We start from the raw sequence: 288,358 nt of genomic DNA, 5'->3' as shown, positions 1-288,358 counted from the left end.
GCATCTGAGTCTGTGTGAAAAGTGAAGTCAAAGAGGAATGAAATATTTAACAAATCCCTAAAAGTACGTAAAGAAAACGGATTTTGCTAAAAAAAAAAATAGAGGAAGAAATAATCAACCAAAGTCAAGAGGAATAACATGAAAAAATATCGAGGAAAAGAATCCTGCTGGCAATTTATTTGGTCAAAGAAATTAAAGAAAATGCATCAAGAATTTGACTTTCTCACTTTCTTTTACGTCTTCCCTATGCAACCAAGCCACAACAAAAAATAAAAAAATATTGATGAAACTAAAACAAAAATCTTAAGTTGTGGTGCAGAAATTAAGATTCTGTGAATATGGAATTTAGAGTTGATGATTTTTGAAGAAGAGATTCCTGAATTAATAAAAAATAATAATGATTTAGATAAGTATACATACATATTTAAATTTTTAAAAAGAAAAAATGCCTTATCCGAAGCGAAGTTTTGAAAAAGCATTCTTTTAGAGTTTTGATAACCTGGCAAAGATTTAAACCCGGGATATTTTAAATTAAGCTAATTCAAAACCTGCTCCAAATGGAAATTTTTCGCTACTCCAAATGGAAACGCCATTGTTTTCATGATAAATACAGTACTAAATTGCTATATTTATGTATTTTCTATACCTCAATTTCATTATTTAGTTAATTTTGCTCTAAATAAAGCGAAACTCCATTCATATTCACAAATTTTAATTTGTTAATTTCTCAGTAAAATTAAAAGTGTACCTTTTCACTATCGAATTTTTCATCGATCGACCATGTTTTCCAATGAAAAACACAATGAGGTGACTGTTGTTTATTCGTTTTGTTTAACATTTAATGTCACATTTCTGGTTAATTTTAGTTAAATTAAGTGCTGATCTTTATTGTTAACGGTACGTGAAGTTTTCAAATGAAATTATTACCTATTTCATGAACAAAAAGGGTTTTTCTAAAGTTTCTGCAAATGCTTCAATAGGAAACCCCGGAAATATGATTTTTTTGGAGAGACTTTCCTATTGTTTTAGATGGGAAAGGAGGAAAGACCAGGAATAAGAACAAATCCTGCACTCAAGAGCAAATCAACAAGGTTTTGGAAGTCTTTCGTCACGGTTTCACTTACACTGTTTGTCTCCAATTAGAAACTTTAGAAATGAAATATTTTTTTTGTTTATAAAATTTAGGAAAAACGGAATTTTATAAGCAAAAAATATTAGGTGAGATTCTTAATAATCTCACCTACTATAATCCTAACAAAATTTCATGTCGTTCGATCGAGCTCAAACTTGGCCAAAATGTGTTTCAGCACTTCCTGATCACGAATATATATGTGGCTAATTTACGTTCCCGGCCGGCCGGCCGCTCTTTGGAGCTTAATAGCTCCTGAACTAAAAGAGATATCGACTTCCGGTTTTCGGCAAAGGTTATATATCGAGTGAAAATTGCAACTTGGTGCATTGACCCCCCCACCCCCACCCCCCCACCCCTTCCGCCATTTTGAATACCCCCCTTTTTTGTTTTCTCAATAGCTCAGCCCCTATGACAGCTATCGGGCTCAAATTTAATATGTTATAGCTGGGCCTTAGGGCTTTCCATAAATACCAAACTTAAGGTCCCCGACCCCCCTGACTAGCTATAAGGGTCCAAAAAGAATTTCTTAAAATGGCCATAACTCTGGTTCTAATTGTAAGATTATAAAAAGTGAGGGCTTTTTGGAAAGCTCTCATGTAATGCCACTTCCCCTTCTAACATCACAAGTTCATAAAACCACCGCTAGGGGCGCTATTTTTAAAAAGAAGATTTTTCGATTTTCTAAATTAAGTAACTCAAAAATTCCATTGTGCATCGGGCTGAAATACCAACACCAGGGGCGCCACAGTCGAAAAACCAATTTCAATATCACATAACCTCAATTATATCGACTGTCGCTGAACCGATTTTGATGATTACTTCAACATAATTGTAGAGGACATTTGTCTCTATATTTCGTTCATACATCATTTTTCGATCATATAATGCAATCTGTCCGATTTTGCCGTTTAAGTGTGAAAAAATTGATATATAATAACGCTTTGAAACCACTCAGATGTAAATTTGACTGCCTCTACTCGACCAAGACATTTAAAATAGTGTTTTAAATGGAAAGTCTCACAAAATAAAACAATTCTTTGATATAGTTGAAGTTCTTCAAATGAACACTTGGGGCGCTCTGGTCGTAAAAACGAGTTAAGAAACAAACAATCTCGATTATCTCGGCTTCTGATTAATCGATGAGATCAAGTTCTCCGGCAAAATTATAGAGAACATTCTGGTCTACATTTCACCCATATATCACTTTTGTGCCAGTTCATCCAAATCTTTGATATTTTGGTTTAAATACAAAATTTGTATAATTTCACGAATTTGATTCAAGATAACTGAATCGCGTCCCCCAACTTCAGCTCTAAATCGAATTTGCATGCATTCCGAGTTAGCTCACATTAAGAATCTCACCTACATAAGCCGGTTAGGATTATCTGCCCCTTTCATTTTCTGACCAAATGTGCCCCGGTTTTCTCTACAATCGTCTCTCTATTTCAAATAAATCAATAAGTAAGAGGTTAGCGTTACCGATTTAGTGTCTCCGACAAAAAGTACCATTCGTTTTGTTTTACTTGTAATACATTTGCCTTAATCGGGATTATTGATTTTTAGGGCAGAATCACATTGACAGTAATGCCCTAGACACACTTAGGACTTAAGCCGAGAGACGACTTAGTGGAAAATCATGGAAATGATGTCTAACCATTATTTCAAATATTAGTTACGCTAAGCCGTCTCTCGGCTAATCCTCAGGTCTGTCAAGGCCTTATAATGCTCGCCGTATTTCGTTAATTTATGCATTTTTTTTACGATTTACGATTAATTTCTCGTACAGTTTTTTTTGCTTACCGTTTATCGCATTTTCATTTTATTTCTTCAATATTCTTATACTATTTTCACCTAGTGCCACCGAGTATGAGATAAGGTAATACGGTAATCGAGAATTTGCGTAAGAATTGCAATGAAAATGCGTAAATTAACGAAATACGGTGAGCATTTTACTGTCAATGTGATTCTGCCCTTATGCGGAGTGACCTTCATTCGGTCCTTCTTGAGGTTATTGAAGATGAAATTCCTGCATAGAACTTTTTTTTTTATTTGTATTTGTGCCATGAACGAATTGATTTAATTTTTTAATATTAAATATTAATGTTTTCTTTTTAAATTCTAAACTCTGGTTACGTATTTGAAACCTTTGTAATCCAAACTTATAACAAAAAAAAATCAAAATAAGATTTTTTGTAAATCAATTGTTTATAGATTTAAGAAGTTTTTTTTTAAATTTGTTTATTGTTCTAAATATCTTTCTCCTTTTTCTTTGATTTCAGGCATGACAAACGCAGAAGTATTAAGCCAAGTGGAGCATGGCTATAGGATGCCGATGCCGCCTAATTGCATCAAGCCCCTGTATGAGATTATGCTCGAGTGCTGGCACAAGGATCCCATGCGGCGTCCCACCTTTGAGACACTTCAGTGGAAGCTCGAGGACTTTTTCACGATGGACCAAAGCGAATACAAAGAGGCTCAGGCCTATTGAACATGACGTCCTGGGGATCCAGCAACTGCCTTCCTTGTATTCTTCTTCTTCTTCCTCTGTCTCGTTGGTCAAGCGCTTTCCATTCCCGTTGTTGGGTATATACACACAAAACACACACATTTATCCCTCTTATCTATTTTTCCTTTTGCACACAAATGCGACACAATGGTCAAAGATTTTGGAGCTCCTTTCTCGCTGGATTTTTCTGTATTTATTTGCTAATTCAGTAGGTTAATCTCGAGAAAAAGAGGACAGAGTAGTGAGAAGGAGGGGGGTAGTATGAGATGATAAAATTGTGAACAGCAAAAAAAAATGTGACAGGATCATTCTCTGTTTAAGGATCTTTTTTTTTTACTTCGAAGCGCGCTCTCAGACAGGGCTGTAAGCGTATTTTCCAATTTTTTTTAGCATTATTACTTTCACAACAAGATGAAAATATATACAGTAACTATATAGAGAGATTTACAATTTACTATATACATAATTATTATTGAAAAAAAAAGAAATGGATAAAAAAGTGTCAGATACACAAAATGTTCTTCAGCATTATAATTATTGGAAAAGAAAAGTGAAAATTTGAATGAGAAAATACAATGTCATGTCACAGTATGTGTAAAAATTACAATCATGGTTCTTTTATATTTCAATAAATCACACTATAACCAATTAATCTTGCTCTTTTATTTAAAATTAAAGGTCTTCTTTTTTCAAGGCTTTCAAAGGGTTTTATTTCCTTCCGGAGTTTTTTTTTGCAATAATTCTACAATAAAATATTTTAACTGCCACACTGAAGTTTTTTTCCTCATCGTTTTGTCTTCAAAACAATTTTAACTCGGAAGCCTTTTTATACGTAAAAGGAACCTTATTAAAAATCTTTAGTAAATGTTCTAGAAAAAAAAGGTGTAGGAGAGACCGGGGGTAGAATAAGCCACGAAATGAAATTTTTGATTGCGTAGGGTAAGTGTGCCAAATTTCGGCCAGCTTCTAATTTCGGCCAATTTGAGTGTAATTTCGGCCATGGAAATAAATTAATTAAAATTTAAAGTTCCGTATGACGTTTTGAAATTTTCAATCCGTTGCGTCACAAAAGGTGGTCACAAACAAGGTGGCCGGTATTTCACTCAAAGTGGCCGGAATACTACCCAACGCAATGTCCATATTATTATTAATTTTTCAATATTTTACCAAGTGATTTAAAGAAAACAAAGATGATAAACTAATTTTCAAGGTTCCACAAAACCCTCCCGAAAAGGAAGTAACAAAAAATATCAATATGAATTAAGAATATTGCATTTCAAACTTAGGACTTCGGTACTTATATGCAACTATGCCGAAATTTGGCACACTTACCCTATAATTTGGACAAAAAATGTTTGTATGAGGCTGATAAATATTTCAATGAATAGTCAGGGAAGTACCTATATATTTAGAATAGAGTGGTTTCCTCAATATTCCTTCGAAGGCAAACTATAAGATACCACCGATACCACTATCTACACTCTGTCCCGGGATTATGCACCTGACGGAATTATGCACATATAATTGTGCATGTTTGCCTACCATTGGGAGTCAATTTATGAAAACATTTTTGAAATACGCCTGAATATATACTATTTTACGACACGGGAATTTTAACCCATTCAGTCAATGTACTAGAAATACTTGAGATAAAATGTTCATATTTTTCAATTATATTCTTACTGATTAATAGATGAATTTTTTGAAAGGAAAAAAAAAACTTATTATGGGGGCGCGGGGAGCGCCTGTCAAACACACGTCTTAACGGTCACTGAATTTAAATTCTGTGCATTAATTCATTATAAACTCTATTGATTTAGATAGAATAACTATCCATGAAAACAAATTGGCAACTTTCAAATCAAGAAAGAGGAAAGACGTCAATTTTAACAAATTTGTCGGGATGTCGAATTTTCCGTTCACTATTTTGAGCAAAAATTTTGCATGACCTTCCGTGAAGCGAGAAAAGAACAACAAAATGTATTTCCATCTCTGTCGGACGATTTTTTCCAAGAAATTCAGGGACTAAATTAACTAAAAATCCATTCCCGACAGCAATTCGTATAGCAATTGCTCAGAAATAAATCATTTAAAATCACTCAATTTGCGTATGATGTATAATACCATGGTAAGGAATGGGTTAAAGACACTTTAGGGGAAAGTGCCCATGCTTGATACTGTAAAATGATGTCCAATGTTTGTGATTATTTTCTGATTAACACACAAACCGAAGCGATTCTTCCACTATGTCAAAAAAATGTCTCACTTATTAGGTTCATATGCCCACCTCAAATAGTTCCTGGAAATCCGTAGATTTTCCTCAAGAAAATGGAAATTCAGTGGCGATTTTTCTACAAGTTGGGTCCGGGGCCTTCCTGTATATAATTGATTCGACAATTCGGAGGCCCATTTTCACTGCAAAAAATTCACCGGATACAAAAAATTGCACATCAATATTTAGACGGAAATCTGATTTTTCTGCTTAAATCGTTTGTACGACTGGTTAGGGTAAGTGTGCCAAATTCCGGCCAGCTTGCACTTCCGGCCACCTTTTGTGTTCCTCAAATTTCCATGAATTTTTAGTTTTTATATACTCTAGCGATTATACAATGCAAAAAATATAAAAAAAATGTATCTTCGACAAACGAGATGACGTAAAAAACGCTTTGGGAGAATTCCCGAAGGGCAAGGAACTATGAGAATTAAGGTGGCCGAAATAGGCCACCAAAGCTATGTCTACATTTTTATTCATTTTAAAATATATTAAGAATGATTTTAGAGCAAATAAAGACGGTAAACTGTCTACACTACAAGGTTCCAAACAACACTCCTTAAGAAGAAGGAATAAAAAAATCAATTTGTATTAAAAATATTACATTTTAAACTTGATACTTTGGCGCTTGCATACAACTATGCCAAAATTTGGCACACTTGCCCTATTAGTTTTAAAATCACTTTTATGTAATTTTTCTAAGCCGTGTTTTTATGACATTAGGGCACTAGCGAAAACCATTTTTTCACTTTGAGTGGTCATTCTTAATAAAAAGATTTCTTGAGAGAAGAATCTTTGTAAAATTCTAAAAATAGATAGCGGCTTCGTATTCAAAGAATCCAAATCATTTAGGAAATAATCATCAGTGCATAAATTTTGAATAATAAGTAGGTAATAATTATTGATACATCCTTCAAGGAAAATATTTCAAAAATAGGGCTAAAAATTTTGATATTTTTTATTTTCTAAATTCTTGTTCAAATTATAAGAAACATACAATACCGAAGAAGGTCTATGCAAGCTATCCATTGAAAAAATTTTAAGCCGCTATCTTATTTATCTTGGAAGATATTGAATTTTGAAACTTTCGATTTGTGACCTTTGCCTCAGTCTCCCCTACTGTTTGTTAATGCATTTCTATTAAACAGTTGAATCTTCTTGCTTTATTTCTTAAAAAATACTTTTACTTCACGCGAAATTCGTTCTACGGCCGACCTATTCAAAAGAAAGCGTCTGCAGTTATGCAAATTTCCTCGATACATTATGCCATTTAGCGCGTTTTTTTTCGGTCCCGAAAATGTGCATAATCCCGGGACTGAGTGTAATGCTCTACCTAGACACACTTATGACTTAAGCCGAGAGACGGCTTTGTGGAAAATGATAGAAATACGGTTTAATCATTATTTCGAATATAATTACGCTAAGTCGTCTCTCGGCTAATCCTCAAGTCTGTCAAGGCCCTAATACTATACGTGGCTAATCTACCCCGGTCTCCCCTATTAGCTTTTATGGAAATTGTAATTTCTTTCACAAAAATTTCAATGGAATTGTGATAATATTTGAAGAATTTTAAATATATTTCCAGATTCTAATAACAATTTTATTTTTTTAATCATAATCTTATAAGAAACCTATTTCATTTTCCTTAATTTTTCCGTTCGAATTGGATAATGTTTAAAAAATCAAGTGGAGACGCCTGGTTGGCGAATTGTGGCGAAATCATAGTGGCACTTGCTCGTCGTAAACAAAAGTGGGTGGATTTTTGTTCTGAGGATTTTCTCAATTTTCACAAAGAAAATGACCTCGTTGAGCAATACTGTAGAGATTGAATCTAAGCTGGATAAGGTGAGAACAAGAAACATCAATAAATTCTCCCTCTAATGTATTTTATTGAGTAGGAGACAGCAAACTTGGCATTACTCAAGTCGCGTGTGGAAAATTATCAGGACCTCACAAAATCTATGTCAACTATCTTGAATTCGTTCGAACAGCGCCTTGGTAGATTAGAACAGACCATCCTGCCAGTTTACCATGAAACTGAACATTTGCAGAAGCGTCAGCAAAACCTAGACGCCACACTTCAGTGCCTGGAGAGTGTTTTGATGCACTATGATGCCTCACAGGAGGTTTGCAATTTAATCCACTTGGGGCCATCTGAGGGCGATGTAGGTGTTTTCTTGGACGCCCTCGATCGCCTGAAGGCAGCCAAAGATTACTTCCTGAACAACAACTCTCAGAGTGTTGAATTGGACAATGTCACGAGCCTCTTCAACACTGGCTGTGAGTCACTCAATAATCATTTCAAAGCTCTCCTGAGGAAGCACTGCAGCCCAATGCGTCCGGTAGACCTCCTCGATCTCATCTACATTGAAGAAGACTCCTCCAATGAGGATTGTCCGAGTATCAAGCAGCTGCCTCCGAGTGCCAGGGAGGAGCTGAGAATTGTGGCAACTTGGCTAGAGAATCATTTGAGACGAGAGTATGTGGTTATTTATGCAGATGAACGATCTGATGTGGTGTTCAGATCCCTTGCAATGCTTAAAGATCATCAGAAGAGTGGAAGTTGGGGAAGTGAGCCCCTCAAGACTCGTTACCACGGAAAGCCTGAGCCCAGGAAATCTACTTCAGCGCGTCTTCAGCAGATATTCGAGAGGAAGGCCAATAAGATGCTGCTGAAGGTAAGTTTGGCTTTGATAATTTTGTTCTAGGAATGTCATTTAACCAATCTGAGCTATTACACTGGGAAAAAAAGAGGGTGCGATTAACTTTTTTCCTCATAACTTTAACACTTTTTAGGTGTAAAAATATATCAACATTTCGTCAGTTAAATCAGCATTTGTCGTAACTTCCTTTTGACAACTTTTCAGGAGACCAAATTTTCAGTTCAATATTATTTTTCTTAAAAATGAGCCCCGAATGCGATACTTGTGAGTCAAAATAATGACTAATAAACTGTAAGTTGACTCGAGAAAATCTTTATAAAATTATTTAAAAGCTGCAATATTGAGAAATATATTAGAAGAAACACAATAATATTTTATCGTAACTGCCATCGTTTATAAAGCCGTAACTTCCAATGTATGGAGATTTCGGAAGTTACGACAATTTTCTAAAATGCATTATATCAATTTGAATTATTCTAGTGATAATAAGCGCCATTATTTGACTAAATTAGTCAATAATACTGTTATTCATGTCCCTAAAAGCTTTTATTTCATAAGTTTTATTGAATAAATTTTGTGCGCCGCGTCGCTTGTTTTGTTTTGAATTAATCGGCAAGAATTTTTTCTCACTTTTTTCTCGCAAATATTGAATTAAAATAATTTCATGTTACACTATTCGCACTGTCTTTCGATATTTGGAAGAGTTTATAAACGTTTTATTGAGAAATATTGCAATTTTGCTGCAAATTACAAGCCACGCAAGTGAGCAAAAGAAGTTACGGCAAAAGCTGAATTTTGAAAATTTTGTATGGAAATTTGTCGTAACTTCTCCAAAAATGGAAGTTACGACAAATTCTGATAAACTTTTATTAATTAAGGGTACTTACGATAATTTTTGTTTAAAATAATTTTTATTGGGCTTAAAAAAGTTTCTTTTTCACAAGTCCGTTTAATAAACAAAATTACGCTGATTCCAAATATGTATATATCCCAAAATCGCAAAAATGAAGTTACGGTAAATGCTGATTTAACTGACGATTTTTAAATGTTAATTTTACAACTTTTTAAGGGTAAAATTAACATGAAAAACGGTTAATTTAACCCTCAATACACCTAAAAAGGGTAATATTTACACCGATTTTGAATCAATACTGCAGGGTAAAATTAACATTTCCGGAATGTTATTTTAACTTTTTCGGATTTCTCTCAGTGTACGTTTATGGCAAAAACATTTCTGACATCCCAATCCTAAAATGATTAAAATATTCCTATTTGTCATGGGTTTTATTTATATTTTCCAAAAATGTCTTTAAATTTTGTGTAACCGTATGTTGAACATTACTCTATTCGTCTATCAATTATGATAATAGTTTTATCATCGTTAGCACTATAGCATTGTCTTCAGTTCTATAGTCCTGTAAGATTGAGTTTTCTTTAATGTATTCTTGATGGCGCGGCGATCGCTATTTCTTCAGGCAACTTTTAATTTTTTTTTTTTTTTTTTTTTTTTTGAAAAAGAACTTGAATTCTATTCCAGTACCTCTATTACTTCAAAAGAACTTTTGTATTAATAAATTACTCAAAAGATCACTTAAAATAACTTAGAAAAAATACAATTGAAATTCTGATAATAAGAAATAATCGAGTGTGAACGGGTTCATACTTGACAGAAATTCCAAGATCTTTCCAACGAGCCTAAACATGACCCCATTCGGTCGAAATTTAAAGCCTTTTTAATATTTTACTTTTAAAAAATGTTCAATTGAAGAGACGTGCAGTTTTGTCTCCCTGTCCGCTTCCCTCAAGTTGCCATATATTTTCAACAGGATGCTCGCTGATATCTTGGTGGATAAAAGAGATAGAGGCTCAATTTTTTTTCAATAGATAGCTTGCATAGGGCCTTCTTCAAAGTCGTAAGATTCTTAGAATTCGAACGAGGAATTTAGAAAATGAAAAATATCGAAATTTTTAGCCATATTTTTGAAATATTTTCCTTGCAGAAGATAACAATTATTACCTACTTATTTTCCAAAATTGATGCAATGGTCAATATTTTCTAAATAATTTGGATTTTTTGAATACGAATCCGCTATCTATTTTAGAATTTCACAAAAGTTCTTTTCTCCAGAAATCCTTTTATTAAAAATGGCCACTTGGGGTAAAAAGTAACAAAAGGTATAGAGCAAAAAGTAACAAAAAAGCGAAGAAATTTCGGATGTCTCGAGACGAAAAGAAACGTCATTCTCACCGCTTTTTGTTTGCATTGGTCAAACGATTTACAGTCTTTTGTGTTTTTTTCTAAAATAGCTTGAAAACCGCTTTCCTCGTTTTCTCATTTTTCTCGCAGAGAAAATGGTGTTTTACAAAGGTGTAGGTAGATGAATAAATTTTTCTATAAAAATATGTCCTCTAGTTATTTTTTTTAAAAATTTACGGAAGTCCGTAATGAAGCGAATCAAAATATGATAATACCCAATGTCTGGTACTATGCTATACAGCAAAAGTACTTTCGCATCATTTACCTTTTACCGGTTCTTAACCGATTTGAACGGATTCATAAATCTGTGAAAGGATCCCCCAAAATAGTTTTAAACAGGATTGATTTTCAGATAAAAATTTTATATCGGCTATGAACCGGTATATTACCGATTCAAAAACGATTGGAGCCGGTTCAGTTTTATAGAAAATTACAAGATCTTTCCAACAACCTCAAACATGACCCCATTTGGTTGATAAATGCGCTCTCTAGTGTCTTTTTAACCTTTGACCTTGATAAACCGCTATTATGAATGATTCAACGGTATTTTCGTCTAAGGACGAAATGTCCGCCTGGGTAATCTCTAAAACATATCCAAAAATGAACAAATCGCGTTTTCGATTGCGAACAGATTGCGTTTTCGAGCAATCCCAAAAAACATGGTTTTGGACGGGAAGGGGAGGGGTGGGGGAAAATGAGGGGCATGTTAACGATCCTTGGGTCGACTTATGGGGGAGTCACCCGAAGGTCCTAAGTCTCTATCTCTAACCGTTTGGCCTCTAGTGCTGGCGACAGCCGGACGGACAGACGGACAAACAGCGTGACGACATTTCTCAGAAATCGTCTGAAACGTGAAGATTTGTTGAGAAAAGTGGTCTCCGGGGCATCGAAGGTGGAAATTTGGGGGGGGGGGGTGAAAAAATCGAGGCAGTATACATACTGCTCTCTCCGTGGAGTTCGAGCAGCTCGAGCAGTAAAATATAACACAAATCTTTAAGGATGATCATATGGAATTTTTGAATGATACCTCAATTTTGTATTACAACTTTTTCCTTTAGCGGACGTCAGCCCACTAGGGTAAATGTCGTAATTCAAAACCATTTCCAGACGCTTTAACTTTGACAGAGGATTCAACACGTTAAGTTCATATTTTTTCTGAAGAGAATTACATAAATTTGCTCCTTGACTCTTGTAGAATGTTACTATTTAGTGAAAATTCTTTAGATAGGGGAGACTGTGGCAAAAAGTCACAAAAAGGATATTCTATTTTTTTGACAAGTTACTCGTGCGCTTCAAAAATTTCTAATTAGCGCAGTTTTATAGGAAATTTACTGCTCTACAACTTTGTGAAAGCTATTTTCCTCTATTTTGTAAGGAAATACGTTTATCGAGCCAATTTCTAAAAGGTAATTTTGTGACTATTCTCAAAAATTCTGGGGCAAATAGTACCAGACATTGAAAAAAATTTAGAGCCGCTATCTTTTTTACCTTGTAAGATATTGAATTTTTCGATTTGTGACTTTTTGCCCAAGTCTTTGTCCTACAATTTGAAAACTTCTTAAATACAAGAAAAATATGCGAGTGTAAAATGCTTCTATTGGAAACAAATTAATCCAAATGAAGACACGGGAAAATTTCTAATTGGAGACAAACAGTGTATAAGTGAAACCGCGACGAAAGGCTTCCAAAACTTTAGTAAGTTGCTCTTGAGTGTAGGATTTGTTGTTGTTCCTGGTATTTTCTTCTTTCCCATCTAAAACAATAAGAAAGTCTCTCCAAAAAAATCATATTTCCGGGGTTTCCTATTGAAGCATTTGCAGAAACTTTAGAAAAACCCTTTTTGTTCATGAAATAGGTAATAATTTCATTTGAAAACTTCACGTACCGTTAACAATAAAGATCAGCACTTAATTTAACTAAAATTATCCAGAAATATGACATAAATGTTAAACAAGATGAATAGACAACAGTCACCTCATTGTGTTTTTCATTGGAAAACATGATCGATCGATGAAAAATTCGATGGTGAAAAGGTACACTTTTAATTTTTCTGAGAAATTAACAAATTACAATTTGTGAATATGAATGGATTTTCGCTTTAATTGGAGCAAAATTAACTAAATAATGAATCTGTGGTATAGAAAATATATAAATATAATAATTTAGTACTGTATTTATTGTGAAACCAATGACGTTTCCATTTGGAGTAGCGAAAAATTTCCATTTGGAGTAGGTTTGGAATTAGCTTAATTTACCCACTGCTGTGGGCCTAAGCTACAGTTCGTTAGCCGAAACAACGCTTTTTGCATTCGGATTCGGAAACTTGTTTGGAAATGTTTTTAAACGGAAGGGGTTAAAAAATATGCCTGAAAAAAAGCGATCGCAGCGCCATGTAGGATACAACAAAGAAAACTGAGTCTTTACAGGACTATTTAAATCTAAAAACAATGTTTTAAGTTTATTTCAGGAATTTCATGAAATATTTTAATGATTTTAATCACAAAAGTTATTATTGATTTTCAGGCTTCCCAGACCATTGAGCAGAGTCGCTTTGCAATTCGCAAGAATTCGACCTACGGGGATAATCTGTCCACTGATGATCACGTTGGTGATGGAGATCAGGATTTGGAGAAGTATTTGGTGCTCTTGCTGGGGCTGCAGCGTCTTCTGATCTGGGAACGTCAGATTTTGTCTGATGTCATTCCCAGTTCTCGCCTTGGGGAAGTTTTTTCTCGTCTGGCAGCTTCGTCAATTGAGATGGTGGTTAAGGATGCTGAGAGTATTACATCAAAGGTGCTAAGGAGTATCGCTCGAAAGGATTGGACAGCGGCCTTGGGTGTTTTTTCAGCCCTGAAGCATGTAATCCTCATGCAGCCGGACATTGAGAAGCTCTGTGACAATAGTCAACGTCATCAATTGGCCATGGTGCTGCAGAAGCTTCAGAATACGGGTGCTAGGGCTCTTGAGCAGTTCTTGGATCTGGTTCGAGGTGATAGTGGATCAAATCTTGTAGCTATGGGATCCAGTACGATTTCAGGATCGGGAAATGTGCCGAAAGATGCGACTGTTCATGAGTTGACGAGCAATGCTATTTGGTTTGTTGAGCATCTCCTTGAACATGCTGATGTCATTGGAGGGATTCTTCAGATGGATTCTTTCTATGCCAGTCAACTGGATTCTATTGCATTGCACAAGACCCTGTCTCCGGAGGATCGTCGGAAGGCTCTTCTTGGGATCTATATCAAACGCATTTTGTCTGAATTGAACTTGACAATTGTGTCAAAGTGTGAGCAGTACAATGATTTAGCTACTCGACATCTCTTTCGACTCAATAACATCCACTACATCCTCAAATCACTCCAGAGATCTGGTCTTCTTGAGCTACTGTCCGTGACTGAGCCGGAATGCGAGAAGAACTATCAGGATTTGATTCAGGAACTGAAAAATTCCTACCAACGTTCGTGGTTGAGAATTCTGGCACATGTGTCACCCCTGGAGGATTTGCCCAGGCCAGTGGCGGGGAAAGTGCGTGACAAGGAGAGGACAGTAATCAAAGAGCGCTTTGCCAATTTCAATAAGGATTTGGAGGAAGCATGGAAAACACAAAGAGGAATATCTGTACCGGATGTAATACTGAGAGAAGGTCTGAAGAGGGATAATTCCGAGACGCTCATTCCGCAGTACAATGCCTTCTTCGAGATTTATGCTGAGGTATCGTTCAGCAAGAATCCGGAGAAGTACGTAAAGTACAAGCCGCAGGACGTCACGAGGATGCTCAATAGCCTCTTTGACGATACGGTCTAGCTTCAGTAAGTTTATCTAATTTCCCATTATTTGTTTCTTTTAAATTCAATAAAAACAACAAGGAATTTATTTATTTAATAAAATAAAATAAAATTCCCTAGTTGCAAGGGGGAGATATTATGGTTGGAAGTGGTGTACGGTTTTGAAAATGAAGTGCTTGGAAGTCTTTGGAAGTGGAAGTGCCCGAATATAAAGTCTTTTCTGTCTAATTTCATATTTTTCAGACTACGCTACTTTTAGTTAAGATTTTTAATTCAAACGGCAATATAATTTCAAAAGATCTTTTTTGACATTTTACAAGGTCGGTTATGACAATGAAATGGAGCAAATATGCTCAAATTTATTACAGCTTAATTTTTGCAGTAATTTTTCCGAGGAATTATTCAACTGAATAATAATTATCTTTAATTTTTGCAGGAATTTCAAATTCATGTAGTTGCTCGCAAATAATGACATAGATATTGCAATTGACTTTGAATCAATTTGATATATATTTTTTAATTATTTATCGTAATATGTATTGGATGATTGCATAAATTCGTTGGACTTTTTCGCAAATGTAGTTAACCCTTTAAGGACGAAAAGCTTTCCGCTGAGCGAAATTCAATGAAATCAAGTTTCCCTCGATATTTTAGCATAAATAAGAGATTTACGTTTAAAAAGAAATTTTCCCATCCCTAGGAGTCCTGGAAAACTATGGGTCGTATATGACCCAATTGTCCATAAAAGTAAAAAAAAAACACAAAATTTTCCAGACGACTAGTTTACTCGTTTGCTCTGTTATTTTTGAAAGATAAATAACTTGAATATATTTGTAATAATAAAAAAAATATTTAGAGTACGAGTAAAAATTAAAACGATCAAAAATTAATTTTAAAAAATCTCATTCAATTTTTGGTCTCGAAGACTCTTGAAGACTTGTACACAAAAACAATAATTTTTATGAACAAATGTATTACAGTGCCCGCTTTGTAATCCGGATGATTGGGCGACAATATGACAGATGTCCGCTTCGTAATCCGGATGGATTTTTTTGAATTTGTTCAACGTCTCGAAAATATAATAGAAGGTTTTTTTTTGTAGAATTAGAATAAAAGTTTTAAAGAAACTTAAAAAGACATAATTAGAGAATTCTATGCTATTATACTTTATTTATTAAACAAAAACATCCTAGCATAATTCACTTTCATTGCTGAATATACATGCATACATGACCTCAAAATTATTTTAAATGTAACCGTCGATAACTCGTCCGGATTACGCCGATCCGGATTAGAGAGCGGGCACTGTTTTCTTTACTTCATTTTTAATTTTTATGATATTCATCGAAACAAATTTCGCATACTGGTAAGGTAAGACAGAGATATATGCCGCATGCCTCACAAATACAATTGGTCTTATAATCATTTTTTTTCTGATAGCACCATGTGCACCTCAATTTTCTTCGAAACATGTTTGATGGTAATGGGTAGGTGCAATGTTACTTGTCTCTGGGAATTTCAGACGTACAGTTGCACATTGCTGTGGATCCGGGAGTTCTTCCGAAGTTGATGCGTTTTCGATGAAGACTTCAAAGTCCACTTCATCCACGTCTTGTTCCAAATATATTATGTCATTTTTGTTCAGGATAAGATTGTCGGAATCATCGCTATCTTCCGGGCATAATATGAGGATCTACAAGAGTGAAAGGTTATGAATTTACAACATATACGCAGAAGTATCTTATAAATTATCAAAATATTACCTTCTTCAGTCAGTATTGCACTGGGAAATCTCAGCTAATTGATATATCACACAATATTACACGAATAATTAACTATTTTGCGCACACGTAAACAAAAACATGAAACAGTCTAACCTCAAATCTTCGAAAATCCACTAGAGACCGATTCGATGTTTTTTACCTTTAGGGACGATTGGGTCATATATGACCCATGAAAATTATGAAGCTTTCTTGAAAATACCAATAAACTATAAAATTTACTTTGTTGAGAAATATTATGTATAGTTATTATAGTTTCTAGTCCCAAGAGGTTTTTGCTTAAAAAAAAATTAGAAATATTAAAAATATTAGAATTCAAGCACCAACGTGAAAATTTGAAAATTCGGTTTTTTTTAGTTCAATTTTTTTATATAGCAAATAGCTGGAGATTTGCAAAAAATATCCTAGATTCCTACATCTTTCTACTTCGTGATTATGTACAAACATTAGAAAGAAATAACTTCAGGTAGTCAGGAAAAATTATTTTCACTATGGGTCACGGGTGACCCAATAGTTCTTAAAGGGTTAAGGGGTATCCCATAGAATACATCAACGACTCCTTCATATTATCATATACAGGAGTCGTTGAATACATCCACCATTTTTTTGTTTACGTTTCTGCATATGTTGGAAAGGTTATAGTCTTTAGTGTATAACGTCTCTTCAAAAGTATTCTTCAAAAAGATGGATTTGTGCTTTTGAGGACTTTTACAAAATGAGAAACGAAAAGGAACATTTGTAATATGTAATGTTAGCATAATTTTGAATAAATCTAAGTGATGGACTTCCGTAAAAAAAACATTTTGGAACTTTATTTAGATCGTGTCCTTGCTCTAAATAAAGATGATTAAAAGTGACTTTGAAAATTTCGAAATAGGGATTTATTCTTCGAAATATCAATTCCATTTTAAACGGTCTCTAATATTGATGGCTATATTGTGAATGGAAGAAAATTTTTCTATAATAATTGAAGAGATTATTAAAATGTTGGAAAATAATTTTGGAAAAATTTTTTCTAGTACAACAATAACGGAAAAGGTCCTGCAAAAATAGGCAATCTTGTTACAAAAGTTAATTAGCAATCAGTAAAAACCTTTCCCAAGACTACAAAACGTTTCAATTTTAAAGAATTTTGAAACCGGGGAGAGAATCAAGCTCAATAAAATGTGAAGATACGTATGAAGTGCTGAATTCGTTGTTGCACTCGTGCTTTTGAATTCTTACAGACTTTCCAGCACAGCATCAATAATTGCAAATGAGAATACACTTTTTTAGAGACTCTATTTTCCAAAAGTAGCTTCACTGGTATTTTAGGAAAATTCAAAATATGTTGATACCCTTTCGTAAAACAAAGATAATATTAAAGTACTGAAAGTATGTAAGAATATCTGTCGCTAAAAATTCAAAATATAAGCAAAATGTTCGAAATATGCGGAATAATAAATTTCTTGAGATATTTTTTAAATGTTTTCTTAATTAATACATTTCTCATAAGATTAAATAAATTATTACTTTCTAAGTATGAGAAGTGCATGAAGTGCTGAAATTATTGCAGAATTTTCGAGATTGTAGCGAATTTTTGGAAGTGCACAGGGCTATTCCATGCAAATTGTGGAAGTGGCTGGAAGTGGTGTACACATTTTCACCTTAATATCTCCCCCTTGCCTAGTTGCATTCAAAAGTTGCAGCAACTTTTATATGCTGTACTGCATAAGCTTTTTGACTCTGTTCATTTAATAATGCATATGCTTTACACGGCGATAAGCACGAATTTGAACTCAAAATTCTGTGGCAATAAAACAATTTCTCGTATAATATCCTTCATCATTTATTCAATTCACTTCTACTACGAAGATTTTAATTATTATTCCAATTATTTACTGCCATTAATGGCGTGATTTTACTCCATAAAGATGTATCGGGAACCGTATTTAGCTGGGGTTCTTGGGTAATCATCCGGGAGTCCGGGTGTTGCATCCGGGTAGACAACTTTCTCCTTCTTGGGTGGTGCCGGACGTTCACTATCGTGAATCTTTGCTCGGCAATAGTATCCCCAATGAGGCCTTTCGATCTGAAGATTGTCCAGCATACACTTGTCAAAGACACCTTGAGTCTTCCTGCACCTGTGCAGCAAAAATACCAGGTTTATACAGTCTTTTCAGGAGTTGGAACTGTAAGTATCTTACGGTTTAAAGGCGCAATCCGTGCTACTCTTGTCCAGACAATTAGCATATTGGGTAAATTCATCGTGACAGGATTTTTTCACCTTCCGGAAAAATTCCAATGCACAGCTTGTTACTGCCTTTCCCTCCTGGAGACATTTTCGCGGATCCTTAAGCTCCTGACAACATAGCATAAACTCCTATAAAAAAAAATATTAGTATTTTTTAAGACGAATATTTCGTACATTTCATATGAAAACAAAAAGTTGAGGTTATGTGTGACAATCCACAGAAAAGTTACATAATTCATCTAAATATTGCAGAAATTATGTTTTTCTCTCATGAATTTTGATCTTTAGACAATGTGTAAGGACATTTGGTTGGACAAACATAAGAAAATAACTTACATTGTTCTGAAATTCGCAATATTTTCCTAGATGGAAGGCTCCAGCTTTCAGAGCAGGACCCGAAAGATTAACCTCCGGAACGGTTAGTTCCTCTTCCGTTGGTAATTCCACCTTATATGTTAACACCATGATGGTCCAATGTAGTCTTTCTGAGCCTCAAACGTGCCCCAAATTGCACCAAAATTCCAATTTTTCCTTGTTTTTTTCGCACACTCCGATCAGCTGTTACAAGACGGCTCAGATCGCGATGGTAGCGACACCCTTCGCCGGTATTCGCCACCAGAAGTAATACATGTCAATAAACATCATTTTCCGTTCAATTTTCCTACGACGAACATCCTAAAAAAAATTCAGTGATATTTGTTCTGTTTTTCACGCATTTTCTCTTGCTGATTTTCATTAAATTCTGTTAATTATTGTAAATAAGTGTGAGATAGTGTATTATTTTTGGCTGAGTCACATTTTTCATGTGTGAAAAGTGAAGGTGAACTCTGTAAAGAATTGAAGAACAACCTGTTGATTCTTTCGTTGTATTTACAAGGAAAAATTCAGCAAGATTACCTGTAATTGGTTATAAAACCAAAAAAATTGCTCAAAGGACATTTCTAGTTATCAAATTTGGTGAGTTCAATATTTAGAAACCTTAGAAAACTAGTTTTATCAATTGGTAAAGATTCCATCCTGGACGCCATCATTGATCACCAAAAGACTTCAACGTCATTCCTTTTTTTTTCGAATTAATTTTTTAAAGTATAACTCGGCAAAAATTGATTTATTGGTAGGAATTTCTGAGATTTAGTATACAAATCAATCATGACACTCAATCGATCAGAAAAACTGATATTTTTGTTAAGAAAACACAATTGTTTATCGCAAAAACACCAAGTCAATGGACAGCAGACTCGGTTTATTGTCTGGACGCTTTCTCCCAAGAAAGACTCCCTCATATAATCACCACGAAAATGAAATTAATTGCTGATGAAGAGTGAAGGTAATCAATTGATGAAGTAGGTATGAAAAGATTGAGAGAAAACGAGAGGAAAATCTACAGGTTAGTGAGATTCGTGGGAAAATTTTATGGAATCTTCATCATTCGTGATTACTTTTAGTGCCAATAACTTTTGTTATTTTTGTTCAACGTGAAAGAGAAATGTTATTAAAATACTCTAATAAAAGTGGCTAAATGTATACTGGTCAGATTCCCTATTCATATTAATTCCCATAAAATTATGTTCGGCAAATTTTTATTTTCCCTCCAAAAAAAAAAATTATTAACAAATTTAGGATGGATTTCCTGGAGTTTCCATCCACTTTCCTCAGATTTTGTTGCCATTCAAAGAGCAAGCACGAGCTGCATAAATGTTTTTTTTTTAGCATTCGGTCACACCTTGATGCACTCCAATTGGAATGGGATATTGGGGTGGTAGCAGATGAGCGGGAGGGATACTATAAAGTGTAACATGTAACAATTGCAAATTTCAGCCCAATGCACAATTCAAAAGTCAGCGGGAAATGGATATTTCAGCAGACCAAAATTGTCAGGGGCTTACAACTAGGTAATTGAGCGGGAAAGTTTTAGTAGGGGAAGACTTTCAGGATTCGCACACTTATAGTCAAGTGTGCTAATCCGGGCGCTTCGCTATCTGGATCGTTTATGACTAATCCACTTAAAATAATATTTTTATTTTTATTTCCGTAATATAGTCACTACAGTAACATAATATAACTATTCAAGTTTGAGAAAAAGCAAAAATAATATTTTTATCCATTAAATAAGTGATGTAATCGACTCATTTCAATCTTGTGCCAGCTGGGTTCTTCACTAAAAATTTTTTAGTCAGTGATATTTTCGCTTATTAATTGGAAACTTTATTGGTTTTTCCTTGTGGAAAAAGTATTTTAAATCTAAAGGTTTAATTAAAAGTGAATTAGCGAAAAGGCGATCCACTTAGTGCATGCTGACTTATTTCAGTATTATCATTATTTTATAAATTTTCTTTAATATTTTTGATAATTTTTTTTTATATTATGTTTCTGACTGAAACAGTGTATAATTCTATTTATTTAGAAGAAGTAAAAAAGAATTTCATTAGTCCAAAAACAAGTGTTTAAGTGGCACTCTACGGAAAACGATCCAGTTACCCCACCTTACTATATCTATTTTTTCAGGAAATGTCTCACTTAAGACTAGCTAATAAAATATATTGTCTTAGATAGGTTAGATTCATTAAAGAAAAATGGGAAAAAATAGGAAGAGTTCGAAGCCAGAGTGTGTGCGAACCCTGAAAGCTTTCCTCTAGTTTTTTTTTATGTTAGCACATCTTTTAGATCAAGAAACGTTCATGAAATCAAAATTTACATCATTTTTTTCTAAACCTCGAACTTATAAATTCCTATATACAGTGGCGACAAGATAAATAGCACAGTTTCGGATAATGTATGTTTTATTTTTCGAAAAATTATGCTTTTAAATGATGAAAGTAATAATAATAAATGAACTTGTATATAAAATACATTTTGAATATGAAGAAAAACCTGAAAGTTCTATAAAGAAATTTAGTACGATCACAAAATTCTTGAAATGACACATATTAAGAGGACAATATAAATAGCACACCCTATAAGAAGTGATAGTTTTCGGCTTCTACTGCAATTAACAACTGATAAATTCTATTTGAAAATTAAATTTGTATTAATTAGTATTTAGTTAAGTAACTTTTGGAAAAAATAAGCGCTGTATAACGAAGGATTATTAAGGAAATCAAGATTTGGCACTATTCTAATGTGATTGTATTTCATGTAGTATGGATATCTACTTAAAACTATTCCAAATTACTCACATTCGAAATATTTATCTTGTGGTCAATCTTTTCCTTTAAATTCAACAGGATTGAGGTCCTTGGACCGTCCTGGCCATTCCAGAAGGTCAATTTTGTAATGATTAAACTACTTTTAAAAACTCTTGGTAGTGTATTTTTGATCATAACTTGGTTAAAACTTAAAATCCAAATGCAAATTCTTTTCGATGTTGAAGTACAAGTCTTGTCCAAAGATATCCTTTTAAACAAGTTGGCTTACATTGCCTGATATTCCACATACAGACTATACGCCACTTCGGAAAAAGTAACCCCATACTATAAAATCACCACCGTAGACTTTTACGTTCTTAATAATGTATAAAAAACAAAATTCTTAACTTTTTAGACATCTAATATTTTGTTATATCATATCCAATTGTATTAAACAGGAATACATCTATACAAAGAATATTATTCCAGAATTACAGAAATACAGGTCCTTCTGCATATGCTCTTTAACAAAAAACAAACGATAGGTATGGTTTCGTTTGGATACCAACTCGTACGTGTGGCAATACTTCTAAACCGGGTATTTTTACATTATTAACTTTTAATAATGCTCACACGAGTTACTTCTCCAAATTTTGTTCAATTTGTTCCTTTATTTTCGGTATGGCAGTAAAAAACTAAATTTTATTTTACGAACAATCGTAGAATATTCTCTAGAAGTGATTATTATGACACATCACACCGCGCTTTGCTACGCTCCCATTGAACTTTCGAAATTGAAATAAAAAATGTTTCTGTTTTCCTCAAGAAAATTTCATGTTGATCGATTCATTAGCAGAGTCACAAAAAATTGTTAATTTTAGACGTTTTGTCAGATGTTAGCCCTTAAAGACAAGAAATCTATAAGTAATCTGGTTCTAAAACACAAAACACGGGGTGGGGGGCAAAACGTTCCAGGCTTTGCGAAATGCTCTAAATCTTGACTTAGATGCTATACCTAAAAGTACTTTCACATCTTTTACCGTTTCCCGGTTCTGAACCGATTTAAACCGATTCATAAATCAGTCAAAATATTTCACAAAATAGTTTAAACTTAGAGAGTAATAAAAATTATTTTCGAACAAAAATTATTTATCAGTTTATAACCGGTTCATTACCAGTTCACAACCGATTTGAACCGATTAATAAATCACTCAAAATATTTCCCAAAGTACACCTCAGGAGTAATTTAATTGAATTTCATATAAAAATTAGAACCGGTTCAGTTTTGTCGGATTCCAAGACCACATTCGTTTTGATAAATGCGCTTTCTAGGGCCTTTTGAACTTTTGACCATGAAAAACCGTTATTAGGAATGATTCAACGGTATTTTCGCACATGGTCAAATGTCTGACTGTGTAATCTCTAAAACATAACAAAAAATGAAAAAATAATCGCACAACGCGTTTTCGAGCAATCCCAAAAAATACGGTTTTGGACGCGATTCTTTACCCCCAAAATTCAACTCACAATTGAATTTTCACGCATTCCGAGTTGCAAGCTCCCCGAGTTGCACGCATTTCGAGGTCACCTGTAAAGAATCTTAGCTACCATAAGCTTATCTGGGCTTATCACTGGTTTTATAATGTATCAAGAGAAGTTTTTCATAGTAAGACCCTCGTTAGAAACAACTGTATTACTGGGAAATTTTTCCATCATATGGCTATTAGCTAAAACAACTCCTCGCAATGCAAATTTTATCAAATAATTAATAATGCAGAAGATGGAGAGTCGTATTCTTCCCTCATTTTGTTTTCAAATGCGAAACTCACAATTATAAATTCATGTGCTGATTTATTGATTTGCAACTTTACTTGTGCCATCAGATCCATTGAAAATGAAGCTACATTGGTTGTTAGTGGCAAATGCTATGGCACAACAATTGCATCAAATGAAATATTGTTAATTGAGAGAGGAGAAAAAGAGGTGGTGTATGCATTATTGAATGAGATCTCTTGATCACCTTGCAAAGGTAAAAGTATATGTGTTGGACAATCACAGTGTCTCTTACTTCAGTGTTAATTGTATACTTGTGAGAATTGTAAGAAAACAACAGAAAAAACCCGCATTTTGTTCCAAACATTTTGGTGTGAAGTGTTGGGGATAATCTTGGAGTGTCCGTCTCTCTTTTTCTCTTCTCTAAATAAATAAAATCCTTGTTGAAAAAGCATTTCTCATATTACATCTAAATCAACTTAATTGAATAATGTATCCCCTTATCTATTTCCTCGAAAAATTGAGATTGATCATGTAGCTGGGAGTGTATCATTCTCAGCTTCACAAAGTTCTGACCCAATTTCCCAAGCTTACAAACACATCTTATTCATTGATTAACTCCACGAGTTGAGATCTCTCCATTCAGAGTATATCAGTATAGTTCACTGATTAAGATAAATTAGAATGGATTTGAGCGACACAAATGATAATGCCAGTTAAATCGTGTTTGGATGTGCAATATGAGAGGAAATGAAAATCTTACTTAAGAGAAACATACATCAATTCCCGTGATCTCAAACTTTTCTTAAGTCTCTCTATATGCATCTATTCTTAGAACGTAATGGTGATTCTTCAAAACACATCGCGAGTTCCTTATTAAAATCATCGCAATACCCTCAATGTTATTTAAATAGACTCCCATGGAGTTTAATGTTAGCTTCCATACAGACAAAATATTAACCATTTGGAAGTAGGTACATTAAATTGGATAATATTTCCTATACATATAAAAAAAATCTGGTGGGAAAATATTCACCCAAAATATTTATGAACTGTGATCGTCCAAGTTTGTTTGCACAATTAATTACCGTAGAAAAAATTATGTAATTAAATTTAATATTTACTTTTAAATGTGACAGCATTTGATTGCACAAACATTAGATATAATATTTTGATCATTTTCATGGCTCGATTGAACAGTGTATGTTGTTTGATTTGGTTGGTCATCGAAGAAATGGGAAATAATGCAATGGAAAGTCACTGTAAGCACTTTGTTCATATTGCAAGAAACCCGGCTGTAAATTTAATAACTATCGCTTACTATTTGTAACAGGTTGAAGTTATAGTGTATGCTATATTGAGTTTTTAAAACGTAATAGGGGGAGGTGGGGCTACTTTGAGCTGTGGGGCAAAATTGTTATACGACTTTTTCGCCTATTTATAAATGAAGCTAATCCTTACAATTATTTTTTAACTGCTCGAACTCCAAGAGAGAGCAGTTTTCACAATCGACTTTTTTTTTCAACTTTGCAAAATTCTAGCTGCTAAACGGTAAGAGATATTGACTTCCGGTCTTCGGTGACCCCCCACAATGTCAATACATTCTATCGAACTAACTTACCCAAATTACCCCCCACCCCTTCATGCGCTCCCTATCCCCCAAAAATAGGCAAAAAAATTTGTTTTTCTAATTTTAAAAATAATTGGCCCTGACGATTTCCTTCATTTTTGGATATGTTATGGAGGTAGTCCAGCTGAACATTTCGTCCTTAGACACCTATCACCGGAAAAATCGCCATCTTGAATTATTCAAGGTCAAAGGTCAACTACCCTAGAGGGCCTAATTTTCAACGGATTTGGACAAATTTGGACATTTTTGAAAGATCTTTTAATTCTGAACCCGACTGCATCGGTCACAACCGGTGATGGATCGGGAAAGTAACGGTAATAGCCCTATTTTAAAAATACTGTTTTTCGCACTTTTTCAGTCTTCTGACCCATTTAAAAAATCAACGGTAAGAGATATCAACTTCCGGTCTTCGGTGACCCCACCTCAAATGACATTACCTCGAACGTAATTTTTTTGTTTTTACCCCCTCCCCCTTCATGCTCTCTCTATCCCCCAAAAATGGCAAAAAATGAGGTTTTTCTAATTTAAAAAAAAAATTGGCCCTGACGATTTCCTTCATTTTTGGATATGTTATGGAGGTAGTCCATCTGAACATTTCGTCCTTAGACACTTATCACCGGAAAAATCGCCATCTTGAATTATTCAAGGTTGAAGCTTAATTTTCACCCGATTTGTTCAATTAATTAATTAAAAGATTAATGATTTTTTGAGACCCTCTTCTTGAACAATTTTCAACTTCAAGATGGTTTTGTGGCGATTTATAGACAAATTTAATTCGACAATAATTTTCTATACATCAGAAAGCTTGCGAAAAGGTATATAAGGGAGAGCTCTTTCTCGGGAGTTCGAGCAGCTCGCAAAGCCTCGGACGCTTTGCCACCCCTTTTTAGATCCACAATTATTTTGTCTATCCAAACCGCATCATGTTAAATCCCAGTTTCCATTAGAAATATGCGACAAAATCGTATAACAATGTAGCGCCACAGCTCAAAGTAGACCCATCTCCCCCTAATGCCATTATAAATTAAATGAAAATCAAATATTCATCAATAAGTTTTTTTTATCATTTATATTTTGATTTAAAACGGAGATTAGACATACACTGAGAGAAATCTGAAAAAGTTAAAATAACCTTCCGGAAATGTTTACTTTACCCTGCAGTATTGATCCAAAATCGGTGTAAATATTGTGCGTTTTAGGTGTATTAAGGGTTAAATTTACCCTTTTTCATGTTAATTTTACCCCTAAAAAGGTGTAAAATTAACATAAAAAATGTTGATATATTTTTACACCTAAAAATTGTTAAATTTATGAGAAAAAAAGTTAATCGCACCTCCGTTTTTTTCTCAGTGTATATATAAGTTTATCTTTTTTTCTTTTAAATAATGTTTAATACATTTGAAAAGTAATTAAAATATTGAATTTGTTTTATGTCAGATACCTTCTTAAAGAAAGTTCACCGTGTTGTCTATATAAGACACTATGTTTCAAGAGTTTCTTGACCTTCCGGAACTTTTCCAAGAGCCTTTCCCCGCGTATACCTTCGTACAAAGGAAATCTTTCATTTTCTCTAGTAAATGATGAAAATGAAATTAATGAAATTTTGAGAAACATAACAAGTGTCCGACATGTTGTAAGGCACATAACTGAACTGGTGGTGAGCCGACTACAAAATGTTAATTTTTATACACGAAAAACGTAATCCACCCTGAATTTTCACTGTAAATCTAAAAAATCAAATACTGTTCATACAGATTTATAGAACGTCAATAGGAAACTTTTTTGATAGAAAAAAACCAAGAAAATTTATTTCTGCTTTGCCTCAGTCAAACACGACTAAAGTGATCTGTTACATTTTCAATAAAACTATTCTTAATGAAGTTATAATAAAACAATATTTAAACTATATTAACACGATATTCCAAAAATTAAATATATTCAAGAAAAACACTATTCATTAAATATTCGAAGAAAAATTCCTAATTTTAAACAATTTAATTGTAGTGTCCGAAGTTTCACATAAATTACCCGATATTTCCAAGCACGGGATCTTAATAATGGTGCAATACGGAAGACCGTTTGGTCTTGGGCGGGTGAGATCTATGACTTGACTCTCACAGTTGTGAGTTCGAGTCCCACCAGGTGCAAACAACTGAGTGTCTAGAAAAAAAGGTTTTCATATGGAATAAAACGTAATAGGGTAAATGTGCCAAATTTCGGAATAGTTGCATGCAAGCGCCAAGGTCTCAAGTTTTAAATGCAATATTATTAATACAAATTGAATATTTTTATTACTTCTTCTTAAGGAGTGTTGCTTGGAGCTTTGTAGACAATTTATCGTCTTTATTTACTCTAAAATCATTCTTAATACATTTTAAAATAAATAAAAATGTTGACATAGCTTGGTGCCTTATTTCGGCCACCTTCATTCTCATTGTTCTTTGCCCATCGGGAATTCTTCCAATATCTTTTTCACGTCATCTTGTTTGTCGAAGCTACATTTTTTGTTATTCTTTTACATTGTATAATCCCTAGAGTATGTAAAAACCAAAAATTCATGGAAATTCGAGGAACAAAAAATGTGGCCGGAATTGCAAGCTGGCCGGAATTTGGCACACTTACCCTACAATGCACCGCCTTTGCTCAAACAACTCCGGGAACAAGGAAGAAGCATCCACATTACGGGAAGGCGCTCCTGGGCGGTCTACAATTAACTTAGCAGATTCTTGCATTACGGGATATAAAATTATAAAAAAATGGTTACTGGTTACCTTCTAATACTATATCTCCATACGGTTAATAATAACTTCAAAGCTGTACGAAATTTAGTGCAGTCTTCCTAGAATCTTGGGAATGCAGAATTTTAAAATCATATCAGTTGTTTTATTGTCAACGGTTTGCGTCCTGTGATTTCAAATTTCAACTTCAAATGGCTCTATCTTCTAATAAAAATTGACTAAAAGTACTAAAATAAAATTTTAGGAAGAAATGCTTCGTTTGGTCTGCTGGGAACATCAAAACGTCCCATTAATGATAAATGTATAATATTTTTTGTGATTGCAGAAAAATTTGCATTTACAATTTATGGAAAATATTGATTATCACCCGATATGATTGGCAATAGCGGAAAAAAAGGAAGAGACGTAATCATAGACTCAATAAACACGATAGGTTAAACACGATGTGACTTCTATTTCGAATGATGAGGAAAATTGCTGTGTAAATAGATCGTTTTTGCATATCTCCATGGAAAGAGAATGAGACAGTGTGTTGATAGCGTAAAAAATCCGCCTCTTTGACGATTATTCTCCAATATTGAGCAAAAATTCCAAGAGACATAGATAGTTGAAAATTGTAATTGCGAAAATTCATGTGGTGAGATAGAGAGAACGAGTTGGAAGGAAATTGCGACTTGCAAATATATTTCTCCCACCATTCAGATTCATTGTGGACAATTAATAAACATTTTCTTCAGTCGAGTACTGTTCAATTGCGACTTTATATGCATTTTGATGCAGTAAAATACTATCCATCTCAAGATGATCTATCTTTAGATATTTATTGAGCAAAATTCCGAAAAACTTTTCTCAATGTTCCTCCTTGTTCTTTTTTTTTCTAGAAATAAAAACACGTGCGGTGTAGAACACGAAAATTTAGAATATTGAATGTCTAATTAAAATGGTTTCTAACTGAAAAAATAAACGTTCAATAGGGGACTATTAACTTTCTGCCAGTCACTTGTGATTTTGCAGAATTCTCTGTAAAAGCAGACACGGTCTTAGCTGAAAAAAAAACACCATTTCTGTCCAAATAAATATTTGAGACTCTCAGCAGAATTCCCCGGAAAAATATTCTTTTAACCTTGTGAGTGTCAATAAATTTAATATATATACTTATATTTATATATATTTATCATCAATTAAACTCTTTGATAGAATTTTTATTGCGCGAATGAAAAGGGAAGAGCAGTGTATAAAATCAATTTGAAGTTATATGTAGATTTTAACTTACCGCCCATATTCAGTAAAATTCTGAAATCCTAAAATTAAAAAAAAAACGTTTTTAAAATTATTTTTGTTTTTTTTTTCATCTATATCTATCACCCGTTTTATAATCGGTCATCTGTTTTATAACCGATTATTTGTAACCGGTCAAAACTATCACAAAATACCTACATGATGAAGGCATTAACGTTATGAACTCAGTACCCCAAAGCCCAGACCTTTCATCCCATCGATCAAGTCATTCGTCTTTGCTAGAAATTAAAATTGCCGCTCAAAAACCTCATTGTTTGAAAGTTTTGAAGCAGATTATATATCTTGAGTCCTGGCGTCTTATCACAAAAGACGAGTGTAGAAAGCTTGATTTTTCCATTCCTGAATGAATTGCTGAATTATATAGCAAAACCATTGAAAATATTAAATATTAGTGAAGACCGTAACAAACTTTTGATCGATGAAGTGTTGTATTATTTTTTTAAAATAATTTTATTAATAATAAAAAATTCAAATTATTTTTTTCTAACCTAATAGTTAAAAAGTATAATATCCATAGAATGCAATAGAATGAAAAACTGATTTTTTTTACAATATTTGCAGTAGTTTATTTACAATTTATACGCTAGAAACAAGCACCGTAACAAACTTATGATTCCTGTTATATTATGAAAACGATTCTCAAAATTTTTCCCTAAACTTTTGGGTATGATTTTGAAAGTATTTCATAATATCCGCTCCCAGAAAATTTATCATCCTAAATTTTCTAAAAGAGTCAAAGTTAAATCATGCTATACAAAATTTATTACTCAACATCCCGTAATTTTTTATATGATGAAAATCAAGACGATTTCAAAGTGCAAATAGGCAAAAATATTGTTTTCGATATTTTCTCTTCGATAATGAAAAAGAACAATTTATTAGTTATTCGTAATCAATGAAAAATAAATATAAAAAACATATCAAAATTGAAGGAGAATTTACGGAAACAAGGAGGATATTTCCAATGCGGATGAAAGCGCGAGAAAAAAATAATTGCTGGAGAAAATGATGAAAAGTGGACAATTAAAGTTGATTTGAGAGCAAAAGCGCATTAGAAATAAAAGGTGAGATCGAGAGGTACAAAAGATGCAAGAAAACATCATCCTCGTGATTGAGAAATGTGTGCAATTTTCTAAATTTTTCCAACTTGCAAAAGAAAATCATGCACCTGAGTCCCGGCTAAATATGAAGATCTTCGTCATGTAAATTACCATGCAATTCCACTGTTTTTTTTTTAATTTTATTATCTTCATCCGTCAAGACTTCTCCTTTGATATCCACTTCGACGGAGTCAACTAGAGAGACAATTTCCCCTAAGAAAGCATAACAATTTCTCACACACTTAAGACCAACATACATTTATGCTTTGGTATGTTGAACACCTTTTTCGAGAGAAATTGAACTTCACGCACGTTAGAAAGTGAAAATAAGAGTTTCTTAATAATGCCATAACTTTTTTTTCATTTCTTCCATCTACATCTTTCTCTTTGACTTTTCAAATAAAATATCCAGATAAATCAGCAGATCAAGAAGTTCAAGTATATAAAAGATATATATTAGAAAAAAAAACAGCGAGAAAAATCTTTCAAAGAATTTTTTTTCCTTTACTACTCAACAATTAATTTCCTCAAACAGTTAGAAGAGATGGTAATGCTTTAAAGAGAAAAAAATCCATAAAATGTAATTAACCTCTTCTTGCAATAGCGCACAAAAAGTAATTGAAACTTTAATTGAATAATTTAATATAAAAGTGCTGAAAGAATCGTGCCTTGATCCCCTTAAAAGAGCATTCCAATAAATTCATGAGTCTCTTTTAGTAATAGGTATTTTGCAAATGAATGTTGATAGGAGGGATAGAGGATCACTTCTTACTAATTAAATTATGCTTATTAATTAAATCTTAAGCGGTCTTCAGTCTAGTGATTTAACCTATTTCTCAAAGATTTTCAATTTCTACTCTATAGGAAATTATAGAAATTTTTCAAAATTTTGATAAAAGAATTGCATTCAATACACTATCTAAGGTATAAATTTTCTCTGTTAAGAAATTAGATAGAACAGTTAAGCCATAAGGATAAACCTTAGGTTTACCAAGCACTTTATCTTAAGCCTCAAACAGACTAGACTAATGGCCTGTATACACGCTAGAGCAATTTATGTCCATATTGAAGGAAATTCCTTACGCATGTGTAGGAAAAGCAGAAAAACTCTTCAATATGGACTTATATTTCTCTAGTGTATAGGGGCCATAAGGTTGACCATCGAAAATATTTAGCCGGTAAAATTTGGCGATAAAGATCAGTCCAAATGATTTCGCTTTGAAAGTTTAAGATTGGGGATTAGAGGATATTTGCGTAAATATACTTTACATGATCCTTTATCACTAAATTCACTAAATTGTATGAGATAATATTATCGAGGATCAACCTGAATATATGGGGTTTACAGGGTTTACACTCCTCTTGTGGATATTGAACATTGTGTAATTCCTTTTGCCCTTAAAAGCTTTAATAGTATGTGCAATAGGTTAGTTTATTGCCCTAAACAGACTAAGGGTGTCTACACATTGTAAGAAGTTTTCGTCAAAAATTGCTCTTTTGAAGGAAATCGTCCGCACTGTTGTAGGTAGAAACGTCAAAATTCTGTCAAAAATGCGATTCTTGACGGAAATGGCACCCAATGTGTAGAGCCCTTAACAGATTAAAATCAAGAGAGGGTTTAGTGGGAAACTGATGAAAATGTTGTATAATTATCAGTTTGATTATAAGTATGTTAAGTCGTCTTTCAGCTTAAGTATAGGATTGTCTGTAAATTTTTTTAGACGAAGATAGATATTTGTTAGAGACCAAATAGACTGATCATCCAAGATGTTTACATTCACACTTCACCTCCCTATAAGGTGAATCACTAAATGGATTTTTTAGGTTATGGGTCAAATTTCTTCCGAAACACATTCCGAAGAATAAGAAGAAGAATGAAAAAATATCATTTGACAATTCCGAATAACTACTGTGATTCTCTTTTTTTCACAGCTATTGTAATCGACCGATTTGATCAATTGTCAATTTGTTAATAGTACGGAATATTTCTGATTTCATAAAATTACCTTCATAAAACACAATTCTCAACAAAAACAACATTTTTTAAGCAACTTATACTACGGTGCGACTCTGATACCTTTCTGTGTTGTAAAAATGCTGGATTATTTTTGCTGTGGGTGTGTCGTTTGGTCACAAAATGATTACACCCAGGATTGTTTTGAGACCCTTAGGAAGAAATTTACAGGTAATTAGAGGATTTGCTTCGAATGCTGCAACAGAAAAGACTTCCGTGTATGACGGATCAGCGTAAAATGATGAATTTTAGGGGATTCCTGCTGCCTGTTCAGTGTAAAGATTTTGGTATTGTTGCATTACGCAAATACTACAGGAGGACACAGGCATCGATCTTCGATGCCTTCTACATGCTTTAGACCTAAGTCAAAGGAACTGCTGCCATTGAGTGTTTGGAATTCATCAGTACAGCGAGTACAGCAGACATTGCACATTTGCGACATGTTAGTAGGAACGTGGTATTTTTAATAATAAGAATCATAGAAGTAGAGCTCCCACGGGTTGGATTTCATGCGTTGCGTACGTTTAGGTAACGTTCGTTGCGTACGTACATACGCTAGGAAAAAAATGTTTTGTTATACGCTTAGTGCATTAGTGAAACTATTGTTATTTGAACAGTTCTTAAAAATTTGCGTTCAATATACGATTATTAATATGTCTAACACCAAAAGGATTTAAAGGTCAGGTAACTTATTTTTTATAGTTCATCTTTTTTTTATTTTTCTTGGAGAGCACTGTAGCAGACCAACAAAACGATCATTGATAAAGCACGTAACTAGAATTGGTCTAACGATGATTCATATTCTCACATTTATAATGGTATTAATAGCATGTAAGTATTTATTTAATTTTTATTAAGGAAATAAAAATAAAATAAATACTTACGTTCTCAGACGATAATTCATAATGTCGAAACAAGTAAAAAAACCATGTATCATGTCTTTACAATAATTCGTAATGTCGAATATCGACATTATGAATTATCTTCTATCATAATAGCACTTATGTATTTATTTTATTGTGGCAAAAAACAAATGGTCAGTAAAAAGTCAAAAGTAGTCAGCAGAAAATCAAATTTGATCAGCAAATAATTCAAAATAATCAACAAAAATTTCCAATTTCGTCAGTAAAAAGTTAAATTTGGGCAGTAGAAAGTTAGAGTTGGTCAGTAAAAACTTCTAATTGATCAGTAGATATATTCGAGTTGATCAGTAAAAAATTAAAAATGGTCAGTAAAGAGAAGATATGGTTAGTAAAAAAATAAAAAAGAACAGTAAAAATATTCGAGTTGATCAGCAAAAAATTAAAAAGGAGCATTAAAAAATAAAAATTAATCAGCAAAAAATTAAAAGAGTTCAGTAAAATATTAAAAGTGGTCAGTAAAAAATAAAAATCGGTCAGTAAAAAATGAAAAGTGTACTACACAGTAAATAACTAAAAGTGATCAGTAAAAAATGCAAATTGATCAGTAAAAAATACAAATTGATCAGTAAAAAATAAAAAACGAGCAGTAAAAGATAAAAATTGGTCAGTAAAATATTAAAAGTGAACAGTAAAAAATTGAATGTGGTCAGTAAAAAATTAAAAGTGGTCAGTAAAACATTAAATGTGGTCAGTGAAAAATTAAAAGTGGCCAGTAAAAGTTATGAGTGAGTGGTCAATAAAAAATTAAAATTGGTCAGTAAAAAAATAAAATCGGTCAGTAAAAATATAAATTGGTCAGCAAAGAATAAAAAGCCAGTGATAATCCTAAATCTGTTTATAAAGGTGTATTTCCTTCGAGATCGAGAATCTTCGTTTTTTTTTATTTTGTTTTTTACACTTTTGTTTTTCCCAGTTTTTTCTTTGGAATCTCTGTCTTCGGTAACTTTTGTTTTTTGAAAACTTTGTCTTTGGAAATTTTGTCTTTTATACATTTTTCACAATTTTCATAAATTTTGTCTGTAACATTTCGTCTGTGCACAAGCATATTTTATAACTTTCCAAAAATTTCCCTTTTGTCAAAAAATTTCCATTTGCCCCAAAGGACGAAACTAAACACCTCCCAAAAACAAGAAAATTTTGTTTTGTCCCAAAGGACGAAACTAAAAATTTCCCAAAACGCAGAAAAATTTCCTTTGCTCAAAATGACGAAACTAAAAATTTCCCAAAACAGAAAATTCTCCTCTGCCCTGAAGGGAAATTTTCAACTTTTTTTATTTTTCACTGATCGCTTTTTATTTTTTGCTGATCAAATTTTATTTTTTATTGCTCAATTTTAATCTTTTTAATGACCATATTTTATTTTTCACTGATTTTTGCTGACCACTTTTTATTTTTTACTGACCGCTTTTGATTTTTTCTGATCAAATTTAATTTTTACTGCTAGTTTTTAATTTTTTACTGACCATTTTTTTTTCACTGATCACTTTTTAATTCTTTGCTGATCACTTTTTAACTTTTTACTGATCATGTCGAATATTTTTACTGCTCGTTTTAAATTTTTTGCTGACCACTTTCTGCTTTTTACTGGTCATTTTTAATTTTTTGCTGCTTTTTTTTAAATTTATTTAATGATCATTTTTATTTTTTTGCTGACCAAATTCAATATTTTTACTGTTTATTTTTAATTTTTCACTGACCACTTTTTATTTTTACTGACCACTTTTTGTTTTTTACTGATAATTTTTTATTTATTACTGATCATGTTTTATTTTTTACTGATCACTTTTTACTTTTTACTGATCATGTTTAATTTCTTGCTAACCACTTTTCATTTTTTATTGACCGCTTTTAATAAAGTACTGCTCTTTTTTTATTTTTTACTGATCTTTTTAAACTTTTTGCTAAATTCTTACTGCGTAAGTATTTATTTTGTAATATATTTTTCTTTTATTGAGTTATTTTTCTTTTTCTTATTTCAGATTCTCAAGGATCTTCGAAGAGAACTACTGCAGACCAATAGGAAGATGATTAACAAAAATATCGAGATGTCTGCAAGTGCAAGTATATGTAGAGACAACTGATATATACATAAATGTAAAGAAAGAAATAAAGTCGTTCATAAATTATCTTCTTTTATTTAACTTCGACTTTCGACTCTTTTAAAGTTCAAGGTAAATTTTTCCCTTGTCTTCACGTACGCGTTCACCCAAATCTCAAAATCCTATTTTCCTAACGACCCCCTTGACTTTCTTCAGAATTTTTTTCTCGCGAAACTTAAAGAAAATCATTAAATGTGTTTAATTTTAGACTAGAGTATATGTGATTCGAATATCTTTCATTTTTTATCCATAAATTTGTACCCAGTTTGTATATAAATTAAAAATGAAGGGAGAATCACACCACGCATAAGCTATAGCAACCTTACTCTGAATTTTTATTTGGCGCCATCCGAAATTTCGGATCCCGCCAAACCTGAGTAGTCATTTTGATGACATACTGTGATGGCGCTGATTTTAGTGATTCACCTTATAGGGAGGTGAAGTGAGAATGTAAACATCTTGCTGATCATCGAGAATGTCTAGTTTATAAAATTTGGCAGTGAAGATTAGATAACGGAATTTTATGCAAAGACCTCTAAACGATGATCCTAACCCCTTAATGTATGAGAGTTTAGGATAAATCTTCACTGCCTAATTTTACAGGCTATAAATAATCTCGAAGATTAGTCTGAGTTTATTTCGGCTCTTACTCACATGAATTATGTCCTTAACGTGAATTTTCCTTATTCCAAGTCTGAATTTAATTATAATAATAATAATAATGCTGACACAACATTCCATGAAGGAACAAGGCTTTCCCGCAAGGGGATTTTTCTAGACACGCATTATTATTCTTTCTTGTACGGGATGAGGTTGTCATTCCCATGCCCGTGGAATCAAGTGCAGTGAAGCTCACTGGATGCAATCCGAACACCTTTAACGCCAGAAAAATTCCTGGTGACCTAAAGGGGATTCGAACCCGGGACACTTGCATCATAGAGCGAGTGCTCTACCACTTAATCCATTGAGTGCCCTCTGAGTTTATTACGTTTTCGAAATTTCTATTATCCAATACTCTGACATATCAAGTGTATTTTTTAAGTTTCACGTCAATTACAGTAAAACTTTAAAAGATAAGAGCTCTTGTAAATTTCTGGCATTAGGTTTGGCTGAATGGAAAGAAGGCTGTCGCCAGATTAGAGGTTTAGTCCAGTTTTCTTTTTTTCTAAATCTGTTAAAATCAATTGTTCTTATTAATGCACTGAGAAAAAAGAGGGTTCGATTAACTTTTTTTTCCTCATAACTCTAACACTTTTTAGGTGTAAAAATATATCAACATTTTTTAATGTTAATTTTACACCTTTTTAAGGGTAAAATTAACACGAAAAAGGTTAACTTTAACCCCCAATACACCTAAAATGGGTAATATTTACACCGATTTCGGATCAATACTGCAGGGTAAAAATAACTTTTTCGGATTTCTCTCACTCAGTGTGCTTGCGATCTCAGATTTGAAAATTAGCCTATACCGTTGGAAGGTCAGAAAATCTTAAATAACAAGCATTTTATTTTTTTATAATCCTAATCTATCTTAATTATTCTTAATATTCAATACTAGTCAAAATTTTTCAAAAAATCTTGACTAACAAAAATTTAACATAGTAAACTAAGTCTCAGGTCTAAATCTGAAATTCGTATTAAGTCTCAATCTGAAGCCCATATTTCACTGCACCTTACAAATTACTATTAATATCATGTAAATACCAATTCGCGGGTGAATGTTGTAGCTAAAATGAACAAATGAACATTTTCTCACAAGTTTTTTGTTAAATTTTGGAAATTCTTCAAGTTGTCTTAACTACGCCGCTTTGCTAATTTCAAAAGAATAATTTCGCAATTTGCAATATTGTATGTGAATTGATAGGTGATTATTTTTAGTTTTTCGCACAAACATACTTTGGGAATTGTGTTTAGTGCTTAACAATAATTTTTGTTAATTAAGCCTGCAAAATGTCCATTTTCGTGGGATTTCTCTTTGAATATCTGCAGATTAATGGGAAAAATATTGTAATTACAGTCAGGGTAATAGAAAAGTTTCTTGAAAAATACTGCAAGCTACTACAACCAGTAGTTGGATTACATTTTGCTACCTAATAAAAACATATGATTCCTCTTCGATGTCAATTAAAATTAAATATTACTGGTGGGAGGAAGAATTGTAAAAAATACAAAAAATAAATAAATTGAAAGACAGGTTCTCTTTCCTCTTTCTCCTCACACTATTTACAACATTATGCAAATATTTGAAATTCCCTCAGCAAGGCACACAAGACAAACACTTTAACACATATGAGACAGATGACGACAAAATTTATATTTCAAACATTTTGTCACATTTTGTGAAGATGTGTGGTATAATTAAGCTAGAAGGCATAATTGTTTGCTTATAGCGCAAAATTCGAGATAAAGAAATATATAATAAAGTTGTCTCTGTGTTGAAAGAGACACTTTTTTCTTACTTAAAAAATATTGTTATCATGTTTAACAGACTGCGCATTGAATTTTCATATTCCATCATCTTCTTTTTCTCTCAAAATTTTGTCAACATGCTCTGTGATGTATGTGAGATTCCCGAAAAATAATATTTTTGCGCATTTTGCCACTGACTCATGAAATTTTATTTACTTAAAACGTGGAAGCTGGTGCAAATAGAGAAAGACTCAAACATCAGAAAACAGATAATTTTTCATAATTCTCTCTTTATTTCCCAGAAAAACCTCTCTATAATATATGGGAGTATTTTTTTTTAAAGTGTGTAAAAAAAAGGCTTGAAAATGCAGTGTTGGCTAAAAATCACACGATCTTCGTGTCTCTCTCGTCGATAGAATCAAAATATAATGCGCATTGCTCTTGCATAACACAATTGAGAGGCTTCACATACAATTGCAAGTCTGCATAACAGTGGAAAACCGTTTGGAATTTGCGTTTTCCTCTCTAACAGAGCACAGTGTGAAAAGTCGGGCTTTTGCAAAATTAGGAACTTTTATTCATAAATATTAATTCACTCAACTACATATAGGTTGCAAAAGCCTTCTCTTATTCTGTAAGAAAGTAGTGGCTAAAGATCAAAAGGATTGTTTAAAAACGTATCAGGAAAAATATTTGTCGAAGAAAATTTATAAAAGTACTCTAGGTGACAAAATATATTTAGTTCAAGAATTCTGTCAATTTTCCTTAATCAAAACTTAATGCATTTCAAAACCTGCCTAATACCCTAGACACACTTACGACTTAAGCTAAGAAAGGGCTTAACGTATTTACAATCAAAATAATGATTATATTACATTTCCATAAGTTTCTGACTAATCTGTCTCTCAGCTTAAGCCTTAAGAAATGCCTTAGTTAGTGGAACATTGATGGGAATTTAGTTAAATCAATATTTTAATTATAATTAAGTTAAGCAGTCTCTCGGCTTAAGTCGTAAGTGTGGTTAAGGCATAAAATACCATAGAATTAGGGCCCAAATAGACTCAGACTGATTTTCGAGACTATTTAGAACGTAAAGTAATAAAACTATAAAACGTGTTCAAAAATAGTGCATTTGTTACATAAGTTTAATTTTGTAATATAAATAATTAAAAATTTGAAACTTTGAGCCTCTCTATCTAGATAACTGCCTGACCTAGACCAGAACATAAATAGAATCTGAAAAGGTTTTGACATTAGCTACAACATATTAAAATTTTAACCCAATCGGAGAAGCTTAAGGTTTTGACAGTTATTCAAAATGGCATACAGAAACGTCAAATCAAGATGGCGACCACGTCATCTTGTAGTGTAAATCTCGTGCATCTTACTTTTAGTAGTGAAGACCTTCATTGTAGTTTATTATTAGAAGTTGTTGCTTTTTTAGCATTTATTAAAAAAAATCAAAGTTACTTGGACCTTATCATTTTTGACATTCAAAAAAAATTAAATTAAATGCATTCATTCATTCATTTTCAACCGCTTATCCCTATTGGGGTCGCGGGCCCATGACATCCAAATTAGCAGCCCATGCTTGTCGATCCTCCGCCACTTCATGAAGTTCGATCCCAAGGCGTTCCAAGGCAAGATTCTGAATTTGATTCAGCCACCTTGTCCTAGGTCTGCCTCGAGGTCGACGCCTTCTCACAATGGCTTGCATAGCTATTAAATTAAATAAAAAAAAATTTTATTAAATTAAATAAAAAAAAATTTAAATTCATTAACAACTGAATACAAATAATTTTACTCATTCAACCCCCCCCCTCCCCCAACCTTCTTTAATTTTAACACTACTTTTAACCCTTTAAGGAAGATTGGAACACCGCTGTCCCATAAAGAAAATAATTTTTCCTGACTACCTAAAGTCATTTTTTTCTTATGTCTGTACATAATTGTAAAGCAGAAGATTGAAGGAATCTAGAATTTTTTTGCAAGTCTATTTGTTATGTAGTAAATATTTAAGCTAAAAAATGGCGAATTTTTAAATTCTAAAATTCATAATTGATTTAATTATTTTTTATACTTCCAATTTTTTTTTAATGAAAACCCTTTTGGCAATAAAAACTACAATACTCATACATAATATTTTTCATTAAAGCGAAAAATATTATTCATTGGTATTGTCAGAAAAATTATTTAAATTTTTGAGCTATTTTTGTCCCTATCGTTCATAGAAGCACAAAATACACCGAATCAGACTCTGTTAGACTTTTCAAGGTTAGATGTAAGACTTACCATGGATTATGTTTCTCAGTTTAATTTTTATTTTTGATTTTCAGTCCATAAAAAGTGTCTCGTCGTTAAAGGGTTAAAGAGTAAAGTTGAAAAATACCGAAAAAAAAGTGCAAAATCATCTCACCAACAACGACGATAGTTGTTTGCGATATTTTCCAAAGAGAAGACATTCTTTGGTAGATGGGTAGGGATACCAGTACTTGCTTGCTATCTTTAACCGTTTATCTCAAGTCTGATTTTCTAAGTTTAGATGTAAGACGTTTCATTGATTTTGTACATTGGTTTCATTTTTATTGTTGATTTTAGGTCAATGAAAAGTGCCTCGTTCTTAAAGGATTAAAGGGCCGCTATAATCGTATGTATTATACTGAAAATCGAAAAATTATTATATTACTCCTTTTGGAGTTCAAAAGTTTTCTAAGTCTAGAGTTTAAAGTTCGACCAATGAAAATTGAAGAGAATCAACACGAATGTAATCAATCAGGCATTAGTTATTGGACCGCTGTGTAATCTGTATGAATCCAAAACCATAATCACTCTACAATTTATAAATCAGCAAACTGAATAATTATCGTGCAATAATGCATAATATTTCATCAAGAATCTGGAAGATCAAGCACGTGACGATTTATTATATTGAATAATTAATTTCTATAAGCATATTCTAAGAATGATATTGCCACACGTAATTCGTAATGTATTTAGCGGTACATTTGTAAGACAGTCTGTGGGGCAAAGCAAAAAGGAAAAAAGAATAATAATAGTAGGGGGGACTGGGGCAAAAAGTCACAAATCGAAAGATTCAAAATTCAATATTTTCCAAGGTAAAAAAAATAGCGGCTCAATTTTTTTCTATAGATAGCCTCCATAGACCTTCTTCAATGTCGTAAGTTTCTTAGAATTCGAACAAGGAGTTTAGAAAATAAAAAATATCGAAATTTTTAGCCCTATTTTTGAAATATTTTCCTTGCAGAAGATAACAATTATTACCTACTTATTTTCCAAAATTGATGCACTGGTGAATATTTTCTAAATAATTTGGATTTTTTGAATACGAATCCGCTATCTATTAGAATTTCACAAAAGTTCTTTTCTCCAGAGATCCTTTTATAAAAAATGGCCCCTTGGGGTAAAAAGTAACAAAAGGTATAGAACAAAAAGTAACAAAAAAAAGCGAAGCAATTTCTGATGTCTCACGGCGAAAAGAAACGTCATTATCATGTCTCGCCGCTTGTTGTTTGCATTGGACAAACGATTTGCAGTCTTTTGTGTTTTTTTCTAAAATAGCTTGAAAAGCGCATTTCTCGTTTTCTCACTTTTCTCACAGAGAAAACAGTGTTTTACAAAGGTGTAGATGAATAAATTTTCTATGAAAATATGTCCTCTAGGTATTTTTTTTTCAAATTTACGGAAGCCCGTAATGAAGCGAATCAAAATATGATAATACCCAATGTCTGGTACTATTTGCCCCAGCATTTCTAAGAATGGTCACAAAATTACCTTTTAGAAATCGGCCTGATAAACGTATTTTCTTACAAAATAGAGCAATATTACTTTCACAAAGTTGTAGAGCGGTAAATTTCCTATAAAACTGCGCTAATTAGAAATTTTTGAAGCGCTCGAGTATCTTGTGACTTTTTGCCCCAGTCTCCCCTAATAATTTAGTACAAACATTTACGTGCATAATTTTAAAGTATTTTCTTTTAATAATACTGTAATAAATATTTAGAGTAAAATTTCGAACATCTGTTAAGAATATGGATAAGTACAAAGCTTTTTTATTACTTAAATTTTATAATAATATTTATTACCATTTAAAATTCTTATGGAAGAAATCTTGAAATTCTGGGAACATTCTAAAGTTTTTTTTTTTACAAAAAAAAACTATTTAAATATCCAAAATATTTCTTTAGAATTATTTACTTTTTCGAGTGGAATATTTGTTTTTATTCATTACTTAGCAAGATTGTGCAAACTCGCTAAACAGTCTTTGTGATTCTAAATTTCTTATTTTTGAATCATCTGTATAACAAAATTTCTGTATTGCATTGCAAGAAATGTTAGCAGGTTCATCACCTGAAAGTCCCATCTTCATATTGTCGATCATGATTGCGATATTCTCAGTTATTTCTCACATGATCGATCGTGATCTCATTCTTTTTTTTTGCTTATGGCCATCAAGAACCTCTCTCTCAACAACAAATTGTCCAAGTCAGCTAAAATATAATATCAAAACAGCACAGATGGTTGTTTTGGTCTCTCACAGAATGAGTTGTGCAAAAAATGTTTGACCCACCTTAACAAGAGGTGTTTTATCTTACACCGCGAGCTGGTTAGCCTTGATCCCTTGTCCGCTATTTGCCGATTGGAGAATTGATGAATTTCTTCCATGTAATATTCCTAGGTGATTTTTTTTTAGCATTCACCCAGCATCAGATAATGTGATTGATAAACAACCATTTTTGAATGGGTTAAAAATCATTAGTATAGCCAAGTTTCAAAAGGTGATCTGTTCGCCTCTCTCTGGAGATAGATGTGAATATATGTGGTGAAGAATGTACATAGTATTTCTTCTTTTATTTGCTCTGGGAAACTAGTATATAAATTGTTTTGCTGGTGTATAGCTATATAGCATGAAACAAGTGAGGAAAACGTCACTGATTTTCAAATTGGTATTCTACTGTGTGTGTGGTTGGATTTTCAATTTGCTTATACGCGATCGTGATCGTGACACGATCGCCATCATTCGCACAGTGAATGCGTCAAAATCGGCTCAATTCGGGTTTAATTCGTTAGTTTTATACTGTCGACCGCTGAATAAGTTGGGAGTTTGGATACCTATGAGATTGTCATTCGTGGTTAGTCAATGTTGATCGATACGGTGGAATAGATGTGTAGACCTTTAAGCCTGAGTACTGCACTTTGAAATTTAAAAAAAAAAGAAAACTGGGTAGCAAAGGAATAAGAGAGACAGATATCAGAGACAAAGAAGTGCTAATAGGAGTGGAATTGTGTGATCATTTAATGGAGTTCTGTGTTCTATAGATCACGATCGCGCTAGGTTGAGTTTTATTCGAGGAAAATTTTTCTCCAAGTGCTTTTCCTCCAAATTAATGCTCAGTTTGTAGCAGTGTTGTTTCATCCACTCTTCAGCACCTCTACTTTGATCACGATGTAAGATTTATTTGGACGTCTTTTTTTTTGCGCATTTAACCATCTTTAGGTAATCGTTACTGTAAAAACTTCACTGATTGATCATTGATTAATGATCACGGTTGGATTAATCTTCCTCCAACTGCTGCCCAACAGGTCTAATATGTGGATGATTTGAAGCGGAAATGGGTGTTTTTTTTTCGTTTGTAACTATCCCAGAGGAAGACATGATTTTCTAGTGAAAAATGTTTAATATTTTTTATAAAAAAAATTCATCGATCAAGCGTTTTTTTTTTTTGAATGATACAGTCATTTTTTGTTGTTTGAAAATGAAAGTTTCCCTCAAGGTGGGGAGTGGTGAAAAATGCCAACTTTTTCAAATAACATTTGTGATCGTTTTGAAAGTGAAATTGATCGAGTGTTATGTTTTTTTAGGTGTCCAAACTGTTCACAAAGATCAAAGTGAAGATCACTCTATTGAACTTTCCAGACAATACAATTGTATATTTTTCGTTAGAAACGAAATCATTGGAAATTTTGGAAGACAAAAGTTTTTTTTTCTTTTGGTTTTAAGATAAACTGTTAGTCTTGAGAGTCTGGAACAAAAAGATAAAAGATTGTGTAGTTTGCAAGAGAAAGAGACGGTAGAAGGAATTTACTGGGTGAAATGTAGGTCGACTACAGTTCATTGACTTTTTCTTAGCTCACGATGACTTCGAGACTCAAGTTTTACATTATATTTTATACCTCACCATCCGTGGATGAATCTCTTTCTCTCTCACCACATTCACCATCTCCACACAGCACCGAGAAAATATCACTCTCGCAATGTCGCAAAAGAAGTAGGGGCAGACTTTTTGCACAATTTACAGAAAAATCATCAAAAACTTAAAAGAATCTCTTGGTGCTTGAGAAAAATTACCAAAAAAAAAAATAACAGACAGTGTGCAAAATGCATAGTCAATCCAACAAGACCTAATTTTAAAAGTGAAGCAATAGTGGAGTTTAGAAATACGTTTGACTTAAATATGCAACTTTTATATGAGTGTGATTTTTACGCAATTAAAATTACACTCCAATATTCAACCATTTTCAGCTACAATGTCTCTCAAAAGACACCTTGCGAGAGGTTTTACACCTCCAGAAAGGTCGTTTTGCAGAAAGTCACGAGATTGAGGAAGAAAGAGAACGATATGGAGGAGTGTGTAGAAAATCTCATGTGGATACTTTTCACAACTGCAATTTTAACGGATCATTAGATTAGGTTCTTCAGGAATACAATATTCATGGGGTAATGTGAATGATTTGTGAAGCATATCGAACGTAAAATGTGCTATGTGGACCTCTGAGACATTTGCCAGGTTTTGAATATTGTGCAGATTTATTCGAGATTCGGCTTATAAGAAATGTTTCGAATTTGATACAGTCTGATCCAGAAATCACTGCATCGAATATATCTCTTTCTGATGAGTACAAGTTTGTGTTTTCTTTTTGTAGATTAAAGTACTTATTGAAAAGGTAATAAATTCTGCCATAAACAAGAATGCTCTACTTTAGCAAAACTTTACTGGTTAGAAACATAAAGTTGCTTCTGGAAGCAAAGAAAGAACCTCCGCGCGTATTTGAAGCTTTGGATTAACTAATCTCTCCACCACTAAGGCCGTGACTGGGAATAATCGTAATAGGGTCTTTTTAGGACCAGAATCTCTGGATATTAGAGAAGCTTCTAGTGCTTTCTCATATTGACCACGATATAGTGTAAACGGTGTAAACATTTTCAAAATTCTTATGCGTTGCTGCCATAAAGAAAAACCATTCATAATTTAATAATAGAAGTAAAGATCAGGGGCCCATCAAGCCTAACAAAAAGTGAAGCTATTTTTCAGTTTTCCTTGTAAAAATTTTGCAGATATTGCACCACGACTTAAACAAATTTACTAGTAGTTCTTATACTATTTCAACGAATATTATGAAATCTGTATTTTTAGATAGCTTTTCATGCACAATTTCGAAATATATCAGACTGATAAGTCAATTCTCTTTAGAAAAAAACTTGCCAATAGTCTTCAGTGCCTCTATGCAAAAACTTATGGAAAAATGAAATGTCGAGAGGCCCCTGTAAAGATCAAATGATCTATTTGCTCCCTCAATAGTAAAAATAAGACTAAACGGAGATTCTTTCAAAAAAATAATGACCCGAAAGAATACTATTCGTTTTCATCGAAACACTATCCTCAAATCTATCTTCAACACTTAAGCGTATACTTCTGGAGAGAAAGCCATAAATAAAAGATTCCCCAGGAAAGCTATGCAAGCCATTGTGAGAAGGCGTCGACCTCGAGGCAGACCTAGGACAAGGTGGCTGAATCAAATTCAGAATCTTGCCTTGGATCGCTTTGGGATCGAACCCGAACATCTTCATGAAGTGGCGGAGGATCGACAAGCGTGGGCTGCTAATTTAGATGTCATGGGCCCGCGACCCCAATAGGGATAAGCAGTTGAAAATTAATGAATGAGAAAGCCATAAATATATAACTAAATAGAACTCTACTAAGAGCTAAACCAGTTGTATTACTCATATTGGCAGGAATGCAACTTATTTTATTTTTGTCATTCGATAAGACTGTGTAGGGTATACAAAACACCTTAGTATGAGATGTTTCTCCTCATCAGTCAAAAGTTTGAAATGTTTTTGGAGGGAAAGATCACAATTTTGCAGTCGTATTTGCTGCTCAAAAGTCTTCTGAGAAAGAAAAATTACAGCCCAATTTATTGGACAGCCTCAGGAGTTATTGTCAGTAAAAAACAGGATAACATTCAAACGATAAAATTGGTTTGATAATTGTTTAAAGAATTTGATTTAAACAGTTTCTCGATAAAAAAACATTTGAAAATATCAAAATTTGTTACCTTCACAAAGCATTAAAGTAATCAAACTGTAAATGGTTAAATGTATCTTTTACTTGCTGGAAATGACTCTTTAATTGGGTGTTACTAAAACAGACGTAATCAATATCTCTAACCGTTTGGTCTCTATCGTCAGATAAAGTAAATCTTATTCCATCACAATTAGTGATTCCAAAATTTCAAAATCTTTTGAGGGTTCAGAATAACGGGTAGAAGATATAAATATAACGCAAAATCGATAAATGCACTTAAGTTTGAGTAATGACACATAAAGTTTATATGGAAAACATATGGAATAATAGTGTTTATCCAGTGTTTATTTATTTTATTAAGAAAATAATATTGACAAATCTTGTGAAGAATTTTGTTTATCTGATAAATTCTCTCTTCAGTAGAATAATTATGTTTCAACTATACAGATTTAATTCTTCTTATAATAATTATTAAAAATGTTTTTTTTTTAGTTTACATTAAATTTTATATATATACAGTAAAAAAATATTTTGTAAAAATGTTCGTAAATGTTTGTGAATTCCTATCGGGGAGTTACGAAATGCTCGTGAATTGTAAACCTCACAAACAAGTTCGTAAAAGCTTGTACTTTTCTCACAAACATTGTTCGTAACATTATCATTTGACGAACATTTTTTGTATTTTTACAAACATTTGTTCGTAAAATTTTGTCATTTGTTCGTAAATGTTCGTAAAATGTTCGACAGGAAAACAAACATTTACGAACAAATGACAAAATCTCACGAATACTTTTTTATGTGTTTACGAACATTTACGAACAAATGATAGTAAAAGTACAAAAAATGCTCGTCAGGTGATCATGTTACGAACAATGTTTGTGAAAAAAGTACAAACTTTTACGAATATGTTTGTGGGTTATACGATTCACGAGCATTTCGTAACTCCCCCATAGGAATTCACAAACATTTACGAACAATTTTACAAAATATTTTTTTCTGTGTATATATATCAATATCCTTTAGGCAATTGATAATGAAACAATTTATATGATAGTTGGATGTTATCGATCAGTTATCCAAAACATGCATTGAAAACCCTTTTCAATTTCAAGGAAATGTCTCAGTTGTGAAATATATAATTTATATTCACGAGCATATGTGTATGTATTAAGCATTGTGGTTAAATTCTATCACGCAAAACTATCACGTTTTGAAGTGTATATATATATATATTTTTTTTTTGAGTTAATATGTTGAAAACATCACCTTGTAACTTTGTCAATTGACACGGAAGATTCTGCTGACCCTAAACACAAAATATATCAATATTTATTTTGTGCGTATAAAATCTCAACTCTGTTTTTTGAGGTCTTTTCTTGGTCACATATAAATCTACATATAAAATGCAAATACCTTTTGCTGCTTTTATCCCTCACAATGAAAATCAATAGTTTTGTTGATGCAGATATTTCCTATAAAACGATTGAACTTTCCTTTCAAGATCACTGAAGCAAATTTATTCAAAACCTTCGACTTTCACTTTTTCCACACTTTTTATTTTTACCTCTGTATGTGAGGGCATTTTTTTTATAACTTCTTTATTTTCACCGTCATAAATACTAATGCTTTGCAAAGCTGATGTATTGATTTTTTTTCTCAATTTTATTGGTGGCTTTGCTGTGTATAAATTAGAAAATATTAAATTATCTGTTAAATGATAGTATTTTATTTCCTCCAATAAATCCTCCTGCGAGTTAGAGATATCTCTGAATATTTAATTTAAATGGGGGGAAAATGAAAGATTTCTTTATAAGACGATTTATAGCAATGCTTTTTAATGCTTACAATATATAGATTTCAATAAAAATACTGCTTATTCTGAATCTGATTCTAAAATAAAATCGCCTACAAAATTTTTCTTCTAATTATTTTTATCAGTAGTTCTTATTTTTTTCCAACACCACTAAAACATCATTCTCAAGACTAGACAATACATTTATTCAAATCATGTCTGTCTTCCTCGAAACTCTTATGAATTTCTATTAGATAAACATCAAAAGGTGCCGAATTTTTAATAAACACCGAGAGAGAATGAAATTTCCTTAGTGCAGACAAGACTTTACAACTGAGTAAAGAAAGCGTTTCTCTTGTGAAAGATATCCCATGTCCATTTGTGAGTGGCTTTTAGAATGATTATAAGAAAATTGTACTTGAGTTCTTATGGGCTCTAAAAATACTTTTAATGCATAATCCCAAGTAAACGAGGAAAAATCTGGGAGAGAAAGGAAAGATCAATGGACGAAAAAGTGGCTGAAAGAGGGCAGAAAAAAGTGAGAAAAGTTAAACGCCTCGAGTGCACTTTTGAATTGTTTTAATTAATTCCAATTATCTCAATTAATGATATCCTCGTAACCTTATGGTGGTTTAGCATTTTCATTAAATTGAAAGAAAAAAATCCATGCTCTGAAATTGCCTGCAACAGATAAAGCTTGACGCTCGATGGAAAATGCACAATTATTTATCAGTTTGATACTATTAACATTGTGTTTTCCGGCGAGATTTCACAGTCCAATGATTGGGGCGTTTTTCTCGACACATTTCTCTGCCGCAAGTGGGCGGTTTTTCGTACGTCTAATCTTCCAAGTGATTTTCTTATCAAACAATATTAACAAGTGAATAAAATTGTTCCCTCTCTCTCTCTCACTCACTGTGGTCTTGGCGACGATGAGAGGAAACTTTTGCATTGTCTGCTACTTGCAATCATATTTTTGCACCAAGATAATTGCTGTGGAAATTTCTTCATTGTACCGCAGTAAAGCAAGAGATTTTCATATAAAAAAAAAATTTAAAAAAAAATTGTGAGGATTGTGTTTGTGTTTGAGTTGAGAAATAACACTTTTATTGCTCAATTTTGAATTTCATAAAAAAAATCAACAAGTTTTTTTTATTGCAAAAATACTGTGATAAATCACATGAAATTCGTTAAAAATTGGTTGCATGCGACATTGATAAAAAGTTCCTAATTATATCAATTCTGATCTTCAATCCTTTTCCACTGCTGGTGCGCTCAATCAAGTGATACTCTTGTTAATTTAACAAAGGTCTTTTGTCTGCTTGACCATCAATGGATCAGTAAAGAGAAAAAAAAACAGTGTCGCGAGGAGACAATTTGTAAAACCATGATCCCCATAATGTTGAAAATTTAATACTGTCGCAATGGATGTGAATTATCCAATTTTATTCAATTGTGATAATTCAAATGTATTTTATTCAATAATACACACACAATTGTTACTTAATGCCTTATAAATTGATTTGATTTAAATAGAAAATAAGAAATAACAAAAAAGTCACGATTTGGCAGGGTGATTTCTTTTTTTGCCATCGTCGCCACAATACCAGAAAAAAATCCCACTGGTTCTAATTAATCTCAGCTGGTTATTCTGACGGATGGTGGGAAAGAAGCACAATAATTTTGCAGTGGTTTTTCTTAGCAGAAATTATGTCATTTCATTTTTCTAGTAAATACATTACGACAAATTAGTTCCATTACACTTCGAACAAATTGGGATTTGGAATAATAAGCTTATTGATGGTTAGTTTAAGAAATTATACCCGGATTTACTTGAGAGAACAAGTGTTTGTCATTATTTCATTTAAAGTGCATAGACACAGTTACCACATTGAGAAATTTACCTGTTACATTTTTTAATATTTATTTCTTCGTTTTTTGCCTTAGAGGCACTCAATGGGTTAAGTTGGTAGAACACTCGCTCTATGATGCAAGTATCTGGCAGTAAAGGTATTTTGAACTGCATTCAGTTCAAACTGCACCACCAAAAATACCAAAAAAAAATCTACAAACATTTTAGGCCCTATTTTTGACATAAGTAAGCATTAAAATTTCTCTCTTCTTTTCGAGGCAGATTTAGACAGTCCGTTCAAATCAGAGATGCTGAATTTGATTAATTATAATTATTATAATTAAATATATTCCCACAAAAAACCAAAATCCATGATCAACATAGTATTCCGGATCAATTATACGTTTGTAAATCTCGCAACCCCTAAGAGTAATCGACTGAAGTGCACAATGCAATTGATTAAGGTCGTGTGGCAAATTTAACAGAGTTTGTGACCTTTATAGCTCAGTTACTAAAGTACTAGTCTAGCCATAAGAAGTTTCTGCATCAATCCTCAGTTTTTGGGTGACAACACAATTATTGCCAAAATGAATGTTTTCCTTTTCTAAGTAAAAGCCAAATGGTCCTCGCGACTCATGAGGATCAATTTTAGAATAGAAATATATGAAGATTTGAGATACTTTGTGGGATGCTTGAACTTATTGAATGACTATTCTCTTACTTTACTATCCTCCTGTGGATTAGTCGCGAAGAGCAAAACTAAGAAAATTTATTATCACAATTAAGACCTGTGTGATGGAAGAAGTCTTGAGGGCAATGATCGCACAAGATCACATTGCTATTGATTGAACAAACAGCATGATCACTATATCGAAACTTGACACTTTTCCGCAGAAAATCCGTGTATTGCCTGTTGATCACGTAAATAAGCCAGCAGATTGAATTTATGGGTTGTTCATGATAAAATTCGATCATGTTTTTGCCTTATTGAATGTGGGTGACAAAACAGTGCACGATCCAGCGACATGATCCCACACATTGAAACTATTTTTAGTACAACAATTTGGGTGATGTAAAAAAAAATGCAGGACTGTACTTTCTTGAACCTTCTCAATTTCTCATTGTGGAAAATTTTTGCTGAAGAATTAACCATTTATTTCCGGAAGTAAGACTCAAAATACCTTGAACTCAATATATTTTGTCTGCAAAAGCGCAAAATTATGCCGGAGACATTTTGTGACAAAAATGTGCCTTCCATAGCAGTTTTTCATGCCATATTCATTCAGCAAAATTATTTTGCGGAAACTCAGTTGAGTCTTTTGCCAGACATTCGAGCAAAATTTTGCAGAATTTACATAGTGCTGATTCTAATCACAAAAGCAAATGCAATTTTCTTTTTTTTTTGGCCAAAAATAGTGTTTCTTTCCATAGGAGAATATCACAAATTTTAAGGTGTGTTCTTGAGAAGAAAGAAATGTCTTGTGGCGAAAGAAACATGTGTGACATCTTTCTCTTGAACTTAAAAAAGAGCCAAAAGCATTACAGAGATGACACTGTTTCCTCTTCCCGCCTAATGAAAGGAAACAATTTGTATGCAAAAGAAGTGCCATTTTCAGATGGAAACACCCGCGCGCGAAAGTTTCACCCATTATTGTTTGTGGTCACGATCGTGATCATTGCGCGATCTTTTTGTGATCAATTTTGTGGCCCACGACAAAAGCGCGAGAAGTGTGTGCGATCCTCAGAGTGAAAGATCAAGACCAGGAAACTGGTTTCCATCGCCAAATTCACCTTCTTGGGACTAAAAAGTGGGGAAATCACTACAAGATCAGCACTATGCGATCACTCTGTGATGACTCATTTCCTTGTTTTTGACCATTGTTGGGAGGATTTTTGGCTGATTTTGTACCGAAACTTCTGAGTGCAGACTCCTTCATAAAAAAAATGTTTATTCTTCCGTTTAGCACCGTGCAAAAATTGGTTATTTCTCGATGTCTAATTAAATAGAGAACTCTATAGCAACAATTCAAATAGACAAGAAGGTTTTTTTTTCTCTGTGATCTTCTCTCTCTCGATGACTAAATAAAAAATTCAGGGACTTAGAGCTCCACAAGTAGCCTCTAAGTCATCCCTACCAAAAAAAAAACATTAGATTTACTAGAAACACCACAAAAGTGAACCAAATCGTCGAGACTTGTGAAAGTCATAGTGTGTGAAGAAATAAATGTAAAAATTGAAAAAAAAAGAAACAATATTGCATAAGGGACATTGAAAGCTCGATGAAATCTTTGGAAGTGTTAAAAAAGAGTATCAAGGCTGTGACGAACAATTTCTATAACGCGAAGAAAAACATTATTATAAAGTTAAATTTTATACGATTGATCTAATTAAATTGTGTTGTTTTTTTTAATCATGAAAAATTAATTTTTTTTGAGAGGTGATCTTTGATCGTAAACAGTGTAGTGGAAAATTTTTAAGCTTTTTTAATACTGAAAATTCTCTAAAGTCCTTGATCTTCACTATCTTAATACTAAAAGGTTTTTTTATTGCATAATTTCTTTTCATGATCGTCGTAGTTTTTTTTTTCAATTGATCGTGAGAAGATGTAACATGATTATTATCTTAGTTTTTTTATATCTAGAAATAAAATTTTTATAATAAGGATTGGCATTATGTGATGATTAAAAAATAACATTATTCCGTGACCTTTTTAGATCGTGATCATTTAGAATCAACTTTTTATAACATCGAGAATAGTGTCTAGAACTGCAGGATTTTATTATGTTTTTATAGTGATCGTGATCACGACAGTACATTATAAAACAATAATAAATTATAATAGATTTGAGTCGATTTAAGGAAGGTTAGCGTGAAAATTTATGCTATAGAATATCCTTGTGAATTTTTTGTTAAGCAAGGAAATGCAAGAAAATTCTTTGATTAAGTATTTCCTATTAACGAATTATATCTCTACTAACAAATAATTACATATTTCTATAGGAATCTACAAAAATTTCAAAATTTAACTCTATTATTTTTATTTATATTTCTATTTCTATTTATTTTTATGAAATATTTGACACTTTTTATAGTCATGTAAAAATCACAAATAGGGGAAACTGGGGCGCCTCCGTACACGGGATAGTACCGAACACTGCGATTTTTAATTAGATATTAGACTTCAGAGGATGAGACTTTTATGAATTCATACACTGAGAAAAAAACGGGATGCGATTACCTTTTTTGCCTCATAACATTAATATTTTTAGGTGTAAATATATCAACATTTTTTAATGTTAATATTACACCTTTTTAAGGGTAAAATTAACATGAAAAGGGTAGCTTTAACCCCTAATACACCTAAAAAGCATAATATTTACACCGATTTCGGATCAATACTGCAGGGTAAAATAAATATTTCCGGAATGTTATTTGAGCTTTTTCGGATTTCTCTCAGTGTAGAAAAAATGATCGACACTGTATAATAGTTTAGAAACAAAAATCTGTGGTCAGTAGTTCTCCATGTTTGGTGATGCCCCAGTTTCTCCTATATTAAAATTCATTATTTTAAGTCAAAGAATCAAGTTTTATTGATAAAAAAAATTAAATTTTCCTGATCTTAATGTTAATCAATCCAGGGGAAGGCTTTCAGGATTTGCACGTATACTGTCTTCGAGTATTCCACATTTTCTCATATTTCTTTAATGAATCTGACCTATCAATGGGAATAAATTTTAATAGCTAGTATCAGGTCACACAATAACTTAAAAAATAAGTAAGATTCATTAAAGAAATATGGGAAAAGCACGAAATGTTCGAAGCCAGAGTATCTGCGAAGTCTGAAAGCCTTTCCATATCTGAATTTTAGTGAATTGAAGAAATTTCAGAAAGTTAAAATGTGCAATTTCGAACATGGAATGTGAATGATATTGGTGGATTCTTTCTTGATGTTGATGATAATGAAATGATAATTTTAAAGTTATTAATGGATTGTTATGGCTCCGGCACATAAATCAGATGAACTTCGTGAAATTAAAATCACAATTCCTTAATTCTTTCTCAAGCATTTTTTATATTAATGTCTATCTCACTCTTACGCATTCTCTTTTGAGCGTCAAAAAAAATCAGTTTAGTAGTAGTTCAACCTAATTTTAAGTTCGCAAGACTGAAATAGACAAATTCAAAGCAATTTAGAAACTAAGTATGGTGAATTTTGATTTCATGAATTTTTCCTGATCTAAAAGGTTATGCGGAAGGTGTTAATGACTATTTATCGTACTATATTTATTTATTTTCATTTTCATGTAGGGTAAAGTGTATAATTTGGAATTAGTGTTACAAGTTGGACAATTCGCCGGTACAAGTTGAACATGGCTTTTTTCTTGATAAATACAGTACAAAATTTGTTTTGAAGCACAAGGAACCAAATTATAAAACTAAAGCATTAAAAATATATAAATAAAAATGAAGTAGTAAATTTATAAAGACAAAAAGCCCTGTCCAACTTGTATCATTGTCAACTTGTACCACTGTCCAACTTGTACCACTTTACCCTATTGGATATTTTCTTGGCCGTCGTTTTGTTCACAACTATGTCCTTGAATCATTCCTTATAACGGTTTTTCAAGGTCAAAAGGCTTTAAGAGAGCATATATCTCAACCAAATATGGTCATGTTTGGGTTTACTAGAAATGTCTTCGAGATCTTGATAGATTTATTCAGGCTATGAACAAATAACTAGACTTTACTTTTCCCTAGACCAAAAAACATGTAAACCACTTGTGGCTTACAGCATCGGATTTTTCATTTCTCATGCTGTGGGAAAATTTTCTTTAGTCCGTTGAGACATTACACGATAGAGTTATCATAACTTTTTCTTGAAGAAATGAACATTTTATGACAGAGAGTGTCCAAATACGGTAAAACCACTGGCTTTTAGTCTAAAAATATCTTTGGAGATCGAGGAAAAAGAAACTCACATATTGAGCAAAAGATATTATTAAAAAAAAAAACATTGCAGAAAATTACTTCATTTGTCGCGTATGAAATTTTACCACTAAATCCCACCTTTTATTAGTTAATTTTAGTTCGTTGAAAGGCAATACATGCATCTCTCATCAATTCAGGCGTGAGAATTTGAAGAATTATTTAATATAGAAAATCATACTGGCAATTGATTGCACTTTTTCCACCTAAACACACACAAACGATTATATCGATCGACGTTCCGTTTTTTAAATTAATTGTAGCAAAACATGTGAACTTAATCATTCTATTGAGAGTGAAGTGAGATGCGAAGAAGTTAATAACAAAACTGATAAATTACAGGAAAATTGCGTGATTTTATTGTTATAGTTGTTCATATGCCAATGGCTCCATCTTCAACGAAAGTTTTATTATTCTGTATCGGAAATGATCTCTTGTATTATATGATGATGTTGGAAAGTGCAGAGATCATTATTGTGTGTTGGAATATTATAATTCCGAGCATTTTCTCTATAACGAATAAACGAAATCTTGTAAAAAAGTTGTTGATCTTTGAGTTGACTCAACCCTATAAAGACGAGAGGGTCAAAAATCGTGGGCCCGAAAAAATAATTTTTCCTGACTTTAGAGCAACATTTTAGATGTCCGAAGGAAAAATTTTGTTTTTTTGCTCACCGGTTACCTAATCGTCCTTAAAGGGTTATGGCCTCTACACACTAGAGAAATTTATGTCCATATTGAAGCAAATTCCCTACGCTTTTGTAAGAAAAACTCTTCAATATGGACATAAATTTCTCTAGTGTGTAGAGGCCATTAAAGAACTTACAATTTATGTGATTATGATAGATCACATAAGTACTTCATGTCGTTACCTCAAATCGTTTGTCCTTATGGCTCCTACACACTAGAGAAATTTATGTCCATATTGAAGCAAATTCCCTACGCTTTTGTAAGAAAAACTCTTCAATATTGACATAAATTTCTCTAGTGTGTAGAGGCCATTAGGGTTTGTAAATCAAATGCAAACAAACCGCTCAAAGATGTAGGAAAATATCACGATAGACGAAATTAGCCTACCATTCCCCTATCAATATGTTGGTCTTACTCTATCATCACTAAAAAAAAAATTCTTAGTCGGAAAAGTTTCTTTTGAAGTTTTAATAGGGGGAGGCTTTGAACTTTCGCATACAAAAATGATGTTCAAGTTCAGTGATTTTTTCTGACTACCATGCAAACTGTATGGATTCTCCAACTATGCCAAAAAAATGTCTTACTTATAAGGTTTATAATCCCACCAAACAAAATTCCAGGAAATCCTTAGATTTTCCTCCAGAGGAAAATGAAAATTTAATGGCGATTTATCCGATAGATGAATCAAGTTTCTATTATCGCACACGATTCACGCCATCATTGAACACCCCATTTTCACCGTAAATTTTGCACCGGACACTAAAAGTTGCACATCATTGTTTAAAGGGAACTCTAATCTACTTGATTAAACCATTTTTATATAGAATAAAACATTTTAATATCACTTTTTTGGAACTTTTCTGAGAGATGTTTTATTGACATTAAGAACCATTTTTTTGATTGGTTCTACGAGAATTTCACTCCGGAAACGGTTAAATCTGATGAATACTTTCTTAAAAAGTCCAAATATCACCAAATTTACACGAATCAATAAGTTTTTAAAGCTAAAAATTGACTAAAACTCTGCAAGCGAGAAGACCACACAAGATTCCACCATTCCTCCACGGAGCCGGATATGCACAAAAACGTTTGAATGCGCACCATTGAAGATTTCTCTGTTCCTGCAGCTGCAGGAATCGGGATTTAGCTCAGATATTGAGCTTCAGCAGGTGAACAAGCTAAAATTTTCACAAAACAGCTTCTCACGGACAATTTCTTTTCTTTGTCATGCAAAACAACACAATAGTGAGGTTATGTCAAAGATTGTCAAAAAACCAGTTGTAAACTGTATGAGCTTATTGCAGATGTGATTCTTTCATTGCACATTCAGTTTGTGCAAGCTTGAAAAATATTTTTATATCAAAGAAATGCAAAATTGCTTAATAATTACTCAACTGCAGCCTATTTGAGTCAAATTACTTCTTGTTTATCAACTTTACGATTTTTAAGTTTTCCTTTTTAGTGGTGGATCAAATCGGTAGATTACAATAGATGTGAATATGAGGGATCGTATCTAAAATGAAGTTTCCTGGAAAATATCTGAAAGAAGCAGTCTTCTATATGCGATCGATGAATCTGAGTCAAGTTTGTGAATTTTGTTCCACCCACAAAAAGTGCCTGTTCAGCCTAAAAGATTTTTACATAAATCTGATTCCTAATAACCCTTCTACCCTTTGTGATAGTAGTTTTTCAGAAAAGTGATATTAATTCTGCACAATCGTATGAAATATTGCACAGCAAAATTACAGTTTTGGACCTGTTTTTATTTTTTGTTTCCTGAAACTAGGAAAAAAGGATTAGACTCTCAATTTTTTCAGGAAAGATGGGATTTAAGGTTAGCTATTACAATATATAGCCATATGTGAGATTCATAAAGGAATATGGGAGAAATATGAAGTGTCTGAAGGTAGCGTATGTGCGAACGATCAAAGCCTCCCCTAAATATTTTGAAAATATGAAGTAAAAAAAATAATAAAAGTCTCAATGTGAAGAACTTTTACTTTGAAAAATTTCTCCAAAACAATACTTTAAATGGGTCTTTAACAGTTGTCCAAATATGGTTTTGTCGGAAGTATTTGTACCTCAATGGCTTATTGTTGAAGCGAAGTACTATATGAATTACTATAAAATTGTGCCAGTACAGAAGAATTTAAATTGATATTCAAAGCAATTAGTGTGTCAAAGTCACATGCCCAAAAGTTACTAAAGAAATTTTCACATTGTCGTGTCTTTTGCATCAACAACAATTATAATAATGTTTCTCCTCTTTTGTTTCAATTGCAGATTAGTGAACCAGGAAGTGTAACGAACGAGAGAGAGAGAAGCCATTATGTCTACGCTTATGTTTTGGAATAAACAGAATGGTGCTAATCAGAATGGGAGCGATACAAAGTCCGGCAAGAGAAACTGGCTCCATGCACCGGATGTTCTTGTCAATGGTCACGTTGCCTATCTAGTCAAAGTAAGTATAACAAGTATTTCTTGTTATCGTTGAAAGAAAAAAAAAACCCTTTCTTTTTTGCAAAAATTTAGAGCGACATGCATCACTTTCTCATGCATAATAGAATTGACAGAGAACTGATAAGCGACATGATAATTAAAGTTGAGTCTTCTGTCTGTAGTTATTCAGACAATAAACCCCACTCAAGGCTTTTCGAGCGGTTTATTTTTTATTAAAACGGTTTTAATTTTCCCACATTTCTCATCTGAATCATCATGCACAAAGAATTGGATATTTACATAAATATATTTTTTTAATGTTTGGATTTCCATGAAAGCTGATAAAAATGTTAAACTTTGAGCGAGATTATTTAAATGTGCGACAGTATTTTTTTTTTACATTGTCTCATGTTTTACTGATAATGCTAAAGAGACATTTTTTATACGTAAATACAAAACATTGACAAATTGTAGCTTTTTCTCATAATTGCATTTTTTTTCTAAAAGCATTTCTACATGTCATTCATCTCATATTAAAGGTGAAGGAAATTTGATTAAAGCTAAATGCATAAGTGTTTTGAATCACCTTGAAGTGCACTGTATAAATGTTTAATAGTGCCTCATTGCTATTTCATTTTCAAAGACTTCTTTGCATATTATACTGAGGCATAATATTAAGTGTAACTTTTAAACACTTAATATGGAATGTTGAAAAGTTGACTGAAGAAGATAGAATTGTGAATTAAAGGTTATGAAAATATTTAAAAGCATTAACAGCTATTAAGTAATCTTATTTATGTGGGAAGGGCGGGAAGTATTCATATATTCTTAAATTCGTTCGCAAGTTTCCAAAACATTTATTATTTCCTAGCATAAAATTTTTCCTAAAAGGATGTAAGTTTAAAAAAAAGATGACAACGCGTCCCAGCTTTGTACAATGCTCGAATTCACGAGATAGAGCTCATCGTGAATTAGTTTTTCGCGTGATCTTTTGGTGCTTTACTGGTTTACTAGAGATCAAATTGATTCATAAATCATAAAGCATTAGAAAATCAAAAAATCGGTACTTAGCCGATTCATTACCGATGAAGATCGATGCAGGCGGGTTCGAAATTTCAATGCCTTTCCAAAAAATCCAAATTTAACCAAACTGGTTCAAAACGGGACCCTCCAAAGTGATTGATCTTTGACCTTTAATAATTCAAAATGACGAATTTTCTGCTTGGGCCAATTTTGAGAAAAACCCGAAAAAACATGGTTTTTAGGGGATGTTAGTTATAGGGAATGTAAAATTATTCAAAAATCAGTACTTAACCGGTTCATTACCGATGAAGACCGATGCAGCCGGGTTCGACATTGCAGTACCTTTCCAAAAATTCCAAATTTAAGCAAATCGATTGGAAAATGGGCACTCCAAAGTGGTTGACCTTTGACCTTCAATAATTCAAAATAGTTTTTGAAGCCTCTGTCACACAGTTTTGATGAAAATCAATATGAAGTCATCCCAACTGGAGATTGTTTGGCAAAACAATTTCTTCTGGGTGCCTTTAGAGGAATTTAGCGAATTGCTCCCATTACTAGCCCTTCACTTTCAACAGATTTATTACTAATCGTGTTTATTCTATTTTTTTTAGCTGTAAATAATTAGGGAAGGCATTACTTTCGAAGATACACATTTTTGGAATATAAATGATTATATATGAATTGTGTTTACATAATTTAAATAGCCAATATCGAAAAGAAACTAACTGGGTTTAATTTATTTAAATATGTCTCATGTACGTTTAGCAAATGAGCCTTAATAAGAAGTTTAACTGTGTGAAACTGCCCCACCCCTTACAAATAAATAAATTTAATGAGATAATTTTGTAAAACTGCTTATTTAAGGTTAATTTTTACCGTTTTATGATCTTTTGAGGGATTAAATGTTACCCATATTTTCAAAAGGTTTATTTCAAACCTTTGTTAGATTATATTTTATTGTTTGATACTTTGTTAAGGTATCGAATTCTAGTCAATTTTCCTTAGGAAATTCAATTAAATTTTGATTTATTCCCATTTTTGCTCACAAGGATTGCTGAAACTGTGTAATGTTCTGAGTACGAATTCTTATTTTATGAAAAATTTTCAGAAGGAGACCCGATTACAAAAGCTAAATCGTTTTTTTTTATATGGCTAAAAAATCACATTCTGAGATGTTTTACCGTCATACAGTAAAAATGTCACCACTACAGTGTCTCAAAAGGCTCCCAAGAGAGTTCCTTCCACGTTCTTATTAGAATTCCTGCCAATATGACGCCTTCTTGAAAGGATCTATAAATGAAATTTTTTATATCTTTTTTTTCCTGAAGTATACGCTTAAGTGTTAAACTCTTTGAAAGGATTGATTTCATGAAATTATTACATTGCATACTAAAATATTACTTAAAAATCATCTTTTCCAAATTTTTGATAAAAGCATGCTTTTAGTTTATGAAACTTTTGAAATAATCTCTATACTGGCGTTAAAATTTGGTAGTCATCAAATATTTGAGATTCTGAAATAGAATAATGTGGATTATAGAACCGTCGATTTACATTTTGGATTCATAATAAACTATCTTTGCCAAAATATCGTTGATTGGTTCAGCAACTGGGCTATTTGCATTTCATTTGTATCTTCATTTGTTGGAAATTTTATGTAGCAAATGCGTTGCTTGCAATAAATATAAATACAAAGCAAATGCAGATAGCCCAGTTGGTGATCCAACCGACAGCTAATGCATAAATCAAATTCGACTCAAATTAGAATTAAATATATTTCTAATAAGTATTGTAAACATTACAGTCATAGCTTTTTATTATATAATTGAGATAATTACGATAAATTTTTGTGTAATTGAAATATTTAGCAAATTTTGCTAAACGGTGGGTTTAAATTGAAAATAAAACACACAATTCCATAAGGAAATTATGCATGTAATTTTTTTCGCGGTATAATTTCGTTGAAAACTCACATTATAAATTTGCAAATAAAGCGTGAGTATTACAATAAATTAAACAAAACAGTATAATAATAATTAAAACTGCAAATTAAACATAATCCCATAGAATAATTAAATACACAAAATTATAAAATGTTACTGACTATTCGTTTTATCTGAACAATTATTGAAACAGATTTAATTCAAAGTGCTATTTGCATTTTATCAGTTGCAAAATGTTTATTGCTATTCGAAATGTTTTACTGGAATTCTTACCAATTATCAAGAAATTGTTTAATTTTTATTAGTTATTTTACTGATATTTCCTATTAAAGAGATAAACTGTAAAAATTATTTGCAGTTATGACTAAATGGAAAATACTTTGGAAATCGTTAGGGAATAAGCACCCACAATGAAAACAATTGTTTCATCAGTATATTTACTTTCTGTTTTTGTAGTTCCTGGGAAGCTGCCCAGTGGAACAGGCGAAGGGGATTGAGGTGGTGAAGGATGCCATTCGTCGACTACAGTTTGCACAGCAGATGAAGAAGGCGGAAGGGGGTGCCAATGTAAAGGCCAAGAAATTGGAAATCACCGTGAGCATAGACGGTGTAGCAATTCAGGAGCCACGTACACAGACTATCCTGCATCAATTCCCGCTCTACAAAATCTCCTACTGTGCTGATGAGAAGGGTGTTAAGAAATTCTTCAGTTTCATTGCCAAAACTGGTGCCGCGGCTAATGGCGACACAACGCCGACCAGTGAAGAGGGTCACGAGTGTTTTGTGTTTATTTCTAGCAAGTCAGCCTCGGACATCACACTCACTATTGGGCAGGCCTTTGATTTAGCGTACAGGTGAGCATCCTCTGAAATACTATAATTTATTCTTATTACAATACTTTTTCTTTGATTGATTATTTGGCACTATCAAAAGAATTCTCCATGTAAATAGCTCAATTGCTTATTGTAACTGTACCAAATTTCGACATAGTTGCATGTAAATGCCAAAGTATTAAGTTTAAAATGTAATATTATATTTTTAATACAAATTGATTTTTTTATTACTTCTTTTTAAGGAGTGATTTTTTGGAAAATTGTACAGGGTGGCTGAAAAAAATGCAACAAACTAAAGCGCTGTATTATCCTCATTTTTTGTTCAACTTTTTTTAAATAAAGAAAAAATGTAGTAAATACATCAAAATTTTAGAATATTATCGGTTTTGTTCAATACGATCTTATTTTGACTTAACTATGGTCTTTAGTCTGTCGGAAGTGCTATCGTAGTTTGCACGAATGTCAGGCTTCTGAATATCCTGCTGCTATTCACGAGGAATGGCTGCCTTCAGCTCATCGATACTTTGCTACTTTTTAGTCCTAACCTTGACCAACAAAATGTCCCTCTTGGAGAAGTCAAACGATTTTGCATCGAAGAATTGTGGAGGTCGTTGTTTTACAAAAATGAAGTACGACACGTTTTTTCTAGCCAAATCTTATTCGGCGCGTGATTTCTGCGACGTTATCGAGTCTTGATCGAACTTCCATTACTTCTTACTAAAATTTTTGTTTGTCCACAACTCCAACACTCTTTCCAGGACAATTTCCAGAAACACATTGGCATTCGTTTTAACGGTACAGCCTAAAAACCTCAGTGGAAAGCGATAATTTGTCTTCAAGGAAGTCTAGACCTTCAAAAATGTGGTCCTTGACTTCCGGTGGTCATTCGAACGTCTAAATTATCGTATGATCTTTCCTTCAGATAGACACAATCATTTTGTTTGAACATCAATTGCTTAATTGAAAATTTTTCTTATCAGAAAAAAAATGACATTCTGGAATTGACCATGAACCTGCAAGCGAATTTACTCCTTCGTCGATCGAGCATATAACTTTTTTTTGAGGGTCGATGAAAGCTCGTCCTTTTCAGGATTTTTAAGGCTTCATATAGAGGTCCTTTAACAATATTTATTTTATGGTTATTTGCGATCTGTGCGTCTCGTAGATCGTTTCTTTGCAGATGTGACGCAGATTTCGTTCAATTTGTTCCTTCACTTTAAGAACGATAACTAGCGAGGAAGCAATTTTTTTAGACCGCCACCAAAGCATTTTAAAATACTACTAGTATCCCTGTACCAAGTTATATTTCGAAAAACGGAAAGTTTAATTACATTCAGGGTTTTAAAGAGCCCTAACAAAAAAAGGTGCTTCCGCATTTCCTGCAAAATATAGCGACATTAAATTGTCACGTTTGAGTTCCATTACGGTTTAAAAAAGTTTTACAAAATATTATCGTAAATGCTTTTATAGGCCTTTAACCAATAAAATGAACCACCACTATGCAAAATATGAAACCGCTATCACCAGCGGTTTGACAGCTATGCGTTCTGAAAATTGTTGCATTTTTTCAGCCACCCTGTAGTTAGTTTATCGTCTTTATTTTCTTTAAAATCATTCTTAAAAATTTTTAAAATGATTACAAATTTAGATATAGCTTTGAATAATATTTCGACCACCTTGATTGTCATAGATCCTTGCCCTTCCGGAATCTTTTTAAAGTCTTTTTCGCATCATCTTATTCGTCGAAGTGTAATTTTTTTGTTAATTTTTGCATTGTACAATTTACAGGGTATGAAAAAAACTAAAAAATCATGAAAATTTGAGGAATAAAAGAAGTGGCCGAAATTGCAAACTGGCCGAAGTTTAAAACAGTTACACAACAGCAAATAATAAATATCATCCTGCTATGTAAAAAAAACTGCGAAGATTATATCAGAAATAAGATAATTTATGTTTAAATATTTAATTATTAAATAATTTGCTTCCATACCAATTTTTCGACATTAAGAACTTCCCTTATGGTTATTTATTAGATTGTCTTGTTCTTCTTTACAAAGTTCCAATTTGATTCTCTGATATAACTCCACAGGCGGTATATGAATGAAAATGGAAAGTTTACGGAAATGGGCAAATTGCAGCAACAGAATAAGCAGTTGGAAAGGACAGTTACACTGTACAGGCAGCGACTGAAGGAACTGGCTGAGATTCTGCCCAAGAGTGATTTAGATCGCCTGCTGATTCGTCTTGGGCTCAAGGATATCCTTGAGGTGCCGGCCCAAGAAAATGGCCTGGATAATCATACAACGGCAATGAATGGGAAGAAGACTCCTGATTTGGGAATTGATGTATCGGCACCCTGCAATGATGATCAGCTGTTAATTGAGACGTCACCCAAACACTTTGCGCCCATCGTCCCGCCGCGCAATCTGCAGAATCAGATCAATAGCACATTGGAGGCATTTAAGCCCAGTGTAGGCACCAAACTTGAGGGACTCCTGCTCAACTCAGACTCTGACAGTGATTTCGATCCCAGAGCTAGTGAGAGTGAAATGTCCAATGGCAATAAAATCACCAATGATCTGTTTGGCTTTGAGCCACCCAAAACACTGGGCCAGCAACTATTTGCCAGTAGCAATAGCAACGGTACGACCCTCACTAACGGCCTCAACGGAAACGCTGGCGTGCAGGCCGTTACGCCGCCACTGCGTAAGTATTAATTTTGTCTTTATCTTCTTTACGGTTAAGACCAGCGACAAGGAAATTTCAGGAGTAGATTTATAATGTGATAATGTTGATTAGAGAATTTTCCTTACTATTTCAGATAGTCAAAATAATAAAAACACTAAAAAGTACTCACGATTTTAGGGCTTACACTTGTTTTTATTTTTTTTCTCTTTGTCTTAAACAGTGAAGAAATCCTAAGTATAAAATTAGGTTTTGTTCAAAAATACTCCATTGCACCTTATACCCTAAACATACTTACGACTTTAGCCGAAAGACGACTTAGCATTATTATAATCAAAATAATGATTAGACTATTCCCATCAGATTTCCACTAACTAAGCCGTTTTTTGGCATAAGTCAAGAGACGAATTAGTCAGAAACTGATAGAAATGTAATCTGGGGTGACATGATAACTTATTTTCGATACTATCGACTGTCGATTCGGAAAAATTTAAACGATAGGGTGGAATAACCGGCTATCGCCATGTTTAGGAAAAAATTAAATTCATTTAATCATAACTTTTGAATCCTTGTTACAAGATAAGTCAAATTTGACACAAAGTTACTTAGATGTATTGGCTCTAGATACGTGAAAACAATAATCCTAGAACATAACGCTGGACTACTTAAAAAACTGATTTTTATTAATAATGCAAAAATAACCATTTCGTCGCCACTTTTTACCACTTTTCGCCAGTTTTGTAAAATTTGTAACCACTTCTCGCCACCCACTTGAAAAGAACCACACTCGGTTATTTTAGGCAATGCTATGAAAAGAATACATTCACCATTTCTCTTTCCTTGTGATCACTTTATTATTACTCTCTTTAAATGATTTTTCTTCACTTTTATTTGAGAAATCAAATTATGGGGCTTTTGCAGAAAGTAAACAATGCAGATTTGACAACTGAGAATGTACGAAGTGAAGTTAGCGTCGCCTATTGAAAAGATATGGCGACAGGTGGTAAAATCAATTCCAGAATATTACCACTTCTCGCCATGCCTCATTTTTATACAAAACTAATATAAAATGAAATATTAATTGACTAAATACAAATTTTATGTATTCCACAAGTGCAATTAAATATTTAATAGACAAATTATTTACCCAAATAGGTATTTTTGTCCTGATGAAAATTTAACGACACTTAGTACATTATTTGGTAAGAGATGTTGGATTCGATGCACTTGCTTAAAATATTGCTCTAAAAAGTGATCAAAATCGTGAATCCAAAACGAATAATTATTATTTTTCGATTCTATGCGTAGAAGCAGAAACAATACAAAAAAATTGCGACTCATTTATTTCATAAATTGCGAAAAATAGCGATTTCAATGTAAGTGGCGAGAAGTGGGGCACTGGCGAGAACTGGTGATTCCACCCTACCAGGACTTTCCGTAACTTATATTTATCAACATTATTTATTTTTATATTTATTTATTTATCATATATTATATATTTATCAACAGTAACATTCTTTTAAGAATGTCACGATGAATGGTAAAACAATGCGTAAAAAGTCGATATTCGTTTAATCTAAAAGACATAAATTTATCGAACATCATCATTCATCATCGGTTATAATTCCACCCCTGATCTTGTACCTTTTATGATCATTTTATTGTACTTTTTACGAAATTTGATATCCTTAGATCGGGCTCAAACTTTACCATAGGGGAGACTGGGGCAAAAAGTCACAAAACGGATATTTTATTTTTTTACAAGCTACTCGAGAGCTTCGAAAATTTCTAATTAGCGCAGTTTTATAGGAAATTTACCGCTCTACAACTTTGTGAAAGCAATTTTCCTCTATTTTGTAAGGAAATACGTTTATCGAGCCGATTTCTAAAAGGTAATTTTGTGACTATTCTCAAAAATGTTGGGGCAAATAGTACCAAGCATGGGGTATTATCCTATTTTGATTCGTTTTATTACGGGCTTCCGTAAATTTGAAAAAATACCTAGAGGACATATTTTCATAGAAAATTTATTCTTCTACACCTTTGTAAAACACCGTTTTCTCTGCGAGAAAATGAGAAAACGAGAAAAGCGCTTTTCAAGCTATTTTAGAAAAAAAACACACAAAGGACTGCAAATCGTTTGACCAATGCAAACAACAAGCGGCGAGATATGATAATGACGTTTCTTTTCGCCGTGAGACATCAGAAATTGCTTTGCTTTTTGTTACTTTTTGCTCTATACCTTTTGTTACTTTTTACCCCAAGTGGCCATTTTTGATAAAAGGATCTCTGGAGAAAAGAACTTTTGTGAAATTCTAAAAAAAAATAGCGGATTCGTATTCAAAAAATCCAAATTATTTAGAAAATATTCACTAGTGCATCAATTTTAGGAAATAAGTAGGTAATAATTGTTATCTTCTGCAAGGAAAATATTTCAAAAATAGGGCTAAAATTTTCGAAATTTTTTATTTTCTAAATTCCTTGTTCTAATTCTAAGAAACTTACGACATTGAAGAAGGTCTATGGAGGCTATCTATAGAAAAAAATTTGAGCAGCTATCTTTGTTACCTTGGAAGATATTAAATTTTGAATTTTTCGATTTGTGACTTTTGCCCCAGTCTCCTCTAATATTTTTCACAATATTTTGATTTATTCATTCGAATTTGCAAGAATTACAATTACACAAATAATTTCGATTGCTGAAATAATTTTTGAGCTCTTTCAACATCGCAAATTCAATAAATTCGCCACCATTAGTGCTAGTAACAAAAAAAGAGTTTTAGAGAAATATTTCCGAAAACAGAATATGTATAAAAGTATTCCAAAGTCTCTCTAGCATGAATTGGATTGAAAGTTGGATATTTATATTATCCTAGATTACTTTTCTATTTCACATTAAAAGAGAAACTTGACTTGGGTTGGACTTACCCTAACCATTAATAAGGATGATAATTTACCGACCTACTTTTAAATAATAATAATTATCCGTATTAAATTTTTTTTAATCGTGTGTCTCATCATGTAGGGGAGACTGGGACAAAACTTGTCAAAACGCATATTTAATTCTTTCACGAGCTCTGAGAAAACTTAAACGTTTTTTTATAATGATCATATTCTTATAGGAAATTTACTGCTCTACAACATTGCAGAAGACTATTTTCGTCTATCTCCAAAGAAATTTGATTTTCGAATCATTTTCTAAAAGTCGATTTTGTGGAGATTCTCAAAATTGATGGGGTAAATTTTGTCACTCTTCGGATAATTTGTGACGTTTTACTCTCGCAAACGTTAAAAATATCAAATAGACATATTTTTACAGGAAGTTTATTCCTCTACAACTTTGTCGTAGATCATTTTTCTCTATCTTAACGAGAAATGTGCTTAAATTGAGCTAATCAGTATTGATATTTTCTGTAAGCCAAATATTCCAAAAATAGGGCTCAAAATTTCATCATTTTTTATTTTACATAATCCTTCTTCGAATCCCTTGAAACTTTGTAAGTTTAAGAAGGTTCATGAAGGCTATCTATAATAAAAAATTTCAAGCCTCAGTCTCTTTTATTTAAAAAAAAAATAGTGAATATTGAAATTTTCGTTTTGACAAATTTTGCCCCAGTGTCCCCTATTTACCGAACACAATTTAATTTCTGCAATAGCTTGAAAAGTCAACCTCACTTTCATTGATTTGCAATTGTGCAATTTATAGGCTCCCTGAAGGTTTAATAAAACTTGTTTTATGACGAGTCAAAATCCTTTAATTTCATTCCGTCTTGTGTCATTTAATTGAATTAGTCGTTTAGGGCATAAATGAAAGTTCTCGTAAATCCGTAAATGTTAATTTTCATAAATGTGCAGATCATTTGAATTTACATTTCGTCAATATAATAACAATTTTTGTAAATTCTATTAACACTTGGAAGGACCCTAGTGTCAGCCGCTGCCAATTTAGTTTTCAATTTAATTTTTTATAGTGAAGAATATATCATTTCGCCTGGAGGCCTGATTGATTGCGTGCAGAATTTATTTGACTATTTTTTCGTATTAAAATTTTTAATAAAATTAAATATTAATGTAAATTGCAAAAACAAAAAACTGCACTCAGAAGGACCAAGTGGCAGTTACTGCCATATGCATTTTATATGGGAGTTTGACGTTCTGCAGATGTAATTTTCTTGATTGTTAGTTAGTGTATAAAAGCTTTAAAAGAACAAATTGAAAGTGTTTTTGCAAATTATTGAGAAGAAATTTAGGCGAAGGTGACAGGCCTTTGAATGGGTCAGTTTTTGAATGCTTTAATTTTTCTCTTATTTCCCAAAGCTAAAAATCCATTTTGTTAAGCGAAATTGATAGAAAATAGTTAATAGTATTAACTATTGTTCATAAAGTAGAATTTTTGCTTTGAAAAATAAGAGAAAAATTGAAACATTTTAAAGGCTGCCGCATTCAAATCCACTTTCCCTTACTCCATGATTCTGATAAAGATAAAAACATCGAAGGGTTAAAAATCTTTAGATACAGTAGCCAAGGAGATGAAATTTCTGATTCAGACACCAGAAAAGAACTGAATAAAACTCCGAATGTTTAAATATAAGTAAAAATATCAAAATACTATGTAAAATTCGATAAATGGCAGCGGCTGCCACTTGGTCCCTCCGTGACACTTTTAGTTAGGGTTCTACGAAGTGTTAAAAATACCGGAACCTTGTAACCTTGAATAACCTTGAACCCAGTAAAATTCTGAATCTCAGTTATCCTAGGACACTGAAAAATTCAAGGATCCCGAAAATCTAAGGGCCTCGAAAATACCCGAATTTGAAATATCGGGGTTATGAAAATCCTGTAATTTCGAGTATTGCAAGATCTTCAAAATTCGGGGATCCCGGAAATATCGAGATCCCAAAAATATCGAATCCCATATATGGGATATCGAAAATCCGAAAATTGAAGATCTAAAAATTCCGGAAAGCCACATGTGGGAGTCCCACAAGGTAGTGGGATCCTGAAAACCGAAGTCCTCAAATAACAGAATTTCGGGATCCCAGAAACACGAAATTCTGGATTTGTAGTTACATATATTCTTAAATCCAAGGATCCCCAAATTAAAAAAAAAACCTTGGGATTTTCAAAATCCTATTAAAAGTTTAGTATAAGGAGAGTGTGTAAATTTTATTCGACACTTCTTAACTCTTTCGTCTCCTTTGGGACTCTGGGTACCCATGGAAACAACATTTTTTTAGACTATCTAGAATCGATAAAAATCCGATTCTTCTGGATAATTACAAACTATAAGGATGTCCAAATCTAGGATATTTTTTGCAGGATCCTAATTAACTCCTGAGCTTAGATATTTTTGATCAAAAATCGTGTATTTTCGATTTTCTGCTTCCTTGGAGATATTGTGACTTTTTTCATATTTCTAGACCAGAATAAGAAAAAAACCTCTCGGGGCCAATAAGTATGATAACTAACAATTACAGATTACATAAATTTGGAAAACAATTTTTTCTTAAATTTTCAAAAAACTTGTTCAAACTTTATGGGTACTCTCGTCCCCAAACCTCATTAGTTTTCTAGTGCGGTAATTGCATTTATTTATTTATTTTATCTGAATACTGCTACATTATGTCTTCCAATTCAAAAATTGATAAAAACCGAATTTTCAAACCCTACTCCTCAATTAAAATTATACCTAGCGTTAACTGATCGATCTAGGATTATCTTTAAGTTTTAAACTTGTATAATCAAAGCTTTTCAATAGAAAACTTTCCAAATGAATTTCTCAGATGAAATCATTCCTGGAATAATTAGCTAATTGAATTGGTCATTATTGCCTTGGGCAAGAGTCAACACTCAATAATATCCACCATCATTTTGCATTCTTCATGCGTCTGCGGAGAAAAATTGAAATGAGATCATGGAGATCACTGTAATTCCAATTAATTGGATGAGAAAAAGGCGGGAAATAGCCAAGTGGTGAATGATAATTTGCAGAGGAAATTGACGATGTTTTTTTTTCTCCTTTCTTCTTTGATTGCAGTGGCACCACCGCCAAAAACGGCAGCCCCGCGCAGAAGTGCTCCAGCTCAAGGGCTCAATACCTCCAGTCAGGATCTATTTGGATCAGCACCTTTCAATCCGCACCCGGTGGCCTTTGATGTAAGTACTAAAAGATAAAAAAATGTTGTCTCTGATTTTTGTTAGAATCCTACTTGACAAGAGCACCTTTTCTTTCGAAAACAAAATGAAATCAAATCAAAACAAATCCCTTTTTGGCTGGGGCGTGAGTAGTTGAGCGAGGACAGTGGGGTACGCAGGAATCCTTTTGGGGAGCAGGGGGGAGTGCTGGAGGCGCCACAATTGGCCACACTCGCCAACATCTCAAGCCAGTTCGATGATCTCCTGGCCACATCGCATGCGGCCAATCCTTTTGGCTCCTTCGCCAGCGACAGCTTGGGCCCCTTCGAGGGTGCCTCGCTCAGTGACAAACTCCTCTCGGCGACCCCTAAGGCCAACGACTCGAAGAGCAAGCATCTCGAATTCTTCAATCAAATTCCCTCAAATGGGCTCAATTCCACGGGTGGTGAGTCTGAGGGTCACATTGTGGCCTCAGAACGATCTTCATTGGCTTTTTTTATGGCGCTTCGCAGCGTTTAATTTGATTGTCTAATTTTGACTTCTTGGTGGTAAAAATATACTTAAGAAGAACCCGTTAAAGGTCATAATTGATAATGAAATTTTATTTAAAAGATTGATCTAGTTTAGAAGGTATCAACAAAATTAATTTAGCGGATGCTATAAACTGCATTTGAAACATCTGCAATAGGGTATAGTGTGGTATTTCTGGACAATGTGCTTTTTGGGACATAATATGGGTATTTTGGGACACATCGAAAATGCTACACTGAGAGAAAAACAGGGGTGTGATTAACATTTTTTTCCTCATAACTTTAACACAGCCACAGGTGTAAAAATATATCTGCATTTTTTAATGTTAATTTTACATCTTTTTAAGGGTAAAATTAACATGAAAAAGGGTAACTTTAACCCACAATACACCTGAAAAGGGTAATATTTACACCAATTTCCGATCAATATTGCAGGGTAAAGTATACATTTCCGGAAGGTTATTTTAACTTTTTCGGATTTCTCTCTCAGTGTATAAATATTTGTTTTCTAATTATTTTTAAGTTCTATATGAAATATTAAGCTCTTTACGAATCAGATAAACATGAAACTTCTGAAATTTTATTTAATTTAAATCGTGAAATATGCGTGAACTGTGAGTGTTACATTTCACTTTTTACAAGACCTTCAGTGTGGTCAATTTTGCAGATGTCAACACAAACTGCTTAGTTTTTTTTCGATTTAAGTCACTTTACAAGTGAAATTTAAACAAAGTTTTTATGAAAGACTGAAGTTTAGACCTACTTACACTCCATCCCGGGATTATGCACATTTTCAGGACTGAAAAAAAAACGCGCGAAATGGCATTATGCATCGAGAAAATTTGCATACTCGCTGGCGATTTATTTTGAATGAATCGGCCGTATAGAAAAAAGAAATTAAAGTTTCATACTGAAAAATAAGCACAGCGTCTTCAAATTTCCCGCGTCACAAAACAGTATACATTCAGGCGTATTTAAAAAATGATTTAATAAATTAACTCCTAAAAATAGGGCAAACTTGCATAATTGTATGTGCATATTCTCGAAGTGCATAATGCCGGGACTGAGTGTAGATAAATAATCAGGTTCGGTGAAATTTTTTTGCATAATGGCGACTTTTGTCTGTCCCTAAATACACAACTGTCGCGAAATATACAACTTTTACTTCTTTACATATTTTGCTATTTTGTATAAAAAAAATGAAGCATTTTTCAACATTTTTCGATCAGAATCTTATTCTGCGATAGCATAAGGAACATAAATATTTGTATCAACAAAGAAAAAAAATAATTTGAGAAGTCTTTAAGCTGTTGAATGTGCTAAAAAGTGGCCCGAAATATCACACGTTACCCTAGACAAAATTAATTTGTTACCTTAATAAATTAGATTTAGAAAATATGGTCAAGTTTCAAATTTGCGTTACATTGACAGAAAATCATTGTATCTCCTCATAAAGAGTGCAAAATATAAGTCATTGCCTTTAAAACATGAATAGAATTATATAAATTAACACTTCACAATGTGTCATAATGGTACTTGTGAAGTAACGGCAGGTAATTTGATTAGTAAAGGAACCGATGAACGTTAGGGGAAAGCTGTATAATAGTTGTCCCTTTCTTCAATATTAAACGGTTTTTTACTAATAATTTTCCGACAACAATCTCCTCTGCATGACTTCAGAGGAACTTTACGAATTACTCGCGATAGTGGGGTCTCACTTACAACAAATTTATCACTATATTTCTTTTTATATAGAACAGTTTGGTTCAAGTTCAAAACGGTACTTATTTTTGCTGCAAGGAAATTGAAATTAATGGAAAATTTAACGCTCAATACACATTATTTTCTTTTTAATTAACGATCAATTTATGCTATTTTAGCAAACGTATTTTTGTTGCCCAAATTATACCGGTTATCACAAAATTAGTGTAAATCCATTAATTCAAACGATTCAAAACTCAGAACAATTAATTATGTAATTCATCTTAAACGCATTATATATTCAAAACTACCATTCATTGGCCAAACTCTTTTTCAGAACGTAAAAAGCAGTTTTTAATTAGAAAATAAAAAAAAAGTTTAAAGTTTCCTACCAAAAATGAGCGGTTTTCTAGAACCCTTTATTGAGGCGATCAGTAATCAATATGGGGTAGTGCAGCGTCTTTTAATTGGGGCACTTTGAAAGGGACAGATAATCCTAACCGGCTTATGTAGGTGAGATTCTTAATGTGAGCAAACTCGGAATGTATGCAAATTCGATTTAGAGCTGAAGTTGGGGTACGCCATTCAGTTATCTTGAATCAAATTCCTGAAATTATACAAATTTTGTATTTAAACCAAAATATCAAAGATTTGGATGGAGTGACAGAAAAGTGATATATGGGTGAAACGTAGACCATAATGTTCTCTATAATTTAGCCGTAGAACTTGATCTCATTGCTTAATCAGAAGCCGAGATAATCGAGGTTGTTTGTTTCTCAACTCGTTTTTTCGACCAGAACGCCCCAAGTGTTCATTTGGTGAACTTCAACTATATGAAAGAATTGTTGTATTTTGTGAGACTTTCCATTTAAAACCCTATTTTAAGTGTCTTGGTGGAGTATAGGTAGTCAAATTGGCATCTGAGTGATTTCAAAGCGTTATTATGGGAAAAGTTAATTTTTTCACACTTTTACGGCAAAATCGGGTAGATAGCGTAGTCTGAGCGGAAAATGATGTATGGACGAAAGGTAGACACAAATGTCCTCTACAATTATGTCGAAGTAATCATCAAAATCGGCTCAGTGGTAGTCGAGATAATTGAGATTATGTGATATTGAAATTGGTTTTACGACTGTAGCGCCCCAGGTGTTGGTCCCACGAAGTTCAAATGTTTTAGAAAGTTGTAGCATTTTGTGAGATCTTTCATTTAAGCCCTCACATACCAAAATCTGTCTAATAGAACCGGAGATATGATTTTTGGAATTTCGTGAAATTTGACCCCTCATATCTCCGGTTCTATTATAACCACAGCTTACTTACACCCCTTTTTGGAAATGTCATAGACTGGACTACATCACTCTAAAATTTGATTAACTTGCACAAAGCCGTTTTTGAGAAAAATTAGTTTGAATTTTATTGAATTTTGACACTATGGGTTCGGGTGGGGGGATATGGGGGGGGGGGGGGTAGTTTCATAAAGGGAGGGGGGTTACAGAAACCCAAAATTTATTTGTGACCTGTTAAGCCAATGCAATGTAAATAATTTTTTTATACACTATGAAAATCAAATCTTTAAAAAAAAAAACTGTTACTGTTCCAAATCAAACACCAAATATTGTTAAAAAAAAAAAAAAAAAAATTGTAAAAAATGAAATAGAAAAATGTAAAAAGAAAAACACTATACAGTTTATGACGGGGGTTTTCCGTCGTTTTCACCCCCCGAGACTGGTCACCAACGCTAAGACGGCGACGGCCGCAAATTTGTTTTAGGGGAATCGCCAACAATGACGAAAACCCCTCAATAAAATGAAATGAAATGAAATGAAATGACACTATCGTAGCGCCACCTACGGTGACTTTTTGAACTTCCATCTGAAAGTGCTCATCGGGACAAAACCAAAAAGCCAAAATTTAGGTCGATATGTTAATTAGAACCGGAGATAGAGGCCGGTCAATATTCGAACTTTGACTCCTTATAGCTCGGGTCAGGGGTTATGGATCGACTTAAGTATTTTTTTTTGTTTGATAGGTATAATCAGCGGCTACAACATAGGGGAAGGTTTTGCAGCTTCGTAATGTTGTAGCTTCGTAAAAGTTGATTTTTTTTCCAAGTTACTAAATGAATTTCATCCATGGACATATAATCTAAAACAGGGGGGTGACATTAGCTCTGAAAAATGCGACCGATTTTAGTGTACATTTTTCCCTGTTTTCGCACACATTTCACGAGATATCTCCAAAACTACGTAGGTTACCAATTTGGGGTTTTCGGTTGCCTCTTCGTTATTAAATTGGCTTTTATTTCGTATTAGAATTTTTTGCTAATTTATTCTACAATGACAGAAAACAGCTATTAAACTCAAAAGTTTTTTAGGCTCACTAGAAACATATGGAAAACATAGGAAATGTCATGCCCCTGATCTAAAAGGTATTTCAGCCCGATGCACAAAGAAATTTTTGAGTTATTTAATTTAGAAAATTGAAAAATCTCTTTTTTTTAATAATAGCGCCCCTAGAGGTGGTTTTACGAACTTACGATGTTAGAAGGGGAAGTGGAATTTCACGAGAGTTTTTCAAAACGCCCTCACTTTTCAAATTCTGACAATTAGAATCGGAGTTATGGCCATTTTAAGAAATTTTTTTTTTTGACCCTTATAGCTCGGGTCAGGGGGTTTAGGGGACCTTAAGTTTAATATCGAGCGAAAGCTCTAAGGTCCAGCTATAACATACTAAAATTTGAGCCCGATAGATGCCATAGGGGCGGAGCCATAAAGAAAACAAAGAAAGGTGGTATTCAAAATGGCGGAAGGAGGGGTGGGGGTGGGGGGTAAATGCACCATGTTGCAATTTTCACCCGATATATAACCTTTGCCGAAAACCGCAAGTCGATAGCTTTCTTAGTTTGGGAGCTATTAAGCTCCAAAGAGCGGCCGGACGGACAGAAAGTCGGGAACGGTTTTTAGCCATCCATATATATTCGTGATCAGGAAGTGATGAAACACATTCTGGCAAAGTTTGGGGCCGATCGGAGGACATGAGATTTTGTTAGGATTATAGTAGGTGAAATTGTTAAGAATCTCACCTAATAACATTCTTAGTACAGTTAGATTAGGGTAAATGTCCTAATTCAAAACCTTTTTCAGGCGCTTTAACTTTGACAGAAGATTCAACACATTAGGTTCATATTTTTTCTGAAGAGAATTACATAAATTTGCTCCTCGACTCTACTAGAATGTTACTGTTTAGTGAAAATTCTTTAGATATAATTTGAAAACTTCTTAAATACAAGAAAAATATGCGAGTGTAAAATGCTTCTATTGGAAATAAAATAATCCAAATGGAGACAAGGGAAAATTTCTAATTGGAGACAAACAGTGTATAAGTGAAACCGCGACGAAAGGCTTCCAAAACTTTAGTAAGTTGCTCTTGAGTGCAGGATTTGTTCTTATTCCTGGTCTTTTCTCCTTTCCCATCAATCTAAAACAATAAGAAAATCTCTCCAAAAAAATTAAATTTCCGGGGTTTCCTATTGAAGCATTTGCAGTTTGCAGACACTTCAGAAAAACCCTTTTTGTTCACGAAATAGATAATTATTTCATTTGAAAACTTCACGTACTGTTATCAATAAAGGTTAGCACTTAATTTAACTAAAATTAGCCAGAAATATGACATAAATGTTAAACAAAACGAATAAACAACAGTCACCTTATTGTGTTTTTCATTGGAAAACATAGTCGATCATTAACAAATTAAAATTTGTGAATATGAATTCGCTTTATTTGGTGCAAAATTTACTAAATGGGCCAATTCATCTCAAGACCACCATAGGAGTACCCTTCATGGTCTTAGATGTTTTTGAATTTTACATATGTTAAAGTACACGATAAAATAATATACCCCTATTTTTTTTCGCCCAAAAAAATTCCTGGTCGGAGACACATGGCGTCAAAGATGGCGTCTCGCGTTTCATTCGTCAATTGAGATTTTTGGCAAATATTTCAAAATACTCTATCTCGCGAACGGGTTGAGATCTCTTCTTACTCTTTTTTTATTTGAAAGATAATTTTATACTCTTTAAAACGATATACTAGTTTTCGTATTATCTGCTCAAGTTTTTTTGTAACCGTTTTTTCAGTTTTTTTTTGAAAAAATTTAAAAATTAATTTTTCTCAAAAACCCCATTCTCAAAAATTTTCATTTTTTTACCGTTGATCAGTAACATTGAGTACTACATTCCCTGAAAAGGCGAGCTTCCACTTTTGCGCTTATTTTTTTAAAAAAATTCAAATTTTAACAACATTTTCAAAAAAGGAAAAATACCAGTTAAACTCAAAATTTTGAGTTCAATTTTTCAGGGAATGCACCTGTTAGAGGGTTAACGTAATTGTAATGAATATCCATCAGTTTCCGACTAATTCGTCTTTCGATTTAAGGTTTACTTAGTGGGAAACTGATGGCAATTTACTTAAATCATTATTTTGATTATAATTACATTCATCTGTCTCTCGGCTTAAGTCGTAAGTATGTCTAGGGCATAACTTTGGGTACAAAAATTTATTTAAAAAAAAACGCCTGCACAAGTATATTAAATATTACTTATAATAATTTATTAAATTCATCACAATTTAATTCTTGACCAGGTTCTTAAATAATTTATTTAGGGGAAAGTGGCCATGCTGTACATTTACACATTGAAAAAAAAGAGGGTGCGATTAACATTTTTTCCTCATAACTTTAACACTTTTTAGGTGCAAAAATATATCAACATTTTTTAATGTTAATTTTACACCTTTTTAAGGGTAAAATTAACATGAGAAAAGGGTACCTCTAACCCCTAATACACCTAAAAAGTGTAATATTTACACCGATTTTGGATCAATACTGCAGGGTAAAATTAACATTTCCGGAATGTTATTTTAACTTTTTCGGATTTCTCTCACAGTGCACGGTCCCAAGCTTTACAATGACTTAAATTTTTAGTTTGTTTTTCAATAAATGTGACTCATCATCTCATCCATATTTTAAAAACTAGGGGAAAGTGTCTTGTTTTTAAAATCCATTGCAGAGTCACATTTATTGAGAAACATAGGAAAAATTTAGTCATTATAAAGCTTGGGACCGTGGGGAGCATGAGCACTTTCCCCTACAAAGGTAAATTTCTCATTGATTATAAAGCTTTTTGATAAATATTTCGTGCCATTTACCACCAAGAAAACCATATTATTTTTACGTGTTTGTGAAAAGTCATCCTTTTTGTGTCTCTTTTTGTTTATTTTTTTTTTCGAGCTAATTAAGTGTGCTTTATCAGTGTCTTTTCTTTTGAATTTTAGAACATTAGGCAATTCTATCTTTTTTTTTTTTGAATCTATTTGCAGACTTCAAACAAGGGCCTAGCGTTTGGGGTTGATGATTTCACGTTGGAAAGTTTAGATCCCCTCCGAAAATAACTCAATAGGGATGAGAGGAAGGATCCAAGAGCTAAATGGAATCACAATTGAGATAGTTAATAAGGACGAAAATTGTATTTTTCTTCAATGTGGCAATTTGTATATTTTTTTTCATGTCCTATTGATTAGTTTTTTTTGTCTCTGGAGAATAGAGGATGGAAAATAAAAAAAACAGCATTAGAGAGGAGTTTTTTTGTGTAAGAAGAATTTCTTATCGAAGGCTAGCTTTAAAACAAAAAGAATCAACAAAAAAAAAAATAAAGAGACATTCCAAACGGAAAGGAAGAAAAATGAGAAAACTAAGAGTATCAAAGAACGTGATATATAAAAAGAAAGTGAAAGGAGAAAATTGTCTATAAGAAATAATATTCAACATGTAGATTTTGTAGTAAACCCTTTCCTCCTACCCCATCCCCTCCCCCTCCCTTCCCTTTCGATCCATTTGTAAATATTTTTGTACCTTGGCAAAGAGAATGATGAATTTAAATGTTTAGTAGAAAATATGTTGGTGCTTCCAAGTCTTTTTGTTGAGGGTGGACACAAAAGTGATTATTATCTACTTTGCTATTGTAATTTTTTTTTCATTGTTACTTCGAACAACACTGTGTGTCTCCCGAAATTATTAATTATATATTATTTTCTGTGTTTACAATCACCACACACATTATTATTATTATTTACAGAATTAGGAAATTTATATAATTAAACAGGAAAAAAAAAAGAAAGTGAGGAAGTAATTGAGTAATTTATGTAAAATTAACTATAATGCATTATATTGAAAGAAAAAAGAAAACTTTAGGAATATTGAGACAAATATACCGTCGATTAATAAAAGAAAAATAACATATACATACCACTTACATATCCTCTATTCTATATTGTAAACTATAAAATATTGTGTTAAAAAAATATATAGTTTTATCACTATTTCCTCAAATTTGTTTCTTTTTTTATTTGGTATTTTGTGACAAAAATCTTCTTTTCAGTTTGTGAGCAATTAACTTGGCCAATTTGTTAAACCACGATTTGAAGGAATTTATTGGTAATTCAATATCTAACAACTTTTCAGAACATTTCAGTTTCAGCCTATGTCTCCTAGAGGCGTGGAAATCGCTTTTATTGATCGATGTCAGGAACATACAAAAAAATTGCATCAAAATGCCTAACATAAATGTAGGCTGTTGGTATGGTTAGTAACTAGGGTAGCGGCATTACTTATGGCCACATTAACCCATTCCTTACCATTGTATTATACATCATACGCAAATTGAGTGATTTTTGATGATTTATTTCTGGGCAATTTTTATCCGAATAGCTGTCGGGAATGGATTTTTAGTAACGTTAGTTATTCAATTACTTGAGAAAAATAGTCCGACAGAGATGAAAATACATTTTGTTATTATTTTCTTGCTTCGCGGAAGGTCATGCAAAATTTTTGCTCAAAATGGCGGACGTAAAATACGACATCTCGTCGAATTTGTTAAAATTGGCCTCTTTCCTCTTTCCTAATTTGAATTCTAGTTCCCAATTGGTGTTCTTGGATAGTCACTCTATCTAAAGCAATAGAGTTTGTAATGAATTAATGCACAGAATTTAAATTCAGTGACCATTAAGACGTGTGTTTGACAGAGGCTCCCCGCGCTTCCTTAAGAGATAAAAAATTTTTTTCTTTTCAAAAAATTTATCTACTAATCTGTAGGAAACTAATCCCAAAATATGAACATTCTATCTCAAGTATTTCTGGTACATTGACTGAATGGGTTAAGGACATATTTGCTCACAGCTTCTTTTCTTTTTTACCAAGTAAGATAAAATTTCAACTGTGATTTCTTTAAAGTACCTCCTTTCGATATATCCAGGTGAATTTATTAGTAAATTTGCCTTAAACCTCAGAAAAAGTATGATTTTTCCAACAAAGTCAAATTCATAACTTGTGTCCACTTTTACGAACTTATGGCCGGTCGTGGAATGACTTATGGCCACAATGTAAAATGATGCAATATAAACTTAGAAATAAAATATTTTAAGTGCAAAAGAAAAGAAAAAGATTTTAGGTAGTTTCAAATGTTTTTATTATTTTTTCTTAAGTTTCTATAGTTTTTATTCATGATTGTAGCATTGCACTATTAATTGCTTCTCATCCTTTTATTTACTGAGGCCCGCAATCCGTTTTTCACAGTGAAAAATCCATATTTGACTGCATAAAAAACCCACCTCATAATTCCCTCTGTCTCCTTTTGTAAGAGCATTGTGAAAGCCTTCGTGGTCTGATAATATGATACACCTGAAATACTCTGATTGCGGTCATTGCATTATCAATGCCTCTTAATGCCTGTGAGTTGAATATCGCGGTTCTTTTTGGTTTCTTTATATTTTTTACTGGTATCATTGCCATAAAAAAGAGAAAAACAAAAGTTAGGTAATCTGTAATAAAATACAAATTCTGGAGATAAATCTGCAACTCTCGAGTAATCTTGAAATCACCACATTTATTTATAAACAATTTTATATTACAATTTCATCACTTACCTTAAATTTCATTAAATTTTTTGCCAGAAAACACCAAAATTGAATAAAAACAATACAATTGACAACTCTACAAATCAAAATAGTGGCACATGTGAGGGCGCCACACGTCAAATACCGTGGCCACAAGTCCTTAATCCTACAGTAGACTCTTCGATATCCAGCACTTCGATATCCGGGTGACAGCTGCCAAACACTGGCGGTTGATATATTCAAAATTATTTTCACTAAACATGAAGTTTGTCCAGAGTGAATTAAAGTATTATTAACATTGTATCGAAGTTTTTAATACATAATTGTGATAAAAAATGAAACATAAGCACACCATGAAGAAAATTCTCTTTTTCTTTATCAGACAGAAAATAATAAATTCACACAGCACAAAATAGAAAAACCGGTGATCATTCAAAAAACCTAAATGTCATTTTGTCCCCTAGTCAGCCGGATATCGAAGAGTCTACTGTATCAATTTGGTCATAACTTATGGCCCCATCTTAATTGTATATTTTGTTGTTATAAAATTTATCAAAATTTAATAGTATAAAAACATAGTTATTAAGGAAAAAAGTTTTGAAAACTAGTACTAAATATTTTCGATTGAAGATACAATATTTAGTTGTTATAATTTTTGGGATCGTTAGTTAAAGATTTTATTTTAAAGATTCGACGTATTTTTAATCGTCATTCGCATCAGTAAGGTATTTTCCTCAAATTGTTTATTATTGCACCGAAATATTAAAGTAAATCAATTTAAAATTTTCCTTTAATGATAGCACACCAAATATTGGTAATTTTGTGGTTCTTTGAAATCATTTTGTGAGAAAAAATTGAAGATTTCTGGGAAGAGGCCACAAGTATAGACTGGCCATAAGCAATGCCACCACCCTACACTGAGAAAAAAGGGGGTGCGACTAACTTTTTTTCCTCGTAACTTTAACACTTTTTAGGTGTAAAAATATATCAACATTTTTTAATGTTAATTTTACACCTTTTTAAGTGTAAAATTAACACGAAAAAGGGTAACTTTAACCCGTAATACACCTAAAAAGCATAATATTTACACCGATTTCGGATCCGGTACTTACCGATGAAGACCGATGCAGCCAGGTTCAGAATTTCAATACCTCTCCAAAAAATCCAAATTTAACCAAATCGGTTGAAAAATGGGCCCTCCAAAGTAGTTGATCTTTGACCTTCAATCATTCAAAATTGCGAATTTTCCGGTCATAGGTGTGTTTGGGCCGTTTGGGCGAAATGTTCGCCTGGACTACCTCTAAAACATATCCGAAAATCATTGAAAAAGCTTGGGCCAATTTTGAGAAAAACCGAAAAAAACATGATTTTGGAGGGGAAAACAAACGTCGAGAGATTTTGTTTTTTTATTAGGGGTCATCTAAGACTGGAAGTCGATATCTCTTACCGTTTAAGCTCCAGAACTGTGAAAAGTTGGAAAAATGGGTGGCAAAGCGTCCGAGGCTTTGCGAGATGCTCGAACTCCCGAGAAAGAGCTCTGCCTTATATACCTTTTCGCAAGCTTTCTGATGTATAGAAAATCATTGTCGAATTAAATTTGTCTATAACAAAACCATCTTCAAGTTGAAAATTGTTCAAGAAGAGGGTTTCAAAAATTTATTAATCTTTTAATTAATTAATTGAACAAATAGGGTGAAAATTAAGCTTTAACCTATAATAATTCAAGATGGCGAATTTTCCGGTGATAGATGTCTAAGGACGAAATGTTCGGCTGGACTATCTCCAAAACATATCCAAAAATAAAGGAAATCGTCAGGGCCAATTTTTTTTTTTTAAATTAGAAAAACCTCATTTTTGACCTATTTTTGGGGGATAGGAACGCATGAAGGGGGAAGGGGTAAAAACAAAGAGATTAATTTCGAGACAATGTCATTTGAGGTGGGGTCACCGAAGACCGGAAGTTGATATCTCTTAGCGTTTGAATTTTATATGGGTCAAAAGACTGAAAAAGTGCGAGAAACAGTATTTTTTTTAAAAATAGGACTATTACCGTTACTTTCTCGATGCGTCACCGATTACGACCGATGCAGTCGAGTACAGAATTACAAGACCTTTCACAAAAATCCAAATTTAACCAAATCCGTTGAATATTAGACCCTCCAGGTTGGTTGACCTTTGACCTTGAATAATTCAAGATGGCGATTTTTCCGGTGATAGGTGTCTAAGGACGAAATGTTCAGCTGGACTACCTCCATAACATATCCAAAAATGAAGGAAATCGTCAGGGCCAATTTTTTACAAGGTCATAAAGCATGTTTTTGGAGGGGATAGAAGGGGTGGGGGGTAATTTGAGTAAGTTAGTTAGATAGAATGTATTGACTTCTGGGGGGGTCACCGAAAACCGGAAGTCAATATCTCTTACCGTTTAGCAGCTAGGATGGTGAAAAGTTGAAAAAAAGTCGATTGTGAAAACTGCTCTCTCCTTGGAGTTCCAGCAGTTAAAAGACTATTATATAACTGTTCTCTTCACTGAGAAAAAAAGAGGGTGCTATTAACTTTTTTTCCTCATAACTTTAACACTTTTTAGGCGTAAAAATATATCAACATTTTTTAATGTTAATTTTACACCTTTTAAGGGTAAAATTAACATGAAAAAGGGTAACTCTAACCCCCAATACACCTAAAAAGGGTAATATTTACACCGATTTTGGATCAATAATGCAGGGTAAAATTAACATTTCCGGAATGTTATTTTAACTTTTTCAGATTTCTCTCACTCAGTGTTTGAGTTCGAGCTCGAGCAGTAAAAAAAATAATGATTACAACACTTCACATATATATATTTCAAATAAAAAAAAATCTAAACAAAACTTCTTACTTAAAGGTTTATAAGAGACAGTTTGAGGCTTCTCAATGCCAATTATAGATTCTATTAATCTATTCTCTTCAATTATAGATTATAGATTCTCAATTATAGAAAACAAAGAGAAATATATGAAAAAATACGAAATTATGATTCCAGAAATTATATAGAAAAAGGTATACAGAAAAATTTGTGAACATTGAGAAATAAAGTATGGAAAATAAAGAAAGAGTAAAGAAGTGGAATTTTGTGAATTATTCCACCAACATCTCAAATTGTTCCACTTCGTCGCACAGTTCATTGAAGGACGTGCAGAATTCATCGAGTTCCTGTTGCTACTTCAAATCCTACACCCTGACCTGGATTTTGTCTTTGTCTTTTTTTTTATGTTTTTTTCATCATTTCCTCACCGTCCTCTTCCACTGTCTGCGGTGGCTTTTTTCCCTTATTCTTTTTTATCCCTGACTTTTTCTCGAATTCGAGTTGGAATATTGATTGCAGTTTCTCCTTCTTCATCTGCGTCACTGTCTTTTTCTTCTTAGGTCTAACCTTCTTCGGCATAACTATGCGTCTCCTGCGCTTCCGCTTCTTCTTCGCATTTTTACCATCATTCCCATTTTGACTCAGGGAGACGTCATTGACACTGCTGCTTCCACCTGCTGCCGTATCTTCCATCACAATCAACTGATCCAAAGCCACAGGATTAGCTTTTGATCCTAGAATCTTGCAAATAGGCTTCTTCTCGACACTTTTATTTGCACCAGGTTCAGCATTTGTTGATACATTCTGCCTTGCTTTATTTTCTTTGCCAGATAATTCTTCATCACATTCACTTAACTGAGCAGGTGGATGATGAACAAGAGCATTTACCTCCAGCGGTGTTTTCTGGGGGGTATCTGACTCGAATGTATCCCTCTTCTGTGCTTTTCCCTCTCCACGACTACCAATGGCTTTCCCTTTAGCTACATCCTGTTTTTCACTGTTTTTAGTAACATTCTTTCTTTTCCGGAGAGGTTGACTTTTGATTTCAGAATCTGCTTTTTGAACTGGAGTCTTCCCTCTTGCCCATGTAACTCTTTTCTTTGGCACTGGATCCTCATTCACTATATTTTCCTTCCTGTTGCGTAGCCTCCCTGTTGTCTTTACCTCTGGCACGTCAGGTGAAGCATCATTTGTACTGTTTATTTTGCTTGGTCCTGCCTGAGTTTCGGCAGCTTGCTTTCTCAAGCGACTTTCTTTTTTCACGGACTTAGCAATTGTTGGCGTTACTTCCTGAGACGTTACCGTTGCTGGAGCTATTTTCGCTGCCTTCCTTTGAGAACGCGTCACAACTCCCTTGCTTGGATTCATCTCTCTGTTTGCTCAGAAATATCTTTCCCACTTTCCCAGCGATTGCAAAACAACCGAAAAATATATATTTTGAGCTGCGAGTTCTGCTAACTTTCAAGCCTTTCAAGTGACACTAGCGATCGCAGTGACGATTAGTCAAAGTTAGTCTTTTTCCCCTATCGAGTGAGAGACTTTAATGAACTTTGTTTTTGTCTTTGCTGAGGTTGCCGCAATTGAGTAGAAGTAGATATTTTCTGCAGAAAACTTAAAGATAGCTGACGAAATTATTTGACGGGCCGAGTCTCGGGCCAAAAGTTCATTTTTTCATTTTTGAGAGAAAAAGAAAAAAAAATGAAAGAGAAAATCTGCTAAATGGTTTCCAGCGCCATCTACCGACAGTGTTTAGTTCTGCCATCATCCGCTGCGAGTGCTAAACAGTGCCATTTTTTGCTTAGCACTTTTTGTTCGAGAGCTGCTGAGTGGCCAGCAGACCGATTCAGCAAAAAATGCTGAAAATCCTGAAAATGCTACACTAAGACCAGGCATTATGCACTTTGGAATTATGCACATACAATTATGCAAGTTTGCCTACTTTTGGGAGTCAATTTATGCAATCATTTTTAAAATACGCCTGAATGTGGGTAGAGTCAGCCCTTTTGGCCACCTAAAGTAAAATTACATTGTAAGGCAATTACAAGTTTATTTAGAACAGGAAAATGGGTCTTATTTCGTGACCTCTAATCTAACGATTCAGAAAACCATATTTGATTTTGTATCGACTTGATTAATTCTAAGTTATTAAAAGAAATTCTCGACAAGATAAACAATCACTAAAAAAAACATGGGATTCTTAAGAAACTTGCTAATGTTAAGAGAAATTGTTTTGCATTATTTCATATTATTGATGAAAATATTTTATGTTATTCAGTGAAAGTCCATTTCTTAATTGACTAAATTTTATTGTGATATCATCCTTAATGAGATTTTCTAACAAATTAAATGAAAATCGAATGTGGCTAAAAGAGCTTACTTTTTTCGGCTGTGTAAGTGCTTTTGGCCATTCATTTTTCCATACATTTTACACGTGGCGCACCTCGCGGATTTCAGTAAAAACGATCGTGACTTTTGACTGATTTTACATCAAATAGAAAATGTGCAAAAAGTCATTTGAAATACTCTAATAATCACATAAAATTGGTTTTAAATAAGAATAGGACATATGCTGTGTATTTGTGAAAGTTTTCGAAATCTATTTCTTCTGTTATTTTATTAAAATTCGCTTGGAAACAAGTGGCCAAAAGTGCTTACACACAATGGCCAAAAGTACTGAAACATGCATAGTTGCACAAAATGCATTTTTCACTAAAATACCCAAAAAAATTTGGGAATTCTCTTGGATTATTATCAAGGAACGGCTTTAAGGTATCTTTGTACAAAATTTCATTTTATTTAAATAAAGATTATAAAAATTACAAGCACATGAAACCTTAAAGTGGCCAAAAGTACTTACTCCACCCTATATGCTATTTTGTGACGCGGGAAATTTGAAAACACTGCTTATTTTTCAGAATAAAACTTTAATTTCTCTTATTAAGATGAAAATTTTTAAATATTTTTATAATTTATTGAAGAACTCTCTTCAAAAAGTATATAGGGGAGGGTGGGGCAGTTTCACCCCTAAATTGCAAAATGGATTTTTGGATTATTTTGCAAAAAATGATAAACAGAAGTAAAACTTTGTATATTCTATGAATTACAGTTGGGTTTAGGGTTAATAAAAATAATAATAATAATCCTTTAATTTCATTGGTCTATTGTGGAAAAGATGATTTAACTTGAATGGCAGAATGCGTGAAAGTCCCCCGTTGTGGGGCAATTTCAAGATAAATATGAGCCAATTTTTGAGAGAGATAAAACGTGTTTATAGGAACCTTGCGATATCAGAATTGATTAAAATTACTATTTTGAAGTCTTCTTAGACTCTAAAACCTAAAAATATAATCGAACAAAAACTTTGTAACAAAATTTGAACACTAATTAATGATACAGAGAAAATAAAATATCGCCAAAGATTTTGAAGCCTATTTATCATTGAATGAGCAATTTTCTTTGAATTTTTATACGAAAGAAATGTCTTTTGTAATGCTAGGCCAATTCTGTACATTATTGGATCATTATATCGCCTTAGAACATGTCTTTTTTAGTATAACAGTTTTATAATATTATTTTAAAGTCTTGAATTTTTATAATACTAAAAAAAATTTACAATATCTTGCTGAAAACATTCTGAAAAGATATTAGAACAATTAAATTTATCATTTTCAAGCACTTAAAAACACTGAAAGATTATTTTTTTAAATTTTTTTATGAACTTTTAGGAAATACTATTTTCCATAATTTCGAACTTTATCGACAAAAACAGCTACAAAATGTTTTAAATTATCATTTTAAGTTAATTTTGATTAAAAAAGTATATTATTATACACTGGAAACTTCTTTGTGTGATTGCATGAAACTGCACCTCACGAAGTTTCGGAACTCAAATCAAAATTGTCAGAAACGTCTTAGATTTCATTCAACGCTAAATGCCTTATAATAAACATAAAACCACTAGTAATTTAATACAATTATGTTACTTCGATAGATAAGTGCAATAGTTCAGAAATTGTTGAAAATAAAATATTACAAAATGTTTCATTTTTAAGCAGTTTTATAAAATCAATTACAGAATTCAAACGAGAAGCGTCACGAAATTAATGATTTTTATGAACATGGGTCTCAGTTATCTCTTCAATAACATAAAGGTTTTATCCCATTCCTTTCAAAGGGATAAGAAGAATATGCAAAAATTGAAACTGCCCCGTCGTTAACTGCCCCACCCTCCCCTACTGTTTGTTTATGAATTTCTTTTTAAACTCCGCGCGAAATTCGTTCTACGGCCGATTTATTCAAAAGAAAGCTCCTGCGGATATGCAAATTTTCTCGATGCCTAATGCCATTTCACGCGTTTTTTCGGTCCCGAAAATGTGCATAATTGCCGGGACTGCGTGTAGTACCTTTTTTTTTGACCCTACTCAAAGCATCCTGAGACAAAATTTGCCCAAGAAACGCCGAAATGGATATAGGGTAGAGTCAGTACTTTTTCGCCAGTAAGCACTTTTTCGCCACCTACAAATAAAATCACTTTTTCAGGGAATTATGAGCACATGGAACTACGAAATGACTATTACTTCGTAACCTCTAGTCCAACGGATCAGAAAACCATAACTGGTGCTCCACCGACTAAATTATTTGCAAGTTAATTGAAGAAATTGTCGACAAGGTGAACAGTCACCAAAAAAATATGGAGTTCTTAATAAACTTGTCAACGCTCAGACAAATTGTCTTGCAATATTTTATGTTTTTGCAGTACAGTATTTGATATTTTTTCACTGAAAGTCACTTTGTTATTAACTAAGCTTCGCTCTAATATAATTATTTAATAATGTTTTCCAAAAAAATAAAGAAATACGGATGTGGTGAAATAGGGCTTACTTTTTTCGATTGTGTAAGTACTTTTCGCCACTCATTTTTCCAAGCATTTTACAAGTGGCGCACCTCGCGGAATTTAGTTGAAACAGACGTAATTGTCAATTGATTTTTGTCGCAAACAAAAAATGTGCAAAAAATCATTCGAAATACTCTAATAATTGTCTAATATAGGTGTTAAATAAGAAAAGTACTGTGCAATGTACTTCCCAGCAACGAAAGTTCGCGATTTGTACAGTGTACGGCGTTAGCTAACATGTTAGCTAACGCCTTATGGAAATTTTACATTGGGTGACCCTCAGAGTTAGCTAACTATGTTCGCGATTTGTCACGAGGTGAATATTTTAGGTGGTGAATTTAGGGTGGGGAATTTTGAATTCAACTGCCATTTTGAATTTGAAATCTAATCAACGTCTTTATTGAAACTACAAAAATTGGTTTAATTTATATTTATTTACAATTCTTTTACAAAAGAAATACAATTTCTACATCTTTCCCCAGCTGGAGAGCACCACATAAGCTGTCCAGTCCGTTCCGGCCTGCTCAGCTGGATTATTTCTGTAAAACGATACAAAATAAAACCTCTAATTCAAAGAAAAATCATTTGTAATTGCTTTTTCAACTCTACATATACTTATATAAATATAGGGGGCATTTATTTACCCTAAACTGTACTCTGGGGCCCCAAAAAGATTCTTCCGGAAGCGGTACAATATTTGCAAACATTTTTCACTTCTCACTCTGATGAATTATTATATTTTTTACTCAAACTACAATCATTACATTAATTCGAAGCCTCTCAATATAAGTTCCGGACAGAAATATTTTTTGGGAGCCCCAAAATCAGAGGAGACGCCACCCCAGCGTCTGTTTTTTTTTGACAATTTTATTTCACTTTATTTCTTGAAAATACTTTGTAAGATACCAATTTTTCACTACTTTAATATATTATTTAGACTTACCTTAATAGATTCCTTGTAAAATCTAGCTGCAGATGCTAATAAAATCGCTGTAAATGCACTTTTTATGCGCACAACACTCGTGCGTCATAAATAATCCGCCATGACTGTTCAAATACGTGACAAACCGCGAACATAGTTAGCTAACTCTGAGGGTCACCCAATGTAAAATTCCCATAAGGCGTTAGCTAACATGTTAGCTAACGCCGTACACTGTACAAATCGCGAACTTTTGTGGTGAGTTCAGTAGCGTCACAGCAATTTGGTGGCCACCTCTCAGAACTAATAATAGTTTTTATGGTGACCACCAGACTCTGAATAAATTGGGAGGCCGCCACCGTCGCGTCTTTTCGAACCGCAAACTCTTTCGTTGCTGGGTTTTGCGGGTTTTCGAAAGCTGCTGTTTCTTAAAAATCAATTAAAAAACAAGTGGCGAAAAAGTGCTTACACAGTGGCGAAAAAGTGTTTACAAAGTGGCGAAAAGTACTGAAACATGTATTGTTGCAGGAAATGTATTTTTTCAACTAGATGCCCAAAAATTCCCGGAAAGTCTCCTGGTTCATTAGAGAGACAATGCTTCAAAGCACTTGTACAGAAAATTTCTTTTTATTTCGACAAGAATTGTAAGAATTTCAAGGGTACAAAACCTTAAGGTGGCGAAAAGGGCTTACTCTACCCTATCTTCAGACCGTACAAAACACCGTGCTCAACAGAGCCTGCTTCGTTTTGTTTGGGATAAATTCTCTTGTGAATATTAAACATAAAACAATGTACAATATATCAATAATTTTTATTTAGTAATGCAAGATTTGTATTTATAAATTCAAGTTATATTTTATTCCAAGAAAAACTTACTATAACGATGAAATTGTCAATTTATTGAAGTGAAAAATCTAATTGAAAAAAGCAATCATCATTAAATGGAATTGAATAATGAAAAGTAACTGCTGTCCGTGCAGTAAAGTTCTTAACAGAATAGAAATCTTAGTCATCCTGCTCCTCGAAGGCTGGGCTGCTGGGAGAGTAGGTAGGACTAGTTGGTGAGTAACCCTGTGGTGCTGTCGGCGAGTATGCCGGCGATGAGGGCGAATAAGTGGGTGAAGCCGGCGATGATGGTGTAAATGCCGGACTCGTGGGAGAGTACTTGGTGCTGCTGGGCGAATAGGTACTGATATTGGGTGAGTACCTAGGGCTAGTGGGTGAATAATTGGGTGAGCTTGGGCTGTATCTGCTGCTTGGGGAGTGTTGTGGCGAGGATGGTGAGTAACTCGGAGATGTAGGTGAGTACTTGGGAGATGTTGGGGAGTACTGTGGTGATCCAGGTGTGTACTGTGGACTTCCCCCATAGGAAGGGCTCGCCGGAGAGTAGCTGGGCGAAGTTGGGGAGTATGAAGGAGATGTCGGGGAGTACTTGGGCGATGACGGAGAGTAGCTGGGAGAAGTTGGGGAAAAATGTGGTGAAGATGGGGAATAGGAGGGAGTTGTTGGGGTGTAATTTGGCGAAGAAGGTGAGTAACTCGGTGATGTTGGTGAGTAACTCGGAGAAGTGGGCGAATACCCAGGACTCGATGGGGAGTATGAAGGAGAAGTGGGAGAATAGGCCGGACTTGTTGGTGAATAACTCGGACTCGTGGGCGAATAGGGGCTCATCATCGAATATGCCGGACTTCCAGGTGAGTATCCCGTCTGCTGACTGGCAAAATTGCTATTTGTCGGTGAATACATTGGACTAGCCGGTGAAAATCCTGGACTTGTTGGTGAATAATTTGGCGATGCTGGATTGTAATTGGGACTCGTTGGGGAGTACTGAGGACTCGTGGGTGAGTACATAGGACTCGTGGGAGAATAATTGGGACTCGTGGGTGAATAATTTGGTGATGAAGCTGCACTTGGTGATGTAGCTCCGTAGCTGGGACTCGATGGTGAGTAGCAAGGTGAAGAGGCTCCTGGTGACTGAGCAAAATACGGAGACATTGTGATACCTGGTGATGCTGGTGATCCAGGATTTGGTGACCAACTCGGTGACATACCGCTCACATCTGAAGCTCCAGACGGTGAAAAACTTGGTCCACCGGGAGTCATTCCACTCACTTCACAAACAAAAAAAAACAAAAAGGAAAAAAAAAACAAATTTCAGCACATGAAAAATATCTCAAAGCATACTTTGTTTCATCGTCACAATTTTTTTTTTGCACTCTTACCTCCAGCTGGAGACCATTCTCCATACCCCGGAGTCGCTGATTGCTGCCAAGGTGTCATTGGAGGACTCATACTTGGCGTAGCACCAGCTCCAAAGAACATCCCAGTTCCTCCAATCATCGAAGGTCCCATTGTCGTAGGAATCTCCACGCCCAATTTGCATTTATCCGAATCCAGGAGCAAATCAAAACATCCAGTGCCCATCTTCGGCAATTGACCCATTATAATATTCTCTGAGACTCCACGCATGGGATCCACTTCGGCATGAGCTGCTGCGTCCATCAGAACGTCCACGGTCTCCTCGAAGGAACACCTCATAAGGGCTCCTGTGTCCTGACGATTGATTCCATGACGAGTGATGGCCATCAAATGACCCTTTGCCGTCATAACGTCACAAAGCAACGCCAAATGGCGATAGTTGACGTAGAGACCGTAGAACTGAAGCACAGCATTCATTTCTTTCTCCACTGACTTTCGCACAGCTTCAATTCCCAGGACCTAAAGTACAGAAAAAAATAAATGGGTTTGTACAATTTAATTAGGAGTATAGGGGAAAGTACTCTCCTTTCGAACGTTCATAGGGTCATTTGCCTAAAGTGAGACATTTTGGAAAGTTGGACAAAGCAGTGTGGAATGTGAGACACATCCTTAAAAACTTCATAATAAATCAATTAGGGTAAGTGTGCCAAATTCCGGCCAGCTTACAATTCCGGCCACTTCTTTTGTTCCTCGAATTTTCGTGAAATTTTAGTTTTTGCATACTCTAGAGATTATACAATAAAAAATAACAAAAAATGTAGATTCGACAAACGAAATGACGTGAAAAAGATATTGGAAGAATTCCCAAAGGGCAAAGGAACTATGAGAATGAAGGTGGCCGAAATAGGGCACCAAAGCTATGTCTGTATTTTTAATTATTTTAAAATATATTAAGAATGATTTTAGAGTAAATAAAGACGGTAAGCTCTTTACAAGGTTCCAAGCAACACTCTTTCAGAAGAAAGAATAAAGAAAATCAATTTGTATTTAAAATATTACATTTCAAACTTGAGACTTTGACGCTTGCATGCAACTATGCCGAAATTTGGCACACTTACCCTAAATATTTTAATTTTCGTAAAAAAAAATTATTAAACTTAATTTTATGATTATTTCAGAAGTTAAAAATGCAAAAATATGCTGTTTTTTAGTCTTCGTAACCCACATAATCCCTTAACCATTTCAAAACCGAAGCATATACAGCATGATGTAGCACGATTTTTTATCAAAAAAAAAATCTTAAGTCAGGAAAAAATCGGATTTACTGGAAGAAAAATCTTAGATTTGGACCTCGTCATTTTATCAGTTCTGAATAATCAAAAAATCCCATATCTTCCTTTGGGCCCTCAGAGTTTCAAAAAAAATTCAATATTTTAAAAATTTAAGATTTTAAATGGATAATACAAATCAGCAGTAAAAATCCAATTAGGGTAAGTGTGCCAAATTTCGGCATAGTTACATATAAGCACCGAAGTCCTAAGTTTGAAATGCAATATTTTTAATTCATATTGATATTTTTTGTTACCTCCTTTTCGGGAGGGTTTTGTGGAAACTTGAAAATTAGTTTATTATCTTTGTTTTCTTTAAATCAGTTGCTAAAATATTGAAAAATTAATAGTAATATGGACATTGCTTTGGGTAGTATTCCGGCCACTTTGAGTAAAATTCCGGCCACCTTTTTTCTGACCACCTTTTGTGACGCAACGGATAGAAAATTTCAAAACGTCAAACGGAACGAGTTTAATATTTAGTTTAATACGTTTATATGACCCACAAGCCCTGAGATCTTCCGTGTAATTTGTCCTGAAGACCTGAAGAGTAGCATCTCAAATTTACGCGCAGATTCCCGTAGCAATTTGCCCTTCCTGAACTCTTCCAAGGCCTTTTCCACATCATCTTTTTCATAGAAGTGATGGTTTTTTTTCCTCTGGACTTTGTAGAACTCAGAAATTGAAAAAAAAAACACAAAATTTATAAGAAATTTAGGAAAGCAAAAGATGTTGCCGGAATAGGCAACAGTACCTCACCGGAGAGACGCTCACGAGGTACCAACTTTTTTACGCGAAATACAGGATCCAGCTGGGAAATTTTACCCGAAATTTTAAGATTGATTCACTATTAACATAAACAAAAACAATCTTTAATGAAAACTAATCAATTTTCATGAAAAACACCAAAGGAAAACCTTTTGCACTTCACCACAAATCACAAGACTGCTAGAAACACAAGAGATATGTCACATTTTTTGTAAGACTCTTTCCACACTGAGTTTTTACAACGCAATTTAAAATCAAATTATACCTAAAATTTAACGGTCTTTGTGTTAATTAATACTTCCTAAATGAATAAATATTTAACTCTTTCGTCTCTTTTGGGACTGTAGTACCCAAAGAAGCATATGAATGTTCTGTGAAAAACAATGTTTTTAAATTATTCAGAACTGATAAAAATCCGATTCTTGTGGATGATTACAAACTATAAGGATGTCCAAATGTAAGATATTTTTTGTAGGACCTCAATTAATTCTTGAGTTTAGATATTTTTGATTAAAAAATTGTGAAATTGGCTTGCAGCATGCTGCGGTCCGGAAAGAGTTAAAAGCAAAATGAATTCATTGACTATTCGAAGATAACATACATAATTTTAATTAATTTATTTCCATAGCCGAATTTACACTCAAAGTGGCCGAAATTAGAAGCTGGCCGAAATATGGCACACTTCCCCTAATTGATTTAATTAAGAAAGCCTAAATTTTAATTTCAAAATCGAAGGAGTCATTTTTTTTATAGATTGGCAAACAATTAGTATAAAGCATAACCATCGAAAGCAAACGAAAAACACTCTACTGACCTGGAAGATCTCGCAGATGTCGTTGCTGTAGGTTCTTACTGGATCTACATCCCTCTCACTCAGCACTTTCATCATGGATGTACCATCTGTTTCCAGAAGCCACTCTCCAATTGCTTTAAATTCTCCAGTTTCCGTGATAACAATCCTCTTCTTACTGTCCGTCTGAGGCAGATGCATATACACTTTCCCGATTGCCTCAATGCCCTGCAGCGTCATGTCCGACAACATATTGGCCTCAATACACCTCAGGAACATATCATCCTCCATCTTATCCACAGTATCCTCTTCATTGTCCTGGAACTTGTTGTCATCGCTATTCATAATTCGAATTCTGAGAACGAGTTTGTCTGCATTGTCATCATTGAAGATACAATTGAGATCATCCCCAAAGCCAGCATTAATTTTCTCAGCAATCTGTTCCATGGTCAATTTCTTATCCGTCATACGCTTCCGATCCAGTTCAATACGCAGCAACCAGGGTGAGATGCGCGTTGGATCAAAATCAGGCATCTCATAGTACACATTGACAAACTCCTGATCCTCCGCAATGACTGTACGCTGAGGATCAGGATCATAATAGATGGCTGTATTGGCCGTCACCTTCCTCAGAGTCGTATGTTCCAGACGGCACAGAACATTTTTCGCTTTCTCTGCATCCCTGGCAGCTCCACCCGTGAGAAACACCGTCAAAGACGGTGCCTTGGGACGCTTGGAGATATTGATAATCTCCTTAAGACGAGGCACTCCAAGTGTCACATTTTTCGAAGATACTCCAGCAAAGTGGAAAGTATTCAGGGTCATTTGAGTGGCTGGTTCACCCAAAGACTGTGCAGCCAGAGCACCCACCATTTCTCCAGGACTCACCTGAGCCTGCTGAAAACGTGTCTCAATCTCTCCAATCAACCAATCAAAGGCCTCACCAGTCAATCGGAATTCCTCCGCAACGTACTTTGTACACAGTGTCGAACGTACCAAACATTGAAACAGCAATGTAGCATTTTCATTTGCCTGCTTGGATATCTTATCATTTCCCGCCACAATTATGCACTTCTGCAGCAATTCCTTCACACCCTGCATCACCTTCAACGGACTCAAATCCGTTGGTACACGTTTGTTAATGTGGAAAATCTTCTGGACATTCCAAATCATTCGCTGCAAATTGCACGGAAGGACAACCTTACTTTCACCACTTGGGAAAATCTGACGCAACATCTCACGATCCCTACTCAATTGCTCCCATTCGGATTCCAATTCTTGGATTACAAAACCAGATTCAGTCAATTCTTTGATTACATTCTCATTGAAGATCTTCCTCAGGTATCTCTCATTTGACGGATCAAATTTGAAGCGTTTTTCAAAAGCCTTGTTTGACAACTTAACCGTTGGGAGATTCTGAAATTCTACAGTTTCTCCGCAAAGTCCGTCTTCACCGTATCTGCAAATATTAAGAAAAAAAAAGGAAAATTATCTTGAGATAAATAATATCAATCCATATCTAAATTATCTCAAGTATACTAAATTTACTTGAAGCATGTGCTTCACGAGAAATAATATGTAGTAGGGGAAAGTGCCCATGCTTTGCACGGTCCCAAGCTTTATAATGACTAAATGTTTCCTATGCTTCTCAACAAATGTGACTCCGCAACATATTTTAAAAACAAGACACCTTCCCCTATTTTTTTTTAAATATGAGTGCAATGAGTCATATTTATTGAAAAACATAGGAAAAATTTAGTCATTAGGGGAAAGGCTCATAATTTTGTCCAGTTTATTATTTTGGACACTTTGAGGATAACATTGGACACTAAAAATAAATTGATTAAAATTATGGATTTTTATTCCAATATTTGATGAATAATGAATTCTATCTAAATATTTGTTCTTTTTGGAAGATTTTAACACTAAATACGTTAAATTTTGAATATGATTTCAGTTAAAATTGCTTTGTTGAAAATTCAGTGTGAGCGATTGCTTACGGGAAATATGACAGATATCTTTTAATATAGTGAAATTCACTTCATTGAACTTGTGGGTTGTGACTCCTTTGTTTTGTTACTTTGTCAGACGTATTTATCTCTTTCTATCAAAATGAAATAAAAACAAATTTTCTTGTGAAAAATTGAAATTTTCAAGATCTTGCAAATATTCTTATCAGTAACCGAGAGAAAACTTAAATTTAGTCAGTAATAGCTCTCGTACGCCTTTTTTTAATATGGAAAATCTAATGAAATTTTACGGTTCATTGTGTGCGAACCATACCTACATTTCCCTAAGATTTTTTTTTAGGAGAAATCAATTTAGAATTGGATTATTAAGAACAAATAAAAACCCAATAATTAATATTAATCGATCTTTTGGATTTTCGGCGGAAAACCGTTTAACAGAGCAGGAGGCAAAAGCAGCATAAACTTTAAATTTAACATTGTGCATGACAAAATTTTCATGTGTTAACCCTTTAACGATGAGACACTTTTTACGAAATGAAAATCAACAATAAAAATTAAACTGAGAAATATAATCAATGATAAGTCTTACATCTAACCTTGGAAAGTCCAACGAAGTCTGATTTGGTATATTTTGTGCTTCTATGGACGATAGGGACAAAAATAGCCCAAAAATTTAAGTAATTTTTCTGACAATAATAATAATAAATAATATATTTCGCTTTAATGAAAAATATCACGTATGAGTATTTTAGTTTTTATTGCCAAAAGGGTTTTTCTTAAAAAAAAATGCAAGTATAAAAAATAAATAATTAAAATCAATTATGAATTTGAGAATTTAAAAATTCGCCATTTTTGAGCTCAAATATTTACTACTTAATAAATAGCTAGAGACTTGCAAAAAATATTCTAGATTCCTTCAACCTTCTACTTTACAATTATGTACAGACGTAAGAAAAAATAATTTTAGGTAGTCAGAAATTTTTTTTCTTTATGAGACACCGGTGTTCCAATCGTCCTTAAAGGGTTAACAGAGCAGGAGGCAAAAGCAGCATAAACTTTAAATTTAACATTGTGCATGACAAAATTTTCATGTGGTAATTCTTTTATCACGATTTATGTAAATTATTTCAAAATAAAATAAAATTTTCTTGATATTTCTTTGAAAAACAAAAATCATAATAAATTCGCCTTACCTCAACTGAATGAGTTGCCCTACGGAATTCCTCACGGTGCCATCATAATGAACCATCACGGACTCCATAGCTTTGATCAAACGTCGCTGGATATATCCAGTTTCTGCTGTTTTCACAGCTGTATCAATCAATCCCTCACGTCCTCCCATGGCGTGAAAGTAGAATTCCGATGGAGTAAGACCGGCTAGATAGGAATTCTCCACGAATCCTCTAGACTCCGGACCGTAATCATCCTTGATGAAATGCGGCAATGTTCTCTTACGGAAACCAAATGGAATACGCTTTCCTTCTACGTTTTGCTGACCTACACAGGCAATAACCTGGGAAATATTGATATTTGATCCCTTTGATCCTGACACCACCATAGCCTTCAAGTTGTTGTACTCTGTCAAGGATTTCTTAGCTGAACCTCCAGTTTTGTCACGAGCATCATTGAGGATACGATTCACTTGATTCTCAAAAGTCTGCCTCAGAGTATTTCCAGGAGTTGGTTCCAATTCCATATTGTGCGCCTTCTGAATCACCCCTATCACATCCTCTTTGGCCTTCCTGATGGCCCTCTGAATCTCTTGGTAGGTCTGTGGATCGGCAATTGTGTCACCAATACCAATACTATGACCCTCCAGGAGCAACCAATTATTCACCACTGTCTGGATATTTCCGTAAAATCTCCCAGCAATATCATGACCCAATTCCAAGAAACAAATATGCAACAGAGATCCTGCTGATGTTCCCAGAGTTTTCTTGCACAGAATCCCCATAATCAGATCACCATGCTCGACCATGACTTTGGTATCTCCAGGAGAAATCCATTTATATGGACCATCATCCTCCTCATCGGGATGTGTTGAATGGGTTCGGATCATATTGACATTGCCCGGAATAATCAGAGAAAACAGCTGCTTCCCTGACCAAAGTGGCTTGGGCTTCAGAATACATGGCTGTGGCATTTTTCCATCCCAAGTTGGTAGCCACATCAGAAGATTCATCATTTGTTCCTTCTCAATAAATACATCACGCTTTGTCATCTTCCGGACGGCCGTCAAAGTGTCCTGGACAATGCCCATTACGGGCTTATTAGCCTGTGGTGTGATAATTTGACGTGGCGTTATGTGAATGTTCTCCACCTAAAACAAAGGAGATACATTTTACTTTCACAATTTGACGAAATAGAAGAAGCAAAAGTCTAGTTCGATTTCTGGGTATTGTGCAAATGAAACAAAGATTTTAAGCTGATGTTACAAAATCATTTAGTGAATTTCGCAATAAAAGGAAAATTGATAAAATAAATTTCATCATGAAATGCACTTCATCAATGATAAGAAGATAGGGGAAAGTACTCTCCCTTCGAACGTTCATGCCTTCGAATAATGTGAATTTTCTTTAAGTTTTCCTAAGAGACTTAAACATTTCTAGTTGGTTTATCATCAATTGTTGATAATTCCGTGATAATTTAGTGTAAATTTCTTACGAAAAACAAAAAAAAATCACATTATTCGAAGGCATGAACGTTCGAAGAGAGAGCACTTTCCCCTATGTATTTTTTTTAAATTTATTATTAATAAAATTATTACGAATATACGCCAGCGTGCTACTTCTTGGATTTGTTACTGTTTTTTTTATAGTAAAAAGAAACATTTATAAAGTCAGCTGCATTCATAACTAGGGTAATTTGCCTAAAGCGAGACAGTTTGGAAAGGGAGACACAGCAGTGGACACCTCCCTAAAAATTTGATAATAAATCAATTAAATATCTCAATTATCGATAAAAAGATTATTGAACCTATTATTGTGATTATTTGAGAAGCTAAAACTGCAAAAGTCGTTATTAAACACTCAAAGGGTGACTTGCAAGAGGAATTTAAAAAATGAACTGCATGCGTGAAATTCAAAACCTTGACACGGTAGTAGTCATTTTCTTTGTTTTATAAAAAATAATTAAAATCAATTTTCAATATCAAAAAAATTTAAAAATTTAAAGCTTAAAAATTTACTATAGCAAAAAGCTGAAGACTTGCAAAAAATATCCTAGATTCCATCAATCTTGTACTTTGCAATCACGTATAGGGTAAGTGTGCCAAATTTCGGCCAGCTTCTAATTTCGGCCACTTTGAGTGTAAATTCGGCTATGGAAATAAATTAATTAAAATTATGTATGTTATATTTGAATAGTCAATGAATTCATTTTGCTTTTAAATATTCATTCATTTTAGGATGTATTAACAAAATGACCACTAAAATTTAGGTATAATTTAAATTTAAATTGCGTTGTAAAAACTCAGTGTGGAAAGATGCTTACAAAAATATGACAGATCGATTGTTTCTAGCAGTCTTACGATTTGTGGTGAAGTGCAGAAGGTTTTCCTTCGGTGTTTTTCATGAAAATTAATTAGTTTTCATTAAAGATTGTTTCTGTTCATGTTAATGGTGAATCAATCTTTAAATTTCGGGTAAAATTTCCCGGCTGGATTCTGTATTTCGCGTAAAAAAGTATATACTTTGTGAGCGTCTCTCCGGTGAGGTAGTGTTGTCTATTCCGGCAACTTCTTTTGCTTTCCTAAATTTCCTGTTCATTTTATGTTTTTTTTTCAATTTCTGAGTTTTACAATGTCCAGAGAAAAAAACCATCGCTTCTGTGAAAATGATGATGTGGGAAAGGCAATCTGCGCGTAAATTTGAGATGCTACTCTTCAGGTCTTCAGGACAAATTACACGGAAGATCTCAAGGCTTATGAGTCATATAAACATATTAAATTAAATATTAAACTCGTTCCGTTTGACGTTTTGAAATTTTCTATCCGTTCCGTCACAAAAAGTGGTCAGTAAAAAGGTGGCCGGTATTTCATTCAAAGTAGCCGGAATACTACCCAAAGCAATGTCCATATTTTTATTAATTTTTCAATATTTTAGCAAGTGATTTAAAGAAAACAAAGATGATAAACTAATTTTTAAGGTTCCACAAAACCCTCCCGAAAAGGAGGTAACAAAAAATATCAATATGAATTAAAAATATTGCATTTCAAACTTAGGACTTCGGTGCTTATATGTAACTATGCCGAAATTTGGCACACTTACCCTAAACATAAGAAAAAATAACTTTAGGTAGTCAGGAAAAATTATTTTCTTTATGGGACACCGGTGTTCCAATCGTCCTTAAAGGGTTAAATCATTTTTTTCTTAGATTAATTGGGTTTGATCTGGTAACCGAAATTTTTTGTTACAGGCAATAAAAAAAAATAAGGTAAGATTGAGAAACTTACCTCGGCTCTAGTTTCCATTGATTGTGGCACGTGAAGATTCATTTCATCTCCGTCAAAATCAGCGTTGTAAGGAGATGTGCAACTCAAATTCATCCGGAACGTCGACCATGGAAGCACCTTTACCCTATGCCCCATCATACTCATTTTGTGGAGTGTCGGCTGACGATTGAAAATCACTAAATCATCGTCCCTCAAGTGCCTCTCGACTTTGTAGCCACACTGCAGATGGAGATCACTGGGCTTCGGATGGAAACGTAAATCAATCCTCTCGCCATTGTCCCTGACAATGTACTTTGCCCCTGGATACTGTGAGTTGCCCCTGCGGACCAACTCTTGCATCCTGTCGATATTGAAAGGTGTCACAAGTTCCGGAAAGGTGAGATTCTGGGCGATGGAACGTGGAACTCCCACCTGATCGATACGCAAATTGGGATCTGGTGTGATGACAGTTCTAGCTGAGAAATCCACACGTTTCCCCATGAGATTTCCTCTGATTCTGCCCTCTTTCCCCTTCAATCTCGCCTTAATGGCTTTTAGGGGCTTTCCGGACTTTTGCATGGCTCTGGGCATTCCAGGAATTTCATTGTCCACAAAAGTGGCCACATGGAATTGTAGCATTTTGATATTTTCAGCAATAACATGAGCAGCTGCACCTGAAGATTCATTTTTCTTCAGTTCATTGTTTGCCTTTATGACATCAGCAAGTTTATGCGTTAAATCATCCTGATTCTTAGCAGCTCCAAACATCACAACAGCCGGACGAACTGAGAGTGGTGGAACTGGCAAAACAGTGACAATCATCCAATCAGGACGAGCATATTTGGGATCCATGCCCAGAATAAAACATTCCTCATCGGTGATATGCTTTAGAATTTCCCAAACTCTCTCAGCTGACACAGAAATCTTCTTTTCCTGCGAATCTTCATTGACATGCTTCCACTCAGCAATCAATTCCAATCCTGTCTTCTTTATGGCCGGCTGATAGTGTCCACAACCACCATGTCCTGCCTTCTTATTGGCATCTGGCAACTGTATATTCTCCTTCCCCACATCCATATCTTCTCCTCCTTCACAAATTGTCTTACCCCGACACAATTCATACACGTAAGCCAACCTCTTCCTTGGCTGTCCCTTGGATTTCATAACAATCTCCTTGATTTTGGGATTATTTGGACTCACCAGCAATTTTGAGCAGTAAAAACACACGCATCTCAGCGTTTTGATGGTCTTGGTGAAGAATCCAATGTGAAAGACAGGCTTGGCCAGGTCTATATGCCCAAAGTGTCCCGGACACTCTGTCATGTTCCCAGCGCAGGTTTGACAGCGGGAATTTCTATCAATTACACCCTGTCGGGGATCCATCAAACCACCCAACTTTGGGCGTCCACCCTCCATAGTCTCGGGGAACTGTACTCCACCTTCGGTGCATGACATCCGGCGCTGAAAAACACCAAGAAAATCCAGTCATAGTGGGAACAAGAGACGCCATTGGAGCCCCCAAAACTTACAATTTCATCTGGCGCCAGGATGCCAAATTGCACCCGTTTTACCGTCCGCACGGGTGCCTTAGAGTCCCCGGAAGACATTTTCACTCAATTAAATATGTTTTTCGCACTAGAAAATAGTTTAAAATCACTCTTTCCACGAGAAAAAATGCGTAGCAATCTTGCTTGCAAAATGTCCTCTTGAAAAGTGTGAGTGACAGCATACAGCGCCACCACTGGTCATTCTTTGTACCGTATTGTCAGCGATTAATCGCTGACAACTCTTCTGACTGTCCTTCCACGGTTTACACATTTTTATGAAATTTCCACAAATTTCGTAAATTTTGTTAGAAAATACGTCCAAAATCTTCTTCAGACTTCAATATTTTCCCTAAAAAACATCTTTTTATTTGATGACAAAACTCTTTTGGGCTGAAAAACAAGTTTATTCTTCAACAAAAATCCGTTGACTATTTTTGAATTTTATTTTTTCACTAGAGGTCTCTGATTCACAATCTCTACTTGACCGGAAAATCTCCAGAAAATTTGATAAAATTTTTATTTGTTTTTGATATCCAGCTATCACAGTGTTAATTCTCCCACTTGCGGTCTGTATGTGTCATAGTCTTGTGGTTGATAATGCTTTTGTGGCTGTTGCAACGATAGACAAGCAATAAAATGCTGAAAAGTCGCTGCGACAGTCGTCAGAAAGCCATTCAACAAGTGACACGCCGGCTACTTTTCCTAAATATTTTTCCTGTGTGTTTGAATTTGTAGAATATCCATCATCACACCATGTCCGTCCCGGAAAACCTGAAGCAACTCTTTGAGTACATCGAGGCTCATAAAGGACAATATATAGAGACATTGCGTGAAGCTGTGGCTATTAAATCTGTGTCAGCTTGGCCAGATCATCGAGATGAGATTACAAAGATGGTGCATTGGACCAAGAAGGTGAGGAATAAAATGATTCGAAGAAGATCTCCTTGATCTCATTTTGATGGTCTTTTGCAGAAACTCGAGAATCTTGGAGCCACTGTGGAATTGGCTGATGTTGGAAAGCAAACTCTGCCAGATGGCAAAGAAATTCCTCTCCCTGAAGTTATTCTGGCATCTCTTGGGAATGTAAGTTGATTTTTTTTGCTAATTTTCCTAATTGTTTACTGATGGATTCAGGATTAAAATTTCAATTAATAGAATTCCAAGGCAGTAGTTGCTATAACCATTTCAAAGAAGTTAATCTTTCACTTCCGTTTCTTGATTGAATTAACACAATTCGAGGACTGTAAAGGTGCCGTAAAAGTATTTATTTATCTCTTTCATTTTTATTCTCAGAAGTTAACTCGCGATTAAACATTTTATATTACAAAAGTCAATAAATTAAACGCCTCTTTAATTTCCATTTCTCTTTTGAGGTTCTCACCAAAAAAAAATTCACATTTCAGACATTCTCACACTTTCCTTATCTGACTTTTAATTCAAGTGTTTTTCTGATAAATTTGGGAAGCATTCATGGAATTATCTTGAAGAATACTTATTGAAAAGATACATTTTATTCTTGTTAAATTTTATTATAAATGGAAAGAAGAGATCTTACGACCGTATACGACCGTGCGGATGACTCATTAGGAGGGTCATAGGGCATTCTTTGTGCACAATTTAGTAGAGCATAAAGAAAATTTTTAAAATGAATCACAAAATTTAATGCAGCTGGATAAAATAAACAAAAGAAGTGTTAAATATCAATTACGATAAGCATAAATACAAGATATTTTGGAATATGATTCAAAAACCTTCAAATTTTCGCAATCCGATTCAATTTCAGGTTAAGAGCTTAAGCCCAAAATAGATTGACGCTGATCCTTGAGAATAATTAGACCGTGGATTGTAATGGATCGGCCCAAATTATCACACATTGAAAGTTTAAAATCAGGGATATTAGAGGAACTTTGCATAAATTTCCTTAAATTGATCTTTTGAATATGTTAAATATTCTTGAATATCATCTTAAGTCTACCCTTCTGGTAGCCTGGCAGCAAGATTTTAGATATGATTGATCCATTTCATCCTTCGTAGAATCCCTTTTCAAACATGTTTCGAAACACCTTTTCGCCTAATATCCGCTGCAGTCTACTCTACACTCTACATTGCATTGGAAGAAATGTCTTCCAAAATTTATCATTTTGCGGTAAAATCACTTTTTCGATTCTGAATATGGTGCAAAATTACTTTTATAATTTTAACGAAGATCATCACGATCATTGAGTAAAATTGAAGTACAGACTATTGAACTTTACAGACAAATTGGAGAACCACTTTCTAGATTTTCAGTCCTTATGCTACATACAATTAACCTAACCTAATAATTAATCTAACTTTTTCTAACTTCATTGAGCAAAACATAACTTTAGAAAGCCTTAGAAGGATTTTTTAGGGCACCGGTGTTCCAATCATCGTTAGGGTTAAATATCAAAAGTATTTCGAAAACGGCTTTTAAGTTTTAATCCTTTAAGAACGATTGGGTCACCAAAAACAAACTTTTTCCTATGGTCATCTAAAATTGTGCTTTTAGATTAGAAAATCAAAAAAAAAAATTATAACCACCAATTTTCGACACTCTTCGTTCTTAAAGATTTAAGGTTTAAGTGGGTTACGTGAGTCACGAAGACTGAAAAACAGCATAACCTTGTTTAAATATTTTTCATTTCAACACAATAAAAAAAATTAATTCGAGCTCCTAAGCGTATAATGAGATTGTAAAGAATCTAAGATAAAAGTCCAACATTTAATTTAAACTATATTTCCTGAAATTTCCATTAAAAAAATTTTAAAACTTCAACACTCGGCACTTGATTTTAGAATATCTTTTTGGAAAAACTTATTTTACGGTATAGTCACAATTACTCAAGTCATCAGAGTAAATTCATCTGAAGTCAAAAAACAAAATTTTAGAAATAAAATCTTAGAAAATTACTTAAACTCGTACTTCGACGACAGTTAAACTCAAGACTTACGAGTTAAACTCATCGAAAATATTTTGTTTTTTTATGACTTATGTCGAACGCACAATAAATTTTATTTTGTAAACATGTTTTTGACATTTCAATGAGAGTGAGTGAGATCTAGTCTAGTCATCTCGCTCTCTTTCATAGGAAAATTTGAAAACATGTTTACAAACAAAAGTTATTGTGCGCTGGTCATTATGCCCAGCGCACAATAAATTTTATTTTGTAAACATGTTTTTGACATTTCAATGAGAGTGAGTGAGATCTAGTCTAATCATTTCGCTCTCTTTCATAGAAAAATTTGAAAACATGTTTACAAACAAAAGTTATTGTGCGCTGGTCATTATGCCCAGCGCACTATAATTTTTGTTTGTAAATATATTTTCAAAATTCCCCATGAGTGTGAGCGAGATGACTAGATCTAGTTTTCACTCACTCTCATTGAAAAGTCAAAAACATGTTTACAAAACAAAAATTATTGTACTTTGGGCATTAAGATCAGTTTACTCTGAGTTAACATGACTTCCGAAAGTAAGTTTCTTAAAAAAAAAATCTCTGATAATCAAATTCCAACGGCTGAAGTTTAAAAAAGTTTTGAATGAAGATTCAGAAAATATAAATCGTTTAAAATTATGTATTTCTTGCGTTTGATGATCTTTATTTATTTATTTTTTAACTTGAAAAATAAATTATAGAAAATATGAAAAATGTACTGTTTTTTAAGACTTTATGACCCACGTCACCCCTTATGATTTACCCACATGTAATAAAATATTTGGTCACACTGAATATTTTACTCCCAATGTGTTCTCTGACAGGCTAATATAAATACTAAATAAAGGTAAGCATTTCGAACTCCATCCAATTAGAATGGAATAATAAAAAAATATATTTGACCAGAATAATATATTTAATTGCATGGGATAGCGCTTGTATACAACCATGAATTAAAAAAATATATATCATCAATATACAGTAGACTCTCACTCAATCGGCTCTTTCTCAATCGGGCGAAATATTTTGTTGACAAATTTCACGTTTAATTATGAAGCTAATTTGCTCAAATTTGTTTTAGTTCTTCCTATTTTATCATGATTCTTTATAATTGAGCGTTTTTTTGTGGAATTTACAAAGGCTTTGACGCCCAAATCTATCGATAAACCGGATGACATTTCGCCCCAAATGCCCAATTGAGAGAGAGTCTACTGTAATATTATTAGACTAAGGGCAGAATCATATTGACAGTAAAATGCTCACCGTCACCGTCAAAGCCTCATCGTATTTCGTTAATTTACGAATTTTCCTTGCAATTCTTATAGAAATTCTCAATTAGCGTATTACCTTATCGAATACTCGGTAGCATTGGGTGAAAATAATGTAAGAAATTTGAAGAAATAAAACGTAAATGCGATAAACGGTGAGCAAAAAAAAACTAGGATTTTTTTTGCTACAGTTTTTCGTAGTTTTTTTGCTCACCGTTTATATCGCATTTACGTTTTATTTCTTCAACTTTCTTATATTATTTTCACCTAGTGCCACCGAGTATGAGATAAGGTAATACGCTAATTGAGAATTTGCTCAAGAATTGCAATGAAAATGCGTAAATTAACGAAGTACGGTAAGGCTTTGACGGTGACGATGAGCATTTTACTGTCAATGTGATTCTGCCCTAAGTCTTATTATTAATGTCTTCCACGGTATAGCAGGAATAGAATAAATAAAAAAAACCAGTGGTAGTGTTTTCTAAGCGGTCGTGGAACTACTAAATTATTTTCTATCTCAATACTCAGATAAATTTTTAAGCTGTATAAAAGTTTATAAAAGCTGTATAAAAAGTCGACCTTTTAATGCTTTAATCTAATTACTCTTTTTTATTTAAATTAATTTATTAAGGTCTCTGTTTTATCTGTCCCGGATTTCAGTGCTAAATTTATTTTGGACTATAAAATATAAGCCACGCCCATATAAGACTTTTTGAAAACGATTATACAATCGGCATGTTTTATTTTCCAACAAGCCGTTTTTGTTTTATTTTTTACATGCTACTCGAGCGCTTCAAAAATTTCTAATTAGCGCAGTTTTAAAGGAAATTTACCGCTCTACAACTTTGTGAAAGTAATATTCCTCTATTTTGTAAGGAAATACGTTTATCGAGCCGATCGATTTCTAAAAGGTAATTTTGTGACCATTCTCAAAAATGCTGGGGCAAATAGTACCAGACATGGGATATTATCATATTTTGATTCGCTTCATTACGGGCTTCCGTAAATTTGAAAAAATACCTAGAGGACATATTTTCATAGAAAATTTATTCATCTACACCTTTGTAAAACACCGTTTTCTCTGCGAGAAAAGTGAGAAAACGAGAAAAGCGCTTTTCAAGCTATTTTAGAAAAAACACACAAAAGACTGCAAATCGTTTGATCAATGAAAACAACAAGCGGCGAGACATGATAATGACGTTTCTTTTCGCCGTGAGACATCAGAAATTGCTTCGCTTTTTGTTAGTTTTTGCTCTATACCTTTTGTTACTTTTTACCCCAAATGGCCATTTTTAATAAAAGGATTTCTGGAGAAAAGAACTTTTGTGAAATTCTAAAATAGATAGCGGATTGTTTTAAAAAAAAATCCAAATTATTTAGAAAATATTCACCAGTGCATCAATTTTAGAAAATAAGTAGGTAATAATTGTTATCTTCTGCAAGGAAAATATTTCAAAAATAGGACTAAAAATTTTGATATTTTTTATTTTCTAAATTCCTTGTTCGAATTCTAAGAAACTTACTACATTGAAGAAGGTCTATGGAGACTATCTATAGAAAAAAATTTGAGCCGCTATCTTTTTTACCTTGGAAGATATTGAATTTTGAATTTTTCGATTTGTGACTTTTTGCCCCAGTCTCCCCTACCTTGAGCAAAGAGCAAAAAGCAATTGACCGGTCAATTGTTTTTTCCTCTTAATTCAAAGTGTTTAGATTTGGCAAATTTTACTAATAAATCATTTTCTGTTCAAAGAATATTGTGTCAGAGAACAGAAAAAAACATCAAATTGATGCAAAAATTGGTTTGGTGCCACAATTTTTTCAATATATTTTTTCCACGTGTAAGAAAGCAATGAAGGCGTAAAAAAACAATGACCATGTAGAAAAGCCCAGTCTGTTCGCTGTGATTAGGTTCTAGGTTTATAATGCTATTGTTCTATACGGGGGCGTGACCTAATTATCATTTTACTCAGCTGTTCCGATTACTTTAAATACTATCTTTTTGGAAAATATGTTAGTAATTCTCAAAATACTTTTGATAATCTCCCAGTAACTACATGCTTCTATTTTGAAAGTACAGTAGACTCTCTCTCAATTGGGCATTTGGGGCGAAATGTCATCCGGTTTATCGATAGATTTGGGCGTCAAAGCCTTTGTAAATTCCACAAAAAAACGCTCAATTATAAAGAATCACGATAAAATAGGAAGAACTACAGCGAATTTGAGCAAATTAGCTTCATAATTAAACGTGAAAATTGTCAACAAAATTTGTCGCCCGATTGAAAAAGAGCCGATTGAGTAAGAGTCTACTGTAGATCATTGAGATCTTCATAATATTCCCACCTGATAAGGAGTATTTGTTAACAAGCAATAGAAGATCCATGAGATTATCTCAATCACTCTGTACTTGAATTCCATGATTGATGACTTGTCTGATAATGATGCCTTTTATCTCTGCCTCTATCGCTGTGCTAGGATCCAGCAAAGAAGACTGTACTGATTTACGGGCATTTGGATGTGCAACCAGCTCTGAAAGAGGATGGTTGGGACACTGAACCTTTTGTCCTCACCGAGAAAGATGGCAAAATGTTTGGTCGAGGATCCACTGATGACAAGGGTCCTGTAATCTGTTGGATTCATGCCATTGAGGCAATGCAGGCTCTCAAACAGCCCATTCCGGTCAATTTGAAGTTTGTCTTTGAGGGAATGGAAGAGAGTGGAAGTGAGGGATTGGATGAATTGCTATTTGCAAGAGCTGGAACATTCCTCAGTGGAGTGGATTATGTTTGCATTTCGGACAATTATTGGCTTGGCAAGGAGAAACCCTGCATAACTTATGGACTTCGGGGAATTTGCTATTTTGGAATTGAAATTGAATGTGCCAAGAAGGATTTGCACAGTGGAGTCTTTGGTGGAAGTGTCCATGAGGCAATGGCGGATTTGATCTATTTACTAAATACCCTGGTTGATAGTCAGGGACACATTCAAGTGCCCAATTTGTACCGCGAAGTGGCTCCATTGTTGCCTAATGAGAAAGAGATCTATGAGAGTATCAGTTTCGATTTGAATTCCTATCGTGAGGATTTAGGTGCTAAACAACTTTTGCATAGAGATGACAAAGTGAAGACTTTGCAACATCGCTGGCGCTTCCCAAGTCTCTCTATTCATGGCATCGAGGGGGCCTTCTATGAACCTGGTCAGAAGACTGTAATTCCCAGGCGTGTCATTGGGAAATTTTCCATTAGGATTGTGCCCAATCAGTTGCCGGAGCAGATTGAGGAATATGTGAAGGCTCATGTGGAGGCAAAGTGGCGTGAGAGGGGATCGCCCAATTCAATGAAAGTCTACATGGCTCATGGTGGAAAACCCTGGACAGAGGATCCAAATCATCCGCATTACCAGGCTGCCAAAGAAGCTGTTAAGCATGTCTTTGGCGTTTATCCGGATATGACACGTGAGGGAGGATCAATTCCTGTGACACTGAGTCTGCAACAGGCCACTGGAAAGAATGTCATTCTCGTGCCTGTGGGAGCAGCTGATGATGGAGCTCACAGTCAAAATGAAAAATTGGATGTCCTCAATTACATCCAAGGGGTAAGTTTCCGGAGGCAAATTTTTGTTTTCATGAGAAAACCGCAGACTTTTTCTTATCACCCTAAGACCGCATTTTTTTTCAACTTCAATTTGTAGGATTTGTGGGTCAAAATTCTGGCTTAATCATAATCATATTATTTTATATTTCGTTTTATTTTTAACAAATATAAACAAAAAAATATACAATTTATTTTTTTGTTTTTTTTTGCAGACTAAACTCTTGGGAGCATATCTCTACGAGGTGGCACAGCTCAAGTAAATACAAATTAACAGGAAATCAGATTATATGCATCACAATAATAAATCACTTTATTTGAAGTCAATTGAATTATCTTTATACTCCTTTGAGCCCTTTGAAATCTTTAAGCTGTCTACACATTAGACAAATTATTGAAATAAAATAGCATTTCAAAGTGACATTGAAAAGAAACTTCAATATTGAAGCGAATATTGAAACCAATATTTCAATAATTGCCTACACACTGAACAAATTGACTTCAATATTAAAAACACCAGTTTAGTCAGGGATTTACAGATCTTCCGGGATTTTCTTCCGTATTTTGTCAAGAACACCCAAAAATACCCAAGTTGGTCAGAAGATTTCTCCAGCTTCCTCCAGAAATCCCAGATCTTCTGGGATTTTCTTGTATATTATGTCAAAAACCAGTCAGATACTTTTTGTGGTCAGAGGATTCTGGAGCTTCCTCCAGGAAATCCCAGATCTTCTGGGATTTTCTTGTATATTATTGTATTTTGTATTTGTATTTATTATTCATCTTGATTCAGACAATTCCCACCCCCCCCCCCCCCCTTGCGGACATCGCCGTCTTAGTGTTGTTGACCAACCTCCAGAGCAAAACTATGGAAAACTCCTTCACAGGTTATATAAGCCATAGAAATCTACATAATATAAAGATTTTTACAAACATATTAGAATTAATTTAAAGTTATGGGAAATGTCCACTGAATCAAGAGACAAAGGCCAGGCTGCGACAGTCGTTTGGCATAAAGAGTAGAATAAATATTAAATAAAAAAAATGAAAATAATTAAATTAATTTTAGATAAACAAGGAGACCATTTTAAGAACTTATATTTATAAATCTTTAAATAAATAAAATGAAATTATAAAAAAGAGCAAAACTAAACAAAAATGTAAGAGCCACTTAAATCATATGAACCAACAGAAAAAAACACTTCATTATGTCAAAAACACCTCAGATTGGAAACAAAAGCCAAATAGAATTAATAACTTGAACTCTCACAGACTTTCAGAATCATGCTTCGTATCATACCGTAGGAGAGTTTACCATCGCGAGCAAAAGGACTTGATGGCCACAACAACAAGCCTCCGTTCCCTCTGTAGGATTCCGATTCGTATCATAAAATTATACTTATATGAAGTGCTTTGGGCATAATGAACAAGAAAATCCCAAAAGATCTGGGATTTTCTGGAGGAAGCTCCAGGAATCCTCTGACCACAGAAAGTATCTAACTGGTTTTGGACATAATATTCAAAAAAAATCCCAGAAGATCTAGGATTTCTTCGAGGAAGCTCCAGGAATCCTCTGATCACAGAAGGTATCTGAAGTGTTTTGTGCATAATATTCAAGAAAATCCCAGAAGTTCTGAGATTTTCTGGAGGAAGTAGGAGAGATGTGTCTTGACTTGGATTTAGATCTTGGATGTGTTTTCATTCATGAACATGGAAAATCCGGCAGTTCTGTGATGTTCTGAAGGAAGAAGATTTCTGACCATTAAAAAATATTGAAGGAAATATCAAATCAATTTGATATTTAGAATTTCTTTGAAATTTTATTTCAATGTGACTTTGAAATTTTTTATTGACATAATTTGGCCTAGTTTGTAGCCATTCAAAATAATGAAATAAAATATTGATTAAAATGTTCCATATTGAAACAAATATTTCAATATTTGCCTACACACTGGACAATTTTCTTCAATTTTGAAACATTTTTGTCAATAAATCTTTGCAATGTGGAGGCAATCTTTGTTAATATTTGACATTGAAAAGAAATATTTCAATAAATTATGTCTAATTTATAGCCAGATTAGGAAAACTCTTCTTCTTCTTCTTCTTTATTTTAATTTGTACGGCTGTCGGATTCAAAAAGATCCATATAGCCGAACGGTTACAAAACTGCAAAATTTCATGTTTTCTTTTGTTTCATCTTGTTTGCTTATTTTCTAACAATTTTTATGTTTCTTTCATTTTATTGGTTTTACCGTAAATGCATATTAAAGTTCGCACAGTTCTTTTTCTACAATGAAATTACAGACTTATATAAATAAATCGAAAAATAATTTCAATAAATTCTTGTTCTTTATTCTTATAATTTTTGATTGTGTTCTAATTTGAATTGTTGAAAAGTTAATTTTTAATTTTTTTTTTTTTTTTTTTTAAATATTTTCTAATGATATGCCTTTTATCTTTGTTTTAAATCTTAGTGTGTTTTTTATTGTTAACGGTTTCATTGTAAATGCGTATTAAAGCTCGCACAATTCTCTTTTTGCTCTGAAATTACACACCTATATAAATAAGTCGCAAAATAATTTCAATAAATTCTTGTTCTTAGTTCTCATTATTTTCGATTTTGTTCTTGTTTGTAGTTTCAGTTTTATTTTAAGATTTAGATCATTTTTACTTTGAATATGTTTTAATTATTTTTCTTATGATTTTTTTTTTAATTTGACTATTTTTTTTTAATTTTTCGTTGCTTTTTATGTTTAAATTGTGTGTGTGGATTTCAAAATCCCCATTTGTGCTTTTGAAAATTAATTTGGCTGACTTTTACGTTTTTTGGCCATCTGTTGTCTGAAACTCTTAATTAACACCAATTATCTTTTCTAGCTGTGTAGAAGAGTGGGTGATGTTGACCGCCATCTTGAAGCGCGTGTTTCTTTGGCACATGTCTAAAGGAAACCACGTTGTCTTCATCCATCGCCATATTAGTCATCTTGAAGTTTTATTTACTGATTTGGGTTGTATCTTCTGTTATTAAATTGTTGATTTCTTCACTTTGTTGATTTTTTGATTGTTGATACTAATTTTGCACCAAATCCTTTTTTTTCTTCTTAGGCTTCTTCTTTTTCATTTTCAACATGGCAAATAACATTTCACAATTCACTTCTGAATACTCAACAGCTTACTTAATTTTGATGATCAGTATTAAAAAGCACTTTTAATGAATGTTTTCACTGAATTGAAATATTTTATTCACTGTTTTCTGTTATTTTTTTCAGCGGTAAATCTATGACATCTGTTCTCTTCGAAGGTTCAATGTCGACTCCCTAAAACTCTTCAATATGGATATAAATTTCTCTAGTGTATAGACACCATTAGACACAGGGGATTTTTCCGCGGGAAAAATACGCGCCACCATTGCAACGCCATCCTTTGGTCGGTCACCAAAGTTATATTTAGAGAGGGGAGGTAAAAAAATATACGCAGCCTAAATTTCGAAACATCATTTTGTGACAGTTTCCCAATGGCGCTCGGAGGAAAAAGATAAACAAGAGAAAGAGCAATATTAGTGTGTGATAAAAAGTTCAAAAATATTAAATATAACGTTGATTATCTCAACTTGAATCATTTCCTCAGCAACTTAACTAGAAAATCTACCTTTCCTGCCAGAAACTCAGTTAATATTTTGTGTTTTTCATGTGCGTGCATTGTTTGAAGAAAAAATGCTTCCTGCTGCAGTGAATTTCCTTTGAACAGGGCAGTTCTTTGTGCTTTATATTGAGAAAAGTTTTTGAAAAACAATTTTTAAATGGAAATGACAAGCTTCCGTCGTGGGAAATGAAGGCAATTGAGGCGAAAATTGTTCTACTGGGAGCTCAAGGTGAGGAGTCCAAATGGGAGTATCCCACTTGCAAAAGAAATTCGTGACTGGAGGGAGCAAAGGAACATTCGTCAAATCCCCTAGTAATCTCAAGATTGAGGAAAGACTTAGCATTATTTACACATGCTTTTTTTTCATTCTCCGCCAATTTCGTGATCGCTTATCGCAGAGTCATTTGATTTATATCGCTTTTAGAAAGAGAGAGAGTACGAAGATACAGAAATTTCAAACGGACGCGACGTGTCGCATTTACATTTTCCAGTAACTTCCTCACACTATACTGTTCAATCTTCTCTGTCCCAAGGGGGATCATATTGCACACTCTGAGAAGTTCTATTTTCTAAAAGAATTCAGGCCATTTAAAAACCACAAGCATTCTTGCCACATAAATAAATCTCAGGGATTGAATGAGTCAAGATCAAAGCAGAAAAGGGGCTTCACAAAACAATAAAGAGATAAAGTTACTAAATCCGGAAATATTACTACAAAAATTGCTAGATGAAGAGAGAGTTCAAAGTTTGACTGGGGAGATTCCCAAAAATATTCCTATTGAAAAATATTGTAAATAATAAATATCATATCATTAAAGAATGGGTTAGATTGGTTAGAGATTATAAGTTATTTATCTATTTAAAAATAAATTTGCAAATTATAGGGAAGAGCGGAGACATTTTGCAATCTGCTTATCTTTAAAAAAAAAAATTGGTTAAATACTGTTTTAAATGCCCTTTTATTCTTTTTTGATGAATGACTCATCAAAAAACATCAAAACTCAAAATAGATTTTTTTTAAAGAGCATAGGGGGTGTAGTACAGTACACGATTTGCTAAATTTAAATTGTTTGGCATCCTTTCTATATTTTTGAAAGGAATAGTTAGAGTGAGATCTTTAATTATTGTTGAGCAACACAAATAATTTTATTTCCATTTATAATGATTATTAATTATTATTTATTGAATAAATAAATAGGTATAAATAAAAACTATTAATACAAAATATTGTAATTAAGTCTTATGCCCAGCGCACAATAACTTTTGTTTAGTAAACATGTTTTCAAAATTTCCTGTGAGAGTGAGCGAGATGACTAGATCTCTGTTTCATTCACACTCATTGAAATGTCAAAAACTTGTTTACAAAATAAAAGTTATTGTGTGTTGGGCATTATGTTCAACGCACAATAATTTTTGTTTGTAAAGATGTTTTGAATATTTTTTATGAGAGTGAGCGAGATGACTAGATCAAGCTTTCATTCACTCTCACTGAAATCTCAAAAATATGTTTACAAAACAAAAGTTATTGTGCGTTGAGCATTATGCCCAACGCACAATAACTTTTGTTTAGTAAACATGTTTTTGACATTTCAATGAGAGTGAATGAGATCTAAATCTAGTCATCTCGCTCATTCTCATAGGAAATTTTGAAAACATGTTTACAAACAAAAGTTATTGTGCGCTGGTCATTATGCCCAATGCACAATAACTTTTGTTTTGTAAACATGTTATTGACATTTAAATGAGAGTGAGTGAGATCTAAATCTAGTCATCTCGTTCACTTTAATAGAAAATTTTGAAAACATATTTACAAACAAAGGTTATTGTGTACTGGGCATTATGCCTAACGCACAATAACTTTTGTTTAGTAAACATGTTTTTGACATTTCAATAAGAGTGAATGAAACATAGATCTAGTCATCTTGCTCATTTCCCATGAGAATGAGCGAGACGACTAGATCTAGATCTCACTCATTCTCATTGAAATATCAAAAATATGTTTACTAAATAAAAGTTATTGTTCGTTGGGCATTACTGTGGAATTATTGTTGAAAGCATTTTTAAGGGTTACATTTTATAAATAAGAAAATGTGAATTTAAATGCTTTCACAGTATATTTTATTTATGTAGTATAACTACCTAAGAAAAGAAATTATCATTCAGATTTTAAATCAGAAAAGATAATGAAGCAAAATAATATCAAAATTGATGCGATGTCAAACTTCTGCACAATTTTGTGGGAATTTTTTTCATGAGTGTTTGGCAACTGACACAATTGAAATTGAAATGGTTTCGAGAATTGCCCCACATTCCCCTATGCGAATGGTAATTTTTATCGAATCATATGGTTTCTATATAGGGTAAAGGCTCACAATTTTGGACAGTCTACTTATCGAATCGATGTTCCAAGTTTGAAGTGGGATATTCTCAATACTAATTGATTTTTTTTGTTACTCTCTTTTCCGAAGGGTTGTTTAGAAACTTGGCTAGCTATTTGTCGTCTTTTTTTACTAAAATTAGTCTTAATACGTTTAAAAATGAATTGATATGTAGATGTCAACTTGGCTCTTATTTTGGACAACTTGGTTATTAATTTAGACAACTTGGCTATAAATTTGGACAGCTAATCCAGAATGCCCATTGTTCTTCATTTTATGAATCAATCTTACCAAGTCCTCTTCCTGTTCATGTAAGGGAAACGTAGAATGTCAAAAGAAGCCCGGAAACTTTCCATATCATTCATTAAAGTGAGTTGACTTCGGTAATCCAAGTACTCGCGGATGCGCTCATTCCCTGGCTTTTCCGGGAGCCTTTCAAGGCATTTCTCGCTACATCTCTTTCGTAGAGATGATGCTCCTTTGTTTCTCCAGGCATTTGTCCAACTTAGTCATCACAAAAGCTAAAACTTCACGAAATTTCCAGAGAAAAACACATGTCCAAAATAAGGATTATCACCTCCATGGTGAACCTCTTAGAAAATTGCCCATTGTTCACACGAAAAACGTAATTCACAAGGCAAATCTCATTTCAGGTCAAATGTACAAATCACCATTAATGTGAATCAACACAATATTCAATGAATATTCAATAATATCACTCAAAAAAAGCGAAGAAACATTGTTGTACTTCATCACAGCTAAATAAGACTGAAGTAAACACGAAGTTCTGTCATATTTCTCGTAAGCAATTGCTCACACTGAATTTTCAACAAAGCAATTTCAACTCAAATCATATTCAAAATTTAACGTATTTAGTGTTAAAATCTTCCAAAAAAAACAAATATTTAGATAGAATTCATTATTCATCAAATATTGGAATAAAAATCCATAATTTTATTCAATTTATTTTTAGTGTCCAATTTTACCCTCAAAGTGTCCAAAATAAGAAACTGGACAAAATTATGAGCATTTCCCCTATTGGAAGCATTTTTCATCTAAAATTGTCTTATGTAGAAACAAATTAACAGTATGGAACTCCCACAGTAACATGCCGAATTCTTAAAAAAATAAAACATTTCTGGAGAAGAGAACTTTTGTGAAATTCTAAAAAAGATAGCGGATTCTTTTTAAAAAAAATCCAAATTATTTAGAAAATATTCACCAGTGCATCAATTTTGGAAAATAAGCAGGGTATGAATTCTGAGATGCGTGAGTTTTTCACGTGAGAAACTCGCGGTTTTTAGATCGTTTCCTGTAAGCATTTGGTGAAGCTTTCACAAAAAGTGTCACGTGAAACACTTACAGCATTTTAAAATTCACATGAAAATTTTTACGAAATCTTGACAAAATGCTTATTAAAGGTGATCTCAGAGCCGTGAATTTCTCACGTGAAAAACTCACCATCTCAGAATTCATACCCAGGTAATAATTGTTATCTTCTGCAAGGAAAATATTTCAAAAATAGGACTAAAAATTTCGATATTTTTTTATTTTCTAAATTCCTTGTTCGATTTCTAAGACATTTACAACATTGAAGAAAGTATATGGAGGATATCTATAGAAAAAAATGTGAGCCGCTATCTTTTTACCTTGGAAGATATTGAATTTTGAATTTTTCGATTTGAGACTTTTTGCCCCAGTCTCCCCTACATAGAATTTCTTCAGTTTACTCATGTTAGATAATTCATCCACATGACTTCCACAAATTTCTTATTTATCAGTTCCTGGACTTCCTCAATTAATTAATCCACAAAAAAAAAATGTATTTCAGTAAAAAATTGAAAATCCATCAGTGATTCACAAAAAGAAAGAAATATTAATTTAGATAAAAATTAAATGAGAAATTAATTGCACATTGCTTTCTTTATTTTTTTCTTTCAAGGGGTCGGCAAGACTAGCCTTGTGGTTAAATACATATCAAATGTATACTCAAAAGATGTTGGTCCAACAATTGGAGCCACTTTCTTCAACTGCCGCATCAACCTTGAAGACATCAAGGTAAAAATGCAGATTTGGGATACAGCTGGCCAGGAGCGTTTTCGCTCAATGGCTCCACTGTACTATCGGGGCGCCAATGCGGCTCTTCTGGTGTTTGATCTCACCAATTATGCTTCGTTCGGGGCAGTAAAGGCATGGGTTTCGGAATTGCAGAGGAACGTACAAGAACCCATGGTTCTCACTCTGGTAGGCAGTAAATCTGATCTGGAGGAGGAGAGAGCTGTGGCCAGGGAAGAAGCTGCAGTTTATGCCACTTCAATTGGGGGAAATTACTTTGAGACATCAGCTGTGACAACTCAGGGATACCATTGTATAGAAAGGGTATTCACTCAGACAGCTCTGGGACTTGTGCGACTATCCCAGGAGGCAAAGACTCAGATTCGCCACTACGAAAGTACAGAATCCCTACCGAGTATCACAGCTTCTCTATCTCCCCTGGACTCAGCTCTGGGCGGAGGAGTGAGTCTAGCCATTGAATCGGCAGAGGATACGTCCGAAGGTGGAGTAGCATGCGAAACAGGTCGTGTAGAGAATGTCGCCTTCAGCATTGACCACATTGCGCATGGGAATGAGGCTAAAACTGGCTGTTGCTGGTACTGATTTTCCCTCCCCCGGCACGAATATACTCCCAAAACAAAAAGAAACTTTGTGATAACGTAGGGTAAGTGTGACTTCAGCGCCTTTTGAGGCTTTCTGAATGAAAGTCACATAGTTCAGAAAATTGTAGTGACAAAGCCAAACAATTAATTTAGATGTCTCTCAATGAAAAAAAAATATTTTAACAAAAAAACCACGTGATTATTTTCATCAACGATTTGTAGAACAAGAAGAAAATAAATGCATCAGTTACCATTCCGTGCGGAAGCCGCCTCCTCGACGTGATTAGTAGTCAATGGCCTTGCGAATGGCATCGAAACAGCGAAATTTGTCTGGGATGTAGAAGGGTTCAAAGACATGAGGAAATGGTGTATCCCATCCAGTGACTCGCTGAATTGGTGCTTCCAAATGCAAAAAGCATTCCTCCTGAATTGCAGCTGCCATTTCTGCTCCAAAGCCACAAGTCAATGGCGCTTCATGAGCAATAACTGCCCTTCCTGTCTTCTTCACGGACTGCAAAAGAGAGAGAGAGAATTGAGATCACTCCAATATTGTTCCTCGTTAGCATTTAATCACACTCCCAAGAAGAGCTGCCTATTTAATCGCACTACGCATCATTTTATATCACGCGATGACAAAGTAATAAAGAAAAATCTGTACAAAATGTGTATTTTTTCATTAATAAACTGTGAGCTTCAGGAATTTGCCTGTATTATTGTGTGGTCTATTGGATTTCTAGGGCGGCATTGGGGTCAGTCTTTTTTTTCTCCATAGGAAATACCACAAGACGCCCTTGACGGCGTGAGAACGAGGAAAATAGCATTTGATAAATAATATGTTTCAATAGAATTGTTGTGGGTGTTTAGCTAAAAAATTGTCTATTTTCTGGAAGACCAAAAAAAAGCTGAGTCAGAAGAAAAATGATTCCTCAAGAAAAAAACTATAAAATGGAGAAAAAAAACAGTAGAATTGCAGATTTTAATTCACGTTAAGCATAATATTTAGAAAATAAAAAAATGAGGTTTGCAAATTTACCAACAAACGTTACCAATCCTGCAATGTGAACATTTTAAGTTTTTACGAAAAAAATAAAATGTTGCTCAAAAAGTTTTTGATTTACAATAATGATAATAGGGGGAGGGTTTTGCAGGTTCGTATTAAAAAAAGAGTCCAAGATTTAAGATTTTTTACTGAATGCCACACACACCGAATCAATTATATCACTCTATCAAAAAAATCTCTAACTTATTGGGTTCATAATTCTGCCTCACAAAATGCCTGGAGGTCCTTGGATTTTCCTCTACAGGCAAATGAAAATGTAGCGGCAAATTTTATGAAGGTGCCCTGGTTAACTCAGCTTCGTACCACTTTTTCCCGCCTCTGTAGGCCTCATTTTCCCCGGAAACAGTACACCGGACACAAAAAATTGGGCATCACTACTTAGATGGAACTTTCATCTACTTGTTTTCACCATTTGTAGGATGTATCACGCATTAAAAATCAATTTTAAGCTATTTTTCTAACATATGTTTTTTTTTGACACTTGGAAAACCATTTTTCCCTGCATTCTGACAGTCAGTTAAGAGCTTGATTAGGTATGATTTTCTCATAATCACATCTAATGTAATCCTCAGATTTTCTCTAACACCTCCAATTGGTCTTACAGAACATATTTCGAACGTAACTGATTTGAAAAATGACCAGCCACCTATTTAAAGTGAAATGTGGGATGTTCCTCTTTAAAACAAGGAAAATTTAATGAGAAATACTCAAAATACATCGAAGTGGCAATTAAAGAATCACATCTACCATAAACAGTCTAGTTTCATCACTGCACAAATCAGAAAGTAGTAATCACACCTATTGTAACCCTTGTGTTTTCTCTAACGCCTCGAATCTGTCTTACAGAACATTTTTTGAACATCAGTGATTTTAAAAATACCAGTGATTAATTTAAAGTAAAATGTGAAAAATTCCGCTTGAAAACAAAGCAAATTGGATGAAAAATTTTCAAAACGCACCACATGGGCAATGAAAGAATCACACCTACCATAAGCAGATTCAGGCTTAATGTTTGATTTGACAGGAGTCAAATAAAAACATCTAATGAAGTCTTATTTTGATGGGGACGTGTGTGTTTTCTTTCGAGATTTTAGTGAAAATTGTTTAATATCCCAATTTTCTTGTGAATTTATTCAGTGGAATCTATGATGAGTCAAATATCCCGAGCGGCATGCACAGTATGACCCAAAACAGTGAGGAATCCTCAAATTCGGTGGTCAATAATTTTGACAGATGTTTTTACGAAGCTGCAAAATTAAATTTTCCTGAGCTGCAAAGGGTGGTAATTTTTATGAATTTTCCTCCATCCACAAAAACGACCCTCTTCAAGCAAAAGATTTTCACGGTAAATATTAATCCTAATAAACCCTCTATAACTTGGAATAGTTGCATTTTCGAAAAGACACTTGAAGTGTGAAAAAATACATAAAATATTACATATCAGAATTACGATTTTAGGCCCATCTTTTATTTTTGCCTTTTGGACTCAGGAAAAAAAGGCCTAGGCTTCCAAGTTTGTCAGGAAATGTGAGATGTAGGACTAGCTTTTAGATTATATGTCCATGGATGAAATTCATTTAGTAACTCGGAAAAAAGTCAACTTTTACGAAGCTGCAACATTACGAAGCTGTAAAATCTTCCCCTACTAATGACCACTCTATCTCTTAGATTTTTTTAAATGTCAAATGGTATTCCGCAAAGATGGAACGCTTTGCCATCTAAAAATCCAATCTTATGAGATGTTAGAGTGATAATTCAGAATTGTATAGTGATATTTCATCTTTAAAAATATTAAATTTAAAACCTAGTAAATACTATTACACTCGACTCTTTGTTATCCGGCACTTCGTTATCCGGGTGACAGCTGCCAAACGCTGGCGGTTGATGTATTCAAAATTATTTTTACTAAACATGAAGTTTCTCCAGTGCGAATTAAAGTCTTATTATCATTATTATAATTGTATCGAAGTTTTTAATACATAATTGTGATAAAAAATGAATCATAAGCATACCATGAAGAAAATTCTCTTGTTCTTTGTCAGACAGGAAATAAATTCACACAGCACAAAATAGAAAAACCATTGATCATTCAAAAAACCTGAATGTCATTTTGTCCCCCAGTCTGCCGGATAACGAAGAGTCGAGTGTAATGGTGTTATTTTCATTTTGGCAAAGTTTTTGACAGACAATCGTGCTACAAAATGAAACATAAACACACCACAAAGAAAATTCTGTTGTTTTTCGACAGAAAACAAATTATCACAGCAGAAAATATAAAAAAACGTTGACCAGATTCAAACAACCAAAATGTCATTTTGTCCCTACGTCAGCCGGATAATGAAGAGTCGAGTGTACTAAATTTTACATACGAGCAATTGAAGCAATTGAATGTTATTTAATTCGGTGGATTAAGTTAAAGGTTTTTTTTTCAAGTTTTCTAATAAAAAATAAATAGGGTAAGTGTGCCAAATTCCGGCCAGCTTGCAATTTCGGCCACCTTTTTAGTTCCTCGAATTTCCATGAACTTTCAGATTTTACTCTAGAGATTATACAATGCAAAAGAATAACAAAAAATGTAGCTTCGACAAACGAGATGACGTGAAAAAGATATTGTAAAATTCCCGAAGGGCAAGGAACTATGAGAATGAAGGTGGCCGAAATAGGGCACGAAAGCTATGTCTATATTTTTATTCATTTTAAAATGTATTAAGAATGATTTTAGAGTAAATAAAGACGATAAATTGTCTACAAGGTTCCAAGCAACACGCTTTAAGAAAAAGAAATAAAAAAATCAATTTGTATTAAAAATATTACATTTTAAACTTGAGACTTTGCCACTTGCATGCAACCATGCCGAAATTTGGCACACTTACCCTAAATAAAAATAATTATTTGAAAGATACTTACATTGCAGACTGTTTGCTTATCCCAGGGTAAAATTGACACTAAATCGATCACTTCGCAATTCACTCCTAGCTGCTTCTTGGCCATACCAGCCACTTCCGTCAGTACATGGATTTGTGTTCCCCAGCCAATTAACGTAATATCGCTACCATTCTGCAAAACGTCTGCCTTGCCAATGGGAGACTCAAAATAAGCATCTGGAACTTCCTCTACAGACGCTCTGTACAGTGTCTTTGGTTCCAGCACGATGCACGGATCCTTGTCAGCAATGCTAGCCAGTAGCAGACCTTTCGCCTTAATTGGACCTCTAGGCACGACAATCTTGAGGCCTGGAGTATGAGCAAAGTAAGCTTCAGGACTCTGAGAATGATAGAGTGCTCCATGTCCGACAGCCCCGCAGGGTGCTCGGATAGTCAAGGAACCACAATTGAAAAGATTTCCACTCCGATAACGATATTTAGCTGCCTCATTGACAATCTGATCAAAGGCAGGAAACATGTAGTCAGCAAATTGAAGTTCAGCAATTGCCGTGGCACCAACATTGGATGCTCCAATGGCAAATCCTGCAATTCCTTGCTCACAGAGAGGTGTATTAAATACCCTATTTTTCCCATACTTCTTCTGCAGACCCATTGAACACCTAAACACCCCGCCAAATGCCACATCTTCCCCGAACAGCAAAGCCGATGAATCCTTCTCCATTGCCAAATCTAAAGCATTGTTTATAGCCGTAAACATGTTCATCTTTGTCTTTGTTCCTGGTACATCAGGTGCTCTAGCATCTGGTGTGTAGACGAAATGTGAACTACAGCGTATAGGAACACCTAGGAGCCGGGAAAATTGCCTTCCAGACGTCTCAATTGCCTTTGATAGCATCATCTGGAAGCAACAATTGATATTACGTAACCAATTAAAATTCCCTAAAATTACAATGAAATAATGGTAAATCTCTACAAACTTTGATTCTTAAGATTATGTAGAAGTACTTTGATAAGCAATAAACTTGATTTCCCTAAAGGAATTTAGTAAATTTAGCAAAATAAAATGAGTGTAAAAACCACGAGAGTGTTAAATTATTGTGATAAGGCACAGCTGACGTATTTCGAATATTTTTCGTAATTGATTTTCTCGAATTAGACACCAGATAGAGCCCCAGGTTTGTTTACTCTTCGGCAAAATTGTCACAAAAATACTAATATTTGTTCAAAAACAAAACGTGAAAATTTGGGGCAAAAATAGAAAGAATAAATAGGTGAACCACGTTGATAGATAGAATATAACTTCCAGATACAGAAACAATGTCGGTTGAAAGTGGTGATATGCGCAAAAGTGCTCTAATAACTGGAATAACTGGGCAGGTGTGTTTATGAAAGGTTGAAAATTTTTAGGCAAATTTCATAAATAAATTCTCATTCTAGGACGGTTCTTACCTGGCCGAATTCCTTCTAGAGCGTGGATATGAGGTTCATGGTATCATTAGGCGTGCCAGTACCTTCAATACCGGTCGAATTGAGCATCTTTATGCTAATCCTCAGGCTCATACTGGGGGCCGGATGAAGCTCCACTATGGAGACATGACGGACAGCAGTAGCCTTGTTAAGATCATTCAGAAGGTGCGTCCTACAGAGATCTACAATCTGGCAGCACAGTCTCATGTTAAAGTGTCCTTTGACCTCTCGGAATATACTGCTGAAGTTGATGCAGTTGGAACTCTGAGACTGTTAGACGCCATCCGGACTTGTGGACTCGAGAAGGCAGTTAAGTTCTATCAAGCATCCACGTCAGAGCTCTATGGAAAAGTAGTAGAGACACCTCAGAATGAGAAGACTCCGTTCTATCCAAGATCACCTTATGGTAAGAAACAACTAGTTATATTAACTTTTCAGGCATCTTTTCCCCTTAACTCTTTCGTCTCTTTTGGGACTCTGAGTACCCAAAGCAGCATATAAATATTCAGTGAAAAACAATGTTTTTTAATTATTCAGAACTGATATAAATCCGATTCTTGTGGATGATTACAAACTATAAGGATGTCCAAATGTGAGATATTTTTTGTTGGACCTCAATTAATTCCTGAGCTTAGATATTTTTGATTAAAAATTGTGAATTTGGCTTGCAGCATATGCTGTGGTCCGGAAAGAGTTAACCCTTTAAGGACGAGAAGGTCAAAAATTGAGGGTCAAGACAAATCATTTTTTCTAACTTTTTAGAGCAAAATACTACTTTAGAAGGCCGTTGGAAAAAATTCATTTTTGGGTCCTTAAAGGGTTAAATTGATATACAAATTCAGTATAGGGGAGATTGGGGCAAAAAGTCACAAAACGGATATTTTATTTTTTTTTACAAGCTACTCGAGCGCTTCAAAAATTTCTCATTAGCGCAGTTTTATAGGAAATTTACCGCTCTACAACTTTGTGAAAGTAATATTCCTTTATTTTGTAAGGAAATACGTTTATCGAGCCAATTTCTAAAAGGTAATTTTGTAACTAATCTCAAAAATGCTGGGGCAAATAGTACCAGACATTGGGTATTATCATATTTTGATTCGCTTCATTACGGGCTTCCGTAAATTTGAAAAAATACCTAGAGGACATATTTTCATAGAAAATTTATTCATCTAGGGTAAATTAAGCTAATTCAAAACCAGTTCCAAGTGGAAACTTTTCGCTACTCCAAATGGAAACGTCTTTGTTTTCATGATAAATACAGTACTAAATTACTATATTTATATATTTTCTATACTTCAGTTTCATTTTTTAGTTAATTTTGCTCCAAATAAAGCGAAAATCCATTCATATTCACAAATTTTATTTTGTTCATTTCTGCGAAAAATTAAAAGTGTACCTTTTCACCATCGAATTTTTCATCGATCGACCATGTTTTCCAATGAAAAACACAATGAGATGACTGTTGTTTATTCGTTTTGTTTAACATTTACGTCATATTTCTGGATAATTTTAGTTAAATTAAGTGCTGATCTTTATTGTTAACGGTACGTGAAGTTTTCAAATGAAATAATTATACAGTAGACTCTCGCTAATTCGGTTCTTTTAAGATCGGGCTACTTTTTAATTCGGGCAGCGGTTACATTTCAAAAAAGTTTGTTGTCATTTTTCAAGTTTGATTATGTTTATCAAATGAATCAAATATGCTCAAATTTGGCATGGTTTGTCTTAGTTTTGATGTGATTTTGCATTATTGAGGGATTTTAAAGCAATTTACGTTATATATGAGTGTGTAAACTCAATATCTATATGCACATGAATAAAAAATCGTTGCATTTCAAAAAGTTTGTCGCCCGAATTTCTGTCTAATTCGGCTGACATTTCGGTCCCATATGCCCGAATTTGAGAGAGTATACTGTACCTATTTCGTGAACAAAAAGAGTTTTTCTGAAGTGTCTGCAAATGTTTCAATTGAAAACACCGCAAATATGATTTTTTGGAGAGATTTTCTTATTGTCTCAGATAAGATAAGAGATAAGACCAGGAATAAAAATAAATCCTACACTCAAGAGCAACTCAACAAGGTTTTCGAAGCCTTTCGTTGCGGTTTCACTTAACACATAATTATTACATATTTATCAATAACTGATAATAAATTAACTAATATTTAATATAAATGTGAAAGTGTCTTAGAAAAAATAAAAGAAAATTCACATTATTCGAAAGCATGAACGTTTGAAGGGAGAGTACATTCCTCTATTAACTATTTGAAAATGTACTGCATAGTTCCTAGATATTTATATTATATTGTCACAGAAATGAGTATTTTTGAAAGCAATGCACGCGTGAAGCTACCCCACCCATAAAAAATAACTTTAATTGTATTTTTTTTTTATTTTGAACAATTCTTGATTTTTCGTAAAAGATATTTGTATAAGATTTTATTCACTTAAAAAAATATATCAAGTTTTCAAAATAAACCTAATTCACGGCAAGAAATCACAAGTCCCATAAGCTCATAGAAGCTTATAAACCTGTTTTATCAAAACTAAATCCACATGCACCAAAAGAAAACAATATAAGAAACTTTCAAAAGTGTAAGTAAAGGGATACGCAATTTCAAGCAACATAATCTATTAATCACCTTAACAATAGTTCTAATTTAGTAAATTTTTTATGAACCATTTTATGTTTGTTCAATAACAATAATCTTTAGCGATTAAACTTTTATTGAGCTAGAAAGCCATCCACTACAGTTGTAATATGGGAGAAATGGGCCCTAAAAAGACCTTTTAACCGGACTGTAAATCAATTAAATGTGATTCAAGGCAATCTTAAAATCAATAATATTTCAAAATGTAACGATTGTCCACTTTATCTCTTAATACGGATTTTAATACATAATGCAACAAAATATAAACTTTTTTGTGGCATATAAATCCAAGAGTACTTTCATATTCCGTGATATCTCCTAAATGTATCATTTGAAGACAGTTATTGTTCATCACGTCAAGATTCTGAGATATCCTAATATAAAATATTCTCTGAAAGGTTTCTTAAGGATTGGGAAAGGGTTACCGTAATACGGGTTTCAAGATGACGGTTTAGCCCAGTTCTCGAATGTCTTGAAATCCTAAATAATAAACAATTTTAGTGGTTTTTCATAATCGTGTAGATCATTTGCCCTTAATCCTCTTAATAAAATCAGTAACTAAGTCATTTTCTCGGAAAATTCTGTCTGGTAAGAATTTAGCGAAGTTATGTGCTGGACACACTTACGACTTAAGCCGAGAGACGGCACGGGCCGTGGAATTTTTCATGATTTTTCGTGGATTTTCGCAGTATTTTTTGCAGGCCTCGGAAGAAGGAGAATGTGAAAAATTTGGAAAGTTTCTCGGAACATAAAGTGATGGAAATATGGTTTGCTTGAGTTAAATTCTACAAATCATTCTTACACTTGAGAAAAAAAAGAGGGTGCGATTAACTTTTTTCCTCATAACTAACACTTTTTATGTGTAAAAATATATCAACATTTTTTAATGTTAATTTTACACCTTTTTAAGGGTAAAATCAACATGAAAAGGGTAACTTTAACCCTCAATACACATAAAAAGGGTAATATTTACACCGATTTCGGATTAATACTGCAGGATAAAATTAACATTTCCGGAATGTTATTTTAACTTTTTCGGATTTCTCTCAGTGTAGATACCAATAGACTATTGCTATTAAGATGTCATGAGTTTTATAAAATAATTCTACTTATTTCTTAAGAATTTTCATCTTAAGATATCGTCGGTTGCATTGTCCGCTGTCATTATCTGCATTTCTTTTGTGTCAGAATTTCATATAAGAGGCAACGTTTGTATTGTAACTTGCACCAAATGCAGAAAACGGTCAATGAAACCGACGATATCTTAGAAATTAAAATCTATGTAATGACTCATACCATAACAAGTGACTTGAAATTGAAATTGGACTTTGAAATTGGATTTATAAAATTGGATTTATAAATTTAGTATATAGACGTCATATAAGAGATAAAAAAAATCAATATCTTACGTTTTGGTTTCTAGGCCGGTATTAAACAAACTGAAAACCAAAGCTAGGATGCAATTCTCTTTAAAACTTTGGATTCTTAAAATTTTACTAAAATATGATCATTATTGAGAAGCAAAATCAAGTTCACAAATAAACAACCTGCCCTAGAACATTTCCATGACGTTACAATACTCTTTAATCATTATCATATCGATCATTAAAATATAATCGTGGTAAAAAGCATATGTTCCTTATGGAACTCTTCCTTTCAGCCTGTGCTAAAATGTATGGATTTTGGATCGTTGTGAACTACCGGGAAGCCTATGGAATGTTTGCCTGTAATGGGATCCTCTTCAATCATGAGTCTCCACGTCGAGGAGAAAACTTTGTCACGCGTAAGATTACCCGATCTGTAGCCAAGATCTCTTTGGGTCAAATGGAAAATTTTGAACTCGGCAATCTCGATTCCCGACGTGACTGGGGACATGCTAAAGACTACGTAGAAGCGATGTGGCTTATGTTGCAGCGTGAAACGCCCCAGGATTACGTAATTGCAACTGGACAGTCGAGAAGCGTCCGGGAATTTGTTGAAGCATCCTTTGCCTATATTGGTCGGGAAATTGAGTGGAGAGGTAGTGGACTTGAGGAAGTTGGCGTAGAAAAAGGTAGTGAAATCGTTCGTGTTAAAGTACATCCCAAGTATTTTAGACCAACTGAAGTGGATATTCTGTTGGGAGATGCCTCAAAAGCCAGAGCTGAGCTCGGCTGGAGTCCAAAGGTTACTTTTCATGAGCTCGTTAAGGATATGATGGACTCTGACATTGAGCTGATGCGAAAAAATCCCATCGCTTAGAAGTATACAAAAGCATTCCGGAAGATCTTAATCTCCCATTAAACACCAAAAAGAAACAACTTTCCGGGAGTATATATCTCTCAAAAACATTAATCCTCCTCTGGGTATCTGACCATTTTCTTCTTTCTCATCGTGATTAATTTCACCGTGGCCACTATTTTTTTCCTAGCACAATTCGACGCAACAAAAACCCAGAGATAAGTGAGAAAATTAAGCAATTGCCACAGTACAATTATAGTGTCAAAAGTGGAAGATTTCAGGAAGATAAATTGGTGAGATTGCAACATTTTTCAATAAAGAAATTACATGAGTTTTGAGGGGGATATTGTGTAATAGATTAATTTCTTATCAAATGATCGAGTTTGTTGACCTTATGTATCATTCCTGGAAAGATACTTTAATTTTTTATACAAATTGTATTTTGACGAAATAAAGAGCATTTTAACACGAAAATCAAACAAAATGTTTATTTTATTTATTTAAAAAAATATGTTTACTAACGATAAAACTGAGAGAAAACGATTTTAAATTCCGAGATGGCCAAGCATTTTAAAGAAATCACTCTATAGTGGCTCTAGTATGTACAGCTATCATCTATAAATTTAAAGAAAAATTTTAGCAAATTTAGTATAAATTATTGATACCGTAGAGAGGATAATTTTGACCTCCGGGAGTGACATTGGCATCTTGCTGTTTCTAGGCTTTTCTTTAATTCTAGCACTTAATCTAGCCAGTAGGACATAGTAATCGGATCGACGAGGACTACAGTGTCAGACAAAATTGTACCAATATTTCAAATATCTCTATAAAGGATTCAATATCTCAAGATCAAATTTATATTTTGACTGAAACTTTTTTTCTTAGAGAGCTTTATTATAAAGCTACAAATTGTGCCTTATTAGAATTTTTTAGGAGAAGGACTAATATTTTTGTAGAGCCTTCTAAAAAAAGGATGCATTGGTACAATTTTGTCACTTGTACCCAAACGCTACTTTTTGTTTTAAAATTTTATTTTATGAACTATTTACATAAAAATGAATTTAATATAATGACTTCCGGCTGTTATTAATGCATTTTGCATGAACATTTCCGGAATTTTTTCACTTACAACCTAAGTACTGGTATATTTGAGTAAAATACGCTCTTATATGAAAAAGTGTATCAATAACGGATTTTTGTCCAACAAAATGGCTGCAAAACATAACGTAGGCCATATCACAGAGATCAGACTACGTATCTAGACGTGATTCAGTGGTAGGACTATCAAATCCGGATTCCACTCACAGTTTATTAGCATTTATTGCTGTATTTAGGCGAAAAATTCTCTTTCGGCTAGATCTAAACTATTCGCTAGCCTTTTAAACTAATCAAAATCGATATCCTAAGTAACATCATCTTTAGAACATGATAACTGAATCATAAATCTTTTCATAATCATGAACTGAATCATAATTCTTGTAAATCTTTTCGAAATATTATTCACTTTCAAATTAAGGAAGCCCCTAAACTCATTACAATATGATCATAAGCTCAATAAAAGAAGCAAAACAATTTTGTATTTATTACAGAAAGTATTATAAGTCAAATAAAATTACAGCTGAACTTATTTAGAATAAAAAAAATATTTTTGCGAAACTAATAAATTGAAAACGATATATTTCCGTGGTTAACAATAAAAATAAATTAAAAAAATAATATTTGAAATTTCTCGCTCTGTCTCTACATATTTTTTTAAGTTAAAAGTTCTATGTTGGTACACAAAAAAGACCCATTTCAAGTTTGAAAAGATCATGATGGGAATATATAATATTGTTAATTTAATAATAATAAAAAAATAATTGTCACTCCTGGAGTCGCACTGTATTTTGGAAAATAACTTAAAGTTTTTTAATTGTAAAAGGGTTTTTGTAATAGAACATTAATCAAGAAACAGTGTTTGAAAATCTTTATCAATCAAATAGTTTATATGAAATATGAAAACGATGGATCAATTCTGTTACTTCATAACTTTACTTTATAAATTTGAAAACTTTCAGTTTTCGGTGAGAAAGATAATGATTTATTGACCATCAAATAAGCATAACTTTCTGCTCTAAATTGCTCCACAGTATTCAAGAGAACTAGATATTACTCAGCTTTGGGAAAAAAAAAATAGATCGTAAAGCGTCCCAGCTATGCAGAGTGCTCGAGCTCACGAGAAAGGGTTCTCCGTGTATTAACTTTTCGCATAGTTTAAAAAATTGTTTAAGAAAAGCACATTTTAGAATATTTTAGCATAAGTAACAAGTATATGGACCAATAAAAAAGTAAATCCGAGGAAGATATATCATTTACGGGTCATTAACATTACCGATTTACTAATGATTAAGTTCGATGCAACCAAGTTGGAAATCTGAAAATCCTTCAAAAAAAAAAAAACAAATTTCAGGACAAAATGTCCACCTTGACTATAGAATATGGACATTGATGTTGAATATGGACATCAATTTTTCTAGTGTGGTAGAGGCCGTTAGATAAATGGTTATCAAAAATATAAGAAGAGACCTCAATAGAAGTTATTGCTCTTACAATTAGCAAGTTTTTAGTAGTATAAAAAATCTTAAATGCATTTTATGGCAATAAAACTGCATTTTATTCTCATGTAAGGGAAAAAAGAAGTGGTAATTTGGGAATAAAAAAAAAGTCTGAGAACTGAGTCAATAAGAAGCAGTATCAGTGAAAATGTCAAGTGAGAGTTTTTCTGAATATTTCTCCCAGTTAATCTCAACCACTAAGAAACAATAAAATCGCGCGGGAGTTTACGGAAGGCGGAACATAGAAGAAACGAAAGAAGTGAAAAAAGAAATTGATGAATAGGCAATCGTGGGTAATTTTTACCACAAAGTTGATAATTAGGCTCTATCAATGTCACGGCTGCAATTGGTAGTTTTTTCACAACGCACTAACTTATTTACACTTTCATTTCTTATGGCACTTTTGCTTGCCAACAACGACAAAATCAATTTTTTCAATCCGATCAAATTGTGTCACATGAAAGCAAAAATGCGCATTTTTTCGCTTGATTTTTTTTTTGCTCATGAGAAGATACACTGCAAACAACAAGGCGATTTAAAAATTGAGGTCGACGGACAATTGTTTAAGAGGGGAAACATTCCAAAAACTTGTGCGTGTGGCTCGGTTATAACGAGAAGATTGAACTGAGAGTAAATAATAATGCAATTTCAATGGAGTTCGTCGTCTGACGCATTGAAATCTTTCGTTTATTTCCTCTCAGAAAGCCAAAAAACAGCTCGAAATACGCCGTGATTTGAAAATTTTTGTATAAAATAAATGCTAAAAGTAAGTGAAATGAATTTTGAAATATTGCGCTTAATTTATGAAGAAATATTCATTTCGCGAAATTCAACTCTCTTGCATATCAATTTTGCACAAAATTTAAATTGACATACCCGAAAAAAAGATAATTTGCACAGTTCTCTTTTTCACCCAGTGATTCCACAAATGTACTTTTAATTGCTTTTGGATGTGCATGAAAGAAATTCGCTGAAATGTTGAGCATGATATTCACTTTACACTTCAGCTATGAAAAAATGTTCTTCATCTACATCATTTTATTGGCATTTATTGGTTTCGTTATTGAAAAGAGATGTGAGCTTCCTCTTCGACTTTTCCCTTCTTCTTTTCCATCCTATTTATCTCTGTGTGTGCAATTTCTTCCATCAATATGAAAAGTGATTAAATCTTAAGTGAATTTTCAATGGTATTAACCGTCAATAATTCAATTCGTTTGCTTTTTCTCGCATAAAATTAATTATTTTATTGCAAACTCTTTTTTGTTACTTCGGCGGCACAAATCAATACTGGGAAATCAAAGAGTTGCCTATTTTATCAATTTTTCGCTAATGCTTGCACATTGTAAGAAAAAATACATTGAGAAACATCACTCACGTATATTTAATAAACTTTTCGATTAATCTTTCATAAGTCTACAAAAAGTAAATTTGGAATAATTTGAAAAGCAAAACTGTATAACGTAACATTAATATTTTGTGTAATTTCGTTTTAAAAATATTTTGTTACTATGTTCGGCTTTTTTGAGACATAAACTTCAAGTGAGATTTATCGATCTATCCTTATGTAGGTACTCAGAAGAAAATGTTGTACTTAATTCTTAAACTGAGAGTGTTTATTTGAAAGTTAAAAATATTCACTAATCATAATTTACGAGAAGAAGAGGGTTGGGCTAGCCTCACGTACCTCTACCTCAACTTTTTATCCTTCTGAAAGTTCAGAAAATTGTCATATGATTTTTCACAATTTCATGAGCTATATATTAAGTTTAGGAAAACAGTATATAATAGTTTTTCTTCAGAAAGCAATTCCAATGACATTTTGCTATGGGATATCTTAACATTAGTAAAGGAAAGCACTCTACCTTCGGAAGATTCAAGGTTCGGACAACGGAATATTTTTTTCTATATTCTTAAGAAGTTTACGTGGGTTAGAAAGACTAAAAAAGAGCATATTTCCTCGACATATTTTTTCAAAAAGTAATGTCTTTTTCGAAAATTGTCTATGTCTGTGAAAACTGTCTGTGACTGAAATTTTAAAATTTGAAAATGACAGTTTTAGAAAAAATAGATAAAACGTTGTACCATGCTTAAGTGCTTGAATAAAAATCAAAATTTATTACTTAAAAAAAAATAAAGAAAATATAGGGTTTTGAGTTCTTTTTTAACCCACGTAACTCCTTAGTTTGACCCATGGCTCTTTTCTGCAAATTTCAGGCATTAGACAGCTATATAATATTAGAAATGGGTGAAATTAATTTAAAAAAAAAAACATATTGTGAAAAATGAGTTGTTCGAAGCTTGAGTTGTCTAAAGGTAGCGTTTTCCCTTATCCTAACTTAATAAATTTGCTTTACACCTAATCTGCTCCAGATTACTCTATACAATTAAAATTAAAATTAAATTTATACATAATATACGTATATTAAAAACTCCAAGAACTTACTTTTTATTTCATTCATCTGATCCTGTTTCAGCCTTTAGACAATAATGGTAGCAGTAGAGTACCCCGGCACACTATATTGGGGAATAGTGGATAAAGGTAATCTATATTATATCAAATATTATCTATTATTAAAGTAGCTTATCCCGTGAAGAAAAGAAAAAAGTTTAAGAAATGAATCCTACGTTAAAAACTTCTGTGTACGTACCTTGAATTACATATCCAAAAGGGCTTACTTTTTATAATGTTCAAGCTCGAAGAGGGATCAGTCTGCTATTTTTCTGGTTAAACTGTATCATCACCTAAGAAAAAAGAGAAGTATAATTAATACCATTAGAAAACAATATATATTTTTTTATGTCATATGATGATATGATAGAAAAATAATTGTGCCATATTATATTATGTTCTAATCAATCCAATAGATCTATTACTTATTAGCTAATTTCTGAAACTGATTGGAAATACTTGCTAAGTAAGATTTTAAAATTCAGTTTTCAAAGGTTTAAGATGGAACATGGAACTAGAGAAATTTTTCTCATAAAAAATTCCTGCGAAACTACCCAAATTAGGAGGGGGTTCCTATAAATAAAATACAGCTTCCTTAAAATTTCCACAGCATTTTCACGCCAGATTTCCTCTCTCTATTCACCAAAACAATACCAAACTATGCTGCCTTTCACGCTACAAATAAAAACTTTAAGAGCGAGAAAGAGAAAGAGAATTGGCAAACAGAAGACAATACAAATTGTAGACATTGAAAATTTTTTCTTCTTCATTAAGAAAAAAAACTACAAAACAAAAAAGAAATGTACAGACATCATGGCCCAAATTCTCATAAAACACATATATACAACTTTTTTTTTCATTTCAGAGGGCCCCTCTGAAGAATATAAAAAATATCCATTTTATTGATTAATACAGCAATTGATGAAAGAAGAAAAGCCTTCGAAAAAAGAAGCAGAGAATGTCTCTGATGGAAGGTATATAACGAAAAAGCTTTTGCGGTAGTTGGAGACTTTTGCGTTGGTTGAGAGTTCCGGAAGGTGAGGTGGATAAAAGAGGTCAATTGGTATTCGAAAGGGAAACTCTCTGTGGTTGTGTGGATTCAATCATTGCAAAAAGATCATGAAGATGCATCATAATTTCACATGATAAAAGAAATACTTCACCACAGAAAGTCAAGCACTTTTTTCGCTGGTTTTATTGTGAATTGCTATCAAATAAATATAAGAAACACATAATATGGTGACTTTTATATCGTACCGCAAGAAAATAAACACTAAAATTTCTCATAAAATGTGCAGATATGCAAATCAAAAGAAATTTTTAAGAGCTGTTACGTAAATTTTTTTCAGCACTTCTGATGTGAAAAATTACGAGGAAATGCCCACAACATCTTTCGCGCCGAAATAAAGGTGGGAAAAAATGAATATAAAATATTTGAAATCGATCAAGAAAATAAAACATGATTTTTATATAACTCGGAAGGTTTGGCCACCAGAAAAATGTGAAATAGAGCTATAATCTTTATGGAAAATTAAATCGGCACAATTATAGTTGATTGGATGATTTTTTTTTCCAAAATATCGAAGAATTACATGATTATTAGTAGAGCAATAAATGGAGTATCATAAATTTAAGTGGACGGATAACCATCCCTCCATATGACAAAGAAAAAAAAGTTTTATGCAAATGCAATAAAATTCCACCAAGTTGAACGGTGAAAGGGCATAATATCCTAAAACTCTCATAACATGTTTTAAAAAGACTTTATGCATTTTTTGTTGTATTCTCACCCAACTTTCTTCTTGCAAAAATGCAATATTTTAATACCCGTGAATTTTTGAGCGCGAGAATTTAGTACGGTGATTCAGCACTATGGACAAAATATCATATCTTAAGGTCAGTGGCAAGAGCAGGTAGCCAAAAGCGCATATATATAAACATATATCTGTTTTTACGGCCTCGAGACAGTGTCAAGGTACAAGAGATGAAAAATTTGTTGGGCGGAATAAAAGTGAAGTGGATGAATAAGATGGAGAGAGTGTTCCGAGGAGCCGAAAACCCGTCCTCGAAGGCAGAGAAAGTGCCCAAGATAATTTCTTCACCCGCCACTTTGGGAGCACTAAAATGGGTGTGTCGAGAATTCAATTTATAACTTTACAATATACTCTGGCAAAGATATCTGTCCACCAGTTGCTCTATGATAATGCCCAAGGGGGTCCTCCTTTTTTAAACTTACTCAACAGGCAGAAGGTGAGATTTTTATTACCATTCGTTTTAATCATTTTTTTTGCTATGACAATAATTGACCAATTTTGTATTAAAACAATTCATCATAGAAGCGTGCCTTTGTACTGACTGTACAAGAGGATATTCATTCTGAGAAAAATGTAACTATATTGGACTTTTTTTATGTTTTCAATAAAAATATGTTTCAGAAGTAAAAGAGTTTGATCGAGGAAAATAAATATAATATTGATTACTATTATGAGCAGTTTTTAATAAGTTTTTGTTAGATAAATTATTGAAAAAGTGATATTCAGTATGCATCAGTCTCTTAGGTGGTATCTCTGCTTCTATTAACTCTTTCGCGTCTTTAGGGTAATGTCATGACTCGGGGAAAAAAGTTTTTTTTGGGTATTTACATTAATTGAAATCTATCTGTTCGTGCACGACATCATAATAGAAGGATGTAAGATTCTTGGCTCATTTTCTCAAGACTCCAGTTAGATTTCAATAAATGTAAATAGCCAAAAAGAAACTTTTTTCCCCGGGTCATATATGACCCTAAAGACGCGAAAGAGTTAAAGATTATTATGCCCATGACACACTTACGACTTAATCCAAGAGACGGCTTAACGTAATTATAATTAAAATAATGATAAGATGACTTTTTCATAAGTTCCTGACTAATTCGTACCTCGGCTTAAGCTGAGAAACGGTTTAGTTAGTGGAAAATTGATATAAATTTAGTCAAATTATTATTTTGATTATAATTACGTTAAGCCGTCTTTTGGCTTAAGTCGTAAGTATGCTTAGTAAGTAGACTAGTGAGTAGTTAGCGTTTAGTAAGATTAATTAATTTTTAGAATTCGAAAAAAATCTATGGTCAAAATCGTCAAAATAATGAATTGAGTTTTTCAAACCTTGTTTTTTTTCCTATCTTTCATGTACCTAATGATTTTTTCCATTGCAATACATGAAGTATATTTTAATAGCGGGGAATCAGTGGCGCAATAGGCAAGAGCGTTGGCTCTTAGGCGGATAGATTATTCCCCGGCTTAAGTTGTGAGTACGAGTCCTACCCGATGCAAAGATCTGAATGTCTGACTAAGACAATTCTAATAATAATGCACCGCCTTCGCCAACAACTCTGTAAGCATGGAAAAAAAGCATTAGCATCAAGGGAAGGCGCTCCTGAACGGTCTACAATGGGCTTTACAGATTTTTCCAATATGGGATATGACATATGCGGTTGCAAAATGATTACCTTGTAATACAAAATATCTCGATACGATTAATAATAATAATTTTAATAGCTAGTTGATACTTACACATATATATACCTTCCAGAAAGGACAATGTATCGTGTCAAATTAGTTAAGGAATATAATAAAAAATAAAATCGTACGAAACTTCCGCCATCCAAAGTTTTGTTTGCTGGTTCACAACCATTACGAACCGATGAAGTGCATAAATTTCATAATTTTTTTTCCAAATGACATCTAAAATTTTATTTTCCTCTTAATACTTACAAAATGATTTTTCCTGACTCTCAAGTTTTGAAGCTCTCATTCATTTTCGATCTTAAAAACTAGTAGAGGGTATAAACTTAAGTCATTTGTGTAAATGTAAGAAATACTTTGGGAGCCTTTCAAAATATAAAAAAAAATAGAATAGTTTATGAATTAGTTCACTAGTAAAAATAAAAGGATCAAATTGATCCAAATTTGATCCTTTTGCAGAGGATGGATCAAATTTCATATTTTGAATGCCATTTATCAATAGGACATGTCAATCTGATCAATCCTTTGCAAAAGGATCAAATTTGGGTCAATTTGATCCTCATATTTTTATCAGTGTTCTGATAATGGGCAGATGAACAAACTCGCTATGTTGTTTTTCACAAAATTACTTTAAAGGATGAGACCCAGTTAATAAAAGGTTGGAAATTTTACATTTTTCAAAAATTAGTGGAGTTCGAGTATAATTAAATAATAAGTTTCTAATTTCACAGAAAATTTTCTAAAAGCTATATAAATTTATAAATCATAAGTTTAATTATGATGTTTACAGAAAGGTTAAATTTATTTAGAATTTTAATGGATATTTTATATATTTATGTTTTTTTTTACAAATAATAGTAATTTAAGCTTGGTTCCACATGATATGACATGTTTATTCATTAAAGTAGGTGAGAAGAATATTAGTAATCTTAGCTAATTTATCAAGTCATTTTTATTTACCACAGAAAAATTTATTAATAGTCAAGTTAATAATCCTCCCGCAAATGCATATTTCTATATTCTTACTAGACAAACATGCTACATATATTGCAAAATTCATGTCACATTTCATGTTTATACTTTTACAAAAGTCTTCTTTTAGTAATTCCTATTCATTTTCACTTGTCTTTTTTCTCCTTCTCCCTACAATAGCAAACTCATCTTTTCATTTTTCACCAGCTATACTTTTGAAGTTACACTTCTTGTAAAAAATAAAAATCTTGCATAATTGAACAGAATGTAATCTCAATGCATACACCACTGAATTGACTCACTAACATAATGGACTCAAATGTTATGTCTCATCATTTTGGCGGGAAAATAGCTACAAGAAAAAGTGCGTATTTTGTCACTCGGATCGCTAAATTTGCAATTGTTTCAAGTTCCAAGAGTGATGAAAGTAAACATTTTATTGTAGATGACACATTTAAAGGTGGATATTTTAGTGTAAAATACAAACTCGAGTTTATTTTATGTACAACGTCGTAACTTTTTTTGTACAGCAGTATATTTGCTCTTTTTTACATAATAAAAACCCCACAGAAATGACGAAAAAAAAAACACAGACACACGATTGAAAGATTATAAAAGTGAATCTTATGGGTTGTCTAAGGAAGGAAACATGATCTATAAATTTCATAAAGTAACGACTAATATAAATAATATAAAATAAAGGGGGAAGTGGAGAGAAGTACCAATGAAATTTAATACCAAAAACAAGTGAAAGTTTAAATTCAATTGCGTTTGAACGTCCCCGAGTTTGTGTATCACTTTTTGCACCTTCCTTAATCAATTGACTTTGGGATTTATCATGAAAAAGAGATTACATATAAGACTTTTCTTTAAATTCAAAATGGAGCAATCTAGCATCACAGAAACTTTTACTTTCCAAGTTATCTCTCACAGGGATTACGATCGTTAGTCAAAAGTGTCACAACATGTTTCAATGATCTTCCGATACTGAATCTTTCCACTTTGTCTAAACGAAATGTTAGCTTAGCATTTTTCGAAAATATGTTACAATATTTCGTTGACCAAAGCTGTGAGCAAGAAAAATGTAATATATTCAGACAAATTTTCCAGTATAAGATATCCATCTTGTCAGAAAGCATGGGAATTCAGACAACAGCAATTATCTTAATTAAAATAAGTTCCATTCTCTTTGAGCTTGAGACACTTGGATGGATGCTTTTGAGCTTACTACCAACTTTCCTAATCATTTGGCTCAATAATGATCAATAAATCTATTTGGTTTGTTATTCAATTAGTGAGTCACCTGGGCTGATAATTCATGTCAGAAATTTTAATGGATATTCTTTCCATGTTTCAAGTCAAAGAGAAGGAGGTACGATTTTATTATAATCATGAAATGAGAGCAAACGCCAATGAAAAACATCCTTGAATAGTTTAGAACGGGTTTTAGTGACTTAATGTTGAGAGAATGTTTGAAGCTTGACAAGAAGATTGAGGAAAATTTGTGAAATATTTCATGAAACAAATTTTGCTTAAGCGTTTGAGTGGCAATAAATATGATTCAATTAAAAAAAATAAACAAGTTTTTATATATATATATATATATATTTCGATTGAGATTCTTTACAATCTCAGCTATTGTCGTCTAAAATGAAACACAACGTTGTTCAATTGAACCCAAACTTTGCATTCATGGATAAAAAAATGTGATATCCGCTGAAAATCATTTTCCCATTTGTCCATTTATATTCTTCTTCACAGTACAAAAATGCCTGAAGAGAGAACAGTAACAGATATAAGCTTGATTTTTACGTTACCTTTAAAATTTCTCTGATTGTCAAATTTGTACCCATTCCAGATGTTAAACTCGCTAAAAAGCACCCCGAGATTGCGTGAAAAAATATCAGCTTCTATAAGCTTAAACTGCCTTCTAATTGTTTTTTTTTTCGTTAAGTATTAATTTAGCAATCTCTTGATATTACCTTGAAATCTAATCCCAAGATTCAATAAATGTTTTCGAGAGCAAATCTGCGTGAAAAGGAGTGCCTTCAGAATATCCGTCACCAAAACCAAATGTATGCAAAATCTTCATTGAATATTCGCTATTGTTAGAAAAACTTCTTTCAGTAATCTCTTTGTCTGAATAAATTTAAAATAAATAAAACATAACCGAGGGGAGTCCCTCTTTGACAATTGTCATTTGGAAATTGTCTGGTGCAAGAATATCTTGTAAGATCAATCATAAGATTGTGTGTGGATTGTGCGAAGAAAAGTAATGAACTCCCCGCCACCGAGACTTCCTCCGTTGATTGCAGGTTGCACCAACGTGAATACATGGAGAAAGAAGCCAAAAGAGTGGAATGAAGCCGCGAGGGTCTTTCTTGAGAGCGATCACCATCACTTTTTCAGTTCAACCAGAGTCGTGGACTCGCGTCAACCTATTCACAATTTTCTCTCCATCTTTCACTGAAAAAAGAAGGCTCTACTGAAAAGTTAATTCACCAGTGATTTATCGATCTTGTGAACAATTTTTTTACATTATTTTTCTGTGCATTATTTTTTTGCAAAAGTGATCATCCATTTCCTCAGACAAGTGTCCTTAAGAGGAAATATACAGACCCCTTTGGGAAATCTTTTGAGGAATTTTTTGGATAAAAATGATGCCTTTTGGTGGATATATCAGTTAAAAGAGAAAAGTGTGTGATTTTTCTAGTTGTACTTCTGCCCATCAATATTAAAGAGACAAATCGTCAGTCGTGATCAAAAGCAAAGTGAGTTGAAGTATTTTCTCTATATCTTTCACTTTTTCACACCTCTATTATACCTTTCGGAATAATTTCCTCTCAAGACAATTATCAATAGAGGTTAGTGTGCTAATTAATTTAAGTGACTGTCTCCAAACATATGTGCGAAAAGTTATTCACACGAATTCCCATTTAAATGATAATATCAAGACGAAGCGTGAAAGTAAAATTTGATTGTACAATTTAGAGCAAAGAAAAGAGATTTTGGCTAGAAAAAAATTTGGGGAATAATAAAAAAGAAACGTTCTAAAATACAATATATATCAAAAAATACTGATAAAATTGAATTATATATGTAAAATATTTAAATTCATTTGACTGTACAAAACTGCATTATTCAAATTCCTTTTCTCATTTCCTCACATTTTAATAAATATGTATTAAGTTTCAATAAATTATATATTAGAAACTAAGAAATGTATCGGAAACGCCAATGATATCTTCATAAAAATTTATCAAGAGAAACAACGATTCATGCATGAAATTTAAGAGCGATGATCTTTGGAAAAAATAATTAACTGCAAAACGGCTACAGAAAAATATTTAAAAATGTTAAATATGTAAGTTGAGCATTTAAGCAAATTTTAGAAAATTTCTATTATTTTACGGGTAAGGTAATTCCCGAAAATCTTTGTTTAAAAGTGAACATTGTGATTCACATATTTTTTATAATAATGAAAGAGCTTGTTATGTTACATTAAAATTTTATCTATTTTCTTTGAATTTCATGATAAAAGCTTATCATTGTACCACTACTGATTTTGGTATTCAATGGAACAAGAGATAGAGTACTCGCTCTATCTTTTGTAAGCGTACCAGGTTCAAATCTCTTTTATGTTACCAGAAATTTTTTCTGGTACTAGAAGTTTTCGAATCGCATCCAGAAAGCATTATTGTATTTGATTCCACAGGGCATGAAACTGATAATCCCATCAGTGCTTATAGTTATAGTGTCACAATATTATTATTATCAATAATTCTATTTTCAAGTGATAATTTTAGAGGTCTCGTTATTACCTCAAAAATAAATTACACTGTAATATAAATGACTTAAACTATATTTCGCTTAAAGAAAATTTGTCTAGTAGTAGAAGAGTAATTAGAATAGGAAGAGCTCGATTCGGGCGGGGAAGAATGGGTAGTATCATACCATGCATTACTTTCAAAAATACACGTTCTTGAAATAATAAATAAATTACATAGCAATTATACTGTACATTTTTAGACAGCCAAAACCTAAAAAAAACTTAAGGGATTAAATTAGTATGAATAAAATAATTCTAGCTGCTTTGAAAATTGAATGTTACCCATATTTTTAAGACAAAATAATGCACCGCAACATTCCATAGTGGCAACAGGTTTTCTCACAAGGGAAATTTCTAGACATGTAATATTAATTTTTAATGGTATTGGATGAGATTTGAATACTTTTTATAATGAAAAAATAAATTAATTACCTGAAGAAAGTTTGAACCCTAAACACTTGCATCATTAGAGCATGCATTATAGAACTCAACCAATTAATTTGTCAAAGACGAAAAATTTAAAAAAAGGCTAAAAGTCAAAAACGTTTTTTTCTTCGTATTTCTTTTGACAAATGAAAAAGACACAAATATATTTAATTCTTTTTCTAAAATGTCTTAAATACTAATTATTCTTTATGTGTATTACAATAATTATTTCAAGCAATGAAAAAAAATCTCAGTAAATTAAATGAGAAAGTACAAGAAACATTACAATTTTCCACCATTTACATAAAATCACGCAAGACTCAGCCTAATATCCGTTGAAGAGGTAACCTAACTCAAGCTCCACAAAGATAATTTCCGTAATTTCTCACAAGGCTTACAAGAATTTCCTAACCAAAAAAATCTGTGTCTAAAAATAAAATCCGGTGAAATTGAGAATGTGAGAGTGGCAATGAACTTGGTGTAAATGCTCGAATTTCTTGATTGTTGAAATCAGACATTTTTATTATGTTCATTTCCGTGAGTTGGCTGCAATCGCAGGAAAAATTTCACCTGCTCCGCAACAAGAGTGATGAGCAATAGAAATACCAGTAAAATGCTACACATCTTTCATTCTCTCTCTCTTTTCTCTATTATTGAATGGAGGTTTGCTTTTTTGTGCACCTCAGCTTTTTTTTCTGTATTCAATGAATGTATTCAGATGCGGCTAATGACTGACCAAGTGGCTTGGATTTCACGGTCGAGCAAACAAACCTCAAGTGTGCAATCTCTTCACATTTTTTGCACTGCCAATCAAAACATTTTTGTAAAGTATTGACTATTTTTCTGGCAAATTTTGAGAATGGAAATTTTTCAAAAATAAAGTGCACAACACCTAACAAATTTTATGACCATTCTTATAGTCTATTTAAAATGATTGTTAAAATAAAACAATAGAATTTTAATATTTTTAATAGAACATTTATTATAGGGGAGACCGGGGTAGATTAGACAATGGTGTGTTATAGTTTTTTCTTACACAGAATATTGAGCAAACGACTATTTAATGAACTCCCTCATGATTATTTGAAATATTTATTAGTCACAAATTATAGGCCAAGAAAAATGTCATTTGCTGGATAATTCTGCCCCGATCCCCCCTACACCCCGCGAAATTCAGATATGCTCACTTTATGATGTGAATTTCAAATATAGTGAGCAGTATATGATTTTCGAGGGGTGTATCAGGTAATTAATGTTGTACACTCTCAAATTATTGCAAAATATGAAAATTTACAAAAAAAAAATGATGTAGAAATACATCTCTATAAGGAGAATTCAACGAATGAGAATAGAATAACAAAAAATACTGTTATATAGTGAAAATCTCACTACTTTTAAAGTTCTAAAATAAGTCTTGATCAAATAATTTTTTTTTGTTCTATATCTTTGAAGACTTTACTTTTTCTATTTTTCCTTCAATATTCTTGCCTTTTAGAATTTTGTCTCTTTAACATTTTCCATAAATATATCAAGCAAGGACATTACGACTGAATTAACATCAATTTCTTTTATTACATTAATTTATTTCTCAAGTTTTTCAAACTTCTTGAGAAAATATTTTAAAATTTCTTTAAAAAATCTTCATTCCATTTCGATTAAAAGAGTCACATTAGTACCTCCTTAAAAATGTTCTTCTTGTCTGTTACCGTGGTAATTCTTCTTAGCGTAAAGACCTTTAATTAATTTATTTTCTGATCTTTTTTTGTTAAAAAATAGTGGGTGTTGCTATAACCGCTATAATCTATAAAAAAAAATATTCAAAAAACTGCTAAAATTTTTGTATAAGATCACATTTCAAGCCCTCATTTTGATAGTCTTTATACCTCTTCAGAGAAGGAAATGAATATCATTGCAAAAGCTCTTTGGGATGAAGAAACGTGTATTTGAGTTACAAGTAAAATTTTAACAGCATAATCAATGCCTGGCAACGACTTCTTAAGTGCTTATGAATCATCCATTAAATGCAAATTTTATCTGTTGGTGCCCATGGTGAATTTTGCATGGCAGCAACGACTCACGACCTAAATAACTCTCATTTTCGATTGAAAGATCTTTTCTGGCGTGTGTGTACTATGTATTCAGAGTGACCAGTAAGAAATTCCTAAGCTCCCAGCGAAAAAAAAAAACATAAAAAAATTCAAGAAGAATTTATATTTCCTTACTCCTAGGTGGTTATACCTCCAACCAATAGATAGAAGACCAAAAGTGAATTACAATGAGACACCGCATTTTCCCAGCGACTTCTTTTAGCTGGGTTTTGTGTCTTTTTTTTTCTTACTTTGCTAAGCACTGAGGTCACAAAAAATCCACACACAAGACAACAAATACTATCAATGGGGAAATCAATAAACATTGTGTGTTCAGAAAGCGCTTGAATAGATTTTCTCTCTTTATTAAAATAGGAAGTTTAAACTTAAGTGTATGGTGTTACCATTTTTTTGCTCAATATTACTAACAAGATGATTGGGAGAAAAATTCAGCATTAACTAATGAGAGTTTTGCATTCATTATTCAATTTACATACAAACTCTTTTTTGATCGACTGAACTAGGCGGAAAATTCAATTACTAAACTGAATGAAGTGTTAACAATGCTCAAAAAAATGAGGAATGTGTATTTTGGTATTACTACATAGTATGAATAGGATGAATTACAAGAACCACAAAGAAACCCAGGGAAATTGATGATCAATAAAATGAAAGCTTTTGTACCAAAAATTCCAAAAGAAACAGATTAAAATCACACGCATTTTTTTAACAATTACACATTCTTCCAAGTAAGGAATATGATAAACCATTCGTAGAAGGACAATGAAAGTGAATTTTAATATGCGTCATGAATTTCATAGTCTGATGAAAAATATTTGCGATGGGAGCAAAAAGTTATTGGTAAAGATTTCACAAGACAAACCCTGAAGTTGACGAAATCTCTCAATTGGTCATCATTTTTCTTCACTTTCGACTCGTTTTATTGAATTAACATTGATAGTTAAACAAATAAGAGAGAGTTGTCAATTACTATTTCAATCATATATACTTTAACCAAAAGCCACTTTATGAATAAATTCCATGTGATCTTTCAGATGTAGGACATCCTGATATTGAAGGAGAAAGATAAAAAAGGCCCTTGACGCCGACTTTGGACAAAAAAAAAACTCTTAAGACAAATAAGGGGCGTTTGGAGTATGTTTTTGTATTTCGAGATTGTGTCTCAAGAGCTTGATGAATTACAGGCAAATCTACTTATTGTTGAAATTGGGAGAGGTTCAAAAGTTCACAGTCCATAATTTGACGCGATGTTGCGATCACATCAAAATTATACATTAAGCCACATGCATAGAGAACATTCCTATAAAATGCCTTCTCTAACTCTTTTGGGATTTCCTTCATGAGAGATGTTGTAAGGAAAATTGCAAATGGTATCGCTTTTCGAGAATAGCAAGTTTTTTTTCCCACTCTTTAGCAGCGCGATGTCTAACACACCTTTCTTGCAACTTGCGGGTAAAACTCGATCAGTTGCAATTCAATCTCGACGACGCATTTGTGTTACGCAATGCTTAGCGACAGTGAGACTTATAAAATGGGAAAATATACACAGCCTAAGAGAACACTCTAGAGTTGGCTTTCAATTAGCCAGCCGATGGCAATTTCCTCTGAAAGAAATTACTAGAGTATATATGAAAAATGAGGGAGATGTCGGATGATGTATTTATGCTCAAGTAAATTAATTGATGCAAAAAACTTCTCTTTCACCTGCATGTCTCACAAGTAATTGCGGTAACTGTGACACTTCCGTAAGAAAATCAAAGCACTAGGGTACAGACGCCAGTGGGAATAAGGGAAAAATGCAAATTGTACCATTTTAAGTGATATGAGCTATTTGAAAATTGAGTCTATTAATATATCGACATGTTATAGGCCGCGGGCTGATTGAAGGCTTCATATTAAATGATGGTGTTTAATTAAACTTTTGATTTCATTGAAAAGTTTATCATGGAACTTTATGCTTACCCTGGGGTTTGAAATAAGAGCTTAACATTTTATACTTATTACTTACTACTTTTAATGTGATGAAATATTTTAATTTGATACCTTAAGAACAACGGACGAGTATACTAATCTGATTTATAGAGCAAAAGTTGTCCTTTATATATATAAGGTATAAAGTGCCCTTAAGTCGACCGATTCCTCAATTCGACCGGTAGAGTTATTTATACAATTTATTTATATTTGCTACAATATTTTTAGAGGATGATCTAACATTAATTAGGTCAATTATTTCATAAATGATACAAATCAGTAACAAATTTATAGAAACTGGTTATAAAACATTGAAAAATTGACCATCGGTCGAGTTGAGGAACCGGTCGACTTTAGGGCACTTTACCTTATATATATCTTTTTCAAAATAGGTTTTACACGGCGTGTTTGACTAATAATGGTTTTTAAAGGGGTTAGAGTAAGTGTGCCAAATTCCGGCCAGCTTGCAATTTCGGCCACCTTTTTTGTTCCTCGAATTTCCATGAACTTTTAGATTTTACGTACTCTAGAGATTATACAATGCAAAAGAATAACAAAAAAATATAGGTTCGACAAACGAGATGACGTGAAAAAGATATCGGAAGAATTCCTAAAGGGCAAGGAAATATGAGAATGAAGGTGGCCGAAATAGGGTACCAAAACTATGTCTATATTTTTATTCATTTTAAAATGTATTAAGAATAATTTTAGAGTAAATAAAGACGGTAAACTCTTAACAAGGTTCCAAGCAACACTCTTACAAAAGAAAGAATAAAAACAAATCAATTTGTATTTAAAATATTACATTTCAAACTTGAGACTGTGGCGCTTGCATGCAACTATGCCGAAATTTGGCACACTTACCCTAAGTATATTTATTTGAGACCATTTAGAAACTTGAATAAACCAAGAGTGCATTAAATAAATATTTTAATTTTTAATTTTATTAAGTTATTTTGTGAAATAATGAAAATAATTACAATGAAATTGTGTAAGGATTATCTTTAACTGTATTTGCAAAATCCAGTCAATTTATTTGTCACGAATATTTATACATCTGCGAAACGACCACCATGAATGTGAATTAGCTTTTAGTAGAATAAGCATAAAATCCTCTTCGTGCAAGCGTAACGAATTCAAAAAAAAAAAAACATACAACAAGGAACAAATAAGCTTAATTATCTTAGATTAAGGTTATTCAGCATTATTTTTAAAGAACTCGTAAGACGTTTTTTTTTTAAATTGTAAATCGAGATAGGATTTGAAAATCTTATTTATCAATATTTTAAAGAAGGGTTTTAAATGTCTCTTCGAATTTAATATTCGTTTTTTAGTCGCACTGTAATTGATAATTTCTATAATGTGTAATAGAATCATTATAATAAGATATACAATTGTAGATTTTATCACAATTTCAAAGAATCTCTAATAAACTTCCGGTATTGTTACTAATAAACATAAAAATCCTAGGTTTAAAATGTAAATATACATTGAATATTGAATTAAAAAAATATACAGATACTGTTTTGTGTATTATATCGGACATTGACATTCTCGCTATTTCTTTCTTCTCTGGAAATTTTTCAAGGATTTTTCTACAACATCTCATTCGTAGAGGTAATGTTCTTTTGTTTCTTTGGCACTGCACAATCTATAAAAATTAAAAAAAAATGAAATTTTTAGAAACAAAAGAAATATCCGATATAATGCAAACTGTCCGAAATTTGGTATAGTTCATCTATGATTAAAACATATGTATATAAGAAAAACTTGAAGTCAATGTGATTTTGCCAATTAAAAATAAAAATAAAGAAATCGATAAAACAATAATTAGTAATTAATAAATTTGACTGTATCATGCGGCTTATAAAAGTTACGAAAAAACAAAACTGAAAAAAATAAGCCTACATAGCACCTTTAATAAGTTATAGTGAAAACTTATAATTTTCCTTTTGTTAAAAAAACGTAAAAGTGTCAGCTCAATTTCACAGTTTCAAAGATTGAAGTAATATCAATTTAATTTAAATCATTTGACTGTTAAATTTAAATTTTAATGTAATTCTCTAAAATTTAATAATTACAAAATAATTAACATTTAATTTAATGTTTCTTCACTCTTCATTAAAACAAATGACTGTTTAAATTTTTACAAGATTATGTCATTTTAATTTTTGGGAATTATTTTGATCATCACAGAAGTTAAATTTTCCGTTAAATCCATATTCCAGGAAATGTGATACAATATTTCAAGAAAAGAAAACAAACAGATGAAGAAATTTTCAATTGTCGAAGACAAAATTACAGATTTTGTTAGTAGTTACAGAGATATATACTTTCAAAATTCACCCCATAAATAGCTTTCTGTGCCTGATCATTTCCCACACAGCAAAGCAATACCAAGCTTTTAATTGCAATATTATTTACTATCTCATTTGCAATTGAATTGCATCTCGAGCATCAATTGCGGAAAAATCATGAACTGAAATGGAAACACTCTTTATGGTGTCAGGGAGGAATAAATTAATATTAGAAGTCTTTCGAAAACTATGGGGATTAGAAATTATAAAACTTTATTGACACTCTCTCGCGTGGAAGTGATTTTGGATTTTTTTTTGTGAATACTGCATGAGATTCATTTCCGACTTTTACTAATTGATATCTGACCATTTGTGAACGAGTTAGGTGACTCTCGAAGAGGTGGTCTGTTTTTGCATAAAATCAAAAAGATAAAAATTTATCTAACGAATGGAGAGTGCAAAATATATTATAAATTTGCATGAATGGATATTTTGAAGTAACGCGATCGAGATTACATTTTTTTGTTTATTTTGCTACAGATATCCACTTTTTGTCGAACTTGTGGATGATAAATGATGAATTGCATGGCATAAATGTTGGAAGGTTTGCAAAAGTGTTTGTGCTTTAATCTACTTGTGATTGTCATATTACCCCAGCAAGAAATTGCTTGACCGACAACTTTATGGTGAGCGTAGAGTGAAAGTCTCTTCCAAAGAGTCGATAATGGCACAAAATTGCCATGCGAGGAAGTCCACCAATGGTCAGTTATCGTTCTTCTCTTAAATAAAAATTGCAACTTATCGTCCGTGTGAAAAATGAAATCGGAAATTAATAGTGGCAGATAATTGTGATTAGAAGTTCCCAGGAAGGTGTGACACTCTTGCACAAATTCCATCATATACAAATCACGCAATCTCTATCAACATCTCTTCATCAGCGTGAACTGAAGAAATCTGCACTTTGTGATTGCAATAATGTGAATCACATCATTATTATTCGCCAATTGTGGTATTAAACTGTTCATAAAAAAGAATAAAAAATATATATATGTGAATCGACATTCCAAGATGCAAGAGAGAGAGGAAAAAAGAGGACTGTACAATGTTGGGAAATGATTGCACTTGATGTGTGTACGGTATACAGGTGAAAATTTATTATTAAATCGAAAATTAGATCAGAGTGACTCGGAACGGTTCAAAAATCATCAAATATTAATCAACAGTCACTAACGTTAAAATTAATGCCCCTAAAAAATGCCTTTCATTTTTCTTAGATCACGATGGTAGGCACAAAAGTAAGACTTTTTGATGAATATTGACGAAAAATTTTTATATTTAATGAACTTTCCATTTTTTTAGCTCAGCTCAGGCTCATCTACAATTAAATGGACTTTGGCGAAAAACAAAAACACTCTCAATTATTCTAATTTTATTGACTTTCATCAGGAGTTGTTATTTCACGCATATTGTGATGCATTTAGCCACTCTCTGACTATAATAGAGTGTCTTCATTATAGAGAATTAATCAAGTACACTTATCTAATATTTGTGTAATACATATATCTGTATAATAAAATAAAAAAAGGGACAGATAATCCTAACCGGCTTATGTAGGTGAGATTCTTAACGTGAGCTAACTCGGAGTACATGCAAATTCGATTTGGAGCTGAAGTTGGGAGACGCCATTCAGTCATCTTGAATCAAATTCGTGAAATTATGCAAATTTTGTATTTAAACTAAAATATCAAGGATTTGGATGAACTGGCACAAAAGTGATATATGGGTGAAATGTAGACCAGAATGTTCTCTATAATTTTCCCATAGAACATGATCTCATCGATTACTCAGAAGCCAAGATAAGCGAGGTTTTTTGTTTCTTAACTCGTTTTTTCATCCAGAGTGCCCCAAGTAGTCATTTGTTGAGCTTCAACTATTTCAAAGAATTGTTGTATTTTGTGGGACTTTCCATTTAAAACCCTATTTTAAGTGTCTTGGTGGAGTAGAGGCAGTCAAATTGGCATCTGAGTGATTTCAAAGCGTTTTTATGGGAAAAATCATTTTTTTCACACTTAAACGGGAAAATCGGGGTGATAGCGTAGTCTGAGCGGAAAATAATGTATGGACGAAATGTAGAGACAAATGTGTTCTACAATTGTGTCGAAGTAATCATCAAAATCGGTTTAGCGACAGTCGAGATAATTGAGGTTATGTGATATTGAAATTGGTTTTTCGACTGTGGCGCCCCTGGTGTTGGTCCCACGAAGTTCAAATATTCTAGAAAGTTGTAGCATTTGGTGAGATCTTTCGTTTAAACCCTCACTCATCAAAATCGGTCACATAGAACCGGAGATATGATTTTTTGAATTTTGTGAACTTTGACCCCTCATATCTCCGGTTCTGTTTTAACCACAGCGCGCATACGCACCATTTTGGAAACGTCCTAGACTGGACTACAACATACTAAAATTTCATTAACTTGCACAATGCCGTTTTTGAGAAAAGTGACTTTTAATTTCGATGAATTTTGACGCTATCACAGCGCCACCTGTGGTGACTTTTTGAACTTCCATCTGAAAGTGCTCATCGAGACGAAACCAAAAAGGTAAAATTTAGGTCGCTATGTTAATTAGAACCGGAGATAGAGGCCGGTCAATGTTCGAACTTTGACCCCTTATAGCTCGGGTCAGGGGTTTTAGATTGACTTAAGGTTTTTTTTGTTTGATAGGTATAATCAACGGCTACAACATACTAAATTTTCAGCCCGATGCACAATGGAATTTTTGAGTTATTTAACTTTTAAGATTTAAAAATTTTCTTTTTAAAAAAAGCGCCCCTAGCGGTGGTTTTATGAACTTGCGATGTTAGAAGGGGAAGTGGCATTTCACGAGAGCTTTCCAAAAAGCCCTCACTTTTTAAATTCTGACAATTAGAACCGGAGTTATGACCATTTTAAGAAATTTTATTTGGACCCTTATAGCTCGGGTCAGGGGGTCAGGGGACCTTAAGTTTGGTATTGATGGAAAGCTCTAAGGCCCAGCTATAACATACTAAAATTTGAGTCCGCTGAATGCCATAGGGGCGGAGCTATTGAGAAAACAAAAAAAGGGGGGTCTTCAAAATGGCGGAAGGAGGGGTGGGGGGTGGGGGGTCTATGCACCAAGTTGCAATTTTCACCCGATATATAACCTTTGCCGAAAACCGCAAGTCGATATCTTTTTTAGTTTAGGAGCTATTAAGCTCCAAAGAGCGGCCGGCCGGCCGGCCGGCCGGCCGGCCAGCCGGCCGGCCGGGAACGTAAAATAGCCACATATATATTCGTGATCAGGAAGTGGCGAAACACATTTTGGCCAAGTTTGAGGTCGATCGGACGACATGAAATTTTGTTAGGATTATAGTAGGTGAGATTGTTAAGAATCTCACCTAATTATATTGGAACCCTAAATATCAGATGATTCCATAAATTCATGCTCGAATACTAAAGATATTGTAGTGTAACCCATAACTTAGATCCCCTTATTTTTCGTTCACTTTTTGGCTTTTCTTTTGCATAATTTTGTTGTCAAAATATCTTCCAAATAAATTAATTTAACTTTTTAAAGAATTGTTCCAAAATGTAAAAGGGACAGATAATCCTAACCGGCTTATGTAGGTGAGATTCTTAACGTGAGCTAACTCGGAGTGCATGCAAATTCGATTTAGAACTGAAGTTGGGAGACGCCATTCAGTTATCTTGAATCAAATTCGTGAAATTATACAAATTTTGTATTTAAACCAAAATATCAAGGATTTGGATGAATTGATAGAAAAGTGATATATGGATGAAATGTAGACCAGAATGTTCTCTATAATTTTCCCATAGAACATGATCTCATCGATTACTCAGAAGCCAAGATAAGCGAGGTTTTTTGTTTCTTAACTCGTTTTTTCATCCAGAGTGCCCCAAGTAGTCATTTGTTGAGCTTCAACTATTTCAAAGAATTGTTGTATTTTGTGGGACTTTCCATTTAAAACCCTATTTTAAGTGTCTTGGTGGAGTAGAGGCAGTCAAATTGGCATCTGAGTGATTTCAAAGCGTTTTTATGGGAAAAATCATTTTTTTCACACTTAAACGGCAAAATCGGAGTGATAGCGTAGTCTGAGCGGAAAATGATGTATGGACGAAATGTAGAGACAAATGTCTTCTACAATTGTGTCGAAGTAATCATCAAAATCGGTTTAGCGACAGTCGAGATAATTGAGGTTATGTGATATTGAAATTGGTTTTTCGACTGTGGCGCCCCTGGTGTTGGTCCCACGAAGTTCAAATATTCTAGAAAGTTGTAGCATTTGGTGAGATCTTTCGTTTAAGCCCTCACTCATCAAAATCGGTCACATAGAACCGGAGATATGATTTTTTGAATTTTGTGAACTTTGACCCCTTATATCTCCGGTTCTGTTTTAACCACAGCGCGCATACGCACCATTTTGGAAACGTCCTAGACTGGACTACAACATACTAAAATTTCATTAACTTGCACAATGCCGTTTTTGAGAAAAGTGACTTTGAATTTCGATGAATTTTGACGCTATCACAGCGCCACCTGTGGTGACTTTTTGAACTTCCATCTGAAAGTGCTCATCGAGACGAAACCAAAAAGGTAAAATTTATGTCGATATGTTAATTAGAACCGGAGATAGAGGCCGGTCAATGTTCGAACTTTGACCCCTTATAGCTCGGGTCAGGGGTTATGGATCGACTTAAGGTTTTTTTTGTTTGATAGGTATAATCAACGGCTACAACATACTAAAATTTCAGCCCGATTGCATAAGGAATTTTTGAGTTATTTAACTTTTAAGATTTAAAAATTTTCTTTTTAAAAAAAGCGCCCCTAGCGGTGGTTTTATGAACTTGCGATGTTAGAAGGAAAAGTGGCATTTCACGAGAGCTTTCCAAAAAGCCCTCATTTTTTAAATTCTGACAATTAGAACCGGAGTTATGGCCATTTTAAGAAAATTTTTTTGGACCCTTATAGCTCGGGTCAGGGGGGTCGGGGGACCTTAAGTTTGGTATTGATGGAAAGCTCTAAGGCCCAGCTATAACATACACTGCTGGCAATAATCATAGCTCCACTTTTTCATACTGGAAAAACTTTGAAAAAAAAAATTTTTTGGAAAAAAATAAAAAAAATCATTTGAAGGTATTTTCAAACCGATATGAAAAATTGACATTTGAATTTCATATCGTTAGAACTGTGAGTACTGTGATAGAATCTTTATCAATATGGCGATTTTCGGGTGGCAATAATTATAGCTCCACTCAATAAGTTTGGCTCCAGGGTATTTATTTTCAATCAGTGAAGGTAAATATCTTTTAGTAATTCAATTAGTAACTTTATTAAGCTAATTAGAATCATTTTTATAAAATTTTTCATGAATTTTGCTGAAATTTTGTAAGAAAAATGTTTAATGAACAAAAATAAGGGATTAATTAAGGTCTTCAAAGGGATGAAAATTGACAACCAAAAAATTTCCATAAAAATGACAAGATCCTATCACCTTTCATCCGAATTTGTCCATATAGTCGCCATATATGCATTTTAAACTACTCCCAGGGCTAAAAATCTTCTTTTGTTAGAGGCAAAAGTGTGCAAATTTCCGTGTCACAGTCGAAAAAAACATGTTTTATGCCGAAATTTGATGTAAAACAATGCTGACTGCTTAGTCTCATCATGTCCTGTTGATTCTGTCCCAAAACAGAATTCCAAGTGACTAAGGTGGTCTTTAGAATAATGAAATAAAAAAATATCAAAAAAGAAGCTTATTGCAGTTTGATGAACAGAAGGTGTTTTACCTAATTTAAGTGGTACAAAATTATTTTTTTCGACTAAAAAAATTGATAGGTCTTGTCTTAACTTGTTTTCTGTCTGAAAAAATAATTTTAAACCACTTAAATGACGTAAAATACTTTTTATTCATCAAACTGCAATAAGCTTCTTTTTTGATATTTTTTTATTTCATTATTCTAAAGACCACCTTAGTCACTTGGAATTCTGTTTTGGGACAGGATCAACAGAACATGATGAGACTAAGCAGTCAGCATTGTTTTACATCAAATTTCGGTAGAAAACTTGTTTTTTTCGACTGTAACACGGAAAATTGAACACTTTTGCCTCTAACAAAAGGAGATTTTTAGCCCTGGGAGTGGTTTAAAATGCATATATGTCGGCAATATGGACAAATTCGGATGAAAGGTGATAGGATCTTGTCATTTTTATGGAAATTTTTTGGTTGTCAATTTTCATCCCTTTCAAGACCTTAATTAATCCCTTATTTTTGTTCATTAAACATTTTTCTTACAAAATTTCAGCAAAATTCATGAAAAATTTTATAAAAATGATTCTAATTAGCTTAATAAAGTTACTAATTGAATTACTAAAAGATATTTACCTTCACTGATTGAAAATAAATACCCTGGAGCCAAACTTATTGAGTGGAGCTATAATTATTGCCACCCGAAAATCGCCATATTGATAAAGATTCTATCACAGTACTCACAGTTCTAACGATATGAAATTCAAATGTCAATTTTTCATATCGGTTTGAAAATACCTTCAAATGATTTTTTTTATTTTTTTCCAAAAAATTTTTTTTTTCAAAGTTTTTCCAGTATGAAAAAGTGGAGCTATGATTATTGCCAGCAGTGTACTAAAATTTGAGCCCGCTCGATGCCATAGGGCCGGAGCTATTGAGAAAACAAAAAAAGGGGGGTCTTAAAAATGGCGGAAGGAGGGGTGGGGGGTGGGGGGTCAATGCACCATGTTGCAATTTTCATACGATATTTAACCTTTGCCGAAAACCGCAAGTCGATATCTTTTTTAGTTTAGGAGCTATTAAGCTCCAAAGAGCGGCCGGACGGCCGGCCGGGAACGTAACTTAGCCCCCCATATATTCGTGATCAGGAAGTGGCGAAACACATTTTGGCCAAGTTTGAGCGCGATCGGAGGACATGAAATTTTGTTAGGATTATAGTAGGTGAGATTGTTAAGAATCTCACCTAATACGGCATGTTATGTTATGCCCTAGACACACTTATAACTTAAGCCGAGAGACGGCTTAATGTAATTATAATCAAAATAATGAATTGACTAAATTTCCATTTCCCATCAGTTTCCCACTTACTAAGCCATTTATCTGCTTAAGCTGAGAGACGGATTAGTAAGAAACTGATGGAAATGTAATCTGATAATTATTTTGATTAAGTTGAGCTGTCACTCGGTTTAACGTAAAAACATTTAAGGCGTTCTTATGTATTACGCTCTGATCCCCGCACAGTTAAAATTTAATTTGGAAGATTTCGAAATGAAGATTTTACATTGGAAGATTGAACCCCTCCCTGGTGGCCTTCACATACATAGAGAAATTTATATCAATATTTGACAGTTTTCCTTAGATAAGAGTAGGCAAATTACTTGAATATGGACATAAATTTATCTTCTAACATTGATAATGTTATTGAAGGAAACTTTGTAAAAGAAAATCCAAAGACTCCAACTCTTCACAGTAAAAACTTTTGGACACTGATCAAAATATTCAAACAAATTTTCTTTGGAATAATTTTAGAACAAATATGTACCTGAAGAAGATATTTCTTTGTTCTATTATTTTTTTCTTTACGGTTTTGTTACGAAATATAGTGACAATTGTGTTAAAGTTTTCTTTTAGAACCGTGTTGATACAGTTGAATGTTGAATACATATTTACAAATTTGAATCGATTTCGTTTCATATAAATTTGTTCCTAAAAATTAGATCCTTATATAGACATTTTGTTTCTATTGTCGGGAACAAATTTGTATAATTTAAGAGATTTCGTCCGTTTCGTCTAACAGTTAAGGCCTATACTTCAGTCGATATAGATTTCGGTGGGGTAAGTTCATAAGGAACATCAATTAAAAGCCAACTTAACAGTGTTTTACACTGGTGCGTGCATTAAAAAATCATATGCGAGTGCTGGCAGCAGAAGTGGAAGGGAATCTCGGGAATCTTGAATTAAAAAAAGTGAAACCATAAATATTGTAGCTCGAAAAATGCCATAAAGTTGGCGTCCTCCTCGCTTTAATGGTGGCTTTCGGGACAAATTCGTTACTAATATTGAGTGTCTTTTTGTTTCTCCTAGAAGGTATAAATTTGTTCCAAAAATTTTCGGTGTACATGAACGAGCTAATTTCTGGAACAAATTCGTTACTAATGTTGAGTATCTTCTTGAGTCTCGTAAAAGGGACAAGATTGTGCCAAAAATTTAGGTGTCCGTGACGAGCTAATTTTTGGAACAAATACGTACCAATATTTTTTACCGCGCGTGTGTTGATTGATGAAATTGAAAATTGATAATTTAGTGCATTTCGCTATTAAAAAAATGAATACGTTACTATGATGGGCATATGAGTATCGTCATAGGCATTCTATTTATTAACTAAAAGGGATTAAGTTGAACTATGCATAAATATAACCATTCCACCAGAATCTAAATAAGGATCTATCTTTGAGATATATTGGTGCTACAAAATAATTACGAAATACAAATACTGTAAATCACTCTACTTGATCCGGGTATTCAAGATAAAAGTCCGGTTCTAGTCAATCGAGAAGACATAAACTTCAATATAATAACTTAGTTAAACCGTATGATACTCGCCAGTACTTGATAAAATTTTAGAGTTTTCAATATGGAATTTTTATACTGACACATTCTTCAGGTTTCAGCCTTCCGATTATTTAAGTGTTCTAATCTTTGAAGCATAGTTTGAGAAACAAAAGCAATTTCGCGGAAGCTGCCAAAAAATATTTAACGAATTTTCTATAGATGACAAACAAGCTCTTTCTTCACAAATAAAATCAACAACCTTATATGTCACTTGTAGAATACTTGTAGATTTTTTTTAATCTTCCTCATGTAAAGTTGGTCCTTGAATCAGGCTTGAACTTATCGAACTATTTAAGAGAAACACCCGAATTGTAGAAGTTTTTAGTATCATTTTGATAATATTATTTTGTTCAGAAAAATAATTTAAATTAAAGAAAATTCTTTCAAATAAATTTTTCTTATTGTGTATATATTTTAAAGTCAATGCCAACAAAATTTTATACCTATCAAAACTATATCAATAATTACCTAAACAAAAGTGCAATTTATTACTATAAGAAGAAGAAATAAAATTGGATCATAATTTATTAGTCCAAAGGATTTAAAATTTATCTAAATCAAAGAAGAACTAAAAATATGAAAAGAAGAAAGATGGAGTGAAAGTTGGATGGAAGCAATTAAATGTTCAAATTACAAATACTTTACATCTTGTAAAAGAGAAAAGGAAATGTAATTAAAATTGGAACAGTGATTGTGCATCTCGAATTCGAATAAATCTTTCAAATGTTTTCACAGTAATTTATCGAAAGGCTTTTATGATAAATGCATAGTGCAAGTAAGAGGTTCAGTGTATTGCACTTGTGAAGGTTGTTCGTATGAAAAATCTTATAGATGCTGGAATTTGTTGAAGATCTCAAAAAATGTGTCCCTCAAGTTTAATGGTATATGACGTTATGCAAGAGAAGAAACCGGCAGGAGATCATAATTTTCATCTAACACTGTGTCTGTTGATGTCTCTTCTGAGTGATTAATAGTTGAAGAAAATTGCTAATTTGCTTGAAATTCTCCTTATTTATCTAACATTAATAACTTCCATTAATTTCAATCTTTATAATTATTTATATCGGCATTCCCCAGCACCAGTTGTTTACAGAATTTCTGCTAAATTATCCACTTACCGATTCAGTATAAAATGTCAAAAGAAATTACTTCATATCTTTTGCAATGTTAAATTTGTTATAATGATGATTTTCGTGATTTGAAAATTAAGACAAGAGTTTTGTAAATTTATGGCGCCAAAAAATTTCATATTATACTCTTTCTTTCGAACATTCTTATAAAATCTTTTCACTAAATTTTTAGCATTTTTCTAAGAGAAAATTTATGAGGCACGCTCATATTTTTTGAGACCTACTTTTAACTGATTTATTGACTTTTTTGTCTAGTCTTTTAATGCCTTAGATTCCTTTCGGCTTAAAATTAAGCATATAGAGTGTTTTTGATACGGATCAAAATGGGAAGTTGTAATTTTTCGTTGAGTGGAATTAATTAAATTTTCATTAATTTCCCTTAAACCTAGACCAATTTCTCACAATAATCTCATGAGTGAAGGTCACAAAATCACCTTTCCTCACTCTCTCACAGATCTGCATTTTATTTCCTCAATAAATTATCATTTTACATGAGCTTTTTGGAAGAATGATGGGTGTGAAGTGAATTTTCGTGTTTCAACACTTTTTTCAGATTAATCAAGATTTTCAGATGGTTTCATTGTGAAAAATTAATTGCAACAATGAAGAAAATGTAATATCTAAATAATTATACCAGTTTCTAATGTGATTTATATTTGTTTTTCCCATCTAACTCTCTTACAGTCTCAGCTGGACTGGGGAGGAAAAAAAGTTTATTAGACCGAATCACTTCTTCGCGGTTTCAATTTCGTGATGAAAACCATGTTATTACAAACGTTTTTTTCTTGAAGTTCTTGCCTACAAAATAAACAATATACACAATTCATTTCCGATAAGAGAGAAAATTAAATTGTCGTTAAGTACTTAAATTATTTAGTTCATATGGTTTTGTTTTGCTCGTTTTGCTAGACTGAGAGACCAAATAAATTTAATCCACAATTTTTTGAACACACGAAATTTTCCACTTTTAATACAGCGGGGGCCTACATTTCTGACAAATCTTTGCAAATCAAACAATTTCTGGGCATTTGTCATACTATTTGTGCGTCTATCCATCTGGCGTTTAGCATAGCGGGAGACCAAACGGTTATAGATCGAAACTTGGGATCTGTGGAGGACCGCCCTTCATAAGTCAATTTATTTAAGTAATTAAATCATCAGCATAAAACTTGGAATTTCCGGTATTTCTATTTTAGTGTAATTTCAGTAAATATAATTTTGAATTTACTAATAATTTTGTAATCAGTAATAATTGTAGCAAAATATAAATATATAGACATAAGGAAGGAGATACTATGATTTCTATTTTTTGAGAACAAGGTACTTTTAATCCTGGATTATCCTTATAATAACTCACACTTCCCTTGTAAAAATCCCTCCAAATCTCACTATAGCCTAACGAGGCGCGAAGTGCCGTAGGGCTTAGTTCTAAGTGAATTGTGTTAATTTGCGCACAAGAAGCTAGAGTTCAATGAATTTCCAATTATTTTAATCATACTTCACCATCTTTCCCAATGGCGTTTTCTTCTACTTATGAAGAAAATTAATGCCAGTCATGCTCTGAAGGCTATCTAAAATGACCCAAAGACTTCAATTTATTTTCTTCTCATCTACTTTTTCTCCATATTACTTCTTTTTTTTTATTACATAGGTACTTCCATATCGAAAATGAATTGAATAATACACAAAATGAATTCTTCTTTAAAAGAAAAACTATTTTAATGAAATAACACCTTCAATATACCTTCAAATGAAATTATTTGAGCAATATAGTAATTTCCCACGCAAAAATAGCATTGATTTATGAAAAATCTTCATTGAAAAGAGATGCAATTGAATTGGTGTCACTTGACCACATTATTCTCCATCAAGAAGCTATGAAATAGCGTCTCAAAAGACGTTTTAATGAAAACAAACTACACACTTTGCATTGTGCATTCATTTAAGAGTATTGTTGCCTGATGGAAATAAACATAAAAGAAAAATCCACATGATGAGCGAAAGAGAGATTCCACCCACATTGAATGGATTTTTGTGCAATTTGATGTGTGTATATATGAATTTATAGGATGAAAAATTATGTATTTTCCTAATGTGAAGAAACCATATACACATTTGCCGCGAATTTTTCCATTCTGGAACAAAAGTGACTCAACTCACGCGAAAATCTCTCATGGAAAAAGGCAGTAATAATGCTCACCAAAAAATATCATCTGGCAAGGGAGGTGATCGAGATTGTTGTAATACAAAAACACCAACGAGCAACGATCTTCTCGGTCTAACTTTCGTGTCGAGATAGAAATCATTTAATAATTATTCAGAGTATGAGTACGCAATGGTTGAAGTCGCTGAAGCTGACGCTAACTTGAGAGTTGGGATATTCTCGAATAAGAGTGAAAATCTTATGGAATCAGGGCATGAAAGACAAGATCAAATTTTGGGGCCAAGAAAAGCTTCATATGGCTGACATTTTGAGCACAAGGAGCTGTAGAAATTAATAAAAATCAACAAACAAACAATTGTTTGACAACAAAATCGTCACTTTGTCAATATACATATAAAAGATTGGTAATACAAAAGACGAAACACACTAACATAAAAATCAATTATATACAAAAATTTACAAATTACCTATGTGAAATGTAATATTATTTTATGCATATTCTACTATATAAAATCATATAATGCTAAATAGCAGCAAATGTTTAGAATACACATCATGCCCAAGACTAAATAGGTGTGATTATGTAACAATTGCACATAAAATGTATTTATTATTTATATTATTTATTCTCGCAAAATATACAACATAGGGGAGGGTGGGGCAGTTTACCCCTAAATTAAAAATTGGGTTTTAAAGTCGTTTAAAAAAAATGATAAAGTGGAATAAAATTAAAGTTAATATTGGATTAATTGAGTTAATAAAACTTACAGTTAGGATTAAGGTTAATCAAATTAAGAAGAATCATCCTTTGATTTCATTGCTCTGTTGGGGATCTCACATTAGTGGCACAATAGGCAAGACCGTTGGATCTTGGGCGGATGAGATCTCTGACTCGACTCGCAAAGGTGTGAGTTCGAGTCCCGCCTGGTGCAAGCAATCGAATTTCAGAAAAAAAAACATTTTCACTATGGTAAAACGTAATAAAATGCACTGCCTCTGCCCAAAACACTTTGGGATCATTGAAGAAGCATCCACATTTGTTCGGGAAGGCGTTCCCGGGCGATCTACAATCAGCAGTTTCTCCTAACACGGGATAGACGACAACATGATTGAATTGTAATAAATATATCCCGATACGATTAATAATAACACTGTGCGACAAAATTTAGGTTTTTGTGGGTGTCTTTGACGAGAGTGCCAAAACTTATTAGAGGGTCATTTAAGGGTCTCAAATCTGAAGTCCGTGTGCCCGGGTCACATCTAGATTTTTTTAAATATGCATTTTTAGTTTTTTGCTGTTTTCTAAAATTCAAAAATTTATATCTCCGGTTCTAATTATCCGGTGGTAGTCACATAAGGCTCAAATGATGCATAATTTCATTGTCTATAACTCTTGTGAACATAATCAAAAAACCTACGATGAAAATACGATGAAAAACGATTTTTTGAAAATGAACACCTAAAATTATGCATTTCTCTGTGTGTTTTTCCATCTTCTAATAATTCTCCCACTTAAATAGACTCCCACTCCATTCTCGGTCTACCACTGATCTCCTATCTTGAAGTTCGTATGGTGGACTTTATTTCCCGACTTCTTTGCACCGGTAAGCCCCGGTACCTCGCGGAGCTCGTAGTTCCTGGATCCTCTGCTAGGTCTTCGTGCCTCCGTGTGCCCAGTTCAGGGAGTCGCAAATTTCCCAATTCTTTCTTTGTGCAAGGTGTCATCCTCTGGAATTCCCTTCATAGGGAGCGAAAGAGGGGGCTTATCTTGAATCATGTGGCTTCCACTCATTCCTCAAGTCCAACATCACAATCATAATGTTTAGGGCTAACTTTTGTATAGAGGGCATACTGTCCTATTTTTTCTAAATAAATTGAATTGAATTGAATTAAATAGAACATTTTATGCGCCGATTCGATTAAATTTTCGATGAACTTATCTTCAGGCTTGCTCCAGGCATCCAAAATTTCAGATTTTAACTCCAAAACGTAAGTGTATTGGTGAATATCAGCGTAAATATGGCAATCATGAATCTCCCATATATTTTCAATTGGATTGAAGTCAGGAGTTCAAGAGGTCAGGTGACCACGCCAAGATTAAAATAAAAAATATATATAGAAGAAAATGTGACTATTGAGAAGTGACCTTAAAGTAATGATACACCGGAAAACCATAAAAATCAGAATTTCTTTAATGGAAAAATGGGAGAGCCGTTGCAATGTCAAAAAATACAATAATCAGGTGTAAAACAATTCAATTCAAAGTATTTTGGAGAAAAAAATTAAATAAAACGAAAACGACAAAAATTTTGAGTTCTGCAAAATGATCTTATGGTAATGGTACGGACTGTATGTTTCCATTAATTTAAAGTGTCTCAAAACAGTAGTTAATATAAACAATTACTTTTTTTTCATCCCAATTACTTCACCAAAATTGGTACGCAAATTGTCATTATGAAACCAACCTAAAATGTATTCGGAAAATACTAATTTGGGCTAAATGGGTGAAATAATTTCTCTTTTCTTTTGGTTGATTTTGTGAAATATGACCACTTTTTTTGGATTCATTATATTGTGAAATATTAAACTTCTGTTTTTTTGTGAAGCTACAAAAACAGACTGAAGAAGCTCAAACATTACCCCGCACCTTCAAGACTATTATTTAACACTTCCTCGAATTTTTTACGTCATCTTATTTTATGACCCATATTTTATCTAATTTTTTGAGCATCTTTCAAATAAATATGTTTTATGACTATTGCATCAGGCAATTTGGGAGAGTCTCAAATTAACAGTCGACGCGCCGGATCAATCTCTAAATTTATTGTATTAAGTTTTCATCTTAAGATGGGATTATGAGACCAAGAAAATGCTAAAGGAGGATATAGAGGCAATAGGATAGAAAGGGAAAAGGTTCAAAGTGCTGGGTGCGCGCACAATGATGAAAAAGTGCGGTGAAAGTATCTCAAGTGCATATTGCAAAGAAGTTGACCATTGAACTAAAAGTACTAGTAATTTATTTCCATCTCTTGGTGTCTCTTACATCTCTCTATATCTCATGAAATCCCATTGAATTTCGAAGCACCTAAGACACGGATGTGGAATGCGTGCTCGAGATCAAGGTAAAATTTCAGCTGGAGATTTTTTTCTCTTTCTTTTCATCGTACACTTCTCACCTCAATGAGAGCACTTTTCCCGCATTCAAAGACTTCTTTTCTTTCAAGTACTTTTTTTCACCCATTCTCCACCAAATGCCACATAATAATAATACAAAGTTTGTAACAAACACCTGTGAGACGTGAGATGATTTTGATGTGAAAGAACCATGGAGATTGTTAGAGAATAAATTTCGCGAGCTAATTTAAATAAATTGATATGGCATGAATTCCACGAAATCATTCCATAGAACCCCTAACTTCCTACAACCAAAAATCTCACTCATATGATGTTCCCACTGATTCACAACTTTGTGCAATTTTTTTTCAGGTTTTTACAGACTAAAAGTGTTATGGTTGAATAATAAATTGATTCTCAGCACGTGAGGAGTTATGGAGCGTGCTGAAGACATTTCGCTTCTTCAAAAATCATTGAAAACTTAATTATCCATCACACATCACCTAAACAAATGACTTAAATTACAGGGTCAATTTGTCAATAGGTTTTCAAATACTAAAATACTACATATTACTGATGATTGGATGAAACATACCTGCTCATTATCATTTTGTCGGATGAATATCATTTGGTGAGATCCATCAACCACAAGTGTAGATATTTCACAGCTGGAAAATAAGAGAAGAAACTCATTATAAGATGTTAAAGATGTTAATAGATTTGTTTAGCAAATAAACGAATAGACGAATGGCACAGGGTCAATTTACAAAAACAGTGGCAAATTTCACCTTAATACTTTGATGAAGTGCATGTGTCAGGGCAGTCAAATAAAACTATTCATATAGTAATTAAAAACGAGATATTATTATATACTGCTCTCTCTGTGGATTTAAAGCAGTAATATACAATATTATAAAAACATATGAATATTATATAATCGTTTAACAGTTTGATGACATAAAGAAAGTAATAAATAAATACCATAAATTTGTCTCTTTTAAGTATTTATTAATAAATTTATTGCTGATGGTAATAATTTTACGTACATTTTAAGTTGCTTCCTAAAGTATTAAAATCTTTCAGTCAGATTGGAAGCTATAAGGAGTCAGAATTATAGTAAAACCTATTTTATTTACTAAAGGCTACTATAAGCACTATTAGACCAAACGTACCCTCAAATTCTAAAGTCCTCAACAAAATTTCTTTGTTGTATGATTTTTCTTCTAATAATATTAGAAATTATTATTATTATTAATTATTCTTATTTTTTTTCAGTAAAACCTGCCACATCATGGCGAGACAACTAGCAGAAGGAACACTGCTTAGTGTCCTTCTACTGGCCACGCTTACTTTGTGCCACAGTTCGACATCAAAGGAAGACAAGCCCCGATGGTCGCGACAGATCCAAAATCCCGGCTTTATATCCCCCTCACAACCAAGTGCAGGAAGCGACTGGGTACCTATTTCTCAGAATTGCCCAACGTGCCAACCCGTCCAAGAGGAGGCCAAAGAAAGGGCAGGGCGAGTACTTAATTTTGCAGCTTCACAACCTGAGCAGCAACTTCAGTCATCAGCCATTCCGTCTGCTCCATCTGCTCCTTCAGCACCTCAACAACCAAATCAATTCCTTTCTGGGCCTCCAAACTACTCCTCGAACGATTTAACGCATCAGCCACAACCACAGATTCCCTTCTTGCCCACTGAGACCCTAGCTGGACAGAGATTTGTTCTGCAACCAGGACAAAGTTTTCATTTCCATCATCCACCACCTCCTAGACAAGCTTCTTATCCTTACAATCCTTTCAATTTTCCACCCGGACCACCTCCTCCACCACCACCACCGCCTTCAACGAGTCAACAAACTAAGCCCTTAATATCCCATGTCCCTCCTCAATTTGTCAATGAGCAATTTTCACAAGGAGAGAAGCACAGACAGACAGCGACCCACTTCCAACATCCCAATATTGCCAAACCTCCCAAACATCAAACAGATGATGAGATCCAACTCCTTTATGTACCTCTGGATACTTTCTATCAGCAAAAGCAGCAGCCGCCAAGTTTCATCACACACCACCGGTACAATATCTTACCACCCCCAGTAAATCCGGCCCATATAAATAACTTCTACACAGCGTCCCCGGCGACGTCAACAAGCACCAGCACAACCACAAGCACCCCACCCGCTCAGTCCAAGGGTAAAGGAAAACTGAAACCCCACCAACCACCCCTCGCTATGTTTATGCGTCATGAACCGGGTGAAAACCCTAGCTCTGTTGACGATGTCCTCAAAACCCTTAAGCACGCTAAGACGATCGATGTCCTCGATTCACCCATGAAGAATGCACCAAAAATCTTCATTGGACCATCGGGACTCAAGGCACCCGATAACTACTTCAAATATGACCTCCCTTATTTGTCCACAATTGAACAAAATCGGTTTGAACGCAAAGTGGAGAACCTACCATTCTTCGTAGCCCCACTAAGCTATCGCACACCAAATGGTTTCGCCAAAATACCACTACCAGCACCTCACGTTGGTAGCGTTGTAGTTAACAGTCCAACCACACCACAACCCGATATAAGCACACCATCCACCAAGAAACCTTTCTTCGGCACACCTCTACCACAGAAATACGATCCACAGACTAACAAATACATTAACATGCCTATAACGGAGAACTATTCCAGCCAAAATGCTCCCGTAGCCCAATCTACGGCTCAGCCAACATTTACAACACACACACCTAGGCAGTACTTCACGTCACCTGATCAACCTCAGAGGATCCAGCAGACGTTCCCAGCTTCGCAACCGGGCACTTTCCAGTTCAGCACATTCGATAACGCTGCACATCGGCCCCGAACTCAACAGAGCAAACTCAAAGTGACCTTTGCTCAAAACTCAAATCCTCATGTTGTCAATGAAGAATACTTCAGTCTGGATAAAACCAAAGCATCCTCCTCACAGAGCGATTTTACCGGACCAGTTGATATCCGCTACGAACAGAAAATTAATCCACAAGTCACGCCTAACTTCAGCTTTGACTTCCGTGCTCAACCCAAAGAACCTGCTACAACTCAAGCCCCTGAAGACCTAGGACCCATCAAGGGTCAACCATCTCAATCCCAAACTTCAACCAGACAAGGACATTACATTCTATCTCCAGGTCCTCAAGACTACCAAACCTTTTCCAGTGGAAATCGTTCGCCTTCTAAAACTAGCTTTGCAGCAACTGGTCCCTTTGAATCAGTTAAGGAGAGCTACAATGCTTATGATGTTCCTAAGAGGCCGTCCCTCTTAAACTATTTCCCCTCATCAACAACAACAACAACAACAACACCATCCCCACAACCACCAACACCCACAACTGTAACTTACTATAGACCAAAGTCTCCCATTCCAGTTGAAAGTGACTTCCAAGCACCTCAGTCACATAGAAAACCAATTCACACCTTCAGGTTTGTGCCGACTGTTTTGGGCACAACTCCAGTACCAGAAGATGAACAGCCAGTCAATTACCGTGTTCAGCCTCTCCCCGAAAGAACTGTTTATAAGTCAACTCCTACTCAAACACCACAACAATCTACAACACGACGTCCAACAGTTGAAGAATACTTCATTCCAACTGAGAGAACTGTGTATCAACATGTCTTCCCTACCGAAAGCACAGTACCTCCAGCGTTAGAAATTGGAGGACGACATCAAGCTGAAGAATACTTTTATAGTACAACTGAAGAACCTGTGACAACTACAACTCAACCTTCAACTACACAAAACCTATATCAGCAGAGCTATTCTGAACTCCCACAGATTAACGGTAATCTTCCGGGTTTAGTAAATTCTCTGATGGATAATGACCAAGTCACCGAAGAACCTTATACAACAACGACAAGAAGACCAGTGCATCGTGGAAGACGGCCTCCAGCCCCAAGAACTACAACAGCAACACAAACTTCAGAAGTAGTGACACGAAGACCAGTGCAAAGGACTAGAACACGTCCAACAAGACCCCCAAATACGTCAACGAACACTTATCGTACATCAACTATCGTAAGAAATCCAAATAGGGTTCGTTTCAATTTACCAGCAGATGAGCAATCTGTACCTGTGAGATCTAAGCCCAAGACTTATTCTCAGAAAGTTAAAGAAGAACAAAATTTAGAGTATCAAAGAGATGTACTGAAACAAAACTATCCTGTAATTAAACCTATTCATACAACAACTACTGAAGTAGTTAAGCCAACTGAACCAGAACCTAGAGATCAAATTAGAGAAAATGCTTCTCGAGAAAATCAGTACTATGATATCAGAAGTCCTACAGAAGAAAATCAAGTCACTTCATCCCGAGAGGAGCAACAAGAATACATCTTACCAGCAAATCACGCTCCTGGTCCTATAAATGAACTTCCACCTACGATCGTATCAACAACGGCTGAAGCTGTACTACAACAAGAAGAAGAAAGAACTGAATTGTTCCCTGGACTTAATGTAAAAGCTATGCAAGTTCCTCAGGAATATGCTCCAAGTGCTCGAGATGAATATTCACGGCAAGAAGAACCTGAAAGAGTTGTTGTAATCAACGGAAAGCCTAGGGATCACAAATTCCCAGTTTACCTATCAAGCACCGAACTACCAACTACAACCACAACATCAGCTCCAACAACCGTAGTGTCTCGTCATGAGTCTCAGAGAATCAGAAGACCGTCATTCGTTAAGCGACCTACTAGACCAATATATACAACAACTAGTGCTAGGACACCTACCACAGATGCAAATGAGGAGAGATACACGGTAAAACAATAAAAAATATTCATTGTATTCCTGTTTCAATGAAATTTTTACTTTAGGCGAGAAGTAGATTCAGGTCCGAAGGAAGATCTGAGACTACAACTCACAGACCAGCTAATCTTAAGCTGAGAGCACGACTGAGAAGACCAACGACTACAACAACTACAGTCCAGTACGAAGATGACTATGCTACCGAGGTTGCTGCAACAGAGGAGCCTAGGAATCGTTATAAGACCAGTAGTAGGGTGAGTTATAATTTTCTGAACCATGTTTCTATTATGCTCAAATTTCACCGCAATTTTCAGAGTCAATTTAGACCTAGACAAAAGTCAAGGTTTGGACTGCAGACGCAGGAAACTCAGTGGTCAACAAAACTTTCACAGAACTCTTTCCAACCAATTGACCTCAGAGAGGATGGAAAGGCTCTCCACGATGACTATGATCCTGAAAATGAACCAGAAATTGTCACAGCTGGTGCTGAACCCGAAGAAGTAAGACTCTCTACAAATCTTACTAAAAAATTTTAAATATGGTGAACTTTCTTATCATTTAGGAAACCTATGAGTTTAAAGTGACACCTGCTAGGACGCCAAACATGATCAATTTCAGTGAAAATGAGACCAACAGTAAATCAAGGTTAATTGAAAATTTAAAATTTAAAAATTTATTGGCAAACAAAGTTATAAACTTTCTGATATTTTTTCCAGAGATGATAGGAATCGAGAGACTACTTTAGCTAGTTTACTAGAAGAAGTCGTTACTGAAGTAGACAATGATCTAGCTACAAAACATGAAGGTCTTGAAGATCGTAATGAAGTACTGCCCAAGCGACCTGAAAGTGACAGTGTTTCTGAAGCTTCTTCATCGACAACCACTCAAGCTGGAGAGCGCCCTACGAAAGGGAAACGAAAGGGAGTATGGCGTAGAGTAAGAGTCAGACCAGTTTCAGATGCTTTTGAAACTGCAGAGTCCATCAACATTGGTCGGCAGGTCTTTAACATTCTTCCAAATGGACAGAAAGTGCCAATTGAGCAAACTAAAGGTGCTTATGAGAGTCACTCCAAAAAGAAAGATTCTGCTATGGACGAAGTTACTTCCCCTGGTGACATTGACTTGGGAACAGGAGCTCCCGAAGAAAGTACTGATATTGCCACAGACACTGTGACTGATGCTGTAACAGAAACTAGAATTCCCGAAGAAATTATTAGAGAAACATCTCCAGTCATGGATTACACAGATATGGATACTGAAGAAACCTACACGGCTAAAGTAGAACCCATTGAGATAGAGAAGACTACGCGACCAAGCTCAATGTTTGATGAAGTTAGGAAGAAATTAGTAGATCTGTTCATGATGCCTGATGATGAGGAAGAAGAAGGCCGTACTATGAAATATGAAGACAGAACTATATTTAACGGCCTTGGGAAGACAACAACAACAACAACAACACAAGCCCCACCAAGGAGCTCTGTTACCGAATACTCACCCTTTTCACGGGATCCAGTGATGGGAAATCTCGTAATAGCTACATCAACATCTACAGAAATTAGTCACCAAACAGAAATATGCTTCCGCGGACGGTGTGTAAAGTCCGTTAAAACGTAAAAAACCATAGATTTTAGGTTTAATTGAGGGGATTTAGCATTTAAGGAGTAACCATACTTTCTCAAGCTTGCCCGGAGCGTCTTCGGGGACTTTTCACAATAGATAAAACAAAAACTCACAAAAACACTTTTTACATTTTGTAAACATCTCAACAGCTACTCCAATACCTTAATCTGTATATTTTTTTCTATGTAATTTTTAGGTATTGTTAAGAATAAATTAATTATTTTTAATTATATAATAATTATTATTTTTGCATCTCAAGCTGTTTATTATGTACAAAATTAAAAGCAGTAAAAAGTATGTCACAATTACAACACAGGTAAAGTATAATAATATTAAAAAAACATAAAAAATAGAGAATTTTAGAAGAAAATAAGACTTTCAAAAAATGTTTATATTTTCTCATCTGTCGCCTACTAAACTAAAAGAGCTTAATATATAATGGGTGGCCTTTACTACTTGCCCTTCACACAGAGAGAGAGCAGTATATAATAATCCTTCGATTTCGAGTTATTTATATAAGGGTTATAGGGGTGTTACGAACAATGTTTGTGAAAAAAAACTATTTTAAGAAATATTTTTTCTGTGTAATAACAGTTTTTAAGGTTAAAGGTATAAAAGGCTCCAGAGAGGATATTTTTTAATCGAATGTCATCATTTTTGAGCTCCTTGGAAAGGTCTTGGAGTTCCTGACAAGCTTGAGTCGATTCCAATCGGTCAGCCGAGTGCTCCAATCGGTCAGTTGGCTGAGTGCTCGTTTTTCGTTTGAACCTCAATATCGAGGTTAAAAAACAATCTGAGAGAAAAGTTGTACATGGACGAAAATGTAGCTGATTAAATTCTCTATCAAACCCACAAAACAAATTGTTAGGGACAGTCCTAGTTTTCGAGATATTTTTGATCAAAGTTGCTAAAAAGTTCGATTTTCCCATGTTTTCTGACATATTTGAGACTACTGCGCCTCTGGTGTCAGTTGTACGAACTTCATCTGTTCAGAGGATTTATCAGGCATGTAAAGAAGACCAAATTATTCCATAGTGAGAAATAAATCGGTTCAGCAGAATCCCAAGTATCAAAAAACGGCAAAAACGGATTTTCCTAAATACCAGGCGCAAAATCCAAATAAAATCGAAATGATAAGTATTTTCGTAAATCATTTGACCCTAGCAATAGAAAAAATAGCATGAGAACACAGGGACAAAAAAAAGTTCAAAATTGTTGCACAGTGTAACTGTGTTATCACACTTGCACATTAAAATTTTAATATGATTCACATTAATTGTCGCTGGTGAGAGTCCAAATGTGTAATTTGTGTGTTTGAATCATTTTATATTCAAAATTTGATCTATTTGTTGATAAAAAGGTAGACTTGGCCCGCAAAATTTGATATAAATTAATTTATAGCATTAATGCGAAGGGCTGATCCTCGAGAATATTAGCATACTTATAAAATTTCGTAGTAAATATTTATACCAGACTGTCATACAATGATGGCTTAGAATCATCGAACATAAATTCTCTGCATACATTTCTTTTACTCAATACTTTGCTGACAAATTTTATAGGTAAAATATTCATGAGGATCAGCCTGATCTATTGGCGTGGCATCCTTAGAAAACCCAACAGACTGATTTACTGTACTTTTTGTTTCTATGGACGATACGAACAAAATGGTCCAAAAATTTAAACAATTTTTCTGATAATAGCGATTAATGAAAATTTTCGTTCTTATGAAAAATTAAGTATAGTTATTGTATTTTCTAGTGGCAAGAGGATTTTGCTTAAAAAAATTTGGAGATATAAAAATAATAATAAAAATCATTAATCGATGCGGTGATTTGAAAATTAGTCACCTTTTTTACTTGAGCATAAATATTTATTAGGGGAGACCGGGGTACTTTTAGCCAGCAACTGAGACTTTTTCTCGCGCATGATTTGTGAAAAAATTATAAGGTTTGTCTAATACTTTTATGTCTCGTAACATTAGGATATTGGCTATAAGAAAACAGTGTAGTTCAAAGCTCTAAAATCCTTGACTTTTTCTAGAGAGGATAATGAAAAAAGTATGACACATTGGCTAAACTTGCCCCGGCCTGGGAAGATATAGCCATTTTTGGGGTACTAATTGCCATCAGTTTTCCAGACGAAATTTTAAACTGGAGATATCAAATATTGTTTCGTTTGATGCACTGAAGCCCACTGATGCTAAATATGTCACTTAAACCTAAATAAAAAGGCTTTAGACGACTTTTTATGACATTTTTGTAATTGCGGCAAAATTGATGAAAACGTCTTGAAAAAATCTATTTCACAAATTGTTCATCCAAATGCCAATATTGCTTGGAATATCAATAGTACTTTTTCATCTAACAATTATCCATGTATTAGTGAAAAATCATCAATAGTTTTATCCTGCCACGGCTGCCACGGAAAAGTGGCTACATCTGCCTTGAGGGCTGTTTCAGTATTTATCATTTTATATAAAAAAGTAGATAATTATTATCCAAGTGAAAAATATCTCTTAATTAACTTTATTAAACCAGAAACAAAGTAAAACTACAGAGTCTCTTAAATTCGAACGCTCGGGGGGTATTTTTGACATTTCTCACCTCCCAAATTCGAACGATTTTTTTAAAACTAACGAAATTTGTGTGAAATTAAATTGTACTTTGAATCAAATTCCCGTACTGTCTCGCAAGTCTTAATGGTAACATACTTCCTTTTCATTTTACACGACCATAATGTATGTAAACATTCAGGAAGAAGCACATAAATATGATTTTCATTCACCCAGAATACGAACTTTCTAACATAACCTCACAATTGACATTTTGAATCCAAACGGCGTTCGAATTTGAGAGATTCAGATTTGAGAGACTCTACTGTATGAGATTTTGACTAACAACTTAGAAAACCAAATGCTGGGCCCAAAACTGTAATATCAAAACTACAATTTTATTCCCATTTTATAAAAAAGCTTCTAAATTGTAGGATAACAGGATCAGACTTATAAATATTTCTGGGAATATGGGGATGTGTTCCTGGTTTCATTAAAAAATACTTTGCTCAATGTACATTTTAAGGGAAACGAGAAAAGTCCACTGTATACTTCTACCCCTGGCTAATTGTACCCCGGTCTCCCCTACATAACAAATAGCCGGAGATTTACAAAAAAAATATCCTTGATTCTTACAACCAACGCCTACAACCATCCTCTGGCATGTAGCTTATAGAGTTGAAGCCAAGACGTAACTTCCTTTTGACAACTTTTCAGGAGACGAAATTTTCAGTTCAGCTTTATTTTCCTTAAAAATGAGCCCCGAATGCGATACTTTTGAGTCAAAATAATAAAAGTGGCACTAATAAACTGTAAGTTAACTTGAGAAAATCTTTATAAAATGATTTAAAAGCTGAGATATTGAGATATATGTTAGAAGAAACACAGTAATATTTTATCGTAACTTGCATCGTTTATAAAGCCGTATCTTCTAATGTATGAAGATCTTGGAAGTTACGACAATTTTCAAAAACACATTATATCAATTTTAATTACTCTAGTGATAATGAGTGCCTTTATTTCACTAAATTAGTCAATTAAACTGTGGTCCTTGTCACTAAAAGCTTTTATTTCATAAATTTTATTTAATAAATTTTGTGCGCCGCATCGCTTGTTTTGTTTTGAAATAATGACAGATGGACAGGGATTTTTCCTCACTTTTTCTCACAAATATCGAATTAAAATGATTTAATGTTGCATTATTCGCACTGTCTTTGGATATATGGAAGAGTTTGTGAACGTTTTAATGAGAAATATTAAATTTTTGCTGCAAATTACGAGCCACGCAAGTGAGCTAAAAAAGTTACGGCAAATGCTGATTAGAGCAAATTTTGTATGAAAATTTGTCGTAACTTCCCCAAAAATGGAAGTTACGACAAATTCTGATAAATTTTTATTAATTAAGGGCACTTACGATAATTTTTGTTTAAAATTATTTTTAATGGGCCTATAAATATTTCTTTTTCTCTAGTGAGTTTAATAAACAAAATTACACCGATTCTAAATATGTATATATCCCAAAATTGCAAAAATGAAGTTACGACAAATGCTGATTTAACTGACGATATACATTTGCAACCATTACGTGAAATAACTTAAAAGTGGGGACTGTTCCCCTTTTGGAAGTTATTTATCCCTGTGTAGGGATAAATATACTAGATTTTAAGATTAAAGGCGCTGGGCTTCAAATAGCTCCATCTAAAAAGAGAACTTGCCATAGAGGGCCTACAACCAAACCATCTACTTAACGATTAGGGTAAGTGTGCCAAATTTCGGCATAGTTGCATGCAAGCGTCATAGTCTCAAGTTTGAAATGTTATATTTTAAATACAAATTGATTTTTTTATTCTTTCTTCTGAAAGAGTGTTGCTTGGAACCTTGTAAAGAGTTTACCGTCTTTATTTACTCTAAAATCATTCTTAACACATTTTAAAATGAATAAAAATGTAGACATAGCTTTGGTGCCCTATTTCGGCCACCTTCATTCTCATAGTTCCTTGTCTTTCGGGAATTCTTCCAATATCTTTTTCACGTCATCTCGTTTGTCGAAGCTACATTTTTTGTTATTCTTTTGCATTGTATAATCACTGGAGTATGTAAAATCTAAAAGTTCATGGAAATTCGAGGAAGAAAAAAGGTGGCCGAAACTGCAAGCTGGCCGGAATTTAGCACACTTACCCTACGTACAGTACAAATATTAGAAAGACAAATTTAATTTAGGTAACCAGGAAAAATTATTTTCTCTATCAATCGTCCAATCGTCTTTAAAGGGTTAAACCATAAAAAAGGTTAAAATATATGGCTTAAATTCAAGTAAATGTTGATTTTTGGGCTGCAGAAAATCAAGCTGAAATTACTCAAGTGATTGAAGTGAGTTGGATAACGCATAGTACAATTTAAAATAATATCGGAGGGATGTGTCTTCGATATCTCACGTATGCCATGCGATATATCGAATGCACGAAAATGTCGAAAATTCGCATAGATTTAAAGATATTTCCCAACAAAAGTCAAGAATAAATATTCATTGGTTTGCTATATATTGCAATTCTACTAAATATCTCAGAATTAAACCTTTAATTATGAGAAATTTAAGGAAAACATAAAATATCGCGAAATATAGGATTTTCGTCAAGTTCTAAACATTGTATTTTTTCAAGGTGGGGGGGAGTGACGTCAATGTGTCAATTTTTTTCTGTCAAAGTGTTTACATTTTCCTCAATGTTTTGACCCGAGATTTTTCCAATTTTCTCCCTGATCGAGAGTACAAAACCACGTGAAAAATGCAGAGAATGGAGCCACGGATAATGGTGTTTATGCCAAATTGGGAGGAATTCAAAGATTTCCCAAAATATATTGAATATATGGAGTCAAAAGGTGCTCACAAAGCAGGTTTGGCTAAGGTGAGTTCCTATTTTATTAGATTTCTTGAATTTTGTATACAATTACTCTTTGGTTTTTTTTTTTAGATAATACCACCCCCTGAATGGGTACCTAGAAAGGATGGCTACAACTTGGATGACATTAATATTACCATTCCCACTCCTATCACCCAGGAAGTTAAGGGAATGCAGGGACTCTACCAGCAATTTAATCTTCAGAAACGCCAAATGACCGTAAAGCAATTTCATCAATTGGCAGAGTCAGAGCGCTACATGACGCCCAAGTATTTTGACTATGCTGATCTAGAGAGGAAATACTGGAAGAATGTCACATATATTGCCCCAATTTATGGAGCAGATGTCAGTGGATCCCTTACAGATCCGGACGTCAAAGAATGGAACATCAACAGTCTAGGCACGATACTTGACTACGTGAACAAAGACTATGGGATCTCAATATCGGGTGTTAATACAGCTTACCTGTACTTTGGCATGTGGAAGACATCATTCGCTTGGCACACAGAGGACATGGATCTCTATTCAATTAATTATTTACATTTTGGGGCACCCAAAACATGGTATGCGATACCACCCAAATACGGTAGAAGGCTCGAAAAGTTGGCCAATACCACCTTTGCCGACAACTACAAGGTAAGGAAAAAATTTTTAATTTCAATCAATGCTGGCTAAGGATTACTGAACTGGATTTACGTTCTTAAAAAACAAAAATTTACAGGCTTGCCCTGCTTTCCTACGACACAAAATGACTCTTATCAGTCCTCAAGTTCTACGTCAGAACAAGATTCCCTTCAACAAAATTACCCAAGAACCAGGAGAGTTTATGGTCACCTTCCCCTTTGGCTATCATGCTGGCTTCAATCACGGTTTCAATTGCGCCGAGTCTACGAATTTTGCCTCACCCAGATGGGTGGAATATGGGAAAAGAGCTTCCCAATGTTATTGCCGAAGTGACATGGTTAAGATCTCCATGGAGACTTTCGTGAAGCGCTTCCAACCCGAAAGATATGAAAAATGGCTCAATGGAATGGACATTGGTTGCCATCCTGAGGATCCAGATAAAATATGTGCAGCCCCACCGCCTAGCTTGAATGCCTACAGGTGTCTGGAGGAATCTGAAGAACCATCCAATCAAGAGAATGAGGAAGAGATATTGGCAGTAGAGGAAATCGTGGAGAATGATGCAGAAGAAGAAGATGAAGAGATCAAGAGAGAAAGGGAGATAAAGAGATGTTGGGAGAATTTGGACAAACCCCGTGGTCAGGCGATAAATCTCCTGCCAAATGGTGTCCGGGAAAATACGAAGAAAATGCGTTTTCACACAAAGCTCATCATTTTGGAGGATTAGTGTAACTTCTCTGAAAAGTGCATATATATATGGATGTGACAGTGCACCTGGGCAAGATGCTCCAGGGGTGATTATTTTATGTTTTGAAGGCAATTCTCTGCGAGAACTGCGAGGAAATAGAAAAGTTGTGAGGAGATTATCACTGTTTTTGAGTGACCGACGCGTAGAGAATAAATGTGTAGTGGCAATTATATCGACAAGACTGAAAGAGGGTCTTTTCACTCACCATGCGAAGAGTATTTCATTGTAAATTATTTTAAAGTTTTGTGCTTATTTTAATAAATACATTTATCAATCACCATTAATAGCAATTATTCACTTTTTTCACTCCTTTTGTTCGCCATTTCACCACACCACCATTGAAAAGTAAATTTTGTTTTCCCACTGAAAATTCTAAACAACTTGACGAAAGGTAGGCTACTATGTTCCCCTAGCAGAAATTAAATGAAATTCTCAGTGCGTTGAGGTTAGCCCAGATGAGCTAAACATATTTTGTTGAAAAATTTTGCTTATATGTTTCTCCCTGAAATTCACTGTGAAATATCTCATAAATTAGTCATCGCGATGCTGTGAAGTGCTGTCGAACGTGTGTAGTATCGAACTGTGTGTGGCATTATCTGTAAGTCGCAATTATCATGTTGGATGTATATTCATAGAGTGCCTGGGAAACAAGCAATATTTGTGCAAATTTCAGGACTCTTTCCTCAAATAAACTACAAAAATCAGTATTTCTTGGTCACCAGAGTTACATTCTTGGCGAAAAAATGAGCGACAGCACCTGGAACATCAAGTAAGTGGGATAGAAAAAGTGGACAAATTTAGTGACCTTTTCCCTCTTCAAATCTCAATTTTTATCGTTGCGACAGATTTTTCAGGTGGAATTTTACCTTATCTTTTAGTCTTTTGGCACTCTTTCCCACCTTTCTGTCTTACGTCACATCGCCAAGGCAAACCAGGTGATTTTTGTTGCCAGTCACTCACTGGAGTTCCGGACAGTTGAGTGACTTGTAGAGATTCCTAATCGATAAAGGCAGAGGGAGTGTCTTAAGGGGCATCCTCCGGAACATTTCTCACTAAGACATTGTAACATTTCTCATAAATCACCGGTGTACCCTTCTGAAAGTCTTTGAAAAGACCTTTAATAATAACAAAAGCCACTCAAAGAATCTCCGGAACAAAAATTTAAGTTTCCCGCCAAAAATCGATATTCCTTTATCCTTTGAAATTCTGCTAATTTTTTTCTTTCTCAGAACAAACTTAGAATTTGTCATATAACTCTTTTGAATTCTTAATAATTATTCAAGCATTTGACCTGGTTCTCCCAAGAATTTACACTTTCCTCTGATTAATAATTTAATTCACAAATAATTTTGCATTGCAAAGAGATTTCCCTTTAAAATCCGTGATTCCTATCAAAGTGGCGCCTTCAATTCGCATTTAGAGATAACAAAGGAATGAGAAAATCAATAGAATATCAGTTAATTTATTCAACAAGGAATATCAAGGGGTAAGAATTTGGTTGACTATGTTGATAGTTTGATAAAGTTATTAAATTAATCATCCACAGAACAATCTTTTTTGTCCCCATTTCTTGCTTGATGTTAATGTTAATTTTTGTCTCGGACCCAAAACAAGTTTAGAATATGGGTCTATCTACTTCCTCCACATACATATCGGATCATTGTACATTCTCGCAAAAAACTATTGACCTTGATATAAAGAGTTTGTTTTGAATTTTCCGCTGAATCTTGGAAATGTATTCAAATTGATGCATGAAGTTTGTACGTTCTTCTTCATTGTGTTGAAAATAACAATAGAACCATTCGATTTCGATGAATAAGAAACCAGTGATAAGCCCAGATAAGCTTATGGTAGCTGAGATTCTTTACAGGTGACCTAGAAATGCGTGCAACTCAGGGTGTTTGCAATTCGGAATGCGTGAATTGAATTTTGGGGGTAAAGAATCGCGTCGAATAAACTGTTCTCGGTGGTCGAAATGGATAAAATTGGCTCGACACGATTCTTTACACCCAAAATTCAATTCACGCATTCCGAGTTGCAAGCACCCCAATTTGCACGCATTTCTAGGTCACCTATAAAGAATCTCAGCTACCATAAGCTTATCTGGGCTTATCACTTGTCATTTTCTATTTTAAATAGTCTGAGTGGGGAAGGCCAATAAAAGAAAAAAAAAAGTTTATTGAAATCGGTGAATAAACATTAGAGATATAGTCCGGTCCATATAGATATAGTAAGGGTCGGGGTACAATGGGTTGGGGTATTGACGGATGGGACCCATTATTAGAAAGATCTTGCTCTCAGATACAACATATAGGGTAAATTAAGCTAATTTAAAACCTGCTCCAAATGGAAACTTCGTTACTTCAAATGGAAACATCATTTTTTCCATGATAAATACAGTACTAAATTATTATATTTATATATTTTCTATACCTCAGTTTCATTATTTAGTTACTTTTTACTCCAAATAAAGCGAAAATCCATTCATATTCACAAATTTTAATTTATAAATTTCTCAGAATAATTAAAAGTGTATTTTTTCATTATCGAATTTTTCGTCGATCAATAATGTTTTCGAATGAAAAACACAATAGGATGATGGTTCTTTATTCCTTTTTTTTACATTTATGTAATATTTCTGACAAAATTATGAGAAATTAAGTGTTAACCTTTATTGTTAACGGTACGTGAGGTTTTCAAATGAAATAATTACTTGTTTCGTGAACAAAAAGTGTTTTTCTGAAGTGTCTGCAAATGATTCAATAGGAAACACGGGAAATACGATTTTTTTTAAGAGAGATTTTCTTATTGTCTCAGATGGGAAAGGAGAAAAGACCAGAAATAAGAACAAATCCTACACTCAAGAGCAACTCAACAAGGTTTGGGAAGCCTTTCGTCGCGGTTTCACTTACACTGTTTGTCTCCAATTAGAAACATTCCTTGTCTCCATTTGGATTAAGTTGTTTCCAATAGAAGCATTTTACACTCGCGTATTTTTCTTGTATTTAAGAAGTTTTCAAATTATATCTAAAGAATTTTTTTACTAAACAGTAACATTCTAGAAGAGTCAAGGAGCAAATTTATAAAATTCTCTTCAGAAAAAAATATGAATTTAATGTGTTGAATCTTCTGTCAAAGTTAAAGCGTCTGGAAAAGGTTTTGAATTAGGACATTTACCCTACTAAAATTTAATTAACAGGTTAATTTAATTAACAGTAGAGTCCCGCTATACGCCATCGCTCTATAGCCCACAATTTATCGTCCGTTGATTCCAAAACACTGATTTTAAGTTAGGTTATGTTTTTTAGTACGCGACATGCAATGTTGTCATAATTATTTTAATATTTTTGGCAAACTTTATTGAGTAGTTGTGATAATTGTGATCCATAATGAAGAGAGCGAGGACAAGTACCATAATCGCAAAGAAAGTGGAAAGCTGTCGAGCAATTTCAATACTAAAAATCGTTGACCATTTTAAAAAAAATGACATGGATTATAGTGCGACCCAAGTGTCAAATCTGGAACCAAATATGGACTATAGCGAGACTCTACTGTAGTTCGGGTCAGGGAACATCGAAGGAGGAATACGACCCACCGTTGGAAAGGTCTCGACCTCAGCTATAACATATTAAAATTTAAAGAAAAAGCATCGTCTAGTTTTCGAAATATTCGAGATCGATTGATCGAAAATCGATTTTTCGATTAATCGAACCTTCGATTAAATCGGATGAAATTGAGGTGTCATAAGGGTTGTATTGTAGTACTCGACGAAAACTTTCTAAAACACCAAAATTTTTCCAAATCCGTTAATTAGAAGCGGAGATATGACCATTCAAAAATTCAATATTTGACCTCTTATAGCTCGAGTCAGGGGGGTCGGGGGACCTTAAATTTGGTATCGATCGAAAGCTCTTAGGCCCAGCTGTAACATACTAAAATTTGAGATTGATCCATGCCATAAGGATAAGGGCTGAGTTAATGAGAAAACAACATTTGTTGGTGTTCCAAAATGGCGGAAGGGGGTGGGGGGGGGTCTGACATTATCAACTTCTAGCCGCCCATCGACATTTAACCTTTGCCGAAAACCGCTTGTCGATATCTCTTTCCGTTCTCTCTCCAGAAGTGGTTATACGACGGACGGACGGACGGACGAACGGGACGTCCACGAAAATCGATTTTTGGCGCATATGATATTCGGTGATCTATGAGTGTCAAAACGTGTAAATCCAAAATTTGGGCCCGATCTGACGAGGTCGGATTTCACCTGGGACTACAAAAGCTGAGATTGTAAAGAATCTCAGCTAAAAGATTAAAAGAAAAATCGAGCTTTCGTCATAATATGTCTGGGATTTTTTTCTCGAGCATGGAACTCTTCACAAATACCTGAACAAAAAAATACATAAATATCGTCAATCTGAGAGTGATGTTGTTTACAGGCATTAGTGTTTTCGCTCCATAATAATTTTTTACTTCTCGCTTCTCGCAATTCAATGTTGCCACTGACACTGAACTTGATGGTACTTCTCAATATTTCAATTGCACACCTTTTCTGCCCCACCTTTTCGCGCTCAAAAGCATTCACTTTTTCTTTTCCCGCTCCCGATTCTTCTTCTTTCCGTTACGAAATTCTCCCCCCAAACTTTCAAGTCTGTATAGTGGCCCACAAACAACTTCTTCAGCACTCCACAGTGGATCAGTCATTGTGTACAAGGTGCTGAAGAAAATGCGTAAGAAGTCGCACCACAGATTCACCAAGAGATACTCCATTCTCCGTTGCAGTGTCCACATAGTAACATGGAACGTCAGCACCAGATATCCAGAAGGAGTTGCCCTTCATTCACTTCTGGGCCTTAATACCAATCCTGAACATGATACAGATCTACCGGACTTCTATGTTATTGGGTAAGTGACAAAGAAGTAATCGTGTGGGTGGATGATCGAGGTGTCAGAGGCAAAGAACTTTATAGGAATAGGAAGTGTAAACAATCCACACAAATGTTTACTTACATAACGCCTGGGAATAACAAACGGAGTGCATTTGTGGAATAATTTGGGTGAAAAGAGGAATTCTTGTGTCTACAGTGAAACCACAATAATTTTCTATTTTGTACCCAAGCAGGAATGCATTTCTAGGAAAATTACTTTAAAAAAAATCAAAGGGTCGTATCACCCAGAGAATCTCAAATCTTGTTCTGGGGTTGGCTATCTTTCGCTGTTTCATCTGTTTGGTCTCTAGAAAAAAAAAGGAGTGGCAAAGCGTCCCAGGCTTTGCAAAGTGCTCGATCTCGTGACTATGCTCTCAAAAGTACTTTTGCATTATTTACCGTTTACCGGTACTCAACCGATTTGAATCGATTCATGAATTTGTAATTTGTGGCATTTTAATGCCTAACGCACAATAACTTATTTTGTAAGCATGTTTTCGAAATTGCCTGTGAGAGTGAGCGAGATGACTAGATTTAGATCTCACTCACTCTCACTGAAATGTCAGAAACATGTTTACAAAACAAAAGTTATTCTGCGTTGGTCATAAACTCGTTTTATTGCGGGCTGTCGTAAATGAAAAAAATATTTTGCATTTTTTAGGAAATTTATATCTAAAAGACTTTATCGCAGAATTTTCTTTATCTTAACGGAAAAATTAGTAAGTAATTTCCTAAAAGTTGTTTTTCGATAGAAAAATCTCGTTGATGAATCACAAAAGGCAGAAAAGGCGAACTGAAATCAATACAAACGCTTTTCCGGTTTTATACAATATCAGAGAATTTGTTATTATTAGTTGGGAAAAGATTTCAGGCAATTTTAAAATGTCCAACAGATTCATGTTCTGCGGATCTATATTATTTTGAAATACCCAATGAAGTATATACTCAGTTAAAGAATCTGGGGTGGAATGATAACTTTTCGATACAATCGAATCGACAGTATCGATAAATCTAAATCTGAGATAAGTGAATGTCGACTTTTTATGTATTGTTGATAAATATCTATATGTTGTAATACCTTTTATGTTGGATAAATATCTATATTAGTTACACAAAGTACAGCTATCGTTTAAATTTATCAGAATCGAAAATAAGTTATCATGTCAACCCTGGTTAAAAGAAAAATATGACAGAGAGATGAAAATGTCATCTTTTTCCTTATTTTTCTTATCCCTTCATTTAAATTCTGAAGAATTATAAAATTTAAAAAGGTTCAACTCATAAAAATATTATATTATAAAAGATATTGGACATCACAAGTGTCCACACAATTTTTTTAATCTAAATATTATAATTTGATTTACTAATTGATGAAAAATTAGATTTTGCCTACAAAAAATGGCCTTAATTGAGTTAAAGATAAAATCAGAGAAAATGAAATTTAACACATAGTATTCTTGTAGGTAGACATTAAAATTTAACACATTAAAAACGCGCAGAATTAATAAGCACACAAAAATATTGGCGATATTAACAAAGCATTAAAAAATAATAATAATAAAGAATTTCATGAAGAATATCTTCTATAATAAAAAAATTAATCGAAATGTAAGATAACAAAAAAATACGGGAAAAATTTTAAATAGCGTGAAGAAGTACGAAATAAATGCGAGAAAAAGGATTGGGGAGACTGGGGCTAAAAGTCACAAAACGGATATTTTATTTTTTTACAAGCTACCCTAGCGCCCTAGAAATTTCTAATTACTACAGTTTTATAGGAAAGTCATTTTCCTATTTTTCTGTAAGAAAACACATTTATCGAGTTGTTTTCTAAAAGGTAATTTTGAGACCATTGTCAAAAAGTGCTGGGGCAAATAGTACCAGGTATAGGATATGTGGAGTAACTACTTATCGCCATGTTTAGGAAAAACGGGAATTAATTTTATTTTAACTTTTGAACCCTTATTACAAGATAACTCAAATTTGACAGAAGCTTACTTAAATGTATTGGCTGCAGATTCGTGAAAACAATAGTCCTCCAATTTAACCCTGCACTACTTAAAAAACTGATTTTTATTAACAATGCAAAAATAACCACTTCGTCGCCACTTTTTACCACTTTTCGCCAGTTCTATAACCACTTCTCGCCACCCACTTGGAAACGTTCAAACTCAAAGAATACATTCAGTATTTCTTTTTCTTCATGATCACCCTATTATAACTCACTTTAAATGATTTTTCTTCGCTTTTATTTGAGAAATCAAACTATTGGACTATTACATAAAGTAAACAATCCAGATTTGACAACTGAAAATCTACGAAGTGAAGTTAGCGTCGCCTATTGAAAAGAGATGGCGACTGGTGGTAAAATCATTCTAAAATATTACCACTTTTCGCCATGCCTCATTTTTATATAAATATAATATAAAATGAAATATTAAGTAACTAAATAGTAATTTTATCTATTCCACAAGTGTAATTAAATATTCAATAGACAAATTATTTATACAATAAGGTACATTCTGCTTGATGAAAATTTGATGACACTTAGTATATTGAGTAAGAAATATTGGATTCGATGCACTTGTTTAAAATATTGCTCTGAAAAAATGCTAAAAATCGTAAATTCAAAACGAATAATTACTATTTTCGACTCTATACGTAGCTGCAATAAAAATACAAATAACTTTGCTGCTCATTTATTTCATAAATCGCGAAAAATAGCGATTTCAATTTAAGTGGCGAAAAGTGGGGCACTGGCGAGAAGTGGTGATTCCACCCTATCGCAACATTTTGATTTGCTTTATTACGGGCTTTCGCAAATTAAAAAAAAAGAAGCTAGGTGACATTTTCTTAGGAAATTTATTCCTCTACACCTTTTTAAAACACAGTTTTTTCTAACTGAGAAAAGTGCTTTTCAAGCTATTTTAGAAAAAAAAACACACAAGAGACTGCTAATCGTTTGACCAATGCAAACAAAACGCGGCTAGACATGGAAATGACGTTTCTTCTCGCCGCGAGACATCAGAAATTGCTTCGGTCTTTGTTACTTTTTGTTCCTTACCTTTTGTTACTTTTTACCCCAAGTGGTCATTTTTAATAAAAGCATTTCTCGAGAAAAGAATCTTTGTAAAATTCTAAAATAGATAATGGTTTCGCATTCAAAGAATCCAAATAATTTAGGAAATATTTACCAGTGCATAAATTTTGGAAAATAAGTAGGTGAAAATTGATATCTGCTGTAAGGAAAACATTTGAAAAATAGGGCTAAAAATTTCAATATTTTTTTTTTATTTTCTGAATTCCTTGTTCGAATTCTAAGAAACTTACGACTTTGAAGAAGGTCTATAGAGGCCATCTATGGAAAAAAAATTTAAGCCGCTATCTCTTTTATCTTGGAAGACATTGAATTTTCAAATTATCAATTTGTGACTTTTTGCCCCAGTCTCCCCTACTAAATAGAAAATGTAAAATATAATGAATTTAGAGCAATATAGCAAATGCGCAGATCCTAAATAAAATAATAATAATAAACCCAAATTCTTAATTTAAACATATATTAACAAAAAGAAATAATTGAATCTTGAAAATTATTTTTTTACAAGAAAAAATTAAGCGAATATTTGTAATAATAGTTATTTATTTACTTTAGAAAATACTTTTCCACAAATTTATTTATTTTTAACGTAGACGTGATAGACTATACGCCATTGTTGATGCTACAATGAGTGCGTAAGCGTAGACAATGGTCCAACTCTTTGGTGCTTTAGATGGCTTTTGGAGCAGAGAGAGAGAACACATTGCATGCTCCGCCACTCTTGCGCCATCCACACACGTGCTTGCACAACAACCACAATGACTTTCTCCCCCATTTGGACACAGGTTGCAAGAGGTGAATGCTCAGGTGCAGAATCAGGTTATTGGGCTATTCAAGGAAGATCCATGGACGTTAAAATTCAAAGAATTGCTGCGCGAACGGAACTTTGTGGTGGTGAAGACAGAGCAGATGCAGGGCTTACTGTTGATGATCTTCACGCGGAAGAAGCACCTTCTGCATCTCAGGGAAATCGAAGCTGAATACACAAGGACGGGCCTTGGGGGTATTTGGGGCAATAAAGGTGCTGTGAGCATCCGAATGAACATCTACGGATGCACTGCGGTATTCCTGAATTCTCATCTAGCAGCACATGACCATATGCTGGACGAACGCGTGGAGGATTACAATAAAATTGTGCAGGAGCACAAGTACCACGTCAAAGCGCGTGAAAATATCTTCAACCATGAGTAAGTATCTTAAGAAATTCGTACTTATGATATTTACGCAATTCAATTTAAAAAAAAATAGATTAGATAAAGAAAATGTAATTAGGAACAAAAAATATTATGCTATGAAGTTGTAAAATGAGGAAATTCGCACTTTATAAGTGGTTTATATTTGTGGGTTTGGTGTTCAAGACAAAGTCAAAAATTGGAAAGGCATAGAAAGTTTACAAAATATTGCTATAAAGTATTTTATTAAGTTAGGTTTTTTTGGATGCATTATGGCTTCTACATATTTTGAAAAATTTTCGTCAAAATGGATTTTTTGACATGATTTATGTACCGTCGTTGCGGGTGACTTTGCACGTTTTTTCGCTGTTTTTCAACTTTACCCTGTCAAAATGCATGGTTAGAGTGAAGGGAGGGGGGTGAATGGGTAAAATTATTTGTATTCAGTTGTTAATGAATGGATTTTGTGCCACTAGCATTAATTTTATAAAATTTTACTATATTAAAAAAAATCAAGAAAAAAGGCTTGCACTTGGGATAAGGTGCGGGTGACTTTGCACTTTTTAATAAATATTAAAAAATGAACAATTTCTGATAATAAATGACAATGAAGATCTTCACATCTAAGGGTAAGATGCACGAGATCCATGAGTTGAGGTGGTCGCCATCTTGGTTTGACGTTTCTGTCTACCATTTTGAATAACTGTCAAAACCTAAAACTGGTCCGATTGGGTTGAAATTTTAGTATGTTGTAGCTGATGTCAAGACCTTTTCAGAACTCATATCGTCAGTTAAATCAGCATTTGTCGTAACTTCCTTTTGACAACTTTTCAGGAGACGAAATTTTAAGTTCAGCATTATTTTTCTTAAAAATGAGCCCCGAATGCGATACTTTTGAGTCAAAATAATAAAAGTGGCACTAATAAACTGTAAGTTAACTTGAGAAAATCTTTATAAAATGATTTAAAAGCTGAGATATTGAGATATATGTGAGAAGAAACACAGTAACATTTTACCGTAACTTGCATCGTTTATAAAGCCGTAACTTCCAATGTATCGAGATCTTGGAAGTTACGACAATTTTCAAAAACACATTATATCAATTTTAATTACTCTAGTGATAATGAGTGCCTTTATTTCACTAAATTAGTTAATTAAACTGTGGTCCTTGCCACTAAAAGCTTTTATTTCATAAGTTTTATTTAATAAATTTTGTGCGCCGTGTCGCTTGTTTTGTTTTGAAATAATGACAGATGGGCAGAGATTTTTCCTCACTTTTTTCTCACAAATATCGAATTAAAATGATTTAATGTTGCATTATTCGCACTGTCTTTGGATATTTGGAAGAGTTTGTGAACGTTTTAATGAGAAATATTACATTTTTGCAGCAAATTAAAAGCCACGCAAGTGAGCAAAAGAAGTTACGGCAAATGCTGATTAGAGAAAATTTTGTATGAAAATTTGTCGTAACTTCCCCAAAAATGGAAGTTACGACAAATTCTGATAAATTTTTAATTATTAAGGGCACTTACGATAATTTTTGTTTAAAATAATTTTTAATGGACTTATAAATGTTTCTTTTTCTCAAGTGAGTTTAATAAACAAAATTACGCCGATTCTAAATATGTATATATCCCAAAATCGCAAAAATGAAGTTACGACAAATGCTGATTTAACTGACGATATGTGTTCCAGTCTATGTCAAGCATTTACTTAGATACAGAGGCTCATAGTTTCAAATTTTGAAATATTCATATTTGTGCGATCTTTATTTTCTAATCCTGAATTTTAAAAGCTAAACGAAATGCCTCAGTAACCATTAAAATTGGTTGAGGTGTTTATTTTATAAATTTATTTACTCTTACAAAATTAAAAAAAAAACGAAAAATGCATTTATTTATTTATTTTTTTTTCATCTTTGCAAAAATAGTGTTTCAAGTACGAAAATAATATGCTGTTATAAACAATTTTTTTTTCTTTTTGTTTGTATGCTAGATCTTATCGTCTAACGATAGCGCTATCTTTTTTGTGATGGTTTCGATAAAAGAAGCTCCCCGTAGTTTTGTATTCATGAAAGTGTTAAAATTTTGAACTTGAAGCCCCTGTATTTAGACAATCGCTTGACCTAGGTCGGATTTTATATATGTTCTGAAAAGGCCTTGACATCAGCTAGAACATACTAAAATTTCAGCTCAATCGGATGAGATTTTTTTTTGACAGTTATTCAAAATGGCGGACGAAAACGTCAAATCAATATGGCGACCATACCATCTTGTAGATCTCGGTCATTTTATCTTAAGTTCCCAAAAAATTGAATAATTTTTAGTCAAATATTTCTATAATAAAGCTTTAGAAAGACCATGCAATTTTATAACATAAATCATGCGTTCTTAGAAAGAATAGTGAAAAAAAATTTTAATAAAAATAATGAACAAAATCGAAGTGGATTATTTTAGCCAGATAAATTTAGAATAGATTTGGGCAATTTACTACTCTGAAATCGATTTTGGAACTGCACCTTCAGATAACTTTTTTACGGATCCGTTTTTAGCCAAATTACCTATAATTTGCATTTCATTGACTATTACTGAAACTACAAGAATCCTTTTTTTGGATCATTGTACCTTACTTGGTACATAACATATCCCTATATACTTTGACATGGTAGACCGGATCGGCGAAGACTATCAATAAGTGCTAGAATTAATGAAAGTCACACGAACAGCAGAGTGCAAAGTCACCCGCAACAACGGTATGTAGTTTTAGAAGTTTTTAGTGATTTACTTCAATAGGGTAAAGGCTCATAATTTTGTCCAGCCTGCTTATAAGCATCGATGTTCCAAGTTTGAAGTGCGATATTTTCAATACTAATTCATTTTTTTTTGTTACTCTCTTTTCCGAAGGGTTGTTTAGAAACTTGGCAAGCTATTTATCGTCTCATTTTTACTAAAATTACTCTTAGTACGTTTAAAAATGAATTGATATGTAGAGGTCAACTTGGCTCTTATTTTGGACAACTTGGTTATTAATTTGGACAACTTGGCTGTAAATTTGGACAGCTAATCCGCCTCAACAGGATGCCCATTGTTCTTCATTTTATGAACCAATCTTACCAAGTCTTCTTCCTGTTCATGTAAGGGAAACGTAGAATGTCACAAGAAGCCCAGAAACTTTCCATATCATTCATTAAAGTGAGTTGACTTCGGTATTCCAAGTACGTGCAGATTCGCTCATTCCCTGGCCTTTCCGGGAGCCTTTCAAGGCATTTCTCGCTACATTTCTTTCCTAGAGATGATGCTCCTTTCCTTCTCCTTGCATTTGTCCAACCTATTCCTTACAAAAGCTAAAACTTCACGAAATTTCGTGAGAAAAACACCTGTCCAAAATAACGAGTATCACCTCACTGGTGAATGTCTTAGAAAATTTCCCATTTTTCACGTGAAAAATCTAATTCACAAGTCAAATCTCACTTCAGGGTATGAATTCTGAGATGCGTGAGTTTTTTACGTGAGAAAATCACGGCTTTAAATCGTCTTTTGTGGGAGTTTTGTTAAGTTTTTATGTAAAGTATTATGTAAAACTCTTACAGCAGCCAAGGAAGCATGGTATAGTTTTTACGAAAGTTTCACAAAATGCTTACTAAAGGCGATTTCAGAGCCGTGAATTTCTCATGTGAGTAACTCACGAATCTCAGAATTCATACCCAGGTCAAATGTACAAATCACCACTAACGTGAATCAACACAATATTCAATAATATCACTCAAGAAAAGCGAAGAAACATTGTTAGTACTTCACCACAGCTAAAACTGAAGTAAGCCACGAAGTTCTGTCATATTTCTTGTAAGAAATTACTAACACTGAATTTTCAACAAATTTCAACTCAAATCATATTCAAAATTTAACGTATTTAGTGTTAAAATCTTCCAAAAAGAACAAATATTTAGATAGAATTCATTATTCATCAAATATTGGAATAAAAATCCATCATTTTAATCAATTTATTTTTAGTGTCCAATTTTATCCTTAAAGTGTCCAAAATAAGAAACTGGACAAAATTATGAGCCTTTCCCCTAGAATCGACACTAAGACGGCGATGGCCGCATGGGGGGTGGGAAAAACAGAGATGATAATAAAATTCAATTCAAAAAATTCAATTCAAAATATAGAAATTTATTAATTATTTGCTTTTTACGATGTAAAGCAAAATGCTAAAATAGACTCAGGCTGATCCTTCAGAATATTCATCCCCTTAAATCTTAAATATCCATATTCCTAAATAACTGGAAAGATTGTAAGAATCATTTACAAATTCATTTCAAATCCAAAGAAAATCACACAAAAACCTAAATTTAGAAACTCTTATAGTGAAATTTATGAAATAAAAACGTCCTTGACATTGAAGATTATTAAATGCTTCTATTTTGTTCAAAATCCCAAGGACATTTGGATTAATTAATTCGGCAGTAAAACTGCCTACGCCGAATCTTCTAATAAATTTAAGTAATTTATTCAAAAGTCAAGTTTATAATTCGACATACATTATGATTTATATCAATAAATGATTAAAACGAAAACTAAAAACCCTAAAAACTAATTTATACGGTTATTGAATTCTCTAGCTACGTGTTCTGGTTCGGTGACCTCAACTTCCGACTCACTGGTGAAGCCACCACAAGTCCTGAGGACATTCGGGCTGAAGTTAAAAGAGACAATCTTAAAGAATTAATCCAGAAGGATCAATTGTTACTCGTTATGAGCCAAAAAAGGGCCTTTAGTGAACTCAATGAGCGCCTTCCGGCATTTCCGCCAACCTTTAAGTTTGAGCCAGGAACTCAAGAATATGACATGAAGTAGGTGTTTGATTATTTTTCTGTTAAATATTATAAGTATATTCCAGCTAATCAATACTAAATAAATTTGTTTAGGCGCCGTCCAGCTTGGTGCGATCGGATTCTGTATCGTGTATCGGATCGCAAGTACAATAATGTAAAACTTATTGCAAAGCAGAATTCCTATAAAAGTCACCCAGCTTTCTCCATTAGCGATCATAAGCCTGTTACCAGTGAGTTTAACATAAAGGTGAGAATTTTCATTTTTTTTTCTATTAAAAGAAATTAATTGCTAATTCCTTGTACTACTAAGCTTGACTTCTCGGACATAACACAGATTTAAAAAGAAATGCTGCATAGTCTACCCATTAGTAAATCCTATTGCTTTTTCTTATTAGTTAACTTTCTGATTAAATTATTTTTAACACACTCATAACACATAATTTTGCATGAAATTGTAACACTGCATGAATACCAATTTGACATGACACCCACGCGAGAAGGTTATAAAGAAGCCAGCAGAGACTCCTAGAATTGATCCTGATTCGGATATATTTAACAATTTTGATGCAATTGATGGGCAGATTTTCAGTGATCCCTCCGAGAAGATGGTGGAATTTGCTCCAATTGACATTTGGACCATTGGTGAAGAGTACACGGTCAAGTACACCCTCCCAGAGGGACTGGATGATGCTGGAAGTGACTGGATTGGTGTATTTAATGTAAGTTCTATAATATGAGAAAATCCTATTTATAGAATTTCTTCCGATTGCATCATTGAGATGTGATTTCTAATTTAGAATTGATGTGATTCACAGATGAGATAATTTTATGAAAATATTCTGAGATATTGGATAGATATTAAACCTTGAGAACTTTGTGAATTGAACGGGCTAATTTTACTAACAAAAGTTGCAATTCATAGAGTCACACATTTCGAATTTATTATATGAGCTTCTATTCTTATATTAAGTTATTGATGGCTCGCTTTACCTAATACTGTTCTGACTGAGTCGACTTTAGCGTTACTACTAATCCGATATATTAAGAACACAGCGGGAATGTAAGAACTTTCGTTCTGGTTTGCAAATGTTCCGATTTTTATTCAAATATGGGCTTTTGAAATTTTCTGGCGTTAAAGCTATTACAATTTGAACTATATGCAGTGAGGTTCACTGCTCACAGAGTTTGAGTTTGAGAATGATAACTTCAATATATATTTAAGAAAAAAAACATAACAACGGGTGTTAAAAAAATATTTAAAAAGGTTAAAATCTAGCCAATTTTTTAAATTTATTAATCTATAAATTATAGGGGATTCTAGCAAAACATTTTTAAATAAACTAGATAGACTAGGTAGTAGGGCGTTTCAACTAGGAAAAAATTTTTTTGGCACTATTCTGAGGGTGCTCTACATGATGAGACAAGAAAGTTTTTCTTCTACGACCATATGATCAGACGCTGTTTAGAGGTGGCTGAACGACCCTCTCTGTAGTGTAAAATCCGGTAAAATCAGAAATTTGTTCTACAGAGAGGGTCGTTCAGCCATCTCTAAACAGCGTCTGATCATATGGACGTAGAAGAAAAACTTTCTTGTTTCATCATGTAGAGCACCCTCAGAATAGTGCCAAAAAAATTTTTTCCTAGTTGAAACGCCCTACTAGGTAGGCAGTGGCGTATCTAGACACTTATGCGGGGGGCGCGGTTGTACGTGAAGGCGCCCTTACCACGGTAAAAATTGTTCGAGCAGGGGGGGGGGGTAGAAGCGTCATCAAAAACGCATATTTAACCTATATTATTAGTTCCCGTCTTCAACTTAAAACCTTTACGTATTGTCCAAAGTTATTCATCTTTGTATCCATTCAGTAACATACAATTTTTTTTCCATTTTGCCAAAAGCAAATTCCTAGCCCAGATAAAAGGTATTAAAGTTAGCGTCTCATTCATTCATTCCTCACTTGTGAGTTTTAATGAAAATCTTAAAGTGGTCTATTTCGGGAACAGATTAAGATTTTTTTTCTTGCTTTTTTTTTATTTGAAAAGTAATTTTGTTCTGTTTAAAACTATTTACTCGATTTTAAATTATATGTTCAAGTTTTTTTCGTAATAGTTTTTTAACCTTTTTTTGAGAAAATGTGAAAATAGTTTTTCTGCAAAACCCCATTCTTAAAAATTTTAATTATTTTACTGTATATCAGTATCATTTACTTGAGAAATTTAACTTTTTATTTTGACTTTAACAGGTTTCATTTAATTTTGAAAATGCAATGAAATTTTAATTATTTTTAATAAAAGTTATACGCAAAAGTGGAAGCTCCCCTTTTCAAGGAACGTAGTGCTCAATTTTGATCAACAGTGAAAAATCAAAATTTTGAAGAATGGTATTTTGATTAATATTGTTTTTAGAACATGCACATGCACAGCTCAAGCATGAAATGGTTAATGCTGAAAGCATGCACAGCGGTTAGACTTCTTAAAACAGATGGTGCTCGTCAAAACCGGTACAGCCGAGCACAGTTCAAGAATAAAATAGTTAAAATAGAGTAAAGTTTTAACAGTTTCCTTAATCTTAATGGTTTTATGTTCAACAGCTGTGCAGTGTGCGCGTTTTCAGCACAATATAAGCCGTTTTATGTTTGATCTATGCAGATTTTATGCGCAATATCTGAGAAGTACGAGTTTTATGCACAATCTAAACCATCTTATGCTAGAGCTGTGCGTATTTTCAGAACAATTTTAATTTAATATTTTAAAGTATTTTTTTTTTATTTGAACTCGAAATTTTGAAAAAAATATAAGGACAAAATGCGTTTTAGGAGCGCCAAGAACACTGCAAGAAATTAGGCGCCCCCAAAAAGCACCTGAAGGAATTTAAAGTGTCCCTTTTTACTTCAACATAAAACCATGCAAAAATATAAGAGCGAAATGCATTTTGAGTGCTTTATGGGCGCCAAAACAAGCCTTTAAAACAATTGGATGCTCCAGAAAGTGAGGGAATTAAAAAAGCTTTTTCTTTACTTCAACGCTACATTTTGATAGATAAAGGGCAAAATGCATTTTAAGAACTAGAGGAGCGCCCTAGAATGTTTCATGAGGAAATTAAAAGTTTTTTGGTAGATTATAAGAACAAAATGCAATTTAAGAACCAGAGAGCGTCCAGAAAGTTTTTGAAAAAATTTAAAGTTTTTTTTTTAATTTCAACGCGAAATTTTGAAAAATTATAGACAAAACGCATTTTAAGAAATAGAGAAGCGCCCTAAGAAAGTCTCTGAGGAAATTAAAAGTGTTAACACAAATTTTGGTAGATTATAAGGACAAAAGGCATTGTAAGAACTAGAGGGGCACTCCATAGAAAGACTCGCAAGTCTATTTTATTAAAATCTTTTTTTACTTCAACATGGCAAGACTAAAGGGTCAGGGTTCAGTTGTCTAAAGAAAAAAGGAACATCAGCGCCCCTGGAGGCTCGCGCCCTGGGTGGCCCGCCCCTTCCGCACCCCCTTAGGTACGCTACTGTAGGTAGGTGACTTTGGGGCTGCCGGCTACCGGGGATGAGTACCACTCTGTTGTTCGTAAGGGCGGCCTTTACTGATCGTACACGAAAGATAGGATTGGAGAAGACCATCCTTAAGTGCTAGAATTAAGCCTCTAACAGTTACCATGTGTCAAGGCACGCATCAAAAACACACTTTTCCGGTTTTCGGAAGGTGAAATTGCAACTTGGTGCATTGACCGCCCCCCTTCCTACTACAATTGAGGCACTCGGAGCAAAAAAAAAACTAAGTCGTATGCATTTCCCTGTTAAAATAGCGTTTTTTTGCTCTGAGCTCCTCAATTTTGATCAAATTTTAGGCTGTTGTAGTCTCTGAACTTTCCAAAAAGTGGCGTGTGTTCGGTGTGATTACAAACTGGAGATATGAGGAGTTAAACTTCACAAAATTCAAAATGGCATATTTATTTCCGGTTCTATTTGACCGAATTTGACGAGTGAAGGCTCAAATGAAAGGTTTCACAAAGTTCAGAATCTAGAATATTTGGACTTCGTAGGACCAGCGCTATATGAGCGCCAGTCAAAAAAAAAACAATTTTGTGTTATGTTATATCCAAAAAAAAGTTCCAAAACAAATAAATTGAATTATCTTGGCTACAGAGCAACCGATAAGATCAAGTTTTGAGGCAAAATCTTAGAGGATCTTTTTGTCTATATTTCACCCATATATCAGCTTTCTCTCATTCAGTTCATCCAAATCCTAGATTGATTTAAATAACATATTTGCAATTATTTCAGAAATTTAATTCTAAATTGTTGTAAATTTTGACTTATAGTGTCTACACATTAGAAGAAAGAGAAGCAATTTTCGTCAAAAATTGCCTTTTAAAAAAATTTTGACGTTTCTGTCTACAAAGATAGGGGAAGTTTTCTTTAAAAAAAAGCAGTTTTTAAAGTAATTACTCCTAGTGTGTAGAGGCCATTACGGAAGACCGGGGCAGAATTAGTCAGCAAATTAAATATTTCTTTATCTATAATTTGTAAAAAATTTGTTTGAATCCGACTGATAAATATTTCAATGAATAGGGCATGAGTTCATTAGAGAGGATGGGGCAGTTTCACACAGTTAAACTTTTTTTTCAAGATTCAGTTGCGAAACGAACATAACCATATTCAAATAAAATTAAACTCCCTTAGTTGGGTACTGGATATCTAAAAATATGTAGCGCAATTCCTAGATCACTCATGATCACAAAAATGTGTATTTTCGAAAGTAATGTGTGAAACTGCCCCAGCTTCCCTACCCTTAGGGCCTTGACAGACCTGAGGATTAGCCGAGAGACGGCTTAGCGTAATAATATTAGAAATAATGGTAAAACTACATTTCTGTCATTTTCCACTAAGTCGTCTCTCGGCTTAAGTCCGTAAGTGTGTCTAGGGCATTAGTTTGTTCGGTTTGCTCAATATCCTTTCTAGGAAAAACCGTAACACTCCATTATCTAACTGCCCCGGACTCCCCTGTAGGCAAATTTGGAAAAAAATGCGTGAAAATTTGTAAGCATTTACCAACAGTTTCATAGAGTATTCGAGATTTCGAGAAATTTCCTAAGCTATAGGAAATACCCTGAAAAGGATCGTTAGTCATTTTGGTAATCAGAAATATTTAAACGTAAAACGGGAACGTAACTCACATCTGTTATGATAAGTAGGCTCCTCGGTCTCCTGGCTTAATCATAATTTAAAATTTCTTGATAGCAAAACAATCGGTCTATTTAACTCGGTAAATTCACCAAAAATAAATGTATTAACTTATTAAATTTTTCGTATGTCTTTCAAATAGTCCGACTTTGGAAGCATGGAGGAGTACTTGGCGTACGAGTACACAAGTCGCTGCAAGGAGGAAGAACAACGTCGTACTTTCTCGCTCACATTCCCGGACACACTCTACCTCCCTGAAGATCCAATGCAAACCTACGTACTCGTGTACTTCCAGAGCACAGGAACTCGGGGTATTACGGGTCTGGCAGGCATGAGTGAACCCTTCCGTGTTGAACATCGTGCTCCAAGTCCCAGTTACAACTCTGTTGACTAGCTTAGCTAAGGTGTAGTCCCTGAGAGTCACAACACCAACCACGAATTTAGTAGGATTGTTCTTTTGTCCGTTGAGTCAATTAGAAAGCGGCAGCATTCACCATTCAGAGCTTTTTCTGCAAGCACTTTCCTCTTTGAAAAAGAAGAGCCTTCCAAAAAGGTAGGAGAGTGCCAACAGACGCTTCCACTTTTGTTGTACATTTTTTTGTGTATTAGATTTTTTTTGTAAATTTTATTTTCTATGAGATGAAATGGGCCTCGTTTTGAGACTATATAAAGAAACATTATTTTTATGTTGCAAACAAAGTGTTTTACTTAGAAAGCTGTTGAAGGATATTGGTCCTGCCATTCTACATATAGTAATTTGAGGAGAGATGGAACACCGTCTCTTGCCTACAGCCTACTCATGATCTCCAACTGATTTGATCCCTATATTAACTGAAATAATTAATTGAATATCATCATCATCATTTTCAACCGCTTATCCCTATTGGGGTCACGGGTTTAGGATATCTAGGTTCAGACCCTTCCTTTGCATTTAAGTCAATGAATGAAAACATGACGAGAATTGAGCACTGATCCTCTTCAAATGGATTATTTCTAAATTTCAAAATGTCGCATGTCGCAGGCCATAATAATCTATAAAAAAAAATCAGTCCGTTTCTCTCTACCCTTTATTCCTTCACACAGAAATAATTCCTTTTGTGGAGACGGTTTTGTCTTTTTTAATAAGACTTTACCTTGTAGGGGAATTCTGTAGGAATATGACAATATTATATGACAAATATGGGAGCAAGACAACATTAACACTTTAAGTTAAAATTGCTTTGTTGAAAATTCAGTGCGAGCAATTGTTTACGAGAAATATGATATTATTTAAGTGATATTATAAAACATTTATTGAATATTGTGTTGATTTACATTTAAAGTGACTTATTGAATTGACCTGAAGTGAGATTTGCCTTGTGAAAAATGAGCAATTTGTCAGAGATTCACCAGTAAGGTGATACTGCATATTTTGGACACGTGTTTTTTTTCTCGAATTTTCGTAAGTTTTAGATTTTATGACAACCAGGTTGTATAAATGCCTGGAGAAACAAAGGAGCATCATCTCTACGAACGAGATGTAGTGAGAAAAGCCTTAAAAGGCTCCCGGAAAGGCCAGGGAATGAGCGAATCCTCGAGTACTTGGAGTACCGAAACTTGATACGAAAATCATTTATTTTTCCCTTCTTCCAAGTCCAATTACATCCTTACGTTCCTGTCTCTCATTTCCTCTCCCTATTCCCAATCCTTCCTTCCTTCCATGGTCCTTCCGTCGGGGGCAGGGACTATGTCCCACGCTCCCCTGTGCCCTCCGGTGAGGGCACTCCATCGGTGGTTGGGTGCATGGGATTCGGGGAGGCTTCTAAGGTCCGGAGGATGTCCAGGCGGCTCTGGAGTATCGGCTGGAGTTTGGGTGGCTCACATGGTGGCTGGTGCTGATGGTGGAGGAGTCCACAGACGGAGATGTTTTCTCCTCGAAGGTCCGTGGTGGAAGAGAGCGAGCTGAGCGAGTTTTCTTCCCAACTCTCCAATTCCCTCCATCTCTCCACGCTTTAGGCGACCCCGTCGCCTCGTCACAAAATCACCTCCAAAACACTCCGAGAAAATGTTGCACACGCAACAAACTTTAATGAATGATATAGAAAGTTTTCTGACTTTTTGTGTATTCTACGATTTCCTTACATAAACAGGAATAGGACTTGGTAAGATAGGTTCTTGAAATGAAGAGCAACGCACATCCTATTGAGGCGAATTAGCTGTCCGGCCCTTGCCCTATGGCTATTAGAGCAATTTTAGATTTTTTAAAAAATTGAAAAAATCGCAAGATAGGGAGTCTTGACATTAAGTGCTCTAATCGCTAATAGTAATTTAATTTGAAGTTTTTTTTTTGTTAATAATTTTTATTTCCTGACAATTGTAACCATGGTAGGCTTTTTAAATGTGGAGGCCTCTAAGATGTGGAGGCCCGGTGCCGTGGCCTCAGGAAACCCACCTAAATCCGGCACTGCAGTAGACTCGCGGTTATTCGGCTCTTTATTTTCATTTGAAAAAAGTTTGTTGTCTTTTCTCAAGTTTGATCATCAAATAATCAAATTAAGCAAATATGATCAAATTTGCCATGGTTTGTTTCAGTCATGATGAAATTTTACAATATTAAGGAACTTTCATGATATTTATCATATATTTAAGTACGTACTCAATATGCATATGCAAATGAATAAAAAATCGTTGCATTTCAAAAAATTTGTCGCCTGAATTTCTCTCAAATTCGGGTGACATTTTGTCCCCAAAAGCCAGAATTTGAGAGCTTACTGTAATAGGGGAACAGCCGGAACACCCTACTTTTTGTAAGCTCTAAATAAATTGAAATAATTAAAACACATTTGTTGTGGTTGCTTTGAAATTTTATTCAGAAACTAACATGTTAAACCAAAAAGAATAGGACAAAAGTAATTTAGAAATCAACGGAACTGCTACTTCATACTCTTCTTACTGCTTGCTTTCGTAATTTAAAGAAAAGTGTAATTATTGTGATTTAAAAAAAAAACATAACTTTGGAAATTAAAACCTTGCACAACCTTTTTACATCTAAGTTTTATTTATTTTTTTTTTGATTTTTTGTTCTTATGGGGTCCCATCTATCCGTTTCGATAGACGGCTCAAAACTGTCAATGGCAAATGATGCAAGCCGTTCTGCTCAGCTTGCCCTTCATTTGACATTGCAATTCCAACCTACAGCAATTTGCACCGCCGTAGGCCAAATTTCCACCCTTTCCTCACGAAAGGGCAATTATTCCGCCCTTTCCTCACGAAAGGGCAATTATTCCGCAGTTGTCAATGATTAGGCCGACAACCGTCCCTATCCTTGACAACCGTAATTCTCAGATCTTTGCATCCTTTTGGTACCTAAGCTTTCTCCTCTCCAAACTCAATCTGCGCTTGAAGACCAGCTCAGGTATCCCAAAAGGACAGATATGCTTCTACATTTGCGCCGAATTCTCCGCAAATGCAGAATGTAATTTCCCTGAGGGTGTTGGCCTCAGCTCCATGAGGGTATTAGCCTCTTTTTCCGTGCCCTATTCAGATGTCCCTTTGGGCAACATTGCGCCCGGTAGGCCATCGGAGTTTCAAATTCACATAAAAGGTCACAAAACCTTCGACTACGTGCAATTTGACACCTCTGAGGGCATCAGGTCTTTTCAAAGCCGCTATAGACAGTGTTTCCAGATACATCATTATTTGGGTAACAATGGCGTAAAGGTCAATACAACTGTGGAAGTTCCAAAAGCTTCCACCATCTGGATTCATCAAATCCAATTGAATTCACCTTACTCCATTGTTACACTTCATAAACGTACCTGGTGCATTTCCTCACAGCTTTGAGAACACCCGACTCAAAGGAACCCAGTCGACCAGATTGTTTGTGACACTCTAACTGAGTTCCTTCATCCCTGAATCCATTCGATTCAGGGATCCCTTGCCCGTTTGTCTGCAAACAACGTGTTTGCAGTCCGTGGTTCACCGACGTGGAGGTGGGCATAGGAATTGGAATGGAGAGGCTATGTAATCGCATCCATCCCCTTTGAACCACCAGATTGTGCAAGATTCTAATTTTAAAAAAAAATCGGTAGGGTAAATGTCCTAATTCAAAACCATTTCCAGGCGCTTTAACTTTGACAGAAGATTCAAGACATTAAGTTCATTTTTTTCTGAAGAGAATTACATAAATTTGCTCCTTGACTCTTCTAGAATGTTACTGTTTAGTGAAATTTCTTTAGATATAATTTGAAAACTTCTTAAATACATGAAAAATACGCGAGCGTAAAATGCTTCTATTGGAAACAAATTAATCCAAATGGAGACAAGGAAAGTATCTAATTGGAGACAAACAGTGTTAGTGAAACCGCATCAAAAGGCTTCCAAAACCTTGGTGAGTTGCTTTTGAGTGTAGGATTTGTTCTTATTTCTGATCTTTTTCCTTTCCTATCTAAAACAATAAGAAAATCTCTACAAAAAAACATATTTCCGGGGTTTCCTATTGAAGCATTTGCAGACACTTCAGAAAAACCCTTTTTGTTCACGAAATAGGTAATTATTTCATTTGAAAACTTCACATACCGTTAACAATAAAGATTAGCACTTAATTTAACTAAAATTAGCCAGAAATATGTCATAAATGTTAAACAAAACGAATAAACAACAGTCACCTCATTGTGTTTTTCATTGGAAAACATGGTCGATCTATGAAAAATTCGATTGTGAAAAGGTACACTTTTAATTTTTCTGAGAAATTAACAAATTAAAATTTGTGAATATGAATGGATTTTCGCTTTATTTGGAGCAAAATTAACTAAATAGTGAAACTGTGGTATAGAAAATATATAAATATAGTAATTTAGTACTTTATTTATCATGAAAACAGTGACGTTTCCATTTGGAATAGCGAAAAATCTCCATATGGAGCAGGTTTTGAATTAGCTTAATTTACCCTAATGTTGAGCAAAACTTTGTCCTATTCTTTCATGTCCTTCTTTTAAAATTAATTATGTCCCAATTGACAGAATTTTACTTGATTGAACTGGCAAACCTGCGAATTGTTCTCGTCATGGACTCAGCTTGAGAGTTCGTGGAATCCCTCAAAAGTGATATTATGTCACTAACTCCACCCGGAGGTCCTCCATTAGGTCTTTTAGCGATAATGGCCTGTAGAGCTCCTGCACATGCTCCTCTCTTTCCCTCCCAGTGTTCAGGATTTGGATCTAATTTTTCTAGCATATCAAATGCCTTGGCAGCCACCCAAAACTCTCCAGCTCTGTAGCAATCATTCCCAATCAGCTGAAGCAGAGCAAAAGCTTCAGGTGTGGAATCTTTTGTGACAAAAAGACTCCAAGCTTGATCAGCATGACCACACTGACTGTGACATCTTGCCAAGACCATTGACCACGTATGTTCTCCCCGAATAGCAGGATCAGTTATCTGCAGAAGAAGTTCTTCAGCCTCCTTAAAATATCCCGTGGCAGCTTTGGCCTGAGCATAGTTAAAATTGAAGGTGTCATCGTTAACAAAATAACTTCGAATGGAATTCAGATACACAAGAACTTCCTCAAATTGTGAGTACAGAAAGAAAGCTGATGCCATTGCCTGACGTCCGGGTATTGTATCACACTCAGAAGCTGATCCACCAACCAGATGAAGACACTGTTGGGCATTTTTGATGTGTTCTTTCGAACGAATCTGTTGCCCAAGAGCAGCATGAACGACACCCTTAAGAATGTATTCATGTGGAACGGCTGGCTGAACTTCCTTCATCAACTGATGAGCTTCATGTATATCTCCTCTGCGGAGATAGTAAATTGCCAGATTGAGGCGTGCCTCTGGGATAATATCAACAAGATTAGGCAGAACCTGAAGAGCTCCATCACCACCCTCAAAAACCACAAGATTGTGCCTCAGCAATTCCGCTCCAAAACTTCCACTATCCACCAAGCCACGAATCTCCTGTTCAGCTGCTCGCCCATTGTACAGCCTAAAGCGATTGCATGCCTTTAGGTTAATGGCTATTGTGCTATCTGGATGTTGAGTCAGATAGAGATCCAGCACTTCCTGGGATATATCATAATAGTCCAATTTGTAGTAGCACAGAGCCACGTACACATTGACAGCTAGAAGATCTCTGAAAAGAGGAAAAGTCTTACGTTAGACATGAAGAACAGTGATTAACAAGTAATAATTATTTTTTACCAGTCCAATTAGGGATTATTAAAAAAAATCGGAATCTTTTTTGACGAATCAAGAAACTCTTTTGCAAGAAAACACAGATTACGTAAATTAATCGATAAACAGTGGGAGCTTGCGATTGCGTCATGTGAATTAACAGACTTATTGCTCAAATATCACAGAAGAAGCAATAGGGTAAGTGTGCCAAATTCCGGACAGCTTCCAATTTCGGCCACCTTTTTTGTTCCTCGAATTTTCAGAAACCTTTAGATTTTACGTACTCTAGAGATTATACAATGCCAAAGAATAACAAAAAATATAGCTTCGACAAACGAGATGACGTGAAAGACATTGGAAGAATTCCCTAAGGGCAAGGAACTATGAGAATAAAGGTGGCCGAAATAGGGCACCAAAGCTATGTCTCTATTTTTATTCATTTTAAAATGTATTGAGAATGATTTTAGAGTAAATCAAGACGGTAAACTCTTTACAAGGTTCCAAGCAACACTCTTTCAGAAGAAAGAATAAAAGAAAATCAATTTGTATTTAAAATATTACATTTCAAACTTGAGACTTCGACGCTTGAATTTTTTAATTTTTATAAAGAATGTAGCAGTTCACATCTTATTCCTCTTAATCCTCAAGAAGTCAGACTTGAAAAATTATGTAACGATAATTTTTGCCAAATAACTGCTCTAGATAGCGATTTAGATTTTCGATGGACCCCTCATAAGTCAATCTTTGCATTATCAACATATGTATACAGTATTTTTAACCTCCTTCCTAGAGGTGGTTTCAAGGTCAAAGGTTAAATAGCTCTACAGAACTTATTTTTCAACCGATTGAGTTACTCCAGAGTTCATTTGAAAGGTCTTACAATTCCTGATGAATTACTTCGAATTACTTTCGTATTGCAAGAATGAGTCTAACTGCTCGAGAGCACTATCTTTTAACTCTTTAAGGACGAGATGGTCAAAAATCGGGGTTCACAAAAAATCACTTTTTCTAACTTTTTAGAGCAAAGCATAAAATTAGAAGATCGTAGGAAAAATTTCATTTTTTAGGTCACCGGTGACCCAATCGTCCTTAATGGGTTAATAAAGATACTTTCGTTGAGCATCAGTATATCATTTTTAATATAAAAAAAAACATACCTAGTGTCTGATATATTTTCAGACTAATTAACACTTCGTAGAACCCTAACTAGAAGTGTCACGGAGGGACCAAGTGGCAGCCGCTGCCATGTATCGGATTTTACAAAATATTTTGTTATTTTTACTTATATTTTAACACTTGGAGCTTTAGTCAATTCTTTTCTCGTGTCTGAATAAGAAATTTCATCTCTTTGGTTACTCTATCTAAAGATTTCTAACCATTAGATGTTTTCATCTTTATCAGAATCATAGAGTAGGGGAGACTGGGGCAAAAAGTCACAAATCAAAAAATTCAATATCTTCCAAGGTAAAAAAGATAGCGGCTCAATTTTTATTCTATAGATAGCCTCCATAGACCTTCTTCAATGTCGTAAGTTTCTTAGAATTCGAACAAGGAATTTAGAAAATAAAAAATATCGAAATTTTTAGTCCTATTTTTGAAATATTTTCCTTGCATAAGATAACAATTATTACCTACTTATTTTCCAAAATTGATGCACTGGTGAATATTTTCTAAATAATTTGGATTCTTTAAATACGAATCCGCTATCTATTTTAGAATTTCACAAAGGTTCTTTTCTCCAGAAATCCTTTTATTAAAAATGGCCACTTGGGGTAAAAAGTAACAAAAGGTATAGAGCAAAAAGTAACAAAAAGCGGAGCAATTTCTGATGTATCACGGCGAAAAGAAACGTCATTATCATGTCTCGCCGCTTGTGGTTTGCATTGATCAAACGATTAGCAGTCTTTTGTGTTTTTTTCTAAAAGCTTGAAAAGCGCTTTCCTCGTTTTCTCACTTTTCTCGCAGAGAAAACGGTGTTTTACAAATGTGTAGATGAATAAATTTTCTATGAAAATATCTCCTCTAGGTATTTTTTCAATTTTACGGAAGTCCGTAATGAAGCGAATCAAAATATGATAATACCCCATGCCTGGTACTATTTGCCCCAGCATTTTTGAGAATGGTCACAAAATTACCTTTTAGAAATTGGCTTGACAAATGTATTTCCTTACAAAATAGACTTTCAAAAAGTTGTAGAGCGGTAAATTTCCCATAAACTGCGCTAATTATAAATTTTTGAAACGATCGAGTAGCTTGTAAAAAAAAATAAAATATCCGTTTTGTGACTTTTTGCCCCAGTCTCCCCTAATACTTTTTCATCGGACATTTTACGATCAAACACTGAGAAAAAAAGAGGGTGCGATTAACTTTTTTTCCTCATAACTTTAACACTTTTTAGGTGTAAAAGTATATCAACATTTTTTAATGTTAATTTTACACCTTTTTAAGGGTAAAATTAAAATGAAAAAGAGTACCCAATACACCTAAAAAGGGTAATATTTACACCGATTTTGGATCAATACTGCAGGGTAAAATTAACATTTCCGGAATGTTATTTTAACTTTTTCGAATTTCTCTCAGTGAAGTAATTCATTGAATTTTCATTATTTTTCTTTTCAATAATTTGCAAAAACACTTTCAAACTGTTCTTTTAAGGCTTTTACACATTAACAATTAAGAAAATAACATCTGCAAAATGTCAAACTCCCACATAAAATGCATATGGCAACAACTACCACTTGGTCTTTCCGAGTGCAGTTTTTTGTTTTTGCAATATATTTACATTAATATTTAATTTTTATTAACAATTTTATAACAAAAAAATAGCCAGATAAATTCTGCACGCATTCATTCAGGCCTCCAGGCGAAATGATATATTTTTCATTATAAAAAATAAAATTGAAAACTAAATTGACAGCGGCTACCACTAAGGTCCTTCCAAGTGTTAAACTCTTATTAATCCTAGTAATATTTCTATGTTTGTTTTGTTTTTAAGTATATTCTCTAAGTATTGAACCAATTTGAATATTATATCTAGAGCATAATTTTTTTTTATTGAGAAAAAAGAATACGAAATGCGTTAAACTTTTAAAGAACATATAACTTCGACCCAGAAAGGAAGCAGAGTTTCAGTATTCCGAGAATCTGGAACTGAATCGTATTTATTGCAACCCTTTTAATTTTAATTTAATTTAATTTTAATACTCAACGAACTTTAGATTTTTGAAATTTTTAACTTCAAATATATTTTTATTTGGGCTTTTTTTTGAATTTTTTTTAAACAATTTCAAAATTAATATCATATTTTTGTGAAGTTTTTTCGTTACAGAAATCAATTATCATATTTTTGGTAATCTGAAAATTGTTTGATATCCTACCCAATAATGTCTCAATAGATGAAAAAGATAAACTTACTTGTTATCTAAGAGGATTCTCTTGTAGATATCGATAGCTTCCTGGTAATGCGCTCGCAGATAGTGCATTCCAGCTAGGCTCAGTTGATCCTCCGTGACATCCCTGAGTGACCCATGTAACTCCATTAAACGATCCTCATCCCCAACTTTATTGGCCAAATGGAATAATATGCGAATCTTCAAGGGAGTATTGGGAATGCTTTCCACCAACTTCAGTGATTCCTCATACATTCCCAAGTAGAACATACAAACAGCAATATTGATGTCCACTTCATTTGCCGGAACTGCACCCTTAGAACCCTTTCGAATGACCTCATACTGCTCCAAAGCCTTCCTGTAGTCGCCCAAATGGAAGGCACAGAAAGCCCCCCAGAGTTCCCTATTCCAGTCAACTGGACTATCCTTGGGTTTTGTAAACTCCAAAAGGGTTTTCGCTCCAGTGTAGTCCCTCTTGAGCAAAAAGTCATCAAATTGTGGTAGAGAACGCTTTTTAACTGCTCCATTTCCTGCAGACAGACGAGCACTACTGGCTGAATCAGATTTAGTTCTTGAGAGAATCTAAGAAATTATAAATAAATATCACTGTAAAATATTTTCAATGAAATAAAATCACTTGGAACTTACCATTTTGCTTTAACTTTTGTTAATCGATATTCAGCTTTAAGAGCAATGTTGATTTTGAAAAGGTTTCCATGGAGATATCTGAAACAAAGAAAAGTACATTTGTTATTCTTTGAAAGTTTTTCAAACCGTTTTTCTTTTTAATGAAAATGCTTCAGCAATGTGCAACGAAAATCAAGGTATTTCATATGAGGTGTCAGAAAAATTAATGCAGTAATCATCATTTTGTAAAACAAACTCAAATAAATTATTCAAAGAACACTTACCAGAAGTAAATCTAAAAACCATCTGCAACGGATGTTTGCTCTGAAACAAAAGCATACAGAGTATTAAAAAATACTAGAATTTAAATTACCAAAGAAAAGCTGTATTAAGTTAAAAATTTATCAGATAGGAGCGAAAAATATTGTTATCATAAGATATCAAATGAACTATGAATCATCAGAGAAATTATTTTTAAATAAATTTTACATTCAGCTAAACTGCAACTGCACGGAAATTGTGGCAGATTCTTGATAACAATTAAAGATAGAGACTCGGGACCCCCCCCCCCCCCCCCGTAAGTCACCCTTGCCATTCTCCTTAGAGGAGAATGGCACCATATTTTTTGGAATTGCTCGATAACGCACCGTGCGAATTTTTTCATTTTTGGATATCTTAGCGATTATCCCGATTATACAGTTCCAGGTAGTCATTTCGGCCTTATACGAAAACATACAGCTGAATCATTCATAATAACGGTTTTTCAAGGTCAAAGGTTAAAAAAGCTCCGATGAAAGTCTTAGAATTCTTGACAAGCCTAAACCGATTCGAATCGATTATGAATCGGTTCAAAACCGATAACAATTTTTTATCCGAAATTCAATTATATTTACTCCTAAGGGCAATCATTTGAGTGATTTCTTCAAATTAGGGTAAATGTCCTAATTCAAAACCATTTCCAAACGCTTTAACTTTGCCAAAAGATTCAACACATTAAGTTCATATTTTTTCTGAAGAGAATTACATAAATTTGCTCCTTGACTCTTCTAGAATGTTACTGGTTAATGAAAATTCTTTAAATATAATTTGAAAATTTCTTTAATACAAGAAAAATACGCGAGCGTAAAATGCTTCAATTGGAAACATATTAAATGAAATTTTCTAATTGAAGACAAACAGTGTAAGTGAAACCGCGACGAAAGGCTTGCAAAACCTTGTTGAGTTGCTCTTGAGTGCAGAATTTGTTCTTATTTTTGGTTTTTTCTGTTTTCCCATCTAAAACAATAAGAAAATCTTTCCAAACAAATCATATTTCCGGGTTTTCCTATTGAAACATTTGTAAACACTTCAGAAAACCCCTTTTTGTTCACGAAATAGATAATTATTTCATTTGAAAACTTCACGTACCGTTAACAATAAAGATTAGCACTTAATTTAACTAAAATCAGCCAGAAATATGACATAAATATTAAACGAAACGAATAAACAACAGTCACTTTATTGTGTTTTTCATTGGAAAACATGGTGGATCGATGAAAAATTCGATGGCGAAAAGGTACACTTTTAATTTTTCTGAGAAATTAACAAATTAAAATTCGTGAATTATGAATGGATTTTCACCTTATTTAGAGCAAAATTAACTAAATAATGAAATTGTGGTATAGAAAATATATGAATATAGTAATTTAGTACTGTATTTATCATGAAAACAGTGACGTTTCCATTTGGAATAGCGAAAAATTTCCATTTGGAGCAGATTTTGAATTAGCTTAATTTACCCTAGATGAAACATATTTTTGGTCAGTAAATTAGCAGATTGATAAGCAAAAACGTAAATCTTTAAATCAAACCGAAAATTGGAAAATCGCCTATGATGTATTTTTTTCTTTGCCAAATATTTTTCACTATTTTTGAGCATATGCTGTGCAAAAAATATATACTGCCCAATTTACTGCAGTCAAAATTCAACTATAAGATTACTTAAGAAGTGCATATAAAATAATTCTCTTGCGAGAAATTCCGTGCAGCCCATGCAGCCTCAAATTATGCAAAAAAAAATATTACAAAATATTTACCTCAAAATTGATGTTTGAAATAATTGCATAACGTTGTCAACATTATCTTCAGCATCTTATAAAGTATCCTGAAAATAAAAAAAAAATTACTTGGTTTCTTTAACACTTAATATATTTATATTTTAATCAATATTTGTATAACAATAAAGTGTATCAGTTAGGGGCGAAAAATTGTCATCATAAGACATCAAATGAACTATAAATCATCATTGCTATTTAGTTATTAACTCTTTCATGCTTTTTACTTTGTCAAATGATATTAATTACCTAAGAGAGCAGCAGAAAATTACAAGCATCTTTCCAAAGTTTCCCAAGTATCATTCTATGATGAATGCTGAAAATGAAATTATTCTTAATAAAGAACATTTATAAAAATATTGATATTATGATATGTATTTTCATTCAGTATCCTTTTGGCTATATCTGTGTTCTTTCATCACGATTCTTCTTAATTTCAGCCAAATTAACTCATCATTCATTTTCAAATTCCTTTTTTTTTAACTAAAGTTAAGAATTCTCACCTCTTTCTCCTCAATTCTATCCTGTTTCTTCTCAATAAGATTTTATAGGAAATAGCCTGCAAGGTATTAAAAAAAAACTTCAATCAGAATCCATTGAATATTTAAAAGAAAGTTATCTATAGAACAATAAGTTCGTACCTGAAGTAGCTTTGTTTCTGAAAGGAGGTTTTACGTTGTATTTTCGCAAGTCAGAACCACACAGAAGCCAAACTGAAAAAAAAATTTAATCGTTTACTAAATAAAAGTGGAAAACAAAATATTTAAATTAATTAGAAATATCAGAATCCTTTTGGCTTATAAAAAAATTAACAACATTTTCTATTTTTAATTTCAGAGTAAAAAAAATATCATCAAAATTAGTTGGAAAGTATTAAAATATTTAAGAAACTTACCTTTTTTCTAGTTCAATCCTCAAAGTATTTTTATCGGCTCTTCTGCAATCTGTATAAGAAAAAAAAATGGTTGATCTCAATAAATCAAGAAAATAACAATGTTACAGTCTTTTATATCTTGAAAGGACACAAAAAAATCCTAGCAAGAAGAGTATGTTTGTATTAATCTGGCAAATTTTTATAAAACTGCTTCAAATGTTGATGAAGGAGTTTAAAAACTTTTGCCAAATATATGTATTCTTACTTGTAATTTTCTTCAGCACCATTTGAGGACTTCAACATAAAATTTTCCTGAACCTGCAAATCAATAATTGTATATTAGATAGAGAAAAAGATTATAAACAGAATCTCACTGTCTCCACTTATGTGACCGTTTTCTGGAACTTCCACAAGAATTCAGCGCATAAAGCGGAATTAATCTCTGAACTCGCGAAAGTGCCTAAAACACCTCAACACAAATACAAGTATAATAATTTGTGAGAGGGTCTCAGTTCAGTCAGCAGAACAGTGAGATAAATCAGCTATACTTACATTAAATAGAAATGTGACTAACATTTTCTCTGAAGTCAAACACGGTCTCTGCCTGCTTTCCCTGGTACGCCTGATAAGAGGAATAAATAAAAATTCGATTTAGGTAACTCGCAATAAATTTGAAAATGTTCTACTAAATACTAAGTTATAAGTCTCAAATTGTCTCATTTTATAGGCACCTAAATTATCAAGTGAAATTGATAAATAGGGAATCATCATGAAGCCTTGCTCTGGCAAGAAATTCAAATGGGTTTCTTTATGTGAACATGTAGAGAAACCCGAGTGCTCTTGCCATTTCTTAAAAAATAAACTTAAATTGCAAAGAAAATCTTAACTAAAAATGTGAAAAATAAGTATATCTTACCTCTCTTCTCTTTTTTTCCTTCATCAGGACATTTTAAGGACCAGCTATGTTCTAGAAAATGTAAATAACATGTTAGAGGCAAAAGAGTATTATTAGATAAATTGTCACAATCCCTCTAGCCTAACATCTAATGATGCAAAAAAAGGCTGGAAATGCCAGGAATAGTGAAATTGTCCCTTCTTTTGCAAGAACTAAAACTGAAATGCTTAATTATTTTATAAAGCACTCTAGTCGTTCTTGCGAAGATATGGAATTATTAGAATATTTCCGGAGACTTACCTCTCCACGTGGCTTTTTCACACTCCAATGCCTAAGTTAAACCTCTGATAACATCATTCTGGTAGTAGAAACCCTGAAAAGACAGAGAACTCAATTAAATAAAACATTAAGCAAAAACTTCCGGCAAGTTGAAGCAATCCAAGGAATAAATTTAATAAATTTGTTTCTCCATCGATACGTTTCCAATTCTCAAAATATGAAAAAAGTTCTGGTTTGTATCGTCTGAAGGAATTCATCTCCGAGATGTTAAAAGCACTAGCAGGATTCTGGAGTCCAAACCAGCGACTCTGTCTCGGTTGAGGTGGGGCCTCTTTTTCGAGGCCACATGTGGTCTTCGGAGGTTATGTTTCAATGATTTTGCAATTTCCAGGAGAAAACCCCCAAAACCCAAATAGTAATATACTATATTTTGTTACTTACATCTTCTTGAGTAGTTTCTGGGTATTTTAAAACATTTCTATGCATTTTAAAACACTCAATTAAGTATTTTTCACGGAGCGAATTGTTAAAGCATCTACTCGAAATGGCGATCCGGAGTAAAGAGAACTTTGATAGGTTTTCGTGTAATGACATCGGAAAAGTTCCTACATTAGCGCCACGTAGTGGTAAATTAATCGGTTTAAACCGTTTGAAATTTAAATTCTAAAATCAAAAATTTATCATTTGTTATACAGGATGAAACGGCTTCTCATCCGCTTGCAACTTGACCTCCCTGAAGCTGGCCGAAGGCCAGCCGAACGCGGGTTTGTATCTTGGCTAAGAAAAACCGTTGCAAATTCAAATATTTTTTTGTGTGTCTCGGCTAAAAAACACTGAGAAAAATTGAAATAATTATATAATAATGAAAAGAAAATTGCGGAAAATCTGTTTTTCATTGAAAATTATGGTGTGTGTCTTGGCTAAAAAGAAATTGATATGTACAATTTCCCAACTTTTTCTCTCTGAAAATTCTTTACGAACATAAAAAAATTTTGAACGAGTTCTCTGGTAAGTAACCATTTCAAAGGATTTATTTTTCCTAACAAATCTCTTTGTTTCCTGGACTGATCATCCTGGATGTGATACATGTATGCAAGTTTAAAGAAAAGTCGTGTTTCACCAATGGTTTCCTTCTACTAAATTTTTCCCTACGGGGTTGCCATTTATCTCACTACCCAAAATAGATAGCCCACTAAATCTCTAATAAAATGTACCATGTGCCATGCCTGACAAATCCTTTGTTTCCTGGACAGATCATCCTGGATGTGATACATGTATGCAAGTTCAAAGAAAAGTCGTGTTTCACCAATGGTTTCCTTCTACTAAATTTTTCCCTACGGGGTTGTCATTTATCTCACTACCCAAAATAAATAGCCCACTAAATCCCCAATAAAATGTACCATGTGCCATGCCTGACAAATCCTTTGTTTCCTGGACAGATCATCCTGGATGTGATACATGTATGCAAGTTCAAAGAAAAGTCGTGTTTCACCAATGGTTTCCTTCTACTAAATTTTTCCCTACGGGGTTGTCATTTATCTCACTACCCAAAATAGATAGCCCACTAAATCCCTAATAAAATGTACCATGTGCCATGCCTGACAAATCCTTTGTTTCCTGGACAGATCATCCTGGATGTGATACATGTATGCAAGTTCAAAGAAAAGTCGTGTTTCACCAATGGTTTCCTTCTACTAAATTTTTCCCTACGGGGTTGTCATTTATCTCACTACCCAAAATAGATAGCCCACTAAATCCCCAATAAAATGTACCATGTGCCATGCCTGACAAATCCTTTGTTTCCTGGAGAGATCATCCTGGATGTGATACATGTATGCAAGTTCAAAGAAAAGTCGTGTTTCACCAATAGTTTCCTTCTACTAAATTTTACCCTACGGGGTTGCTGCAGATGTGACATCCCAAAATAAGTAGCCCACTTCATCCTGAACATGATCTACCATGCGTCATATGCGAAGGAATTCTGACTTCCGGTTTATGAGCCCATGAGTCATATGAGAGATCGACGCCGAGAAATTTTCGGCGGCTGCGGCTAAAATTTTAAAAATGTCTACGGCTCGCTGCGCGCCAGCCGAGGATATCGGCTGCGGCTCAACCAGGCGCGCCGGATTTTTTTTCATATTTTTCGATTACAACCACTATTATACACCGATTGTCCTCAAAATTAGAATATTTTTTGCTAGAATTACAAAATTATAAATAGAAAACGTTTAGTAGCAATCAAAGCTTTTAAAGGAAAACCTATCAATTTTAGAATTGAGCATGACATTTGCCTATTACTAATAAAAAAACGCACAATAAAGTAAAAGGTGAATTTCATTGGCATGTGATAAGGAAAATAATTTTATCTGAATGGCAAAATGTCCGAAAATTTCCCAAAATGGGGCAAATTGAAACAAAACTGAAATTATTTCAGAAGAGAACAAAAAATGCATTTTTACTTACTCCAAAATATTTGTAATCAGGAAACATTGGACAAAACTTATCAAAACTGACATTTAACTTTTTAGATGAGCTCTTCGAAAACATGAGATATATTCACTTAGCATAGAAAATTTACTGCTTTATAACTTCCGAAAATATGATTTTCGAGTCATTTTATATCGATTCTCAAATGTACTGCGGAAAATATTGTTGTGATGTGTAACTTATTACATTTTTCTCTTGACAAAATGTTCAATTGATATAATTTTACAAAAAATATATATTCTACAATTTCGAGATGTTCTTCTACTTTACACTTCTACTTTAGAATTTTAATGCGATTCACATTGATGATCGCTAATAAACATACTAAGGGGTAATTTGCAAATTTGAATCACTAAATATTTAGGATTTGATCTACCCAAAATCTTTTCTAAATAGGATTGAATTAATTTCAATAGAATATGGTGGTAGATTTATTGAAAATCTGAAGATAGAAATTCTTAGTGATTTTTAGTAATTAATATTTGATTTTATCTCCTCATAATGTAAATTATTTATTAGAGCAGTAGCCTTAATATTTTATATATTTAGGACTTACTTCAGAACTTTTGTAAGATAAATACTAGAAACCATCTGAGTTGATTGTAGAAGCACTTCACCTAATTTTGGAAATTCCATGATTGATTTTAGAGGTTCTCTTAAATCAATTAGAAAACACTGGAATATGACCACTCATCACAAATACACTTGATTTTAGAAGTTTTCAGTTTGATTTTTATAAGTTTCCCAGAGTCAATCTAAAAACAAGTTTATTTATTTTTAAAACACCTCATAATTTGTTGATATTTTTTTTTGTAGAAACAGTTGGTCGGAATATCCGATTTTAATAGTAAAAGCAAACTTATTAAGCAAAAGAATCATGACAGGGTAAAATAAATCAATTCAGAGCCTGACCCAAAAATAGGAACATTTTTAATTAGAACAGCGGACCATCAAACCTAATATTTAGTAAAACTATTTTTCACTTTTCTTTGTAAAAATTTTGCACATATATTGCATCGCATCTTAAACAAATTTGCTCGTAATTCTTGTATTTTCGGCGAATATTATGAAATATGTATATTTAGATAGCTTTAAACGCACAATTTCGAAATATATCAAAGTGATAAGTCAATTCTCCGTAAGAAAAAACTTACCTTTAGGTTACAGTGCCTTTATACAAAAACGTATAGAAAAATTAATGTCGAGATGCCCCTGAACTAAAACTTATTAATGTGAATGGAATTTAGATTTATCTGGAACACGAAGAATCCGATAATAAGATTGCAACAGAGAAATTATTGTAAATGGAAATTTAGTACTGTGTTTATTAATGAAAAATTCTATATTTTTATATGGAGTTGTGAAGAATTTCCATTTGGATCATGTTCCAAATTACGTTATTTTACCCTACTACATAAAGAGAAACTTTAATTCAAAAAAGGATTTTTAAAAGCAATCCTTTTGCGGATGAGCCAATTTATCTGTTTTTACTCATCTAAGAAATTTCTAATTCTAAAACCTTAAATCTATACTAAAAAGGATTAAATTTAGTAAAAGAATAGTGGAATAATTTTACAAAAAAAAGTATTGGCAAATAACATGTCGTAAAAACCATGCATTAGGGGAATTTTAAATGTCACTTTTTGGTTGTCAAATTAATAAGCCCACATTTCTTAAATATTAAAAAGTTAAGATTTTGCACAAAAGAGCCACAGCTTCACTATAATAGGGTCAATAATATATTTAAAAAAGTCGCACAGCTCAAGGTAGTATGATGTTGTAAAAACATCCTCAGAGCTCATGCTCAAAACTAATAAATAAATAAATAAACTTGTTTTTAGATTGACTCTGAGAAACTTATAAAAATCAAACTGAAAACTTCTAAAATCAAGTGTATTTGTGATGAGTGGTCATATTCCAGTGTTTTCTAATTGATTTAAGAGAACCTCTAAAATCAATCATGGAATTTCCAAAATTAGGTGAAGTGCTTCTACAATCAACTCAGATGGTTTCTAGTATTTATCTTACAAAAGTTCTGAAGTAAGTCCTAAATATATAAAATATTAAGGCTACTGCTCTAATAAATAATTTACATTATGAGGAGATAAAATCAAATATTAATTACTAAAAATCACTAAGAATTTCTATCTTCAGATTTTCAATAAATCTACCACCATATTCTATTGAAATTAATTCAATCCTATTTAGAAAAGATTTTGGGTAGATCAAATCCTAAATATTTACAGCTGAATGTTGAAACGAAGAATAACTTCAGTTGAACCTCAGATTAGCGTTAATCTAGAGTTAAAATTAAGCTAGGTTTAAATATTTTTTCGTATGCAGAAACGTGGAATAGTGCTTTGGCGTAAGCTGTTTTTCTCATACGGCAACCCCATATTTTGGCTTTTCTGGCATGCCAGAAAGTGTCAATTCATTAATGTTTTTGTTCGATTTAGCAAGATTCCACGGCTTTTTCACGTTATTTGGTAATCTTGAACCACCAGACTTGCTAAAAATTCTCTAAAATAAAATAGGAATCAATATTGTGGATGTGAAAGAATGTGCATGTTTTCTGGGTGCAAAAAAGCGCGACTCCCGCGACTCCTACTTTAGTGGCGACTCATTGAAGTTGCATATGGTGGATGTTTCTTTTTATTTCAGGCAAAATTGGCTTTTTAAGAAGCTGTAAATAGAGTGAAAGCCTTATTTCTTTTCATTAAATCCACTAAAGTGTAGATTATATCAATTTGGTATCATTTAACAGTATTTTTGAGAAGAATTTACGGATAGATGTGGACAGGTTTATTCCATCTTTAAGCCAAAAATTAGACCTCCGAAATCGGGGGTCTAATTTTTGGCTTAAACGTTAATCCACTGTTTAAATTTATTCTATTTCTTGTTCAAACATTAGAAAACGGTGGATCATCCTCGAATTATCTTTATACTTCGATTCAACATTCAGCTGTTAGTGATTCAAATTTGCAAATTACCCCTTAGTATGTTTATTAGCGATCATCAATGTGAATCGCATTAAAATTCTAAAGTAGAAGTGTAAAGTAGAAGAACATCTCGAAATTGTAGAATATATATTTTTTGTAAAATTATATCAATTGAACATTTTGTCAAGAGAAAAATGTAATAAGTTACACATCACAACAATATTTTCCGCAGTACATTTGAGAATCGATATAAAATGACTCGAAAATCATATTTTCGGAAGTTATAAAGCAGTAAATTTTCTATGCTAAGTGAATATATCTCATGTTTTCGAAGAGCTCATCTAAAAAGTTAAATGTCAGTTTTGATAAGTTTTGTCCAATGTTTCCTGATTACAAATATTTTGGAGTAAGTAAAAATGCATTTTTTGTTCTCTTCTGAAATAATTTCAGTTTTGTTTCAATTTGCCCCATTTTGGGAAATTTTCGGACATTTTGCCATTCAGATAAAATTATTTTCCTTATCACATGCCAATGAAATTCACCTTTTACTTTATTGTGCGTTTTTTTATTAGTAATAGGCAAATGTCATGCTCAATTCTAAAATTGATAGGTTTTCCTTTAAAAGCTTTGATTGCTACTAAACGTTTTCTATTTATAATTTTGTAATTCTAGCAAAAAATATTCTAATTTTGAGGACAATCGGTGTATAATAGTGGTTGTAATCGAAAAATATGAAAAAAAATCCGGCGCGCCTGGTTGAGCCGCAGCCGATATCCTCGGCTGGCGCGCCGGCGCGCAGCGAGCCGTAGACATTTTTAAAATTTTAGCCGCAGCCGCCGAAAATTTCTCGGCGTCGATCTCTCATATGACTCATGGGCTCATAAACCGGAAGTCAGAATTCCTTCGCATATGACGCATGGTAGATCATGTTCAGGATGAAGTGGGCTACTTATTTTGGGATGTCACATCTGCAGCAACCCCGTAGGGTAAAATTTAGTAGAAGGAAACTATTGGTGAAACACGACTTTTCTTTGAACTTGCATACATGTATCACATCCAGGATGATCTGTCCAGGAAACAAAGGATTTGTCAGGCATGGCACATGGTACATTTTATTGGGGATTTAGTGGGCTATCTATTTTGGGTAGTGAGATAAATGACAACCCCGTAGGGAAAAATTTAGTAGAAGGAAACCATTGGTGAAACACGACTTTTCTTTGAACTTGCATACATGTATCACATCCAGGATGATCTGTCCAGGAAACAAAGGATTTGTCAGGCATGGCACATGGTACATTTTATTAGGGATTTAGTGGGCTATCTATTTTGGGTAGTGAGATAAATGACAACCCCGTAGGGAAAAATTTAGTAGAAGGAAACCATTGGTGAAACACGACTTTTCTTTGAACTTGCATACATGTATCACATCCAGGATGATCTGTCCAGGAAACAAAGGATTTGTCAGGCATGGCACATGGTACATTTTATTGGGGATTTAGTGGGCTATTTATTTTGGGTAGTGAGATAAATGACAACCCCGTAGGGAAAAATTTAGTAGAAGGAAACCATTGGTGAAACACGACTTTTCTTTGAACTTGCATACATGTATCACATCCAGGATGATCTGTCCAGGAAACAAAGGATTTGTCAGGCATGGCACATGGTACATTTTATTAGAGATTTAGTGGGCTATCTATTTTGGGTAGTGAGATAAATGGCAACCCCGTAGGGAAAAATTTAGTAGAAGGAAACCATTGGTGAAACACGACTTTTCTTTAAACTTGCATACATGTATCACATCCAGGATGATCAGTCCAGGAAACAAAGAGATTTGTTACGAAAAATAAATCCTTTGAAATGGTTACTTACCAGAGAACTCGTTCAAAATTTTTTTATGTTCGTAAAGAATTTTCAGAGAGAAAAAGTTGGGAAATTGTACATATCAATTTCTTTTTAGCCAAGACACACACCATAATTTTCAATGAAAAACAGATTTTCCGCAATTTTCTTTTCATTATTATATAATTATTTCAATTTTTCTCAGTGTTTTTTAGCCGAGACACACAAAAAAATATTTGAATTTGCAACGGTTTTTCTTAGCCAAGATACAAACCCGCGTTCGGCTGGCCTTCGGCCAGCTTCAGGGAGGTGCAACTTGGAACATCGAGATGGATTGTTCTTCCCCTCGAGTGTAGAATATATTGCTATATTACTGGATTAAATCGTGAATTTTTTCTTAGTCAAGGGTTGAAAATTTCAATTTCAGATACTAAACTCGACATAAAAAGTAAGTGGCATTTTACGCAATTTTTTTATTAAATATTCTACGTTTATTTTCAGATTTTTGGCTTACTTTTTAAATCACGAAAAGAAAGTTAATGCAATTCTCTACACTACACGCTCGTGCTATCACTTTAACGTAACATAATATTGAATAGAACTCTTGCTCTATGAAGCCTCACACTTGAAATTGAACTCAAAGTCGTCAGTTAAATCAGCATTTGTCATAACTTCTTTTTAACAACTTTTCAGGAGACGATATTTTCAGTTCAGCTTTATTTTTCTTAAAAATGAGCCCCGGATGCGATACTTTTGAGTCAAAATTATAAAAGTGGCACTAATAAACTGTAAGTTAACTCAAGAAAATTCCCAGATATTGAGATATGTCCATGTCCGATGAAACATAATAAGATTTTATCGTAACTTCCATTGTTTATAAGGCCGTAAAGCTGTCTAGATACTAGGCAAATTATTGCAATAATAACTTTTCAAAGTGACATTAAAAACTTCAATATTGAAGAGAATATTGAAACCAATATTTCAATATTTGCCTACACACTGAGCAAATTGGCATCAATATTTAAACTTCAATATTACAACTTATTAAAATACCATTCTAGATTCAGTTCCTTTCAAACATCGAAAAACTCCTAAAATTAGCAGGTTTATGAACAGGAAGACATCCCGGAATATAATCGTAGACAGCACCAGAGATTCCGGTGTATGTATATCCTGCTCAATTCTTCCCAGAAACCCATCTTTGTCAGGACTTCTCACCTACTTTCTCCAGAAAATCTCAGAACTTCTAGGATTTTGTTCTGTATCTTGTCTAGAACCCCCAAAATACTCATGTTGGTCAGAAGATTTCTCCTGATTGCTCCAGGAAATCACAGATTTTGTTGGATTTTCCTCCGGTTTTTTTCTCAAGAACGCGCAGAATACTCATGTTGACCAAAAGGGTTCTCCTGGTTTCTCCAGGAAATCACATCTTATAAGATTTGGTTTTGTATTTTGTCAAGTACGCCCGGAATAATCATGTAGGTCAGAAGATATCTTCTGGAGGAAGTTGGAGAAATCTTCTGACCAACTTGAGTATTTTGGGTGTATTCGACCAAGTGCACAACAAAAATCCAGAGGAACTGTGATTTCCAGGAGGAAGCAGGTGAGAAGTTCTAATCAAATCAAACTGGGTTCTTGGGAAGATTTGACAAAATGTACAGCGAAATTCCAAGAATCTGGGATTTTCTGGAGGAAGCAGGAAGAGATGTATCCTGACTGGGATGTGTTTTCATTCATGAACAAGAAAATCCCAGCAGTTCTGTGATGTTCTGAATGAAGAAGATTCCTGACCATTAAAAAAAATATTGAAGGAAATATCAAATCAATTTGATATTTATAATTTCTTTTAAATTTTATTTCAATGTGACTTTGAAAATTTTTATTGACATTATTTGGCCTAGTGTGTAGCCATTCAAAGTAATGAAATAAAATATTGAAAAAATGCTCCATATTGAAACAAATATTGCAATAATTGCCTACACACTGAACAATTTTCTTCAATATTGAAACTTTTATGTCAGTAAATCTTTGCAATGTGGAGGCAATCCTTGTCAATATTGGACATTGAAAAGAAATATTGTAATAAATTTTGTCTAGTGTATAACCAGCATAACTTCCAATGTATGGAAATCTTGGAAGTTACGACAATTTTTAAAAATGCATTATACTAATATGAAATATTCTAGTGATAATAAGCTCCTTTATTTGACTATAAATTAGTCAATTAAACTGTTATCCCTGTCCCTGTTCGTGCCCCGCGTCGCTTATTTTGTTTTGAATTAATGAAAGATGAGTAGAGATTTTTTCTCACTTCTTTCTCACAAATATTGAATTAAAAGATTTAATGTTGCATTATTCGCACCGTCTTTGGATATTTGGAAGAGTTTCGTGAACGTTAATGAGAAATATTACATTTTTGCTGCAAATTACAAGCTACGGAAATGAGCAAAAGAAGTTACGGCAAATGCTGATTAGAGAAAATTTTGTTTGTCGTAACTTCCCCAAAAATGGAAGTTACAATAAATTCTGTTAAATTTTTATTAATAAAGGGCACTTACAATATTTTTTGTTTATTGGGCTTATAAAAGTTTCTTTTTCGCAAGTGTGTTTAATAAACAAAATTATGCTGATTCTAAATATGTCTACATCTCAAAATCGCAAAAATTAAGTTACGACAAATGCTGATTTAACTGACGAAATGCTAATTTGGGTTTTATAGTTTTGAAAGATTATATATAATTTTCGTTTAAATATGAAACTCCAAAAAAATTAAAAAGCAATTTTTAAGATCTTTAAGCATTCAATATTTTAAAAGCGATTGGGTGATTTATAAATTTATATAAAAAGTTAGAAATATTTTTTGGATAGTTTGCTTCTCTATATAAGAACAAATCTTGGAACACATAGTCGAAGTCGGTGGCAGCCAAAATCCCCAAAGCCAAAATTCCGAACGTCAAAATCCTGAAAAGGCCAAAATCCCGAAAAGGCCAAAATCCCGAAAGCCAAAATCCCGAATTTTCAAAATCCTGAAAAGGATGAAATTATATACAAGATAATGTGTAGAATAATTTCCTAAGACACAGAAGATTTCCCTTTGCCTCCAGCAAGCGCGGGTACAATCGTGGGAGTAGCTATGCACTTTTAAGAATTCGGGATTTTGGCTTTCGAGATTTTGGCCCATTCGTGATTTTGGCTTTCAGGATTTTGGCGTTCGGGATTTTGACCGGGACCCAGTCGAAGTATAGTCAATTTAATAAAAATACAAAGATCATGGTAAACTATAAGGCACTGTTATACAATCACCTAACTAAGAGTATGGAGACACTTTATTTGTATTACATTGTAATCTTTACTTACAATGTTGTCATGTTGGAAGCATCTGCTGATTGTAGATCGCCCAGGAACACTTTCCTCGCAACGTGGATGCTTCTTTCGTGTTCCCGGAGTTTTCTTTGGACAGGGACGGTGCATTTATATTACGTTTTATCACAAGTGGAAATGTTACTTTAAAGACATTCAGACCATTCAGATCTTTACACCGGGCGGGACTCGAATTCACACACTGTGAGTCAAATCGGGGATCTGGATCTACACGCCATAATAAAAATTTTGGTATGGTATCAAACTCAAATATAAGCAAACAAGAAATGATAAGAAAAAAAGTTCGAAATTCCTGCATATTATATTAAAAAATTAAGTAATAAATTAATTATAAATTAAATTAAAAAAAAATTAATTGAAAATTAATTTTTAATTTATTATAGGGGAGACTGGGGCAAAAAGTCACAAAACGGATATTTTATTTTATTACAAGCTACCCGAGCACCTCCAAAATTTCTAATTAGCACAGTTTTATAGTAAATTTACCGCTCTACAACTCTGTGAAAGTAATTTTCTTCTATTTTGTAAGGAAATATATTTATCGAGCCGTTTTCTAAAAGGTAATTTTGTGATTATTCTCAAAAATGCTGGGGCAAATAGTATCAGACATAAGATACTATCACATTTTGATTCGCTCCATTACGGGCTTACGTAAATTTGAAAAAATACCTAGAGGACATATTTTCATAGGAAATTTATTCTTCTACACCTTTGTAAAACACCGTTTTCTCCATTTGAGCGAGAAAAGCGCATTTTAAGCTATTTTACCATAAACACACAAAAGACTGCAAATCGTTTGTTTGACCAATGCAAACAACAAGCGGCGACACATAGCATTGACGATTCTTTTCACCGTGTGGGACATCAGAAATTGTTTCGGTTTTTGTTACTTTTTGCACCATAGCTTTTGTTACTTTTTACCCCAAGTGGTCGTTTTTAATAAAAGGATTTCTGGAGAAAAGGATCTTTGTAAAATTCTAAAATAGATAGTGGATTCCGGATTCGTATTCAAAGAATATCCAGATAATTTGTGAAATATTCACCAGTGCATCAAATTTAATATAAGTAGCTAATAATTGATATCTTCTGCACGGAAAATATTTCAAAAATTTCGATATTTTTTATCTTCTAAATTCCTTGTTCAAATTCTAACAAACTTACGACATTGAAGACCTATGGAGGCTATCTATGGAAAAAAATTTAAGCCGCTATCTTATTTATCTTGGAAGATATTGAATTTTAAAATTTTCGATTTGTGACTTTGCCCCAGTCCCCCCTACAGTTAATGCCCCTGTCGGAGTACAACATTTTGGGACTATAATTGTATATATTAAGTTAAATAATCATTTAAAAACCAGTTGAAAATAAAAAAAACGCAATATTTTAATTTATTTACCCTTTTTCTATTTAAGTAATCAAACTCTCACCGTATAACAATCTAGCCCCACAGCTCAAAGTAGCCCTACCTCCCCCTACTGCTATGTCTAAAGAAATTAGCAGGTTTATTATAAAAGAAGAATCCGAATAATTGTATAAGCTCGTCGTTTTTATGGGATTTGCTGAGTGAAATGATTTATTGAGAAATGCCTTATAGTAGATATATATTTCCATTACTTTTTCTTTCATTTTCTTAGTCTGGCAACAGTGAGAGGAAATGTTCACCGTTCCAAAAGTATGTATTAGAAAGAAAACAATAAAATTAATCACTCTGCCAAGAAAAGCAAAGCACATAAATTCTATCAACAACTTAGGGTTCAGCATTCAGCATGATGTAAATTTTAGAACATCATTATAGTTCTGAAATTTTCACCTAAACATAAAAAGATTAATGAGATTTCTTAATTTCACTAATTTGATCAGGATTTACAAAAGTGAAATAATTTTTTAATTATTTCATTCAGTTCACTTAAAATCAGTTAAATTCAGTTTAATTTTTATTAGCAATCGGAAAGGATTTTATCGAATAAGTATGGTATGTTACTAAACTATAAATATTATAAACGTAAGTATCAAAACACTGCATTAAAAATGTTAATGAAAGAAAATTTCAATGAAAATTCACAAAGTATTTTTTAAAGATGTTTTTTAAGGATGAACCAATATAGTGATTTCTTAAGGAGAAAGTCGAATAATACCTAAAAATACCAGAAATTAATCTGAGACTACTCTATGATGATGATGATGACTACTCTATGGCTATATACACATAATTTTAATTGTATCCATTCGATTGTACATTAAAAAGAAACAGCTATCTTTCATGAAAATTTCAATGTTTAACACGAATTTATTTAGTGGTTTATTTATGTGTGTTTCGCATTCTGAGCCTCAAGAGCCCCACAAAACTTGGCTATTATTTCTGCATTTGAGACATAGGACACAAAATTGTTCAGTTGAGGATCATTTCTCGTGCCGAACACATTTACTACTCATTGCTGTGAAATCAGACTAAAACCTCTTGTTGCTGGCGAAAAAGTGCATTTATCAAAAAATTTAGTGCTAAATTTGTTTCATTTAAACGAAAAAATATCGTCCATCGTCTTATTTAGAGGAAAAAATAGGTAGAGTTGAATTTCAAATTTAAGCACACATATTATTAAAAATATCATATCACTAATAATATAAAAAATATAAAGACAAACGTATTATACGAAATCTGTGGTTGCATTTAATTATTTTACTAGTTTCTCAAATGATTTTTTTTTGTTTTAATAGTTAACTTACGGCAATTAAGCGTAAAATGGAAAATTATTGATGTGGAATGTGGACATACAATGCTATAAGTTAATTCAAATAAAATTAAGTTGAAATGAGTTGTTTAAGAATAGCTCATCAGGCTCCTGCCAAGCAATTGCAGTGAGATAAATTGCTACGTGTGACGTTGTATTTTGGCTCAAATACAAATAACTAGTGTACATTTATTTTAAACAAGCCAAGAACCCTTTTTAGGTATTTCTATTCTATTACAATACTTGAATATTAAATATAAAACAAGAATATCAAAAAAAATTGCACAATCCAAGAAATCTTCTAATTAGTGAAAAAAATGACACCTCTCAGAATGAATATTGTTACACAACATTTTCATGACAAATTATGTAAAACAAAGTCTAAAAATATATATCGTATCGTGCAAAGAAAAAAGAAAAAATAATCCGAAAGAAATGTCATTATATATATTTTGCTTCAACGCATATTGTCCACAATAGAAGCGCCAACGATAAATGTCAGACAGATGGGCAATATTGAGATTTCTTGGCACTCATTCCCATTGAGTATATGTATGCATGTGGCGAACCTTTTACGACACATGATAACAATGTAATAGAGCTTACAACATGTTGTTCATTTGATTCAAATATAGGGAATATTTCCGCAGGGTGGTATAGATAGAAACATTTAATTTAGATTATCCTTTTTAAAAAATTCAGATTAAGTAAAAATAAAATTATTTTGCCTACAAGTTTGTAGAATTTTCTTTTACTGCCCTAGTGAAAGCAATTATATAAAATCCCTAGATTTTTTCACCCCCTAAAATTTGCACATTTCATCCCCTGAAGAACGACTTTTCTTAACATATCACCATGTTTAAGACGATTTCTGACTGAGAAATAGTGTCAGGCTGTTTATCCGTCCGTCCGTACGGCTGCTACCGCACTTGGAGACCAAACGGTTAGAAATAGTGATATAGGACATTTAGGGGACCCCCTATATGAGTCGACCGTGAGACCATTAACATTCCCCTCATTTTTCCTCTCCCCTCCCCTTCCCCTCCAAAACCATGTCTTTTTGGGATTTCTCGAAAACGCGTTGTACGATTTTTTTTCAGGTGAATATTTGACTATGTGTAAAAATATCGTTCAATAATTCCTTAGAACGTATTTTCAAATTCAAAAGTTAAGAAGACTCTAGAAAGCTGAGCACATTCTTAAGCAAATGGTATCATGAATGTGTACATTGTAAGGGTATTAGGATTTCTGGCAAGTTTGAACTGATTTATAGCGATAAAGCAAGCCAATTGTGAACCAATAAAATTAGTTTTTATCTAGGATTTATATATTTTTGTTTTAGAGATAGACAAAACTACAAAATGATTAAATTCGGAGACATATTAGGTATGATTCTTAATTACACCTATTTTCTCTAAAATTAATTTTAGAGAATTTTATATAGACAAATGATAAAAAAAATCTGACAAACACATTCAATCTTGTCTAGGGAGGACAACTTATCAGGAAAACCATTTGAAATTGGAAAATTCTTATACTCTCACACTTAAAATGCAATAGAATTTTCGATAAAAAAAACTTATCGATTCATTCCATTACCTTTCCAACGATCGCAAATATGACCCCATTTCGTAGAGAAATAATGCTCTCTACTAGACTCTAGTTAGAGCATTTTTAACTTTAGTAATGACATGTTTTCTTGTGATCACAAGAAACACGGTTTTGGAAAGGAAAGGCAGGTGTGGGAAGGAAATGAGGGTTAATTAGTAATCATTAAGTTGACTTATGGGTGATCGTCCGAAGACTCCAAATTAATATCTCTAATCAGTACCCAAGAAAAATGGTTTTATTACTGATTTTGTAAAATTAGAGCTATATAGTGCCATAATGAAAAGAACTATCATTTCCTTTTTTTACACCAAAAGGTTAAGAGAAATTCTATTTAATAAAGTTAATTGCCCGTAACTGCAACTACATCTTTGCGAAATTCAGACACTGAGAAAAAAATGGGGGTACGATTAACTTGTTTTCCTCATAACTTTAAGATTTTTAGGTGTAAAAATATATCAACATTTTTTAATGTTAATTTTACACCTTTTTAAGGGTAAAATTAACATGGAAAAGGTAATTTTAACCCCTAATACACCTAAAAAGCCTAAAATTTACATCGATTTCGGATCAATACTGCAGGGTAAAATAAACATTTCCGGAATGTTTTAGAAAAAAAATAGTTTGTACAAGCTCATATGCAGTTATTAGAACTATAAAATATAGTAAGTATAGACCCAACTACATATTTAGGTTGGCTAACTTAATGAAATTGACCTCAATTAGTTGAAGTATCCTTTTTATTTAGTTATCACAACTAAATCAAAATAGTAATGGGTACTATAACATATTAGTTCCAATAACTAAATAAACGGGGTTATTGGCTGTAATAACTATATCATATTAGTTGTGGTTACTATATAGCATTTATTGTGATGCCTATATCTTATTGGTTATGAAGATTAATTCGTAATAATTGTTTTTTTTTAGAATTTTTAAAATTATTTTATGCTATTTATATTCTTTTTCCATTTTCTTACACAAATTCATGCATAAGACCATAAGCATCCAACAGAAGTTTGCTGGTAAAATGATGCAGAATATCACTCTACGATGGATACTCTATATAATTCATAATATTTTTATTTATAATTTTTATTTAATTTATGAATTTTAGAAAATATTCAACCGAGATTCGCACTGATTACTCAAGAAAAATTTGCCATATAAAGCATAAAGTCCCCTTAAGATAATGCAATTTAACTTTTTCGGATTTCTCTCAGTGGATGAGCTCATGTCATGAATTTCACTTCATGAAGTGAACATAAAGTCTATATGAATGATTTGAACCCTTTAAGGACGAGAGGATCAAAAAAGGAGGGATCAGAAAAAATCAATTTTTCTAACATCTTAGAGCAAAACATACCTAACTTTAAAAAGCCGTAGGAGAATTATCTTTCAGGACACCAGTGTCCTGATCGTCCTTAAAGGGTTAAACTATTTTATGTTAGCTATGAATCTAATTTTCTACCTTTTTGTTTTCAGTGCGTATTAAGTAAAGATATTCGAAAATAATGGGACGAAAATCGAAAGCAAAGGCTAACAGAAATAATCAACAAGATAATATAATAGTGCAAAAGACAAATCAAACCGCAACGAATTCAGTTCCCCAAAGTGCTTCTGAAGAAGTGATACCTAATACAACAAGTGCACTCGAATCAAGCAAAAATCTTCCAGAGCAGTTAACACCTTTAAAATTTGAAATAGAAGAAAAAGCTACTGAAAATGTCCAAGAAGCTGAAAGCCCCTCTAGTTCGTTCACCACAAGCAAAAAGAAGAGAAATAGAAACAAAAATAAAAAGAAGAATCAACATACTCAAGAGGCTGAGGCAAAACTAACTGTAAGTGAAGTAATTGCTCAAAAAGACCCTCAAGATGGTATGTCAATTTCTGAACAGACCCAAAATAAGGACGAAAAACCCGAAGAAACATTAAATGTTTCATCAGATCAAAGTAAGAGCAATAAAGCGGAGAATGCAGAAAGAACAAATCAAGAGGCGTCTGTTGACGAAAATAGAATGAATGAGGTGGTGAAAGATTTTGTTGAAAATACCGATGAAATTCGTGACAGGATTGTAGAAAAAAATCGTGAGATACACAAAAATCTTACAGAACTTTCACCACAAATTGAAGTATCCGAAGGATTAGATGACAAATCTTCTAAAGAGGTGGATAAAAAAATTGTTGAAGACAAAATTGCGAACAACAAAAAACCTGAAACTAGAGGTAAAGCTGAAAAGGGACAAGAAGAAGGAAGTCAATCCCAAAAGACAAATCAAAAGGAAAATCAGAAGAAGGCAGGAAAAAATAACAATAAAAATACAAAAAAGGATTTCACGACGCTTAAATTATTGGAAACCAAAGATAACAATAATTCTGAACCACCACAAATGGAAAATATTCCAAAAACTGACAATAACAAAGAATTAAAAGAAGCCACGAACACTACTGCGCAAATGGACGTTCCTGTTCCAGATCCAATCACTGTCCAAATTTCCCAACCTCTTGTAATTACTCCTGAGCTTTGCAAAAACAAACTTGAAGAACTTAGTACCGAATCAACTCTTGCTCAGCTAATTGAGCTAGTTTCAAATACAGATATACCTCTTCAAGATATCTGTCCCGTTGATGGTAAGGAGAAGATGGCTGAATTTCAAAAACCAATAGCTGAGACTGGTGCAGCTTTGAAAGAACTTGTTAACGTAGTTGCAAGTATTGAAGTAATGCCAAAAAACGTACAACCAATAGCCGAAGACAAAAGTGATAAGGTTCTTAAGAACAAAAAGGGAAAACCACAAAAAATAAACCATAACAAATCGTCAGATCTACAAAAACCAGTACAAGATGCCAAAAAGTTAGATTCAAAAAATAAAGATGTAAAACTTCCAGGACAAAATAAAGACAACAAACATACTAAAGATGCTAAATTGGAAGAAGACATACAAGAAAAAAGCATTGTTGATGAAAAAGTAGAACTTATGCAATGCCAGAAGATGGATAATGTAGAGATTATTTCACAAATTGAAGATCATAAACCAGTAATGCAAGAAGACATCCCTTTAATTTCCGAAGAAAATGCAAAAAATGAAAATAAAACTGATCTGAAAGAACTTTCAAATGTAGAAGAATCGGAAGTTAAGCAGAAAACTAGTCCTAAAATAACCAATGATGACTTGCCTCCTATTACTTCAAATGACTCAGTGGAACTCGTAAAAGAAAAGATCACTGAAGCACCTGAAGCCCTCGAAACAAAATTAGAAAAATCCAAAGGCAACGAAATTGAAATAAATAAATTGCCACATGAAGTTACGAAAACGGAAGCATTTCATAAAGAAGATGCTAAAAAAAATAGTGACGAGATTACGGAGATCGTTTCAGATCCAGATTCAATAAGAAAATCTCTAAATACAACTCCTACCACATCCAAGAGGAACAAAGAAGATTTGAATATAAAGGAAGCCAATGAAAAGAATGAGGCTAAAGCTAAGGAATCTCCAGAAAAAAATCCCCAAGAAAAAATGGATGCTATAACTTTTGTTCCGGACAAGCTCATTGATATTTTGGACACTAAGATGCAAACACCATCCTCAAAAACAGGTGCTATAAAGAAAATTCCAAAGCAAAAGGATGTCCAAGGAAAAGAAAGTTGCGAAATGGCTGCACAGACACAAATCACTGTTTTGCCAACATTTGAGGACAAGATAAAAATTCCTGAAGAATTAAAGGTGTCTCAAGAACCAAAGAAAACGATTAAACATGATCAACAGAAACAGGAAAAAAGTAATATAAATACAAATCAAAAGACTTCAACAAAATCTACTACATCGAACCTTCCTAAAAAACCTGAAATTCCTCCGAAACCTGAACATCTGGATAAGAAATCTCCTAATCGACAAGATAATGTGAAAAAAACTGTACAAGGAGTAACAAAGAAACCACAAATTTTATCAGATGATGAAGATGTGTTCATCGAGTACAAATTCACACCGAGACAAGTTTTCCTCGCCACAATTTGTCAAGTTTGCAAAATTGCTCTACAGAATCCAAATACATGCCCTAGTTGCCTAATGGTGTCCTATTGTAGTGAGGCCCATTCAAAAGAAGATGCTGCAATTCATCAACAACTATGTCAAGCTATTCAAGTGAGTGATAATAATCTTTTTCTTTAATTTTTAAATAATATGATTTCATCCGAATAAAACAAAAATCTTTTACAGGAAATTGCCAGGAAACGTGGTGGTCATGTCTACAACAATGCAAAAATTTTATCTAACGATGACTTCAGAAATCTGCGTGTTCACACACTTAATCTCTGCGAATCCCTAACACAGCGCACCCTTCTACCTTTCGAGAAAGAAATTCTTCTTTTTCCTCGCATCTGCTGCACACCCACATGTCGAGAGTGGCGTCCCTCCCTTTTGACAGAGTGTAAAAAATGTGGTCAAATCTCATATTGCAAAGATCAACCAAACCACTGTCCAGAAGACCATCAGCGATGGTGTCCTTTCTTCCTACTCTACCAAAAACTTATTATTCGGCAAAAAAATACAGGTCGCATAGAACCTACCCTTCCTTCGCGAATCTTCTTGCAGCGCTATGAGCTTCCATCTGCAATGGAAGAAGTTTTCAGAGAGCTCTACAAAAATAATACTGCTGTTAAAGATGACTGTACATATGCTACTCTCACTCAATTGGCCACAGCACCACTAACAGCATTTTATGCACTTCAAAAAACCGTAATCAATGTCCAGGAATCCCTAACTATTCATTTAATTGGAGCTGAACTTCAATTCGAGGGTGATACTTTAGATAAATGGGAAGCCTTCTTTTTACATCTCATACCTCAAGTTCTAGAACTGAGGGTAGTATTTATTGGACCAGAACTCAATGCGGAAAACTTGCCACTGGACATCTTAAGCAGAATCAGGTATTAAAGCCTCTTTTTAATATTATGCATCTATAAAATTATGTCTATAATAACTAAAAAATTATACATACATACACGGAATCAAGGGCGTACCCAGGATTTCGGTTAGGAGGGGGGGGGGACTAAATCTCAAATTTTGTTGGCGTTTACACAATTTTTAATTTGAAAAAAAAAAAAAATGCAAAAAGGACTACAGTTTTTAGAGAATTAATGATATGATTCTGAAAATTTCCAGCTTTCATATTTTTATTTAACCCTTTAAGGACGATTGGAACACCGGTGTCCCATAAAGAAAATAATTTTTCCTGACTACCTAAAGCTATTTTTTTCTTATGTTTGTACATAATTGTAAAGTAGAAGGTTGAAGGAATCTAGAATATTTTTGCAAGTCTCTAGCCATTTATTATGTAGTAAATTTTTAAGCTAAAAAATTACGAATTTTTAAATTCTCATAATGAAAATTAATTTTAAATATTTTTTATTCTTCCAATTTTTTAAGCAAAACCGTTTCGGGAAAAGAAACTAGAATACTCAAACATAATATTTTTCATTAGATTGAAAATTATCATTCGTTAGTATTGTCAGAAAAAATACTTAAATTTTTAGGCTATTTTTGTCCCTATCGTTCATAGAGACAAAAAATACACCAACTCAGATACTGTTGGTTTTTTGAACGCCAAATATAATATAAGACCTTTTAGTAGTTTTGTACATTGGTTTCATTTTTATTGCTGATTTTCGGTTCACGAAAACTGTCTCGTCGTTAAATGGTTAAGGGGTACATGGATCACGCAGCCTAAAAACAGCATGTTTTCTTTCTTTTTTGTCAACGCAATAAAATTAATTCAATATAAGCTCTTAACTATGTAAGAGTTGAACTGCATTTTTTCAAATTTTCATTTAACAATTTTAAAACTTTAGCCCTTGGAACTTGGCACCTAATTTTTGGTAGTCTTTTTGAAAAAAAAAAAACTTACTTTGTGGTAGTCACGATTACTCAGCGTAGATTAATCTAACGGGACAAAAAAACAAATTATTTCCTATTATAAAATGAGTTAAACTAACTTGAACCATGGATTTTTTGTTGCTTTGATAACAATTCATTTTGCAAGGCAAAACGTGGTACAAAATACGCCGAAAAACGTAATTTTGTATTAAATCTTCCAAAAAACCTAATTTAGTTTTTTTTTTTAAATCCTCATAATTTCAAGAACGGGTTTAACTCATCTGCTAACAGGGAATGAATGGTTTTTTGAGGTCAGATGAATCTAATCTGAGTAATCGTTAAGTATTCACGAAAAGTAAGTGTTTTCAATAAAGGTTTTCGACAGTCAGGTCCTAACGGCCGAATTTTTAAATTTTTAAATAAAAATGTCAAAAAATATAGTTTATATGTTATGCTTTTATATACCTAGGAGCTTGAATTAAATAAAATAGAAAAAATAAGCCCAGTTTTGGAAGAATTTGTATTTTTTTACTGAACAAACTTATTTTTGCTGACCAAATATTTTTTTTTTACTTTTCATTTGTTTTTATCTTCTTTGACGCTTCTAGAATCATTATGCTCAAGGAAAAGATATTATGGCAAAATATTGTACATTTATACGGGCTTCAGACTTAAGGCTTAGTCAAATGGCTTAACTGCTCTAATTTCTTATCAATCTCAATTTTTTTGGAAAAATTTAACTTAGGATTGGATTATTATAGATAAATGACCTATTATGCTCTCAAAAAGCAATGAAATTGGTCGCCATTTAGTATTTTTAGACCTTCGGGAACATGGGCTAAACCTCTAGTTTGAAGATAACTTTACTTTAATATAAGACTTATTTATACATATTCCATATCAAGAAATTTTAAGGAAAAATTAGATTTTTCATTTTCATTAACAATGTATTACAATAATTTTCTTATTTTTATTATTTATAATGGGAAAAAGAATGTGTCGAACATGCCGACAATCCTGCCGTGGAGTGAAATTCGACTTTCAATGTGGAAAGCTGTATCACGATTACACAAAGCAGCCTGTATTCACAAAACCAGACTTGAGTAAATTAATTAGATTGTTCGCAACTTATAACATATTACTAATTTGCGTTTTTTTAGTTTGTTTCTTCAATCCAGGACTCTATAGAACTACAGGATTTAGTGGCCAAGATACATGGCCAGACACCATAAAAGCTGCGACATCCATGAATTGTCCAATTCTCGTGACATCCTACACAGAGTTTGAATCTCCCCAGGATCTTGCCCAACTTCACCGTAACTCAACACGTCCTTTGAACTTAATTCAAGCACCAGCAGTAAATCCATTCTCTTCGCAGAGACCAGAAAGGAACTTTATTTCTGATGAAGTATCACCTATGATCTTCAAGAATTACTTTGCGTTCATCGTGAGTTAAAAGAGAAACTGATAAAACCAGTAAAACCATACGGTGTTCCTTTTTTTATTTGCTGTTAAACTATTTGAGTGATTTTTCAAGCAATTGATATTCTATAATTTGTTTATTATGATTATTATTCGCACGGTTTATCTTTTCAATTTTTTCTAATCAATTATTTGCAATAAACTGATATTGAATTTCCATATCCTTAAGTATTTTTATATATATTGTATGTAAGGTGCTTGCATTGCAACTAGATGAAACTGCGTGAACCTTGGTGAAAATTCGTTTGTGAGTTGAATTTTGGGTGTAAGTAAATAATCATGTCAAGTAAATTGTTCTTATCAGACCCATGGGATACACCTTCAGGTCATCCGAGTAAACATATTATATAGTCATTCGAGGAGAGTTGGAACAGTGGGAGAGATGGACCACTTCGCCTCCTGCCTACACCCTATTCACGATCTCCACCTCATTTGGTCTATTTGTGCCCTTCAAACATTCTAATGAAAACCCCCCAAGTGACAGTTTTCTACCTTTAAAATTGTACGAGAAAATTGAAATTGAATTTTTTGGATGTCTGAAAAATGGGCAAAAATTTTTATTTTGCCATAAGAATACGTGTATTTTGGGGTTGAGGAGAGATGGAACTTAATAGTTTTGGCAACACTTCCGGTGTGAATTTTGATCAATGTTCTTCAAAATCTTTTCAAGTAAATCTTAGAAATTATTTTCCCTAAATTTCTGGTAAGACTGACTTGATACACTCAGCGAAATTGCCATCGAAGTATATGAGCCACATATTCCACAAAATAAATCATTTATACTGAAAAAATAAAATAAACTACAATAAATTCAATGAAATAGTGTTCATGTCTAAAATCACTTCCCTCCTATGCTAAATTAATAAAATAAACTATAAATATTTTGCTAAAATTAGGGGTGTTCCATCTCACCCTCACTTTTTTTGAATGCCTCAAAATGCAACTTTTTTTAAAATCCTACTTTTCGAAGTGACTATTTTCATCTAGGCATTTGTAATATTGATATCTTAAATTTAGAGCCTTTAAAAATGATAAACCAGTGAGATCGTCTTTGTATCGCATTCAAAAGGTATTCGCAATATTGAATATAAAAAATTTGTTCCATCTCTCCTTTAATGACTATACTTCTTCAAGGAAAATAATATTTTTAATATCAGCTAATGTTTCTTTCTGACTGTTTAAAAATAGCGAATAGGACAAATTTCCTTTTCTTCTGTTCCTTCTTTTCCTCTTTAAATTTTACTGCTGTCGGATTTCTTTTTCTTTCTGGTAAGATCCACATTGCATACTTTTTCGTCTTATTGGATTAAAAATACAACACGGAGTAAGTTTTCTTTCTGGTTTAAAATTGCCTATCAAGAATTTGATTTAAAAGAATTAAAAAAAAACATTTTTCCTCTTTCTGGTTTAAAAATACTAATTGGAGAATCTTTTGTGGATTACAATACCAATCATGAAAATTCGTGGAAGCATAATATTATATCTTGTGATAAAAATTTATTGATATTCCTTCTATAAAAAATTGTAAGCTTTCTTTAAGATTTTCGATTTTGATTTCGACATATTTTACAAACACTCACATCAGGGATGATTTTCTGAAAAAAATACTTCTTCGGCTGAAGTAACGTTTGTCTACAATAACGACTTATATATTGAAACACGTGACCAGTTTTGTCAATATGAATTTTAATTTACTTTTTAAAATTTTACTTTGAAATGTTTGGAAACATATTTTATAAATAAAACAAAATTAAAAGCTTGTAAAAACAATAAAAATAGGTACTTTACCCTAGAGGGTAAAAAAATCAGGCTCAAATTTTGAAAAATAAATATTTTCTATACAATAAAAAAAAGATTGGATTTTTTTATCATAAAATCATTCATCAACATGTAATTTTCAAATTTTTGCAAAACTTGAGGAAGAACACAATTTATTAAAAATATAAGAAAAAAGTCGCATAACTCCTAGAATCCCTTAGGGTAAATGTCCTAATTCAAAACCATTTAAAAACGCTTTAACTTTGACAGAAGATTCAACACATTAAGTTCATATTTTTTCTGAAGAGAATTACATAAATTTGCTCCTTGACTCTTCTAGAATGTTACTGTTTAGTGAAAATTCTTTAGATATAATTTGAAAACTTCTTAAATACAAGAAAAATACGCGAGCGTAAAATGCTTCTATTGGAAACAAATTAATCCAAATGGAGACAAGGGAAAGTTTCTAATTGGAGACAAACAGTGTAACTGAAACCGCGACGAAAGGCTTCGAAAACCTTGTTGAGTTGCTCTTGAGAGCAGGATTTGTTCTTATTCCTGGTCTTTTCTCCTTTCTCGTCTAAAACAATAAGAAAATCTCTCCAAAAAAAAATCATATTTCCTGGGTTTCCTATTGAAGGTTTTGCAGACACTTCAGAAAAAACCCTTTTTGTTTACGAAATAGATAATTATTTCATTTGAAAACTTCACGTACCGTTAACAATAAAGATTAGCACTGAATTTAGCTAAAATTATCCAGAAATATGACATAAATGTTAAACAAAACGAATAAACAACAGTCACTTTGTGTTTTATATTGGAAAACATGGTCGATCGATGAAAAATTCGATGGTGAAATGGTACTTTTAATTTTTCCGAGCAATTAACAAATTAAAATTTGTGAGTATGAATTGATTTTCGCTTTATTTAGAGAAAAATTAACTAAATAATTAAACTGTGGTATAGAAAATATATAAATATAATAATTTAGTACTGTATTTATCATGAAAACAATGACGTTTCCATTTGGAGCAGGTTTTGAATTAGCTTAATTTACCCTATGCATTTTATTCTCTTTTTTTTACGTGTTTTATAGGACCAACGATATGCTACTTTAGGTGGTTGATGCCATAGGACAGGAGATATGACCTTTCAAAGTTGCATTTGGATTTTGTCTGTAACTTCAAAACTTTGTAGAATATTTAAATTTCGTCAAATCTCCGCTAGTGGCGCTAAAATCGCTTTGAAAGTTTTGACCTTGAAATTTTGACAGTTTTAATTTTCCGCTTTTTATGATTTTTTGGTATGTTATAGAGCACGTTGATACCTTTCCAACGACAACTTACTCATCAAAATCGAATAGAAAATGGTAGAGATATGAACAAAAAACAACAATTTTTATAAAAAAAAAGCAGTAAAATTTAAAGAGGAAAAGAAGAAAAAGGAAATTTTTCCCATTTGCTATTTTTAAACAATCAGAAAGAAAAATTAGCTGATATTAAAAACATTATTTTTCTTGAAGAACTAGGGGAAGGTTTTGCACCTTCGTAAAAGTTGATTTTTTTCCAAGTTACTAAATGAATTTCATTCATGCACATATAATCTAAAAGCTAGTCATACATCTCACATTTCCTGACAAACTTGGAAGCCTAGGCCTTTTTTCCTGGATTCAAAAGGCAAAAATAAAAAATGGGCCTAAAATCGTAATTCTGATGTGTAATATTTTATGCATTTTTGCACACGGCAAGTGTCTTTTCGAAAAAGCAACTATTCCAAGTTTTAAACGGATTATTAGGGTTAATATTTACCGTGAAAATCTTTTGCTTGAAGGGGGTCGTTTTTGTGGCTGGAGGAAAATTCATAAAAATTACCACCCTTTGCAGCTCAGGAAAATTGAATTTTGCAGCTTTGTAAAAACATCTGTCAAAATTACTGACCACCGAATTTGAGAATTCCTCATTGTTTTCGGTCAGAATGTGCACGCCGCTCGAGATATTTGACTCATCAGAGATTCCACTGAGTAAATTTACAAGAATATTTTGGGATATTAAACAATTTTAGTCACAATGACTACTTCTAATGGCCCCACAGTAAAAAAGCAGTGGCTGGTTAACTTTCTATATGGACCCTACTTACATGCCAAGTGTCGTCTCGATCCGAGGAAGACAGTTGGGTTCCTCCCCTTAAGTCATAAAAGTGCGAAAGTTACAAAACATTATTATTTTTAAATATAAAGTTAAAGTCAGTAGAAACTTTTGATTGATCAGAAAAAAAATGTTGAAATTTATTTCACTTTAAAAAGGCAATACAGCATAAAATATCCGTGGTTTCTAAATATTAGTAGATTATTTGACTTAAGGAATGCTGAAGATTAACTGATTTAATTTTTGGAAAGATCTACGATGTAATCATAATCCAATCGCTAAAAAGATGTCTCACACGTGAGATATATACAAATATTTCAGGAAATTTTGTTCTATCCGTGGATGTCTATTTCATCCGAGAAACTGTAAAATTTAACAGATTACCGTGTCTAGGATTTTGTTAAGAATATTCCACGTGCTGAGACTTTACCATACAATTATATGCATTTAATTGCACCTATGAGACAGTCACTTGTTCCGTTTTCTTTGTGACACTCTCTACGGCGACAGCCTCCTTGTCAGCCACTTCTTCAAAGTTCTCTACCAGCTCCGGGACATCGTCCTCCTCGTTAAGAAGTTTCTCATTGCAGACTACATCATTTGCCAATCGCTTTAAATGATTGAGACCTTCAGGACCCAGTTGAGTTAGAATTCCTGGCAGCATGTCAACAATCTAACCACATCCGGAGGAGGACATTGAGTATAAAACAAAACAGGGAATTGTAATCAATTGTCATGTCATGACCTTCTAATTTGATAGCCCGGGTAGGTCCTATTGGCTCTCTCATACCATCTGTCAGTGGAACTTCGTAAAAAAAAAGAAAACTTACCTGCTTGTTCTCTCCATGTCCTGTGATGGCAAAGGTATTGGCTGCAAGTGAAGCCTGAGCTTTTGGATTGTTGAAATGGATTACACTGCCATCATTTTTAATCATATTGACTTCCTCAATGCCGGGAATTGTGTTGACGGCCAATTTTTTCAACGATGACTGCAATTTTTTGTCATCTGTTCCGGGCGTCTGATGAACAATCTTCTTCTTGCGCCTCGGTGTTCCCTTGCCCCCAATTCTTACAGACTCTTGTAACTTTTTGAGCTTCTCAGGATTCATGTTTAACAACAAAATATAAATACACTGATGCACTGATATATTAATTAATCACACTTTTTTCTTTGCTTTTCCACTTTGCTTGTGCACATGGGCGCGTTTCCGCATACAGTGAGCTTTTGATTAAGCTTTAGACGAGTTTTAGACCAGTTTATCAGAGTCATCTATTAACGAGCACTTTAATTACAAATATTTCAAGATTTGTTTTTAACGTTTTTAAAATCAACTAAAATGACTAAAATATCATTTTTTTAGCAATGGATTTAGAATTCACTTGGATCAAGGGGGAGATATTAGGGTCGGAAGTGGTGTACAGGTGAAAATGAAGTGCTTAGAAGTCTTTGGAAGTGTGAGTGCTCAAATTTAAAGTTTTTAGTCTAATTATGTACGTTTTTTTAAAGATTACATTACTTTTAGTTAAGATTTTTAATTCGAGCGGCAAACTGAAAAGGTTTGTGGACATTTTTAAGTTCGATTATGACAATAAATGAAGCAAATTACACTCAAATTTATTATAGCTTGATTGTGTTGTAATTGTCCCAAGCATATTAATAATAATAACTCAGTTAAATAATAATTTTCCTTAATTTTTACAGAAATTTCAAATTCATGTAATGGCTCGCAGACAATAACATAGCTATTGCAGTTGACTTTGAATAAATTTGATATAATTTTTTTTCTAATTTATCGTAAATATGAATGTATAGGGTAAGTGTGCCAAATTCCGGCCAACTTGTAATTTCGGCCATATTTTTTGTTCCTCGAATTTCCATGAATTTTTAGTTTTTGCATATTCTTGAGATTGTACAATGCAAAAAAATAACAAAAAATGTCGCTTCGACGAGCAAGATGATCTGGATAAGACATTGGAAGAATTCCCGAAGGACACGGAACTATGAGAATGAAGGTGGCCGAAATAGGCCACCAAAGCTATATCTACATTTTTATTCATTTTAAAATGTATTTAGAATGATTTTAGAGAAAATAATGATGATAAACTGTCTGCAAGGTTCTAAGCAACACACCTTATAAAAGAGTAACAAAAATATTCAATTTTTATTAAAAAATATTACATTTCAAACTTGAGACTTTGTCGCTTGCATGCAACTATGCCGAAATTTGGCACACTTACCCTAATGCCCTAGACACACTTACGACTTAAGCCGAGAGGCGGCTTAGTGGAAAATGATGGAAATGCACTTTAACCATTACTTCTAATATAATTACGCTAAGCCGTCTCTCGGCTAATCCTCAGGTCTGTCGAGCCCTAAGGGTGATTGCATAAATTCAGTGGGACTTTTTCGCGAATGTAGTTAAGAAAAGTGTCCCATAGGTCACCTCCACAACTTTTGTTCACCTTTTTGCATATACTGGAAGAGTTTTAGTGTATTACATCTCTTCAATGCCAAAAGTATTCGTCAAAAAAGTCGATTTATGCTTTTAAAGACTTTTACCAAATGAAGGACGAAAAGATGCGTTTGTAATATTTTATATTAGACTAATTTTGGAAAGGTCTAGTAACAATTGAAGAAAATTGTAAAATGTTGGAAAACAATAATTATATCGTATTACGCTATTTAGAAAAGCTTGGATGTATTTAAAAGCTCGTTACATGGGTGCCACGTTGTTTCACCTCAAGGAATAAGGGGTACTTTATAAATGTGGTCATTTTTCTCCTGATAAGGGACCAGTAATCGTCAGTGTTCCTCGGATCGTAAGGCTATCTCAAGTATCGGAATCCCGAAATAAAATACATTGTTTTGGAAAATTATTCGCTGAATTTTAGCAATGATTTTTAACTAAATGCATTATGTTGGTTCATATTTAATCTACAGAACCAATTTTCTAAGAAAATTGTTATTAATTGCAACATTTATTAAACCACTGCATCAGAGTCTTAGCCAGAAATACGCTAATCATCACATTCTTAAAATTTCACATGAGAATTTGTGAGAATATGAGAAATTATGTTTGATTAAAATGATTTACAAAACTGAGTTATTTAAAAAATTAATACTTAGTGATTCTAATAACACTATCGGTGCACCTTTTTAATTATGTCGACAATAAAAATGGAAAACTGTAAAAATAAAAAAAACTGTAAATACACGGAAATAATTAAATGGATCACTAATGTATCAACTAGCATATGAAAAACTACCAAATAGTATTTTGGGTCTCATATTTTCAGCTAAATATGGAGCATGTCTCTTAACATTCCGATCCGTGGTACACTTCCTTTATGTTGCGATGAACAACCTATTCTGTATCGATTGTCGATAGGTGATGAGAAATTGATCTAATACAACAATAGCGAAAAGATCCAGTTGCAAAAATTGATTTGTAAGTCATCAAAAATCGTTCCTTTTAATTTTAAAGTATTTTGAAACCAGAGTGAGAATCAAGCTTAATAAAAAGTGAAGATACGTGTGAAATGCTGAATTAGTTGTTGCACTTGTATTTTTAGACTCTTGCAGACTTTTCAGCACAGTTTCAATACAGACATAGACTATATTTTCCAAAGTACATATCACTAGGGTAAATTGAGCTAATTCAAAACCTACTCCAAATGGAAATTTTTCACTATATCAAATGGAAACGTCACTGTTTTCATGATAAATACAGTACTAAATTACTATATTTATATATTTTCTATACCTCAGTTTCATTATTTAGTTAATTTTGCTCCAAATAAATCGAAAATCCATTCATATTCACAAATTTTAATTTGTTAATTTGTCAGAAAAATTAAAAGTATACCTTTTCACCATCGAATTTTTCATCGATCGACCATGTTTTCCAATGAAAAACACAATGAGATGACTGTTGTTTATTCGTTTTGTTTAACATTTATGTCATATTTCTGGTTAATTTTAGTTAAATTAAGTGCTAATCTTTATTGTTAACGTACGTGAAGTTTTCAAATGAAATAATTACCTTATTTTATGAATAAAAAGGGGTTTTCTGAAGTGTCTTCTAATGCTTTAATAGGAAACCCCAGAAATATGATATTTTTGAAGAGATTTTCTTATTGTTTTAGATGGGAAAGGAGAAAAGACCAGGAATAAGAACAAATCCTGCACTCAAGAGCAACTCAACAAGGTTTTGGAAGCCTTTCGTCGCGGTTTCACTTACGCTGTTTGTTTCCAATTAGAAACTTTCCCTTGTCTCCATTTGGATTAATTTGTTTCCAATAGAAGCATTTTACACTCGCGTATTTTTCTTGTATTTATGAAGTTTTCAAATTATATTTGAAGAATTTTCACTAAACAAGTAACATTCTAGAAGAGTCAAGGAGCAAATTTATTTAATTCTCTTCAGAAAAAATATGAACTTAATGTGTTGAATCGTCTGTCAAAGTTAAAGCGTCTGGAAATGATTTTAAATTAGGACATTTACCCTAGTCTCTTAGGAAAATTCAAAATATGTTGACACCCCTTCATCTGGCGCTAGAAAATCCAAATATGAGAAAAAAATTAAAAATATGTGTAAAAATTAATTTCTTGAGATTTTTTAAAAGTTTTCCAATTAGATTTTTCATCAGATTAAATAAATTACTGATTTCTTAGTATGAGAAGTGTATGAAGTGCAAGAAGTGCTAGAAGTATTGCCACATTTTCGAGAGTATTGCGAAATTTTGGAAGTGGGAAGGACACTTCCATACAAATTGTGGAAGTACCTGGAAGTGGTGTACACATTTTCACCCAAATATCTCCCCCTTGACTTGGATTTAATTAAGAATAATAACAAATTTGTCACGTTCGGATTTTTTTATTATTATCAATAATCTAATAATTCCTTTAATAAGGTTTAATTTTTACCGTTTGCAATGCTTATAAGAACTTTGAAACTAAAAGGTATGGAGGCATGAAAAGCCTTGGTGTACCTTCTTGGTTCATTCATAATGCTTTTTGTTGAATTTATCAAACATCCATATAAAAAAAAACCTAAAAATTTAGCCACTATCGTACATTCCCACAGCTAATAAAAGATTCCTTCTTGTAAAGTGAAGTGTTAAGAATGGAGAAGATTTTGTCGGGAAAGATCTCAGAAGATACTGTTCGCCATCCCGAACATCTGGATTGTGAGAGACATTAACATTTTCCCCACTGATGTCCTCGCATAGCTTCGTAAAGTCCCAGAGATTCAGGGTACAATCCAGAGATCCTGAGAATTTTATGCAATATTCATTGCTTAAGCATTTCTAATCTCTTATTCCATTAACAATTTCATGCTTACCTGAAGCTAAGATTGTACCATCTCGACTGAAACATAAGCTATGAATAGTGGAAGTATGCGTGGTGAAAGCAGCAATTAAATGTCCATGGGCCAAATCCCATATGTGAACACGATGATCAGCAGCTCCAGACGCCAAAAAGCGTCCGCACATGGAGAAGGCAAGAGCATAAATTGGTGCTTTATGACCAGTCATAAGCCTTACATGATTCCCAGATACACAATCCCACAATCTAACAGTTCGGTCACTGGACCCGGTGGCAATGTAGTTAGAATTAGGATGAAATTGTACACAGTCTACATCAGCTAGATGTCCGATAAAAATTCTCAATGGCTGATGGGAATCCGTTGCCCAAAGACGGGCTGTCTTGTCATGTGAACCTGTGACAAAGTAATGGCCATGTGGTGAGAATCGCACATCCCACACTGGAAACTGATGTCCTTTGTAGACCACAACACACGTCCAGGTATGCAGAGACCAAAGCCGAATGGTGGCATCTTCTGAACAAGATAGCATCATAGAACGATCTAAGGAAAAGGCACACCTGAAAACACACAATATCATTTCCTTTTATTTATAAATTTAAAAAAAAAATGACCAGTGATAAGCCCAGAAAAGCTTATGGTAGCAGAGATTCTTTACAGGTGACCTCGGAATAGGGATCTGCGCACGGAGTAATCTTGCGCGAAAGCGCGCAAAAAAATTTTTCGACTTGCGCGCGATTTCTTTTCTTGCGCGCAAGCTCTATTTTTGTGCGCAAACTCTTTTTTACGCGAAAAACATTTTATTTGAGACTGAAGAAGTTAATACCAAACAACAAAAAGGCTCCAGTTCCCGGTTTCCAGAAAAAGGGTTTTGTTTCTCTGTAGGTTCGTCATTCTTTACACAGTATATTTTGTTCTGAAAAAAGTGGCACGTTTGGGGAAAAATCAGGTATTAAGGAATGGTTTCACGGAATATTTTTTATTACTGGTATTCGTATATACCTTATGTATAAATTGCCCTTCACATTAAGGAATAATTTGATACAAAAAAGATATTCATATTGCGCAAAACATTTTCCTTAATATTGTCCCACAATCTGAATTATATCTCAAACGTACGACTTTTTTCGGAACTAAGAAAGTATTTAATTTGCTTTTACGAAAACAAACTATATATTGGTTAAATAGCTCTATTTAAATTATGTATATTGCGTTATTTTGTGTATTTCTTTTAAAAAAAATCTTTTGAAATCGTTGAAAACATCAAGAAAATATAAGTATACGTTGCATATACAATATCTAAGGCCAACACATTCTTATAAAACTGTATAAGAATGTCTAAAAATATGTTCAGTTTTTGTCTCTAATAATGACATAAAATGTTTAATAGATGGCTAGATTATTTCTCAAATGTTTTTCAAATGCACATACTATCTCCATGTAATTTGGATAATTTTTAGGAATAAGGCAACTATAATTCAAAACTTTGTAGAATACCAGCGAAATTTTTTTAAGCAAAACCCTTTTAGCATTAGAAAGTACAACGACTTATACGTAATATTTTTCATTAAAGTGAAAATAAACATTCATTGGTTTTGTCAGAAAAAATTCTTAACTTTTTCAGCTATTTGTGTCCCTATCGTCCGTAGAGGTACGAAAAATACTGAACTTAGGCAGTGTTGTGTATAAAATTCGCTCAGCTTAAACATAAAACGGTTAAATTGTGCATAAAACTCTCAATGCTTAGCATTGATTAATTAATCATTTTGCTGAAGCATGAAACGGCTTGTTAAACAGTCTCTGCTTGAGCTGTGCATATTTTAGTAAAATCTTTACCATTTTAAGCTTAAGCTGTGCGAGTATTATTCACTATCTTAATCATTTTATACTAAGGTTGTGTAAGTTTTTTTTAAGCAGAAGTTATACAGTTTTAGTGCACAATTTTAACCGTTTCATATTAAAGGAGAAGAAGATTTATAAAACTTTACACGGTTTGTGCTGAGGTAGTGCGGAATTTGTGCACAATTTCGACTGTACCACGTTTTCTGGTTGTTTCTGGAAAATTTTTGAAATCTATCTAAAAATTTCTAAAATAAGGTATTCTATTAATAAAATCATCCCAGAGGGTTTCTAGAATTGATCATACGGAATTTCTAAAATTAGTCCTAATGCTAGTCCCACAACTTTTAAGTTTAGTGAAATTCAATCGATTAAAATTTTACCTCTTACACTTTCACACTGGTATTGCCTACATATAATTGTCTTTTTTGTCAAGTGCTATTGATTTATTTCTTTCTGAAAGAGTAAGAATTAATATTTCGATTAAAAGCAGAGCTCTAACATTTTTCTTGCGGACAGATAAAATCAAGTAGGGGAGACCTGGGATGTTTGGGACATTTTTATCGTATTTTCTCTTTAAAATATTATTCCAAGGGGCCAGTAAACTGTTTTAGAATTTTTATTGCCCGTAGAATACCCATAAGTATTTACTTTAATAAAAGGATTCGATGGAGCTTAGAAAATAAATGGACTTTCTTGGAAGAGGGGAATGTTGAATGTGCAATTTTGTCCCTAACATCCTCGATCTTGCGCACAGAGGGACAAGAATAAGGATATTCGGGGCGAGGTTTTTTCCGGCATAAAATTTGGAATTTCTTGGAAAAGGGAATTTTGCAAAAGCATATCGTTGTCGCTCTTACTTTGACAGTCAAACGATCTACGCTTCACCCTTGGTTCCACCTAAGATTTCACAGAAAATGAAGTGACCAAACATCCCCACGTGTATTTTTGTTATTTAAAATGTTGAAAAATAGAGCATAATCTTTATAACTTTTTTTCAAAATATTTTCCAAAAATACTTTGTAAGCTAATGAGATAAAAAAAATTTTGTTCATTTATAGTTAGTATAAAACACAAAGATGAAAACTGCAACATCAGAAACCTACTACAGTAGACTCTCTCTCAATCGGGAATATGGGGCGAAATGTCATCCGGTTTATCGATAGATTTGGGCGTGAAAGCCTTTGTAAATTCCACAAAAAGCGCTCAATTATAAAGAATCACGATAAAATAGGAAGAACTATAGCGAATTTGAGCGAATTAGCTTCATAATTAAGCGTAAAAATTGTCAACAAAATTTGACGCCCGATTGAAAAAGAGCCGATTGAGTGAGAGTCTACTGTATTTTGATCAATTTTTAAAGAATTGTTTATAGAATCCAATCAATAAAACTGAGGATATCCAATATTCTTATCAAGATAGAGCTAAATGCTGCCCATGATTTCGTAGTGCATTAGTTCCATTTATTTTAATAATTAAAGAAAAATCCACCGTGTCTTAAACTACTCTGTTCCTAATATCTCCGGTCTCCCATATTTATTTATAAAAACTGTCGACATAAATTTCAATTTTCAAATTTTCTAAAATCAAATCCATTTTTTTTTAAATTAATGAACTTTTCTTTTAAATTCAATCCTATTTATTATAGATTATTGGGTTTTAGTAGCAGGATTTTTTTTTTAAATAAGTGAAATATATGATAAATCTCTTCTTATTCGCTATAGAATTGATTTCATCATCATTTTCAACCACTTATCGCTATCGGGGCGCGAGTTGGACTGATTTTAAAAATAATATATTAAATTAATAATAATATTAATTATTATTATTATTCATCTCAATATGAAAAAACGTAAAAGATAAATGCTGCGCGCATAAAATATATTTTGCGCGCTGCGTCGTAAAAATCAGCTTGCGCGCAGCTAGATATTTATTGTTTGACTTTCCATACGATTTTAACCAATTGCATTAAGCACTTCAATTGATCACTTGCCGATTACAGGCCACGATACCGATTACAGGGACGGGACGGGACGTGACGGGACAGGACGGGACGGGACCGGATGGGACGGGACGGGCCGTCCACGTAAATTGATTTTTGGCGATAATGAGTGTCAAAACTTGTAAATCCAAAATTTGGACCCGATCTGATGAGGTCGGATTTCACTTCTGACCACAAACGCTGAGATTGTAAAGAACCTCAGCTAAAAAATCTTCCCTTGAAATTATGTAATATAGGGAGTACTGACCTGTAAACTGGCCCAGAGTGTCCGTGGAATGTACGACAGGTTTCAGCCGTTCTATCGTCCATCATTCTCACGAGAACATCATCGGCATCTCTATCAATGTCCTTTAGCTGTTCTGCTGGCTTCATTTCTCTCAGTTTTCCTGGAGTCAATGACCACACACGTACGATGGATTCTGCAAATCCTACTGCCAAGAGACTTGAATCTTCGGCAATCTCAGCACAGGTCACACTATGGGCAGAATTGAGGAGAGTGTAGAAACAAACAGATGGTAAACTGTCTGGTCCAAGATTTACGCGTTTTGATGCCTCTCTCAGTGCTTTGATTTTTTCCAACTTGTCAATGTCACGAAGCTCCGGAAGAGGCATCCGATCAGCTGGTGGTGCATTTGGATCTGATTTTGATTTTTTAGACAACAGAGGATCTTTCTTAGCTTTTTTCTTTTTTGGCTTATCCGGAGCATCGGGATCTAGGTCATCATCCTCTTCAGGAGGAGCTGTCAGTGACTGAAAATCAGGTTCCTTGAGGAGCCCATAGTACACCTTGATCTTGTTATCCTGACGTTTTGCCTCTCCAGTCAGAGCACCGGCTGTAGCATCACACTGTGTCTTATTCCTGGCCACTCCTTCGTACAAATCAAAGTAGAGATGCTCATTGACAATATTCATTATAACGGACTGTTTTTTCTCTTGCAAATGCCTCTTTAGCAGAGACAGTGTGTCCCTCGAAATTCTTATGATGAATTCATTAGACTTGAAGGTATCTGTAAGATCATTTCCACTCATTTGATCTCTTTTGGTAACCATTGCCAATCGCCTAAGATCCTCCTGATAGTAGTACTCCTGTTCAGGCCCAAATTTCTCCATCAGCCTTTTTGCCTGTTCCTCATGGTTATTGTACACCAATTCTAAGTACATATGCACCAATACGGGATAGAGAATCATAGCCAATTCATGCTTATAGATGTCTAAAGACTCTGCCACAAAGTTTCTCAACGCCAGGAATGACGTCTCATAGATCTCCGGATCGCCTTCACTCTTATAAGCTGCTAACACGCTACTTACATCCGAGTCCCCAGGAACTGTATCAGGAATATCTGTTAACTGTGCTTCTCGACGCAGTATATCCTCCGTGCCCTGTTCCGGCCGGAAAAATTAAGATTTAGAAAAAGAAACAAAATGAAAACAAAAGATCCACTTACTTTCAAATTGTATTTTCGCAGCAGCTGTAGCACAGCTAGCAAATCATTCTTGTTATTATTGGCCATTTTAAGATTTATTTTATATTCTTAACTAAATAAATATTTTAAATATTCCACTGTTTTTACAATTTTGAGAAAGAAAAACACAAGACTGTCAAAACAAAGCAAATTCTGCCTGCAACTGGTGACCAGCGCCACCGTCAATAATAGAAACTAAAATGTTCCCCCACCCAACCGCTGAAACCGGTAAAACGACACGAACACGACACGAACTTTCCCCTCCAAAAAAACACATTTTTGGTTAGATTATTATTGTAATAAAAAAGAAAGAACATGTTTGCTTTCTGTGGAAAACTCTCTAATAAATCGTAGATTCTATCGTTCAAAATATTCACAACAGTGTCTAATTTTCGATCTAGAATAGCTGAAAAACTCACAGGCATGGAAAATCCAAAGGGAAATACTGCCACCCTTGATTCCATCGAGAAAAAGATTCAAGATATCGATGCACAAATGTTTCTTCTCAGAAAACAGAAAAGAGAGTTGGAGATTCAGAAGGAAAAGCTTAAGGAGAAGAACTTTGCTGAGAAATCTCTTGCTTTGTCAAACAAAAATTGGACAGATGGTAAGTAATTCATCCTTTCCGATTGCTAAAGGAAATCAACTAATTCCCTTCTTTTTTCAGACTTTCCATGGTCATCTGATATTCAGAAACATTTAAAAGGAATTTTTGGCTTTGATAAATTCAAAGAGTGTCAATTGAAAGCAATTAATGCAATTCTTTCTCGGAACAATGTTATTCTTGTTGCTCCTACTTCAGCTGGTAAAAGTCTATGCTATCAGCTTCCGGCATGTGCCACTTCCGGGGTCACCCTCGTAATATCCCCTCTGATTGCCCTAATGGAAAATCAAATGTGGAACATGAGAAAATTGGGCATAAAAGTTGAGATGTTAACTCAGTCAACAGAAAAAACTGATACTCAGAGAATTTTGAGGCAGTTGGCTGATCAGAGCGGAGATGCAGCTTTTAAGCTTCTCTATGTGGCTCCAGAAAGATTGGCCAAAAGCAAGAGGTTTATGAGTGCGCTGCAAAAATGCTACTTTGCAAAGAAATTGGATAGAATAGCAGTTGGTAAGAAAAATACTTGATTGGTCTTAAGGGTCTTAAGCATAAAGAGGTTTTACATTGATAAATTCTTTCTCTTTAGATGAGGTTCATTGTTGCTCCCAGTGGGGTCATGAGTTCCGTCCAGACTATAAATTCCTCGGTTCCCTGAAGACCACCTTCCCAGATATTCCGATTCTCGGTGTTACTGCAACAGCAACTGAGAAAGTGATAACGGATGTGCAGAAAATGCTCAATATTCGCGATTGTCTCGTTTTGAAATCATCATTTAATCGCTCGAATCTTTACTACCAAGTGATGGAGAAGCCTTCTGAGAAGAAAGCTGTAGTTGAGCTCATTTCTGGCCTCTTGAAAAGACGATATGCAGGAAAATCAGGAATAATTTACACATTCTCACAAAAAGATACTGAAGAACTAGCGGCAGCTCTCATTCACCAGGATTGTAAGGTAGTTTTTTTTTATATTTTCCTTAAGAATTTCTTGAATGGAGATGGATGTTATACACAAACACATGCATATATCGCTCTTCCGCTATTTTAGTGACACTTTTAGCATCTCTAGGGGAGCCCGGGGCAAAAAGTCACAAAACGGATATTTTATTTTTTTACAAGCTACTCGATCGCTTCAAAAATTTCTAATTAGCGCAGTTTTATAGGAAATTTACCGCTCTACAACTTTGTGAAGGTCATTTTCCTCTATTTTGTAAGGAAATACATTTATCGATCCGTTTTCTAAAAGGTAATTTTGTGATCATCCTCAAAAATGCTGGGGCAAATAGTACCAGACATTGGGCATTATAGTCATTCGAGGAGAGTTGGAACAGTAGTGGGAGAGATGGACTACTTCGCCTCCTGCCTACACCCTATGCACGATCTCTACCTCATTTGGTCTATTTGTGCCCTTTAACATTCTAATGAAAACCCCCAAGTTACAGCTTTCTAACTTTAAAATTGTGCGAGAAAATTGAAATTGAATTTTTTGGATGTCTGAAAAATGGGCAAAAATTTTTATTTTGCCATAGAAATACGTGTAATTTGGGGTTGAGGAGAGATGGAACCTAATAGTTTTGGCAACACTTCCGGTGTGAATTTTGGTCAATGTTCTTCAAAATCTTTTCAAGTAAATCTTAGAAATTATTTTCCCTAAATTTCTGGTAAGACTGACTTGATACACTCAGCGAAATTGCCATGGAAGTATATGAGCCACATATTCCTCAAAATAAATCATTTATACTGAAAAAATATAATAAACTCCAATAAATTCAATGAAATAGTGCTCATGTCTAAAATCACTTCCTTCCTATTCTAAATTAATAAAATAAACTATAAATATTTTGCTAAAATTAGGGGTGTTCCATCTCACACGAACTTTTTTTGACTGCCTCAAAATGCAACTTTTTTTAAATCCAATTTTTCGAAATGACTATTTTCATCTAGGCATTTCTAATATTGGTATTTTAAATTTAGAGTCTTCAAATGATAAATCAGTGAGATTCGTCTTGGTCGCGCATTCAAAACGTATCCGCAATATTGAATATTATTGTAGCTTGAGGAGAGACTCACCTAAAATATCGAAGGAAAAGAATTAATCTCTCCTTGTCGCCGGATCGCGGGTTCAGGGGCCTTTTTGAGGTTATTGCTATGCACTATTTCTTTTATAATTTTTCACGTCTTTTTACTTCACTGATTTTAATGTTCTTAACTCACTGTTTAGATTTATTTTAATTGATTTAAATTCACTTTATTTAGTTTAATGATATTAGGTAATTCACTTTATTTAAATAAGAATTTCACTTGCCGCGATGTGTACCTTTGTAAAGTCCGATTCCAACTAACTGACTTGCAATTTTATCATTGACACATCTTGCACATCCGGCAATGGCTTCGCGCCATTATTGCAGTTATGGCACCACAAGTGGCGCCATCCAACAAATATAAAAAAGGTGTTCCATCTCTCCCCGAATGACTATATCATATTTTGATTCGCTTTATTAATTCATCTACACCTTTGTAAAACAGAGTTTTCTCTGCGAGAAAAGTGAGAAAATGAGAAAAGCGCTTTTCAAGTTATTTTAGAAAAAAAACACACACTCACACAAAAGACTGCAAATCGTTTGACCAATGCAAACAACAAGCGGCGAGACATGATAATGACGTTTCTTTTCGCCGTGAGACATCAGAAATTGTTTCGGTTTTTGTTACTTTTTGCTCCATAGCTTTTGTTACTTTTTACCCCAAGTGACCATTTTTAATAAAAAGATATCTGGAGCAAAGAACCTTTGTGAAATTCTACAATAGATAGCGGATTCGTATTCAAAAAATCCAAATTATTTAGAAAATATTCACCAGTGCATCAATTTTGGAAAATAAGTAGGTAATAATTGTTATCTTCTGCAAGGAAAATATTTCAAAAATAGGGCTAAAAATTTCGATATTTTTTAATTTTCTAAATTCCTTGTTCGAATTCTAAGAAACTTACGACATTGAAGAAGGTCTATGGAGGCTATCCATAGAAAAAATTTTGAGCCGCTATCTCTTTCACCTTGGAAGATAATGAATTTTGAATTTTTCGATTTGTGACTTTTTGCCCCAGTCTCCCCTATATAATTAATATTTCAAGTGAAAGAAAATTTGAAATACTCAAATTTATCCCTTATGGTGTCTCCACAGTAGAAGCAATTTTCGTCAAAAATTGCCTTTTTTTAAAAAAAATTCTGACGTTTCTGCCTTGTAGTGTAAGGTCTGAAAATGTAGAAGTCAATGTGAGAGAGTGCTCCGAGAGAGAGAAAGAGATCCTCTTGGAGGGGGTTTGAGAGCGCGGCTATAAAAGAGCGAAGGATGCTGCCATCTTCCTCTTTGCCGCCCAGCCCTCAACAGATTAGTTCGTCAAGTCAAGTCAAGTGTCGCAATAAAAGCTTTTTCCTCAAGTCACAGTGTTTACTTCCGGTTTTCTAATAACGCGTGTCCACTCGAAATACGTCACCTATAAGGATAGGGGAAATTTTCTTAAAAAGGCACTTTTTAAAAAATTTCTAAGTATGTAGATACCATTAGGGCAGAATCACATTGACAGTAAAATGCTCATCCTTATTTCGTTAATTTACGAATTTTCATTGCGATTCTTACGCAAATTTTCCATTATCGTATTACCTTATCTCATATTCGGTTGCACTAGATGAAAATAATATAGGAAAATTGAAGAAAAATAAAATGAAAATTAAATAAACGTTGAACTGTACGATTAATTTCTCTTACAGTTTTCTTTGCTCACCGTTTATCGAATTTTCGTTTTATTTCTTCAATTTTCTTATATTATTTTCATTTAGTGCCAACGAGTATGAGATAAGGTAATACGGTAATGGAAAATTTGCGTAAGAATTGTGATGAAAATGCGTAAATTAACGAAATACGGTGAGGCTATGGCGAGCATTCTATTGTCAAAGTGATTCTGCCCTAAAGGATACTTGGCTCACCGGTTACTCATAGAGAAAATAATTTTTCTTGACTAGGGTAAATTAAGCTAATTCAAAACCTGCTCCAAATGGAAATTTTTCTCTAGTCCAAATGGAAACGTCATTGTTTTCACGATAAATACAGTACTAAATTATTATATTTATATATTTTCTATACCTTATTTTCATTATTTAGTTAATTTTGCTCAAAATAAAGCGAAAATCCTTTCATATTCACAAATTTTAATTTGTTAATTTCTCAGAAAAATTAAAAGTGTACCTTTTCACCATCGAATTTTTCATCGATCGACCATGTTTTCCAATGAAAAACACAATAAGGTGACTGTTGTTTATTCGTTTTGTTTAATATTTATGTCATATTTCTGACTAATTTTAGTTAAATTAAGTGCTAATCTGTATTGTTAATGATACGTGAAGTTTTCAAATGAAATAATTACCTATTTCGTGAACAAAAAGGGTTTTTTCTGAAGTGTCTGCAAATGCTTCAATAGGAAACCCCGGATATATGATTTTTTTTGGAGAAATTTTTTTATTGTTTAGAGTACATAAGGAGCAATTTTCGTCGAAAGCTCTTCTTTTAACAGATTTTTTGTACATTTCTTCCTGGAGAAAATACCGTCAATTTCTTAAAATAAAACAATTTTTGATATAAATTACTGCCAGTGTAGATACCTTAATAAACAGTTTCTTGGCTGATCGATTTTCTTTCAAAACCATTCAAAGAAATATTTATTAAACGGTAAATTAAAAAAAGCGTATTGTTTTACTATTCACGACAAATTTTTTGATTGAAAATTGTTTTTTTTTTAATTAATTAAAAAGTTATACAAATGGTAATTTTTATTTAATATTTTACTTCACATCTAGTAAAAATTTTGATAATATTTAATTTTTTCGGAGCAACTCGATCTGTCAAGTATTAATCTTCATCATCGCAACAATCAAATATCATAATTTCTGCATCTATTTACTCTTAAAAAAAAAATTGATATATATATATATATATATATATATATATATATATATATATATATATATATATTTTAAATGGAAATCAAAACTCTATACAATATTCATCAATAGATTTTAGCTTTAAAAACAATAAAAACAATAAATAATTAAGAAAAACACATTTTTGCAATTTGAAACTAGGCAATTTCAACCCTTAAACATTTATGAAGCTTCTTGGTTTCGTTGTCTTTATTAAAAACCATTTTTGAAAGCTTATGTCTAATAAAAATGATTGTATTTTCGAAAATACAGAGACGAAAGCCAAAGACTGTCAAGTAAATTTGCATGCATACTTGAGCAAACATCAAAAATTTTGAAGCACGTGATATCAAGATTTTTTTCTAGTTTTTCTTGGTTTAAATATGAAACTAACTTATGAAAATCGAAAATTATTTTAATCTTTCTTCATATAAGAATTATCAGATACACATTTCACGTTAATTAGGGAGTGCTGCGACAAAACGCTCTAGTGAAGTACTTTAGACAGCCATTTTGTAATATTTTTTTTTTTCGAAAAAAATAAAGACTTGATCGTGTCCTAAGAACTAAGAAAACCCGAAGAAAATAGTTAAATCGGAACTTTTTTTTCTAGGTTTTTGAAAAAAGATACGTTTTTGAGACAAAATTTTGCCTTTCACATGCTCTAAAAAAATGAGGAATAAGTTTTAATCAATTTTTTTTGCTCAACTGTAAGAGAATTTAATGCTGAAGAGAATCATTTCATTTGGTCTATAAGTTTTTTCTTAATCTTTCCCGAAAATTCGACAAAATTTTAAAAATTAGAAGTGGCGAAACACGCCTCAAATATTTGGATGTGCTTTCGAACGCATGCTATTCTGATCGGAGGTCATTTGCTTTCAGCTTTGTTACTTCGAATGTACTTCGAATAAGCTTCTGAAATATTTATGGTATATTCTAAGATAGTTTATCTATCGATTTAAACAATAAAAAATATAGACCACTTGATTTTCTAATTGACACTTCCCCTAATGGTCTCTACACACTAGAGAAATTTATGTCCATATTGGAGCAAATTCTCCAAAAGAATCTGAGACACCATAAGTTTATCTGGGTTTATGGTAATTTTTCTTGAGATCACTGGTGATTTACTGATCCTTAACACTAAGGGCCTCGACAGACCTGAGGATTAGCCGAGGGACGGCTTAGCGTAATTATATTCAAAATAATGATTAAACTGCATTTGCATAATTTTCCACTAAGTCGTCTCTCGGCTTAAGCCATAAGTGTGTCTAGGGCATAAACCTACCCACCGTTTTTGGTCGTTTTTCGGTCAAATTACAAACCGGGGTAGGGTAGGATACTCAACGAATTTGTATTGGAAAAGAGCAAAAAATTGAAATTTAAACACTAAAAAACATATTACATGCATATTTTAAGAAACTTATTAAATTTGACAGTGACATTGGTCCGTTTAAATATGTATTACTTTTAAACCGGTCAATTTGACCGGGTCATGGTAGGTTTAGTGTTAAAGAGGTAACTCTTTAAGGACAATTGGGTCACCGGTGACCCAAAAATGAAATTTTTCCTATGGCCTTCTAAAGTTGCATTTTGCTCTAAAAAGTAAGAAAAAGTGATTTTTTCTGACCCTCGTTTTTTTACCCTCTCGTCCTTAAAGGGTCAACCCTTTAAGGGAAGTAGAGCCGACTGTGGTATTAAAGAATTTTTGGTGTAGTAAAGGGAAATATTTTATGTTCCCAATGTGAGATGATTGTTTTTTTCCCAAAATTTCTGAGGTGAATGAAAATATCTTAATCTACGTAAGATTAATAATCCTAAAAACCAGAACGAAAACATTTTTATCAAGAATTAGTTCATCAAATTAGTTATAGTCCTTGAAGGTTTAATTATCGAAATTACATTATCATTACTTTATTGTCGGTATTATAAAATGTAATACATGATTTTTGCATGTGTTGCGAGTTATATATTTTTAAATTAATTTCTTATATTCTTTTCAATTCCAATTTAATATTGATTGTAGTATCTAAAAATAATTTAGTGTTTTTACGTTCTATTTAATGTAGGTGAGTCCTTATCATGCAAATCTTGATGCGGAAGTTCGCTCAAAAGTTCATGAAAATTGGTTGAGTGGAAAGATCCAGGCTGTTGTAGCAACTGTAGCTTTTGGTAAGTTTATTTACTTTATTTAAAAGTATTATTGTTGTATATTTATAAAAAAAAAATCATGAAATGTTACAATAAATGTAGGAATGGGCATAGATAAGCCGGATGTGAGATTTGTCATACATCACAGTATAAGCAGAAGTATTGAGAATTATTATCAGGAAAGTGGTCGTGCTGGACGAGATGGGGAATATGCTGAATGTCTAGTGCTATATCGCTTTTCGGACCTCTTCAAGATTACTACGACGATGTTTGCAGAGAATATGGGATTAGTCAATGCTTATGCTATGCTTCAGTTCTGCATTAGTGGATCACAATGTCGACGCGAAATTATGTCAGAGCATTTTGCTGAAGACTGGCAAGATGAGAACTGCCAAAAGATGTGTGATCGATGTTTATTCAGAAAGCGAATGAATCCTCCAAAGATTAATGTTGCCAGGCATCTCTGTGACCTTCTGCAAATAATTGAGAAAGCAGACAATATGGATATGAAATTAACAGGTTTGAAATTGATTGACGCTTGGTATCAAAAGGGACCAGTGTATTTAAGAGTGGCCAAACTCAAGCCACCATCTTTCGATCGATCCTACGCTGAGCATATTATAGCTCACCTGATTCTCGATGAATATTTGAAGGAGGAATTTCATTACACAGCTTATAGTACAAACAGTTACATCAAAAAGGGACCGAAGACATACAGCAAGATTGCAACCCTGGAAATTAATCGAACTAGATTTATAGATCTTCCAGATGATTATCCACGCAGGGATGATCAATCAGACGATGACATAATTCTTGTCTCACCACGTAAGAGGTCGCCTGAGAAGAGACACAGAAATGATAGGATATCATCGAGCCCGAAAAAGAAGCTTAGGACGGCCAGTAATACACCTTCATCTCAAGAATCCATCGAACAAATGGAAGTTGAAAGTGATTCAGGAGAGGACGTGGAAGTTGTACCGAAAGTTGAAGAGATTCCAAGTTTCTTTGTAGATCTTGATGATTCTCTATTTGAATAAATCAGATTCTTGAATTAATTTTATGTTGGTATTTTTAGTCAATCGAAATTTATAATTATGCTTCGCGAACTCAAAAAGAAAGTAGTTATATAATTCACTTTTTTTCAACTTGTGACACGGCTAGAGGCCCAACGGTAAGAGATATCGACTTCCGGTCTTCGACGAGCCCCCCCCCCCATAAGTCAACATTCTCTAGGACAGTTTTTCCTCCCACCCCTCTCCTTCCCTTCCAAAACTATGTTTTTTTCTTTCATTTTCGAATATGAATTTGTGACACGGATAGTGGCCAAACGGTAAGAGATATCGACTTCTGGTCTTCGATGACCCTCTATAAGTCAACACTAATGGCTTCTACACAGAGAAATTTTTTTAAAAAATGTCTTTTTAAAAAAAATTTCCCTAATTCTTGTAGGCAGGAACGTCCGAATTTTTTAAAAACGGCAATTTTTGACAAAAATTGCTTGAAGTGTGTAGATACCATATGACACTCTTTTTTCTCTTCCCCTCATCTTCTCCCTTCCCTGCAAAACCATGTTTTAGATTTATTTCGAAATCAGCCCCTAGCTTTTTTCATTGAATATATTTTAGAGGTATAGTATAGTCAAGGTAAATATTTTCGTCCTTAGACACTTACGTTCGAAAACATTTCGATATTGAATTTTCGAAGATCAAAGTTTAACCACTTTTGGTGGGCCTATTTTTCAAGAGATTTCCTTAAATTTGGATTTTTTTGAAAGATCTAGAAATTCCCAACCCGATTGCATTGGACTAGAAAGGTAAATCATTTACAGTAGACTCTCGCTAATTCGGCCCTTTTAAGATCGGGTTACTTTTTAATTCGGGCGGCAGTTAAATTCGAAAAAGTTTGTTGATATTTTTCAAGTTCGATTATGTTTATCAAATGAAGCAAATATGCTCAAATTTTCCACGGTTTGTCTTAGCTTTGATGTGATTTTGCATTATTAAGAGGTTTTCATGAAATTTATAATACCAATTAGCATGTAAACTCAATATGATTATGCAGGTGAACAAAAAATCATTGTATTTCAAACAATTTGCTGCCCGAATTTCTGTCTAATTCGGTTGACATTTCAGTCCCAAATGCCCGAATTTGAGAGAGTCTACTGTACCTTCTCGGATTTACTTTTTTATTTGTTCGTATATGCTTGTTAGGGTAAATGTCCTAATTCAAAACCATTTCCAGACGCTTTAACTTTGCCAGAAGATTCAGCACATTAAGTTCAATTTTTTTCTGAAGAGAATTACATAAATTTGCTCCTTGACTCTTCTAGAATGTTACCGTTTAGTGAAAATGCTTTGAATATAATTTGAAAACTTCTTAAATACAAGAAAAACACACAAGTGCAAAATGCTTCTATTCGAAAGAAATTAATCCAAATGGAGACAAGGGAAATTTTCTAATTGGAGATAAACAGTGTGAGTGAAACCGCGACGGAAGGTTTCCAAAATCTTGTTGAGTTGCACTTGAGTGCAGGATTTGTTCTTATTCCTGGTCTTTTCTCCTTTCCTATCTAAAACAATAAGAAAATCTCTCCAAAAAAATAATTTCCGGGGTTTCCAATTGAAGCATTTGCAGACACTTCAGAAAAACCCTTTTTGTTCACAAAATAGGTAATTATTTCATTTGAAAACTTCACGTACTGTTAACAATGAAGGTTATCACTTAATTTAACTAAAATCAGCCAGAAATATGACATAAATATTAAACAAAACGAATAAACAACAATCACCTCATTGTTTTTTTCATTGGAAAACATGGCCAATCGATGAAAAATTCGATGGTGAAAAGGTACACTTTTAATTTTTCCGAGAAATTAACAAATTAAAATTTGTGAATATGAATGGATTTTCGCTTTATTTGAAGCAAAATTAACTATATAATGAAACTATAGTATAGAAAATATATAAATATAATAATTTAGTACTGTATTTATCATGAAAATAATGACGTTTCCATTTGGAATAGAGAAAAATTTCCATTTGGAGCAGGTTTTGAATTAGCTTAATTTACTCTACTCGTGCTAAAATATTCTAAAACCTACTTTTTATAAGTATATTTCTTATTTCGGAATGGTATTTAAAATTTAATCGGTAGTAAGGTGGTATGTATCCAAAAAGCATGCGAAAATTTAATACACGGATAACTCTTTCTCATGAGTTCGGGCACTCCGCAAAGCCGAGACGCTTTGCCATCTCTTTTTTTTTTCAAGAAACAAACAGCTAAAAAATTCTGCATTCCCCAGATAATAATTTACACAATGCACCGATTCACCAGTTTTGATAAATTATGTCACAATGTTTGCCTCCGTGTGTCTGACTTACCAAAGGAATATAAATTGATAGAATATAGGGATCTAAAAGGCAACCAAAAGAAAATAGGAGATAAATAGTGTAATGCTTAGAGGAGTAACAGAAAATTCGCGTTTTTGCTTATTTTTCGCTATTTTAAATTTAAATAAATACAATTTAATATTACTTCTTATAGTAAAATAAAGTTCAATAAATTCTCTTCACATATAAATATAATTATATTTATAATTATGTTATAATAATATAATTATAATATAATAATAATGAAAATGATTCATTATATTCTGAAAACCCAATAAAATTAGCTTATTTTTAAGATTTTGAGATCTTTGTGAATATGGTTAAACCTCTACTCTTGTGATTAGAATATAAAAAAATCATAGTTGAGTAGAAGGATTATAATATTCTCTTTTTGATTATACACTGAGAAAAAAAGAGGGTGCGATTAACTTTTTTTCCTCATAACTTTAACACTTTAGGTGTAAAAATATATTAACATTTTTTAATGTTAATTTTACACCTTTTTAAGGATAAAATTACCATAAAAAAGGGTAACTTTAACGCCCAATACACGTAAAAAGGGTAATATTTACACCGATTTTGGATCAATACTGCAGGGTAAAATTAACATTTCCGGAATTTTATTTTAACTTTTTCGGATTTTTCTCAGTGAAGATAAGATTTTTAAACAAAAGATAAGAGAAACTTGAGCTAATATTCTTGTAAATTTTTACACCCTCGAATATGTTGTCAGGACATCGCAACAAACTAATCTTTTATTCAATTTACAAAAAAAAATTGCAAATTTGCAGAATTACAGTATAAAATTTATGTCCTGCGCTAATAACATGTAGAATTGCAATAGGTCATTGGCAAAGATTTGAATCTATAAACCAACAAATCACTTCCTGATCACTTCGTCATCAACTTGCTATTACAATTCAATCTGTTTGCTGGTGCGTGTGCCATTTAATTTGAGTATAACGCGATTATACGTTTAGCTCCATGCATAATGCATAGAACCTATAGAACGAACCCATAGAACCAATGAAGGGGTTCAGTGGAGGTATAAATACAAAACAGTAATATGTGGCATTGGTTTATTTGAGGATGGTACAAGGCTGGTAATGAGAGAACATAATGAGAGAACAACATTATTGTGGTTTGACTAAGAGAGGGTATATATGATATAGATATGGTTTAAAATCCTTCTATGATTAATCGTTTTGAGTAAGATTTTTTCCCAAATTGGGCCGAAAGTACGGATAATATTTTATTATAACTGTAATAAAAATACTCTAAAAAGGAGTCTGAAACATCTTTATAATAATAAAATAGGTGAGATTTTTAAGAATCCCACCTAATATTATACGGAAGTCCTACTACCCCACCTTATCATCTTCCTACTTGTATTGTGGTTATTAAATGAATTAGGTATAAAGGGTATTTTGGTGTCGTAACGTAACTAACGTAAATAGTATAATAGAACAACTAGAAATGATTTTGGTGTGGGGAGCGCATGTGTGTTGTATATATGTATTGGTAGATGATGATTTCAATAATGCTCTGGGGGGCCTTTGGGGAGATGCTGCGATTTATAACAAGCGACAGCAATTGATTATTCACGGTGTGCATTAGCCTAGGGAGCGCGTCGTGTGCAACAGCTAATACTAATTCTCAAATTAGTATGTGTCCAGCAAGGTCCAATTTTGCCATCAATTATTGTGGCAACGATCTATCTGCCATCGCGTTTGCATTAGGTATCCAAAGAGTGCACCATTTAGTTCAAACCATCAGTTTCTCTATTGCGCGCGAAAATTACATCGAAGCTTTCTCTATACCATTTGTGTGTTCTTCAGCATTTGCAGCCCTTGTCTCAACTATATTATCATCAATGGAGGGTCTTTGTGATGAATTTCTGTCCAAAACTCAAATTTGTAATATCGTCCCATTCCATCCACAAAATCACCTCGCGTAGAACACCCGAAGGGTACTGGAATTGTGATGTAGAACTCATTAAACTTAGGGGCACCATTGTGCTGATAGAGGGTTGCGCGAGAAGGATGGCATGGGAATTTATTGTCGGACATCGTATACTTCTCAATTTTGTCCCCACACGCACAGCCAGTTATTAATGGCTTGGATACCGTACCAGAAAATGGGGGTAAAACAGCTAATGCCCATCGAAAAATGTATATCACCGGAATGACAAACGGGATGAAGATATGACTAAAATTTTCTGTTGAAATTCGTTTTATTCATATTTTCACACAAAAGCAAACTTCTCAATAACTTTATGAACCAGTTGGTACCACTAATTATTTCCGTATCAACTGAGCTTGCCCACCAAAAATAGTGCTAACGGCTAAGGAAATTCCCACTCTTAAACTTTTAGTATTTGTTACTCTTTTAGCTTTTCGTCTCTTACGACTATAAATCTAAAGGCATAATAATTTTATTAGTTTGGAAAATCAATATTTATCACAATTGCTTGCCACCATGTCATAGTATAGAGTTTATAGGCATATATGTAGATCTAAAATTTATTGCATTATTCTTGACTAACAGGATATATTTTTACAAAGAAATCATTCTTAGTTATAATGAAAAAGAGATGGCAAAGCGTCCTAGCTTTGCGGAATGCTCGAACTCACGAGATAGGGCTCACCGTGAATTAGTTTTTTTTGCATAATCTTTTGGTATCACTGATCTACTAGAGATCAAATTGATTCACAAATCACAAAAGCTTTTGAAAATAAAAAAAACGGTACTTAACCGGTTCATTACTGATGAAGACTGATGCAGCCACGTTAGAAATTGCAATACCTTTCCAAAAAATCGAAATTTAACCAAATCGGTTGAAAAACGAGCCTTCCAAAGTGGTTGACCTTTGACCTTCAATAATTCAAAATGGCGATTTTCCGGTCATAGGTATGTTTGGGCGAAATGTTCGCCTAGAGTAGCTCTCAAACATATCCAAAAGTCAATGAAAAGCTTGGGCCAATTTTGAAATAAACCGAAAAAACATTATTTTTAGGGAATTTTAATTATTGGGGATGTAAAATTATGCAAAAATCGGTACTTAACCGGTTCATTACCGATGAAGACCGATTCAGCCGCGTTAGAAATTGCAATACCTTTTCAAAAAATCCAAATTTAACCAAATGAGCCTTCCAAAGTGATTGACATTTGACCTTCAATAATTCAAAATGGCGAATTTTCCGGTCATAGGTATGTTTGGGCGAAATTTTCGCCTGGACTAGCTCTAAAACAGAGGTGTGCAAGAAACCGTTAAAACCGAATTAACGTCAAAATAAGTTTGTTATACAGTAGACTCTCTCTCAAATGGGCATTTGGGGCGAATTGTCATCCGGTTTAGAGATAGATTTCGGCGTCAAAGCCTTTGTAAATTCTACAAAAAGCGCTCAATTATAAAGGATCACGATAAAATAGGAAGAACTACAGCGAATTTGAGCAAATTACCTTCATAATTAAACGTGAAAATTGTCAATAAAATTTTTCGCCCGATTGAAAAAGGGCCGATTGAGTGAGAGTTTACTGTAGTAGCGTTTTGACCATTGCATTGACGTACATGTTTCATTTGACGTTAATTCGGTTTCAACGGTTTCTTGCACACCTCTGCTCTAAAACATATCCGAAAATCACTGAAAAAGCTTTGGCCAATTTTGAGAAAAACCAAAAAACATGGTTTTTGAAGGGGACGGAGGGGGGAAGGGGAAAAACAAACTTCGTGGGACTTTGTTTTCTTTATTGGGGGTCATCGAAGACTGGAAGTTGATATCTCTTACCGTTTAAGTTCCAGAACAGAGACAAGTTGAAAAAAAGTCGATTATATAACTGCTTTCTCTTTGAGTTCGAACAATATATAATATACAGGAAAAGTTTACATAACAGTATTTTGTAAGCTTTTTCAGAATATCTAACATTTTTTTTTCTAAATCACAGTGTAACAATTCATTATCCAGAGAATTAAGCAAATAAGCGACATTCTTCAAAATTAAAATTTATCTCAGTTGTTTGAGATAGACCACCCGTTACCTTCATCATCCTTCATCGTCAAAATAAAATATGTACACTCACCAACAAATAACTAATGACAACATAGGATCTTAATTTTATTATATGCGTGAACATCCACCCCCGCATTTCATGTTCCTGTGACCCCCATTTGTTGGAGGATTCATCCTCCGCTGAGGCGAGATGATTACTTTTCGTCAAAATATTGTAACATGTAACCTCATAAAACTTTGCGCAAAACAACAGCAATAATGCGATATAATTAATTTTAATTAATTCACTTTTCACGCAGTGCGTTTGTTGGTAATAGAACAAGGAGGTGAGAAGTCCCATTCATTGTGCTATAGCGTATACTTTTGAATGTTATTACGTTCATCCAAGAGTATGAGTACAAACTTGAACTTTGTCTTATTACAACTTCTCATAACAGAGATATTTTCAGTACACGAGATGGCCTAAATTAAATCTTTAATGCCGCCAGTAGAAATATGACGATTTAGTTATGAGAATAGTAACTCTTTTCTTGGTGTATGGTATTTATTAAGCAAATTAGAATAGAATTGGGCATTTAACCGAATATATATTAATAAATTCAAACGTAAATTCGACACTTAAATTATTACCTGCAACCGTCATAGACACGCAGATATTATTATTATTTAGTTAGACCCGTTTTTGTGACGATCCATGTTTATTGATATTTAAAATGTAATATCTTTCTCTTCATTTCAATTTTTTATTGATTATTTGTGTCAGTAGAAACTAAAAGATTTCTTGGAAACGTTTAACTTAAAATTAATTTGTAATATTGATTATTTTTCTTTTGCTTCAATTTTTGGATATTTCTTTAGTAATCTAACATGACTTATAAATATATTCAAAGAAAGTAGGTAGATATTTATGAAAAAAGTTTTATAAAGCTTCTAAATCTAAATCTATAAGCTTTTTTAAATGTGTGTATGATATCTCTATTACGTCTATTACCCAATGCTTGTTGTTTTACATGTTTTGATATTGGTGCCGTTGCCCTTTATGGCCACGTCAAACTAATAGCTAAGGTCACAATGTAAGCAAAAAGCAAATGGAGTCGTTGTTATAAATGATTATTTTGCCTTAATAATAATATTCAGTATCATGTACATATGAATGTATATTCACCCCCACCTCAACTCATCTTTAACTTTAGAAGTTAAGACATTCAACACATGCTTCTCTTGGGAAACTAAAGTCTAACAGTGTGATAATTTTTAGAATATGTAGGGGAAAGTACTGTCCCTTCGAACGTTCATGCCTTCGAAAAACGTGAATTTCTTTTGTTTTCCGTGAGAAATTTACAATTTACACCAAATTATCACGGAATTATCAACAAATTATGATAAGCCAACAAATATTTAATAGAAATGTATAAGTCTCTCAGGAAAACTATAAAAGAAAATTTACATTGTTCGAAGGCACGAACGTTCGAAGGGAGAGTACTTTCCCCTATATAATACACAAAAACGAGGGTAGCTGGGAAATTGAGTTAAAAGAATGTAAGGATATTGGATGGAATCCGGAGTAATCCCACTTGTAGAGAATTTATCATAGCCATTAATTTTATAGGACACTATACTAAAAATCGTTGAGATAAATAATACATATATAATATTATTTTCGTTTTATATGTTGTTCGATGTACTATATTTATTCGAAAATTATTTTATTTGATGCAATATGCAAATAAATATGCCATAGCCATTTAGAGAAGCGTCTCCATAGTAGGAGAAAGTCCTCATGCTTTGCACGGTCCCAAGCTTTATAATGACTAAAGTTTTCCTATGTTTTTCAACAAATGTGATCACACCCATATTTTAAAACCAATCTTGAAATTCTAAACAGAAGCTATTTTATTGAATTTTCCCAATCTAATGGATCATTTATCCTTACTATCCAATTAAATCAACTTACTGGATCTCTGAGAGAAGTAATTTGAATATATCGAAAAATTGAGGGATTGCATTTCTTTCTCTATGAAATATATACAATGCCCGCTCTCTAATCCGGATCGGCATAATCCGGACGAGTTCTCGACGGTTACATATAAAATAATTTTGAGGTTATGTATGCATGTCTGTTCACCAATGAAAATGAATTATCCTGTGATGTTTTTGTTTAATAAATGAAGTATAATAGCATAGAATTCTTTAATTATGTCTTTTTAATCTTTTTTTTTAAACTTTTATACTAATTCTACAAAAAAATCTTGTATTATATTTTCGAGACGTTGAACAAATTCAAAAAAATACATCTGGATAACGAAGTGGATATCTGTCATATTGTCTCCCAATCAGCCGATTTACATAGCGGGCATTGTATGTAATAAAAGTACTTACAGAGTTGCAAGTACTACATTTTTTTTATTTCTCTGATACCGGTTTAATAGTGTCACTAATTATAGTGGGTGTCAATAGTTTGTTGCCTAATGTATATTTGAGAAACTGAATGGAAAAAATTATAGAAAAACTACATTTCCAATTTTTTTTTGCAAATGAGTTTCCTGTAATCCGTAAATCTTATTTATATTAAAAAATTAAATATTTTCTTTCATATAAAAATATTGTTTTATAAAAAAAACTATTTCTGTTCCGGCAATATTTCCGGACGATTTTACATCTTTTAACTTGACATGTTTAACCTAAACTATAAATTAACAAAAAATACAATATTTCTTGTTATTTATCATCACTTTTATATGAGTATATTTAACATTGAAAAGTTTGGAAATGTACAAACTTACCATTTGCCTCTCAAATGACATAAACTCAAAGTATAACCGGTTTGCATTAAGTTGGTTGCATGTTTTGACCATTTTGAATTACTTTGTCAAATGAGGCAACAAACTTTTGATTCCTCAAAAGTGATCAACTTTTGGAAAACAATTATTTTTTATATGAAATAAAATTATTTAATTTTTTTAATATATAGATAAGATCTACGGATTACAGGGAATACATTTGCAAAAAAAATGGAAATGTAATTTTTTCTATAATTTCCCCCCTTAGTTTGTCAAATATACATTAGGCAACAAACTATTGACACTCACTGTATATGCTATTATTGATGAATCGTTATTGAAATTTCTGTACTGTATACCAAATTGAAAAAATGGCATTGGCATAAGGTAGCATTTGGTATTAGAAATTTTTTTTATAATTTATAACATAATATAGAAACTATTTGGTAAGAATTACTTTCTCTCATTAAAAGCAATGATAATTATATACTCTTCGGTGTTAAAAACTGTACTTGGGTTTCATCGTGAAAATCTAGGGGTGAATAAGTACAGTAACGGAAAACAGGGAGCAATTCTCGAGAATAACAAGAGGAGCAGAAAATTACAAATGGGTCTCTAGGGAAACACCGAAAAGTCTTTAAGTGTTTGCGAATTGTTTGCGTCTTATTCACTGCACTTCTCCAAGTAGATTTTAAGACGAGAGAGGCTGGTGTTAACTGAGAATCCCCACATAAATTGTATTTATTATTGTTGTTGGAAAATAGGGAAAACAGGGACAAGACACAATAAGCATATCCTCGACATATACCCTTAAATTCACATTCTATCCCATGAGCATGATGGAGTTGCTGCTATTCGTTGTTATCCTTGTTATCACATGAAGTACTATTTTTCACTAAATAATTAGTGAGTAAATCCAAGAACATACCAATTAACACGAATATATTGATATATTTATATGAAGATTTGTTCATGAGAACGTAATTTGCTGGTGATATATTTGAATTATATTCTTGTTGAGGTTAGTTATTAAATTTGTAAGATTACTCACTAAATCTTATTTAATATTAAATGAAATTATTGACAACGTCAACTATTCGGTGTGATTCTTACATAATCACACCTATTGTAATTTCCAGTTTAGTTGACTTTCCAGTCTGATATACGCAGAGTATATTTTTGGATGATGTCGAAAATGAATGGTGCTAATTTCGGAAATTTTCGAGTTTTGAAATATTTTGAAAAACGTGTAAAAAATCGTTTCCTTTAAAATAATAGAACTCGCAATCTGACAAAGTCCTTTTTTATTATTTTAGGTTCATTTTGTATAGCTATTTGAATAGATCAGTTAAAAAAATAATTACTGAGGAGTTATCTTAGTTTTTGAGATATTATAATTTAAAGATTTTGACATTGGTTTTTCTCAGAATTTGACTAAACTTATTCGAAAGTTTAATTTTTATACTGTAGAGCTGTTTGTGTAGATCAATAAAAAAAAATTCCTTAACGATTAATTTACGAGATATTGCTATTCGAAATTTAATAAGTATACGTAAAACTTTCAGATGTCAATAAGATATAGCTAATTTAATTTTCCATATAGATCTTCGTTGACCACGAAATTTTTCATAAAAGTTCGAAGACCACGGAATATTTTTGAGGAAGAAAGGATGCTATTGATTGGGACCTTTATTTCTAATAGTTTTTCAGATCTTAATGCATTTCTTATGCGATTTTCCTCATTTTCAAGTAAGATTTTGCATAATTTGAGCCTCTAGGTTTTGAGGGCGCGAAACGAAACTAATTTGTTAATAGGTCTACTGCCCTGCAAATGTTAGCAGGTCGTCAGTATAATTTATGGCTTAACTCTCATTTCCGTGACAATCAACGTAAGAGCATTCAAAATTCACAAACGTTGACGAAAAACTTTAAAGTCGATTATCTCTGAAGTTATGAGAGATAGAAATCTCAAACTTAACGTCCCATAAAAGCCTTATGGCCTTATGGTGAGGAACGTAGCCGTTCGTGAGGAGCTAAGAGTCGAAGAATTGTTTCATATAGTTTAGAAATCATAACTTCGATGGTATGGTCATGTTCAGCGTATAAATCAGGATAAATTCCCCAGAAAAGCTATGCAAATTTGAGGCGTCGACCTCGGGACAGACCTATAGGACAAGGTGACTGAATCAAATTCAGGATCTTGCCTTGGAGCTCCTTGGGATTGATTGCAAATATCTTCCTGAAGTGGCGGAGGATTGACTGGCGTGGGCTGCTAAACTTGCTTGCTAGCGCTATGCAGAATATCTTTAATTATTGAAAAATATACACATAATAAAAATTAACATACCAACGCAACGGTATAACTAATAAACATAATAAATAAAACAAATACTTAAATTTTAAAAATTATCTTGCGAACATTCTGGTCATGGACAAATTGCCCGTGTATACATCAAACTATCTAACTTATATCTTTGGAAATGAAGAAAATAATTTATCTTTAAGTTTAAAAGTATACAAAATTTGGTAATTTTTGAAAACAAAAAAACAGTAAAGTCAAATAATAATTAAGATTCGACAAAAAGATTAAGCCAACTTTAAAACTGAGAGAGCAAGAGACTTTAGAATGGAAAGTATAATATAGAAGGACAAATGGGTTTCATTTTAGAGAGGAAACATGGGGAAAATCTATTATTTAAACGAATCGTGTGTGATGCAGTGCTTCTTGTTCACTTTGGACTTTTGATTTGATTTGTGTGACTCGGAACATAAACTTTGTTCAGATTCTTCAGTTGTTCTTACAGTCATTGTCCATCTTCTGTGAGTGAGCTTGGTGTCTCCTTAATTCAATATTACATTCCAAAAGCGTAAATATAAAGAAACTATAATATACATTACCTAGTACTTTTTTGAAATGGTCGAGGGGTTGGTTAATAAGTCGAATTTTGAAGACTAAGCCTTAATACATTTAAATATTTGTTAAAGTTTTCGCGGTGCAAAGTAATTAGTTAGTGAGATTATTTTAATTTGTGAGATAATAGTTTTCTTTTGGCCAGTTTTTCCAAATTATATTGGTAAAAGATTTGTCGTAAGTAAATTAGCAAATTAGTAAATTTGGTAAATAAAAAAATCTAATTGGAAAATAAATTACCAATTGTGGTAAGTGAAAAATAAAAATGCTTCCTAACTCATCAATTTATCCTTTGCCTTAACATTTCACTATATACCAATTTTCATTTTTTCTTATCATTTTTACCAAAATACTAATCTGCTGCAACCTAATATTAATATTAACTAATAAGTTGAATGAAAACAAATATAATTAAATAATATGAAGTAAGTACTTTGATAAAATTTATGTATGACTAATGCTAAAATCTTATGGAAATCATATTTTCTAAATGTTCAAAAAATATTACAACAATATTTTATTTACAAAGTAAAAACTACAAATATTATTAATGATAGCACAACATCCCAGTGACAAACCAAACCTAATTAAGGGCAATTTGCATATAATTAGAAACGACTGGGGACCTACTCTGAGCTTTGCAGAAAAAACTAATTTCAAATATAAAACCGATAAAACGGTAAAAATTTCGATTTTTAATGGTCTGGCAAAGAAGCAAAGTATTTTTAGCTAAACCTTATTCTTGCGTAGGTTTTAAATTTTACATAAACAAAATATTCCCAAATGCACCACAAAAAGCAGTAATTTGAAAATTTACTAATTTTAGCTGAGATTTTTTACAATCACCATTTTTTGTGGTCCGAGGTGAAAAGCGACCTCGTTAGATCGCGCCCAAACTTTGTATAAACACGTTTTTATACTTCTAGATCACGAATATAATGTATGCTAAAAGTCGATTTTTCGTGGACGTCCTGTTAGCCCCGTTCGTCCGTCGTATAAGCACTTCTGGACAGGAGAGAGAACGGTGAGAGATATCGACGGGCGGTTTTCGGTAAAAGTCAAATGTTGATGGGTGGTTAGATGCAGGTGATGTTAGATCCACCCCCAACTCTCGTTCCGCCATTTTGGAACAACCCCAAATTTTGTTTTCTTAATAAATCAGCCTCTATGGCATGGATCGGTCTCAAATTTTATTATGTTATAGCTGGGGCCTAAGCGCATAAGAGCTTTTGTTAAAAAATTATTTAAGTCCGTCCAACCTCCCTGACCCGAGCTATAAGGGGTTCAAATATTTAATTTTCAAATGGCCTTATCTCCGGTTCTAATTGTAAGAATTTGAAAAATTTTGTTCTTTTGGAAAACTCTCGTGGAATACTACAACACCGCAACTATACATCCGATTTAATCGAAAATCCAATTAATTACCTTTAAATATTTCTGCGTCTTCCCTAGTTTTTCGTCTTTATATATCAGTTTGTATTTTCAATCGGTGAAAAACGATTTGATTCTGAAAAATTAAGTCGATGATGAAATGAGCAATTTCGAGTTACGGAAAGAGTAGGGGAGACTGGGGTAAAACTTGTCAAAACGCATAATTAATTCTTTCACGAACTCTGAGAAAACCTTAACGTTTTATAATGAGGATATTCTTATAGGAAAATTACTTCTCTACAACATTGCAAAAGACTATTTTCCTCTATCTCGAAAGAAATGTGATTCTCGAATTATTTTCTAAAAGTCGATTTTGTGGAGATTCTCAAAATTGCTGGGGCAAATTTTGTCAGTCTTTGGATAATTTGTGATGTTTTATTCTCGCAAAGTTAGGTTTTTCAGGACAATCTGTCCTTCCGGTGAGCGTCGGAATTTGTTGATCAAATCAGGAAGGACAGATTGTCCTGAAAAACCTAACTCAGTTACACCACCGTCGGCTATCCCTTTAGACCATTACTCTCGCAAACATTAAAAATATCAAATAGAGATATTTTTATAGGAAATTTATTCTTCTACAACTTTGTCGAAGATAATTTGTCTCTATCTTAACGAGAAATGTGCTTAAATTGAGCTAATCATATTGATATTTTCTGTAAAGGTGTCTATGTCTACACATTGAGAACAATTTTCGTCAAAAATTGCTTTTTTGAAGGAAATTGGATGCAGTGCTGTAAGCAGAAACGTCAAAATTCTGCCAAAAATGCAATTTTTGACGAAAATTTCTCCCAATGTGTAGAGACCTTAAGCCAAATATTCCAAAAATAGGGCTCAAAACTTCATCATTTTTTATTTTACATATTCCTTCTTCGAATCCCTTGAAACTTTGTAAGTTTAATAAGGTTCATGAAGGCTATCTATAATAAAAGATTTCAAGCCTCAGTCTCTTTTATTTTAGAAAATAGTGAATATTGAAATTTTCGTTTTGATAAATTTTGCCCCAGTCTCCCTTAACACATTCTTACTGAAAATTTTGTTGACGCTGGTGCTTACTTGTGAAAAACTGGGAACATTTTAGCATTAAACAAATTTCTTTGTTTTTTTTTTGTATATGATTTACGAATACATTCCTTTTGAAATAAATTATTTCTTACAGATTCACTGCATGTCACGAAAAAAAAATTACCGGCAAAAATGTGATATGTAAATTGCAACGAGAAGCAATGTGAAATTTTTATTAGCCCATTGCAAGTAAAAAAAATCCATCAGAAATCTCTGTCATAGTATCATGGATTCTAGAGGATCCAAATTTTTGCATAGACATCGTGTCCAGGCTATTTCCTCCCATACGCAGGAAGGATTCTTTTTGTGGCTGTTAAAAAAAAACAATAAGCCCATATCCATTATATTTGTCTACTCCACTCCAGATATTTGCTTCAGAAAAAGCAGACACTAGAAATCTAAGTAAGACTTTGTTCAGCAATTTTCTGAAAATGTGAAACACTTTTCAACATTTTATGGAAAAAGGCAGTTGTTCACAATGTGCATAATTTGGTGCGAGCGGTGCGAGAATGTTATAAAGTGACGCTTATTATTATTATATACAGAGTCAGTACTTACAAATTCGAGACTTAAACCAGAATTTGTAGAAATGTGAGAAACATCCGAAATATCACTAAAATTTTCCAACAAAATATGGTGTGAATTTGATTTGGATAAGAATACTACACAGAGAAAAATAGTTGATAATTGAGTTGATCAAAAAGTTGATTTTTCATATAAAATTAATCACCAAGTTAATATATCGAATCCTATGTAAAGTTGGTCAAAAGTTGATTGATTTTATCAACTGTTGGTTTTTCGATATTTTTTCCGATATTATCAACAGATCAATCGACCTTTATCAACTTTTGACCTTGATCAACAGTTGATCAATTTTGTTACAGTTAACAGCTATAATTCAGGCGAGATAGAATTTGAGTGAATAATTTATATACTGACAGTGCAAATACGACACAAAATGACGTGTTATCATGAAATATAGTATATTTACAGATTTCGCAATTGGTCAATTAAATCAGGAACATCACTTGGCGCCAAAGCTTGGTTCACCACTCCAATCAATGAAACGATTTTGCGAAACAATTACAGTATTACTCAGATCAACAGTTGATCAACTTTTGATCAACTTTTGATCAAATTTTGATCAACTTGGTCGACTAACACATGATCAACTTTTGATCAACTTTTGATCAACTGTTGATCGATTAACAAACGATTAACTTTTGATCAACTTTTGATCAACTTTTGATCAACTGTTGATCGATTAACAAATGATTAATTTTTGATCACTTTTTGATCAACTGTTGTTGTGGAAATTAGATGGAATCATCTGATTAACTTGAGTATCATGGTAGTATTCAAAAAAATTGACAACAAAATTCCAGAAAATTTGTGATGTTTTGGAGAGAGCACGTGGAATCTTTTGACCAACTTGAGTATCGTGGATATGTTCAATGCAATTGACTACAAAATCACAGAACCTTTAGGATTTTTTGGAGAAAGCAATAATATTAATAATATGTTACTCATCAGTTTTTGTCAAACAGAAACGGAGTTTTTAACTATAATCAATTGTTCAAAACTGTCTTGGTTCTTAAGAATTTACTATTATTCAATTGCTATCGACAGGTGATTATTTAGTTGGTTTTTATATTTGATAGTTAATAGTTGATAAATTTTATACACATTTTGATCATTAAGTTGATTTCAATATTTAATGATCAACTATTGATAGAAATGTATTTAAATTTAATTAACTGTTGGTAAAAAAATCTGAAAATCAACTTTTGTGTAATATAATATTATTACTCATCAGATTTTGTCAAATAGAAACGGAACTGTTAACTAATCAATTGTTTTTGAAAATTTTATCAATTCGCTTTAAGAATTTACTATTGCTCAATTGCTATCAACAGGTGATTATTTAGTTGGTTTTTATATTTGATAGTTAATAGTTGATAAATTTTATACACATTTTGATCATTAACTTGATTTCGATATTTTGTGATCAACAGTTGATAGAAATGTATTTAAAACTGATTAACTATTAGTCGAAAAAATCGGAAAATTAACTTTTGTGTAGATAAAATCAACTTTTTTACCAACTTGTTGATCAAACTATCAACTGTTGATAGAAATTACCAACATTTCGATCGACTTACTGATCAATTGTCAAATTAATCAACTATTTTGATCAACAGGGTCGATCTGATTATCAACTATTTTTCTCTGTGTATATTAAGCAAAAGGTATGTATCGATTTATCATTGCCCTTCTTGACACTTAATTTCAATAAAAAAAAATGAAACAATTTTTAAAATAATTGTGATTGTTCCATGAATATCAGAGACGACTACTATTAAATGTGGCCTCTTTCCTTTTTAGAGGTCCTTGCAATTCAAAAGATTTAGAAAGACGATTTCTGCGATGAAGAGGAATGTGTACATTACGAATTTGACTTTAAATATTCCTATGAGCATTCCGTGGTAGCCCATATTGCCATAATCTTAATTATTAATAATATACAATTGTGCAATAAACTGATCTAGGTTTATCTGTCGATTGTGATTGTTATCGTCATCATTTTGAGTCTTGTTAGGTGGTTCTATGCGCCAACAGAGTCTTATTTCCTACTTATTTCGAACGTGTAAGACATCCCAAACTAAAAAAAAAAATAGATAAACATCAGCAGTTTTTTATTAAATAAAAAAATTGCTACAAGAAAAAATAATTCCGAGAAATCAAGAGCTCAAGATAAATAGCTATTTCTATTTCATTTTATAAAAATAAAAATAAAATCACGATCTATGGTAACAATTAAGAGGAATCTTTAGGACATGTGACATCTTGAGGACATCATTAAGTCTGCTAGAGTTGCTAGAGTAATAGAGACTATTAGTTGCAATTGAAAGATTAATTTTGCAATTATTTGTGAAAGGAATACTCTCCAAAAAAAAAACTTGTCTTATAGTAAAAACTGTTAATTAACTTTCTTGATAATTAATGGTTTTTTCCTAGAATTAGCTAGGAAAATAATATCGAATAATAAGATTTGATTTCTTAGATTTTTAGTATAGTTCTTAATCTTAGTATTTATGTATGCTCGGAAAATCCACTATAAAAGTTGCTGTAATCGTAAACCTATCCAAAGACACCGGGATTTGTAGAGTCTAGTACATATAATAAAGTTTAGTCTTCCAAAGACAAATTATTTTCATTTAAGCTGAAAGAAGTTAAATGTACCAGAGTCAGAAGGCAGCTCAATCCAGAGCCTTTATATAACTCAATCTGGAGTATTTTAGGGGAATGTAGCCATGGTTCGCACAGATTGAACCTTCAAACAATGTGAATTTTCTCTTTGTTTGCAAAGAGCTGACTTATCATTTTTCATCTCGATTCATCAGCTTAATAATTATCTATCTTATGGCTAAGAAATGACGAACTAGCTCTTTGTAAATAAAGAGAAAATTTGCGTTGTTTGAAGGCTCACTCTGTGCGAACCATGCCAACATTCCCCTACTGGAAGCGAGGTGCAAAACTCCTTATAAGCTATAGTGTGTATAGGTAGTAAAAGAATATCAGTACTGAAATACTTTTAGAATATCCAATTTACTATTAACCCTACACCAATTCTGGAGAAACATACTAAAAACATTCTGTATAAGAATTTTATTTTCACGAAAAGGAATGCACAAAATAAAAAAAAGATAAAGAGTATTGCTAGTGTGAAGCTTCAGTGGAAAGCCCTGTATCTGGATGAAATGCGTTTGATGCGCTTTTATAGTTAGGATGGGAAAATAAAAGAGTAAATTCGCATTTCTCATATGAGCGTCCTGCAAAAGACCGTGGATCAACAATAAATGTTGGATGAGGGTGCCTTTAGCAAACGTAGAGACTGTCCTTCAGTGTTTACAGTTACTGCCGGATATACATATTCGAAAAGCATAAGAGAACAGCGACATATGGTACAAATAGGATTCGCGCGGCATTATTGTTTTTAAACACACATTGTACACTAGAAACTTTGAATGGTATACTCTATTTTATACCCTAGTGCCAAGAGTGCAAAATTTGTAATACTATAACTTATAGAAACATTTTTAGCTTTAAAATTGAAAAAAAAAATGATAAAAATATAATTCATTATGCTACTACTTTTTTAGTTTTTTGATTAAAATTAGCGACTACATTTAAATAATTTATTCAATTATTGTATCCTCATATGGCTCATATGCAAGCATATTTTTAGTATTAATATATTCATTTTTATACATAATCTCTTGAAGACAACAATTTCTTTGGCACGTCCATTCGATTTTTGTGGGATGCAACTAAAATGTTATTGCAATGTTTAATGGTATGAGGAAAAACACTTTCATCGAATTACTGGTTGAAAATGTTGAAAAGTTGTCTATAGCGGATAAAATGGTGAAAGGAATGGGCAAAAGCGGCAAAAGCGCCCACCCTTAAAGTTGCATTGAGCACTGTATACCTATAATGGGCCTTTATTGAATGAGGAACAAGGAAGCCGCAATGGGAAAATTGCTAAAGTTTGCAAAATGGAATTTTACCAACTCTTTTCCCCACTTTAATTTCCGATTTTGACAACAGTACCACGGATAATCGCCTCGATATGATGCTGAAGTCCCAGTACTCTCCGAATGATTTTTTTGCCTCAGTTCATTACATTGTCCGTCCATGTGCAGCGGTAATCCAATGAAGAACATGGTGAAAAATGTCCACGAAAAGGTGAAGAAAATTGATTTTCCATTATTTAATTGTGAGTGAGAGTGACAATGATATTGGTCAGTATTCTGTTTTTAGATTTATAGAACAAGGAAATGGCATCAATTATTTATGCAATGGTATCTGACAAACTCCCAATACCTGTTTTCTCATTTCAAATTGCCTTCCCTTCTGGTCCAACAAATTGATCGATGAGCATCTTTCGAGAAAGAAAGTAAAAGGAAATTGAAAACAATGTCCATCAATTATTGATATTGTAAAATTCAATGCTATCATGAGATTCCATTCAATATTTTCTCCCTTGTAATTCATCATTCATGGAATACAAAAATTTTACGAATTCTTTAAAATAAGTCACGTACACAAAACAATATCAGAATTAATTAATAGGTAATATTAATAATCTTTAATCCATTAAAGTCGAAAAAAAATAATGATCCAATCACTGAAAAACAATTCTTATTTTCAAAGTGTTATACGTAAATTTAGATTTATTTATCCTTTGATCTAAGATTTTATAACATACTAAAGTATAGTTATTTTCGTAACTTTTTTAATGTTTTATTTTCTAATAGGTTACGCTAAAGTTACAACATCGTTAAAACCATTTAAAGAACTCAGTGGGGCAAAAATATTTAGGAAAAATAACAATTTATTACATGATAAGTAGGATAAAGTGGTATAAGGTGGACAGGGCTTTTTTTCTTGATAAATTTAGTACTTCATTTTTATTTATATATTTTTAATGCTTTATTTTTTTAATTTGGTTCCTTGTGCTTAAAAACAAATTTTGTACTGTATTTATTAAGAAAAAAAGCGATGTCCAACTTGTACCGGCGAATTGCGCAACTTGTAACACTATGTCCAACTTATATCACTATATCCAACTTATATCACTATATCCAACTTATATCACTTTACCCTATTATACTTAATTAACGAAAATTACTTTATTATTAAATTTACTGTCAATTTACATTATGTATGTAATAATGATTTTTCTGTTTTAAAAACTTCTCTCGTTTCTAAAAAGTAAATCTAAGCGCATTAATATATTTCTAATTTAGTTAAAACACAGTTATATATTATAATGACACGAAGAATTTTTTGCTGAATCATAAACGAAAACACTATAAAATTGAGAATGAAATTTTTCAATTGATGGATGTTAAACTGAAATAGGTCTACGAATGAGACATACGTGATTGCGGAAATTCGCTTCGAATGATATTTTTGTTGTATCAATAAAATTATATTATTCGGAAGCACACACTTCATGTACGCATGAACATGGGAATGAGAAGAAAAGTTGTGAATAAAAAAATGAATGTTTACATTTTATATGCTACATAAAAAACTGTAAACACCCAATTTAAGAGCAATTTTTTCCCCATTCCTTTACATTCCCATACCCATGTTTTAAACCTAAGACTTATTTTGATCCATAACTTGGTTTTCGTTGACAAACTCCATTCTTTGTACAAAACAGAGATACAGGGATAAAGGTCATAAATATTAATAGTAAAGAGCGTAAATATAGCATTATTTTTTTAAAGTCAAATATAATGTCAATTCTCTAAGAGTAAATATATGAAAATATAAATTAAAATTATTGTAGTAGTTGTAATTTACATATATATTGATATTGTAATTTTATTATTGTCGTTGAGATTTTCCACCTAATAGCAAAAAAGGCCCCGGCTAGTGGATTCCCTTCCCTGTTCGTGGAAAATTCATATTACCTGCCCCTCGCTCTAAGCAAGGTCCAGCAAGACCTTTTACTGGCGGTATAGTTCTGCTGCCCACTTTCAGTCAGCTGGGTCGCTGCCAGGCAAATGACCGCGATAAGGCTTGGCCTCCCTAAGGAATCTTTCTGGACTAAAGTTCGGGTAGATTGTTTATTATTAATTCATTATTGTACTTATTCATTGTTTATTTTAGTAATATTTTAAATTAAAGATTTTTTGATAATATGAAAAAAATGGTTAAAGCTACTAGCTTTTTTTAAAGTAAACTATGACATATAACATTTTTTTCTTTTAAATAAAACGCATCACTAAATTTAACGAGAAATTAGATTTAGACATCAGAGAATAGTTAAATAGTATAGTTGAAACTTAGATATTTAATTATATGTATACAAACAATAGAGTAGACTTTAAATAAAAAAAAAGAGAAAATACTTCTACGAAACCTAACCGCTTAAATAAGGTTACCTTTTAGAGCAGAGGTGTGCAAGAACCGTTTGAAACCGAAGAAACGTCAAATGAAACTTGTACGTTAATTGTCAAAACATTACCTGAACAAACTTATTTTGACGTTTGTTCGGTTTCAAACGGTTCTTGCACACTTCTGTTTTAGAGGATTATAACCCTGAACAAAAAAAATTGATATTCAAATTATATGGAAACAGATGTGTTTTCGGAGAGGGAAACTCCGTCCGGATGCGGCAACACTATTTGTGGAGTTTTCAACCCAGGATCAAAAACTACCTCTTCTTCAGAGCTTTCGACACGCTCCGTGTCTTCCTCAGTGACTGGGGAAGAAGTTTTTATTAGAAATCTATTTGTTTACAATTTTTCTTATGAAGAAGAAGTAGTTTTTGATCCTGGGTTGAAAACTTCACAAACAGTGTTGCCGCATCCGGACGGAGTTTCCCTCTCCGAAAACACATCTATTATCTACACGGCAATTTTTCTACAGTATATGGACACATTTTCGGCTAAAGTATACGCTCTAAAATATACTAAAAGCAACGTTAGTTTAGAAGTAGAAACAAAGAATGCACTGCAAGAACTCAAAAGACATGTCGTTTCTTTGTCCGTTTGTCTGACGGTTACCAACCCTAAAGGCCAAACGGTTAGGGTTAGAGACTTGGGACTTGGGACTTGCGACTTACCTGTCGCTTTCCCCCACCCCTCTCTTTTCTCTCCAAAGCCACGATACGATAATGCCATTGAATCATTCCCAATAACGGTTTTTAAGGCCGAAGGTTAATTAGGTTCTGCAAAGCGTATTTCTCAACCATTATGGAGTTGTGTTTTGGCTTGGAAATTTTGATAAGTTAAAACTAGTTCTAGTTTGTTCGAAAACCAATTCTATGACTCAAGATATATTTGACAGTATTTTGAATAATTAATGAATCAATTCAAATAGGTTGTAGTGAACCAGTAAACGAAAAATGATGCAAAAATACTTTTATGCGGTATAGCATTTTAATCACGAGTTCGAGCATTAAACAAACTGCAATTAATGAGAGTTGAGTGTAATTTGGTGGAGCCAAAAGTGCATAATTTATAAAAATTTTTCTACCACTTCCATCAGTTTTGCTATTTTTTGCTCCAAAATACTTTTCATCGTCCGAGACTTTGGCAAGAAAGTGGCAGGATCGAAATAATTAAATATTTTGGGTTGAAACATATGAGAATTTCAGGGAGAGAGCTCAAAGTTCAGTCGTGATTTTCAACGTAATTTGGTGAGTGTGGAAAGAAATAGAACGAAAGACTAGTTTAATTAAATTAAATTAAAATCCCAGTGTTCGCGAACAAATTGAAATATTACTATTTCCTAAAGAAGTGATAAAGCGTCTAAGCTTGGCAAGATGCTCGTAATTATATATTTCGTTATTAATATTTTCATCAAAATCAATAATATTATATATGTATATCTATATAGGAAATCTAGTCATTATTGTCTACAAAATATACAAAGTACCTAATTAAATTAGTATCATTGAAAAAAATACAAAACACATAGAAGAATGAGAAAAATCCAGCAGAAGAATATTCAATTAAAATTAAAGTAATTTTAATAATTACTTGCTTGACTTATTCAGGGGTACACCGCACATACCCCAAGTATCTATAAGTGTAATTCAAGAAGCAGACCCATATGGACCGGTGGCAGCCAAAATACCGAAAGCCAAAATCCCGAAAACCACAATCCCGAAAACCACAATCCCGAAAGCCGACTTGTTCGACTTATAGAGTGGTCAAAATTCGCTACGCTTGTCTAGGAAAAATTCTTCATATGGAGATAAATTGCTCTAGTGTTTAGAGGCCCATTATTCACAACAGAACCCATCCCTACCTCTACAATGCACCCTTGGATTTCCCATAGTCCGATGTACCTATTTTAGGGCGAAAATTGCAGCATACTTGCTCCAGTACAGTTTTTACACTTAAGCATAAACTTCGGGAGGGCATTACATATATCTGTGAAAGACAAGAGACGCAATATATGTGGAGAGGAGGGAGAGAGATCGAGGAGGAACTGAATTTCTCCTCCACGGTACAGAAGGTCTACCGTGTATGCCACAATTCATGGTGAGAATTCTCGCCAACGACTCCTTTATATTATTATTTAGATAATTATTTTTTACAATTCAATAATGTTGTCATATGTGTTGGAAGAATCTGCTGATCATAGATCGACCAGGAGCGCCTTCCTCGTAATAATGTGGATGCTTCTTTCATGCTCCCAGAATGTTTTAGACAGAGGCAGTGCATTTTATTACGTTTTCAAACAGCAAAATGTATTTTTTTGCCCAGCGCACAATAACTTTTGTTTGTAAACATGTTTTCAAAATTTCCTATGAGAAAGAGCGAGATGACTAGATCCAGATCTCACTCATTCTTATTAAAATGTCAAAAACATGTTTACTAAACAAAAGTTATTGTGCGTTGGGCATTTTTGACATACGGTTGCTTGCATCGGGCGAGACTCGAACTCACAGCCGACAGCTGTGAGAGTCGAGTCAGAGATCTCATCGCCTAAGACCCAACGGTCTTGCCTATTGCGCCACTGAGAATCCCTAATGACGATGCACAGAGGCATCTTCGCCTGGATGAGTGATGGAGGGGTGCTCCTATGAGATGCAACAGCAGTGTCGTCTCTTGCCAGATACGCGCATCCTTTTCTCTTCTAAGTTTCTGAGGATGAGTTTTCCACTGCATCGTAGTTCGGGAGCCAGCTTAGGAGCATTTAGTGGGGCCTTGGTCTCGTTGTTTTAAAAACATAATGAACATATTTTAAACTGCTACAGTAATTATTATTCTTTAAAGTTATATGGTTCTTGACCAACTTATTGTACAACTCAAACTGAATCATTTTTGTCTTGCTATGCGTTAATTTTGTATGGTATATTCTCCCACAAGAATCCTTTTTCATATGTCGCACAAAGTGTTACAGGACATTTGCCAATGTTGAATTGTAACAAACAAAGGAAGTCACTGAAACGTTGCAAAGTTTAGGAATTTATTGACAAGGAAAAGACTTAAAAGCCAATGTTCAACAAAACTTTATGCAATTATTCAAGCAACTTCTCTGTAAATGACCAAAAGGCTATTAATTCTGTAAAGGAGAAATTGGATGTACATTCTGGATCTGTTTTGTCATCTATTAAAATTCGAATACAACATTATACAATGAGCATTTCAAACATCCTGATTAGAGGAGAGTATTCATGTTGTTGCATAATGCTAATACCCTATCTCTTCAGTCCCATAAGATACTATTTTGTAACTATAGCCAGTATACTTATGAAATACATTGAATAAAAATTGCATATCATTTTGACATACACAAATTGTTTAATTTAAAAAAAAAGAAAGCATTTCTGCTTGCATTTTGAAGAAACAAAAGTTATTTTAAATAAAACAAAAATTTTTGTTTAATATTTGCTGTTAATCAAATTTTAATTTATTTTAATCAATTGTAAAGTACATAAATTAGAATTTAAAATATTTTTAATATAGGTAATATTTATATCTATATACAACCTATATATACAGTATATCATCGTATAGATGTGGATAATTTTACACCCTTGCTTTTCCTAAGTTTTTGTCTAATTCTAGCACTTAAGAATGATCCTTGAATCATGCTTAAGTGCTAGAATTACAGAAAAGCTTAAGAAAACCAAGGTGCAGTCACCCTGCATAGGGGAATGTAGGCATGGTTCGCACAGAGTGAACCTTCAAACGATGCGAATTTTCTCTTTGTTTGCAAAGAGCTGACTTATCATTTCTCATATCGATTCATGAGCTTAATAATTATCTATCTTATGGCTAAGAAATGACGAACTAACTCTTTGCAAACAAAGAGAAAATTTGCGTTGTTTGAAGGTTCACTCTGTACGAATCATGCCAACATTCCCCTACATACACGGTTTGTATAGTAGCTTGGGTAACAAAATATTAAAGCTTAGGAATACTCGACAGGTACATGATTTAAAATTTTTCACTTTTATGATACCTATCTTACATGTTGCTTTTGATCTATTATCTGTTGCTCTAACTCATAGAAGTAAATATAACATAAATCTAGCGATACTATCATGCAGAGTTACAAAGATAGGGGAATGTAGGCACGGTTCGCACAGAGTGTACCTTCAAGTGATGTGAATTTTCTCTTTGTTTGCAAAGAGATGACTTACCATTTCTCATCTCGTATCATGAACTTAATAAATTATCTTTCTTATGGCTAAGAAATAACGAACTAGCTCTCTGTCAACAAAGAGAAAATTTGCGTTGTTTGAAGGTTCACTCTGTGCGAACCATGCCAACATTCCCCTATGTACCACAGTACACACACGCACACGTATAAAAATCATAAGAAATCAGACGCAATTTGAGCCAGTTTATTCTAATCGTTTTATTTCAAAATCTCACCACACAAGCGGAGGTTTAGGCAAAATTTTCCGATTATTAGGCGTTACCATTTTTTGTCCGTTACAACCCAGGGGCGACATTAGCTCTAAAAAATGTGACCGGTTTGAGTGTCAATTTTTCCCTGTTTTCGTACATATTTCACAAGATATCTCCAAAACTACGTAAGTTACCAATTTGTAGTTTTCGGTTGCCTATTCAATATTAAGTTGGCTTTTATTTTGTATTTACATCTTTTGCTAATTCATTCTACACTGACAGAAAACAGCTAATAAATCCAAAATGTTTTTCGGCATGCTAGAAACATATGGGAAACATAGGAAATATCATGCCCCTGACTCAAACGTTAAAAGACAACAATATATCCAGTATTTGGTGTCACTCAAAAATGAAGAATTTCCAGAGGATTTTTTTTTCACCTTACTCCCTTGTATTCCTCTTTAAAATTATTGTTCGGGATTATTACTAAATCTGGTCCAGCGATTTATTTATTTATTTATTTTAGAATTATGATTTAAAAGTAATATGGACGAATATTTCATCAGTATCTGCCAACCTCTACTTATCACATATAACAATTTTTCAGTAAGAAATGCTATGAGCCTTTAATTTATTTCAAGAGATCAATATGAATTAAAGTTGTATTAGTATTAAATGTATTCTAGTTTACGCAGTTTTCAATTCAATTGAGATTGTATAGAATATCAGGTAAAAAAGTGTTTTTTCTTATGATTTGATATAATTTTCGTTTTCTTTATATAATTAAAGTAATTTTATTTATTTTATCTCCAAAATCTAGAGAATTGCAATTTTTTAATTTTCTAATTTCCCAATATCCTTCACTGAGAAAAAAAGGGGGTGCGATTAACTTTTTTTCTTTATAATTTTAACACTTTTAAGGGTAAAAATAACATGAAAAAGGGTAATTTTAACCCCTAATACACCTGAAAAGGGTAATATTTACACCGATTTGGGATCAATACTGCAGGGTAAAATTAACATTTCCAGAATGATATTTTAACTTTTTCGGATTTCTCTCACTCAGTGTTAATAATCGGGAAAGATCGCGTTTTTGGTCAATGCGTGTGTCATTTCTCTGCAGTCTAACTCCCTAATCTTTCCTCATCCTGGCACTTGGTGATTAATCTTGTGCGTGTCTTGTTTTATCTCATTCTGTGTTAAATTCTATTCTATGGAGGATTGTCCCTACGGAAGTCTACAAATTGAAGCTTCTTCTAGAAAGATGTCAGCGAAGTCTTGGCCTGAGGCCTTCAAGACTGCTTAAAGTCAGGTTATTCCAATTTTGTATGAGATCATCATTTCCACCAAGATATCCCAACCTCACCGTGGGACAGTTCGCTGTCATCATGAGAGGAGTGTGCCCTTTTGGGGGGATATTTCAACGGAGCACCGTCCACTTGTCTTTCTGTGTGGAAGGAAAGGGAGGCGAGATAATCTTGGATAAGCGAATCTCAATAAAGAGAATCCAGGAATATTCTGAGGGTTTATTCTCCAATGCACAGCGAGTTTTTTTAATCCTTAAGTTTCATGTTCTGAATCCCTCTAATGATTAAATCTTGAAATTAAAGTTTTCTCTGATTTAATCGAAACAAATAAAAAAAATTTCTCTTAAAAAATAAAATTCAAAATAAAACATAAAAGATAAAGTTTTGAATTAAATTAAACGTTATAATTTAAGAATCAAACTAAATCATTAAAAAGCCGACACACAAAAATTACGTGTGGAAATAAAATTCAAGAAGACTTCTATCTCGTGGTTCAAGCATTTTGCAAAGCTAAAATGCCTCGCCACTATTTTTCTAACTTATTCACCCAACAGCATTTTCTCGATTTTTATTATCTATCTTGCATTCTTAAAAATATTTCACACCTTGAAATATTTCTTCGTTACGGAAGGAGGTGGAAGAATAATAAATTCAGATGCATAGAGTTTATTTTGTATGCGGACGAAAAGATATGAAAGGTGTGCACAGAGTAAAACATACAAAATGATTTAAAGTTAACAAAGTTGCTTGCAACAACTTTCGCAGTTATCAAATTGCAAAGTGAATGAAAAATTGGACTTAAATTTTTGTAAAATGAACTCTTTCGAGAGATGAAAATTGCATCTGAATAGCAAACTATGTAATTTTCTTTTTATTAATTTTAAATAAGTTCAGAATTTTTTTGTCTTTGTTTTTTTTTTTAAATAAACGTGGTGTTTAAACAAAATTTCTCATATTTATTTTCTACAAATAATATTACACAAATGGTTTTTAGGGTCTCATTCTCTAGGGACAATTCGTTTTTTTCTTGCGTTATATTTCCACTCGTATCTAAATTGATCTCTTGAGATTCCTGAGCAAACGATAAAGATTTCAAAGTGTGACACACAAAAATAAGACAACATTCCTCCGGCCTCTAGAATAAATGGGGAAAAAAATCGACACGAAAGGGTGAAAGAGATGGTGGAGAATTCACTGAGGAGATGACAAGAAGGATATCGAGAAGAACGATGATTTATGTGCGTTTATATATGAAATTTCACACAAGATTATCAAAATATCAGAGTGAGAGGAAATAAATTTTCAATCTCTTAAACGAAAAATCAAATGGATTTCCAACACTCAAAATTCACTCTTGGGATATAGATTATTGCACCGTATATTTTCCTGAATAGGGAATTGGACAAAACATTCTTAGTATGATGTCAACGTACCATTATTTTTGCAAAGAAAGTTTCACAATAAGTCGAAGTGAATTCTAAACTTGGATATTTCGAAAGCGTAATTTAAAAAATCCTGGTGAAATTATTAACATTGAGAAATACCCTAATAATAAAGTAAGGTAAAAATTGTACTGTTGTCTTACTCACCTGAAATTCCCGTCTGAGGCTTACAAGGGCCAGACTCCCGACCACTGCCTCATGACTCACCGTCTCTGACTGACAAGTGAGTTACTGAGTTCACCTCAGGAGGCGCTGCTATCGGTCGGGTGCCAACCAACTCAAGCGGGAAATTCAAAATCAAATGGCATCAGTCTCAACGACAACAACTCGGCCCTTCCTGACGTTCACCGTCCCGGTGATCCAGTAGGTATATCTCACCGTTCTATGAGTTCGGATCAACCAAGGAGTACAACTCTCCTTTAATTGTCCGACTGAGCTTAGCCCACTCGTAGAAACTCTATGCATCGTCCACCGTGCGATCAACCGTACAATCTGAATTAAAGAATTCAAATTACCTTGGCTATAGCTTTGACACCCGACTCTCCTCTTCTACTGTGAATCCGCATCATTCTGGCTGCTACCTAACTTCTCTTCGTGATGCGTATTGACCCAGGTATGTAAATTGACAACAATTTACTACCTGCCCAGAGCAAGCCAATACTCCTCAAATGTCTCTTCCGAACTTCTCATCTCATCTCGAACAAACACCTAGCAACCTCCGTAACATAAATCATCAAGACTTATCAGCAACTGCAAATATAATCATTTATTCACTGAAATTCTTCTGTAATTCGCACTCTATCCATAATACAAATTTCACCATCCCCATTTCCCACGATTCTCATTTAATTCAATTTTCCGTCGAATCTGCGTCATCTTCATCCAATTCTTCCCAGGTTAGATCCTCCAAATTTGGCCACTTCTTCATCCTCTCTGTTGAATGTACTGAGCAGTATGGCTTTCGCGTAATTTGTGTAGACTCCGTATCTTTAACCTCGTACCGGTCTGCACCCAGTACTTTGCTGATAACATACGGACCACGGAATCTCGGCAAGAGCTTCCGAGAACTTCCTGTCGCTGGATGTTCAGCCTTCAACAATACAAGATCTCCTTCCTCGTACCTGCTGGGGGGTCGATGGGTTTCATTGTGCTTCTTAACCACTTCCAGTCGTGATTTGTTGATTCGGCGAACAGCCTCATCACGAAGCTCCTCTATTGATGGCTTGTCTTGGGAAAAATCATCTTGAATGCAATTCAGCAGCTGGTTACCCAGAATGTTCCTTGGGGTGTAGGATAGTAGGAGTTCTTGTGGCGAACGTCCTGTGACTCGATTTTTGAGAGAATTCACTGCCCATTGTACTGCCCGTACGTGTTTATCCCAATCTTTACCCTGCGGATCTTCACTCATAGTTTTTAAAGAAGAGTTGACAATCTGAAAACATCGTTCGATATGCCCATTACCTCGTGGAGTTCGTGTAGCCGTAAAAGAATGCTTGATGGAGTGGTGATCACAAAACTTCGCAAATTCAGCCGATGTGAAAGCTGTTCCCCGATCTGTTACGATTATTTCCGGCATTCCGACGTATTCTGCCATATCTTCGATTAACTTTGTCACTGGTGTAGTTCTTTTTGACTTGACTGGACGCAACACCATAAATTTTGTAAATGCATCCACGATGCCAATCAATTCTTCATTCCCAGAAGAGCTTCGTGGGTACGGTCCACAGTGATCAAGGTGAATTACCCGAAAAGGGATAGTTGGTGATTCCACATGATGCAAGTGGTGGTGAGTTTCGTCCTTCCCACGTTTATTATACAAACATGGAATACAAGATTCGATGAAGCGCTTCACCACTGCCCTCATACGTGGGAACCAGTATGATTTCCTCAAGTGTTCAACGGTTCGGTCCAAACTTGGGTGCCCCAAATTGTGGTGAGCCGTTAGAATCACGTGATATCGGAGACCATGTGGTACCACGAACTTGTACCCTGACTCTGTGTTACGGTACAACCGCCCGTCACTGAAGTGGTAGTCCCTTTTAATTGCTTCGAGATTGGAATGATTTAACAACTCTCCATCCAAGACACGCCTGACGTCCCTGAGCTCCTCGTCTTGCATTTGCAGGGTAGAGACCCAATCCTCCAATCTTGTTTCCACTCGAAATATCTTGTGACTGACTGTCTGGAACTCTTTTGCAGGTTGTGTGGGTTGTCGACTCAAGGCATCCGCGTGAGTCAATTGAGTCCCTGGTCTGAATTCCATGTCGAAATCATACTCCTGTATTTTGAGAAACCAACGTGCAACCTTTGGTACCAAATCTTTTTTCTTCAGAGTCTCCTTAAGGGATTTACAATCTGTCACAACGGTAAAATGCTTGCTGAGGAGGTAATATTTAAAGCGCTCTAGACTATCCACGACTGCAATCGTTTCCAATTCGTAACTGTGTAGCTTTGATTCAGCTGCTGTGGTTGCCCTACTGTAGAACGCCACAGGGTGTCCTTTCCCGTTTTTATCCTTTTGCATTAGCACTCCAGCCACTCCGTATGCACAAGCATCCGTGTGCAACTCATGTTCTGCTGATGGATCATAAAGAGTCAACACTGGCTCAGAACACAAGACTTCCTTTAGCTGATTAAATGCAGACTCTTGTGCTTCTTCCCAAGTAAAAATCTCATCTTTCTTTAAGAGAAGGGTAAGTGGGCGTGCAATCACGGCAAATTTTGGCACAAACTTCCGAAAATATCCAGACAACCCAAGAAACTGCCTCACTTCTTTGACATTCTGCGGTTGAGGAAAGTCCCGGATTGCTTGTGTCTTACAATCTCCAGGGCGGATACCATCTGCGTTCAACTGGTGTCCCAAATAAGTTACACTGGGTTCAAGAAATGCACACTTATGCAAGTGTAAGGTCAACCCAGCCACTTTTAGTCGATGCAGAAACTCTTCCAATATTTGCAGATTCTCTGCTACTGTTGCCGTGGC

General features: G+C 33.5%; 17 protein-coding genes, 3 long non-coding RNA genes and 1 other non-coding gene across 30 annotated transcripts in view; 11 read left to right on the top strand and 10 right to left on the bottom strand.

The window, feature by feature from the left end:
• LOC129801863 (tyrosine-protein kinase Src42A) overlaps nucleotides 1-4,290 on the top strand; it is a 47,759-nt gene extending 43,469 nt beyond the window's left edge. Inside the window, exon 8 of the mRNA XM_055847254.1 lies at nucleotides 3,412-4,290. Coding sequence (XP_055703229.1) covers nucleotides 3,412-3,620 — 209 coding nt within the window. The 3' untranslated portion in view covers nucleotides 3,621-4,290. The remainder of the gene's footprint in view (nucleotides 1-3,411) is intronic.
• Nucleotides 4,291-7,627: 3,337 nt separating this feature from the next.
• On the top strand, nucleotides 7,628-14,727 carry LOC129801861 (exocyst complex component 7). The gene is made up of 3 exons (XM_055847244.1): nucleotides 7,628-7,755; nucleotides 7,809-8,588; nucleotides 13,354-14,727. The coding sequence occupies exons 1-3, from the start codon at nucleotides 7,708-7,710 to the stop codon at nucleotides 14,632-14,634; spliced, it is 2,109 nt and encodes a 702-aa protein (XP_055703219.1). The 5' UTR covers nucleotides 7,628-7,707; the 3' UTR covers nucleotides 14,635-14,727.
• Nucleotides 14,728-18,206: 3,479 nt separating this feature from the next.
• On the bottom strand, nucleotides 18,207-19,238 carry LOC129801865 (NADH dehydrogenase [ubiquinone] 1 alpha subcomplex subunit 8). Its single transcript, XM_055847256.1, has 3 exons — nucleotides 18,966-19,238; nucleotides 18,583-18,758; nucleotides 18,207-18,519 (listed from the first exon to the last, which is right to left on the bottom strand). The coding sequence occupies exons 1-3, from the start codon at nucleotides 19,092-19,094 to the stop codon at nucleotides 18,297-18,299; spliced, it is 528 nt and encodes a 175-aa protein (XP_055703231.1). The 5' UTR covers nucleotides 19,095-19,238; the 3' UTR covers nucleotides 18,207-18,296.
• A 17-nt stretch (nucleotides 19,239-19,255) lies between these two features.
• Nucleotides 19,256-79,056, top strand: LOC129801862 (PTB domain-containing adapter protein ced-6). Of its 6 annotated transcripts, none has more exons than XM_055847250.1 (7): nucleotides 19,256-19,586; nucleotides 57,667-57,844; nucleotides 61,245-61,642; nucleotides 63,711-64,327; nucleotides 70,344-70,462; nucleotides 70,595-70,886; nucleotides 78,048-79,056. In XM_055847250.1, exons 2-7 carry the CDS (start codon nucleotides 57,713-57,715, stop codon nucleotides 78,077-78,079), a joined length of 1,590 nt encoding a protein of 529 aa, XP_055703225.1. In that variant the 5' UTR covers nucleotides 19,256-19,586; nucleotides 57,667-57,712; the 3' UTR covers nucleotides 78,080-79,056. The 6 variants fall into 6 exon arrangements, with proteins under 6 accessions (XP_055703225.1, XP_055703223.1, XP_055703227.1 ...); XM_055847249.1 differs by lacking the exon at nucleotides 19,256-19,586 and adding an exon at nucleotides 42,748-43,205; XM_055847248.1 differs by lacking the exon at nucleotides 78,048-79,056 and having other exon boundaries at nucleotides 19,258-19,586; nucleotides 70,595-71,868.
• Nucleotides 79,057-90,068: 11,012 nt separating this feature from the next.
• Nucleotides 90,069-102,492, bottom strand: LOC129801859 (DNA-directed RNA polymerase II subunit RPB1). Its single transcript, XM_055847225.1, has 6 exons — nucleotides 102,293-102,492; nucleotides 100,785-102,224; nucleotides 97,525-98,651; nucleotides 94,386-95,820; nucleotides 91,499-91,994; nucleotides 90,069-91,387 (listed from the first exon to the last, which is right to left on the bottom strand). Exons 1-6 carry the CDS (start codon nucleotides 102,368-102,370, stop codon nucleotides 90,282-90,284), a joined length of 5,682 nt encoding a protein of 1,893 aa, XP_055703200.1. The 5' UTR covers nucleotides 102,371-102,492; the 3' UTR covers nucleotides 90,069-90,281.
• Nucleotides 102,493-102,764: 272 nt separating this feature from the next.
• On the top strand, nucleotides 102,765-110,452 carry LOC129801840 (cytosolic non-specific dipeptidase). 2 transcript variants are annotated; one of them, XM_055847206.1, is made up of 5 exons: nucleotides 102,765-102,876; nucleotides 103,046-103,222; nucleotides 103,283-103,393; nucleotides 109,011-110,129; nucleotides 110,341-110,452. In XM_055847206.1, exons 2-5 carry the CDS (start codon nucleotides 103,064-103,066, stop codon nucleotides 110,386-110,388), a joined length of 1,437 nt encoding a protein of 478 aa, XP_055703181.1. In that variant the 5' UTR covers nucleotides 102,765-102,876; nucleotides 103,046-103,063; the 3' UTR covers nucleotides 110,389-110,452. The 2 variants fall into 2 exon arrangements, with proteins under 2 accessions (XP_055703181.1, XP_055703180.1); XM_055847205.1 differs by having other exon boundaries at nucleotides 102,765-102,880.
• Nucleotides 110,453-113,617: 3,165 nt separating this feature from the next.
• Nucleotides 113,618-119,499, top strand: LOC129801849 (uncharacterized). Of its 2 annotated transcripts, XR_008751731.1 has the most exons (3): nucleotides 113,633-113,993; nucleotides 118,085-118,861; nucleotides 119,022-119,499. XR_008751731.1 is itself a non-coding variant. In XM_055847216.1 (2 exons), the coding sequence occupies exons 1-2, from the start codon at nucleotides 113,951-113,953 to the stop codon at nucleotides 118,798-118,800; spliced, it is 759 nt and encodes a 252-aa protein (XP_055703191.1). In that variant the 5' UTR covers nucleotides 113,618-113,950; the 3' UTR covers nucleotides 118,801-119,499. The 2 variants fall into 2 exon arrangements, 1 of the variants encoding a protein (XP_055703191.1); XM_055847216.1 differs by having other exon boundaries at nucleotides 113,618-113,993; nucleotides 118,085-119,499.
• Nucleotides 118,977-123,884, bottom strand: LOC129801845 (2-oxoisovalerate dehydrogenase subunit beta, mitochondrial). Its single transcript, XM_055847211.1, has 3 exons — nucleotides 123,722-123,884; nucleotides 122,767-123,642; nucleotides 118,977-119,310 (listed from the first exon to the last, which is right to left on the bottom strand). Exons 2-3 carry the CDS (start codon nucleotides 123,640-123,642, stop codon nucleotides 119,083-119,085), a joined length of 1,104 nt encoding a protein of 367 aa, XP_055703186.1. The 5' UTR covers nucleotides 123,722-123,884; the 3' UTR covers nucleotides 118,977-119,082.
• Nucleotides 123,885-123,917: 33 nt separating this feature from the next.
• Nucleotides 123,918-129,565, top strand: LOC129801847 (GDP-mannose 4,6 dehydratase). Its single transcript, XM_055847213.1, has 3 exons — nucleotides 123,918-124,121; nucleotides 124,182-124,617; nucleotides 128,522-129,565. Exons 1-3 carry the CDS (start codon nucleotides 124,062-124,064, stop codon nucleotides 129,100-129,102), a joined length of 1,077 nt encoding a protein of 358 aa, XP_055703188.1. The 5' UTR covers nucleotides 123,918-124,061; the 3' UTR covers nucleotides 129,103-129,565.
• LOC129801858 (uncharacterized) lies at nucleotides 124,491-177,914 on the bottom strand. Of its 2 annotated transcripts, none has more exons than XR_008751737.1 (5): nucleotides 177,746-177,914; nucleotides 164,916-164,988; nucleotides 134,324-134,417; nucleotides 134,119-134,189; nucleotides 124,491-124,552 (listed from the first exon to the last, which is right to left on the bottom strand). It is a non-coding gene; the product is annotated as an uncharacterized LOC129801858 (long non-coding RNA). The 2 variants fall into 2 exon arrangements; XR_008751738.1 differs by lacking the exon at nucleotides 124,491-124,552 and adding an exon at nucleotides 133,205-134,051.
• LOC129801827 (mucin-2) lies at nucleotides 141,007-170,952 on the top strand. Its single transcript, XM_055847180.1, has 6 exons — nucleotides 141,007-141,370; nucleotides 165,596-169,109; nucleotides 169,166-169,351; nucleotides 169,412-169,597; nucleotides 169,660-169,742; nucleotides 169,814-170,952. The coding sequence occupies exons 2-6, from the start codon at nucleotides 165,612-165,614 to the stop codon at nucleotides 170,709-170,711; spliced, it is 4,851 nt and encodes a 1,616-aa protein (XP_055703155.1). The 5' UTR covers nucleotides 141,007-141,370; nucleotides 165,596-165,611; the 3' UTR covers nucleotides 170,712-170,952.
• On the top strand, nucleotides 175,941-177,820 carry LOC129801843 (probable lysine-specific demethylase 4A). The gene is made up of 3 exons (XM_055847208.1): nucleotides 175,941-176,174; nucleotides 176,241-176,804; nucleotides 176,890-177,820. Exons 1-3 carry the CDS (start codon nucleotides 176,055-176,057, stop codon nucleotides 177,517-177,519), a joined length of 1,314 nt encoding a protein of 437 aa, XP_055703183.1. The 5' UTR covers nucleotides 175,941-176,054; the 3' UTR covers nucleotides 177,520-177,820.
• Nucleotides 177,915-177,954: 40 nt separating the features above from the next.
• Nucleotides 177,955-197,450, top strand: LOC129801842 (inositol polyphosphate 5-phosphatase K). The gene is made up of 8 exons (XM_055847207.1): nucleotides 177,955-178,138; nucleotides 178,214-178,309; nucleotides 182,320-182,442; nucleotides 186,348-186,749; nucleotides 191,356-191,586; nucleotides 191,662-191,815; nucleotides 192,150-192,287; nucleotides 196,894-197,450. Exons 2-8 carry the CDS (start codon nucleotides 178,284-178,286, stop codon nucleotides 197,143-197,145), a joined length of 1,326 nt encoding a protein of 441 aa, XP_055703182.1. The 5' UTR covers nucleotides 177,955-178,138; nucleotides 178,214-178,283; the 3' UTR covers nucleotides 197,146-197,450.
• Nucleotides 197,451-199,572: 2,122 nt separating this feature from the next.
• LOC129801837 (intraflagellar transport protein 56) lies at nucleotides 199,573-209,059 on the bottom strand. The gene is made up of 5 exons (XM_055847195.1): nucleotides 208,996-209,059; nucleotides 207,205-207,244; nucleotides 206,942-207,019; nucleotides 206,319-206,875; nucleotides 199,573-202,863 (listed from the first exon to the last, which is right to left on the bottom strand). The coding sequence occupies exons 3-5, from the start codon at nucleotides 206,942-206,944 to the stop codon at nucleotides 201,756-201,758; spliced, it is 1,668 nt and encodes a 555-aa protein (XP_055703170.1). The 5' UTR covers nucleotides 206,945-207,019; nucleotides 207,205-207,244; nucleotides 208,996-209,059; the 3' UTR covers nucleotides 199,573-201,755.
• On the bottom strand, nucleotides 207,317-207,392 carry LOC129805084 (small nucleolar RNA snR60/Z15/Z230/Z193/J17). Its single transcript, XR_008752055.1, has one exon. It is a non-coding gene; the product is annotated as a small nucleolar RNA snR60/Z15/Z230/Z193/J17 (small nucleolar RNA).
• Nucleotides 209,060-209,889: 830 nt separating the features above from the next.
• Nucleotides 209,890-210,529, bottom strand: LOC129801857 (uncharacterized). Its single transcript, XR_008751736.1, has 3 exons — nucleotides 210,440-210,529; nucleotides 210,153-210,205; nucleotides 209,890-209,957 (listed from the first exon to the last, which is right to left on the bottom strand). It is a non-coding gene; the product is annotated as an uncharacterized LOC129801857 (long non-coding RNA).
• Nucleotides 210,530-210,802: 273 nt separating this feature from the next.
• LOC129801856 (uncharacterized) lies at nucleotides 210,803-211,627 on the bottom strand. Its single transcript, XR_008751735.1, has 3 exons — nucleotides 211,503-211,627; nucleotides 211,083-211,155; nucleotides 210,803-210,854 (listed from the first exon to the last, which is right to left on the bottom strand). It is a non-coding gene; the product is annotated as an uncharacterized LOC129801856 (long non-coding RNA).
• A 12,432-nt stretch (nucleotides 211,628-224,059) lies between these two features.
• On the top strand, nucleotides 224,060-233,560 carry LOC129801829 (titin homolog). 2 transcript variants are annotated; one of them, XM_055847186.1, is made up of 5 exons: nucleotides 224,060-224,268; nucleotides 227,530-230,186; nucleotides 230,262-230,971; nucleotides 232,911-233,020; nucleotides 233,078-233,560. In XM_055847186.1, the coding sequence occupies exons 2-5, from the start codon at nucleotides 227,559-227,561 to the stop codon at nucleotides 233,371-233,373; spliced, it is 3,744 nt and encodes a 1,247-aa protein (XP_055703161.1). In that variant the 5' UTR covers nucleotides 224,060-224,268; nucleotides 227,530-227,558; the 3' UTR covers nucleotides 233,374-233,560. The 2 variants fall into 2 exon arrangements, with proteins under 2 accessions (XP_055703161.1, XP_055703160.1); XM_055847185.1 differs by having other exon boundaries at nucleotides 224,064-224,268; nucleotides 232,911-233,560.
• A 3,856-nt stretch (nucleotides 233,561-237,416) lies between these two features.
• Nucleotides 237,417-238,506, bottom strand: LOC129801855 (transcription factor BTF3 homolog 4-like). The gene is made up of 3 exons (XM_055847224.1): nucleotides 238,132-238,506; nucleotides 237,732-237,974; nucleotides 237,417-237,664 (listed from the first exon to the last, which is right to left on the bottom strand). Exons 1-2 carry the CDS (start codon nucleotides 238,408-238,410, stop codon nucleotides 237,759-237,761), a joined length of 495 nt encoding a protein of 164 aa, XP_055703199.1. The 5' UTR covers nucleotides 238,411-238,506; the 3' UTR covers nucleotides 237,417-237,664; nucleotides 237,732-237,758.
• A 3,652-nt stretch (nucleotides 238,507-242,158) lies between these two features.
• LOC129801834 (transcription initiation factor TFIID subunit 5) lies at nucleotides 242,159-248,120 on the bottom strand. Its single transcript, XM_055847192.1, has 4 exons — nucleotides 247,915-248,120; nucleotides 246,717-247,849; nucleotides 242,647-243,188; nucleotides 242,159-242,574 (listed from the first exon to the last, which is right to left on the bottom strand). Exons 1-4 carry the CDS (start codon nucleotides 247,978-247,980, stop codon nucleotides 242,363-242,365), a joined length of 1,953 nt encoding a protein of 650 aa, XP_055703167.1. The 5' UTR covers nucleotides 247,981-248,120; the 3' UTR covers nucleotides 242,159-242,362.
• LOC129801833 (ATP-dependent DNA helicase Q1-like) lies at nucleotides 247,843-256,708 on the top strand. Its single transcript, XM_055847190.1, has 5 exons — nucleotides 247,843-248,539; nucleotides 248,600-249,046; nucleotides 249,123-249,487; nucleotides 255,572-255,674; nucleotides 255,756-256,708. The coding sequence occupies exons 1-5, from the start codon at nucleotides 248,356-248,358 to the stop codon at nucleotides 256,688-256,690; spliced, it is 2,034 nt and encodes a 677-aa protein (XP_055703165.1). The 5' UTR covers nucleotides 247,843-248,355; the 3' UTR covers nucleotides 256,691-256,708.
• Nucleotides 256,709-288,358: the final 31,650 nt, after the last annotated feature.

This window comes from Phlebotomus papatasi, chromosome 2 (genome assembly GCF_024763615.1).
Source record: "Phlebotomus papatasi isolate M1 chromosome 2, Ppap_2.1, whole genome shotgun sequence".
Taxonomy (NCBI): Eukaryota; Metazoa; Arthropoda; class Insecta; order Diptera; family Psychodidae; genus Phlebotomus; species Phlebotomus papatasi.
Note: the sequence above shows the minus strand (reverse complement) of the source record. Positions and strands in the feature narration are given on the sequence as shown.

Excerpts from the sequence above, each read along its gene's own strand:
- LOC129801829 (XM_055847185.1), top strand. The coding sequence starts at position 227,559 with ATGGGACGAAAATCGAAAGCAAAGGCTAACAGAAATAATCAACAAGAT. Across the intron at positions 230,187-230,261 it reads AACTATGTCAAGCTATTCAA|GAAATTGCCAGGAAACGTGG; the intron begins GTGAGTGATAAT and ends AATCTTTTACAG. Across the intron at positions 230,972-232,910 it reads GACATCTTAAGCAGAATCAG|AATGTGTCGAACATGCCGAC; the intron begins GTATTAAAGCCT and ends AATGGGAAAAAG.
- LOC129801845 (XM_055847211.1), bottom strand. The coding sequence starts at position 123,642 with ATGATGCTATCAAAGGCAATTGAGACGTCTGGAAGGCAATTTTCCCGG. Across the intron at positions 119,311-122,766 it reads ATAAGCAAACAGTCTGCAAT|TCCGTGAAGAAGACAGGAAG; the intron begins GTAAGTATCTTT and ends TCTCTTTTGCAG.
- LOC129801842 (XM_055847207.1), top strand. The coding sequence starts at position 178,284 with ATGAGCGACAGCACCTGGAACATCAA. Across the intron at positions 186,750-191,355 it reads GAAAATATCTTCAACCATGA|CTACGTGTTCTGGTTCGGTG; the intron begins GTAAGTATCTTA and ends TGAATTCTCTAG. Across the intron at positions 192,288-196,893 it reads ACTGGATTGGTGTATTTAAT|TCCGACTTTGGAAGCATGGA; the intron begins GTAAGTTCTATA and ends TCTTTCAAATAG.
- LOC129801865 (XM_055847256.1), bottom strand. The coding sequence starts at position 19,094 with ATGGTGTTAACATATAAGGTGGAATTACCAACGGAAGAGGAACTAACC. Across the intron at positions 18,759-18,965 it reads ATTGCGAATTTCAGAACAAT|GAGTTTATGCTATGTTGTCA; the intron begins GTAAGTTATTTT and ends TTTTTTTTATAG. Across the intron at positions 18,520-18,582 it reads ACGGATTGCGCCTTTAAACC|GTGCAGGAAGACTCAAGGTG; the intron begins GTAAGATACTTA and ends TTTGCTGCACAG.
- LOC129801855 (XM_055847224.1), bottom strand. The coding sequence starts at position 238,410 with ATGAATCCTGAGAAGCTCAAAAAGTTACAAGAGTCTGTAAGAATTGGG. Across the intron at positions 237,975-238,131 it reads GACATGGAGAGAACAAGCAG|ATTGTTGACATGCTGCCAGG; the intron begins GTAAGTTTTCTT and ends GGATGTGGTTAG.
- LOC129801847 (XM_055847213.1), top strand. The coding sequence starts at position 124,062 with ATGTCGGTTGAAAGTGGTGATATGCGCAAAAGTGCTCTAATAACTGGA. Across the intron at positions 124,122-124,181 it reads TAACTGGAATAACTGGGCAG|GACGGTTCTTACCTGGCCGA; the intron begins GTGTGTTTATGA and ends TTCTCATTCTAG. Across the intron at positions 124,618-128,521 it reads CTATCCAAGATCACCTTATG|CCTGTGCTAAAATGTATGGA; the intron begins GTAAGAAACAAC and ends TCTTCCTTTCAG.
- LOC129801834 (XM_055847192.1), bottom strand. The coding sequence starts at position 247,980 with ATGGCCAATAATAACAAGAATGATTTGCTAGCTGTGCTACAGCTGCTG. Across the intron at positions 243,189-246,716 it reads CACTCTGGGCCAGTTTACAG|GTGTGCCTTTTCCTTAGATC; the intron begins GTCAGTACTCCC and ends GTGTGTTTTCAG. Across the intron at positions 242,575-242,646 it reads TGGTACAATCTTAGCTTCAG|GATCTCTGGATTGTACCCTG; the intron begins GTAAGCATGAAA and ends TAAAATTCTCAG.
- LOC129801849 (XM_055847216.1), top strand. The coding sequence starts at position 113,951 with ATGAAGGCAATTGAGGCGAAAATTGTTCTACTGGGAGCTCAAG. Across the intron at positions 113,994-118,084 it reads TGTTCTACTGGGAGCTCAAG|GGGTCGGCAAGACTAGCCTT; the intron begins GTGAGGAGTCCA and ends TTTTCTTTCAAG.
- LOC129801859 (XM_055847225.1), bottom strand. The coding sequence starts at position 102,370 with ATGTCTTCCGGGGACTCTAAGGCACCCGTGCGGACGGTAAAACGGGTG. Across the intron at positions 102,225-102,292 it reads TCCTGGCGCCAGATGAAATT|CGCCGGATGTCATGCACCGA; the intron begins GTAAGTTTTGGG and ends GGTGTTTTTCAG. Across the intron at positions 91,995-94,385 it reads ACATCTGCGAGATCTTCCAG|GTCCTGGGAATTGAAGCTGT; the intron begins GTCAGTAGAGTG and ends TCTGTACTTTAG.
- LOC129801840 (XM_055847206.1), top strand. The coding sequence starts at position 103,064 with ATGTCCGTCCCGGAAAACCTGAAGCAACTCTTTGAGTACATCGAGGCT. Across the intron at positions 103,223-103,282 it reads TGGTGCATTGGACCAAGAAG|AAACTCGAGAATCTTGGAGC; the intron begins GTGAGGAATAAA and ends GGTCTTTTGCAG. Across the intron at positions 103,394-109,010 it reads TTCTGGCATCTCTTGGGAAT|GATCCAGCAAAGAAGACTGT; the intron begins GTAAGTTGATTT and ends TCGCTGTGCTAG.
- LOC129801827 (XM_055847180.1), top strand. The coding sequence starts at position 165,612 with ATGGCGAGACAACTAGCAGAAGGAACACTGCTTAGTGTCCTTCTACTG. Across the intron at positions 169,352-169,411 it reads GTTATAAGACCAGTAGTAGG|AGTCAATTTAGACCTAGACA; the intron begins GTGAGTTATAAT and ends CGCAATTTTCAG. Across the intron at positions 169,743-169,813 it reads GAGACCAACAGTAAATCAAG|AGATGATAGGAATCGAGAGA; the intron begins GTTAATTGAAAA and ends TATTTTTTCCAG.
- LOC129801862 (XM_055847248.1), top strand. The coding sequence starts at position 57,713 with ATGTCTACGCTTATGTTTTGGAATAAACAGAATGGTGCTAATCAGAAT. Across the intron at positions 61,643-63,710 it reads GCCTTTGATTTAGCGTACAG|GCGGTATATGAATGAAAATG; the intron begins GTGAGCATCCTC and ends ATAACTCCACAG. Across the intron at positions 70,463-70,594 it reads CGCACCCGGTGGCCTTTGAT|TTGAGCGAGGACAGTGGGGT; the intron begins GTAAGTACTAAA and ends GGGCGTGAGTAG.
- LOC129801833 (XM_055847190.1), top strand. The coding sequence starts at position 248,356 with ATGGAAAATCCAAAGGGAAATACTGCCACCCTTGATTCCATCGAGAAA. Across the intron at positions 249,047-249,122 it reads ATTGGATAGAATAGCAGTTG|ATGAGGTTCATTGTTGCTCC; the intron begins GTAAGAAAAATA and ends CTTTCTCTTTAG. Across the intron at positions 255,675-255,755 it reads TGTAGCAACTGTAGCTTTTG|GAATGGGCATAGATAAGCCG; the intron begins GTAAGTTTATTT and ends CAATAAATGTAG.
- LOC129801837 (XM_055847195.1), bottom strand. Across the intron at positions 202,864-206,318 it reads AGAATCCTCTTAGATAACAA|AGATCTTCTAGCTGTCAATG; the intron begins GTAAGTTTATCT and ends TCCTCTTTTCAG.
- LOC129801861 (XM_055847244.1), top strand. The coding sequence starts at position 7,708 with ATGACCTCGTTGAGCAATACTGTAGAGATTGAATCTAAGCTGGATAAG. Across the intron at positions 7,756-7,808 it reads TTGAATCTAAGCTGGATAAG|GAGACAGCAAACTTGGCATT; the intron begins GTGAGAACAAGA and ends TTTATTGAGTAG. Across the intron at positions 8,589-13,353 it reads CCAATAAGATGCTGCTGAAG|GCTTCCCAGACCATTGAGCA; the intron begins GTAAGTTTGGCT and ends ATTGATTTTCAG.
- LOC129801843 (XM_055847208.1), top strand. The coding sequence starts at position 176,055 with ATGCAGAGAATGGAGCCACGGATAATGGTGTTTATGCCAAATTGGGAG. Across the intron at positions 176,175-176,240 it reads ACAAAGCAGGTTTGGCTAAG|ATAATACCACCCCCTGAATG; the intron begins GTGAGTTCCTAT and ends TTTTTTTTTTAG. Across the intron at positions 176,805-176,889 it reads CCTTTGCCGACAACTACAAG|GCTTGCCCTGCTTTCCTACG; the intron begins GTAAGGAAAAAA and ends AAAAATTTACAG.